This window comes from Loxodonta africana, chromosome 17, assembly GCF_030014295.1.
Source record: "Loxodonta africana isolate mLoxAfr1 chromosome 17, mLoxAfr1.hap2, whole genome shotgun sequence".
Classification (NCBI taxonomy): domain Eukaryota; kingdom Metazoa; phylum Chordata; class Mammalia; order Proboscidea; family Elephantidae; genus Loxodonta; species Loxodonta africana.
In genome coordinates this window covers 74361293-74595192 of record NC_087358.1, presented here as the reverse complement: position 1 = coordinate 74595192, position 233900 = coordinate 74361293, and the positions used below count along the sequence as shown (strand labels likewise).

At 40.0% G+C, this 233900-nt stretch overlaps 2 protein-coding genes and 1 pseudogene across 7 annotated transcripts; 2 read left to right on the top strand and 1 right to left on the bottom strand.

Moving 5' to 3' along the window:
• Nucleotides 1-6455: 6455 nt before the first annotated feature.
• On the top strand, nt 6456-49858 carry NEK3 (NIMA related kinase 3). Of its 6 annotated transcripts, none has more exons than XM_023551350.2 (16): nt 6457-6574; nt 9487-9709; nt 11033-11126; nt 11213-11310; nt 14252-14335; nt 15748-15815; nt 15909-15995; nt 18638-18692; nt 20678-20878; nt 21783-21855; nt 30587-30633; nt 34471-34564; nt 35104-35247; nt 35486-35620; nt 45811-45937; nt 47975-49855. In XM_023551350.2, exons 2-16 carry the CDS (start codon nt 9542-9544, stop codon nt 48057-48059), a joined length of 1560 nt encoding a protein of 519 aa, XP_023407118.1. In that variant the 5' UTR covers nt 6457-6574; nt 9487-9541; the 3' UTR covers nt 48060-49855. The 6 variants fall into 6 exon arrangements, with proteins under 6 accessions (XP_023407121.2, XP_064126257.1, XP_023407118.1 ...); XM_003412577.4 differs by lacking the exon at nt 6457-6574 and adding an exon at nt 6822-6960; XM_023551353.2 differs by lacking the exon at nt 45811-45937 and having other exon boundaries at nt 6456-6574; nt 47975-49858.
• A 19562-nt stretch (nt 49859-69420) lies between these two features.
• NEK5 (NIMA related kinase 5) lies at nt 69421-233512 on the top strand. Its single transcript, XM_003412576.3, has 22 exons — nt 69421-69584; nt 77779-77875; nt 98979-99076; nt 101076-101159; nt 101248-101318; nt 107452-107538; nt 109164-109218; nt 129291-129491; nt 129577-129658; nt 131058-131191; nt 134336-134517; nt 137446-137512; nt 152806-152922; nt 153514-153600; nt 155449-155541; nt 162234-162314; nt 162535-162603; nt 171451-171577; nt 175211-175336; nt 176871-177008; nt 203841-203952; nt 232319-233512. The coding sequence occupies exons 1-22, from the start codon at nt 69468-69470 to the stop codon at nt 232482-232484; spliced, it is 2391 nt and encodes a 796-aa protein (XP_003412624.2). The 5' UTR covers nt 69421-69467; the 3' UTR covers nt 232485-233512.
• Nucleotides 198746-199382, bottom strand: LOC100672628 (large ribosomal subunit protein uL11-like; annotated as a pseudogene).
• Nucleotides 233513-233900: the final 388 nt, after the last annotated feature.

The following is a 233900-nucleotide window of genomic DNA, read 5'->3' as shown; positions in this document are numbered from 1 at the left end:
TCTTCAGCACCGTTGACATTTGGTGCTGTATAGTTCTTTGTTATTTGTGGGTGGGGGAGTTGACCTGTGCAATGTATGATGTTTAGCATTATCCCTGGCTTCCACCCACTAGATGCCAGCAGCACCCTTCACCCTCAGTTTTAACAACCAAAAATGTCTCCAGACATTGAAAATATCCTGGGGCGGAGGGCAGGCAAAATTGCCCCTGCTTGAGAACCACTTGTCTAGTTGGATGCTAAATTAGTTTTCTAGAGCTGTTGTAACAAATTGTCACAAACTGGCTTAAAACAACAGAAATATGTTGTCTCACAGTTCTGGAAGCTAAAATTCAGGGTGTTGGCAGGGCCAATCTCTCTCTGAAGGCTCTGGGGAAGAAAGATCATTTGTCTTCTAGGTTCTGGTAGCCCCAAGTGTTCTTGGCTTGTGGCAGCATCGCTCCAATCCTGGCTTCGGTCTTCACATGGCTGTCTTCCCTGTGTCTCTGTCTGCATCTCTTCTTACAACAACACCAGTCAGATTAGAGCCCACCTTATTCCAGTATGACCTCGTGTTGACTAATTACATATTGAAAACTTTTGTTTCCAAATAAGGTCACATTCACAAATTCTGGGGATTAGGACTTCAGCTTTTTTTTTGTGGGGGGAAGGGGTCCACAATTCAACCCATAACAGATACTGTGAGCCTCAAAAGTAATGGTCTTTTAAGTCATAATAGCATGGGATGCAATTGCTCACATCACTCTCAGTTTTGCAGCAGATGAAGTTGAGATGTAGAAGGAGCAGTTAGGAACTGAGTGGAGAGCCAGGTTTCTGTCATGGTAAAACAGCATGGATATATAACAAGTATTTTCAGAGTATTAAACTGACATGATATCCAATGACCTTTGAATCTCAAAATTAATCTTCATGAGTTCCTGAAATAATTTCAAATTCTAGCCCTTGTTGATAGAGAAAAAATGATTGTCTAATTTCATTTAGTCCCCTTACATATTGTCTTAGGCTGGGTTCTCTAGAGAAGCAAAACCAGTAAACCATGCAAATATATAGATTTATATCTAGGAAACGGCTCATACGGTTACAGAGGCTAGAACATCTCAGGTCCGTTGGTCATGATAGAGGCTTCTCCTGATTCATGTAGCTGCAGGGGCTGGCAAACACAAGATCGGCAGGTCAGAGAGCAGGGCTTACTCACAGGCTGCAAAGATGGATGAATCCCACGGTCAGCAGGCAAGACTACAGGTAAGCTGCTAGCTAAAGTCCCAAGAACAGCAGGTCAGATGAACAGGAACCAGCTGCAGGATTCAGCTGGAGCAAAAAGCCCACGATCCTTGCCAGAATGTTCACTTATATTGATGCAGGCCACATGCCCAAGGAAACTCCCTTTCAACTGGCTGGCTACTCACAGCAGATCCTATCACCGAGATGATCATAACATACGACTGCCAAGCCACTGAGCATCATGGCCCAGCGAAGTTGACACACAACCTTAACCATCACACATATCAAGTGAGTTGGGTCTTAACCCTTTAACAGGTGATGGCACATATATGTTCCAGCCACGTTTTCCCCACCGGAGGTTTACTGACATACATTTGAGCCACTTTAGTACACTTGGGCATCAGGGTGGATATTGGTGCAACTGCCTAAAAAACAAGGAATTTGGTCTGCACCACATTTGAGTGTTGAAAGCCATTCGTATGAGGGGATGCTTCCCACAGGAGTGATCATGTGAAACTTTTCTCTTGGCTTCTGTACAGTGAGATAAGGCGTGCAAGCATTTGTACTATTTCCTTTGTGTTATTTGGAAGGCACATGTTATGGACTGAATTGTGTTCACCCCCCCACCCCCTGCCCACTGAAAGGTGTGTCAACTCGACTAGGCCGTGATTACCAGACCAGTATTGTGTGATTGTCCACATTTTGTCATCTGATGTGATTTTCCTACCTCTACAATCTTTACCTGTGTTTTATTGACTATGCAAAGGCATTTGTGTGGATTATAACAAATTATGGATAACATTGTGAAGAATGGGACTTCCAGAACACCTAATTGTGCTCGTAAGGAACCCATACATAGATCAAGAGGCAATCATTCGAACAGAACAAGGGCATACTGCACGGTTTCAAGTCAGGAAAGGTATGCATCAGGGTTGTATCCTTTCGCCATACCTATTCAGTCTGTATGCTGAGGAAATAATACGAGAAGCTGGACTATATGAAGAATGGGGGATCAGGATTGGTGGGATACTCATTAACAGCCTGTGTTGTACAGATGACACAACCTTGCTAAAAATGAAGAGAACTTGAAGCACTTACTGATGAAGATCAAAGACAGCCTTCAGTATGGATTGCACCTCAACATAAAGAAAACAAAAATCCTTACAACTGGACCAATAAGCAACATCATGATAAACAGGGAAAAGATTGAAGTGGTCAAGGATTTCATTTTATTTAGATCCACAATCAACACCAATGGAAGCAGCTGTCAATAAATCAAACGGTATGTTGCACTGGGGAAATCTGCTGCAAAAGACCTTGTTAAAGTGATAAAAAGCAAAGATGTCACCTTGAAGACTAAGGTGCTCCTGACCCACGCCATGGTGTTGTCAATCGCCTCCTATGCATGTGAAAGCTGGACGGTGAATAAGAAGACCGAAGAATTGACACCTTTGAATTGTGGCATTGGAGAAGAATATCGAATATACCACGGACTGCCAAAAGAACGAACAAATCTGTCTTGAAAGAAGTACAGTAAGAATGCTCCTTAGAAGCAAGGATGGCAAGACTATGTCTCACATACTTTGGACATGTTGTCAGGAGGGATCAGTCCCTGGAGAAGGACATCATGCTTGGTAAAGTAGAGGGTCAAGGAAAAAGAGGAGGACCCTCAACGAGATGGATTGACACAGTGGCTGCAACAGTGGGCTCAAACATAACAATGATCGTGATGAGGGTGCAGAACTGGACAGTGTTTTGTTCTGTTGTGCATAGGGTGGCTATGAGTTGGAATCGACTCAATGACACTTAACACCACCACCACAATGTTAATGAGGCAGGATTAGAAGCAATTATGTTAATGAAACAGGACTCAATCTACAAGATTATGTTGTATCTTGAGTCAATCTCTTTTGAAATATAAAAGAGAGAAGCAATCAGAAGGACCCCATACCACCAAGAAAGCAGTGCCAGGAGTAGAGCTTCTCCCTTGGACCCAGGCTCCCTGTGCTGAGAAGCTCCTCGACCAGGGGGAGATTGATGACAAGGACCTTCCTCCGGAGCCAACAGCGAGAAAGCCTTCCGCTGGAGCTGACGTCCTGAATTTGCGCTTCTGGCCTACTAGACTGTGAGAGAATAAACCTCTTGCTGGTCGAAGCCATCCATGTGTGGTGTTGCGGCTGTGGCAGCACTAAACTAAGCAGTATGGTTACTGGCATTCAGAAATACTCAAGTAAATTACTTATTTGGGGGGTGAAAATAGTTTGTGATGCACTTCCTGAGCCATGGTACTGATATGTACCACGTGTGTCATGTGCTTCATGGAACATGGGACTGATAAAGCATGCTTGACACCTTTTCTAAAGTGCTCGCCTCCCTGAAAACAGTTTGTGATGCACTTCCTGGGCCATGGGACTAATATGTATAGCATTTGTGATGTAGTTCATGGAACATGAGACTCATATGGCCTACCTGCAATTGGCACTCATATTTTCAAATAATAAAAAACTACCAACACTGATTCAGCATCCATTCCATTAGGGAAAAAAAATGCCATCACCAAAAAATTTATCTTTTACTAGAAGCCATGTGTAGGTAAGATATGAGGGATGGGATAGGGGACGTTTTCATGCTGCTTCTGAAACAGGGACAAAAAGGAAGAATGTAAGTCAGTCCCGAGGGTCTCTGTTTGGCATCGACTGGGGCAGCGAGAAGGCTGGAGGCCAGAATCATCTGAAGGCTCACTCACTCACATGTTGGCCCCTGGTCTGGGAAGACTCAAACAGCTCTGGGCTGGAACAGCTCAAGGCTCCTCCTGCATCTAATTCTGTGTGACTAACTCCTTGGAGCTGAAAGCTCCAACCTATTCCCCACCCCACAGTGGTTGTAGTTACATATTCTATATTCTTTTAGTAGCTACCCTTACTTTTTTAAAGGTAAATGTGTGCTTTTTTTCTTCTTTAATTTACATACAGTAAAATTCACCCACTTTGATGAGAATTGCCAAGTAATCACTAGAGTCAAGATACAGAACATTTCCATTACTCCAAAAAGTTCCCTTATGTCCTTTTGCAGTCAACCCCTTTCCCTGACCCGTGACCCTGGGTAGCCACTGATCTGGTTTGTCACTATAGTCTTACCTTTTCTCCAATCTCATGTAAGTGCAATCGCAAAGTATGTAATCTGTCTTAGGCTGGGTTCTCCAGAGAAGCAAAACCCGTAAAGTGTATAAACATATATAGATTTATATTCAAGAAATGGGTCACACAGTTGTAGAGGCTAGAACGTGGATCAGGCTGGAGGCTTCTCCTGATTCACACAGCCACAGGGGCTGGTGAATCCGAAACTGGCAAGTCAGACAGCAGGGCTCTGGCTCACAGGCTGTAAAGACCGACAAATCCCAACACTGGCAGGCAAGATGGCAGGTAAATTCCTGGCTCAAGTCCGAAGAACTGGAGGTCATACAGCAGGAGTCAGCTACAGGATCCAGTGTGAGCAAAAGCCCAGGAGCCTTGCCAGAAAGTCCACTTACATCAGATGCAGGCCACACCTCCAAGGAAGCTGCCTTTCAACTAATTGGCTACTCACAACAGATCCCATCATGGAGGTGATCATACATCAAATCTCATCATGGACGCGATCAAGACTACCAAACTACATAACTGGCAAACCACTGAGAATCATGGCCCAGCCATGTTGACACAGAACCTTAATGATCACATAATCTTTTGTGTCCAGCTTCTGTTTTAAAAAAATTTGGTGAAAGTATTCACAGTTGAAGATACACCATTTCAACAGTTTCTACATGTATGATTCAGTGACACTGGTTACATTCTTCAAGTTGTGCTACCATTCTTGTTATCCTTTTCCACATTATTGTACTATCGTTATCTTAAACTCACTGTCCCCTAAGCTTCCCACCTAACCTTTCAAGTTGCCATTTACAATTTGATCTCACACAGATAATTCTTTAAAAGAGCACAATGCTCAAAGGAAACATACTATACTAATTACAATAAGCTATTTTTTGGTTCGAAGAAAACTACAGAGAATAGTTTTGATTTAAGATTTAAAGTTTAAAGATTAAGTTTTTTGGCTAACATGAACATTTGAGCCTTTCTCTTGTATGCTTAGGATTTATTTCTAAGTCACATATTTTTTTAATATTTAAACTTCTAGTAATTAATAACCAATGTCTAAATATGAATTTCTATATCCTACTCCCAAATGAAAGATCATAAACAAGAGATTTAACGTTCTCTACAATTTTTTTACCTCCTTTTTTACGTGAAGGAGCCCTGGTGGCACAGTGGTTAAAGTGCTCTGTTGCTAACCAAAAGGTCGTTAGTTGGAACCCACCAGCCTCTCTGGGAGAAAGATGTGGCAGTCGGCTTCCGTAAAGATTACAGCCTTGGAAACCCTGTGGGACAGTTCTATTCTGTCCTATAGGGTCTATGAGTCGGTATCCACTTGATGGAAGTGGGTTTGAGTTTTTGTTTTTGGTTTTCTTTTACCTGACTTACTTTTTTGCCTCTTTCTCCATTCTACTAAGGGAAACAACAACAAAAATAAATAAATAAATAAATAATCAAACCAGTTGCTGCCCAGTTGATTCCAACTCATGGCAACCCAATGTGTGCAAGAGTAGAACTGTGCTCCATAGGGTTTTCAATGGCTGTGATCTTTTGGAAGTAGATTGCCATGCCTTTCTTTCAGGTGCCTTTGGGTGGATTTGAACGGGCAACACATCGGTGAATAAAAAAAAAAATTTTTTTTTTTTTTAACAGTTTGAGCCACCCAAGGATTTCTCAATGAGCCCTAAAAAACAAAACAAAAAACAGTTGCTGTGGAGTTGATTCCCACTCATGGCGACCCCATGAATTATAGTGTAGAAGTGCTCCATAGGGTTTTTTTGGCTGTAATCTTTGCTGAATCAGGTTGCCAGGCCTTGGTGCCAGGGGATAGCTTCGAAGAGCCTACGGTGGGGACAGCAGTCCAGTGCAAACGTTTACACACCCAGGGACTTCAGTCTATTAGGGGAGGGGAGCGTTATTCTGCCTACCGCACTTGCCCAAGGTCCCACAGCTAGTAGGAGTGCTGTGCCCATGAAATGTCATCTATATAAGCTGTTAGCTTAAACTGGAGACCAAACTCCTGTTGCTGGGGGTCACTTTCCCTCAGCATTACTGGCGTCGTTCCACAGGAACGCCCTCTGACAGCCTGGCTACTGCAACAGCGCCGCCCGCCAGACCCGAGCGGGTTCCCCGCCGTCAACCGAAGGGACGACTCTCCAGGGCCCGCCCCGCGGAAGCGCGCAAGTCTCCGGAGCTGAGAGGCCGACGCGGGTGCACCGGAAGCAGGTGAGCGGTCCCCGCCCAGGGCGCGAGGCCGAGGCACCCCGCGGTGGTCGCGCGGAGCCCGGGGCGCTGGGCGGCCCCTACGCGGGGCGAGAGGGAGTCGGAGACGCGTTCTGGGCGCTGGCACTTCCGCCCCGCGGTCCGAACGGTGGCGGCGTGCGGCCGCCGCCCGGCGCAGCCCTGGGGCCCAGCGAGAGGCAGCGCAGCCGGCTTGGGCGCCAGCCCCCTCGGCCCCGCCGCCTGGCCGGCCCAGGAGTGAGAACGGCTGGTTGGTCGCCCGCGTGGTGTGGGCGCCGCTCAGCCGGTACCTCGCCGGTGAACCCACTGGTGGGGATTGGCCAGGAATGGGGAAGTCAAGGCACGCGAAAGACTTAGACACTAATGCCACAGTAAGGGTATATGCAGGTCTCTTTATGATCTTGTGAGTGCAGTACTGAGTAACAGGGACACGGGGCAGAGAGGACCAAATGTGTTATCAGCTAAGAAAGGTCTATGGTGGTTCTTACTTATCAGTAGTTACCGTCCATTACAAAGAACAAAGACCCAAAGAAAAAGAAGAATAGAAATATGGGAAAATTTGGCCTCTGTGTCTATAAATCGTGTAATAGCAGGGGTCATTTGGAATAAAAGGAAAGGACTTTTTTCCTTTCAGGTACCTGAATATACTGAAAAGCTGAACTCTGAGGACAATGAATTGGATTTGGTGATAAGGAGAAGTTATTTCTAGGGTTTCCTGTTAATTCTGTAATAAACAGGAATACAGATAGAAAGTTGTAAAGCCAGGGAAGACTTTGCGGTCATCATACGATAGGTTTTATTTTGCGATTTGTGCTTTACTTGCCATACTTTCTATGCCTCACAATTCTTTGTGGTATGTACATATTTTTTCTTTCTTTAAACAAAACACTACAGGTAAGCTTTCTGAAAACTCAAGTAAATTCATCCCAATGTTTTCCCCTGTGATAAAAACTAACTGGACCATCTTTCTAAGCTTTTAATAATAACACTAAAAAAAAATAAATAACACTAGCTGTGATTTATTCAGGGCCTCCCCTGTGCCAGGCATAGTGTAGGAACTTTTGCATGTTCTCTCTTAGTATTGATCCAACTAGCCCCCTCATCCTGGAAATTACAGATGGGGAGACAAGTTCAAAGACTCCATTGCCTGTTAACATCACTTCTTAGTCCCAGGCACGTCCAACTGGGTAAAAAGGAACATGTCTCCCTTCTCCCCATGCTTTGCCTCAGCCCCGACACTTCCACGCACCAAAAAAAAAAAAATCACACACATGCAACTATTGTACCTTTTGAAGCTCTCTCAAGGAATGCTGTCACCATCCACCCAGTTTGCACAAGAAACCTGGGTGTCAACCTTGCTTCCTCCTTCCTACTTGTCCCTCATAAATCTGTCTCCAGAAATCCTGTCTATTCTTTCTGTGTACTTCCCAATTTTCTTCATCCGCATGGCTACCACCCTGTCCGTTCCAACTTCATTTTCCCGCCTTTTCTATTGTTGGCACCTCCTGACTGGCTCGTGCCTTGGCTCTGACCCTCCCATGCCCTCCTGCACCGGATCCAGTCACTACTGTGAGAGTGAGTGCTTTTTCTAATATATGCAAATATGATTATATTGCTCTCTTGGTTAGAGGCCTTTAGAGACATCCCATTAATTACCCTGAAGAGTAGATCCAGGAACCTTACTGGCCCATATTCGTCTTCTTTCAGTTTCTTGAACTAGACACAATCTCATTGATTGATTGATTGATTGAGGTAAAAATATGTATAATGCAACATTTACCAAGTCAACATTTTTCACATGTGACATCAGTTACGTTAGTTATGTTGTGCAACCATCACCAGTAACTGATACTTAGTACTTCCTGAAGAGACCCCCCCTTCCCCCCCCATCCAACACTCGTACCAGTAGTGATCCCGTATATGTCAGAGTGAAATTGTGTTCCCAAGCACTTTCAGTAGCTTTTTTTAGAAGCAAATCACCAAGCCTTTCTTCTAATGCGTCTTTGGGTGGACTTGAACCGCCCGCCAACCTTTCAGATAGCAGCTGAGTGTGTTAACTATTTGCAGCATCCAGGGACTCCCTGCCCTGGTAACCACTAATAAACTTTGGTCTCTATACACTTGCCTAGTCTAGATATTTCATGTAAGTGGGCTCGCACGATATTTCCTTCTTTGTGATTGATTTACTCCACTCAACATAATGTCTGCAAGGTTCGTGCATGATGTAGCACATATCAGGACTTCATCTCTCTTTATGGCTGAGTAATATTCCATGAACACAGTCTCTTCTGCTGTCAAAGATACGATTCCGTCTACCCTGATCCGTCCTTTCCTCCTGTTTGCCTAGCCAGCCTCGCATTCATCCTCCAGGCTTCAGCATAAACATCATTTTCCTGATTCCCCCGAGTATTCCTGGTGATGCCATCATAGTGCTTTTCTTGTAAAACTCGCCGTCCTCCGTTTATTGAGGCCTGTGGCCCCATCTGAATTGGGATGCCTGTGGTGACAGGGAGCATGAGATATTTGTTCAGGATTATAACAGCTGGCACAGAGTTGGCACTCACTATCTGTTAAAGGAGCCCTGGTGGTACAGTGGTTAAAGTGCTCGGCTGCTAACCAAAAGGTCAGCGGTTCAAACCCACCAGCCACTCCGAGGGAGAAAGATGTGGCGGTCTGCTTCCGTAAAGATTTATAGCCTTGGAAACTGTATGGAGCAGTTCCATTCCATTCTACAGGGTCACTCAGAACTGACTTGTCACAGTGAGTTTGTTTTTTTGGCCTATCTGTTGAATGAATAAAGGAATAAGTTGCTGTTGTCCTGTAATGATTACATGACAGTGAATTAATTTGGCCTTTTAAACATAAATTTAATTTTCCAATGTGTCTGTATTTGGTAGCTTGGAAGTGCCGAGGTGATCCGTGAGTGGAGCCTGGTTGTGTGGGTGCCCCAGCATGGATGGTGCCCCAGCACGGATGTTGCCCCAGCATGGATGGTGCCCCAGCATGGATGACTACACGGTCCTGCGAGTGATCGGCGAGGGCTCCTTCGGCAGAGCTCTTTTGGTTCAGCAGGAGAGCAGTAGTCGGATGTTTGTCATGAAGGAAACGAGGCTTCCCAAGGTCACTGCTAAAGTAGCTCGTGTTGAGGGGGTCCATGCAACCTTTATAGGAGAATGAGTCCTCTGGATTTAACATGGAAATTTCTCCTATATACAAAAGATGTAATTGGCTTATTCACTAGCTTTACAAGGTCATGATATATTTTATGTGGCTATTAAAATATTGTTAATAGTGAAAAAGAAGAAAAATAGGCATTGTTTAGGTGGTAATTACTGCTTATTTTATGGCAATGAGAATAATTTGTAATAACTTACAATTGTTATACCCAAGGGTATTTGGAACCTTCACAAAAAGCAACTCAGGTGCAATATTAGTGAAAAAAGGAACATGGAAAATGCAATGAAGAACAAAGACCTAAAATGCTAACCTTTGTTATCAGGGAATCTACACTGTGGCATCAGTTTATAGGCTTTGTTTCCCTGTAAGATGAGTAAGGTGCTGACTTAACACTGTATCATAGTTGTTAGGAGTCCCTGGCTGGTGCAAATGGTTAAGTGCTCAGCTGCTAACCAAGAAGTTGGTAGTTCGAATCCACCCACAGGCACCTTGGAAGAAAGCCCTTGCTATCTACATTGCATGATCACAGCCATTGATTAAAGTCAGTACATTCTCAGTATGCTAAGTATTTTTCCCCACTGTATTCTTGACCTCCCGTAGTGGTTCTCAAGCTGGAGTGGGCATCAGAAGCACCTGGAGAGCTGGTTAAAATATGATTTCTGGACCCACTCCAGAATCGCTGATTTGGTAAATCATAGGCTTGTGGATTTGCATTTTTAACACGTTCCCAGTTGGTGCTGGTCTGATTCTTTATTGATAGTAAGATAAGTCACTCGGGATTTCATCCCCATAGAGTAAATTAGGGAATAAACACTTCTGGAAACTTGCTTTTAAACTGTTGAATGAATTGTCTTTGTCCATCCCTGATGTAATAATACACTAATATATTCCTTTTTTATCTGGGCCAGTGGATTGATACAGTCAAAATATTAAATCCTTGGTTTGTTTTTTTTAAAGGATATGCTATTTTTGATAGCACGCTGGCTGTCTGAGCCACTTTGTGCTTAAAAAAAAAAAAAAAAGGTGTTAAAACTTGCGAGTACAGTTCTGTACTTATAAGGATACAAGGGGTCAGTTCAGGCCTACAAAATATAACCGTAGTTGAAAGATCACGTTTTCTCCCTGGGTTTGATAAACTTAAGTTGAGCCAAAGGGCAGTACTCCAAACCTACATCCAGCATTGAGGTATAGAAACTATAATATATTATTATAAATCTATTATAAAATGCAGCTTTAAAGTTATACCTGTTTAAAATCTCTTTCTAGTCTTTCTCTGATACACAGAATTCTAGGAAGGAGGCCATTCTGTTAGCCAAAATGAAACACCCCAATATTGTTGCCTTTAAAGAATCATTCGAAGGTAAATATGAATCCCCCCAAACCTGTGTTTCTGGATTGGATTTATGACCACTGCGGCTTTTCTCAGGCACCTTACATTTGTTTTAGCTGATGGACATCTGTATATTGTGATGGAATATTGCGATGGAGGGGACCTAATGCAAAAGATTAAACATCAAAAAGGGAAGTCATTTCCTGAAGATACGGTAAGAGACCGACTTACTTCCCTCAAGGTTTAGAAGCAACTTTTCTCTCATCATTTATATAAATTAAAATAAAAGCATTGGTATCTGTGAATTTCCTGACACATTATTTAGAAATAACCGATTTCTGTGTTAGTGTTACTGCTGAGTGTCATTAAGAGGTGGCTGCCTGGAATGTCTTTAGGGAGTAAAATAGACATGAGTTATGAAACACCAAGGAATAAAATTTCCCGTGTTTAGAAGAATTTCAAAACTGTGTTAACTCATCGTATTTTATACTAATATGCACATATTTAAAATTTTTATTTTTCATTGTACTGAAATCTTAGAAGGCAGGTGGATTTCATTTTGCAGTGCTAGATCATCAGAAGAATGGAGCCTGCCATTTTTGTTTCTTGGGAGAGACTTCTCAATCTTCTTCCTTTTAAAGCTTGTCATATTCTCATAAATCTAGGACTTATAGTCTTTTTCATGGAAAATTGCATACTAATTTGTTTTTATGAATTGACTAAGGAAAATACTGAAATAATCATCTTTAATGGGCCTTAGTAGTTTGATTTAGGTTATGGAAGTGAATTGATATAAATATTCTTCATTTAGAAGTTATGTTGTTACCAATATGAGTTTCATGAGAAGAAGGTCAGCCTCAGCTTCAAATGGATGAATTTCTATAGCAAAAAAGAAAAAAATCAGTTTGGTACATTTCATTGTAGGCGCCCACCCAAAACCGAAACCCACTGTCATCAAGTTGATTCCAACTCATAGCAACCCTATAGGATAGAGTAAAAAACTGCCCCATAGGGTTTCTGAGTCTGTAAACCTTTATGGAAGCAGACTACCATATCTTTGGCTTGTGGAGCAGCTGGTGGGTTAAAACTGCCAACCTTTGGTTAGCAGTAGAGTGATTTAATCACTGCACCACCAGAGTTCCTTATAACCCCTCAAGGCACCTGGAAATTCTGGGTATTACTGAGTGGGGAATTATAAACAGAAAATGCTGGCCTCAAAGGATTGTTGACAATGTAATTAAATCCTTTGATATTAATATATGAATATTCTGAAAAAGGAAAATCCAGCATAATGATTAAAAAGTTTGTTGTGGCGTTTTCATTTAATAATTTTTTTTCTTTCTTACTGTGTATCAGGTGAAAGTTTACAGAGCAAATTAGTTTTCCATTTGATAGTTTGTACATAAAGTGTTTCATGACCTTGGTTTCATTCCCTACAATGTGTCAGCATTCTCCCCATTTCCACCCTGGGTTCCCCATTTTCTTTTGTTCTGATTTTCTACCCCCTCCTCCATTCTTGGAAACCCTGGAGGCGTAGTGGTTAAGTGGTTAAGTGGTTAAGGTCAGCAGTTTGAATCCATGAGGCGCTCCCTGGAAACTCTATGGGGCAGCTCTACTCTATCCTTCAGGGTCGCTGTGATTCGGAACTGAGTCTATGGCAATGGGGTTTTTTCTTTTCCCCCTCTTGTTCTCATCTTTGCTTTGAGGCAGGTAATGTCCTTTTGATCTCATATGTTTGATTATTCTAAGGAGCAGATTCTTCCCAGATGTAATTGTTGATCTTATGTGCTTGCCTGTTGTTTGGCTGGGAGGTGGTCTCCGGGAATAGCTTCAGTGTTAGGTCAGAAGTGTGTCTTAGGGGTTCCTCCAGTCTCTGTCAGACCAGTAAGTCTGGTGTTTTCTGTGGATTTGATTTTTTGTTCTACAGTTTTCTCCCGTTCTGTCCAGGACCCTTTGTTCTGATCCTAGTCAGAGCAATTGGCAGCGGTAGCTGGGCACCATCTAGTACTTCTAGTCTTAGGGTCATATAGACTGTGGCTCATGTGGTCCGTTGGCCCTTTTAACTAATTGCTCCCTTAAGCCTTTTGTTTTCTTTACTTTCCTTTGCTCCGGATGGAAAGACACCAATCGTCGTATCTTAGATGGCTGCTCACAGGCTTTTAAGACCCTGGACACTATTCACCAAAGTACGGTGCAGAACGTTGTCTTTATGCGCTATGTTGTGCCAGCTGACCTAGATGTCCTCTGAGTCTGTGGTCCTTTGTCTTCTAGCCTAGGAACTCCAACCCCCGAGGTGTTTGGCTATGTCTAAGATGCTTCCTTGGCTATACCCCTTGTGTGCTCTGTGTGAGCCACACCTACTGTCATGTATATAGAAATATCTACCACCAAATCTGTATCTGCTGGTGGATGTGTTCCCTTACACCCTTCCACACCTCTTGTAGTATCTATCTATCTGTCCATTTGTAAATTATTGTTCGTTCATATAGTGCTGCAGGATTGTCTAAGCTGCAGTGGTTACCATAGTTGTCCTTTATTTTTGCGTTCCTGTCAGTGTCCTCTCTTGCCTTGGGCATGTTTGTAGTGACTTCTGCTGTTTTATGTATTGTCCTTCCTTCCACCAATATTATCTCATGTCTTCTATCTAATTGGTTCACAACAAACCACAAAACCAAATCAAACCCATTGCCATCAAGCTGATTCTGACTCATAGCGATCCTATAGGACAGAGTAGAACTGCCCCATAGAGTTTCCAAGGAGCATCTGGTTGATTTGAACTGACAACCTTTTGGTTAGCAGCCGTAGCTCTTAGCCACTACGCCACCAGGGTTTCCAGCTGGTTCACAATTAGTTTATATATACATTTAAGAAATACTTTTATTTGGTTGAATACAACAAAAATATGTTAGAAGTTTTATTAAAATAAATTGCTATTTGGATAATACATAAGATGATAGAAGGTGAGATTTATAGCTTTTCTGAATTTCTCCAGGCAACACTGAATCCTAGTTAAACTATGCAGTATTTAGGAGTTCTGCACTTAAATTATGTAATATTCTGGTCTACCTAAGGCCTGGAGATGATTCTTTGGAGTTTTGGGTTAACAGGAACCAGTGCTTGCATTGCTATAGATTTTGCCTACTTTTTTCTTGTAGATACTTAATTGGTTTACACAAATGTGCCTTGGAGTAAATCACATTCATAAGAAACGTGTATTACATAGAGATATCAAGTCCAAGGTAAGTGGAATATATTTTAGGAACTTAAAGAAAGAACAAAACAAAATAAAAAAAGTTATTTCATTCAGTCTTTTTTATGGATTATTCTGTTTCATTTTTGGGCATTTTTATCGAGGTTAGAAATATTTGTCAACAGCATTTACACTAGCTAAATAAAATACTACCTGACTTCACAGATAAGAATCAACATAAATCCAGTCCCCCAAATGTGACAATTAATCAAATCCTCATTTTCTCTGTCATTCTGATGCCAACTGCCCATGTGGCATTCTCTCTCTCTCTGCCCCTAGCCACCCTAAAATAGGTCAGACCTCACAGGTTGAAAGGACACTGTCCTTCATGCTGCAAAATAGACAGTCACCAGTCAGAAATTTGGGAGTCTACCTGACACCCTTACTTCTGACCTGCTGGCTGCAAATTTGGGGTTTTCCCACAACCCTTTCAGGGTGCCAGCCACAAGCTCGAGGACCCCCCCCCCCCACCCTGGGCTCACTCACCTTCAAGACCTGCTGGCTCCTGCTACTCCTTTGGGTTCAGTAATTCACTATGACAGCTCACAGAATTCACAGAAAGTCCTAACAATAACAGACATATTATAGCAAAAGGATACAAATCAGAATCATCATAAGGAAGAGACACATGGATGAACTCTGGGAGGATTTCCAATGTAGAGTTCCCATATCCCAAAGAAGATGCGTCATTGTCCCTTCACCAACCAGGAAGCTCCTGGAGCCTTCGTTTTCAAAGCCTTTATTGGCCTCAATCACAACTGTGATTGAGGCCTCATTGCATAGATTAAATCATGTCTTCTGAGGTTAGTTAATATTGGGCTAAGAAGTGGTCTTTCTGGCCTGGCCAGCCCCCCACTCATTAGCACAAGTTCTCAGGTGTTGTTGAGATTAAGGTTACCTCAATTACTCAGGAAATTCCAAGGGTTATCTCTCAGGAACCAAAGACACAGGACAATTTTTTTTTTTTTTTTTAAGTTAATTCTACACACTAACAAAAAGTCTTGAAAGTGCCTGTAGTGGCACATGTTAATATGTTCCAAGGTCTTTTAGTGACTGCTTACTAAGCCCGTATGTTCTCAGGTGGAAAGTGGTCGCAACCTGGGCTTGCCATGTGGCGTTACCCTGACACAGGTTCCCAGTCAGTCGATCAGGGTCAGCTGGTACAGCCTGAAACACACTTGTTAGATTTCTAAGCAGTCATCCAGAATTCCCCAGGGGAGGAGGTGTAGCTGTCAAGAGAGTATCTTTCCTTTTGTGTTCTACTCAGGCACTCTGCTGTCGGCGTGTCTACCTTTGATCCCCAACATCGGCACGCTTTGAAAGACAGCTTCTTCAGAGACCTCTGCCTTATGTTTGAATGGTGGAAGATATAACTGAGTTCTTTTTATTTTTTAAATGCAGAATGTCTTCCTCACCCAAAATGGAAAAGTAAAATTGGGAGATTTTGGATCTGCCTGTCTTCTCTCCAAGTATGTATTTCTAGTTTATAGTGGCAATAGTAATCAAAACATTCATTATTCAGGAATACTCTGTAACCATTTTTTGCCTTTTTGTGGTTTTAGTCCCATGGCATTTGCTTGTACATATGTGGGAACACCGTATTATGTGCCTCCGGAAATTTGGGAAAACATGCCGTATAACAATAAAAGGTAAGTGGTGAACTATTTGATACAAAGGTGACTCTTTGGTAACAGGCACTGTAGCCTGAGAATGATGTTGAAGTTTGGCGTCACCTTTAAAGTAGCTGTATGGAATATATTGGTTTTTTAAAACAACATGGAATCTATATTCCCAGGCTTCTAGACGAAAGTCATAGTTTTCCAACCGTTTTAATCAGAGCTGAGAGGAGCTAAATGTAAATTTGGAAACTGGCTCCAATTCATGGTGACCTTATGTATGTGTATCAGAACAAAATGTTGCCCGCTACTGCACCATCTTCATGATCATTGGAATGTCTGAGTCTGGTTAGACAATAATCCATAGGGTTTTCATTGGCTAATTTTCAGAAATAGACCAGTCCTAGTCTGGAAGCTCTGCTGAAACCTGACCACCATTGGGTGACCCTGCTGGTACTTGAAATACCTGTGGCATAGGTTCCAGCATCACAGCAACATTCAACCTACCACAGTACTACAAACTGACGGATGGTGGAAATTTGAAAGATAGGCTTGTCATTGCTAGTGGCAGTGCAGACTGCGTCACTGGCTCCCAAACTTTGCTGCTCCCACATTTAAAAATCCTGAAGCCTGGGCTGAACTCCATATCAGTTAAAAAATCAGAATGCCTGGAGATGAGAGGCAGGCATCAGTAATTTTTCAGGACCACCAAATGATTCCCATGAAACAATTTGGGAGCCACTGAATTACATTGTTAGCATTTACAGGACTAGTTAATAAGCACTTGATTAATAGATTATAGGAAGATAGCATGAAGACCTTATGATTTTAAACATTATGTGTTTATCTGAATGTAAGATATATGTGCCCATTGTGGGCATGGGTGGTGCAGAGGATTGGAAATATGTATGAAAGGAAAGGAGAGTCATCCATATTTTTCACAACTACTAATAACATTTTGGTGTTTTTTTCATGCACTCACTTTTTCCTCCTAAAGCTAGCTGGTACACTCTGTATACAATTTGCTATGCTACTTTTTTCACTTTAATTCTGTTTTAGTTGTCTAGTGCTGTTTTAACAGATACCACAAGTGGGTGACTTTAACAAACAGAAATTTATTTTCTCACAGTTTAGGAGGCAAGCCTTTCTTTCTTTGCCGGCTCTGGAGGAAGGTCCTTGTCTCTTTGAACTTCTGCTCCTGGGCAATCTTCATGTGGCTTGGCATCTCTCTTATCGCTGCTTGCTTTTTTAATCTCTTTTATATCTCAAAAGAGAGTGACTCAAGACACACCCTATACTAATCTTGCCTCATTAACATAACAAATACAACTAGTTCCCAAATGGGATTATAACCACAGAGGTTAGGATTTACAACACATATTTTTGGGGGACACTCTTTAGTCCATAACAATATCATATTCACTTTCTCAAGTATTTAAACTCTTTATAAGTATTTTAATGGCTGCATGATATTTTACTATATGACTGTACCAAAAGTTCTAAACCGTTGCTCTGTTGTTGGCTATTTAGGTTATATCCAATTTTTGATATCATAAACAGGGCTGTGATTAACACACATTTTGCATATAAATCTGTCATGGTTTTATATCACATTCTTGGCATGGATTCCTGGAAGCAGAATCACCTAAAGACTCTTACTACCTTCTGCCAAGTTGCTCTCTGAAAAGAGTATAACTACCTCTACTAAATAGATTCCTTTAAGAGTAAAATTAACTGGATCAGAGGCAGAACAGGTATAAAGTGACTTATTGGGACAAGTGGGGAAATTTGAATATAGACTAAATGTTAGATAATACTATTGAATTAAGGTTAAGTTTCTTGAATGTAATCATGGTATTGAATTTATGAGGAAGAGTGTCCTTGTTCTTAGAAGATATATACTGAAGTGTTTAGGGGTGAAGTGCTTTGAAGTCTGCAGCCTTTTTTTAAAGAGGTTCGAATATACATAGAGAGCAGGAAGAGAGTATGCAAACGTGGCAGATATTAATAATTGGTGCATCTAGGTGAAACCAAGTGGACATTTACAACTTATCTCTAGTTTGAAATTTAATTAAAAGTTGAGGGAAAACAGTTGATAAAAACCATTAGTTAAAATAAAAAAGAGTATCATAGAAAAATTTTGGAGTACAGCAACTGGATGTCAAGAATGACAGAGGAAACAAGATTCTTAATATGAAGAAGGGTAATAGAAGAAGGGTGGGGATCTACAAAACTCTTTTCCCATCCCTCCCTCCATCCGGATATCCATTCCTCCCTCCCTGCCTCCCTCCCTCTCTCGCTGCCTCCCTCCCTCTCTCCCTGCATCACTCCCTCCTTCCCCACTTTTATTTTGATTGACTACATTATATTGTTATGGAACACGAATTGCACTAGTGTTTGGCCAAACCACTGGTAACCAGCAGAGAATTTAACTTGTGAACATTACTTACCAAGTATCCACATGTTGTACCAAAATTACTGTGTATTTTATTTTAATGGTTAGGAATTAGTTTTGATATCTATTCTTATCTAAGGCATAATACTTTTTCATTTTTTTGTATTAGAAAATACATATATTTTAATATATATGCATTTAGTATTTTCATATTTCATATATATTTTATATATGCAACTCATAACCCACTTCTTATTACATTGCTTCTTTGTGCCTCCAGTGACATCTGGTCCTTGGGATGCATTCTTTATGAACTCTGTACCCTTAAACATCCAGTAAGTATGGCTCACAGAAGGAAAAGGCAGGCTGTTACTCATATCTGTAGTGTGCTTCCCTAGAATTCATTCATCATAGAAGTTTTCGTATGTTTCCATTTGCTATCATCTTTGCTTTAAACTAGGAGTAGCATATACTAATGAGAAATTCCATTATTTAGTTTCTGGAGTTCTGTACTTATCTTTTTATAGTTAGATTTCTCTTATCATGTGAGTTTCCTCTTTTAACTAAAATATTACGAGAAAATAGACTTTGCCCTGTTATATTATTTTTACAAAAAATATTAAGAAACAATCAACCTCAAGTAAAAGATTCAGTAACTTGTCCTGCATGTTCAGCAGTTGTTTATTACATAGACTCAAGAATCATAGGGCTGACCTCTATTAAGTCTTAGCTTTGCTTAGATATAAATTCTGTTCTTTGGGCACAGATTGAAACCCAGCTCTACAGGTTTTCTTGCAGATGTGCTTGAGAGCATGTAAAGGACCAGAGAGTAATGGTTGAAAAAAATCCTTCAACACTACTAGATGACAGTTACTTAGACGGAAGACATGCCCCGTTAATGAGAGGTGGTCTTCTGGAATATAAGTGGCTTATACCACTGGCTGCACAATTAGATAAACTTGGGGAACTTTAAAAAATGCTGATGCCCAGGCCCCACACTAATTAAATTAAAATCTCTGAGGGTGACCTGGGCATTTGTATTTTTAAAACTATAAAGGTAACTGTAAAGTACAGCCCAAGTTGAGAACCACTGTTATATACAAATAAAATCTTTTAAAATTTTCAGTGTCTAATTTATGATTATTCTTTATTTCACTGATTTTGTTTTTTTCTTAACCTTGCATATACATGTTCTTATTTTTTCTAGAGAGAATAAGTACTAAGCACTATAAAAAAAAAAAAAAAAAACCAAACCCGTTGCCATCAAGTCGATTCCGACTCATGGCAACCCGATAGGACAGAGTAGAACTGCTCCATAGGATTTCCAAGGAGCACCTGCTGGATTTGAACTGGTGACCTTTTGGTTAGCAGCTGTAGATCTCAACCACTATACCACCAGGGTTTCCACTAAGCACTATAGTGTCCTGGGATTTGGTGCCTAGTGTGTTGTCTCAGAAAAGAGACTTTAAGGTAGAATTAGTTAGCAGACCTTCAGAAAACACAGAACCCTGGCTTAATGATTAAAGCCTGAGACAAAGCAGATTCAGTTTTATATTTCACTACCTGAACTTTTCCGCTGTTATATGTTGATTTTTCCCTTTTTGAATCTTCACTTGTATTTTTTATTAATAGGGTAATTAATAAACTTTCAAGCCAGAATGCCAACTTGTTCTTACATAAGGAATTCTAAGCCTGGCATCTAGTGTTAGCTTAGATATTTATTACATAAGAAAACTTTAAAATATTATTCTGGTATGTCATTTTATATCCCACTCTGCTACTTGTCAGGTGTTAATACTGCGGTGTTTTTAGGTGTTGTGGAGTTGGTTCAGATGTTAATAGCTACTTGAATGACTTGGATGATAAAAAGTTTAAGTAAAAAGGTTGCAGTACAAGTTTAAAGCTGGGGAAGCCGGAAGAGCATGTCACTGGGGAGCAGGCCTGAGGGTTTCTGGGAAGGAGTGGAGCAAAGGAATATTATATGTCTTATAAGTGGTATCGTTTGACTTGCTTTAAAGCTATGTGTATGTATTACTTTGGTTTCAAATATGTATTACAAATGTGTATTGATTACAAGTAATAAAGTACCCAAAGCAGCAGTAAGACTTTCTCTCGATGGGAAAGGTTTTTATTATTTCTCCTGAACCATCATAAGATTTTAGAAGAGTATCTTAAGGACACCTCTAGGAAGAAAAATGACAAGGCAGCGGACAAGTTTATAAAATTAAAATAATTCGTATGTATTTCAGGTCAATCGGTATTTTCTTATTTCTATTTTCTTTCCCTGTACCTGCTTTTAAAGTTCAGTTTTACTTCTTAGTTTCAGGCAAATAGTTGGAAAAATCTTATCCTTAAAATATGCCAAGGGTCCATCAGGCCACTGCCATCTCATTATTCCTGTGAGCTCCAGTATCTAATCAAGCAGATGTTTAAAAGGAATCCCTCTCATCGCCCTTCAGCTACCACACTTCTCTCCAGAGGTAGCGTAGCCCGGCTTATCCAGAAGTGCCTATCCCCAGAGGTATGATGTGTGTTGGATTGACTGTGAACACTTTTTGAGTATATGGTAAAATGATTTTGTTATTTTTTAAAACATATATTATACGTGCTTGGAAAACTTCAAACGATGCAGAAGTATATAAAAAATAAAAGTTAAAACTTCCTCCCCTGTTTCCCTCCCATAATGCTATTCCCCAAATATAATCATAGTTACAATTTGCAGATCCTTCCAGATCTTTTTCTAGACATGTATAAATGTTTATCTGTCTAAATAATATGTATTTTTAAATGGCATTTTTATTTTTCAACTTTAAATATCATCTTGGTCATCTAGTGCTGCAGTAACAGGAACACCACAAGTAGATGGCTTTAACAAAGAGAAATTTATTCTCTCACACTCTAGTAGGCTGCAAGTCCAAATTCAGGGCGCCAGCTCCAGGGGAGGGCTATTTCTCTCTGTTAGCTGTGGAGGAAGGTCCTTGTCATCAATCTTTTCCTGCTGGAGGAGCTTCTCAGGCACAGGGACACTGGGTCAAAGAATGCACTCTGCACCTGGTGCTGCTTTCTTAGTGGTATGAGGTCCACCCTCTCTGCTTGCTTCCCTTTCCTTCTATCTCTTGTAAGATAAAAGGTGGTGCAGGCCACACTCCAGGGAAACTCCCTTTAGTTGGATCAGGGATGTGACCTTAGTAAGGGTATTACAGTCCCACCCTAATCCTCTTCAAATTAAATTACAATCACAAAACGGAAGACAACCACACAATACTGGGAATCATGGCCTACCAAGTTGACAAGTATTTTGGGGGGACACAATTCAATCCATGACGGGTATTAAAATGGGGAAGAATGTTGACGATTAAATGACATTATGGCAGTATCTAAAGAAAAGTGTATTCACATCTTTAAATTTCCTTTTAAATTTTCAGATCATCGTAGAATATGGTGAACAGGTGTTAGAAGAAACCAGAAGATCTAAGCATAATACACCAAAAAGAAAGGGTAATAATTTTTAAAAATTTATTTTTTGTTAAATGCCGTTTTAAAATACAGTATAACAAAAAAGAAAAGATTAGTTTGTAAATTATTAGAAATTATTGACAGAGATAGCCTTCAAGTCAAAATGTTCCTTTTATTACTTCAGACATAATTCTGTTACTCATTCATGTACATTTAGTTTACCTGAGATATAAAAAGCCTGGTTCGGAGATTTTGGTAATAGGTTGTTCTACATTAGGAACTAGGCTGTGTTTTGTTACTAGTACCATATTTACTCTGCCTTGTTCTGGGTCAGATGGAAAACGTCTGTGGGCTGGCCTCAGAATCTAGCCATGGAAATCCTATAGGAAAATGTATCTTGAAGTTTCTGAAGAACCAACTTATAAACTTTTAAAGCAGAACCTTTTCAAAAGTTGGGAACTGTCTACATAATAGCTGCATAAAATTTTCATACATCTACAGTCTATTCTGAGCAAATTTCTAATTTAACTTATTGTCACTTTGGAAGTTATCATATCTTAATTTTCCAAAGCAAACTTTTCTCCTTTTCATTTGTCATTAGTGACCCAGATCATCCATCTGAAAAAATCCCAACAAAGATAGTAGATAATAAACTGAGTGAAGAAGAGTTAAGTATAGAAGATCATCTACTGTTTGGAGAGATTACAAACCTCTGTTGTATAGTGCTCATTGTCTTGTTGGTGTTCTCATATCCCATTTAAAAACAAAAACAAAAACATTGCCCTTGAGTTGTTTCTGACTCATAGGACAGTAGAGCTGCCCCATAGGGTTTCCAAGGTTGTGAATCTTTACAGAACTTCTGGAGCTACTGGTGGGTTTGAACTCACCTTTCCATTAGCTGGTGAGCACTTAGCCACTGTGCCACCAGGGCTTCTTTGTGCTCATATACTTACAAGAGAAACATTTTGAAAACAACTGTTGTTTTAAATTTCAAATGTTTATGTAAGGATGTGTGGGCCAAAGAACTCAATCTGGCCTTTTGTCTCTGATTTCTGAAAATAACTCTTGGAATTTACCAGCAATCAAGGGGCTTTTGTTTGATAAAATAGCCAGGCAACACTTAAACATGTGTGAATGAGTAGAGGCTGCATAGGCCCCAATCCTGGCAGCAAACCTCAGGAAGGGAGGGGATCCCATGTTGTCAGTCATGCATATTCATTGATTCATGCATATGCATTGATGCCTCAATGAATAAGGGTCCTGGACCTTGCAGCTCTCTTTGGGGATTCCTGGAGTGGGGATAACATCCATATACTGGAGATTGTGGCATGTCCCTGGAAAATACATCCCTGGGACAATGGAAGTCTCATGCTGAGACCTTTCCCAGACGTTACTGACGCATCTCTTTGTTTGTATCTTTTATGGTTATAATTCATGAGTAACTTAAGTGTAATTAATAGTCCCCCTGTGACAGAGAATTAAGGAACCCACAGGGCAGTGAGAACCTGAATTAGTTCTGAGTGGCTAATGTAGAGGAGAGCTGTGCAGGCAGTCCTAAGGACAAAGTCCTAACCCTGTCAGCTCCGGGTGGCTGAGTAACAGCGAAAGGCTTTATGGGCAGTTGGTGAAGAAGGACAGGTCCTTCTAGCTTGTGACCTAGTCCAGAGGGTTGGGCCTGGAGTGGGCTGGCTGCTGTGAAGTGCGGGGAGTTGTGCAGACTCCTGAGCCTACAGCTGGTACCTGATGACCTGGCTCAGTACGGCCAAGGATGAACCCTGACTTAGCTCTGGGTAGTTAGGGTGAGAGAGAGAAAGTGCTACAGGAGAAGTGGCTGGAGACAAGGAATGAGTTTGTGGGAAAGTACAGCCTGCATCCATTACCAGCTGGGAGTTGGATTCATACTGATCCTTGCCATGCATTAGTGATAAAGGTGGGGTTTGCCCACTTTGCCCATCTTGTAGTACATTTGGCACCATTAGTGGTAGCACAGGGTGTAAACCCTTCTAATGATGTGTCAAAGAGTAGGAACGCATACTCTATTAAAGTAGAAACAAACAAAGAGATCTAGTAAAGGTTCAAAACAAGCTCGAACCGGAGACACATTAGGTCTCAGAAACTGAACCCAAACGCTTCCAGGAAGGGGAGACAAGAAGGGTACATTAATATAGTTAAGTCAGGAACTAACACCAATCTGTGATTGGTGCTGGGTGATTCAGGAAGGTAAGAGGCAGGATATCTTGAAGTAGGGGCTCATCTGGGATTGGTACAATAGGTATAGGTGGATGATTGTGATTGGTTACACAAAATAATTGCAGAAATATGTGACTCTAGGGTGAGTCTAGAGTGGGCACAAGATGATTACAAAGCATTCTTTGTCAAGAACATTAAATTTAAAATAGCTAAGAGAACAATGTAGTTCCTGAGGGCGGTTGGCTCAGCAGATGTCTGATAAGCTGATGGCATCAGGATCCTCACAAGAACATTCTTTCCCAACCCTTGTCTTAATCACAAAGAAAAACATGTCCTTAGTTACAGACTTTTAAATCTACACAGAGGTTACTGATTGAGAGTTAGCCAGCATTAAGATGGAGTCTGAACTCAGACCCAGACTAGCCATTTACTAGGGTAAAACACCTCAGTTCTGGAGCTCCTGCACGGATGTAAAACAGAGTTTGTAAGTTATCTTTCCACAAGTGTCTGTCAGTTTGTTGTACCTTGGTAGCTCATGTGTTGTTGTGATGCTGAAAGCTATGCCACTGGTATTTCAAATACCAGCAAGGCTACCCCTGATGGATACATTTCAGCAAAGCTTCCAGACTAAGACTAGGAAGAAGGACCTGGAGTTCTACTTCTGAAAAAATTGGCCAGTGGAAACCTTATGAATAACAGTGGAACATTGATACAGTGCAGGAAGATGAGCCGCTCAGCTTGGAAGGTACTCAAAACACAACTGGGAAGAACAGCCTCCTCAGGGTAGAGTTGACTTTAATGTTGTGGATGGAGTAAAGCTTTCAGGGCCTTCATTTGCTGACGTGGCATGAATGAAACTGAGAAGAAACAGCTGCAAACATCCATTAATAGTTGGAACTTAGAATGTACAAAATATGAATCTTGGAGAATTGGAAGTCATCAGAAATGAAATGGAATACATAAAGATCAGTATCTTAGGTGTCTTAGGCTGAGTTCTTCAGAGAAGTAAAACCAGTAAAATGTATAAATATATGTAGAGAGAGATTTGTATCAATGAAATGGCTCACGAGATTGTAGAGGCTGGAACATCCAAGTATGTGGATTACGATAGAGGCTTCTCCCAGTTCATGTAGCTGCAGGGGCTGGTGAACCCAAGATCAGCAGGTCGGAAAGCAGGGCTCTTGCTCACAGGCTGTGAATATTGACGAATCTCAAGATTGGCAGGCAAGACTGCATTATAATTAATGAGTAACTGTAAGTTACTTAGCTGCAGGGACTGGCGAACCCAAGATTGGCAGGTCGGAGAGCAGGGCTCCACTCACAGGCTGTGAAGACCGACAGATCCCGAGATTGGCAGATAAGCTGATAGCTCAAGTCCCAAGAACCGAAGGTCAGACGAACAGAAGGCAGCCACAGGATCCACAGCGAGCGAAAAACCAGAACGTCTGCTTATATTTGGGTGCAGGCCATACTCCCAAGGAAACTCCACAGCAGATCCCATGATGGGAGTGATCACATATAAACACTGAGAATCATGGCCCAGCCAAGTTAACACACAGTCTTAACCAGCACACTAGGTATTAGTGAACCGAAGCAGACTGGTATTGGCCATTTTGAATCAGTCATATGGTCTCCTCTGCTGGGAGTGACACGTTGAAGAGGAATGGGATCACATTCATTGTCAAAAAGAACATTTCAAGATCTATCCTGAAGTGTAGTGCTGTCAGTGATAGGATAATATCCATATGCCTACAAGGAAGACCAGTTAATATAACTATTATTCAACTTTATGCACCAACCACTAATGCCAAAGATGAGGAAATAGAAGATTTTTATTTATCAACTTCTGCAGAGTGAAGTTAATCAAACATGCAATCAAGATACATTGATAATTACTGGTATTGGAATGTGAAAGCTGGAAACAAAGGATCAGTAGTTGGAAAATACGGCCTTGATGATACACACCGTGCTGGAGATGACATAACAGAATTTTGCAAGACCAATGACCTCTTCATTGCAAATACATTTTTCAAGAACATAGAGGGCGACTGTACATGTGGACCTCACCAGATGGAAAAAACAGGAATCAAATTGACTACAGCTGCGGAAAGAGATGATGGAAAAGCTCAACATCATCAGTCACAACAAGGCCAGGGGCTGCCTGTGGAACTGACCGTCAATTGCTCATGTATGCAAGTTCAAGTTGAAGCTGAAGAAAATTAAACAAGTCTGCAAAAGCCAAAATATGACCTTGAGTATATCCCACCTGAATTTGGAGACCATCTCAAGAACAGATATGACACATTGAACGCTAATGACCGAAGACCATACGAGTTGTAGAATGACATCAAGGACACCATACATGAAGAAAGCAAAAGGTCACTAAAAAGACAGGAAAGGAAGAAGAGATCAAAATGGATGTCAGAAGAGACTCTGAAACTTGCTTTTGAACATAAAGTAGCTAAAACAAATGGAAGAAGTGATGAAGTAGAAGAACTGAACAGAAGATTTCAAAGGGCGGCTTGAGAGGACAAAGTAAAGTATTATAATGAAATGAGCAAAGACTTGGCATTCGAAAACCTAAAGGGAAGAACATGCTTGGCACTTCTCAAGCTGAAAGAACTGAAGAAAAAATTTAAGCCTTGAGTTACAATAGCAAAGGATTCTATGGGCAAAATATTGAACAATGCAAAAAGCATCCAAAGAAGATGGAAGGAGTACACAGAGTCACTGTACCAAAAAGAATTAGTTGATGTTCAACCAGTTTAGGAGGTAGCATATGATCAAGAACTGATGGTATTGAAAGAAGAGGTCTAAGCTTCACTGAAGGCATTGGTGAAAAACAAGGCTCCAGGAATTGGCAGAATACCAGTTGAGCTGTTTCAACAAACGGTTGCAGTGCTGAAGTGCTCTCTCACCTATGCCAAGAAATTCGGAAGACAGTTATCTGGTCAACTGACTGGAAGAAATCCATATTTGTGCCCATTCTAAAGAAAGGCAATCGAACACAATGTGGAAGTTATTGAACAATATCATTAATATCACAAGCAAGTGAAATTTTGCTGAAAATAATTCAAAAGCAGTTTCAGCAGTACATTGACAAGGAGCTGCCAGAAATTCAAGCTGGATTGAGAAGAGAATGTGGAACAAGGGATATCATTGCTGATGTCACATGGATCTTGGCTGAAAGAAAATACCAGAAAGACGGTTACCTGTGTTTTATGGACTATGCAAAGGCATTCGACTGTGTGGATCATAACAAATTATGGATAACATTGGGAAGAATGGGAATTCCGGAACAGTTAATTGTCCTCATCAGAACCTGTACATAGACAAAGCAGCAGTCGTTTGAACATAAGGGAACACTGCATGGTTTAATATCAGGAAAGGTTTATATCAGGTTTATATCCTTTCACCATGCTTATTCAGTTTGTATGCTGAGCAAAAATTCAAGAAGAAGAATGCAGCATCAGGATTGAAGGAAGATGCATTAATAACCTGCAATATGCAGATGACACAGCCTTGCTTGCTGAAAGCGAAGAAGACTTTAAGCACTGACTGATGAAGATCAAAGACTACAGCTTCAGCGTGGATTATACACCTTAACATAAAGAAAACAAAAATCCTCACAACTGGACAAATTAAGCAACATCATAATAAATGAAGAAAATATTGAAGTCATTAAGGATTTCATTTTACTTGGATCCGCAATCAATGCCCATGGAAGCAGCAGTCAAGAAGTCAAATGATGGGCAAACATTGGACAAATTGACCTCTTTAAAGTGTTGAAAAGCAAAGATGTCACTTTGAGGACTAAGGTTCGCCTGATGCAAGGCATAATATTTTCAGTCACCTTATATGCATATGGAAGCTGGACAATGAATAAGAGAGACCGAAGAATTGACACATTTGAATTATGGTGTTAACAAAGCGTATTGCATATACCATGGACTGCCAGAAGAATGAACAAGTCTGTCTTAGAAGAAATGCAGCCAGAGTGCTCCTTGGAAATGAGGATGGCAAGACTGTCTCACATACGTTGCACATGTTATTAGAGGGATCAGTTCCTGGCGAAGGACGTCATGCTCTGTGAGGTAGAGGGTCCGTGAAAGAGAGGAAGGCCCTCAACCAGATGGATTGACACAGTGGCTGCAGAAATAGGCTCAAACATAGTAACGATTGTGAGGATGGTGCAGGACCAGGCAGTGTTTCGTTCTGTTGTGCGTGGGGCCGCTGTGAGTCAGAACCAACTCTGAGGCACCTAACAACATAACAACAGCGAAGCTTTCTTTGTTTCACCAGTTTGTTTTAGTGTGAATTTTACTGTAGGTATTACTTTATAGCTTTTGTTCACATCCCAGGGTAGTGGGAAAGTAGTTTCAAAATTCTGAGCAACAAAAAACAGTCTAATAAAGTTTCAAGGTGGTTTGGCTTGTAATTTCTCTGAAGACAGGAATGAACTAGTGGAGAGGTGGGTGGGGAGGGGGAGAACCGTGAAGTGCCCATGAGGCAGGGTGTGGCTGAACTGCTCCCTGCTGCTTCCTCGTGCCTGTCTCCATCCAAGCTCAGTTAGAGGTCTGAAAAGCTGATTGAGGAACGTGGGCTGCAGGGCTGTGCCATCCCTGCCGAAGGGCTTCATGGCCTAAGTTCTCCCTGACTTCTGCCGGTCCCTTGTGAGGGAACAGGCCAATGCCTTCTTGTTACCAGTTGCCGTAGAGCCTTTTCTAACTCATGGCGACCCCATGTGAGTCAGAGTAGAACTGTGCTCCATAGGATTTTCAGTGGTTTTTTGGAAGTGGATCACCAGGTTTTTCTTCTGAGGTGCCTCTCGGTAGACTTGAACTGCTCATCTTTCAGTTAGCAGCTGAGCTCTTAACCGTTTGCACCACCCAGGGGCACCCCCTTCTGCTAGGGGTACCTATAACAGCTGCTGTAACAGTTGTCGAGGAAAGCATAGGCTCCTCTGGCGTGCACTAAAGGCGATAACGGTTTGGAGTATGCAGAGTAACTTTACCTTCTCGTGCTTAAATGTGTTGGCGTAAGGGAGCAGAGATGTCTTTTAATTTCTCTGTCTTTTTTTTTTCCATTTTATTGTTGTTTAGGTGAAAGTTTACAGAGCAAATTAGTTTCCCATTCAGCAATTTATATGCAGCTCATTTAGTGACATTAGTTTCAAACCCCTGAATGTGTCAGCACTCTCCCTGCTCCCTCGCTGGGTTCCCTGTGTCCATTGGCCTGGCTTTACTGCCCCCACCGTCCTTCTGAACTTTGCTTTTGGGCGAATGCTGCCCTTCAGGTCTCGTATAGTTGATTGTTCTGAGGAGTACATTCCTTACTGGTGTAATTGTTCCTTTTACGTAAAAAAAAAAAATAAAAAAACACCACTGCCGTCGATCCCAACTGATAGCAGTCCTATAGGACAGAGTAGAACTGCCCCATAGGGCTTCCAAGGCTGTAGTCTTTACAGAAGCAGACTGCTACATGTTCCTCCCTCAGAGCGGTCAGTGGTTTTGACCAGCTGACCTTTTAGTTAGCAGCCGAGTGCTTAACCATGGTGCAACCAGGGTTCCTATTTATTTTAAAGGTCTGTGTATTGTATGGCTATAATGTGTGATATCTGGGGGTGATTTCAGTTCCAACTTGGAAGGGTGTCTAAAGGGCCATAGTCTTGGGGGTTCCACCAGTCTCTATCAGACCAGTAAGTCTGGTCTTATTTATGAGTTAAAATTTTGTTCTACATTTCTCTCCCACTCTGTTCATGACCTACTATTGTGGTCCCACTCAGAGCTGTCAGTAGTGGTAGCTGGGCACCATCTAGTTCTTCTCGTCTCAGGGTAGTTGAGGCTGTGGTTCATGTGGTCCGTTAGTCCTTTGGAGTGTTTCCTCGACTCTTTGATTTTCTTCACTCTTCTTTGCTTCAGACAGGAAGAGACCAATTGTTGTATCTTACATGACCACTCACAAGCTTTTAAGATCCCAGTCACTACTCACCAAGGCATGATGTGGAACATTGTCTATATGGATTATGATATGCCAGTTGACCTAGATACCCCTGAGACTACGGTCCTTAAGCCTCAAGCTCACAATCTCAGTCCTGGGAGGTGTTTGGTCTTGGCTAAGAAGTTTTCATGAGTGTGTCCCCTTGTGCACGCTATTGCATGTGGCATATTTACAGCATGTACACATATATATGTACGTGGGTATACTTCCATACGCCCTTCCACCTCTGTTTAGCTGACACATCGACCTGTGTATCCACTCGCACATTATTGTTTGTTATAGCTCTTGTTGGAGGACTGTATATGTATTAATATTTACCGTTGTAGCCTTTTAATCTTCAGCACCTTTCAGTGTCTTGTAACTTCCCGATTTTAACATTAGGAATAAAACAGCAGGAATAACCTCATTTAACAATTGAGCATATTATTAAGCGATTAAAGCTGATATCACTGCTCAAGCTAATGCTTTGGCTCTTTGACTTAAAAAACTTCATTTGTCTGTCAAACTTTATGCAAATTAAATTAGCAGTTTAACAATGTGAGCGTTTATGAGTTTTCTCTTTCTATCTTTTCTTTTTCAACAGACCCCATCAGAATTGGGATAGCTTTGGGAAATGAAGCAAGTACCATGGTAAGGGCTTTAAAATTAAATTTACGAAACATCCATCCACTGGGTAAGCTGTACTACTAGGTGCTGTGAGTAAGTATTCGGAAGACTCTGACATATTGCCCTCCAGTTGAGTAGTTCCTCGTCTTGAAGATAAGACTCAGCGGTGTGAAGGAATTACTAGTTGCCCTTCTGCGTTGCCACTGAGCCATTTTAGATCACCATTTCATCCTGACATTTTTCTGTTCAAAAACTTTTGGTGTCTCTACATTATCCCATGAATCAAGACTACATTTTCAGCCTGACATTGAGATCCTGGCTCATCTTGTCTAGCCACCTGTGGCTGTGAAGCGATTTTACACCAAAGCCACAGTAACATAGTGGGTAGTAACAGCTGGTCCACTTTCCAGTGTCGCACCCCCCTCATTAAATAGTATACTGTTGATTTGGTTTTCATTCTTCAACATTTTAATTAACATCTTAATGAAAAGGAAAAGATGTGCTAACAACAAATTACTGTGTTTGTGGAGTGTACGAGCAATTAAACTTGTCAACGTTTTGAATGAACCTTGTGTTGTAAATGTGTAACAACTCCCAGCATTATGTTACTACAAGTAGAATATATCCTGCCCTGGCACTGTTTTTCTTCTTTGCATGCTAATATCTATTTTTTCCAGCCTTTTTTTTTTTTTTGAGGTACAATATATATATATATTTAATATAATACATATATATACACTATATATATAAGTAACATATAGTATAATATATATACGCAATATATGTATACACAATAAAATTCACCCATTTTCAGCATACACTTTGATGAATTTTGGTAACTTTATATAGTCCTTTATCCACTGCCGTAATCAAGATATAGAAGTCCCATCACCCTAAAAAGTTTCCTCATGACCCAATGCAAATGATCACGACCCCTGCCCCAGGTCGCCACCACTGTACTTTTAATACTACTTATAGTGGACACAGGGAGCCCTGGTGGTGCAGTGGTTAAAGAGCTTGACTGCTAACAAAAATGTCAGCAATTCGAATCCACAAGCCACTCCTTGGAAACCCTATGGGGCAGTTCCACTCTGTCCTTTTGGGTTGCTATGAGTCGGAATCGACTCAACAGCATTGGGTTTTTTTTTTGGACATGGAGTCCCTAGGTAGTACAAATAGTTAACGCACTCAGCTGCTAACTGAAAGATTTGTGGTTCAGGTCCACCCAGAGGTGCCTTGGAAGAAAGACTGGCAGTCTACTTCCAAAAAATCAGCCATTGAAAACCCTATGGAACACAGCTTCTCTGAGGTCAACATGAGTTGGAATCGGCTCAACAGCAGTGTGTTACTGGTTATAATGAACACATCAATATGTTTTCACAAAATGAAAAGGGTGTGGCTATGTTCCCAATATCCAGATGACACAAAGGGTCCGTGTCTTTCCCTGAGTAAGAATGCATGAGGGAGACAGAGTTGGTCGTAATTTTGGCAAGTTTATTTTACTTGTGACAAGTAAAAGGAGTCAGTGGGGGACTAAGCCTTTCCAAAAACTGACTTGCCAGAGTTAGGGAGATTACAGCATTTATAGTTTAGGGTAGGATAATCATGTTATCTTTATTCACGGGTTTTCTGGAAATAGGCGTGGTCTTCTAGGTAGGGGCGTAGTTTATTATAATGAAATACATGTGCATATTTCTTTCAAGATGGAGCTGCTCTTGTATAGCATAGTGCCTGCTTTTTGCACATGCCCAGTTGAGGTCCTTTTGTTAAGATCATAGTTTGATTCTCTGTGAGGGACTTTTGCTCACTCCTGTCTCTAATGGAGGGCCATATAGCTTTCACCTCCTTTTTCAGATGCATGCTCGGCACCTGGTTGCTCAAGAAAAACAGCCTTGCAGTTAAGTGAGCTAAGCAAGCCCTGATTAATATTGCTGATAATAGGTTCTTTTCCAGGGTGTGGTTTTCTGCTGTTTGCTCGAGGCTCATGATATTCTCCCTCTAAAATCTCTGCCATTCCACCCTGGTCTCAGCTTTATAAACAGAATGAAGAGCGAGCCAGAAAGTCAGTCTTGTAAAAGAGGACTTGAGGTAGGGAGAGAGTAATGTGCAGGCCAGCCAGCAAGCTGTGAGGGAGTGAAGGCAGGTTCAGTGGCAGTGAGATGGGAGGGGTCAGGTGCTGCTGTAGAGGCAGAGAGCCAGGTGTTCTCAAGGGGGAGGAAAGATCAGTCTCCTGGGGGCTTTTAAAAGCTACTCATCACCACCACCCTCCAGGTTTCTGGTGTCTTGAAGTGGGGGGCTTTGAAATCACTGCTACATGCATCACCACTACTGAGTGATAGAAGTGTGGGGAGAAAAGTTTGAGAACCACTGTAAAGAAATAAGAGAAGTCAGTGTGTTTATTTATTTACTCATTCAATAGGTAACTGAGAGCCTTGTGCTGGGAGCCCTGGTGGGGCACTGGTTAAGAGCTCGGCTGCTAACCAAAAGTTCAGATCTACCGGCTGCTACTTGGAAACCCTATGAGGCGGTTCAGTTCTGTCCTGTAGAGTCGCTATGAGTCAGAATCGACTCGACAGCAGGGGATTTGATTTATTTTGGTATGTCCCAGGCACCATTTTAGGCCCTGGGCATTTATTCCTTCACAAAATATATGTAGATTTAGTAAAGACCGGATCTGTTACTGGACTTAATGAAGTCAAGAGCTTAGATAATTTGGAAAAATACTGAATTAAGTAGGAGTATTTTGACCATATATAACAATTATATAAATAGCTCATTTTGATATTTAAGCATAAAAAGCCCAGTACAGCAAACTATATTGAAATTTTTCATTACAGGCAGTCCCCGGGTTATGAACATCTGACTTACATACAACCCGTAGTTACAAACCATCCCCCTTAAAGCCTGTTGTATTAACAATTCAAGATATATGCAGTGGTTTGTAATAAACTGGCACTACTTTACTACATGCTTCAAAACATTATTATTGTTTTATTATGTTAAAGACATTTTAATGTAACTGGAAGTGTTTCCTTAACGTTTTTTATGCATGGAAACTACACTGTATGCTAAGACAAGCATTTGACTAATTGACATCAGATGCAAACTGTACCTAATTGTTGTGATTTACATACAAATTTGACTTAAAGACAGATTGGGGAATGGAACTCGTTTGTGATCTGGGGACTCATTTTATCTATAAAGATCTCTCAAACACCTCTATCATTTTGTTATATATTCTCTTCATATTTGTAGTAATTGATATATATGGCTACTCTATATTATGTATTAACATAAATATGTATATATGTATGTAGCTATGTAACTATTAAGAGGCCTGGTGGTGCAGTGGCTAAGTGCTCGGCTGCTAACTGAAAGGTTGGCAATTCGAACTCACCAGCAGCTCTGTGTGAGGAATATGTGGCAGCCTGCTTCCTTAAAGATTACAGCCTTGGAAACTCTATGGGACAGTTCTGCTCTGTCCTGTAGGGTCACTATGACTTGGAATTGACTCGACAGCAATGGGTTATATAACTCTTAGTATACATATACAGGAGCCTTGGTGGAACAGGTTAAGCATTCGGGCTGCTAACCAAAAAGGTCTGCAGTTTGAATCTACCAGCCCCTCCTTGGAAACCCCATGGGGCTGTTCTACCCTGTCTTACAGGGTCACTGTGAGTTGGAATCGACTTGATGGCAACAGGTCTTTTTTTAATGCATATACATGTATGTATGGGGTTCTATGGCTATTAATGTTTTTTTTTTAATTCATTGATTTTCATTTAAAATTAAACTGCATATTTGTTCACCTTTTTCATACCAATTCGAGCATTATTTAATCATATTTTTACTCTTTTAAAGCAAGGGGAGAAACAAGTTAGAAAATGTAGCCTCACTGATTTAGAAAGCATTAATAAAAATTTGGCTGAAAGTGCATTGAGGAGAGAAGAACAAGGTAAGTTATTCAAATCGTAATCATGGTTTAAGTGGGGAGTTGGGGAATATAGAACGAATATTCATTTTCACGTTTCTAGGTCTCAGTTGTGAATATGTGGACAGGTAGATTTTTGTTTGTTTATCCAGTTAGTTCTTTAATGGTACAGAATATTTTATTTTTTCATTAAAAAAGAGAGAATAGTGTTTATCAGTAAGAGCCATTAGGAAAAATAGCATTTGTTGCAGTATCTACCATAAAAAGCATGGCATTCAGTGTGTTACATGAGGCTTCCTGGGGCTTTGTTCTTATGTGTTGTGTAATATGTAAGTATATATAAGTTTTTATAATTCAGTCACTTTAATGATTCATTGCACTTTTTCATTTTGGATTTTTTTTTTTTTGAATTTTCATTACTACTTACGTTTGCAAGAACATAGTTGCTAGACCTGAGTTTGAAAGAGAAAATATTTCCTTATTATTGTTACAGTATCTGTGTAGATATAGATGAATAAATAAAATAATATGCCTAGCATTCCTTTTTTATCTTTGAAAATCAGATCATAAATCAGCCCCTCCCAGGACGGCCAGTTCCTCAAGTTCTCACAGACGACAGTGGGAGAAAAACACATCCCAGACGGCTGTTACTGCTCTGCAAAACGCATCCATACTGACCTCCAGTTTAACAGCAGAGGACGATAGAGGTTGGTAGTAAAATTGAATACTACTATTTTATTATAGAACACTTTCTAATTACTAATATGCTAGACTTTTTTTTTTTTTTTTTGGTGTCACACATCAGAGCGCTGATCATACAGACTAATAAAATAGATTTCAGGAGAGTAAAATACAGTGTAAGATATAACTTTGAATTATGATCTGGAAGATATATGCTGAAAATAGTATTTTATTTGGCACTAACTTTTACCTTTTCACAACTAGGTGGTTCTGTAATAAGGTACAGGGAAAACAATGCCCGTAAACAGTGGCTCAAACAAACCCCTGAAACCTTGCTGAACATCCTTAAGAATGCTGATCTCAGCTTGGCGTTTCAAACATACACAATATATAAACCAGGTAATTCACGTCTGTTACAAGCATGGAAACCCTTGATTTTAAAGTTATGAAGTCATTCATAGCATTGCATTTTCAGATGTTCTCCGATCCTTCCTAGCCACTTTTAAACCGTACTTAGAATTTCCGACAGAGCTACATTACTTCTATTCACTCATTTGCTTGCTAATTTTAATAATTACGCCCACTACTTTCCTTGAAGAGTAGCCTGTTTTTACCATGCAACTACACCACTGCTTTAGTGAATGTACAGCTCAGACTTCATTGTAGTAAACGTTGAGGAACTTAAGGATGTTTTTCATTGTTTACTGGAATTCTGTTATATTGAATATTGTTGTTATTAGGTGCTGTTGAGTCCATTGCAACTCATAGCTACCCTTTGTACAACAGAATGAAATACTGCCCAGTCCTGCACTATCCTCACAATCATTATGCTAGAGCCCGTTGTTGTGGCCACTGTTTCAATCCATCTCGTTGAGGGTCTTCCTATTTTTCACTGACCCTCTACTTTACTGAGCATGATGTCCTTCTCCAGGGACTAGTCCCTCCTGACAACATGTCCAAAGTGTGTGAGGTGAAGTCTTGTCATCCTCACTTCTAAGGAGCATTCTGGCTATACTTCTTCCAAGACAGATCTGTTTGTTCTTTTGGCAGTCCATGGTATCTTCAATATTCTTCACCAACACCATTATTCAGAGGTGTCAATTCTTCTTCGGTCTTCCTTATTCATTGCCCAGCTTTTGCATGCATATGAGGCAGTTGAAAACACCATGGCTTGGGTCAGGTGCACCTTAGCCTTCAAGGTGACATCTTTGCTTCTTATCACTTTAAGGAGGTTTTTCTGCAGCAGATTTGCCCAGTGCAACGCGTCTTTTGATTTCTTGACTGCTGCTTCCATGGGTGTTGATTGTGGATCCAAGTAAAATGAAATCCTTGACAACTTTCAGTATTTTCTCCATTTATCATGATGTTGGCTTATTAGTCCATTTTTTTTTTTTTTTTTAAATTTTTATTAAGCTTCAAGTGAACATTTACCATTCCAATCAGTCTGTCACATGTAGGTTTACATACATCTTACTCCCTTCTCCCACTTGCTCTCCCCCTATTGAGTCAGCCCTTACAGTCTCTCGTTTCGTGCCTATTTTACCTTCTTCCCTCTCTCTCTATCTTCCCATCCCCCCTCCAGTCAAGAGTTGCCAACACACTCTCCCGTGTCCACCTGATTTAATTAGCTCACTCTTCATCAGTATCTCTCTCCCCCCCACTGACCAGTCCTTTTCATGCCTGATGATTTGTCTTCGGGGATGGTTCCTGTCCTGTGCCATCAGAAGTTCTGGGGAGCATTGTCTCTGGGATTCCTCTAGTCGCAATCATACCATTAGGTGTGGTCTTTTAATGGGAATTTGGGGTCTGCATCCCATTGGTCTCCCGCTCCCTCAGGAGTTGTCTGTTGTGTTCCCTGACAGGGCAGACATCGATTGTGGCCGGGCACCAACTTGTTCTTCTGGTCTCAGGATATTGTAGGTCTCTGGTTCAAGTGGCCCTTTCTGTCTCTTGGGTTCTTAGTTGTCCTGTGACCTTGGTGTTCTTCCTTTGCCTTTGCTCCCGGTGGGTTGAGACCAATTAATGTATTTTAGATGGCTGCTTGTTGGCATTTAGGACCCCAGGTGCCACAATTCAAAGTGGGATGCAGAGTGTTTTCATAATAGAATTGTTTTGCCCATTGATTTAGAAGTCCTCTCAAACCAAGTTCCCCAGACCCCAGCCCCTGCTTCGCTATCCTTTGAAGCTTTCATTTTATCTCGGAAACCTCTTTACTTTTAATCCTGTCCAATTAGGCTGACCTTCCTTGTATTGAGTGTTGTCTTTCCCTTCACCCAAAGCAGTTCCCATCTACAGATTGATCAATAAAAAGCCCTCTCCCTCCCTCCCCCCTTTGTAACCACAAAAGTATGTGTTCTTTTCCGTTTTTTCTATTTCTCAAGATCTTATAATAGTGGTCTTATACAATATTTGTCCTTTTGCAACTGACTCATTTCGCTCAGCATAATGCCTTCCAGATTCCTCCATGTTATGAAATGTTTCAGAGATTCGTCACTGTTCTTTATCAATGCGTAGTATTCCATTGTGTGAATATACCACAATTTATTTACTCATTCGTCCGTTGATGGACATCTTGGTTGCTTCCAGCTTTTTGCTATTGTAAACAGAGCTGCAATAAACATGGGTGTGCATATATCTGTTTGTGTGAAGGGTCTTGTATTTTTAGGGTATATTCCGAGGAGTGGGATTTCTGGGTTGTATGGTAGTTCTATTTCTAACTGTTTAAGATAACGCCAGATGGATTTCCAAAGTGGTTGTACCATTTTACAATCCCACCAGCAGTGTATGAGAGTTCCAGTCTCTCCGCAGCCTCTCCAACATTTATTATTTTGTGATTTTTGAATTAATGCCAGTCTAGTTGGTGTCAGATGGAATCTCATCGTAGTTTTAATTTGCATTTCTCTAATGACTAATGATCGAGAGCATTTTCTCATGTATCTGTTGGCTGCCTGAATATCTTCCTTAGTGAAATGTGTGTTCATATCCTTTGCCCACTTCTTGATTGGGTTGTTTGTCTTTTTGTGGTTGAGTTTTGACAGAATCATGTAGATTTTAGAGATCAGGCGCTGGTCTGAGATGTCATAGCTGAATATTCTTTCCCAGTCTGTAGGTGGTCTTTTTACTGTTTTGGTGAAGTCTTTAGATGAGCATAGGTGTTTGATTTTTAGGAGCTCCCAGTTATCGGGTTTCTCTTCATCATTTTTGGTAATGTTTTGTATTCTGTTTATGCCCTGTATTAGGGCTCCTAGGGTAGATCCTATTTTTTCTTCCAAGATTTTTATCGTTTTAGTCTTTATGTTTAGGTCTTTGATCCACTTGGAGTTAGTTTTTGTGCATGGTGTGAGGTATGGGTCCTGTTTCATTCTTTTGCAAATGGATATCCAGGTATGCCAGCACCATTTGTTAAAAAGACTATTATTTCCCCAATTGACTGACACTGGTCCTTTGTCAAATATCAGCTGCTCATACGTGGATGGATTTATATCTGGATTCTCAATTCTGTTCCATTGGTCTATGTGCCTGTTGTTGTACCAGTACCAGGCTGTTTTGACTACTGTAGCTATATAATAGGTTCTGAAATCAGGTAGGGTGAGGCCTCCCACTTTCTTCTTCTTTTTCAGTAATGTTTTGCTTATCCGGGGGTTCTTTCCTTTCCATATGAAATTAGTGATTTGTTTCTCTATTCCCTTAAAGTATGACATTGGTATTTGGATTGGAAGTGCGTTGTATGTATAAATGGCTTTTGGTAGAATAGACATTTTTACTATGTTGAGTCTTCCTATCCATGAGCAGGGTATGTTTTTCCATTTAAGCGTGTCCTTTTGAATTTCTTGTAGCAGAGTTTTATAGTTTTCTTTGTATAGGTCTTTTACATCCTTGGTAAGATTTATTCCTAAGTATTTTATCTTCTTGGGGGCTACTGTGAATGGTATTGATTTGGTTATTTCCTCTTCGGTGTTCTTTTTGTTGATGTAGAGGAATCCAAGTGATTTTTGTATGTTTATTTTATATCCTGAGACTCTTCCAAACTCTTCTATTAGTTTCAGTAGTTTTCTGGAGGATTTCTTAGGGTTTTCCATGTATACGATCATGTCATCTGCAAATAGTGATAGCTTTACTTCCTCCTTACCAATCTGGATACCCTTTATTTCTTTGTCTAGCCTAATTGCCCTGGCTAGGACTTCAAGTACGATGTTGAATAAGAGCGGTGATAAAGGGCATCCTTGTCTGGTTCCCGTTCTCAAGGGAAATGCTTTCAGGTTCTCTCCATTTAGAGTGATATTGGCCGTTGGCTTTGCATATATGCCCTTTATTATGTTGAGGAATTTTCCTTCAATTCCTATTTTGGTGAGAGTTTTTATCATAAATGGGTGTTGGACTTTGTCAAATGCCTTTTCTGCATCAATTGATAAGATCATGTGGTTTTTGTCTTTTGTTTTATTTATGTGATGGATTACATTAATGGTTTTTCTGATATTAAACCAGCCTTGCATACCTGGTATAAATCCCACTTGATCAGGGTGAATTATTTTTTTGATGTGTTGTTGGATTCTATTGGCTTGAATTTTATTAAGGATTTTTGCATCTATGTTCATGAGGGATATAGGTCTAAAATTTTCTTTTTTTGTAGTGTCTTTACCTGGTTTTGGTATCAGGGAGATGGTAGCTTCATAGAATGAGTTGGGTAGTATTCCGTCTTTTTCTATACTTTGAAATACCTTCAATAGTAATGGTGTTAAGTCTTCTCTGAAGGTTTGGTAGAACTCTGCAGTGAAGCCATCTGGGCCGGGACTTTTTTTTGTTGGGAGTTTTTTGATTACCGTGTCAATCTCTTTTTTTGTTATGGGTCTATTTAGTTGTTCTACTTCTGAATGTGTTAGTTTAGGTAAGTAGTGTTGTTCCAAGAATTTATCCATTTCTTCTAGGTTTTCAAATTTGTTAGAGTACAATTTTATGTAGTAATCTGATATGATTCTTTTGATTTCATTTGGTTCTGTTGTGATGTGGTCCTTCTCGTTTCTTATTCGGGTTATTTGTTTCCTTTCCTGTTTTTCTTTAGTCAGTCTAGCCAATGGTTTATCAATTTTGTTAATTTTTTCAAAGAACCAGCTTTTGGCTTTGTTAATTCTTTCAATTGTTTTTCTGTTCTCTAATTCATTTAGTTCAGCTCTAATTTTTATTATTTGTTTTCTTCGGGTGCCTGATGGATTCTTTTGTTGCTCACTTTCTATTTGCTCAAGTTGTCGGGACAGTTCTCTGATTTTGGCTCTTTCTTCTTTTTGTATGTGTGCATTTATCGATATAAGTTGGCCTCTGAGCACTGCTTTTGCTGTGTCCCAGAGGTTTTGATAGGAAGTATTTTCATTCTCGTTGCTTTCTAAGAATTTCCTTATTCCCTCCTTGATGTCTTCTATAACCCAGTCTTTTTTCAGCAGGGTATTGTTCATTTTCCAAGTATTTGATTTCTTTTCCCTAGTTTTTCTGTTATTGATTTCTAGCTTCATTGCCTTGTGGTCTGAGAAGATGCTTTGTAATATTTCGATGTTTTGGATTCTGCAAAGATTTGTTTTATGCCCTAATATGTGGTCTATTCTAGAGAATGTTCCATGTGCGCTAGAAAAAAAAGTATATTTTGCAGCAGTTGGGTGGAGAGTTCTGTATAAGTCAATGAGGTCAAGTTGGTTGATTGTTGTAAGTAGGTCTTCCGTGTCTCTATTGAGCTTCTTACTGGATGTCCTGTCCTTCTCCGAAAGTGGTGTGTTGAAGTCTCCTACTATATATGTGGAGGTGTCTATCTCACTTTTCAATTCTGTTAAAATTTGATTTATGTATCTTGGAGCCCTGTCATTAGGTGCGTAAATATTTAATATGGTTATGTCTTCCTGATCAATTGTCCCTTTTATCATTATATAGTGTCCTTCTTTATCCTTTGTGGCAGATTTAAGTCTAAAGTCTATTTTGTCAGAAATTAATATTGCTACTCCTCTTCTTTTTTGCTTATTGTTTGCTTGATATATTTTTTTCCATCCTTTGAGTTTTAGTTTGTTTGTGTCTCTAAGTCTAAGGTGTGTCTCTTGTAGGCAGCATATAGATGGATCGTGTTTTTTTATCCAGTCCGTGACTCTCTGTCTCTTTATTGGTGCATTTAGTCCATTTACATTCAGCGTAATTATAGATAAGTAAGTTTTTAGTGCTGTCATTTTGATGCCTTTTCATGTGTGTTATTAGTCCATTTTTTGAGGATTTTTGTTTTCTTTATGTTGAGGTGCAATCCGTACTGAAGGGTATAGTCTTTGATCTTCATCAGCAAGTGCTTCAAGTCTTCACTTTCAGCAAGCAAAGTTGTGTCATCTGCTTATTGGAGGTTGCTAATGGGTTTTCCTTCAATACTGATGCCCCATTCTTCATATAGTATAACTTCTTAGATTATTTGCTTAGCATACAGATTGAATAAGTATGGTGAAAGGATACAACTCTGATGCACACCTTTCCTGACTTCAAATCACTCAGTATCCCCCCAGAATGATAGTCTCTTGATCTATGTACAGATTCCCATAAGCACAATTAAGTGCTCTGGAATTCCCATTCTTCCCAATGTTATCCATAATTTGTTGAGATCCACACAGTCAAATGCCTTTGTGCCAATAAAACTCAGGTAAACATCTTGGGTTTAAACATCTTTCTGGTATTCTCTGCTTTCAGCCAGGATCCGTATGGCATTAGCAATGATATCCCTTGTTCCACGTCCTCGTCTGAATCCAGCTTGAATTTCTGGCAGTTCCCTGTCAATGTACTGCTGAAACTGCTTTTGAAATATCTTCAGCAAAATTTCACTTGTGTGTGATATTTATGACATTGTTTGATAATTTCTGCATTTGGTTGGATCATCTTTCTTTGGAATAGGCATAAATATGAATCTCTTCCAGTTAGTTGGCCAGGTAGCTGTCTTCCAGAGTTTTTGGCAAAGATAAATGAGCACTCCCAGTGCTGCATCCCTTTGTTGAAACATCTCAATTGGTATTCCCTCAATTCCTGGAGCCTGTTTTTCTCCAATGTCTTTAGTGCAGCTTGGACTTATTCCTTCTGTAGCACTGGTTCTTGATCATATGCTACCTCCTGAAATGGTTGAGCATCGACCAGTTCTTTTTGATACAGTGTCTCTGTGTATTCCTTCCGTCTTCTTTTATAATTCCTGCATTGTTCAATATTTTGCCCATAGAATCCTGTATTATTGCAACTTGAGTCTTGAATTTTTTTCCTTACTCCTTTCAGCTTGAGAAATGCCAAGCACGTCTTCCCTTTTGGTTTCCCAACTCCAGGTCTTTGCACATCATTATAATACTTTATCTTCTCAAGCTGTCCTTTGAAATCTTCTGTTCAAGTCTTTTACTTCACTATTTCTTCCGTTCACTTAGCTACTTTACATTCAAGAGCAAGTTTCAGAGTCTCTTCTGGCATCCATTTTGGTCTTTTCTTTCTTTTCTGTCTTTTTAATGACCTTCTGCTTTCTTCATGTATGATGTCATCCCACAACTCTTCTAGTTGAATAGATGAACAATTAGAATTTGATTTGGTTGATGTTTCTATAGATGTTTTCACTAAATCGGGCAAAATAATTCTTTATAATATTATCCGGAGGAATTCAGGACAAGAGACTGCATTATGGAGGTGTATGTATGTGTGTGTATAAGTTTGGTAATTCAGTTACTAAGCCACCTTGCTTGGTTAAGATCTAAGATAAATTATAACAAGCAGAGTATGTAATGGTATGGTAAATCTGTACTGCATTGATTGTAACAGGTTTAGCTTTATATTTTTAAGTTGGTCGATATTTATTGAGTGAAAGGTTGAGATATAAAAAAGAGTAAAACATAATTTGTGCCTTGAAGGAGACCAGCACACAAGTAGAGAAGTATAAAGCTGTGTGGCATGCGTTCTGATAGAACTGTGCAGATATTATGGAAGCCCTGAGGATAGATTTATGTATCAGAGGAAGGTGTTAAGGAAGGTTAATAGCTGTGAATTAAAAAAAAAAAATGGTTCCTGGAAAAGCCTACTATAAAAGTAGTTACATTGTGCTAGGTCATAGAGCCCTACAGAAAAGAAATAAATAAGACTCATGCACCAATGTCATGAAAAAGAGAATTGACTGTATTTTTTTTTTTTTTTTACCTCCCCTTCCCTTCAATCCCCTGGTAACCACTAATCTTCTCTTGTCTTGATGGATTTGCCTACTCTGGATATTTCATAAGAAATGAAATATCCTTGGAAACCCCATGGGGCAAGTTCTACTCTGTCCTATAGGGTTGCTTTGAGTCAGAATCGACTCAATGGCAACAGGGGTTTTTTTGGGATATTTCATATAAGTCGGATCATACAGTTTGTTCTTTTATGTCTGACTTATTTCACTCAACAATGTTTTTAAGGTTCCGTCCATGTCATAGTATTGTATCAGGACTTTGTTTCTCTTTATACCTGAGTAATATTCTACTGTATGATGTACCATATCTTGTTGATGAGCACTTGGGTTGTTTCTACCTTTTGGCGGTTGTGAATAGTGCTGCAGTGACCATTGGTGTATATGTGTCTGTTTGAGTTGCTGCTTTCAGTTCTTCTGGGTGTATACCTAGGAGTGAAATTATTGGCTGATATGGTACTTCTATATTTAACTATGTGAGGAACTGCCCAACTGTTTCTACAGTGACTGCACCATTTTACAACCCCGCCAGCAATGTATGAGTGTTCCACCTTCCCCACATCCTTACCAACACTTGTTATCGTCTTTTTCATTATAGCCATCCTAATAGGTATGAAATGGTATCTCATTATGATTTTGATTTTCATTTACCTAATAACTAATGATGTTGAACATCTTTTCATTTGCCTTTTTGGCCATTTACATATCGTCTTTGGAGATTTTGGTTATTATTTCTTCAAATATTCTCTCTGTTCTTTTCTCTTTCCATAATGGCTCTCAGGCTTTGTTCATTTATCTTAACCCTTTTTTTCTTTTTGTTCCTCAAACTTGATGATTTCAATTGTTTCTATCTTCAAGTTTGCTACTTTTTTCTGCCAGCTCCAGTTGGCTGTTGAACCCTTCCAGTGAATTTTTCATTTTGGTTATTGTACTTTTCAGCTCCAGTATTTCTGTTTGTTTCCTTTTTATTACTTCTATCTATTGATATTCTCATTTTGTTCGTGCATCATTTTCCTGATTTCCTTTAGTTCTTCATCCATATATCCTTTAGCTCTTTAAGCATATTTAATACTGTTGTTTTAAAGTCTTTGTTAAGTCTATTATCTGGGCTTCCACAGGGACAGTTTTTGTCACCTTATTTTGTTCTTTTGGATGGGCTATCCTTTCCTGCTTTGTTTTGTTTTTTAATACCTTGTAGATTTTGTTGAAACTGGAACATTTGAATATTATAAAGTGGTTGCTCCAGAAATCAGATTTGTTAATTTTCACCATTCTACAAGGTTTGCTGTTTGTTTATTTTAATTGTTGAAGGCTGCAGTAGTTCATTTTTTTAGTGACTTTCTCCAACTGTTTTTACAAAGGCTGCCTTTCCAGATGTGCGTGGACTCTGAAGTCTCTGTTCCTTGGCTTGCTTCAGCTAGCGTTTTGGGAGATATTTTCTTGAATGCAAGGGGTGATAGACTTCACCTAGTCTTTGAATATTGGCTCTGTGCTGGGACCTCCTTCAATATGTAGCCAGACTTACAATAAGTGTTGCTCCCTCTCAGCCTTCGTGAGCTCAAAAGACAAGCCAAACTTAGCTGAGCACCTTGCTTCAGTCCTACTGGAAGCCCCCAGAGAGATTAGAACAGATACACAATAATTGGTGAATAAAGTCTGCTCTGCTCCCTCTAGAGTGAGAGAAAAGACTCCCTCTCTGAATGTGTGTGTGTATAGACTGCCACTATTTTAAAGCAGACACACCAAGCCAGGGAGGGAGCTGGGTGTAGGCAAGTGGAAGAGTAGAGTTTTCCCACCATTGAGCAGGAGGCTTTAGCTTGATCAGCATTCACTTAGTTGCTGGTATCCAGAATTCTGACAAAGTTGGTTCTACCAATTTCTGCTTGCTTTTTTTTTTTTTGTAGGGTGGCTTTTGTTGGGGGGTAGTGGCAACATGGAGCTGTTCATGCTGCCATCTTGCTTCTCAATCTGGAAAGTTTTTAAATAACATTCACAAGGTCCTTACTGTGCTACTTTTCTTCCCCTCCATTGTGAAAGCTTGATGGGGGCAGGGAAGCTCAAGGAAAAATTGAACTCTAGTCTCACTATCCAAAGATAACTTTTAATGATTTAATATAGGTTTTTATATTCGAGTCCTCTCATTGTAATTTTCTGAGTTTTTTCCTTTGGAAGAAAGTACTGTTTTAAAATTTAATGCACATATTGATGTTTACCGGACCTGTTTTATGCCAAAAATGATGCTGGGTGTTATGGGGAGGCACTTCAAAAGAAATATAGAACGTGGCATTATCCTCAGTTAGCCAGTAGGCTCTTAGAGGGTTTTAATCTAACTTACGTGAAATAAGTAAATCCTGTTTAAATTGGCATTATTTCTGTTAATACTGCCCTGAAGGTTCAGAAGGGTTCTTGAAAGGTCCCCTGTCTGAAGAAACAGAAGCATCAGACAATGTTGATGGAGTTCATGATTCTGTCATTTTGGATCCTGAGAGACTAGAACCTAGACTGGACGAGGAGGACACGTATGTTGTGATACATGTAGAAAACTGTAGTTGGCATGTGTGTAGGTGTATAATTTGAATTATACCATAATAATCTCAGGTATAGTAAAAGCTTGTTATGTTACTTTTTGTCATAAATTACTATTTATGTCTTGTTCTTTTGTCTGGAATGACTAATGTGTTATGGTATTACAGAATTCCTAACTGAGCCTAATGCATATAATCTTTCAGCCTGGACTTACTGTTTTTTAACATAGTAGGTTTACATTGAAAACAGTTATAGAAATGAGAGAAGTGATCTTTTGAAATAACTAACACATTTTTTTATGTGCTTTATTGAGCTTACCTTAGGGTTCCCTAGAGAAACAGAACCAGTGATATTAAATGAATGATTTCTTTTATAAGGATCAGCACAAAGCTGGTTCCTATGAGGTGGAAGATAAAGATGTCCGAATGTCCAGCTTTTCCAAACTGTTGTCCCACTCCATCTCTAACATCAACTACTCCCCATCCCTCAGTACTCTCCCTCTGGTCTTTGGGTTCTGTAATTTGCTGCAGTATCTCACAGAACTCAGGAACCGCATTTACAGTTAAATGGTTTATTAGGGAAATAACAGGGTACAACTTGGGATCAGAAACGACTCAGAATACAGTTCTTTGATCAGGACAGCTGCTTCTCACCCGTGCCCACAGGCAGGCCTCTCTACAGCCTCTTGGCCTCTCGGCCTCGCCTTTGCCCTGCTCTGGCAAGTGTTACAAAGCTCCTAATGCTGTGGGTCAGCAAGCCCCACCTCAGTCATCTTGCGCTGGTTTCCTGGTTCATGCTGTCTCACGCTGCTACGGCTCTTGCTACTGCTGCACTGCCATCTCTGTCTTCCACTTTATAGCTCCCCTCCCACTTGAAGCCTAGCAAGATGGCAAAACTGACCATCCGCTTGTTAGGGTTCCATATACCTTACTGGCACAATCCTACCCGCACAAGGGTGCCATGCACCTTATTTGCAGTATTAGCAAGCTGTGCAATCCCATTGGTAGACCACAAGCACCTTATTTACATAGTCCAACCCAATCATTTGATCAGAGTTACAAGACCATGAAGAGAAAGGCCATGTAAAAGTGATCCATCGCACTGCAGATGTGTGTATATATGTATGCATGTATGAATGTATGTGTGTGTGTAAACCCATTAACCCATTGCTGTTGAGTCCATTCTGACTCATAGTAGCCCTATAGAACAGAGGAGAACCGCCCCATAGGGTTTCCAAGGAGTGCCTGGTGGATTCGAACTGCTGACCTTTTGGTTAGCAGCTGTAGCTTTTAACCACAGTGCCACCAGGGTTTCCATATGTGTGTGTACATGTATATATATAGAGAGAGAGAGATTAGTTTACTTCAAGGAATTAGGTCACGCAATTGTGGGGAGCTGGCAAGTCTAAAATCCATAGGTCAGCCAGCAAGCTGGAGACTTCTGCAGGCTTTTGTCCCAAGGTCTGTATGTCAGGTGATGGAAAGAGTAAAGAATGAAGTGAGACTTCTGCCAAAATATCTGTTTATTGTCTGGAGGCAGATCACACCCTACGGAAGCTCCCTTTTCAACTGATTAATTGATTAAATTACACTAGATTACGTTATGGAAGTTGATTATATTACATTCCCAGTGCCGTCGAGTCGATTCCGACTCATAGCGACCCTATAGGACAGAGTAGAACTGCCCCATAGAGTTTCCAAGGAGCGCTTGGTGGATTCGAACTGCCAACCTTTTGCTTAGCAGCTGTAACACTTAACCACTATGCCACCAGGGTTTCCTATATTACATTATAGAAGGTAATTGGCTCTACCCAGTTGCAACTGATTTAATCATATATAACTACTCCATCCATGACAGCAACTAGACTAGTGTTTGGCTAAGCAACTGCGAAGTTGACACACAAAATTAACCATCACAGAGGTCATTTAAAAGAAATTTAAATACTACTATGTTGGTGTTCTGCTTTGAGTCAGTTAACAAATACTTAATGTGCCCCTAATGGTGTTAATATCCAAATTGTTTTTTCACAGGGACTTTGAGGAAGAAGACGACAACTCTGACTGGGTATCAGAACTGAAGAAGCGAGCTGGATTACAGGGAGTGGCTGATGGATAATGCCCAAGGAAATGTTCCTTAATCACACGGAGCAGATTTGTAAAATGAAAGACTACTATTTGGATAATAATTAGTTCACAGGATGTATATTTTCCTTTGGTAACAGAATGAAAAGGGGGAAACTATGAAAATTTGGAATGGTTCCTGATTAGTGTCACGAAGTTTAAAAAATCTAGAATGCCTATGAGTTTTTAAACTCAAGGGAGAAGGTATAGCGTAACGGGTATGATCTTTGGGCTTTAGAGACAGGTAGAACAGAACTGGTTGCTAGCTCAACCACTCACTAGCTGTGCGATTGTGGGAAATTAACCTCTCTGAGCCTTAATTCCCTCAGCTCTGAAATGAGGATAATTATGCCTACCTCCTAGGGATGCTGACCATAGATGGTACAGCATTCCTCAATGTTCTTATTCACAGTTATGATTTGTGGTTATTACTATGTAACTCATTTACATTTTCTAAAGTTTAAGGATCTAAATATATTTCATGAAAACACAATAATGTGTGCAATTTTAAAATAAGACCTATTTCAGGGTAGTTTGTGTGAGCTGCACCTCATTTCAGTGATCTTCACCAAATATCAGCTGTCCTTAAATGCTATTATGAGTTGAATTGTGTCCCTCAAAGTATGTGTTGAAATGGTAACCCCTGTACCTGGAAATATGACCCTGTTTGGAAACAGGGTTTATTTTTTTATAAGGAGATCATACCAGAGTAGGATGGGTGCTGAGCCTAATCACTTCTGAGTTATGAAAAGAGCAGAATGAACACAGAGACACAGACATGGAGAAGAGGAAGACAGACAGCAGCGACAGATACATCTTGACAAGCCCAGGAACTCCAAGGATTGCTGCCAGCTACTAGAAGCTAAAATAGATAAGGAAGGACCTCCCCCCTAGAGCCATGCCCTGAATTCAGACTTATAGCCTCCTGAACTGTAAGAAAATAAATTCCTGTTCCTTAAAGCCACCTTAGTGGTATTTTTTTGTTACAGCAGCACTCGGTCTCTTAAGACACATACAAACCCTCATAGAATGCACAAAAGAGCCCAGGTCAGAGGGTTGGCATTGGTAAGAGTGGAATGGACTGTAGTTTATCAGAGAAGATCGCAGTCCTGTAAACAAGAGAAGGATAAGGCCACAGTGAGGAGTAGATAATTGTGTCTGGAACTAGGGAGTGTGTGGAAATAATGGGGGATCCTGACATGCACGGATCACCATCTACACGTGTGCTGGGTCCTGCCACGTGTTACTTCAGTTAATACTGTGATACTGTAGTGAGCTGCAGATGTTTTACTAAATAAGAGACAGGTTCCTCCCAGAGTACCTCACAGGGGCAAATGGGAACAGCATGAGCCCAACCCAGTAAAGAACAATGATAAAGTAAAGAATAGGGGAAAGATAATTGTGAAACTATTCAAGGCTTGCTAAAAAGGACCTACTGAAATAGAAATATATATATATTTTTATATGTATATATATCTTTAAGGAGCCTTGGTGGTCACAATGGCTAAAGCACTGGACTGCTAACTGAAAGATTGGTGGTTTAAAACCAGCAGCTCCAAGGGAGAGAGGTGCGGCAGTCTGCATCCCTAGAGGTTTACAGCCTTGAAAACCCCATGAGGCCGCAATGAGTTGAAACTGACTTGATGGCAGTGGGTTTTGTATCTCTTTCAGAGATTTAAATGGTTTTTTAACTTTTATACATACAAAAATTATGGTGTAGACCCGTATGTCATCCCTGCCCTACATGCTTTATTTACACTTAGATGAGGTTATGTATTATCTAACACCAGTAATACTTTCCTAGAAATTATAGTTTAAAATTTCTATCTTAAAGTCTTTGGTTGCTGTTCTGTTTTTCAGGATAGATTTTTATTCATTTTGTTGAAGAAATAGAATTTTCTTATATTCATTACTCTTTGATTTATCATTAAAAACAGTTCAACAATTATGTATACAGTTTAATAAGTCCTTGGTGTGTGCAGTTGCCTTTAAGAGCAGCGACGGTGTCCACAATCTGTTCACAGCAGCATCTATTAAAACACAAAAGAAATAGGTTCTGAAAGCTCAGGTCACAACGCTGACAAGAAGCAGGGGCGGGACTAAAACCCAGGGCCTCTGACACCAAATCCTCTGCAGCAGAGGTAGTCCTGGTTATAGCTGTTTTATTTCTGTGAAGAGGATTTTGTCAACTATTTCAATGTAACTGTTGGTGTGATCTCCAGTTTTGGTATCTGTAATATTATGGATTGAATCCTGTCCCCTCTCAGAGGTGGGACCAAGACGGCAGAATAGACAGACGCTTCCAGCGAGCTCTCTTACAACAAAGACCCAAAAAAACAAGTGAAACCAGTATATTTGTGACAAGCTAGGAGCCCTGAACATCAAAGGCAAGGTTAGAAAATGAACTGAGGGGAAAGGGGAGGAAGAGACAGTTCAGAAGTGGAGAGGAGTTACCAGACCTGAATTGTGGGGAGCCCTCAGGCACCACTCCCTGGAGCGGCTGCGGCAGGCTGGTACTAGTGTTCGGCCACGGTTTCCTCAGGGAGAGGCAGCCAGCCACTCAGCTTACTCAAACCTCCATAACCAGAGAAGAACGGCACTCTTGGCAAAAGCTGAGTACTTGCGTATATTTTACCACACCCCCCGCCCCAAAGCCGGCTTCAGTGGCTGTTGATTTCTCTGGGCCTGAGTAGGCCCTGTTGAACGCCTAGAGCCATTCTGTAGGCCCTGGAAAAGGAATAAATTCACAACTGGGAGAAAAGATAATTTGTCAGCTCCACTAATGGGGAGCTCAGGGCAGAAGCAGCTCCTGTCCAGGCATAAATGGTTCATGGGCTTGAGTACCTTTGCCCTCTGCATGGACCTCTGTGGGCTTATTTCAGGAGAATAGGCACTTCTTGGCAGACTCCAACCATTCCAGCTGTGTGGTGGACAGGTGGGTGTTTGATGTTTGACATTGCTTTGTCTATTAAACAGCGTTCTCACCTACCCACATCAGGGGCCTAAGGACTGGTGGCTCCACTCAGGTCACCCAGACACCTATGACAGGGGTCCAGGGATAACTGGTACCTCCCAGTCCTTAGAACCAAAAACATTGGGTGAGGCTCATGGTCCATCTGTAGAACCCACCCACCTGTATGCTGTAAGGAACAGGGATATGCTTTCCTCAGAGGCATTGGGAGATGACTCTCAGCCCCCAGGCTTGTTCAGAGTGTAACCCCCTGCTGCAACCAGATACCAGTCCCTACACTAATCACCCTTGCCCCTCTAAGACTGTAGGACAGAGCCTGTACCACACACTCGATGATTAGCTATCTGGAAACCTAAGCTGAATTCATAAAAAAAAGTGAATGGACTCCTAGACTGATATAACTGATAAAAGCTCTAGCCATCTGGGAACAGGACGTCAGAGCTCCAAAGGCGAAAATAAGCTAGCTCACTGAAGCAACCCATTTGGGCATATTGAAACAAAACAAAGCAAAAAGCTATGACACAGTAAGCAAACATGAAGTAAACTAATACTATAACTTATAGATGGCTCAGAGAGAACAGCCAATATCAAGTCACATAAAGAAACAACATGATCACCTCAACAAGCTCTCAAAACACAGAATCAAAGGATCTTCTAGATGAAAGTGCATTCCTGGAATTTCCAGAGGCAGAATGCCAAAGATTAATATACAGAACCCTTCAAGACATCAGGAGGGAAATGAGGCAATACACAGAACAAGCCAACAAACACACAGATAAAGCAGCTGAAGGAATTAAAAAGATTATTCAGGAACAATGAAAAATTTAATAAGCTGGAAAAATCCTTAGACAGCAATCAGAAATTCGGAAGATTAACTAACATTACAGAAGTAGAAAACTCAATAGAAAGTCACAGGAGCAGAACTGAGCAAGTGGAAGGCAGAATTTCTAAACTTGAAGATAAAGCACTTGGCACTAATATGTTTGAAGAAATATCAGATAAAAGGATTTTAAAAAATGAAGAAACCTTAAGAATCCTGTGGGACTCTATCAAGAGAAATAACCTATGAGTGATTGGAGTACCAGAACAGGGAGGGATAACAGAAAATACAGAGAGAATTGTTGAAGATTTGATGGCAGAAAACATCCCTGATATCGTGAGAGATGAGAAGATATCTATCCAAGTTGCTCATCAAACTCCACATAAGGTAGATGTTAAAAGAAAGTCACCAAGACAGATTATAATCAAACTTGCCAAAACCAAAGATGAAGAGAGAATTTTAAGAGCAGCTAGGGATAAACAAAAAGTCATCTACAAAGGAGAGTCAGTAGGAATAATCTCGGACTACTCAGCAGAAGCCATGCAGGCAAGAAGGCAGCGGAATGACTTATATAAAAAATTGAAGGAAAAAAATTGCCAAGAATCATATATCTAGCAAAACCGTCTCTTAAAGATGAAGGTGACATTAGGACATTTCCAGATAAACAAAAGTTTAGGGAATTGTAAAAACCAAACCAAAACTACAGGAAATACTAAAGGGAGTTCTTTGGTTAGAAAATAATATCAGGTATCAACCCAAGACTAGCACACTGGGCAAGAGCAATCAGAAGTCAACACAGACAGGGAAATCAAAAAAACAAAGCAAGATGGAAAAAAAGGCTTAAAACAGGGTAACAGCGATGTTATTATATAAAAAGACAATATTGAAACAATAAAGAGGGACTAAGAAATGTAATCATAGACCTTCCATATGGAGAGGAAGATACGATGATAAGCAAATTTAGGTTTAAATTTAGAAAAATAGAGGTAAATAATAAGGTAAGCACAAAGGAGACAATCTACTAATCAAAGTAAGATACAAGAAACAGAGACTCAGCAGAAACAAAATCAACAACAACAAATATGAGGAAAGGGGAATATATAATCTACTCAGCACATAAAATCAAGTTGGAAAAAGAAACTCAATGACACACAAAAAAAGGCATCAAAATGATAGCACTAAATTTATACCTATCCATAATTACGCAGAAGGTAAATGGACTAAATGCACCAATAAAGGCACAGAGAGTGGCGGAATGGATTAAAAGACACGATCCGTCTATATGCTGCTTACAAGAGACACACCTTAGACTTAGAGACACAAACAAGCTAAAACTCGAAAGGATGGAAAAAAATATATGCAGCAAACAAGAATCTAAAAAGAGCAAGAGTAGCCAGGTTAATTTCAGACAAAATAGACTTTAGAGTTAAATACATCATGAAGGATAAGGAAGGACAGTATATAATGATTAAAGGGACATTATTCCAAGAAGATATAACTATATTAAACATTTATGCACCCAATGACAGGACTGCAAGATGCATAAAACAAAATCCATCAGCATTGAAAAGTGAGATAGAGAACTCCACGATAATAGTAGGACACTTCAACACACCACTTTTTGGTGAAGGACAGGACATCCAGAAGAAGCTCAATAAAAACACGGAAGATCTAAATGCCACAATCAACCAACTTGACCTCTTAGGCATGTATAGAACACCCCACCCAACACCAACCAAGTATACTTTCTTTTCTAGTGCACATGGAGCATTCTCTAGAATTGACCACATATTAGGTCATAAAGCAAGCCTTAGCAGAATCCAAAACACTGAAATGTTACAAAGCATCTTCTTTGACCCTAAAGCCATAAAAGTGGAAATAACAGGAAAAGCAGAGAAAAGAAATCAAACACTTGGAAACTGAACAATACCCTGCTCAAAAAAGACTGGACTGTAGAAGACATTAAGGATGGAATAAAGAAATTCAGAGAATCCAATGAGAATGAAAACAGTTCCTATCAGAACCTTTGGGACGCAGCGAAAGCAGTGCTCAGAGGTCAATTTATATCAATAAATGCTCACATCCAAAAGAAGAAAAGGCCCAAATCAAAGAATTATCCCTACAACTTGAAGAAATAGAAAGACAAAGGAAACCCCCAGGCACCAGAAGAAAACAAATAATAAAAATTAGAACAAAACTAAATAAAATAGAAAACAGAAAAACAACTGAAAGAATTAACAAGACCAAAAGCTGGTTTTTTGAAAAAATTAACAAAATCGATAAACCATTGACCAAACTGACAAAACAAAATCAGGAGAGGAAGCAAATAATCCAAATAAGAAATCAGATGGGTGATATTACAACAGACCCAAATGAAATTAAAAGAATCATATCAGATTACTATGAAAAATTGTACTCTAAAAAATTTGAAAACCTAGAAGAAATGGATGAATTCCAAGAAACACACTACCTACCTAAACTAACACAAACAGGTAGAACAACTAAATAGACCCGTAACAAAAGAAGAGATTGAAAAGGTAATCAAAAAACCCTCAACAAAAAAAAAGCCCTGGCCCAGATGACTTCACTGCAGAGTTCTACCAAGCTTTCAGAGAAGAGTTAACACCACTACTACTAAAGGTATTTCAGAGCATAGAAAAGGATGGAATGCTACCAAACTCATTCTATGAAGCCAGCATATCCCTGACACCACAACCAGGTAAGGACACCAGAAAAAAATAAAATTACAGAGCTATATCCCTCATGAACTTAGATGCAAAAATCCTCAATAAAATTATAGCCAATAGAATTCAACAACATATCAAAAAAATAATTCACCATGACTAAGTGGGATTCATACCAGGTATGCAGGATGGTTCAACATTAGAAAAAACATTAATGTAATCCAGCACATAAATAAAACAAAAGACAAGAATCACATGATTTTACCAATTGATGCACAAAAGGCATTTGACAAAGTTCAATACTCATTCATGATAAAAACTCTCAGTAAAATAGGAATAGAAGGAAAATTTCTCAACATAATAAAGGGCATTTATACAAAGCCCAACAGCCAACATCACTCTAAATGGAGAGCCTGAAAACATTCCCATTGAGATCGGGAACCAGACAAGGACGCCCTTTATCACCACTCTTATTCAACATTGTGCTGGAAGTCCTAGCCAGAGCAATTAGGCTACATAAAGAAATGAAGGGCATCGAGATTGGCAAGGAAGAAGTAAAAGTATCTCTATTTACAGATGACATGATTTTATACACAGAAAACCCTAACGAATCCTCCAGAAAACTGAAACTAATAAAAGAGTTCAGCAGAGTATCGGGATCCAAGATAAACATACAAAAATCAGTTGGATTCCTCTACACCAACAAAAAGAACATCGAAGAGGAAATCACGAAATCAATACCATTTACTTTAGCCCGCAAGAAGATAAACTACTTAGGAATGAATCTTACCAGAGATGTAAAAGACCTATACAAACAAAACTACAATACACTTCTGCAAGAAACCAAAAGAGACCTACATAAGTGGAAAAATATACCTTGCTCATGGATAGGAAGACTTAACATTATAAAAATGTCTATTCTACCAAAAGCGATCTATACATTTAAAGCAATTCCAATCCAAATCCCAATGACATTCTTTAATGAGATGGAGAAACAAATCACCAACTTCATACGGAAGGGAAAGAGGCCCTGGATAAATAAGGCATTACTGAAAAAGAAGAACAAAGTGAGAGGCCTTCCTTTACCTGATTTTAGAACCTATTATACCTCCACAGTAGTCAAAACAGCCTGGTACTGGTACAACCATAGATACATGGACCAATGGAACAGAATTGAGAATCCAGAGATAAATCCATCCACATATGAGCAGCTGATATTTGACAAATGCCCCAAAACGGTTAAATGGGGGGAAAGACAGTCTTTTAAACAAATGGTGCTGGTATAACTGGATATCCATCTGCAAAAAAAATGAAACAAGACCCATACCTCACTGTATGCAAAAAACTAACTCAAAATGGATCAAAGACCTAAATATAAAATCTGAAACGATAAAGATCATGGAAGAAAAAATAGGGACAACGTTAGGAGCCCTAATACATGGCATAAACAGTATACAAAACATTACTAACAATGCAGAAGAAAAACTAGATAACTGGGAGCTCCTAAAAATCAAACACCTATGCTCACCCAAAGACTTCAGCAAAAGAGTAAAATGATCACCTACAGACTGGGAAAAAGCTTTTAGCTATGACATTTGCGATCAGTGCCTGATCTCTAAAATCTACCTGATACTGCAAAAACTGAACTGCAAAAAGACAAATAACCCAATTAAAAAACGGGCAAAAGATATGAATAGTCACTTCACTAAAGAAGACATTCAGGTAGCTAAGAGATACACGAGGAAATGCTCAGGATCATTAGCCGTTAGAGGAATGGAAATCAAAACTACAATGAGATTCCATCTCACTCCAACAAGGCTGCTATTAATCCTAAAAACACAAAAGAATAAATGTTGGAGAGGCTGTGCAGAGATTGGAACACTGCTACACTGCTGGTGGGAATGTCAAATGGTACAACCAATTTGGAAATCCATTTGGCACTTCCTTAAAAGCTAGAAATAGAACTATCATCCGATCCAGCAATCCCACTCCTTGGAATATAAAACAAAAAAACCCACTATATATATATATATCCTAGAGAAAAAAGAGCCTTTACACGAACAGACATATGCACACCCATGTTCATTGCAGCACTGTTTACAATAGCAAAAAGATAGAAGCAACCAAGGTGCCCATCAACGGGTGAATGGTAAATAAATTATGGTATATTCACACAATGGAATACTACACATTGATAAAGAACCGTAATGAACCTGTGAAACATTTCATAACATGTAGGAATCTGGAAGGCATTATGCTGAGTGAAATTAGTTGGAAAAGGATAAATATTGTATAAGATCACTATTATAAGAACTTGAGAAATAGTTTAAACTGAGAAGAAAATATTCTTTTGTGGTTACGAGAGGCTGGAGGGAGGGAGGGTTGGAGAGGGGTATTCACTAATTAGTAGATAAGAACTACTTTAGGCGAAGGGAAAGACAGCATATAATACAGGGGAGGTCAGCACAACTGGACTAAAGCAAAAACAAAGAAGTTTCCTGAATAAACTGAATGCTTTGAAGGCCAGTGTAGCAGGGGCAGGGGTCTGGGGACCATGGTATCAGGAGACATCTAAGTCAATTGGCATAATAAAATCTATTAAGAAAACATCCTGCATCCCACTTTGGAGAGTGGCGTCCGGGGTGTTAAACGCTAGCAAGTGGCCATCTAAGTTGCATCGATTGGTCTCAACCCACCTGGAGCAAAGGGGAATGAAGAACACCAAGGACACAAGGTAATTATGAGTCCAAGAGACAGAAAGGGCCGCACGAACCAGAGACTACACCAGCCTGAGACCAGAAGAACTAGATGGTGCCCGGCTACAACCGATGACTGCCCTGACAGGGAACACAACAGAGAACCCCTGAGGGAGCAGGAGAGCAGTGGGATGCAGATCCCAAATTCTCGTAAAAAGACCAGACTTAGTGGTCTGACTGAGACTGGAAAGACCCTGGCGGTCATGGCCCCCAGACTTTCTGTTGCCCTAGGACAGGAACCATTCCCGAAGCCAATTCTTTAGAGATGGATTGGACTGGACAATGGGTTGGAGAGGGATGCTGGTGAGGAGTGAGCTTCTTGGATCAGGTGGACACTTGAGACTATGTTGGCGTCTCCTGCCTGGAGGGGAGATGAGAGGGTGGAGGGGGTTAGAAGCTGGAGAAATGGACAGGAAAAGAGAGAATGGAGGGAGAGAGCGGACTGTCTCATTAGGGGGAGAGTAAGTGGGAGTATGTAGGAAGATATTTATAAGTTTTTGTGTAAGAGACTGACTTGATTTGTAAACTTGCACTTAACGCACAATAAAAATTAAAAAAAAAATGTGTACTGTAAGGCAGTTACTAAGGGAAATTTAAAAACTTGCAATGGGCCTCCCAAACTCCCACTTTTAAGTTGCCATTTTCTCTCTGTTACTCAATTCCATTTCTATTGAGGAGAGACTATATGAATGGTGCTAGGCAAGATTTAAATATATTTAAGAAATGACCTCCTGCCCTCAGGAACTTTATTAAACACAATATAATGTACAATGAAGCAGGCATCCTGGAAGGGGTTCAAAGTGTTGTGCAGAAGCTCCGTGAGAGAGTATTTGGCTGGACAAGGAAGGCGCCTCCATAGGGTGGGCTCCAGTGGTTATCTTCAAACTGGGGTAATTACTGCACAAAGACTTTTACCTTTTCTCTTTTTACAATAAAATGTTTATTTTAGAATTATTTCAGATGTACAGAAAAGTTACAAGGGTAATACAGTTTTGGAAATGCCTTAGCAGTTTCCACTAAGGTGAGCACCTTGCATTACCATGCTACATTTGCCACAGTTAAGAAACAAACATTGGTTCACTACTCTTAGCTAAACCCTAGACTTACTTGGATTTCACTAGTTTTTCTACTAATGTCCATGTTTTGTTCCAAGATCCCACCCTGGATACCAGGTTGCATGTAGTTGTTATGTCTCCTTAGTCTCCTCTGTGTGCGAGACCGTCTCAATCTTGCCATGTTTTTCAAGACCTGGGCATTTTGAGTACTGGTAAGGTATGGACTCCTTGGGTAGTACAGTTAACAAGCTCAACTGCTAATTGAAAGGTGGGAGGTTTGAATCCACCCAGAGGTGTCTTGGAAGAAAAGCCTGGTGATCTCCTTAGCAAAAATCAGCCATGGAGCACAGTTCTACTCTGACACACATAGGGTTGCCGTGAGTTGGGATTGACTCAATGGCAACGAGTTTGTTTTTTGGGTTTTTTTTTTCATGTATCAGGGAGTATGTGTTATCAACCTGAGTTATTACTGGTGGTGTTGACCTTGATCACTTGATGAAGGCCATGTCTGCCAGGTTCTCCACTGTAAAACTACTAATTGTCCATCCATCATCTGTGTAATTAGCACTTCAACCCTTGGTGGCACAGTGGTTAAGTGCTGAACTGTTAAACAAAAGGCTGGTGGTTCGAACCCACCAGCTGCTTTGAGGGAGAAGGATGTAGTAGTCTGCTTCCATAAAGATTTACAGCCTTGGAAACCTTATGGGGTAGTTCTACTCTGTCCTATATGGTCGCTAAGAGTCGAAATCGACAGCATGGCAGTGGATTTGAATGAGTATACAAGCAGTTTCAGAATCCTTAGCCCATAACCCTGTGAGAAAAAATTTACCCGCTAGAGTACAGAGTGTGTAATTCCCACTTTGCTTAGCCTTACAGTTTCCAGGCAAAAATCCTTCTCTAAAGTTACTTAGCTCCTTTTTTTCACTACTCTGTTGAAGACTTTAAGAGTTAAGGCAGACATGGATTGTTGTTGTTGTTAGGTGCGGTTGAGTCGGTTCCGACTCATAGCGACCCTATGCACAACAGAACAAAACACTGCCTGGTCCTGAGCCATCCTTACAATCATTGTCATCCCTGAGCTCATTGTTGCAGCCAGTGTGTTAATCCACCTCATTGAGGGTCTTCCTCTTTTCCGCTGACCTTGTACTTTGCCAAGCATGATGTCCTTCTCCAGGGACTGATCCCTCCTGACAACATGTCCAAAGGATGTAAGATGCAGCCTTGCCATCCTTGCCTCTAAGGAGCATTCTGGTTGTATTTTCCAAGACAGATTTGTTTGTTGGTTGTAACTCTGGGTTGTATATAATTCAGGTGTTCACACCCTAGGGACTGCCTGTATTTCTCACTGCAATTGTTGTTGTTAGGTGCAATTGAGTCGTTTCTGACTCATATCGGCCCTATACACAACACAACAAAACACTGCCTGGTCCTGAGCCATCCTTACAATCGTTGTCATCCCTGAGCTCATTGTTGCAGCCACTGTGTCAGTCTACCTCACTGAGGGTCTTCCTCTTTTCCACTGACCCTGTACTCTGCCAAGCATGATGTCCTTCTCTAGGGGCTCATCCCTCCTGACAACATGTCCAAAGTATGTAAGACGCAGTCTTGCCATCCTTGCCTCTAAGGAGCATTCTGGCCCCACTTCTTCCAAAACAGATTTGTTCGTTCTTTTGGCAGTCCATGCTATATTCAATATTGTTCGCCAACAATGCAATTCAAAGGCGTCAACTCTTCTTCGTTCTTCCTTATTTGTTGTCCAGCTTTCACATGCATATGATGCGATTGAAAATACCATGGCTTGGGTCAGGTGCACCTTAGTCTTCAGGGTGACATCTTTGCTCTTCAACACTTCGAAGAGGTCCTTTGCAGCAGATTTGTCCAATGCAATGAGTCTGTTGATTTCTTGACTGCTGCTTCCATGGCTGTTGATTGTGGATCCAAGTAAAATAAAATCCTTGACAACTTCAATCTTTTCTCTGTTTATCATGATGTTGCTCATTGGTCCAGTTGTGAGGATTTTTGTTTTCTTTATGTTGAGGTGTAATCCATACTGAAGGCTGTGGTCTTTGATCTTCCTTGGTAAGTGCTTTAAATCCTTTTCACTCTCAGCAAGCAAGGTTGTGTCATTTGCATAACGGAGGTTGTTAATGAGTCTTACTCCAATTCTGATGCCCTCTTCTTCTTCATATAGTCCAGCTTCTCAGATTATTTGTTCAGCATACAGATTGAATAGTTAGGGTGAAAGAATAGAACCCTGACATACACCTTTCCTGACTTTAAGCCAATCAGTATCCCCTTGTTCTGTCCAAACAACTGCCTCCTGATCTATGTAAAGGCTCCTCATTAGCACAATTAAGTGTTCTAGAATTCCCATTCTTTGCAATGTTATCCATAATTTGTTATGATTCACACAGTTGAATGCCTTTGCACAGTCAATAAAACACAGGTAAACACCCTTCTGGTATTCTTTGCTTTCAGCCAGGATCTATCTGATATCAGCAATGATACCCGTGGTTCCACGTCCTCTTCTGAACCTGGCCTGAATTTCTGGCAGTTCCCTGTTGATATACTGCTACAGCTGTTTTTGAATGATCTTCAGCAAAATTTGCTTGTGTGTGATATTAATGATATTGTTCTATAATCTCCACATTTGGTTGGATCACCTTTCTTGGGAATAGGCATAAATATGGATCTCTTCCAGTCAGTTGGCGAGGAAGCTGTCTTCCATATTTCTTGGCATAGACGAGTGAGTGCCTCCAGTGCTTCATCTGTTTGTTGAAACATCTAGAAATTGAAGCTTTTTATCAGCTGCTGCAGTCTGAAATTGATCGAACATGCAATCAAGATGCATGGATAATTATGGGTGATTGGAATGCGAAAGTTGGAAACAAAAGAAGAAGGATGAGTAGTTGGAAAATAAGGCCTTGGTGATGGAAACAATGCTGGAGATCAAAGGATAGAATTTTGCCAGACCATCAACTTCTTCATTGCAAATACCTTCTTTCACCAACATAAATGGTGGCTATACACATGGACCTCGTCAGAAGGAACACACAGAAGTCATACTGAGTACATCGGTGGAAAGAGATGATGGAAAAGCTAAATATCAGCCAGAACAAGGCCAGGGGCCGACTGTGGAATGGACCATCACTTGCTCACATGCAAGTTCAAGCTGAAACTGAAGAAAATCAGAGCAAGTCCACGAGAGCCAAAATATGACCTTGAGTATATCCCACCTGAATTTAGAGACCATATGAAGAATAGATTTGACGCTTAAACAGTAGTGACCGAAGATCAGATGAGTTGTGGAATGACATCAAGGATATCATACATGAAGAAAGCAAGAGGTCATTGAAAAGACTGGAAAGAAAAGACCAAGATGGATGTCAGAGGAGACTCTGAAACTTGCTCTAGAGCGTCGAGCAGCTAAAGCAATAGGAAGAATTGATGAAGTAAAAGAACTGAAGATTTCAAAGGGCAGGTTGAGAAGAGAAAGGAAAGTGTTTTAATGACATGTACAAAGAGCTGGAGATGGAAAACCAAAGGGAAGAACACCCTCAGCTTTCCTCAAGCTGAAAGAACTGAAGAAAAATTTCAAGCCTCAAGTTGCAATAGTGAAGGATTCTCTGGGGAAAATATTAAATGACTTAGGAAGCATCAAAAGAAGATGGAAGGAATACACAGAGTCATTATAACAAAAAGAATTAGTCAATGTTCAACTATTTCAAGAGTTAGCATATGATCAGGAACCGATGGTACTAAAGGAAGAAGTCCAAGCTGCTTTAAAGGCATTGCTGAAAAGGCTCCAGGAATGGATGGTCCTAGGGATATTTCCAGATACTCAGCTTCCATAGATACTGTAGTGTATACCTCTCAACCCCCACGTGTCTGTCATTTTGTCGTACTGTGGGGGCTTGTGTGTTGCTGTGATGCTGGAAGCTATGCCACCAGTATTCAGATAACAGCAGGGTCACCCATGGAGGACAGGTTTCAGCTGAGCTTCCAGACTAAGACAGACTAGGAAGAAGGACCCGGCAGTCTACTTCTGAAAAGCATTAGCCAGTGAAAACCTTATGAATAGCAGTGGAACATTGTCTGATATAGTGGTGGAAGTTGAGCCCCCCAGGTTGGAAGGCACTCAAAAGATGACTGGGGAAGAGCTGCCTCCTCAAAGTACAGTCGACCTTAATGACTTGGATGGAATAAAGCCTCTGGGACCTTCATTTGCTGATGTGGCACAACTCAAAATGAGAAGAAACAGCTGCAAACATCCACTAATAATCGGAACCTGGAATGCACAAAGTATGAATCTAGGAAAATTGGAAATCGTCAAAAATGAAATGGAGTGCATAAACATCGATATCCTAGGCATTAGTGAGCTGAAAAGGCCTGGTATTGGCCATTTTGAATCAGAGAATCATATAGTTTACTATGCTGAGGATGACAACTGGAAGAGGAATGGTGTTGCAATCATCGTCAAAAAGAACGTTTCAAAATCTATCCTGAAGTACAACACTATCAGTGATAGGATGATATCCATACGCCTACAAGGAAGACCAGTTAATACGACTATTATTCAAATTTACGCACCAACCACTAGGGCCTAAGATGAAGAAATAGAAGATTTTTATCAGGTGCTGCAGTCTGAAATTGATTGAACATGCAATCAAGATGCATGGATAATTAACTGGCAATTGGAATGCAAAAGTTGGAAAGAAAGAAGAAGGATCAGTATTTGGAAAATATGGCCTTGGGGGTAGAAACAATGCCGGAGATCAAATGATAGAATTTTGCAAGACCAACGACTTCTTCATTGCAAATACCTTCTTTCACCAACATAAACAGTGACTACACACATGGACCTCGCCAGATGGAACACACAGAAATCAAATTGACTACATCTGTGGAAAGAGATGATGTAAAAGCTCAGTATCATCAGAACAAGGCCAGTGGCCGACTGTGGAACAGACCATCAATTGCTCATATGCAAGTTCAAGCTGAAACTGAAGAAAACCAGAGCAAGTCCACGAGAGCCAAAATATGACCTTGAGTATACCCCACCTGAGTTTAGAGACCATCTGAAGAACAGATTTGACACATTGAACGCTAGTGACCGAAGACCAGACAAGTTGTGGAATGACATCAAGGACATCATCCATGAAGAAAGTAAGAGGTCACTGAAAAGACAGGAAAGAAAGAAAGATCAAGATGGATGTCAGAGGAGACTCTGAAACTTGCTCTTGAGCGTCGAGCAGCTAAAGCAAAAGGAAGAACTGATGAAGTAAAAGAACTGAACAGAAGATTTCAAAGGGCCTCTCAAGAAGACAAAATAAAGTATTATAATGACATGCGCAAAGAGCTGGAGATGGAAAACCAAAAGGGAAGAACACGCTCGGCGTTTCTCAAGCTGAAAGAACTGAAGAAAAAATTCAAGCCTCGAATTGCAATAGTGAAGAATTCCATGGGGAAAATATTAAACGACGCAGGAAGCATCAAAAGAAGATGGAAGGAATACACAGAGTCATTATACCAAAAAGAATTAGATGATATTCAACCATTTCAAGAGATGGCATATGATCAGGAACCAATGGTACTGAAGGAAGAAGTCCAAGCTGCTCTGAAGGCATTGGTGAAAAACAAGCCTCCAGGAACTGATGGAATATCATTTGAGGTGTTTCAACAAACAGGTGCAACGCTGGAGGTGCTCACTCGTCTATGCCAAGAAATATGGAAGACAGCTTCCTGGCCACCTGACTGGAAGAGATCCATATTTATGCCTATTCCCAAGAAAGGTGATCCAACCGAATGTGGAAATTATAGAACAATATCATTAATATCACACACAAGCAAATTTTGCTGAAGATCATTCAAAAACAGCTGTAGCAGTATATCAACAGGGAACTGCCAGAAATTCAGGCCAGGTTCAGAAGAGGACGTGGAGCCAGGTATATCATTGCTGATGTCAGATGGATCCTGGCTGAAAGCAGAGAATACCAGAGGGATGTTTACCTGTGTTTTATTGACTGTGCAAAGACATTTGACTGTGTGGATCATAACAAATTATGGATAACACTGCGAAGAATGGGAATTCCAGAACACTTAATTGTGCTCATGAGGAATCTTTACATGGATCAAGAGGCAGTTGTTTGGACAGAACAAGGGGATACTGATTGGTTTAAAGTCAGGAAAGGTGTGCGTGCGTCAGGGTTGTATTCTTTCACCATACCTATTTAATGTGTGTGCTGAACAAATAATACGAGAAGCTAGTCCATATGAAGAAGAACGGGGCATCAGAATTGGAGGAAGACTCATTAACAACCTGTGTTATGCAGATGACACAACCTTGGTTGCTGAAAGTGAAGAGGGCTTGAAGCACTTACTAATGAAGATCAAAGACCACAGCCTTCAGTATGGACTGCACCTCAACGTAAAGAAAACAAAAATCCTCACAACTGGACCAATGAGCAACATCATGATAAAGGGAGAAAAGATTTGAAGTTGTCAAGGATTTTATTTTTCTTGGATCCACAATCAACAGCCATGGAAGCAGCAATGAAGAAATCAAAAGACTCCTTGCATTGGGCGAATCTGCTGCAAAGGACTTCTTCAAAGTGTTGAAGAGCAAAGATGTCACCCTGAAGACTAAGGTGCGCCTTTCCCAAGCCATGGTGTTTTCAATCACATATGAAAGCTGGACAACAAATAAGGAAGAACGAAGAAGAGTTGACGCCTTTGAATTGCATTGTTGGCGAACAATATTGAATATAGCATGGACTGCCAAAAGAACGAACAAATCTGTTTTGGAAGAAGTGGGGCCAGAATGCTCCTTAGAGGCAAGGATGGCAAGACTGCGTCTTACATACTTTGGACATGTTGTCAGGAGGGATGAGTCCCTGGAGAGGGACATCATGTTTGGCAGAGTTCAGGGTCAGCAGAAATGAGGAAGACCCTCAATGAGGTGGATTGACACAGTGGCTGCAACAATGAACTCAAGCATAACAACGATTTTAAGGGTGGCGTAGGACAGGGCAGTGTTTCGTTCTGTTGTGCATAGAGTGGCTATGAGTCGGAATGGACTCAATGGCAGCTAACAACAACAATACCTCTCAAATTTTAGCATTGCCCTAGGGAATTTGTAATTATGTATAGTTACTGAGAGACTAAATGAGTGTGGATTGGATTTAAAATTCTTTTGAAGGTCAGATGGTTTTCAGGGTTTTGCTTTCAACAAAATTTGAGACTAACAGAATTATCAGCTGATTATAAATCATTTTTAATGATAGATATCTATATGATTCTTGACATATGACTAGGGAAGAATTCAGGGACAGTTTTAACAAAACTCCCATTCCTCTCTATTTCCTTATATGAATGAGGTTTCTCAGCACTTACAACTTAAACAAATGAAAATGGGAGAGAATTAATGTTGAGCCTTGTCTATTCCAGCAAGAAGTTAGTATTTACCTGTGGATCCAAACCCACTGCCATGGAGTTGATTTCGACTCATAGCGACCCTTTAGGACAGAGTAGAACTGCCCTGTAGGGTTTCCAAGGCTGTAAATCTTTATGGAAGCAGACTACCATATCTTTCTCCCACAGAGCAACTGGTGGTTTCCAACTGCCCAGTTTGGTTAGCAGCCGCGGGCTTTAACCACTGCCCAACCAGGGCTCCTTTAGCTATGGATGCATGAACTAAGTGGAAGAAAGCAAGCCCACCAGGTCCTTAAGAGATGAATTTCCAATAGTTTTATAAGTATTTGTCAATGTTGTGATGATATATTTTATTTTGATCGATTGTGTAACACTAGAAATTTTAATAATTCAATCCAGAATAAGAAATAAGGTCTATGATCAAGAAATATAAATTAAATTCAATTTATGTACTGCTTTCAGGGAAGCATAAGATTTACATGCATGAAAAACATGTTACGATAAATCTCTATTGGCGAAGTAGAATGAAAATATGGATTCAAGAAGAAAAAGAAATGAGGTGAACTTTCTGATTCCATTGGATACGTTTTACTTGTGTCAGTATTTTAATTGCTGAAAATTACATCATTTTCACTGACTTAAAAATGAAAAGTTTTAGATGGCAGCTTGATGCGCAAATGGAATTGGCAGAGGGGGTTTATTTGGAGACCACAGGGCAGCAGGAGGAAACTCCGGTGGTGTAGTGGTTAAGAGTTATGGCTGCTAACCCAAAGATAGGCAGTTGGAATCCATCAGCGCTCCTTGGAAACCCCATGGGGCAGTACTACTGCGTGCTATAGGGTCGCTAGGAGTCGGAACGGACTCGACCGCAGCGGGTTGGCTTTTTGGGGTGGAGGGCAGCGGGAAAGCGTGGTCTAGAGAATAAAGAATGTATACTAAGCATCTGGTGCACCGTAAAGGAGAAGGAGCAGCGGTATTGTGGTTAAATGCTATGCAAAGGAATCTGGACTAAGGAGGCGTCGCGGCTCGCCCTCCAAACCCCCCTGCCTTCTGGCCCCTGGTCGGGGTGGTTGGGGGCGGGCCTGTGGGCAGGCAGAGCCGCCCTCGGCGCCCGCATCTCGCGCTGCTCCGCCCCGCCGCCTGGAGTCGCTGCGGTGCCGGTACCGGATCCGCCCGGACGCCTCTCTCGCCTGCGGAGCCCCCGGAGGAGGTATGGTGCAGGCGCGCCGCCCTGAGTCTAACCCAGAGCTACCTTCATGGCTCCGGGAGCCGCCGGCAAAGGCACGGGACAAGCTTGGGGAGGTGGAGGCAGGCGAGGAGTAGCTGGGGGCCCGCGGCTCGCCGTCTCCATGGTAACGCACAACACGCGGCGCTCCCGGGCTGGAGGCGCCTCTTCTCCCCCGCCCGGCTACCGGCCTGCAGTCCCCCGAGGTGTCCCCAGGGAGAAGGATTTTCCCGAAACCTGGGGGTTTCCACCGCCTGGCGTCCCGTGAAACAGTAGCGGGCCCTATTCCCGGTCTGGATTCTACAAAGTCCGCGCTCAAAACCCTGTCCTCGGGTGTTGGCAACCTTCCTTGTCGGCGGAGCTGGTTCCAGCCCCATCCGACCGAATTGTCCGCCTTCCTACTCCGACGTGAAATGACTGCAAAACACATTATGCCCCCACTGTAGGAGCCCTGGTGGTGCAGTGGTTTAGGCAATCGGCAGCCAGCCACCGGCCACCCGGGGGAGAAAGACGTGGCAGTCTGCTTTCCTAGAGATTTACAGCCTGGGGTCCTAGGAGTCGGAATCCAGTCGAGGGCAGTGGGTGGGTAGTATAAAAGAAATCCAAGGAGGGTAATTCATAATAAAATACCTAAATATGTAAATGCCTGACACCGTTGTTGTTAGGTGCCGTTGAGTTCTTTCCAACTGATAGCGACTCATGTCCGACTACAGGTCAGGGTAGAGCTGCCCCACAGGGTTTTCAGTGAGCGGCTGGTGGATTTGAACTGCCGACCTCTTGGTTAGCAGCCAAGCTCTTCACCACTACGCCTGACAGTACTGCACTCCGTTACGAAGTAGCACACTGTTTCTCCTCCGGCTCCAGGAGCTGCCTGGCCAGTGGGGGGGCGTGGTTTTCCAGAGTGGCGGACAAGTCTTGGTAAAGGCTCGAACAGTGCAGTCAAGACTTGTAGTTGGATTCTTAGACAATTACAATTAAATTATTTAATTGAAACCATACAAAAAAGACTTCGTATTTCCATGTAAAATGGAGTTCGGATTTAGCTACAGATAATTATAAAATGATCTTCCAGGCACATGAATGTGTGGGGAGACTTTCCGAGGTTGTGCGCGGAGGATAATTAATGCTTGGTGAGTGTGGACTGCCCCGGCCTTGCAGAACCTTAGAGCTCTTTCACTGGTAGGGTCTCTCCATCTCTCTAACCACCAGTTGCCATAGAGTTGATTCCAATTCATGGCGACTCCATGTGTTTCAGAGTAGAACTGTGCTCCATAGGGCTGTCAGTGGCTGATTTTTCAGCAGAACATCGCCAGGCCTTTCTTCCAAGGTGACTCTGGGTTGACTTGAACCGGCAATCTTTTGGTTAGCAACCAATGGCTTAACCATTTGTACCAACGAGGGACTCTTTCCAGCTCTGTAGAGAACAAAAAGAAAAAAAAAAATCAACCCGTTGCTATCAAGTCAGGCCTGACTCATAGCGACACTATAGACAGAGTAGAACTGCCCCATAGGGTTTCCAAGGAATGACAGGTGGATTTAAACAGCGGATCTTCCGGCTAGCAGCCCCGTTCTTAACCACTGTGCAACCAGGGCTCCTGGAGAACAAACCCCCCGCAAATTTCCAAAATGCCCGCTAGGGGGCAGTACTGCCGCACTGAGAAAGGCCGGACTGTAAAACTACTCAAGACTAAGTGGATAATACAGTAGTAAGAATTACAGTCAAACTTTATAGAGGTGCCAAGCATGGGAGCTATAATATCTTTCACTGCCAAATCAGCCTTAATAAAAAATTTTTTAAAAAGGTATTGTTCGGAGAATCTGGTGACCCCCGATTGGTAGTGGCATGCTGTTGTGAAGAGAACACAGGGTCTCAAAGGCTTCTTCCCCCCTCCCCACAGATGGGAGAGCGAGGGTGGGGTCTGCTTCCCCGTGCGGCGCCCAGTTCATACAGCTCTCACGGGCAGTGCTGCTTAACCCCTCTAACCGCTCAGGTTTCTCGTGTATAAAATGGGCTCTTTTGAGGAATTATTATTATCAACATCTCCCCATGGCTCAAGGCCCCTACTGAGATAATATATGTAATACTCATAATAAATGCTAGTTATATGCCAGGCACTGTTCTCAAAAAAAAAAAAAGGTATTGTTATTTCTATTTTAGAATTTAGGAAACTGAGGTTTTGGAGGTTAAGTGACTTTCCTAAGGTCACAATGCTAGAATTTTATTAAAGTTTAGCTACAACCCAAGTCTGACGTTAGAGCCCACTAACAAGCCTGTCTCACTTTGGTTTTTATCCGATGACACAAGGAAAATTTCACTTTGTCTTGGCAATGTTGGAAGGAGAGTCTTGGGAAAATGAGTCCTTTTAAATTTTAGTCATCAATTTTCTTTGTTGGTCTTTATGAAAAATGTGAGATAAAATTTCATTACTCTAATTCCAGGAAGCTCTGTGCATTGGAGACTATGGATAAATATGATGTGATTAAGGCAATTGGGGAAGGTGCCTTCGGCAAAGCATACCTGGCTAAAGGAAAATCAGATGACGAGCACTGTGTCATAAAAGAGATCGATTTTGCGAAGGTAAAGTCAAGAAGTTTAAATTCCTGTTAATTTTCAGTGGGATATTCAGCTAACTTTTAATCCAGTATGAAAAGGCAACATTTTTTGGTTTTACAATTGGGTATTTTAAGCCTCAACTGACTGTCCTTCACTCTTGCCCCCCTACTTCCGTTGTCCAAAAAGCAACCAATGAGCTTAGTTAAAAGAAAAAAAAAGAGAGAGAGAGAGAAGGAATAAGATCACATCGCCCCAGCCCCCCACACTCTTATGGTGGCTGCAAGGCCCGATAATATCCCACGCCCCGCCATCCTGCTGAGTTTTTCTCTGTTTAGCTTTGGGGTGGTGCGCTTCCCTCTGGCTGTGTCTCCTTCTTCAGGTTACCTCCACAGAGGGGCCTTCCGCAGCCATCCTAACTAAGGTGGCCCCACTACCTCATACACTCCTTATCACACCACCCTGCTTTATTTTCTTAATAGCATTTATAATGACCTGAAATCCCTTTGCTCATTTATTTTTTTATTATCTACCGTCCTCAGCATTCAGAACAGTGCCTGACACATAATGTTGTTGTGTGCCTTTGAGTGGATTCCAACTCATAGCAACCACGTAGGACACAGTAGAACTGCCCCACAGGGCTTCCAATGCTGTAATCTTTATTAAGGCACATAATAGGTGCTCAAAAAATATTTATTGAAATAATGATTGGAGAAAAATCATGCATTGTTTTTAGTCTATTTTGGAAAATAATTAAACATATTTAAATACAAAGGAATGCTTTTTTTTTCTGCATTCACCTTGGTCAATGTTTATTTTATGTCACTTTCTCAAATGATGTATATTAGTTTCAAAATACACTGAACTTGTGGTAACTTTAATGCCCTTTGTATGCTAAAATTAAATTTTTCAAGGCAAGTCTTGCCTCCTAGAGCATTTATAAATGTGTGCAAAGTGAGCTATCCAGACTGTTACATTAAAGTGTACGTGTAGAGGATTAGCTTCTGGAAGAATGCCTTGTTTCCTAACGGATGTCCCTTTTCATGGATCTGTGGTGTGCTCCTCAGCCAGTGTCCTCTCCATCTAGCGGTCTGTCGTACCTTCCTTCCATGACCATGTGGTGCTCACTCACTTTTGTTTATCTGACTGCTCTTCCCCAGGCCTGTCTCCTTGCCCTCTGTATGTCTGCAGCCATGTGTTCTCTGCTGGCCCTCTTCTCTTTCTGTACATGGTCACCTGGCCAAATCCTCCCTTCAACCTTTGACACTAAGCTGGTCTCTCTTCAAACTCTCTGCCCAGCCCTGATATCTTCCAGCTCTCTAGTTCTGTATTTCATCTGCCAGCTAGACATTGTCAACTAATATCTGTGTTAGTAATCTGCTGCTATGTACAAATCACCGCAAATTCAGTGACTTGAAACCGTAAACTGTTATTATGTTATAGTTTCTGTGGGTCAAGGCTTCAGGGCAAGGATCACTGAGGACCATCCTGGAGACTGGCTACCACGCAGTACTCTAATCCAATATTAATTCCTCACCTTCCCAAGCAGCCTCCCTCATCTGTGTGCTGCATCTGCGTTAACAACATTCATGCTCTTGTGATATTCAGGCTCAAAACCTTGCCAAACACTGTTAATTCTTCCTTTTCCTTGCATTTGCTCCAGCTCTTCTGTCAATTCCCTGAGTCACTTGGGTCGTTTTCAGTAGCCTTCTCACGGCTCCAGCTTTCCTGTAGCACAGAATTCATAAAGGAAGTGATGGCTAGATTTGACTCCATAACAATACAGAACTTCTGAAATGAACACGTGTACGCCAGTGTTCGTTGCAGCACTATTCACAGTAGCCAAAAGATGGAAATACTTCAGTGTCCATCAACAGATGAATGGATACACAAAATGTGGTACACACATGCAATGGAATGTTACTCAGCCATAAAGAGAAATGAAATTTGGATTCACGCTACAATAGGAATGAACCTTGAACACATTCTGCTGAGTGAAGTCAGTCAGTCACAAAAGGATAGATGTTATGTTATCCCACTGATGAAATATCTGGTACAGGCAGATGTATGGAGACCAAAGTGATTACTGGTTACTGGGGGTGGCTGTGAGGGTGTAAGAGGGCGTCATTGATCAGGGGGCACTCAGCCTCTTGTTAAGGGAGATGGAAAAATTTGAAAACAGATGGTGATGATGGTTCCAAAACATGATAAATATAACTGTCACCAAATTATATATGTAAAAACATTGAAGTTGTAAATATTATGTATACTTACCACTAGAATAAAAATCATAATAAGCAGAATATTAAAAAAAAATAAAACCTCTGTGTGTCTAAAGACACCATAAATTAATTATAAGAAAATTGACAAAATGCCAAAGTAGTTGCAAGTGTTGACTAAAAGGTGCTAGCCTTTTACATACCAATAAAAAGACAAAACCTATGAATGAAGAAATTATCATAAAAGATTTTTAAACTCATTAGTAACTTAAGAAATGCAAGATGAATAGACAAATACAACTTTTTTGCTTATAGAGTTGATATAAAGATTAAACAGAATAAAAAAGTGAGAGAAAGCAAGCAGCCTCTTACTCTGCTGATGGGAAGGTAAACTGGCACCATCCTGAGGGGAATTTATCTATATGTAGAAAAACCTTAGGAGCTCTCACGCCCTGTCTGCATTCATTGACGGGGTAAGGTCCACAATATGTTGTAAACATGGAAAAAAAAATTAGGCCACAAAATTGTATTTTATTCCATATTCCACATATACATACATATATAATATTAACAGTGATTATGAGCCATAGGTGGTACAAATGGTTTGTGCTCAACTGTTAACCTAAAGGGTGGCAGTTTGAACCCACCCAGCAGTACTGAGGAAGACAAGCCTGGCAATCTGCTTCCTTAACATTACAGCCAAGAAAACCCTATGGAGCAGTTCTTCTCTGTAACACATAGAGCCACCATGAGTCAGAATCTAACAAGTGATTACTGCCAGGTGGTGGGATTTCACCTCTGTCTTCTCATATTGTCAGAATTATTTTTCCTGAGCATAAAACAAAAAACCAAACCCATTACCCACAAGTCGACTCTGACTCGTGGTGACGCTACAGGACAGAGTAGAACTGCCTCATCTGGTTTCCAAGGAGCAGCTGGTGGATTCGAACTGCCAACCTTTTGGTTAGTAAGCATAGCTCTTAACCACTGCCCCACCAGACCTCCATCTTGAGCATATATTTCAGAAATTAGGGGTTATATTATTTGTATAAGCAGAAAGCTATCTTCATTTTGAAGAAGAGAAGGAAAAATTATACATCCTACTTTGGGGATTTATTCGAAGGAAATACCTAAAGGTATACAGACAATTAGAAAATAAATGTCCAGCAGTAGGGAACTGGTTAAGTAACTGACGGAAAACTAAGTGGCCCTCAGAAATCACATTATAGGTGAAGTACTGACATGGGAGATAGTCATAACTCTTGCTAACTGAGAAAATAGTACGTACGGAATGACGCAATCTTTGCAAAAATATATACACTCTCTACGTATGTATCTATCTGTGTATACACACAGACAAACGAAGTTATTATCATCCCTGGGTGGAAGGTGGGGTTCTGAGTAATTTTTGCCATGTTTTTTTCTGCTGTTTCATGTCTGGGTTCTCTTCAGATGTGATTTTGAGACCCCCTGTGTTTTGTCCCCAAGTTACATTTCCAGCCTCCTCTTCTTTTCAGTCAAATGTAATCACCCGCACTTTCTCACACAATCTTTCGCACACCAGCCTCTGTGCTTTCCGTGGGGCTCCTTCTTCCAAGAAGGTCTTTGCCTGCCCGTCTGCAAACATCAAGATCCCGCTGTTCAGGGCTGAGCTCTAGTGCCCTGCCTCCAAGGCTGTCTTCCAGGATCAGCTGCTCTGTGCAGTCGTTCCTTCTCTGTATGTGTCCATAGCTTTATTGGTACTTTGTTGTGGTCCTGACCGTTTGCCGCTTTGATGGACTTTACCTGTTCATTGTGTCCTTCTCCCCCTTATTAAACAGTACATTCTCTGCAGGCACAATGCATGTCTGATTCATCTTGATGTTGCAAACAGCCCCTAAAAATGCTTTGTTCCAGTAGAAATTCAGTAAGTTCTTGTTGAATAAATGATTGAGTGGAAGGATACTTCCAGGCCCTCTTGTCCTATTGTTAAGCTGGATTATAAATCCATTTTAATTCCAAGAAAAGCAATTTGGAAAGTGAATCTTCTATAAAAATATATATGAATACATTTCATAGCATCTGTCCCATTCTTCAGTATAATCAAGAATTGACTGTAAACTCAAGAAATAGTTTAAACAGAGAAGAAAATATTCTTTGATGGTTACAAGAGGGGGGAGGAAGGGAGGGTGGGAGGGGGTATTCACTAATTATATAGTAGATAAGAACTACTTTAGGTGAAGGGAAAGGCAAAGGCAAAACACAATACAGGTGAGGTCAGCACAACTGGACTAAACCAAAAGCAAAGAAGTTTCCTGAATAAACTGAATGCTTTGAAGGCCAGCGTAGCAGGGGCAGGGGTTTGGGGACCATGGTTTCAGGGGACATCTAAGTCAATTGGCATAATAAAATCTGTTAAGAAAACATTCTGCATCCCACTTTGGAGAGTGGCATCTGGGGTGTTAAACGCTAGCAAGTGGCCATCTAAGTTGCATCAATTGGTCTCAAACCACCTGGAGCAAGGAAGAATGAAGAACACCAAGGACACATGGTAATTATGATTCCAAGAGACAGAAAAGGCCACATAAACCAGAGACTACATCAGCCTGAGACCAGAAGAACTGGATGGTACCCAGCTACAACTGATGACTGCCCTGACAGGGAACACAACAGAGAACCCCTGAGGGAGCAGGAGAGCAGTGGGATGCAGATCCCAAATTCTCGTAAAAAGACCAGACTTAATGGCCTGACTGAGACTAGAAGGTCCCCGGTGGTCATGGCCCCCAGACCTTCTGTTAGCCCACGACAGGAACCATTCCCAAAGCCAACTCTTCAGACAGAGATTGGACTGGACAATGGGATAGAAAAAAATGCTGGTGAAGAATGAGTTTCTTGGATGAAGTAGACATTTGAAACTATGTTGGCATCTCCTATCTGGAGGGGAAATGAGAGGGCAGAGGGGGTCAGAAGCTGGCAGAATGGACATGAAAAGAAAGAGTGGAGGGAAGGAGCAGGCTGTTTCATTAAGGAGGAGAGCAATTAGGAGTATACAGCAAGGTGTATGTAAGTTTTTGTGTGAGAGACTGACTTGAGTTGTAAACTTTCACTTAAAACACAATAAAAACTTAAAAAAAAAAAAAGAATTGACTGTATTTCTAATACAGAAGTGATTGTTTTCAACATTTTACTCATAAGATACCCTTGTCTCTATGCCATAAGTAAAATGTGATATTATACCTCATTACTCTCACTTTCACATATCTCTACACTATCGAATTTGCCTAGCAACATCTGTACCACGGTATAACATTTATTACCGCTTTCTTCTTTTCTACCCTAATGCAGGTTTTCATTACTTCTTATCTAGAGAATTTTTTTTTTTTCTTCTCATTTCACCATTAAGTAAACTCTCTACTCCAGAGCTTTAATTTCTCATTTTCTTACGAGGTCCAAAAAGCTAGTATTTTCTGTCATCATCCTACCATTAACAGCATGTTCTTCTATTTCTTGCCTTAAAAAAGTGTATCTTTTCTTGATTATAAAAGTGTTCATTGTAGAATTTTTGAAAAGAAGCAAAGGGGAAGATAAGATCATTTAGAGGAAAATAATAATCACTTATAATCTCTGCCTTAATTACTGTCAACATTTCGGTGAATTTATCCCCAGACTACATTTAATACATAAATGTGTTTTAGTAATTTTTATTAACATAATTGGTGTCATGCTGAATATACTGCTTTGTAGCTTTTAACATATTTTTATATTGAAAAAATACATTGTGGCCGTTTTCTCACATCATTCAGTGTTCTCATATAATAATATTAAATGTTCACAGTAGTAATCATGATACAAAAAAAAATTTTTTTTTTTTAAATCATGATAATGGCTACCATTTAGTGGATGTGTCCCAGGTGACTTACCTATATTGACTCATTTAACCTTCATAGCAACCCTAAAAGGTAGATCTCATTACCCTCATTGTATAGATGAAAGAGTTGAGGTTCAAAGAGATGAAGTAACCTGCTCAAAGCTGCACAGTTGCCAGCAGATCCATGAACGTGCCTCTGCACTTTTCACTATGATGCATCACTTCCGTGATTTTTAATGACTGCATAGTATTCCATCAGGTAAAAATGCCATAATTGATCTCTTTTTCTATCTTTACACAGTTATGTTGTTAGATTTTTTGTGTGTGTGATAAATAACATTTAATGGGTAGAATACATTCCATTATTACATAAAACTATGCACGTCTGTCTGCCTGTATGTGCATTCATACCTATATATACATTAAACGAAAAGGTGTAGAAAGATACATTAAAAAAAACTAAAACCAAACCTGTTGCTGTCAAGTCAGGACAGAGTAGAACTGCCCCATAAGGTTCACAAGGCTGTAATCTTTACAGAAGCAGACTGCCTCATCTTTCTCCCCGGCCTTAATCACTGCACCACCGGGGTAGTTACCCCTAAGGAATAGAAATGCAGGGCATGTGGAGGAAGGAAAAGGGGAAGTTTCACTTTTACTTTATTCACCTCTATCTGGCTTAAAATGTTTTCTAAAATCAGAGGCATGGATTATTACGGTAATTACAAATTAACAATAAAACACTGTAATTAAGATTTTTGTAATGAGAACCCTTGGGTGTTATTTAGATAACTTTCTAGAAGAACTAGTAAGTCAGAAACAGGGACATCTTAAAGTTCCTTATTATATAGTGTGAAATTGCCTTCCTGGTAAGATTTTACCAATTTACATACTTCCAGTATGCAAGTGTCCATTTTGCTGCTTTCTGACTAACGGTGGGTATTACCATTCTTTTCGCTTTTGTCAGTTTCTTACATGAAACATTATATCAGCTTCAGTTTAGTTTTTCAAGTGAGGCTGAACATTCTGTTTAGTGGCCATTTTTACTCTACTTTTTTTGTGAGTTGCCCATTCATGTACTTTGCCCGTTTTTTTATTACATCCTTTTATATGTTATTAATTTGCCAGAAGTCCTTATATATTATAAACAAAAAATCTTTGTCAAATATGTTGCCAGTATTTTTATATAATTTATGCTTGCCTTTTAATTTTGGTTATAGTATTCTTTTAAGGAATAGAAGTTAAATTTTTTTTAAGTAGCTGTATCTATCAATCTGCTAGGAGTGATCCAGTTATGTTTGTTCTGAAACTCATCAGTGCTGGCTATGCAATTTAAATTGACGAGAGGATAGGCACTGAAGCTTAGTGGTGCTGGTTAATTCACCGAAGGATAGACAGTCATAGCTAGGAGCCTGTGGTGCTGCAATTGAGAATGTTAATTTAAAGCCCTATGGGCAAACGAGAAATCTGGAGACCCACACCCTGCCTTTGGGCCAGTGTCGGGGCACTTTGCAGAGGATCAGAGAAAAATGTACAACAAAATTCAAATTCACAAAAAAGACCGGACCTACTGGTCTGACAGAGACTAGAGGAACCCCTGAGACCGTGGTCCCCGGATACGTTGCTAACTTAGAACTGAAGCCACTCCTGAAGTTCACCTTTCAGCCAAGGATTAGATAGGCCTAAAAAACAAACATGCTGGGGAGATTGCAACCAATGTCACTAAATAATGTGTGTATACATTTTTGAATGAGAAACTAATTTGCTCTGTAAACTTTCACCTAAAGCACAATTAAAAAAAAAAAAAAGGGTGGGGTGGACTCACCTATGTGATATCAAATGGTCAACAATTACTTTAAAACAAAGATGAGAATGTAAGAGGCAGGGAAACCAGCTTGATAGAAACACAACAACCAGAACGGAAATAATGAGAATGTTCACACATTGTGAAGAGTGTAACCAATGTCACTGAACAATTTTTGTAGAAATTATTGAATGGGAACCTAAACTGCTATGTAAACCTTCACCAAAAACATAATAAAATATTATAAAACAAAACTAGTGAAATCCTAGAGAATTTTAAATGCGAGTGAGCAGAAAGCATGTTCTTGAAAGCAAATAACCTCTACAGATTGGTCTGCCTTTTAATATACTTTAGATGCCCACCCCGGAAAAAGAAGCTTCAAAGAAAGAAGTCATTCTTCTGGCAAAGATGAAACATCCGAACATTGTAACCTTCTTCAGTTCATTCCAAGGTTTGACTTTCTAATATTCTTAAAATATTTTCGTGAAGTGCAGACAAGCTGACTACATAAAATATATGTTCCTGAGTACTGTGTATAAACCAATTTTTGTAAATGCAGTCATTGTCTCACTTAAATTATAATTTCAGATGTCTTTTATTTCTTCTGTGGTGAGTTTTTATAGATGGCCTTCTTAAGGTTTTTCCCCCTCCTCCTTAATTCTCACTGCCTCAAATAGTTAATAATGCTTTAACGCAGTAAAACAGTTGCTGTTAAGTCGATTCTGACTCATGGCGACCCAGCGTTTGTCAGAGTAGAGCTGTGCTCCATGCAGTTTTTAATTTCTGATATTTTGGGAGCTGATTGCCAGATCTTTCTTCTTAGGCATTTCTGGGTGGACATGGACTGCCAACCTTTCGGTTAGTGGATGAGCGTGTTAAACATTTGCATCACCCAGTTACAGGCAATCCACAGATTATGAACAAGTTCCATTCCTAAGTCTGTCTTTAAATCGAATTTGTACGTAAGTCAAAACAGGTACCATTCGTATCTAAAGTCAGTCAAATATTTGTCTTAGTGTATAGTGTACCTTTCTATGCATAAAAAGCATTAAAGAAGCACTTCAGGGTACACTAAAATATCATTAACATAGCAATGCAGTAATGATAATAATAAAGTTTGGATGTGCGTCACAAAGTAGCACCTGTTTGTTATTGTGAACCACTGTATGTACCTCAAATTTTAATATAATAGGCTTTACGGGGGTTGGTTGTAACTCTGGGTTGTATATAATTCAGGTGTTCATACCCTAGGGACTGCCTGTATTTCTCGCTGCAATTGTTGTTGTTAGGTACCGTCGAGTCAGTTCTGACTCATAGCCACCCTATGCACAACGGAACGAAACACTGCCCGGTCCTGCGCCATCCGTACAATCGTTGTTATGCTCGAGCTCATTGTTGCAGCCACTGTGTCAGTCCACCTCGTTAAGGGTCTTCCTCTTTTCCGCTGACCCTGTTATCTGCCAAGCATGATGTCCTCCTCCAGGGACTGATCCCTCCGGACAACATGTCCAAAGTATGTAAGACGCAGTCTTCTCTTCCAGTCAGTTGGCCAGGAAGCTGTCTTCCATATTTCTTGGCATAGATGAGTGAGCACCTCCAGCGCTGTATCTGTTTATTGAAACATCTCAATTGATATTCCATCAATTCCTGGAGCCTTGTTCAGAGCAGCTTGGACTTCTTCCTTCAGTACCATCGGTTCCTGATCATATGCCAATCTTGAAATGGTTGAATATCGTCTAACTCTTTTTGGTATAATGACTCTGTGTATTCCTTCCATCTTCTTTTGATGCTTCCTGCGTCGTTTAATATTTTCCCCATTGAATCCTTCACTATTGCAACTCGAGGCTTGAATTTTTTCTTTAGTTCTTTCAGCTTGAGAAACGCCGAGTGTGTTCTTCCCCTTTGGTTTTCCATCTCCAGCTCCTTGGACACGTTATTATAATACTTTATTTTGTCTTCTCGAAAGGCCCTTTGAAATCTTCTGTTCAGTTCTTTTACTTCATCAATTCTTCCTTTTACTTTAGCTGCTCGACGCTCGAGAGCAAGTTTCAGTGTCTTCTCTGACATCCATCTTGGTCTTTTCTTTCTTTCCTGTCTTTTCAGTGACCTCTTACTTTCTTCATGGATGATGTCCTTGATGTCATTCCATAACTCGTCTGGTCTGCGGTCACTAGTGTTCAATGCGTCAAATCTGTTCTTCAGATGGTCTCTAAATTCAAGGTCATATTTTGGCTCTTGTGGACTTGCTCTGATTTTCTTCAGTTTCAGCTTGAACTTGCATATGAGCAATTGATGGTCTGTTCTACAGTCGTCCCCTGGCCTTGTTCTGACTGATAATATTGAGCTTTTACATCTTCTCTTTCCACAGATGTAGTCAATTTGATTTCTGTGTGTTCCATCTGGCGAGGTCCAAGTGTATAGTTGCCGTTTATGTTGGTGAAAGAAGGTATTTGCAATGAAGAAGTCATTGGTCTTGCAAAATTCTATCATTGGATCTCCGGCATTGCTTCTATCCCCAAGGCCGTATTTTCCAACTACTGATCCTTCTTCTTAGTTTCCAACTTTTGCATTCCAATCGCCAGTAATTATCAATGCATCTTGATTGCATGTTCGATCAATTTCAGGCTGCAGTAGCTAATAAAAATCTTCTATTTCTTCATCTTTGGCCCTAGTGGTTGGTGCGTAAATTTGAATAATAGTCATATTAGCTGGTCTTCCTTGTAGGTGTATGGATATTATCCTATCACTGACAGTGTTGTACTTCAGGATGGATCTTGAAACGTTCTTTTTGACGATGAATGCAACACCATTCCTCTTCAAGTTGTCATTCCCAGCATAGTAGACTATATGGTTGTCTGATTCAAAATGGCCAATACCAGTCCCTTTCAGCTCACTAATGCCGATGTTTATGCATTCCATTTCATTTTTGATGGTTTCCAATTTTCCTAGATTCATACTTCGTACATCCAGGATCCGATTATTAATGGATGTTTGCAGCTGTTTCTTCTCATTTTGAGTTGTGCCACATCAGCAGATGAAGGTCCTGAAAGCTTTACTCCATCCACGTCATTAAGGTCAACTGTACTTTGAGGAGGCAGCTCTTCCCCAGTCATCTTTTGAGTGCCTTCCAACCTGGGGGGCTCATCTTCCAGCACTATATTAGACAATGTTCCACTGCTATTCATAAGGTTTTCACTGGCTAATGCTTTCCAGAAGTAGACTGCCGGGTCCTTCTTCCTAGTCTGTCTTAGTCTGGAAGCTGAGCTGAAACCTGTCCTCTATGGGTGACCCTGCAGGTATCTGAATACCGGTGGCATAGCTTCCAGCATCACAGCAACACATAAGCCCCCACAGTACAACAAACTCGCTGCAATAACGCCCCAAATTTCAGTGGCTTCCAACAATCCTGTCTATTCCTCAGTGATATCACATGTTGATTGTGGCTGGGCTTTGGTCTTAACCTGGGGCCCAGGCTGAAGGAGCAGCCACCTCTGGAGCACACTGTTCTCTCAGCCAGGGAGAAGAGCAGGAGACAGAGCCAACCACAACAGCCCTGCTAGGATGTGGCAGGATTCACAGCTTGTTGTCCCTCTCGCCAAAGCAGCCAGGTAGCAAAGCTTGATAAAGGTGCAAAGAGTGTTTTCTGCCTATGTGAGGCCTTGCATGTCCCCTGACAGTGGGTGGGGCTTGTAATCCTCTTACTGAAAAGCAGCAACAGCCACTGACCATGGCCAAACATCCTGCTAAAATAAACCACTTCCAAACCAACTGCTGTCAAGTCACGCCCATGTGTCTCAGAGTAGAACTGTGCTCCTTAGGGTTTTCAGTGGCTGATTTTTTGGAAGTAGATTGCCAGGCCTTTCTACCAAGGTTCCTCTTGGTGGACTTGAACCTCTAACATTTTGGTTGGCAGCTTAGGGAAGTAACCCTTTGTACCACTCAGGGACTCACTACGAAAATAGAGAGGAAACACTTTAAGGAAGCAATTCCTTTCCCCTGAACACTGGAATACATCTATTCTGCATATCCATCTATCACTCTAGTCCAAAGGGTAAAAAAAAAATATGAAAGACGCTTTGGGCAGTGACCATTCATTCATATAATAAGTGTTTATTGAATGCTGACTGTATGCTAACCAATGCAGGGACAGATTACTCAATAGGCAAGGTAAGCTGTGGTGAAACCCACGTGAAATTGTGCACTACAGGTTAGTAAAGAAACACAAGTAAGCCTGTTCGAACCTTGCTTACTGTAAGCCCATGTGTACTATGCTTACTGGTTAAATAACCCACCCCTCTTAGGCAGTGTTCTAGGTGCCAGGAATATAGCAGTGAATAAAACAAGACAAAAATTCCTGTCATCCTGGAGCTTACATTCTAGGTGGGGGAGACTGACAATAAACAACGTGCTCAGTGTTTATAAGGCTGTGACAGGACTCCTGTGCCCCAGAGTTCACCATGGGGCAGCCCCAGCCCAGTGCCTAGCACAGGGGGTACTTAAAGTCACCCATCCCAGGTGGTAATGGAGCAGGAGTGCTATCTGCGTATCTTTTAAAATTTTTTTATTGTGCTTTTGGTGAAACTTTACAGTTCAAGTTAGTTTCTCATACAAAAATTTATAGACACATTGTTATGTGACCGTAGTGGCTCTCCCTATAATGTGACAACATGCTCCTCCTTTCCACCCAGTATTTCCCATTTCCATTCAACCATCTCCTGTCCCATTTTGCCTTCTCATCTTGCTTCCCAACAGGAGCTGCCCATTTAGTCTACTTTTATGTCTTATAATACAGTCTAATCTTTGTCTGAAGAGTTTGCTTAAGGGATGGATGTAGTTTTCCTAACAGAGAGTCCAGGGCACCATCTACTTCTTCTGGTCTCAGGCCGATGGAGTCTCTGGTTTATGTGGCCCTTTCTATCTCTTGGGCTCATATTTTCCTTGTGTCTTTGGTGTTCTTCATTCTCCTTTGGTCCAGGTAGGTTGCGACCAATTGGTGCATCTTAGATGGCAGTCTGTTGGCTTTTAAGACCCCAGATGCCACTCACAAAAGTGGGATGCAGGATGTTTTCATAATAAACTTTGGTATGCCAGTTGACCTAGATGTCCCCTGAAACCATGGTCCCCAGACCCTGCCCTTGCTACTCTGTCCCTTGAAGTGTTTGATTGTATTCAGAGAACTTCTTAGATTTTTTATTCCAGTTGTGCTGACTTCACTGGCATTGTGTGTTGTCCTTACCTTCACCTAAGATAATTCTTGTCTACTATCTAGTTAGTGAATACCCCTCTCCCTCCTTCCCCACCCTCGTAACCATCAAAGAATGTTTTCTTCTGTGTTTAAACCTTTTGTTGAGTTCTTATAATAGTGATCTCATGCAATATTTATCCTTTTGCAACTAATTTCACTCAGCATAATACCTTCCAGGTTCATGCATGTTATGAGATGTTTCAGAATTCATCACTGTTCTTTATTATTCTGTAGTATTCCATTGTGTGAATATACCATAATTCATTTATCCATTCATCTGTTAATGGGCACCTAGGTTGTTTCCATCTTTTTGCTATTGTGAACAGTGCTGCAGTGAACATGGCTCATATTTCTGTAGGATATTTTTCAGGGAGTAGGATTGCTGTATCATATGGTACTTCTAATTTCTAGCTTTTTATGGAAGTGCCAAATCGATTTCCAAAGTGGTTGTACCATTTTAAATTCCCATCAGCAGTGTAGAAGTGTTCTGTTACAGACTTTCTACAACTTCTTTGACATTATTTTGTGTTTTCTGGACTAATGCTAGCCTTGTTGGGGTAAGATGGTATCTATCTCATGGTAGTTTTTTTTTTTTTTTTGTATTGTGCTTTAAGAGAAACTTTAAAATTCAAGTCAGTTTCTCATACAAAAACTTATACACACATTGTTATGTGACCCTAGTTGCTTTCCCTGCAACGTGACAGCACACTCCTCCTCTCCACCCTGTATTTCCAACATCCATTCAACGATCTCCTGTCCCCCTCTGCCTTCTCATCTCGCCTCCAGACAGAAGCTGCCCACATAGTCTCATGTGCCTACTTGAGGTCAGAAGCACACTCCTCACCAGTATCGTTTTATGTCTCATAGTCCAGTCTAATCTTTATCTGAAGAGTTGGCTTCAGGAATGGTTTGTTTTGGGCTAACAGAAAGTCCTGGGGCCATGTCGTCTGGGATCCCTCCAGTCTCAGTCATATCATTAAGTCTGATCTTTTTTTTTTTTTTTATTTACTAGATTTTGAGTTCTGCATCCCACTTTTCTTCTGCTCCGTCAGGGATTCTCTGTTGTGTTCCCTGTCAGGGCCGTCATTGGTGGTAACCAGGTACCATGTAGTTCTTTTGGTCTCAGGCTCATGGCATCTCTGGGCTCATATTTTCTGTGCGTCTTTGGTGTTCTTCTTTCTCCTTTGCTCCAGGTGGGTTGTGACCAATTGATGCATCTTAGATGGCTGTCCACTAGCTTTTAAGATCCAAGATGCCACTCACCAAAGTGAGATGCAGGATATTTTCTTAAGACACTTTGTTATGCCAGTTGAGCTAGATGTCCCCTGAAACCATGGTCCCCAAACCCCCAACCTTACTACACTGTCCCTCGAAGAGTCTGGTTTTATTCAGGAAACTTGTAGCTTTTGGTTTATTCCAGTTGTGCTGACTTCCCCTATATTGTGTGTTGTCCTTCCCTTCACCTAAAATAATTCTTGTGTGCTATCTTTTTTTTATCCAGTTAGTAAATACCCCTCTCCCTCCCTCCCTACCCTCGTAACCATCAAAGAATGTTTTCTTCTGTGTTTAAACCTTTTCTTGAGTTCTTATAATTGTGATCTTATACGATATTTGTCCTTTTGCGACTGACTAATTTCACTCAGCATATTTCTAGCTTTTTCAGGAAGTGGGAAATCAATTTCCCACTGGCAGTGTATAAGTGTTCCAGTCTCTCTAGAACCTCTCCAACATTTATTTTGTGTTTTTTTGTTTAATGCTAGCCTTATTGGGGTGAGATGGTATCTCATTGTAGTTTACGTGTGGATTTCTCTGATGGATAATGATCATGAGCATTTCTTCATGTACCTGTTATCCACCTGAATGTCTTCTTTGGTAAAGTGCCTGTTCATATCCTTTGCCCATTTTTTAATTGGGACATTTGTCTATTTGTTGTTGAGGTTTTGCAGTGTCTTGTAGCTTTTAGAGATTAGACGCTGATCGGATTCGTTGCAGCCCAAAGCTTTTTCCCAGTCTGTAGGTAATCTTTTTACTCTTTAGATGAAGCCTTTGGATGAGCATAGGCGTTTGATTTTTTAGGAGCTCCCAGTTATCTAGTTTCTCTTCTGGTGTTTGTGCATTGTTAGTAATGTTTTGTATACTGTTTATGCCATGTATTAGGGCTCCTAGCCTTGTCCCTATTTTTTCTTCCATGATCTTTATTATTATAGATTTTATATTTAGGTCTTTGATCCATTTGGAGTTAGTTTTTGTGCATGGTGTAAGGCGTGGGTTTTGTTTCATTTTTTTTGCAGATGGATATTCAGTTATGCCAGCACCGTTTGTTAAAGAGACTGTATTTTCCCCATATAACTGTTTTGGGGCCTTTGTCAAGAATCAGCTGCTCATAAGTGGATGAATTTACATCTGGAATCTTAATTCCATTCCATTGGTCTATGTATCTGTTGTTGTACCAGTACTAGGCTGTTTTGACTACCATGGAGGTATAATAGTTTCTAAAATCAGGTAGAGTGAGGCCTCTCACTTTGTTCTTCTTCTTCAGTGATACTTATCTGGGGCATCTTCCCTTTCCATATGAGGTGATTTGTTTCTCCATCTCATTAAAAAATGCCATTGGAATTTGGATCAGGATTGCATTGTATCTGTAGATGCTGTGGGTAGAGTTGATATTTGTACAATGTTGAGGCTTCCTATCCACAAACAAGGTGTGTTTTTCCACTTATGTAGGTCTCTTTTGGTTTCTTGCAGTAGTGCCTTGTAGTTTTCTTTGTATAGGTCTTTTACATCTCTGGTCAGATTTATTTCTAAGTATTTTATCTTCTTGAGGGTATTGTAAATGGTATTGATTTGGTGATTTCCTCTTCGAAGTTTCTCTTTGTTGATGGAGAGGAATCCAACTGATTTTTCTGTGTTTATTTTGTATCCTGATACTTTGTCGAAATCTTCTATTAGTTCCAGTAGTTTTGTTGTGAATTCTTTGGGGTTTCCTGTGTATAAGTTCATATTATCTGCGAATAGAGGTACTTTTACTTCCTTCTTACCAATTTGGATGCTCTTTATCACTTTATCTAGCCTAATTGCTCTGGCCAGGACCTCCAGCACAATGTTAAATAAGAGTGGTGAGAAAGGGCATCTTTGGTTCCCATTCTCAAAGGGAATGCTTTCAGACTGTCTCCATTTAGGGTGATGTTGGCTGCTGTCTTTGTATAAATGCCTTCTATTATGTTGAGGAGTTTCCCTTCCATTCCTGTTTTGCTGAGAGTTTTTATCATGAATGGGTGTTGGATTTTGTCAAATACCTTTTCTGTATAAATTCATAAGATCATGTTCTTGTCTTTTGTTTTATTTTGGTGATGAATTGCATTGATTTTCTAATGTTGAACCATCCCTGCATAGCTGGTATGAATCCCACTTGGTCATGGTGAATTATTTTTTTGATATGTTGTTGAATTCTATTTGCTAGAATTTTGTTGAGGATTTTTTTTGTCTATCTTCACGAGGGATATTGGTCTGTAATTTTCTTTTTTTTGTGGTGTCACTACCTGGTTTTGGCATCAGGGTTATGTTGACTTGATAGAATGAGTTTGAGAGTATTCCACCATTTTCTATCCTCTGAAATACCTGTAGTAGTAATGGTGTTAACTCTTCTCTGAAAGTTTGTAGACTTCTCCAACGAAACTGTCAGGGCCAGGGCTTCTGTTTTCAGTCTCTTCTTTTGTTATAGGTTTACTTAGTTGTTCTACCTCTGTTTTTGTGAGTTTAGATAGGTAGTGTGTTTCTAGACATTTGTCCATTTTCCTCTAGGTTTTCAAATTTGTTAGAGCACAATTTTTCATAGTATTCTGTTATGATTCTTTTAATTTCAGTTGTGTCTGTTATGATATTGCCTGTCTCATATTTGGGTTATTTGCTTCCTCTCCTCTTTTTCTTTTGTCAGTTTGGCTAACGTTTTATCGATTTTGTTGATCTTTTCAAAGAACCAGCTGTTGGTCTTGTTAACCCTTTCAATTGTTTTTCTAGTCTCTATTTCATTTAATTCTGCTCTAATTTTTATTATTTCCTTTTTTCTGGTGCCCAAGGGCTTCTTTTGCTGCTCTCTATTTGTTCGAGTTGTATGTCTTGATTTGACCCTTTCTTCTTTTTGGATGTGTGCATTTATTGCTATATATTGACCTCTGAGCACTACTTTAGCTGTGTCCCAGAGGTTCTGGTAGGATGTATTTTCATTCTCATTTGATTCTGTAAATTTCTTTATTCCGTCCTTAATTTCTTCTATCACCCAGTAGTTTTTGAGCAAACTGTTTTTCTCTCTTTTTTAATGCTGTTAGAATTTGTTTTATGTATTTTGAGACCCTGTCCTTGGGTGTGTAGAATTTATTATGGTTATGTTCTCCTTGTGTATTGACCCTTTAATCGTTTTATGATGTCCTTCCTTATCCTTAGTGGTAGATTTTATGTTAATGTCTATTTTACCAGACATGAATATTGCCACTCCATCTCTTTTTTGATTGTTGTTTGCCTGATACATTTTTTCCATCCTTTGTGTTTTTAAGTCTAAAGTGTGTCTCTTGTAGGCAGCATATAGATGGATTGTGTTTTTTTTTTTTTATTCTGCCATTTTCTGTCTCTTTATTCGTGCATTTAGTCCATTTACATTCAGTGTAATTATTGATAGGTATGAGTTTAGTGCTGTCATTTTGATGTCTTTTATTTGTGTTGACGTTTTTTTTGTTCCACTTAATTTTCTGTACAAAATCATTTTTCTTTATGTGTTTTCTTTTCATCTTTTCATTGTTGTTGATTTTGCATTTGCTGAGTCTTTATGTTTTTCTTGTTTTGTATTTTGATGAGTAGGATTGTTAATTTCCTTGTGGTTACCTGAATTTTTACCCCTATTTTTCTAAGTTTAAACCAATCTTTTAATTCTTTTTATTGCCTTGACTTCCTCTCCATGTGAAAGATCTATGACTACATTTTTTAGTCCCTCTTTTTTGTTTCAATGTTGTCATCTTTTACATATTGACATCTTTATTTCCCTATTTTCAGCATTTTAACTTTGATTTTCTTTTGTGATTTTCCTATCTGGGTTTATATCTGGTTGCTGTGTTGTGTTCTAGTGTTGGGTTGTTATCTGATGTTACTGATTTTCTGACTGGAGGACTCCCTTTATTATTTCTTGTAATTTTGGTTTGGTTTTTGCTAATTCCCTAAACTTCTGTTTATCTGGAAATGCTGTAATTTTGCATCATATTTGAAAGATGATTTTGCTGGATATCTAATTTTTGGCTGGCAGTTTTTTTCCTTCAAGGCTTTATGTATGTCATCCCATTGCCTTCTTGCCTGCATTGTTTCTGCTGAGTAGTCAGAGCTTAGTCTTATTGACTCTTCTTTGAAGATGACTTTTCATTTATCCCTAGTTGCTCTTAAAATTCTATCTTTACCTTTGGTTTTGGAAGTTTGATTATAATATATCTTGGTGACTTTCTTTTGGGATCTACATTGTGTGGCGTTTGATGAGCATCTTGGATAGGTATCTTCTCATCTCTGTCAATATCAGGGAAGTTTTCTGCCAACAAATCTTCAACAATTCTCTCTGCATTTTCTGTTATCTCCCTGTGTTCTGGTACTCTAATCACTTGTGGGTTATTCCTCTTGATAGAGTCCCACATAATTCTTAGGGTTTCATCAGTTTTTTTTAATTCATCTGATTTTTCTTCAAATAAGTTGGTGTCAATTGCTTTATCTTCAGTCTCGCTAATCTTGACTTCCAGTTCCTCAATTCTGCTCCTGTGACTTTTTATTGAGTTGTCTAATTCTGAAATTTTATTGTTAGTCTTCTGGATTTCTGTTTGCTGTCTTTCTATGGTTTCTTCCAGCCTGTTAAATCTGTCATGTGCTGTTCTATAATCTTCTTAAGTTCCTCTATTATGCTATTGTCTGTGTGTTCCTTGGCTTGTTCTGCATTTTGTCTGATCTCCTTCCTGATCTCTTGAAGAGTTCTGTATATTAGCCTTTTGTATTCTACCTCTGGTAATTTCAAGAAGTTATCTTCCTCCAGAAGATTTCTTGATTCTTTGTTTTGGTCACTTGATGAAGCCATCATGGTCTGCCTCTTTATGTGACTTGATATTTACTGTTGTCTCCGAGCCATCAGTAAGTTATTATAGTTATTTTATGTTTGATTACTGTGACCTAGGTTCTTGTTTTTTTTTTTTGTTTGTTTGTTTTGTTTTGATATGCCCAAATAGGCTGCTCGTGTAAACTGTTTTGATTATTGGCATCTTTGAAGCTCTAATATTCTGTCACTAGGTGGTGAGATCTGTTACTAGGTATATGGGCTCAGGAGTTCATTTACTTGTATGGATTCAGCTCAGATGTCCAGGTAGTTGGTCACCAAGTGTGTGGTACAGGCTCTCACCTACAGTCCTAGACCAGCAGGGGTGATTGGAATAGGCACAGGTGTCTGGCTGCAATAGGGGATCATGTGCCAAGCAAGGTAGGGGGCTGACGGCTGCCCCTGAGTGTCTGGGAGGAAAGTGTATCCCTGTTCCCGTAGAATGCATAGGTGGGTGGATTTTGCAGCCACACCACGGGCACCCAATGCTGTTGGCTGTAAGGACTAGGAGGCATCACTTATTCTTGGGCCCCTGTTGCAGGTGGCTAGGTGGCATGGGTGGAGCTACCAGTCCTCACACCCCCGATGTGGGTAGGTGAGGACCCTCCTTAATGGGCAGAGTGGTGTCAAATGTCACAAACCTGCCACTTCACCATATAGCTGATACAGTTGAAGTTAGGCTTCAGTATATACCCTGTTGTACTGGGCTAGTGAGGGCCTATGCTGTTGAAATGGGCCCATACAAGTCTATGCAGGGGTGAAAGACATTCAAAGTCCATGGACCCCTTATGCCTATACCTAGGCAAAGGAGCTGTGCCTGCCCTGAGTTCCTGGCTTAGGGACACTGCCAGATTTTTTTTTTTCCTACTTGTTAATTTGTTCCCTCTGCAAGGCTGGGAGAATGGCTTGGCACATGAGAGGTCCTACTTCCAATCCAAGGGAAGTGGCAGTCACTGAAGCCGGCCTGGGACCTGGTGCAGAGTGGGGAGGGGGCAGGTAAATGAGAGACAGGTTCTTCCCAATGGTGGTATTTTTTGATCTGCACGGTAGGTTAGATGCATGTACTTATCTTTTGTTGACTGAGAGCCGCTTTTCACTGGTTCTGGAGGCTTGAGTATACTCTCCACCGCTCGGTGTCTCCTGATGTGGAAAATGTGCCCTGAACACCACTGCTTGCCCCATCGTGCATGCGAGTTGATCAGGCATGCAGGATGCTGGTTCCCACCAAGTCATGTCTGGCAACTCCTTGCTGATTTTGAACCATCTCTCCCTCCCCCTGCCACTCAGTTTGCATTTGAAGTTCAGGGCTCCTAGATTGTCATATATAATTGTCATATATAATCACTTCACTTGTTTTTTTTTTGGTCTTTGTTGTAAGAGGGACCACTGGAAGCATCTGACTCTGCCATCTTGACCCTGCCTCCTATGTATCTTAAAGCATCATCAGGTTGGTGAAAATAAGTAAATAAATAAATGCAGCCACCAGTTTTTGAGTTTTTATGCTGTGAAGGACACATTTACTCACCAAGAGTTTTTCTTCCAGAAGCTGTATGTCTTACAAATTAAAACCACTGCATTCACTTCGGGGAAACAGTTTCTCTTAATGGCGGCAGAAAACTTTGGACAGACAGTGGTGATGGTTGCACAATATGATGAATGTAATCAATGTCACTGAATCGTGAACCTAAAAATTGTTGAATTGGCAAAGATTTTGTTATGTATAGCTTTACCACGATAAAACAATTAAAACAAAACAAAACAAACCCACTGCATTCAAAGTAATCCTCTGGATACAGCTCTTCTTTCATGACTGGGTATTTCGAAGAGCTCTCGTAACTATTCTTGGGAGCAGAGAAGTACACAGGGGCAAGGAATTGAGTTTATTCAATAACTTTTATGGGGCAGTCTCTGAATGAAGTGCCTGTACTCCTGTTCGTGGATTGCTAACAGCAATGCAATAAGATCTTACCTCCTTTCACTGTTTGGGTTGTTGCTGTGTCTCCCTATCTGGCTAACTCTTCCTCGTCCTCAGGCCTTTCCTAAGCTTACGATTCAAATCAGAGATCTTCCACAGCACTTTATTGGATGTGTATGCATGTCTATTTATATATGTAATTAAGGCTTTGTTTAATATTTGTCTCCCCCTTTTTTATTGTATTTTGGTGAGAGTTTACAGAGCAGATTAGTTTCTCATTCAACAATTTATGCATAAATTATTTTGTGACATTGGTTGCAATCCCCACATTTTCAGCACTCTCCCCCTTTCCCTTTCCACCCTGGGTTCCCCGGTTCCATTCCTCCAGTTTTCCTGTCCCTTCCTGCCTTCTCATCTTTGTTTTTGGGCAGATATTGCCCATTTGGTCTCCTATTCATGACTGAACTAAGAAGCATGTTCCTGACATGTGTTATTGTTTCATAGTCCTGTCTAATCTTTGGCTGAAAGGTGATGTTTCAACCATAAACTTCATGAGACTGGGAGCTCATCTCTTTGGCTCACATATGATCCTCGGTAAGATCTTCCCACAGACAGGGAACTCCATGAAGACAGTGCCTCCCATAGTAGATGCTCACTGCACACTTGTTTAATCACTGGATGGACTTCTTGTTGTTAGGTGCCATTGAGCCACTTCCGACTCACGCTGATTCTGTGTACAACAGAACAAAACATTGCCTGCTCCTGTGCAATCCTCATGACCATTGTTATGCTTGAGCCCATTGTTGCAGCCACTGCGTCATTCCTTCTCGTTGAGGATCTTCCATTTTTTCAGTGACGCTTTACTTTACCAAGCGTGATGTCCTTCTCCAGGGACTGATCCCTCCAGATAACATGTCCAAATTACATGAGACAAAGTCTCACCATCCTTGCTTCTAAGGAACATTCTGGCTGTACTTCTTACAAGACAGATTTGTTTGTTCTTCTGGTAGTCCATGACATATTCAATATTCTTCTCCAATGCCATAATTCAAAGGCATCAATTCTTCTTTGGTCTTCCTTATTCGTTGTCCAGCTTTTGCATGCATATGAGGCAATTGAAAATACCATGGTTTGAGTCAGGCACACCTTAGTCCTCAAAGTGACATCCTTGCTTTTCAACACTTTTCAAGAGGTCTTTTACAGCAGATTTGCCCAACGTAGTACATAGTCTGATATCTTGACTGCTGCCTACATGGGCATTTATTGTGGATACAAGTAAAATGAAATCCTTGACAACTTCAGTGTTTTCTCCATTTATCATGATGTTTCTTATTGATCCAGTTGTGAGGATTTTTGTTTTCCTTATGTTGAGGTGTAATCCATACTGAAGGCTATAACCTTTGATAATTATCAGTAAGTGCTTCAAGCCCTCTTCACTTTCAGCAAGCAAGGTTGTGTCATATGCATAATGCAGGTTGTTAATGAGTCTTCCTCCAATCCTGATGCCCATTCTTCTTCATATAGTTCAGTTTCTCAGATTATTTGCTCAGTATACAGATTGAATAAGTATGGTGGCAGGATACAACCTTAACCCACACCTTTTCTGATTTTATACCACGCAGTATCCCCTTGTTCTGTTTGAATGTCTACCTCTTGGTCTGTGTACGTGTTCTGCATGAGCACAATTAAGTTTTCAGGAAGTGCAATTTTTTGCAATGTTATCCATAATTTGTTATGATCCACACTGTTGAATGCCTTTGTGTAGTCAATAAAACACAGGTAAACATCTTTCTGGCATTTTCTGCTTTCAGCCAAGATCCCTTTGACATCAACAATGATGTCCCTTGTTCCACATCCTCTTCTGAATCTGTCTTGACCTTTTGGCAGTCCCCTATTGATGTACTGCTGCAACCGTTTTTGAATGATCTTCAGCAAAATTTTATTTTACTTTAATTTTTACTTTACTCTTCCAGTCCATTGGCCAGGTAGCTCTCTTCCAAATTTCTTGGCATAGACACCCTTTGTTGAAACATCTCATTTGGTATGCGGTCAATTCCTGCAGCCTTGTTTTTCTCCGTTCCCTTTGGTGCGTCTTGGACTTCTTCCTTTAGTACCTTTGGTTCTTGATCATATGCTACCTCCTGAAATGGTTGAACGTTGATCAGTTCTTTTTGGTACAGTGACTCCGTGTATTCCTTCCAGCTTCTTTTGATGCTTCCCACATCATTCAGTATTTTCCCTGTAGAATCCTTCAGTATTGCAACTGGAAGCTTGAATTTTTTCTTCAGTTCTTTCAGCTTGAGAAATGCCAAGTGTGTTCTTCCCGTTTGGTTTTCTAACTCCAGATCTTTGCACATTTCTTTATAATACTTTCTCTTCTCGAGCTGCCCTTTGAAATCTTTGTTTAGCTCTTTTACTTCTTCATTTCTTCCATATGCTTTAGGTTGTCTACGTTCAAAAGCTAGTTCCAGAGTCTTTTCTGACATCCATTTTTGTCTTTCATTCTCTTCTGTCTTTTTAATGACCTTTTGCTTTACTTGGAAACCCTGGTGGTGTAGTGGTTAAGTGCTATGTCTACTAACCAAAGGATTGGCAGTTCAAATCTGCCAGGTGCTCCTTGGAAACTCTATGGGCCAGTTCTATTCTGTTCTATATGGTCTCTATGAGTCGGAATCAACTTGACGGCACTGGGTTTGTTTTTTTTGGTTTGCTGGGTTTTTTTTCCTTATGTATGACGTCCTTAATGTCTTCCTGCAACTCATCTGGTCTTTGGTCATTAGTGTTCAACGCATCAAATCTGTTCTTTAGATGGTCTCTAAAGTCAGGTGGGATATACTCAGCGTCATAGCCCTCATGGACTTGTTATAATTTTCTTCAGCTTCAGCTTGCATCCGAGCAATTGATGGTCTATTCCATGGTCTGAACAGCCTGTCCCTGGCCTTTTTGTGACTGATGATATTGAGCTTTTGCATTGTCTCTTTCCACAGATGTAGTTGATTTGATTGCCATGTATTTCATCTGACGAGGTTCACATGTATAGTTGCCATTTATGTTGTTGAAAAACGGCATTTGCAATGAAGAAGTTTTTGGTCTTTCAAAATTCTATCATGCAATCTCCAGTGTTGTTTCTATCACCAAGGCCATATTTTCCAACTACTGGTCTTTCTTTGTTTCCAACTTTCACATTTCGATCACCAGTATTTATCAATGCATCTTGATTGGATGTTTGATCAATTTCAGACTGCAAAAGTTGGTAAAAATCTTCTATTTCTTCATCTTTGGCATCAGTGCTTAGTTTGTAAATTTGAATAATAATCGTTTTAACTGGTCTTTGTAGGTGTATGGACATTATCCTGTCACTGACAGCATTGCCCTTCAGGATAGATCTTGAAATGTTCTTTTTCATGAGGAGCACGATGCCATTCCTATTCAATTTGTCATTCCTGGCATAGTAGATCACATGATTGTCTAATTCAGAATAGCCCATACCAGTTCATTTCAGCTCACTAATGTCTAGGATATCAATCTTTGTGCATTCTATTTCATTTTTAATGACTTCCAATTTTCCTAGATTCATACTTCATGCATTCCACTTCTGATTATTAATGGATATTTGCAGCTATTTCTTCTAAAAAACCTTTGTGAGGTGCTGCATATATACACAAACTTCTCATCAATTTCAAGGCATGACCCTCGCACAAGGGCCACAAACTGACCAATCCCCTGTCGGTAGGCCGTAGACAGTTCATTTGGACTGTAGGCTATATATAGTCCATATTCTCTTCATTTGCGTAGCCTATTGACCAGTCTTTGCAAGATGCGTACCAAGCAAAGGACCAGATAAAAAGTAATCAAACCAAGTTGTCTAGAGCTTACCCAGGAAATGTTGGTCAACCTAGAAAAAAATAACAAACCCTGTGGGGAAGAAAACTAAGGTAAATATAACTCCTCAAGGCTTAGGGGAAAATACCTCTCAAGCTGTTTTTCAGAAGAACCAGAGCAAAAGCCACATAGAGGACTCATGTCACCACAAGACCCAAATTCAAGAAAGGGCTATTAATTCTTCCTGGGGTGTTGGGAAAGACTCACAGCTATTATTTTAAAGGCAGATTTCTAATCTCTTGAAGGAATGTATTAATAATAATAACTAACATTTAATGAACTTTCATTATGTGCAGGCATTGTTCTAAGCATCTGGCATGAATTAGCTCAATCTTTATAACAGTCCTAAGAGAAAGTTTCTATATTATTATCCACATTTTACAAGTGAGGTGATGAGGTACAGAGAGATTAAAATAACTTGCCCAAGTCACAGAACTAAGAAGTAGAAGTGGTGAAATGGGGAGTCTTAGGCTGGGTTCTCTAAAGAAGCAAAGCAAATAAACTGTATAAATGTGTATGTAAAGAGAGATTTGTATCAAGGAAATGGCTTACTTGGTTGTAGTGGCTGGAATGTCCCAAGTCTGTGGATCAGGGTAGAGGCTTCTCCTGATTCACGTACACACAGGGGTTGTCAAACCCAAGATCAGAAGGTCGAAGAGCAGGGCTCTTGTTCACAGCCTGTGAAGATAATGAATCTCAAAATCGGCAGGCAAGACCACAGGTAAGCTGCTAGCTTGAGTCCCAAGAACCAGAGGTCAGATGAACAGGAGCCAGCTGCAGGATCCAGAATGAGCAAAAGCCCCTGAACCTTGCTAGAATGCCTGGTTATATTTGGATGCAGGCTACACGTCCAGGGAAACTCCCTTTCAACAGGTTGGCTACTCACAGCAGATCCCGTCATGGAGGTGATCATATATCAAATCTCAACAGGGAAGTGATCTCATTATACAACTGACAAAACACTGAGTATCATGGCCCAGCCAAGTTGTCACACAGTCTTAACCATCACATGGAGTTAGACTCCAGCTGATCTTACTTCCATACCAAGGATTTTTAACAGTCTATTTTTTTTTTGTACTGCATTTTACTCTGTGTATTCCTTCCATCTTCTTTTGATGCTTCCTGCATCGTTTAATATTTTCCCCATGGAATCCTTCACTATTGCAAATCGAGGCTTGAATTTTTTCTTCAGGTCTTTCAGCTTGAGAAACACCGAGCATGTTTTTCCCTTTTAGTTTTCCATCTCCAGCTCTTTGCACATGTCATTACAATACTTTATTTTGTCTTCTTGAGAGGCCCTTTGAAATCTTCTGTTCAGTTCTTTTACTTCATCAATTCTTCCTTTTGCTTTAGCTGCTTGACGCTCAAGAGCAAGTTTCAGAGTCTCCTCTGACATCCATCTTGGTCTTCTTACATTCCTGTCTTTTCAGTGTCCTTTTGCTTTCTTCATGGATGATGTCCTTGATGTCATTCCACAACTCGTCTGGTCTGCGGTCACTGGTGTTCAATGCGTCAAATCTGTTCTTCAGATGGTCTCTAAATTCAGGTGGGATATACTCAAGGTCATATTTTGGCTCTTGTGGACTTGCTCTTATTTTCTTCAGTTTCAGCTTGAACTTGCATATAAGCAATTGGTGGTCTGTTCCAGAGTCGGCCCCTGGCCTTGTTCTGACTGATGATATTGAGCTTTTCCATTGCCTCATTCCACAGATGTAGTCAATTTGATTTCTGTGTGTTCCATCTGGCGAGGTCCATGTGTATAGACACTGTTTATGTTGGTGAAAGAAGGTATTTGCAATGAAGACGTCGTTGGTCTTGCAAAATTCTATCATTGGATCTCCGGCATTGCTTCTATTCCCAAGGCCATATTTTCCAACTACTGATCCTTCTTCTTAGTTTCCAACTTTTGCATTCCAATTGCCAGTAATTATCAATGCATCTTGATTGCATGTTCGATCAATTTCAGACTGTAGCAGCTGATAAAAATCTTCTGTTTCTTCATCTTTGACCCTAGTGGTTGGTGCGTAAATTTCAATAATGGTCATATTAACTGGTCTTCCTTGTAGGCATATGGATATTATCCTATCACTGACAGCGCTGTACTTCAGAATAGGTCTTGAAATGTTCTTTTTGACAATGAATGCAACACCATTCCTCTACGAGTTGTCATTCCCAGCATAGTAGACTATATGATGGTCCGATTCAAAATGGCCAATACCAGTGCATTACAGCTCACTAATGCCTAGGATATTGATGTTTATGCGTTCCATTTCATTTTTGACGATTTCCAATTTTCCTAGATTCATACTTCGTACATCTAGGTTCTGATTATTAATGGATGTTTGCAGCTGTTTCTTCTCATTTTGAGTCATGCCACATCAGCAAACGAAGGTCCTGAAAGCTTTACCCCATCCACATCATTAAGGTCGACTGTACTTTGAGGAGGCAGCTCTTCCCCAGTCATCTTTTGAGTGCCTTCCAACCTGGGGGGCTCATCTTCCAGCACTGTATCAGACAATGTTCCACTGCTATTCATAAGGTTTTCACTGGCTAATGCTTTCCAGAAGTAGACTGCCGGGTCCTTCTTCCTAGTCTGTCTTAGTCTGGAAGCTGAGCTGAAACCTGTCCTCCATGGGTGACCCTGCTGGTATCTGAATACCAGTGCATAGCTTCCAGCATCACAGCAACACACAAGCCCACACAGTGCGACAAACTGAAGATGGAAGGAATACACACAGCCATTATACCAAAAAGAATTAGTCGATAGTCAACCATTTCAAGAGGTGGCATATGATCAGGAAACAATGGTACTGAAGGAAGAAGTCCAAGCTGCTCTGAAGGCATTGGTGAAAAACAAGCCTCCAGGAATTGATGGAATATCAATTGAAATGTTTCAACAAATAGGTGCAACGCTGGAGGTGCTCACTCGTCTATGCCAAGAAATATGGAAGACACCTTCCTGGCCAACTGACAGGAAGAGATCCATATTTATGCCTATTCCCAAGAAAGGTGATCCAACCAAATGTGGAAATTATAGAACAATATCATTAATATCACAGGCAAGCAAAATTTTGCTGAAGATCATTCAAAAACAGCTGTAGCAGTATATCGACAGGGAACTGCCAGAAGTTCAGCTTGGTGTCAGAAGAGGATATCATTGCTGATGTCAGATGGATCCTGGCTGAAAGCAGAGAATACCAGAAGGATGTTTACCTGTGTTTTACTGACTATTCAAAGGCATTCGACTGTGTGGATCATAATAAATTATGGATAACACTGCAAAGAATGGGAATTCCAGAACACTTAATTGTGCTCATGAGGAACCTTTACAGAGATCAAGAGGCAGTTGTTTGGGCAGAACAAGGGGATACTGATTGGTTTAAAGTCAGGAAAGGTGTGCGTCAGGGTTGTATTTTTTCACCATACCTATTCAATCTGTATCCTGAACAAATAATCCGAGAAGCTGGACTATATGAAGAAGAACGGGGCATCAGGATTGGAGGAAGACTCATTAAGAACCTGCGTTATGCAGATGACACAACTTTGCTTGCTGAAAGTGAAGAGGACTTGAAGCACTTACTAATGAAGATCAAAGACCACAGCCTTCAGTATGGGTTGCACCTCAACATAAAGAAAACAAAAATCCTCACAACTGGACCAATGAGCAACATCATGATGAACGAAGAAAAGATTGAAGTTGTGAAGGATTTCATTTTACTTGGATCCACAATCAACAGCCATGGAAGCAGTAGTCAAGAAATCAAAAGACGCATTGCATTGGGCAAATCTGCTGCAAAGGACCTCTTCGAAGTGTTGAAGAGCAAAGATGTCACCTTGAAGACTAAGGTACACCTGACCCAAGCCATGGTATTTTCAATCACATCATATGCGTGTGAAAGCTGGACAATGAATAAGGAAGACCGAAAAAGAGTTGACGCCTTTGAATTGTGATGTTGGCGAAGAATATTGCATATACCATGGACTGCCAAAAGAACGAACAAACCTGTCTCGGAAGAAGTGTGGCCAGAGTGCTCCTTAGAGGCAAGGATGGCGAGACTGTGTCTTGCATACTTTGGGCATGTTGTCAGGAGGGATCAGTCCCTGGATAAGGGCATCATGCTTGGCAGAGTACAGGGTCAGCTGAAAGAAGGAAGACCCTCAACAAGGTGAATTGACACAGGGGCTGCAACAATGAGCTCAAGCGTTTAACGATTGTAAGAATTGCTCAGGATCGGGCAGTGTTTATTTCTGTTTTGCATAGGGTCTCTGTGAGTCGGAACCTGTTCTATGGCACCTAACTGCATTTTACAGTTATATTCTCCACCCTCTAGAACTTGAAAGACAAATGATTAGTAAATATCTGCAACCCTCCCAGTGCCCAGTGGTGTCTTTTCTTACAGAGAACAACAGCTTGTTTATTGTTATGGAGTACTGTGATGGAGGGGATCTCATGAAAAGGATCCGGAGACAGCGGGGAGTGTTATTTAGTGAAGATCAGGTAAAAACATTTCTAATTTGCTTTTTAATTTATAAGGAGAGGGGGTTTAAATTTATAATGCCATAAATAGTAGAGTGCATTTATATGAATCCATAAGATAGTGGATCAATATTCTTGGTAGATTTAGTCCAGAACATGTTTGAAATTGAACTTAAGTGGAATCTCTTTTTGAGAGTGCAGTTTTCTTGAGAAAAAATTGCTTCGTTTTTGACAATCTCATTTAGGATGCCTCTGTGAGAAATCTTCCTGGTTAAAAACAAAATGAAATTGTGATGCTCCTTAACCATTTTAAATGTGACGTATTTATAGCTTCACTCTTTTTCCTTTTTCCATTTGGTACTCTGCTTGAAAATAGCTATACCACTCTGTTAGGAAGAATGACGCTGTTCTTAGCAATGCCTATTTAGTTACATTGGTTATTAAGAGAGGGAGCGAAAAGGTGAAGAATAGTGGCCTTAATTCACATTTTCTTTCTACACAAACCCCTTCCTCTATACTCTAAGCCTCTTTGGAGCCCTCTTGGGAGTTGTATCCATGAAAGAGACAGGTATAGGTGCGGAGAGAACTTGGAATCAGGTCCTGTGTGACTGATGCGTAAGGCCATCACCTCGAGCAGTGCAGGGGAATGGCCCACGATCTTTCTGTAGGCCATTTGTTTCTTTGTTCTAGTTTAGCATTTAAGAGCATTGTGCCCGTATAATTTCCTCCAAGGGTTAAACTTAAGTCTTTTGAATGTATGAATGATTAAAGAATCGATATTTCTAACCTCTGTAAATTTAATCAAGCATTCTTCCTATACTTATTTACATTATATATTAAATTCCATATTTATGGAACCCTCCTTTCTTCCTATCTATGAATTACTTTATTAATAAAAATGATTTTCAGTATAAAATTTTGAATAATGTTTCCCTTCATTGAGAAAAAAATAAGATTAGAACTGAATCTTAATATCTGGATGATAGCTTTTTTTTTTCCCTTTATGTAATCTGGCTGACAAACAACCAATGAAATTTTAGAAGAGTTTCCAAAAAAACTCTTTGCCTTCGAGTTGATTCTAACTCATAGTGACCCTACAGGACACAGTAGAACTGTCCCACAGTATTTCTAAGGCTGTAATCTTTATGGGGAAACCCTGGTAGCTATGGCTGCTAATCAAAAGGTCGGCAGTTTGAATCCACCAGGCACTCCTGGGAAACTCTATAGGGCAGTTCTGCCCTGTTGTATAGGTTGCTATGAGTGGGAATTGACGTGATGGCAATGGGTTTGGTTTTCTGGGGAATCTTTATGGAAGCAGGCTGCCACACCTTTTCCTGAGGAGCAGCTGGCAGGTTTGAACCACTGGTCTATTGGTTAGCAGTGTAGTACTTAACCGGTGTGCCACCCGTCTCCTTTAGATTAGTTTAAATAAATCTTTGTAGGCATAGAACACATTTTAATGAAGGGGCTCATAGCCAGCTAAGACATAATAAAATTGTGAATAAGAAATAAAAATAGGCTTTTAAAGTAAAATAACTTTTGTTATTAAATTGTATAGGTATATTGATATTTCACAATGTTTTAATAACTTCACAGATTCTCTCCCTCTGCCTCTCTGGCTCTTGTCCTGGGCACCCTACTTCCACTGAGTAGGAAAAACACATGGCACTAGGATTACCAGGAGACAGAGTTGTTTGTCTAGGACTACTGAGAGTAACCCAGTATTAAATCAGAAAAAAAAAAAAAAAAATCAAGAACTTCCTTCCTCTCTCTTTTGCTCCTATTTACCTTTTTCTGTATCTGGAGTTCCCTTCAATTACAAGGATTGCCCTTCTGCACCTTGATTTTTCTAGCTGTAAAAGGAACGTTATATGATAAGGTACTATCTCTGTTAGTGCCATTCCCTTAGACACACACATGTAAAATATTTCTCTGCTTTTGCGTGTTATCATAAAGAAGTCTCACTGAACTTGCGAGTACCAGACTGTGTGAACAGTTTTATTTTCTTTTCCCTCTACAGATTCTGGGTTGGTTTGTACAGATTTCTCTAGGACTGAAACATCTCCATGACAGGAAGATCTTACACAGAGACATAAAAACACAGGTAACAGCTCAGACAGGAGACCAAGAAAAAACTGATGTTCTGTTTTCTTGAAACATCTCAAACAGCATAGCATTTTTTCCATTTGTAGAACATTTTTCTTAGCAAGAATGGAATGGTTGCAAAGCTTGGAGACTTTGGCATAGCAAGAGTCCTGAACAAGTGAGTACTTTTTTTTTTTTTTTAATTTTTATTATGCTTAAGTGAAAGTTTACAAATGAAGTCAGCCTCTCACACAAAAACTTACATACACCTTGCTGTATACCCACAATTGCTCTCCCCCAATGAAACAGTGCGCCCCCTCCTTCCTCTCTTTCTTTTCGTGTCCATTTCGCCAGCTTTTAACCCCCTCTACCCTCTCATCTTCCCTCCAGGGAGGAGATGCCAACATAGTCTCAAGTGTCCACCTGATCCAAGAAGCTCACTCCTTACCAGTATCCCTCCCCAGCCCATTGTCCAGTCCAATCCATGTCTGAAGAGTTGGCTTTGGGAACGTTTCCTGTCCTGGGCCAACAGAAGGTCTGGGGGCCATGACCACCGGGGTCCTTCTAGTCTCAGTCAGACCATTAAGTCTGGTCTTTTTATGAGAATTTGGGGTCTGCATCCCACTGCATTCCTGCTCCCTCAGGGGTTCTCTGTTGTGTTCCCTGTCAGGGCAGTCATCAGTTGTAGCCTGGCACCATCTACCTCTTCTGGTCTCAGGCTGATGTAGTCTCTGGATCATGTGGCCCTTTCTATCTCTTGGGCTTGTAATTGCCTTGTGTCCTTTGTGCTCTTCATCCTCCTTTGATCCAGGTGGGTTGAGACCAAATGATGCACCTTAGATGGCCTCTTCCTAACGTTTAAGACCCCAGACGACTCTCTCCAAGGTGGGATGGAGAATGTTTTCTTCATAGATTTTATAATGCCAATTGACTTAGATGTCCCCTGAAACCATGGTCCCCAAACTCCTGCCCCTGCTAGGCTGTACTTCGAAGCATTCAGTTTATTCAGGAAATTTCTTTGCTTTTGGTTTAGTCCAATTGTGCTGACCTCGCCTGTATTGCGAGTTGCCTGTCCCATCACCTGAAGTAGTTCTTATCTACTATCTAATTAGTGAATACACCTCTCCTTCCCTCCCTCTGCCCTCTCGTAACCATCAAAGAATATTTTCTTCTCTGTCTAAACTATTTCTTGAGTTCTTATAATAGTGGCCTTATACAGTATTTGTCCTTTTGCAACTAATTTCATTCAGCATAATGCCTTCCAGGTTCCTCCATGTTATGAAATGTTTCACAGATTCCTCACTGTTCTTTATTGATGCGTAGTATTCCATTGTGTGAATATACCATAATTTATTTATCCATTCACCTGTTGATGGGCACCTTGGCTGCTTCCATGTTTTTGCTATTGTAAACAGTGCTGCAGTGAACATGGCTGTGCATATATCTGTTCGTGTAAAGGCTCTTATTTCTCTAGGATATATTCCAAGGAGTGGGATTGCTGGATCGTATGGTAGTTCTATTTCTAGCTTTTTAAGGAAGCGCCAAATCGATTTCCAAAGCGGTTGTACCATTTTAATTGCCACCAGCAGTGTATAAGTGTTTTAGTCTCTCCATATAACCTCTCCAACATTTATTGTTTTGTGTTTTTTGGATTATTGCCAGCCTTGTTGGAGTGAGATGAAATCTCATTGTAGTTTTGATTTGCATTTCTCTAATGGCTAATGATCGTGAACATTTCCTCACATATCTGTTAGCTACCTAAATGTACAAGTGAGTACTTTTAAAAATCATTTTTCTTCCTGCTCAAAGTAGCCAACGTGCGTTTTTAGGAAACATGAATTGTGGTTGTTGTTGTAACGTGCCATCGAGTCGGTTCCGACTCATAGCGACCCTATGCACAACAGAACGAAACACTGCCGGGTTCTGTGCCATCTTCACAATCGTTGTTATACTTGAGCCCATTGTTGCAGCCACCCTGTCGATCCACCTCGTTGGGGGTCTTCCTCTGTTCCGCTGACCCTGTACTTTGCCAAGCATGACTTCTTTCTCCAGAGACTGATCCCTCCTGACAACATGTCCACAGTATGCAAGACGCAGTCTGGCAATCCTTGCTTCTAAGGAGCATTCTGGCCACACTTCTCCCAAAACAGATTTATTCGTTCTTCTGGCAGTCCCTGGTATATTCAATATTCTTCGCCAACCCTACAATTCAAAGGCGTTAATTCTTCTTTGGTCTTCCTTATTCATTGTCCAGCTTTCACATGCATATGATGTGATTGAAAATACCATGGCTTGGGTCAGGTGCACCTTAGTCTTCAAGGTGACATCTTTGCTCTTTAACACTTCGAAGAGGTCCTTTGCAGCAGATTTGCCCAATGCAGTGCATCTTTTGATTTCTTGACTGCTGCTTCCATGGCTGTTGATTGTGGATCCAAGTAAAATGAAATCCTTCACAACTTCAATCTTTTCTTCGTTCATCATGATGTTGTTCAGTGGTCCAGTTGTGAGGATTTTTGTTTTCTTTATGTTGAGGTGCAACCCATACTGAAGTCTGTGGTCTTTGATCTTCATTAGTAAGTGCTTCAAGTCCTCTTCACTTTCAGCAAGCAAAGTTGTGTCATCTGCATAACGCAGGTTCTTAATGAGTCTTCCTCCAATCCTGATGCCCCGTTCTTCTTTCATATAGTCCAGCTTCTCGGATTATTTGTTCAGGATACAGATTGAATAGGTATGGTGAAAAAATACAACCCTGACGCACACCTTCCCTGACTTTAAACCAATCAGTATCCCCTTGTTCTGTCCCAACAACTGCCTCTTGATCTCTGTAAAGGTTCCTCATGAGCACAATTAAGTGTTCTGGAATTCCCATTCTTTGCAGTGTTATCCATAACTTGTTATGATCTGCGCAGTCGAATGCCTTTGCATAGTCAGTAAAACACAGGTAAACATCCTTCTGGCATTCTCTGCTTTCAGCCAGGATCCATCTGACATCAGCAGTGATATCCCTGGTTCCACGTCCTCTTCTGAAACCAGCCCAAATTTCTGGCAGTTCCCTGTCGATACACTGCTGCAGCCATTTTTGAATGATCTTCAGCAAAATTTTGCTTGCGTGTGGCATTAGTGATATTGTTCTGTAATTTCCACATTCGGTTGGATCACCTTTCTTGGGAATAGGCATAAATATGGATCTCTTCCTGTCAGTTGGCCAGGAAGCTGTCTTCCATATTTCTTGGCATAGATGAGTGAGCACTTCCAGCGCTGCATCTGTTTGTTGAAACATCTCAATTGATATTCCATCAGTTCCTGGAGGCTTGTTTTTCACCAATGCCTTCAGAGCAGCTTGGACTTCTTCCTTCAGTACCATTGTTTCCTGATCATATGCTACCTCTTGAAATGGTTGAACATCGACTAATTCTTTTTGATATAATGACTCTGTGTATTCCTTCCATCTTCTTTCGATGCTTCCTGCGTTGTTTAACATTTTCCCCATAGAATCCTTCACTATTGCAACTTGAGGCTTGATTTTTTTCTTCAGTTCTTTCAGCTTGAGAAACGCTGAGCGTGTTCTCCCCTTTTGGTTTTCCATCTCCAGCTCTTTGCACATGTCATTATAATACTTTGCTTTGCCGTCTCCAGCCACTCTTTGAAATTTTTTGTTCAGTTCTTTTACTTCATCAATTCTTCCTTTTGCTTTAGCTGCTTGACGCTCAAGAGCAAGTTTCAGAGTCTCCTCTGACATCCATCTTGGTCTTTTTTTCTTTCCTGTCTTTTCAATGACCTCTTGCCTTCTTCATGCATGATGTCCTTGATGTCATTCCACAACTCATCTGATCTTCGGTCACTAGTGTTCAATGCATCAAATCTATTCTTCAGATGGTCTCTAAATTCAGATGGGATATACTCAAGGTCATATTTTGGCTCTTGTGGACTTGCTCTTATTTTCTTCAGTTTCAGCTTGAACTTGCATATGAGGAATTGATGGTCTATTCCAGAGTCGGCCCCTGGTCTTGTTCTGACTGATGATATTGAGCTTTTACATCATCTCTTTCCACAGATGTAGTCAATTTGATTTCTGGGTATTCCATCTGGCGAGGTCCATGTGTATAGTTGCTGTTTATGTTGGTGAAAGAAGGTATTTGCAATGAACAAGTCGTTGTTCTTGCAAAATTCTATCATTCGATCTCCGGCATTGTTTCTATCCCCAAGGCCATATTTTCCAACTACTGATCCTTCTTCTTTGTTTCCAACTTTTGTATTAAAATCACCAGTAATTATCAATGCACCTTGATTGCATGTTCGATCAATTTCAGACTGTAGCAGCTGATAAAAATCTTCTGTTTCTTCATCTTTGGCCCTAGAGGTTGGTGTGTATATTTCAATAATAGTCGTATTAAGTGGTCTTCCTTGTATGCATATGGACATTATCCTATCATTGACAGCATTGTATTTCAGGGTAGATCTTGAAACGTTCTTTTTGACGATGAATGCAACACCTTTCCTCTTCAGTTCTCATTCCCAGCATAGTAGACTATATGATGGTACGATTCAAAATGGCCAGTACCAGTCCATTACAGCTCACTAATGCCTAGGATATCGATCTTTATGCGTTCCATTTCATTTTTGATGATTTCTAAGTTACCTAGATTCATACTTCGTACATCCAGGTTCCAATTATTAATGGATGTTTTCAGGTGTTTCTTCTCATTTTGAGTTGTGCCACATCAGCAAATGAAGGTCCTGAAAGCTTTACTCCATCCATGTCATTAAGGTCAACTGTACTTTGAGGAGGCAGCTCTTCCCCAGTCATCTTTTGAGTGCCTTCCAATCTGGGGGGCTCATCTTCCAGCACTATGTTAGACAATGTTCCACTGCTATTCATAAGGTTTTCACTGGCTAATGCCTTCCAGAAGTAGACTGCCGGGTCCTTCTTCCTAGTCTGTCTTAGTCTGGAAGGTGAGCTGAAACCTGTCCTCCATGGGTGACCCTGCTGGCATGTGAATACTGGTGGCACAGCTTCCAGCATCACAGCCTCACACAAGCCCGCACAGTACGACAAACTCACAGACACATGGGAGAATCATGAATTAAGAAGATATTAAAAATGTGGTTGTCTATATAATTTTTGGTAACTATTTATATTCCAGCTGCAATTGAGTTCATTCTGACTGATGGTGACCCCATGTGTGTCAGAGTATAACTGTGCTCCATAGGGTTTTCAGTGACTGATTTTTTGGAAGTAGGTCACTTGACCTTTCTTTCAAAGTGCCTCTGATTGGACTTGAACCTTCAACCCTTCAATTAGCAGCCAAATGTGTTAACTGCACCACCAGGGACTCCAGCTATTTATATAAATGCATTAAATTATTCAAGTGGTAGTTAGAGATTAAAATTGCCAAGATAAATTGTGGCATGGAAGGTTGGTGACAATGTCATGTAGTGTGTACTGTAAGTTTATCAAATACGTGATGTGACTGATATGCAAAAAACTGGTGAGAATTCAGTGGAACGGGCAGGTTCAGACATTCGGCTAGGGGGGAGTGGGAATTGGTGCAACGGTTCAGGAAGACAATTTGGTGGTGATATTATCTAAAGAGATTGTTAAAGGTTCTGCTTCTTGGAATTTGTTCTAAGGGAATAATTTGAAATTTGGAATCATATGAATCTCTAACAACTGGGAGATGGTTAAATATAATTTTTGGAACAGCTATGTACCCATTATACAGTTACAAACATTTATGATTTTGAAGATTTCTTGATGTTGTGAGAAAATGCTTTATGATAGGTTTAATGAAAAATTTGGAATTCTGAATTTTAAATGCAGTATTATCACAGCTATGTGAAAAATATGCATAGAAAAAATTCAGCAAGGAAATAAATCAGAATTTTAACAGTAGTTATTCTCAGGTGATAAGATTATGGGTGCTTTTTTTCTTTCTTGTTATTCACTTTTATATTTTCCAAATTTTAAATAATGAGATTGGATTACTTTGACAATTTGAAAGGGGGAAATCTTTCTACCTCTGAGAGTTTTTTTGTTAACATTAAAATTTTACCTCTCTGTGGAGTCTTTAAGCCATAAAAAAATATATTTTTTAATGTGTGGATTTTGGGGGATGAATTATGAGCTTAAAACATCAACTAATGTATTACTATGTTGCTAAGTATGCACTGTTTTCCTTTATTTTCATCTGTGTGCTCATCGCATTCTGTGTTACCTATTGTTCACGTTTTTCCTTACATTTCTATATTTTAAACATGTTTGTTACTCCAATAATAAATCACAGTATTTTATTATTCATATATTTTACTAGTTCCATGGAACTTGCTCAAACTTGTGTTGGAACGCCTTATTATCTGTCCCCAGAGATCTGTCAGAACAAACCCTACAACAATAAAACGTGAGTTGCTGACTGTTGGTTTGAAGGTGCTAGGAAAATCTGATGGATGATATTGAGTTAAAGTGCTAGAAACTGAAGTTATTACCCCTTCTGTCTTCTTTATGGTGCTTTTGTAATTTCATTTTCTTCACGTCTGAAATGTGAATCACAGTGACTGTCTCTGACCACTGGGTGTGCCCTGATGCTGTGGACTTTAGAAAAAACCCATTTCTCTTCACTTAAAGATACGTGTGAAGGAAACAGCATTGTTTTGTTTACTGATACTGCTTTTTAAAAATTTGAATCAACATTGAAATATTGGAAGATTTAAAAAACATACAGATTTGGTGCTTCTGAAAATTGGAAGATCTTGGCAATCATCAGCTGGGCCACTGCCCCCTTCGCTTCAGAAAACCATTTTCTGGTTCACCTCAGCACTCACTGAGTGGTATAAACTAGTCACTACGGAGTTTACTGTGACGTACAGCGACCGCATGTATGTCAGACTAGAAGTGTACTCCAGAGAGTTTTCAATGGCTGATTTTTCAGAAGTAGTTTGCCAATCCTTTCTTCCAAGGCACCTCTGAGTGGACTTGAACCTCCAACCTTTCAGTTAGCAGTTGTGTGTTAACCATTTGCACTGCACAATAACTCCACAGGGTAATTAATATAAGGTATGCAAATGTTTGGACCCAGTCCCAGTCACTGGCCTAACCCTGTAGGCTTGTGAATACACCACCCTGGATAGAGAGGATAGAATAGAGAATAAACCAAAAAAGAATAGAGAATAGAGGAGGAATTTGGGGCCCAGGTAGAGCAGACATTCTATGCGATAGGAAATGGTCACTGAGTTTCTAAAACTAAAATGTGTGATGTTCAGCTGGTGACTGTTCTCTGCCTGTTCTGTGATCACCCTCCATGGTCTCTAAACCTTTAGGGTAAGCCAGCTTCCTCTCTCCTTCTCTCTCTCACATATGCGGAAGTGTGGCTTCGCTTTACTGGATCCTCCTTGTTTTCGCCATTTGACTGCCTCTTTGACTTTTCGTTATATTTTCTTTGGTCTTGTAGATTTAACTATACTTTTTGTCCTATAAAATAACTCCTTATTAAACTAATTGCATATAAGTATTTCTGAATACCAAGTCTGTAAAGAGCAAGGCTTGAGTCATATATTGTAAGTACATTTTTCAAATGTTTATTGAATATCACACATGTATTCATCACTTAATATAACTTGGCTCTTCGAGAGCTTGAGTGGAATATACCTTTCTAAACTAACCGGTTTACATCTTGAGTCAAAACAAATCCATCTTTTGAGTTCTGTCTCCCTCCTCCAAATTGCTCAAAATTCTGTACATTCACACATTTTCTTTGAGCACATTAAGTTGAAGTAAATACTGAGCCATCAGATTGTAGCAAAAGTTTGTATTCATTTTCACTGCTAGAATTCTGACGAACTACAAATGGTTTTTATTGTACCTCTTATCTTAGTGATAATAAGAATTGGTAATGTATCTGAGAGCATTTGTAAAAACTGATCAACCTATGTAAAATTATAAAGTGACACAATGCAATGCACTGTGAGGATAAAAACTTTTATTGAGATTTGTGGATATTCTTGGCGTTTAACCTCTTCTCTTCTCCAGGGATATTTGGTCTCTTGGCTGTGTCTTATATGAGCTCTGCACACTCAAGCATCCTGTAAGTATGTTAATTGTTAGATTAATCTTAAATTATTAAAATCATATCAATGAAATTAATTCCTGGGAGAAAAGGTTAAGGTTTGGCTTTGTTAGATTGTTAACAATTATTTGGACAAGCTATTAAAACGGAATTATACAGCTGTATGTACTGCCACATGAAGATGTACAAACTATATTACAAAATAAAATAAGCTGAAGAATAAAATGTGTAGTATATTTCCATTAAAAATAAATTGTGTGTGTTAATTGTACATGTAAAAATGGCTGAAGTGGCAAATGTTTGTTATATTTGGAAACGCTGGTGGTGTAGTGGTTAAGTGCTACGGCTCTTAACCAAAACGTCGGCAGTTTGAATCCACCAGGCGCTCCTTGGAAACTCTATGGGGCAGTTCTACTCTGTCCTATAGTTTCGCTATGAGTCCGAATCGACGGCAATGTGTTTGGATTTTTTTGTTGTTGTTGTTATATTCATTTTACCACAATAAAAAATAAACTGCTTGTGAATACATATATACATAATCCATATATATATATTAAGAGAAACCAAACCTGTTGCCATCAAGTTGATTCTGACTCATAGCGATCATATATATATGTATATATGTGTGTGTGTATATACATTTTATATATATATATATACACACATGCTGCTGTTTTGTTGAGGATTTTTGCATCTTTATTCATAAAGGATATTGTTCTGTAATTTTCTTCTCTAGTGATGTCTTTGGTGTTGGTATCAGGATAATACTGGCCTCATAGAATGATTTAGGAGGTTTTTCCTCTCGTGTTTTTTGAAAGCATTTGTGAAGGATTGGCATTAATTCTTCTTTTTGATATAATTCACCAGTGAAGCTGTCTGGTCCTGGGATTTTCAGGTTCAGTAGTTTGAGTCTTTAAAGGAATATGTTCCTTTCTGTACGTTATCTAATTTGTTGGCGTATAATTGTTCATAGTGTTCTCTTACAATCTTTTATTTCTGTAAGGCCAGTAGTGATCTTTTATTCCTGATTTTAGTAATTTGTGTCTTTTCTTTTTTTCTTGCTTAGTCTAGGTAAGGTTTGCCAATTTTGTAGAGCCTTTGAAATAACTAACTTTTGATTTCATTGATTTTCTCTATTGTTTTTCTGTTCTCTATTTCATTAATTTCTACTCTGATCTCTTTATTTTTTTATTTTTTATTTGCTTGCTTTGGGTTTAGTTCGCTTTTCTTTTGCTAGTTTCTAAGGTGGAAGTTTAGGCTACTGGTTAGAGATCATTCTTTTTTGATTTAGGCATTTCAGCCAAAAATTCCCTCGAATGCTGCCTTAGTTGTATTCCTTAACTTGTGGTATGTAGTATTCTTGTTTCCATTCACCTTAATGTGTCTTCTAATTTCCCCTGTGGCTTTCTTCTCTGACCCATTGGTTATTTAGAAGTGTGCTCTCTAACTTTCAGTTATTTGTGAATTTCTCAAATTCCTTTTGTTATTCATTTCTAATTTCACTCCACTGTGGTCAGAGAACATGTTCTGTGTGATTTTAAAACCCAGTGCCCTCGAATCGTTCCGACTCATAGTGATTTAAGTCCTCCTTTTAAATTTACTGACTTATTGGTGATCTCACTTATATGCACTTAAGAAAAATGTGTATTCTACTGATTTTGAGTAGAATGTTCTATAGATGTCTCTTAGGTCTATTTGGTTTACAGGATTATTCATATCTTCTATTTCCTTGCTGATCTTCTGCCTGTTTGTTCTATCCATTATTGAAAGTAGGCTATCGATGTCTCCAACTATTATTATTAGTTTATTTCTTCCTTCAGTTCTGCTGGTTTTTGATTAATGTATTTTTGGGTTCTGGTGTTACAGTCATATGTTTTTATAATTGTTGTATCTTCTCAATGGATTGATCCTTTTATCAGTATAAACGTCTCTCTGTCTCTAGCAACAATTTTTCTCTTAAAGACTAGTTTTCTGATATTAGTGTAGCCATTGCAACTCTTTTTTGGTTACTGGTTGCATGATGGATTCTTATCCATCCTTTATTTTCAACCTGTTTATGTCTTTGAATCTGAATGGTGTCTTTTGTAGTCAGCACATAGATGGATTATTCTGCCAATCTCTGCCTTCTGATTTATATTTAATGTAATTACTGATAGGGTAGGGTTTATGTATGCCATTTTATTATTTCTTTTCTGTATGTCTTGTGTCTTTTTTGGTTATCTGTTTCTCCGTTACTGCCTTCTTTGGCATTAGATATTTTCTAGTGTATCGTTTTAATTTCCTTGTCCTTTCTTTTATTTTTACTAAGTTATTTTCTTAGGGGATGCCCTGGGGATTACCATTTACATCTTAAACTATGACAATTTAGTTCCATTTAATACCAACTTAATGTCAATAGTTCACAGAAACTTTGATCCTATATGGCTCTAGCTCTATTCCCTCCCTACTACTTGTGCTATTATTATAGTAAAATTACATCTTCAAGCATTGTATGCCAGTCAACACTGCTTTGTAATTATTGATTTATGTAGTTGTCATCTAAATCATGCAAAAAAATTTACAAACACGATTACATCTTTACTCTCTTTTATAATTACCTATGTACTTTTTTTTTATGTACTTTTTTATGTAGTTACTTTTACTAGTGCTGTTTATTTCTGCACTTGGATTTGAGTTATATTTTAGCTTGAAGGACTCCTTTAGTATTTTTTATAGGGCAGCTCTGCTAGTGATGAATTCTCTCAGTTTTTGTTACTAAAAAGCAAACAAACAAGCCAGAGGAGCCGTGGTGGCACAATGGTTAAGCACTTGGCTGCTAACCAAAATGTTGGTGGTTCAAATCCACCCACTTGTTCCTTGGGAGAAAGACCTAGCAATTTGCTTCCGTAAAGCTTGCAGCCAAGAAAACCCCATGGGCAGTTCTACTATGTCGCATGGGATCATTATGAGTCAGAATCGACTCAAAGGCACCCAACAACATCAACAACATTGCTTTGTTCATTTTAGAAGAATTCCTGTTCTGTGGGTCATTGCAAAAAGAAAACAAACAAATCAGTTGCTGTCGAGTTGATTCTGACCCCATGTGTTACGGAGTAGAACTGTGTTCCATAGGGTTTTCAAAGGCAGTGATCTTTTGGATGTAAATCACCAGGCCTTTCTTCTGAGGAACGTCTGGGTAGATTTGAACTGCCAGCGCTTAACAGTTTGCTAGTGAGGGGACTCCTTTTGTTAATGTAGGAATGTCTTGATTTTTTCTTCATTTTTGAAGGATACTTTTTCTAGATTCCACATCTAGAAAAAAAAAAACAACCCAGAACCCAGTGCCCTCGAGTCGATTCCGACTCATAACGACTGTATAGGACGGTGTAGAACTGCCCCATAGAGTTTCCAAGGAGTGCCTGGCGAATTCGAACTGCCGACCCTTTGGTTAGCAGCTGTAGCACTTAACCACTACGCCAGGGTTCTGGGTTTTTTTTTTCTAGATGTGGAATTATTGGTGAACAGTCTTTCAGCACTTTGGAAGGTTCTTCTAGCACTGCATTCTAGTTTCCATGGATTCTGATGAGAAATCAGCTGTTAATCTTTTTTTTTTTTTAAGCTCAGTTATTTTAATTTATTTTAAATGTACTTTATATGAAGTTTTACAGAGAAAACTAGTTTCTCATTAAGCAATTAATACACATACTGTTTTGTGACAGTGGTTGCCAATCCCACGACATGTTAACACTCTCCCTTTCTCGACCTTGGGTTCCCTATTACCAGCTTTCCTGTCCCCTCCTGCCTTCTAGTCCTTGTCCCTAGGCTGATGTGCCCCTTTAGTCTTCTATTGTCTTATGGGCTGAACCTAAGGAGTGACTTCATTACTGAGCTATAAGGGTGTCTGGGGGGCCGTACTCTTGGGGTTTGTCCAGCCTCCAGACCATTAAGTCTGGTCTTTTTCCTTTTTTGTGAGTTAGAATTCTGTTCTATGTTTTTCTCCAGCCTTGCCCGGGACCCTCTGTTGTGATCCCTGTCAGAGCAGTTGGTGGTGGTAGCAAGGCACCATCTGGTTGTGCTGGACTCAGTCTGGTGGAGGCTGTGGTAGTTGTGGTCCATCAGTCCTTTGGACTAGTCATTTCCTTGTGTCTTTGGTTTTCTTCATTCTCCCTTGTTCCAAATGGGGTCTAACCAGTAGAATATCTTAGATGGCCACTCACAAGCGTTTAAGACCCCAGATTCTACTCACCGAAGTGGAATGTAGAGCATTTTCTCTATAAACTATGTTATGCCAATTGAGCTAGATATTCCCCGAGACCATGGTCCCCACAGCCCTCAGCCCAGTAATTTGATCCCTCAGGGAGTTTAGATGTGTCTATTTTTTATGGAGCTTCCATGACCTTTCCTTGGACAAGTTGTGCTGGCTTCCCCAGTATTGTGTACTGTCTTACCCTTGACCAAAGTTACCGCTTATCTATTATCTGTTTAGTGTTTTCTCCTCTCACCCCTCCCATCCCTCGAAACCATCAAAGATTGTTTCTTTTTGTGTATAAACCTTTTCATGAGTTTTTAGAGTGTTGGTCTCACACAATATTTGTCCTTTTGTGATTGACTTATTTCACTCAGCGCAATGCCCTCCAGATTCATCCATGTTGTGAGAGGCTTTTCAGATTCATTGCTGTTTTTTATTGTTGCATATTATTTCATTGTTTATATGTACCATAGTTTGTTTATCCATTCATCTATTGGTGGGCATCTAGGTTGTTTCTATCTTTTTGCTATTGTGAACAAAGCTGCAATAAACATGGCTGTGCATATGTCTATTCATGCGATGGCTCTTGTTTCTCTAGGATATGTTGCTAGGAGTGGGATTACTGAATCATATGGTATTTCTATTTCTAGCTTTCTAAGGAAGCACCATGTTGTTTTCCAAAATGGTTGTACCATTCTGCATCCCCACCGGCAGTTCGTAAGAGTTCCAATCTCCCTGCAGCCTCTCCACCATTTATTTTCTGTTTTTTGATTCATGCCAGTAATGTCGGGGTGACATCCAGCTGTTAATCTTATTGAGGATCTCTTGTATATGATAAATTAGATCTCTCTTGCTGCTTTCAAGATTCTCTTTTGTCTTTTGATAGTTTGCCTATGATGTGTCTAGTTGTGGATCTCTTTGAATTTATTATACTTGGAGTGTGTTAAGCTTCTTGGATATGCAGACAAATGTTTATTTAAATCAAATTTGGAAAGTTTTCAGCCATTGTGTTTTTTTGTTCTTTTTTATTCTGTTGTTGAGAATATACATAGCAAAACATATGCCAACTCAGTAGTTTCTACATGTACAGTTCAGTGACATTAATTATATTCTTCAAGTTGTGCAACCATTCTCACCTTCCTTTTGTGAGTTGTTCCTCTCCTATTGACATAAACTCACTACCCCCTAAGATTCCTGTCTAATCTTTCCAGTTGCTGTTGTCAGTTTGATCCCATATAGACAGTTCTTAAAAGAGCATAATGCTCAAAGCAAATATTTTTCACTGCTTAAGCTAAACTATTGTTTAAAAAAAAACTATTTTTTTTTAAGCTAAACTATTGTTTAGTTTTAAGATGACTTTAAGAAGGGGACGTTTTTGTTTTAAGGTTTAAGGATTATCTTGGGGCAGTAGTTTCAGGGGTTCGTTCAGTCTCTGTGGCTCCAGAAATTCTGGAGTCCATGAGAATTTGAAATTCTCCTCTATATTTTCCCGCTTTTGATCAGGATTTTCTAGAATCTTTGAAGCCATTATGTTTTAAAATATTGTTTCTGCCCCTTTCTCTCTCTCCTTTCCCTCTGAAACTCCCACGATGTTTATGTTGGTGTGCTTAATGTTGTCGCATAGATCTCTGAGGTCCTGTTCATTTTTTAAAAAATTTTTATTGTGCTTTAAGTGAATGTTTACAAATCAAGTCAGTCTCTCATACAAAAATTTAAATACACATTGCTATATACTCCTAGTTTCTCTCCCCCTAATGAGACAGCACTTTCCTTCTCTCCACCCTGTATTTCCGTGTCCATTCAGCCAGCTTCTGTCCACCTCTGCCCTTCCGTCTCCCCTCCAGACAGGAGCTGCCCACATAGTCTCATGTGTCTACTTGATCCAAGAAGCTCACCTCACTCCTCACCAGAATCATTTTCTATCTTATACTCCAGTCCAATCTCCGTCTGAAGAGTTGGCTTTGGGAATGGTCCCTGTCATGGGCTAACAGAAGGCCTGGGGACCGTGGCCGCAGGGGTTCTTCTAGTTTGAGTAAGACCATTAAGTCTGGTCTTTTTACGAGAATTTGAGGTCTACATCCCACTGCTCTCCTGCTCCTTCAGGGAATCTCTGTTGTGATCCCTGTCACGGCAGTCATCGGTTGTAGCCAGCACTATCTAGTTCTTCTGGTCTCAGGCTGATGTAGTCTCTGATTTATGTGGTCCATTCTTACTCGTGAGCTCATACTTAACTTGTGTCTTTGGTGTTCTTCATTGTCCTTTGCTCCAGGAAGGTTGAGACCAATTGATGCATCTTAGATGGGTGCTTGCTAGCGTTTAAGACCCTAGACGGCACTCTCCAAAGTTGGATGCAAAATGTTTCCTTAATAGATTTTATTATGCCAGTTGACCTAGATGTCCCCCGAAACCATGGTCCCCAAACCCCCACCCCTGCTATGCTGGCCTTCGAAGTGTTCAGTTTATTCAGGAAACTTCTTTGCTTTTGGTTTAGTCCAAATGTGCTGACCTCTCCTGTATTGTGTGTTGTCTTTCCCTTCACCTGAAATAGTTTTTATCTATTATCTAGTTAATGAAAACCTCTCTTGCTTCCTTGCTCCATGCTCTTATAACCATCAAAGAATATTTTCTTCTCTGTATAAACTGTTTTTGAGTTCTTATGGTAGTGATCTCATACAATATTTGTCCTTTTCCAACTGACTAATTTCACTCAGCATAATGCCTTCCAGGTTCCTCCATGTTATGAAACATTTCACAGATTCATCATTGTTCTTTATCGATGAGTAGTATCCCATTGGGTGAATATACCGTAATTTATTTATCCATTCACCTGTTGATGGGCACCTCGGTTGCTTCCATCTTTTTGTTATCGTAAACAGTGCTGCAATAAACATGGCTGTGCATATATCTGTTCATGTAAAGGCTCTTATTTCTCTTGGATATATTCCAAAGAGTGGGAATGCTGGATTGTATGGTAGTTCTATTTCTAGTTTTTTAAGGAAGCTCCAAATCGATTTCCAAAGTGGTTGTACCATTTTACATTCCCGCCAGCAGTGTATAGGTGTTCCAGTCTCTCCACAACCTCTCCAACATTAATTATTTTGTTTTTTGGATTAATGCCAGCCTTGTTGGAGTGAGATGGAATCTCATCGTACTTTTGATTTGCATTTCTCTAATGGCTAATGACTGTGAGCATTTCCTCATGTGTCTGTTAGCTACCTGAATGTCGTCTTTTGTGAAGTGCTTGTTCATATCCTTTGCCCATTTTTTAATTGGGTTATTTGTCTTTTTGTAGTTGAGTTTTTGTAGTATCATGTAGATTTTAGAGATCAAACGCTGATTGGAAATGTCATACCTAAAAACTTTTTCCCAGTCTATAAGTGATCTTTTTACTTTTTTGGTGAAGTCTTTGGATGAGCATAAGTGTTTGATTTTTAGGAGCTCCCAGTTATCTAGCTTCTCTTCTGCGTTGTTAGTAATGTTTTGTATGCTGCTTATGCCAGGTATTAGGGCTCCTAGCAATGTCGCTAATTTTACTTCCATGATCTTTATCATTTTAGATTTTTATATTTCGGTCTTTGATCCATTTTGAGTTAGTTTTTGTGCATGGTGTGAGGTATGGGTGTTATTTAATTTTTTTTGCAGTGTAGTGGAATCCAACTGATTTTTTTTGGTATAGAGGAATCCAACTGATTTTTGTATGTTTGTCTTGTATCCCGATACTCTACTGAACTCTTCTATTAGTTTCAGTATTTTTCTTTAGGGTTTTCTGTGTATAAGATCATGTCATCTGCAAAAAGACATACTTTACTTCTTTCTTGCCAATCTGAATGCCCTTTATGTCTTTATCTAGCCTAATTGCTCTGGCTAGGACCTTCAGCACAGTTTTGAATAAGAGTGATGATAAAGGCCATCCTTGTCTGTTGTCCGTTCTCAAGGGGAATGCTTTCACACACTCTCCATTTAGGATAATGTTGGCTTTGCATAAATGCCCTTTATTATGTTGAGGAATTTCCCTTTCATTCCTATTTTGCTGAGAGTCTTTACTGTGAATGGGTATTGGACTTTGTCACATGCCTTTTCTGCAACAATTGATAAAATCATGTGATTCTTGTCTTTTGTTTTATTTATGTGATGGATTACATTGATTGTTTTTCTAAGGTTGAACCATCCCTGCATACCTGGTATGAATCCTACTTGGTCATGGTGAATTATTTTTTTGATATGTTGTTGAATTCTATTGGCTAGAATTCTGTTGAGGATTTTTGCATCTAAGTTCATGAGAGACATAGGTCTGTAATTTTCTTTTTTTGTGCTGTCTTTGCCTGGGTGTGGTATCAGGGATATGGTGGCTTCATAGAATGAATTTGGGAGTATTCCGTCCTTTTCTATGCTGTGAAATACCTTTAGTAGTAGTGGCGTTAACTCTTCTCTGAAAGTTTGGTAGAACTCTGCAGTGAAGCTGTCCGGGCCAGGGCTTTTTTTTTGTTGTTGGGAGTTTTTTTTTTTTTTTTTTTACCTCTTCGATCTCTTCTTTTGTTGTGGGTTTATTTAGTTGTCCTACCTCTGTTAATGTTAGTTTAGGTCAGTAGTGTGTTTCTAGAAATTCATCCATTTCTTCTAGGTTCTCGAATTTGATAGAGTACAATGTTTCATAGTAATCTGATATGATTCTTTTAATTTCAGTTGGTTCTGTTGTGATATCACCCGTTTCATTTCTTATTTAGGTTATTTGCTTCCTCTCCTGTTTTTCTTTTGTCAGTTTGGCCAATGGTTTATCAATTTTGTTAATTTTTTCAAAGAACCAGCTTTTGGTCTTGTTAATTCTTTCAATTGTTTTTCTGTTCTCTACTTCATTTAATTCTGCTCTAATTTTTATTATTTGCTTTCTTCTGGTGCCTGAGGGTTCTTTTGTTGCTTTCTTTCTATTTGTTCAAGTCGTAGGGATAATTCTTTGATTTTGGTCCTTTCTTCCTTTTGGATGTCTGCGTTTATTGATATAAATTGACCTCCGAGCACTTCTTTAGCGCTGTCCCAAAGGTTCTGATTGGAAGTGTTTTCATTCTTACTGGATTCTATGAATTTCTTTATTCTATCCTTAATGTCTTCTGTAACCCAGTTGTTTTTGAGCAGGATATTGTTCAGTTTCCAGGTTGTTTATTTCTTTTCCCTGCTTTTTCTGTTATTTATTTCTACCTTATGGCCTTATGGTCAGAGAAGATGCCTTGTAAGATTTCTATGTTTTAGATTCTGTTAAGGCTTGCTTTATGGCCTAATATGTGGTCTATTCTAGGGAATGTTCCATATGCGCTAGAAAAGAAAGTACAGTTGGTTGCTGTTGGGTGGAGTGTTCTGTATATGTCTGTGAGGTCAAGTTAGTTGATTGTGGCATTTAGATCTTCCGTGCCTTTATTTAGCTTCTTTCTGGGTGTCCTGTCCTTCACTGAAAGTGGTGTGTTGAAGTCTCCTACTATTATTGTGGAGCTGTCTATCTCACTTTTCAATGCTGTTAGAGTTTGTTTTATGTATCTTGCAGCCTTGTCATTGAGTGCATAAATATTTAATATGGTTATATTCTCCTGGTATATTGTCCCTTTAATCATTATATAGTGTCTGTCCTTATCCTTTATGGTGGATTTAATTTTGAAGTCTATTTTGTCAGAAATTAATATTGCCACTCCTGCTCTTGTTTGAGGGTTGTTTGCTTGATATGTATTTTTTTTCCAGCCTTTAAGTTTTAGTTTGTTTGTGTCTCTAAATCTAAGGTGTCTCTTGTAGGCAGCATATAGACGTATCTTTTTTTAAAATTCATTCTGCCACTCTCTGTCTCTTTATTGGTGCATTTAGTCCAGTTACATTCAGTGCAGATATTGATAGGTATGAGTTTAGTGATGTCACTTTCATGTCTTATTTTGTCTGTTGTTGCCAGTTTCTTTTTCCCACTTAATTTTTTGTGCTGAGTAGTTATCTTTATGTATTGTTTTTCCTCTTATTCATTGTTGCTGATTTTGTCTTTGCTGAGTCTTTTATTTTTTCTTGTATTTTGTTTTGATGAGTAGGATTGTTAGTCTCCTTTGTGGTTACCTTAATATTTACCCCTATTTTTATGGGTTTAAACCTAACTTTTATTTCTTTATATTGCCTGGACTTCCTCTCCGTGTGAAAGATCTATGACTACATTTCTTAGTCCCTCTTTATTGTTTTAATGTTGTCTTCTCTTACATAATGATATCACTGTTTCCTATTTTGAGCATTTTTTATCTTGATTTGTTTTTGTGATTTCTCTGTCTGGGTTGACATCTGGCTGTTCTGTCCTGTGTTGTAGTCTTGGGTTGATATCTGATACTATTGATTTTCTAGCCAGAGAATGCCCTTTAGTATTACTTGTAGTTTTGGTTTGGTTTTTATGAATTCTTTAAACTTCTGCTTATCTAAAAATGTCCTAATCACCTTCATATTTGAGAGACAGTTTTGCTGGATATATGATTCTTGGCTGGGATTTTTTACCTTCAATGCTTTATATAAGTCATCCCATTGCCTTCTTGCCTGAATGGTTTCTGCCGAGTAGTCTGAGCTTATTCTTATTGTCTCTCCTTTGTAAGTGACTTTTTGTTTATCTCTAGCCCCTCTTAAAATTCTCTCTTTACCTTTGGATTTGTCAAGTTTGGTTATAATATGTCTTGTTGACTTTCTTTTGAGATCTATCTTATGCTGAGTTCAATGAACATCTTGGATAGATATCTTCTCATCTTTCACGATATTAGGGAAGTTTTCTGCCAACAAATCTTTGACAATTATCTCTGTATTTTCTGTTATCCCTCCCTGTTCTGGTACTCCAATCACTCGTAGGTTATTTCTCTTGATAGAGTCCCACATGAATCTTAAGGTTTGTTCATTTTTTTTAATTCTTTTTTCTGATTTTCTTTGGAATGTATTGGTGCCAAATGTTTTATCTTTAATCTCACTAATTTTGCCTTCCACTTCCTCAGTTCTGCTTCTCTGACTTTCTATTGAGTTGTCTAATTCTGTAATTTTATTGTTAATCTTCTGAATTTCTGATTGCTGTCTCTCTATGGATTCTTGCACGTTATTAAAATTTTCATTATCTTCTTGAATAATCTTTTTAATTTCTGCAACTGCCTTATCTGTGTGTTCCTTGGCTTGTTCTGCACTTTGCCTGATTTCGTTCCTGATGTCTTGAAGAGTTTTGTATATTGACCGTTTGTATTCTGTTTGGTAATTCCAGGACACATGTTCATCTGGGAGAGTCCTTCATACTTTGTTTTGGGAGTTTGTTGAAGCAATCATGGTCTACTTCTTTATGCGATTTGATATCAACTGTTTTCTCTGAGCCATCTATAAGTTATTGTGATAATTTATGTTTGGTCACTGTGTCCTATATTCTTGTTTTATTTTGTTTCAATGTACCCAAATAGGCTACTAGAGTGAGCTAATTTGATTATTGGAGCCTTCAAAGCACTAATGTCCTGTTACCAGCTGGCTAGAGCCGTTCCCAGGTATATGAGCCTAGGAGTCCATTCACAATTCTTGTATAGATTCAGCTCAGGTATCGTGATAGTCGGTCATCTAGTGTGTGGTGTAGGCTCTCACCTCCCATCTTAGAGAAGCAGTGGTGATTGCTGTATGCACAGGTCTCTGGTAGCAGCAGGGTTTCACATTCTGAGGAAGGCAGGGTGCTGACAACCATTCCAAGAGTATCTGTGAGGAAAGTGCATCCCTGTTCCCTAGAGCGGACAGGTGGGTGAGTTCTACAGCCGGGCTATGGGCACACAATGGTTCTGGTTGTAAGGACTGAAAAAAAAAAAAAAATTTTTTTTTTTTTTTTAGGACTGGAGGCACTATTTATCCTTGAACCCCTGTTGCAGGTGGCTAGGTGATGTGGGTGGAGCCACCAGTCCTTAGCCCCTGATGTGGGTAGGTGAGGACTGTGTTTAATAGGCAGAGTGGTGTCAAGCATCAAATACCCACCTCTCCACTGCACAGCTGAAACAGTTGCAGTCTGCCAACAAGGGCTTAGTTTCCTGAAATGAGCCCATACAGCTCTATGCAGGGGTAAAAGATACTCAAAGTCCACGCAGTATTTGTACCTGGACAGGAGCTGCTTTTGCGTTGAGCTCCCCAGCTTAGTGGAGCTGGCAGATTATCTTTTTCCCCAGTTGTGAATTTATTCCTTCTCCAAGGCTGGGAGAGTGGCTCAGGATGTGCAGCAGGACCTATCTCAGGCCCAGGGAAATTGGCAGCTACTGAAGCTGGCTTGGGAGCTGGGGGCACAGTAAAATAAACGTAAGTACTTAGCTTTTGCTGAGAGCACCGTTCTTTTCTGGTTCTGGAAGTGTGAGTACGCTGTGTGGCTCACTGTCTCTCCCTGAGAAAACCATGTCTGCAATGCTACCACCAGCCCCGCCAGTTGCTCCAGGGAGTGGTGCCTGAGGGTTCCCAGTGATTCAGCTCTGACGACTCCTCAGTGCTTCTGAATTGTTTCTCTCTCCCCCTGCCGCTCAGTCCTTTTTCTACCTTTGCCTTTTATGTTTAGGGCTCCTAGCTTGTCATATATATAATTGTTTCACTTGTGTTTTCGGGTCTTTGTTGAAAGAGGGATCACTGGAAGTCTGGCTACTCTGCCATCTTGGCCCTGCCTCCTTGTTCATTATCCTTCATTCTTTTTTCTTTCTGTTACTCATATTGTAAAATCTGAAATTACTGGTCTTCAGATTCACTGATTTCTTTTTTTCTATTTGGTTCTTTTTTATAATTTTCATCTTTATTGATATTTTCAATGTGGTGAGACATCATTCTCATACTTTCCTGTAGTTTTTTAGGTAATTCTTTGAACATACTTAAAATAGTTGATTTAAAGTCTTTTTCCAGTAAGTCCAATGTCTGACCTTCTTTAGGGGCAGTTTCTAGTGATTCCTTTTTACCAATGTATAGGTCATACTTTCTTGTTTATTTGAATGTCTCCAAAGTATTTTATTGAAAACTGGGCATTTAAAATAATATAATGTGACACAACTAGAAATCAGATCTCTCCCCGCCATCTCCACGGCTTAACATTGTTATTATTATTGTTTTTTAATATGTTTGTTTTGTTACTTTCCGGAAGTAATTCTGTAAAGTCTTGTCTTAGTTATCCAGTGGTGCTATGAAAGAAATGCCACAAGTGGATGGCTTTAACAAACAGAAATTTATTCTGTCACAGCTTAGGAGGCTAGAAATCTGAATTCAGGGCACCAGTTCCAGGGGAAGGCTTTCTGTCTGTGTCAGCTATGGGGGAAGGTCCTTGTCATCTTGCCCTGGTCTAGGGGCTTCTCAGTGCAAGGACCTTGGGTCCAAAGGACACACTCCACTCCCAGCTCTTCTTTCTTAATGGTATGAGGCCCCTTCTCCTCCCTGTTTGATTGTCTCTTTTATATCTCAAAAGAGATTGATTCAAGATATAACCTAATCCTGTAGATTGTGTCCGCCTCATTAACAAAACATAGCATTCCACCTTTTGGCCCCCCCAAATTCATGTTCCTGCCACATGTAAAACATGTGAATACCCAGTCATATCATCCTAAAAGTCTTAAATCAATTCCAAGTGCAAATTTCATCCTGGGGCAAAATTCCTCTTCATCTGTGAAACGTAGAATACAAGTTATCTGCTTCCAAAGTACAACGGTGGAACAGCCACAAGCTAGACATTTCCATTACAAATGGGAGAAATTGGAGGGAAAGAAAGGATAACAGGCACCAAGCAAATCAGCAGAATACATTGCATTAGCTCTCAAGGCTTGAAATTAATTCCCTGTTCTCTGAGACCATTTAGGCAATGGCCCTGGCCTCCAGACTCTGGGTGTTCGTCATAGTCTCTGGATTCTGGGTGGAGGCCTGTCAGCCCTGGGCTTCAGCTCCTCCTTCTAGGCCCACTGGAATGGCAACTCTGCTTCCTTGGCTTTGGGTGGCCCCATTCTCCTTGTCCATCTGAGTGGCGACCCCACCCCCTTGGCCCAGCAGTTCTTATCTTCTGCCTCTTGGGCATGGCAGCCCAGTCCCCTCAGCTTTGGATGTCAGATCCAGCCCCATCCTGCTGGCACTTGTCAATGGCAGTTCCACACTCTGGAACTGAGTTAGTGAAGATCTGACTTTTTGAAACCTAGGAGGTTGTGGCTCTACCCTTTGAGAACCAGCAGGCTGTGGTTCTATTCTTTGAGACCCCAGAGGTTGTGGACCTGCCCTTTGAGACTGAGGAAGCTCTGCTTCCTGTGTTCCTTGTCTCTTCAGCTTCTGCTTCCTTGTTCCTTGGCCTCTTGGCTCCTCAGCCCCTCGAGCCTCTTGGGCTGACCTGGCCTCTCCCAAGCTCAGGCAAGTGTTACAAAGTGATTTAGCTCTATTGGTAAGTGCCCAGAAGTACCCTACTCTGCCAGAAAGCCCCCTGCCTGAAGGCACTCAGCTCTCTAGCTCCGTGGGTCATCTCCCACACCATCTTGCACCAGTCTCCTGGTTCTGCTACTATCATTTCTCCGCTGCTGCTTCTTGCCATCTACACCATCTCCAGTGTTACAGCTCTGCTCACTTCCTTCTGAGTCCTCTCCAGAATTGCCTTTGATGTCCATAATTCCACCAACAGTCTCTTCAAGGCAATCTAGGCTTTTAATATTAGGCACCTTAAAACTCTTCCAGCCTGTACCCATTCACAGTTTCAAGATTGCTTTCACATTTCAAGTATCTGTTAGTGTAGCACCCCACTCTCCTGGTACTAAATTCTGTCTTAGTTATCTAGTGCTGCTATAACAGAACTACCACAAGTGGATGGCTTTAACAAATAGAAATGTATTCTTTCATAGTTTAGGAGGCTAGAAGTCTGAATTTAGGGTGCCAGCTCCTGGGGAGAGTTTTCTGTCTCTGTCAGCTCTGGGGGAAGGTCCCTATAACCAATCTTCCCCTCGTCTAGGAGCTTCTCAGCACAGGGACCCTGGATCCAAAGGATGCACTCCACTCCTGACTCTTCTTTGTTGGTGTTATGAGGTCCCTCCTCCTCTCTGCTCACTTCTCTTTTTTATATCTCAAAAGAGATTGACTCAAGATACAACCTAATCCTGTAGATTGAGTTCTGCCTCATTAACATAACTGCCTCTAACCCTGCCTCATTAATATCATAGAGGTTTGCATTTACAACACGTAGGATAATCACATCAGATCACAAAATGGAGGACAACCACACAATACTGGGAATCATGCCCTAGCTAAGTTGACACACATTTGGGGGGGACACAATTCAACCCATTACAAGTCTGTATGTTTTGTTACCGTGGCCACTGAAATCTCTGCTCAATAAGCTTAAGTGGTCAGGAAATGATTAGACTGAGATTTTATTTAATGCCTGCAACCAAAAGGTCTCCCAGCTTTTGTGGAGTGGCTCTGTTTGTGTGTTGTGACATACATTCAGTGCTCAGGCAGGCAGTTTACAACTCTGCCTTAGCCTATATGCACAGAACCTCAAGGTTAGGCAGAGGTGGACACTTAGGACCTTCTCAGGGGTTTTCTGGGCATGCACACAGTCCTGAAAATGTACATGGCCTCCTAGATTCCCAGGAATATGTTGGAGACATATGGTATTTCTAACCTTCACGACAAACCTCCAAGATTTGCATCATTATTATTTTCATTTATTTATTTTGCATAGTAGCTCAGGACCCTTTTCTTCAAATGAGCATTTTACATAAATAGCTTTTAATAAGATTTTAGAAATTCACAACATTTTTAAATTGAATATTGTTTTGGACTGCTGATCATGTAACTACTATCTGTGGAAGTAATTGAGTTTAGAGGATTTCTTTTCATATTTTAACTTATTTAGGCTTTTTATTTATTAGGTGATACATTTTAATGTTCTACATAGGTTCTTCTTTTTTTTTTTTTTGATGCTTCATTCTTTTTTATTTCTGTATGTATCTCCTAAGGTAATGAGCATTTTCATACATAGCCACAGTACCATTATTACAGCTAAGAAATTTAATGATCATTTCATAGTATCATCTAATATATGATCCAAAGCCAAGTTCCTCCAGTTGTCCTAAAATTGTGTCATATGATTTTTCCCTAATCCAAAATCTGATCAAGGTTCCAGGTTTGTTCTTTATGTCCCTTTAGACTAGTGAAATAGTCTCCCTGCCTTTGTTTTTAAGTAGTTTTACTGAGATATAATTGATAAAAAAATAAACTGCACATATTTAAAGGGTACAGTTTGACAAGTTTTGACATGTGTACACACCTATGAAACCATTGGTACAATCAAGATATTTAATGTATGTATCACCTCAAATAGTTTCCTTATGTCCCATTGTAATTCCTCCTCACCTCCCCTAACCACAAGCAACCACTGATCTACTTTTCATCACTGTGAATTAGTTTGCATTTCTTTTTTTAAATTCATATAAATGGAATCATACAGTATGTACTCTTTTCTGTCTGGCTTCTTTCACGCAGCATAATTATTTTGAAATTCATATGTGTGGTTGTATATATCAATATCATTTCTTTTTATTGTTGAGTGGTATTCCATTGTATGGATATACCCCAATTTGTTCATCCGCCCTACACAGATTCTCAATAAAAGCTGTTGGTTTTGCCCATGTTCACTATGGAAACACATAATGTGAATGTTGTTAAAAGCTTTTGAGCAGAGAAAGTATATGTAACGTGCAGTAACGTAATTTTTAAGTACAAATATATATCAAAATATAAACCGTGTATTCCCTTTGACCTATCAACCCCAACTCTGTAAATTTATCCTAATGAAATAGCTGGAAGAGATCAGTGCACAAAGATGTTCACTGCAGTGTGGATGTAATGAGGAAAATGGGAAACAACGTAAGCATGCATCCGTACAGAAATGTTTTGGTATACTGTGATAGATATATATAATAGACTAAGAATTATGATAAACGTGTAAAAAAATGATAAATAGATATGTATTAATTGCAGTGAAAAGATGCTCATAACATGTTCAGGAAAATTAGGCCACAAAACATTAATATTATGGCTTATTTCTATAAAATGGTATGTTGTTGTTGTTAGGTGCTGTCGAATCATCTCTGACTGATAGCAACCCTATAGGACAGAGTAGAACCGCCCAGTAGGGTTTCCAAGGAGCAGCTGGTGGATTTAAACTGTTGACCTTTTGGTTAGCAGCTGAGCTCTTAACCGCTGCACCATGAGGGTTCCATAAAATAGTATAGCTTTGTATATATATGCAGTGAGAGTTATCTGAAAGGCTGTTTACCAAAATATTAATAGTAATTATGTCTACGTAGTAGGATTTAGAGGTGACTTTTTTCTTTCTTTTTTGTACTTTACTATTTTTACTTTTTACAATGAGTGTGTGTCTGTTTATAAAGCAATAAAGCTATTTTAAAAATAATTCTGATGATACTGCATTCAATGATAGTATGTTACCATCTTATTTTTTTAAACAAAGCGCTATAAGCAGGGTTGGTGGTTAGTTGGTGGACACCAGTGTACACTCTATTTGGTCAGTATCTATGCTGTACAAGTTATTGAATATTACCCTCAGGGTAGAGCATAAGAGTCAAGAACATAGACCGTGGAATCACATTGCTTGGGTTCAAATTTGAGTTCCACCATTTACTAGATATGTGACATTGGGCAAGTTGTTTGTTCTCTCCATGTCTTAGTTTTCCCATCTCTACATATGGGAATAATTACAGTTTCTATTACCTACTTTATAGATTCCTGGTGGATTAAATGATATAGGCATATAATGTCCTTACTGTAGAATCTAGCACGTAATAACTCAATAAATGTTAGTTATTGTGTTGGGAGTACCCAAGATGACCCCCAGTTTTGATGATTTGGTAGGAGGAATCACCAGACTCAAATGTGCTTCGGCAATGGTTTATTACAGTGAAAGAACGCAAAGCAAATCAGCGAAGATAATAGGGTGAAGACCGTAGGAAACCAGGTGCAAGCTTCCAAGAGTCCTCTCCCAGTGAAGTTACACACCAAATCAAAAACCCGCTGCCATTGAGTTGGTTCCAGCTCATAGTGATCCCATAGTACATAGTAGAATTGTCCCATAGGGTTTCCAAGGCTGTAATCTTTACAGAAGCAAACTGCCACATTTTTCTCCCACGGAGCAGCTAGTAGGTTCGAACTGCCAAACTTTTGGTTAGCAGCTGAGTGCTGTAACCACTGCACCACTGGGGCGCTTGGAATTACACAAGACATGCTTAATTCCTTCAGCAACAAGTTGTAACAACCTGTGTAAAATGTCACCTACCAAGGAAACTCATTAGAGACCCAGTACCCAGGATTTTTACTGGGGGTTAGTCACATAGGCGCTTTGCCTGGCAAATATCAAAGTTCCAGACTTCCAGAAGGAAAGCAGGCATTCAGCATAAGCAATATTGTTTGCACAAATAGCTTAGGCACAGAGAGCCACTCTTATCATTTGGGAGTGGTGGGAACTTTCCTGAAATCTAGGTTCCTCGGCATTAGCCGAGTGCCAACATTGCAAACAGGCCCTTCTAAGGATACTGTCTGCTATGCTAACTCTTTTCTGCACAGCTGTCATTGTAATCATCATTGTCATCGTATTAGTCATCTAATGCTGCTATAACAGAAATACCACAAGCGAATGGCTTCAAAAAAACAGAAGTTTATTCTCTCACAGTCAGTAGGCCAGAAGTCAAAATTCAGGGTTAGAGCTCCAGGGGAAGGCTTTCTCTCTCTGTCAACTCTGGAGGAAGGTCCTTGTTATCAATCTTCCCCAGCTGAGGAGCTTCTCAGCATAGGGACCCCAGGTTCAAAGGACGTGCTGTTCTCCTGGCTCTTGTTTCTTGGTGGTATGAGTTCCCCCTGTCTCTCTGCTCACTTCTCTCTTTTATATCTCAGAAGAGATTGGCTCAAGACACAATCCAATCTTGTAGAATGAGTCCTGCCTCATTAACATAACTGCTGCTAATCCCATCTCATCAACATCATAGAGACAGGATTTACAGCACACAGGAAAATCACATCAGATGACAAAATGGTGGAGAGTCACAATACTGGGAATCATGGCCTAGCCAAGTCGACAGATATTTTGGGGGGACACAGTTCAACCCAGGATAGTCATCATCATAACTATTATCACAGGTCACACAGCTAGTAAATGTCTGACCGAAACCCATACCTTTACAGCCACACCATGCTGCTGAACCTTATTAATACGTGTAAATAGCTGATGGTTTCATACGATAGAAGATTATTTGGTCTATGAAGAGATTTTGAGGGAATGCTTGTATTAGTGAGAAAAGCAAGATGTAAAATTTCATATCATTATGACTGCAACTCTATAAAAGAAGCATTATTTTAAAAAATACTTGGAGGAAATATACCTCTGAGTGGTGAAATTTTATGTATTTTTCCTGTTTATGGCTTCTTATACTTGCCAATTTTTATAATGAGTAACTATTGTTTTGATAATAAAATTTAAAAGTAAAAAGAACTTTGTTCTATGTAACATGGCATCTTGTTGAATAACTGCCTGTAACCCAAAAAACCAAACCCATTGCCATGGAGTCGATTCTGACTCTTAGTGAACCTATAGGACAGAGTAGAATTGCCCTATAGGATTTCCAAGGAGTGGCTGGTGAATTTACCGCCAGCCTTCTGATTAGCAGCTGTACGCTTAACCGTTGTGCCATCATGTCGATATCATTAGTTTATAAAAACAATTTAGTGTGGACCGCAGGTGCTTCTAACAGAAGCTTAAAGACATTGTTTTGCTTCTTGATACATTCATTACTTTAAATACTAGTATAATTTTCTCTGAGGGTATCATTATTCCTTGTCCTTTCAGTTTGAAGGAAATAGCTTACACCAGCTGGTTCTGAAGATTTGTCAAGCACATTTTGCCCCAATATCTCCAAGGTTTTCCCGTGACCTGCAGTCTTTGATATCTCAGCTATTTAAAGTGTCTCCCCGAGATCGACCATCTATTAATTCCATTTTGAAAAGGCCCTTTTTAGAGAATCTCATTGCCAAATACTTGGCTCCTGAGGTGAGTTCTGAGGTGACTCTGTTTAGATTTTGACAGAGATTTTGGTTATCAGGTTCTTGATAGTGACACGTAATTTCCGTTTTAGGTCATACGGGAAGAATTCAGTCATGTGCTCATTCACAGAGCATACTCTTCAGCTTCACAACCTCCTGGGAAGGTGGTGCAGGGTAAGAATTACTTAACTATGCAGCCAAAAGGTATTTATTACACGTCTCACACAGTGAGTTATGACTGATGACATTAGTTGGAAAATTCTACTAAATATAATGAACACGGACATTTAAAAATATGAGCAATATAAGTAGGAGAAAAATATCTTGTCAAATGGTAAGTAATTGGGAGAATTTGAGAAGTTGTGTATCTAGCTTATGCATGACCTAGAGGAGTCATCTCCACTCTTGTCCTCAGTCAGGAGACTTCATGAAGCAGTAGACGTGCTGGTAAAAGAGATGCTTGAAGAGGCAGAATCCAGACTTAGCTTTAGCACAAGGAAGGGACAGAGAGTGGGAGAAGGTTCACATACAGACTCCGGAGCTTGTTTCTGGGAGATAGAGGGTGACTGGAGACTAAGAATTCTCTGGCAAAGGCCTCTTGGCAACCCGCTGAAGCTGAGGTCAGGATCTTGGAGGTAATCAGTAACAGTGTGACCCTCAAAAAAACAGGTAATGATAAGCAGAGAAAACAGTTTTACTGGGGGTGTCAGGAATCAACTGATGAAAGTACTGCAAGTGTTGTGTGTGTGTGTGTGTGTGTGTGTGTGTGTGTGTGTGTGTAAGTAAGAGAAAGACAGAGAGAGAGAGATTAAGGAAAATTTTTTCCTAGGCCGGGTGATAGCTGCTGAAAGAAAGAGAAAATTACTAATTCAGTAAGATCCTGTGAAAGGAAGAGCAGCAGGAGGTAGCAATAAAGGACTTAAAGGACCAGGAGGAGTAGAAAATCACTCCACAAAATCAGTGATAGGGAGAGTTCTCTACTGTGATGGAGAAACTAAAACTGAGGAAAGTTATAGAGGGAAAATGAGCCTCTTTGTCATGTTTAATTTGATTTGGCATTGCTGTCTATGAGCGTAGATGGAGGATGTTTAGAAAGTGGGTAAGTAGACGATGAGAGAAAGAACATTACTCAATTCCTAATAGAGGAAAGATGGGAAGACAAGAGAACATTCTGACAAAGACAAACATGTTTAACCACCTACACATAAAAGAAGCAATACGATGTGAATGGTGTGACCTGTTAACTCGAGCTCTGATGACTGCATTTAATCACTTGGGCCATTACTCTATACATATCTTTTCTGTAAATGTTAAGATTAATTCCTAAATTTTTTTGAAAGTAGTAGTATATGTTACCAGGAATATATAAAGGAAAAAAATGGTTTTCTCTAATCAAGAAAATGCATAGTAATTTTCCGCCAGCACTTCTCTCACTGGGCATAAATATCTCTGATGAAAAAAAGTGAACTTAATGTGCTATGAAATGTAGCTTATGTTCATACTCTTACAAGTATCAGTATTAAAGGTGTGGGAGTTTTTAAAAATTGAAGTTGTTTTATTTTGATTAAATGAGATTCTAAAGTACAGAAAGTGAGACTCCAAGGAAAGTGCCAACCGAGACCAAGGATATCAGTGCCGATAAAAAGAAAGGACACATTACCTAGAAATGAATGGAGACCACCAGCTGGAGTCCAGAAGCCTCCATCTGTAAGTTGTACTAAACCCTCCCTCTGGGTCTTTAGCATGTATTTCCCTGGGTGGCGCAAGTGGTTAACGTGCTCTCTGCTAACCAAAAGTTTGGAAGTTCGAGTCTACGCAGAGGCACCTGGGAAGAAAGGCCTGGTGATCTGCTTCCAAATAGCAGCCAATGAAAACCCTATGGAGCACAGTTCTACTGTGACACACATGGGGTCACCCTACGGCAGCTGGTTTGGTTTTTTGGTTTATATTCTATCAGACCTACCTGCACATGTTTATTAATTTGTGGTTCACTGATTTTGTATTTATCAAAAGTCATTTATTACTGGCACAGAAGTGGTACTTTATTGGGCAACTTCTAGTTGTTCTATTTTTAAAATCATTACTATTTCCTTACAGGTATTCTGTACATTAGTTTTATTATTTATTTTACCTTTTTATAACTATAAGTCTTCTTTCGTTGTTGTTGGGTGCTGTGGAGTTGATTCCGGCTCATAGTGGCCCCATGTCACAGAGTAGAGCTGCCCCACGTGGTTTTCTAGACTGTAATCTTTAGGGGAGCAGATCACCAGGTCTGCCTCCCAAGGAACTGCTAGGCAGGTTCAAACCGCCAACCTTTTGGTTAGCAGCTGAGGACTTAACTGTTGTACCACCAGGGCTCCTTTGAAAGTCTTCTAGGTTCTTTAAATAAATAAGGCTTTTCTATGTAGACAAGTGAGCGGCCAGCAGCAAAGACACTGCACTTATACACCCTTAGTTCTCAAGGGTTATGTGCGATTCAGAAGTTTCCTTATATAGTAATTGGTCTTTTCCTAGGGATTCTTCATGCTTAGGTATTTTAATCCACTCCAGCAGGATGCTGCATCTTTTAGTTCATGCTAATGAAATACTTCTAGTATATAAAGTGTCTATTGATTTTTAATTGAAGAATTGTATTTTTAAGGAAGGCACATGGTATAATTAGAGAACCATGTGGAAGTGCAGTTGCTAAGTGTTCTTTCGATATACAGACATTTTAGAAAATGCGTTGGCATATAGTTTTTGAAACTATTAAGTTTTTGAAACTATTGGTTGAATTATTGCCCTTTATTTGATAAAATGAGGTTTAACTTTTTGAAAGAAATAAGGAAAGTATGTTGTGATTCAGAATACTCTGTAGCAGGCCTACAGAGGGGAGCAAAGACCTAAAAGATGAGAAAAAAAAAAAAAGATGAGAGGGTGGATTAACTTAGAAGAACTGTTGAGCAAGCTGACATGTTTCCTAATCCTTTGAAAAACTTTTGCTAGTGCAATGAAATAAATGGGTTTCCAGAGAGCCCCTCTGATGTTCCCATTATCATTTGGAATTTTAGGGAACTTCTAAAGAAGCTGTTTATTTCCTTCCAATACTTTTCTCTATTTCAAACTATATTTCAACGAGTAAGTAGTGGCTGCTTCCTTTTGGGTTGTATAAAGGTAAGATTGTAAAACTGAGAAAACTACTTCACACTTTAAAAGATTTTAAAAATAGATATGTAATTCATGTTTAGACTAATAAACCAAATTTTGTACATTTATTTTAATGTTTAAATAGAACTATATGAAAGTGCCATTTTTAATGTTAAAGATTGAATATCTGCAATTTCATATGGTACAGTCTAACATATATATAAACTGCACACCATTATGTGAAAAAGAATATTACTTGAACAAAGACTATATGAATGAATATTCATTATGTGAACAAAGAGTATAGCCTGTCACTTCATTGTGAAGAAATTTTAGTTTTAACAATTTGTTTGGATATTAATATTCCCAAGTACTAGTTCCTATGTCTTTCAAGTGGTTTGACCATTTTCTCTTTTATGATCAACTGTTAAGCAGTCAAAGTTGTCACATTTAATGTTAAATTGAGCCTTCTTTGCTATTTAGCAAGAACAACAAGAGCTTGACTGGTTTTCATAACTGACTCTTGTCATCTAGCTCAGTGGCCACTACCCAGCTCTACTAATGTACTGTTTTTGTTGTTGTTGTTTGTTTTTAATTGTTTTTATTGTGGTAAAAATACTGTGGAAAAACATTTTCCAGGACTTTTTTACATGTAGGATTCAATGACGTTAATAGCATTCATCATGTTGTGCAACTGTAACCACTATCCTTTTCCAGATTATTCTACCACCATTAACAGAGACTCAGATTAAGATTCCTCAAACTAAGATTCCTCCTCTCCCCCTCCCTCTCATCCCTGGTAACCACTAATAAACTTTTGTGTCTAACTGCTGACATACTTTTGTCTCTGGTTCTCCTCTTCTGTTTGGGGAGGGAGGTAAGGTATGGCCACTGTAGATTGGGATGGTAATATGCCTGTCACGGCTGTTAAATGACCTTCCCTTTGTTTTCTCTGGAAGAATGACTCTGAATGACTCAGTATCTTCTTGAAGTCATGATGCCATTTTGCATTTAGTCAATTTATCGGGAACTAAAAATGTTGCAAATCCTCAAATTTGTGAATTGCACAATAGTATTTATTCTCTCATGAAGTGCAGTGAGGTATAAATAACTTTACGAAAGATAAAAAATACTGCTGAGTTTAGTTTCAGATCTTGGGTTGACAAGGCATATTTAATAGTTAAGTGTTTTTCACATACTAGCATTGAATTATGTGTGATTCACACCGAAACCTTAGTAAATAAACTACTGTATTACAGCACTTAAATGACAGTATTACAGGACTTAAACAACTGTGTTGCAGTACTTAAATGTTATACAGTACTTAGAGGACTGTGTCACAGTACTTAGACAGCTGTGTCACAGGACTTAGATGACTGTGTCACCGTACTTAGACAGCTGTGTCACAGGACTTAGATGACTGTGTCACAGTACTTAGACAACTATGTCACAGTACTTAGATGGCTGTGTCACAGGACTTAGATGACTATCACAGGACTTAGACGACTATATCACAGGACTTAGACTACTATGTCACAGTGCTTAGACATCTTAAGGTCTTTTTTGATTCTAGAATTTGGGGACTGTAAGATTATTTTACTCTGAAAACAAGTCTAGAGTAAAAACAACAAAAATATACCTTCAATGCTTTGTCTTAACTATGGTTGTTATCAAACTGTCAGTTATTATGTGTTTATAGTATGTATTTTTTTAAACCTTCCTCAGATAAAAATGGTAGAAAGGCCTCAACTTGCTGTAGTGTGTGGACATTATGATTATTACTATGCTCAACTTGACTTGCTGAGGAAGAGGGCCCATGAACCAAGTTATCTCTATGTTCCTAAAAAGGACACCAGAGCTGAGAACCGTAACCAGGAAGAAAGCCGCAGTCCATCACCAGGCCAAGGGTAATGTCACAGTCTAACTTAAACTGTGGTACTCTGAAAATATCTTTATATGTCAGCATTCTTTATTCTGAAATCCTTCCAAATCCTCCTAAAACAAATAATCCAGGAAGAACTTCTACACTGTTCCTTTTAAACAGTTAATTCGTAGTTTCCCTGACCCTTTTTCGTCTCAAGTCTGATGTAACTTATCTTCCTGTTCATGTTGTTGTTTAACTGTAGGCACAAATTCATACTCTTGGATTTTTAATATTTTTTCTTCCTTCTAGTAAATTCCATTATCTGGGAGTGATGAAAATAGCAGTATATGTTTCATTTTCCAAAGAGATTATTAATATTAATCATTAACAATCCAATTACTATAATAAAATTATCATTTGAGACATTTTGAAAAGTTAAATATATTATTTTACTCAGCATTTGTGTTCTTGGTATTTTCAGAATATGCATGTATTAGAAAAAATAATAATATAGTTAAAATGTTTCTGTGGTAGATTTTGAAAAAGTTTACCACATAACAGAATTCTGCAGGTCTACAATATTTTCAAGTGTTTTTTCCTCACTGTCTGTGTTCCTGAGTCTAAAATAATTGTCACCCATCTATCAGGCTTAAAGACCGAAGACTGTTTTTGCCATCACAATTTTTTCTTCTGCGGTTGGAAATTTGCTAACGTTTGGTAACTGTGGCTATTTATTGTCGAAATTTTGGATGGATCATAAAAAACACAAAAGGCTATGTGAGGGCAAGTCATCAGACAGCCAATGAAAATTAGATAACTGTCTTAGTCATCTAGTGCTGCTGTAACAGAAATACCACAAGTGGATGGCTTTAACAAAGAGAAATTTATTTCTTTGCAGTAAAGTAGGCTAAAAGTCCAAATTCAGGGTGTCAGCTCCAGGGGAAGGCTTTCTTTCTCTGTCGGCCTTCTCATCAGTCTTCCCCTAGACTAGGAGCTTCTCCACGCAGGAACCCCGGGTCCAAAGGATGCACTCTGCTCCGGGTGCTGCTTTCTTGGTGGTATGAGGTCCCCCTGCCCCTCTGCTCGCTTCTCTCTTTTATATCTCAAGAGATTGCCTCAAGACACAATGCAATCTTGTTGACTGAATCCTGCCTCACTGATGCAACTGCCACCCATCCTCCCTCATTAACGTCGTAGAGGCAGGATTTACAACACATAGGAAAATCACACAGTACCGGGAATCGTGGCCCAGCCAGATTGATACACACATTTTCTGGGGGACATAACTCAATCCATGACAATAAGCAAGACTAATAAAAGAATGATTTCCTTAGAAATGGGTACGGGAGAAGCAGAAATTTTATTTTTAGAGATATTGAGTTCTGCTTTATGGTTTTATCCATCTTCGTAACATATATTGAATTTCCTCATGACCATCAAAAATTATGTGTTACATTAGTTCAAATCATAATATCCACATAGGCCTCAGTTAAGAAATGACAGTTATTTTCCATACCAAAAAATGCCCTTTCCCGTTTTTCAGCCACCAGGAAACGCACCTTCCACTCTTTGTCTAGATATGATAGCTGTCACTCTGTCAGTTATTTTGATTATACCTGCTTTTATCTTCCAGCCCTTACATAAAGTGGAGGATAGGTCCTTCTCTTCCTTATATGCTGCTACCCGTCATGTCATAAGCTCCACCCTGCTGCATTCCAGGATACTCCTCCTCCTCCAGTGACCTCTCCCCATTGTTCTATCACTACCAGCCCCCCACCCCTGCAACTCCACCTTCTCTCTGTTGGAGCCCTGATTCCAGGCCATGGGAATCAAGTCTTAAAATGCCTGTCTGGAGAAAGAGGAGTCTTACGGGGATGTAGTGAGAGGCGGAATGTCTTTTGGACAGCGCCTGGGTGACTCTGAAGTTTTTTCATTGAGATATTGTTACATGTACCAGTTAGGTTCAGAGAGAGGTTAGTTCTACACTAAGCCCTCATCCGATGCAAGCACTATCTGTGTCAGACAATAGCCAGACATATTCACTGACCCTAGTCTGTGTTAGTCCTCATATAACCCCAGAGAGATTATGATATTGTGCCCATTTTACAGATGAGGAACTGAAACTCGTAGACCTTAACTAGCTTGCCATTTGACATATTTCTAAACAACTGACTTATTAATTGTGTTTATACAATTGACTTTACAGTTGCCTGTTTGTAAACTGGGACTGCTCATTGTGATCTTAAAGGAGAGATTTCCGAAATGGAAGATCTGTCTTTGGAGCCCTAGAAGTTATCGATATTCTAAAACATTTTGTCACATAGTTTTTACTGTGATCCAAAGTGTGGTAGTTTTTATTTAGCAATCAGTAATTATAGAAATTCTTTGCAAGAAATTCTGTTAAAAAAAAAAAATAGATATATAGAATGTAGGTATAAACCTGAAAATGCTTCGACCAGAACTGTGCTGACAAAATACCTTAACCATTTTGAGAGACAGCTAAAGCATGACTCATTGATTTATTAAGCATTGGTGTGGCAGTAGGACACCGTCCTGCTCCAAGGCACCTGGTGTTAGTGCAGGCAACGGAGAGAGACTCTGAGTTAGATAAGGCAGGGACCAGCTGCAGGGAGAGAGACAAAGTGTGAGAACACCCGGGGTGTGGGCTATGTTTTCCGACATGTTGTAGACCACAGAAAGGCTGATACCTGCCCTGAAGAAGAATCGCTGGATCAGAATACTTCCCTGTCTCATCCTATCCTGTATTCCCTAATTGTTACTTCTTTCCTCTTGTTTCCAAAGATTTTCTTCTCCAGTGTAAACATGAACTTTAAACTCTCTTTGTTGAGCTTGGAACTTAAAACCGTAGGTGAATTGTGAATGCCATTTCTAAGCTGAAAACCTGTTTGTCAAATGAAGGTCTAAGAGTAGTTAAAATTTCTGTTCAAGCTGAACATTTTTATTTTATAAGGTCTGCTGAGTATCTGCAGAGGAAATTTGAAGCTCAACAATATAAGCTGAAAGTGGAAAAGCAATTGGTAAGCGAAACACCAAAAATGAGACGCAGTGAGTAATTTCCTAATAGTTTCTCTGTTTACAGCTATTCCTGGGTTCTTGAAGTTGATTCTATATGGATGGTCAGAGATTTCTCTCCCTCCGCCCTACTTTTTTTTTTAATAAAACCGGGGTTTTTTTTATGGTAGATATATATTTTAAGTTTGCAGTTTCAACCAGTCTTAAGTGTACAGTTCAGTGCTATTAATCACTTCTACCATGCTGGGCACCTGTCACCACTATCTGTGTCAAAAAACATTTTATCACCCCAAACAGAAACCCAGTACCCTTTAGGCAGTAACTTCCCACTCGTGTCTGCCCCATCCCCTGGTAACCACTGATAAACTTTCATCTCTCTGCATTTCTGTTCTAGATATGTCATATAGGTAGAATCATACAGCATTTATTTTTTCATGGCTGACTTATTTCACTTAGTAAAGTGTTTTCAGGGTTCATCCATGATGTAGCATGTATCAGAACTTCCTTTCTCTTTACGATTGACTAATATTCCAGTGTATGTATGTAGCGCATTTTGTTTATCCATTTGCCTGTTGGTGGACACTAGGGCTCTTTCCATCTTTTAGTTCTTGTAATAATGCTGCAGTGAACGTTGGTGTACAAGTGTCCGTAGGAGTGCGTGCTTTCAATTCTTTTGGGTATATACCTACCAATGGAATTGCTGGGTCATGTGGTAATTCTATGGTTAACTTTTTGAGAAACCTCTAAAATGTTTTCCAAAGTGGCTGCACTATTTTACAACCCACCAACAATGGAACAGTGTTCTGATTTCTCCACATCCTCAACAAAACTTGTTATTTTCTGTTTTTCTGATAATGACCATTCTAGTGGGTGTGAAGTGGTATCTTATTGTGGTTTTGATTTATATCTCCCTAAAAAAAAAAAATTTTTTTTTTTAATAATGACTAAAAAAAAAAATTTTTTTTTAAATAATGACTAATTGTTGTGGATTGAATTGTGCCCTCCCAAAATATGTATCAACCTGGCTAGGCCATGATTCCCAGTATTGTGTAATTGTCCTCTATTTTATGATCTGATGTAATTTTCCTGTGTGTTGTAAATCCTAAACTCTATAATATTAATGAGGCAGGATTAGAGACAGTATATTAATGAGGTAGTACACAATCTATAGGATTAGGTTGTATCCTTTTTTGTTTGTTTTTATTGTGCTTTATGTGAAAGTTTGCAAATCAAGTCAGTCTTTCATACAAAAATTTGTATACACCTTGCTATGTACTCCTAATTGCCCTCCCCCTAATGAGACAGCACACCCCTTTTCTCCACCCTCTATTTCATGTCCATTCAGCCAGCTTCTGACGCCCTCTGCTTTCTCATCCCTCCTCCAGACAGGAGGTGCCCACATAGTCTCACGTGTCTGCTTGATCCAAGAAGCTCACTCCTCACCAGTATCATTTTCTATCCCATAGTCCAGTCCAATTCCTGTCTGCAGAGTTCCTGTCTTGGGCCAACAGAAGGTCTGCGGACCATGACCACTAGGGTCCTTCTAGTCTCAGCAGCACCATTAAGTCTGGTCTTTTTATGAGAATTTGGGGTCTGCATCCCACTGCTCTCCTGTTCCCTCAGGGGTTCTCTGTTGTGTTCCCTGTCAGGGCAGTCATCGGTTGTAGCTGGGCACCATCTAGTTCTTCTGGTCTCGGGCTGATGTAGTCTCTGGATCATGTGGCCCTTTCTGTCTCTTGGGCTTGTAATTACCTTGTGTCCTTGGTGTTTTTCATTCTCCTTTGATCCAGGTAGGTTGAGACCAATTGATGCATCTTAGATGGCTGCTTGCCAGCATTTAAGACCCCAGATGACACTCTCCAAAGTGGGATGCAGAATGTTTTCTTTATAGATTTTATTATGCCAATTGACTTAGATGTCCCCTGAAACCATGGTCCCCAGACCCCCGCCCCTGCTACGCTGGCCTTCGAAGTGTTCAGTTTATTCAGGAAACTGCTTTGCTTTTGGTTTAGTCCGGTTGTGCTGACCTCGCCTATACTGTGTGTTGCCTTTCCCTTCACCTAAAATAGTTCTTGTCTACTATCCAATTAGTGAATACTCCTCTCCCTTCCTCCCTGCGCCCCCTCCCCCGTAACCATCAAAGAATATTTTCTTCTCTGTTTAAACTATTTTTTGAGATCTTATAGTAGTGGTCTCATATAATATTTGTCCTTTGCAACTAACTAATTTCACTCAGCATAATGCCTTCCAGAGTCCTCCATGTTATAAAATGTTTCACGGATTCATTGTTGTTCTTTTTGATGCGTAGTATTCCATTGTGTGAATATACCGTAATTTATTTATCCATTCACCTGTTGATGGGCACCTTGGTTGCTTCTATCTTTTTGCTATTGTAAACAGTGCTGCAATGAACATGGGTGTGCATATGTCTGTTTGTGTAAAGGCTCTTATTTCTCTAGGGTATATTCCAAGGAGTGGGATTGCTAGATTGGATGGCAGTTCTATTTCTAGCTTTTTAAGGAAGCTCCAAATCAATTTCCAAGTTGTTGTACCATTTTACATTCCCACCAGCAGTGTGTAAGTGTTCCAATCTCTCCACAGCCTCTCCAACATTTATTATTTTGTGTTTTTTGGGTTAATGCCAGCCTTGTTGGAGTGAGATGGAATCTCATTGTAGTTTTGATTTGCATTTCTCTAATGGCTAACGATTGTATTTCCTCATGTATCTGTTAGCTACCTGAATGTCTTCTTTACTGAAGTGTCTGTTCATATCCTTTGCCCATTTTTTAATTGGGTTATTTGTCTTTTTGTTGTTGAGTTTTTGCAGTGTCATGTTGATTTTAGAGATCAGACACTAATCGGAAATGTCATAGCTAAAAACTTTTTCCCAGTCTGTAGGTAATCTTTTTACTCTTTTGGTGAAGTCTTTGGATGAGCACAAGTGTTTGATATTTAGGAGCTCCCAGTTATCTAGTTTCTCCTCTGGTTTTTTGCATTGTTATTAATGTTTTGTATACTGTTTATGCCATGTAATAGGGATCCTAGCATTGTCCCTATTTTTTCCTCTATGACCTTTATCATTTTAGATTTTATACTTAGGTATTTGATCCATTCTGAGTTAGTTTTTGTGCATGGTGTGAGGTATGGGTCTTGTTTCATTTGTTTGCAGATGGATATCCAGTTATGCCAGCACCATTTGTTAAAGAGACTGTCTTTTCCCCATTTAACAGGTTTTGGGCCTTTGTCAAATATCAACTGCTCATATGTGGATGGATTTATGTCTAGTTTCTCAATTCTGTTCCATTAGTCTATGTATCTGTTGTTGTACCTGTACCAGGCTGTTTTGACTACCGTGACAGTATAATAGCTTCTAAAATCAGGTAGTGTGAGGCCTCCCGCTTTGTTCTTTTTCAGTAATGCTTTACTTATGTGGGGCCTCTTTCCCTTCCATATGAAGTTGGTGATTTGTTTCTCCATCTCATTAAAAAATGTCGTTGGAATTTGGATCAGAATTGCATAGTATCTATAGATCGCTTTGGGAAGATTAGACATTTTTTACAATGCTGAGTCTTCCTATCCATGACTAAGGTATGTTTTTCCACTTTTGGTTTCTTCCAGTAGTGTTTTGTAGTTTTCTTTGTATAGGTCTTTTGCATCTCTGGTAAGATTTATTCCCAAGTATTTTTTCTTCTTGGGGGCTACTGGAAATGGCATTGATGTGGTGATTTTCTCTTCGATGTTCTTTTTGTTGATGGAGAGGAATCCAACTGATTTTTGTATGTTTATCTTGTATCCTGATACTCTGCTGAACTCTTCTGTTAGTTTCCATATAGACTGTATCTTGAGTCAATCTCTTTTGAGATATAAAAGAGAGAAGCAAGCAGAGAGGAGAGAGACCCCATTACCACCAAATGGAAGAGCCAGGAGTGGAGCATGTCATTTGAACTCGGGGTCCATACACTGAGAAGCTCCTAGACAAGAGGAAGATTGATGAGGAGGACCTTCCCCCAGAGCCAACAGACCTCTGAGCTGGCGCCCTGAATTCGGACATCTAGCCTCCTAAACTGTGAGAGAATAAATTTGTTTGTTGAAGCCATCCACTTGTGGTATTTCTGTTATAGCAGTGCTAGATAACTAAGACACTAATGAAGTAGAGCATATTTTCATGTGCTTGTTGGTCATTTGTATGTCTTTGTAGAAATGTCTAAGTTCTTTGCCCATTTTTTAAATTGGGTCGTCTTTTTGGTTGAGTTGTATAAATTTCTTATATAGTCTGGATATTGAACCCTTATGAGATATATGGTTACTAAATATTTCCTCCCAGTCTGTAGGTTGCCTCTTCACCTTCTTGGGAAAATCCTTTCATACACAAAAGCTCTTAATTTTGGTGAAGTCTATTTTGTCTATTTTTTTTTGTTGTTGCTCATGTTATAGCTAAGAATCTGTTGGTAAAAACCAGGTCCCAAAACATTACCTCATGTTTTCTTCTAAGAGTTTTATGGTTTTAGTCTTATATTTAGATCTTCTACCCATTTTGAGTTAATTTTCATATATGGTATAAGCTATGAGTCCAACTTCATTCTTTGGCAAGTGGCCATCCAGTTGTCCCAGCACAATTTATTGAGAAGACTATTCTTTCTCCATTGAATGGATGTGGCACCTTGTCAAACATCAGTTGACCACGGATGTTTATATCTGGAGTCTCAGTTCTATTCCATTAGTCTATATGTCTATCATTATACCAGTACCACACTGTTTTGACTACTGTAGCTTTATAATACATTTTTAAGAGAATATTTTATTGTGTTTTTGGTGAAAGTTTACACAGCAAATTAGGTTCCCATTTAACAATTTCTATACATATTGTTCAGTGACATTGGTTACATTTTTTACAATGTGTCAGCATTCTCATTATTTCCATTCTGGTTGTTCTATTTCCATTAATCTAGTTTTCCTGTCTCCCCCCCACCCCCCACGTTCTCGTCTTCACTTTAGGGTAAATATTGACGGTTTGGTCTTGTATAGATGATTATTTAAAGGAATGTAGTACTCATAGGTCATATTGTTTATTTTATGAGCCAATCTGTTGTTTGGATGAAAGGTGACCTCTGGGAGTAGCTTCAGTTCCAAGTTTAAAGGGTATCTCAGGGCAATAGTCTTGGGGGTTCCTCTAGCCTCTACCAACCCATTAAGTCAGGCCTTTTTTAGGAATTTGAGTTTTGCCCTACATTTTTCTCCCATTCAATCTAGGACCGTCTATTGTGCCCCTAGTCAGAACAGTTGGTAGTGGTAGCTGGGCACCATCTAGTTCTTCTGGTCTTGGGATAGATGAGGCGGTGGTTCATGTGGAATGTTAATCCTGTAGACTGGTTTCTTCTTTGAGTCTTTGGTTTACTTCTTTTTCTTTTACTCCAGACTAGTACGGAATAATAGTTGTATCTTAGATGGCAGGAGGCTAGGTGGTCTGGGGGGAGCTTCAGCCCTCAGTTTCCCGTTGTGGGTCATTGGGGGCTCTGTTTAATAGGTACAGATATCAGACCTGTGAAACTTGTTTTTTCAGTTATCCACTAAAACAATTACAGTCAGATCCCTATCAGAATTGCCTTTGCATTTTAATAGCCACCTTGTTCCCTGTAGGGATGAAAGCCTAAGACTGTGGATCTCATATGCTTGGCTGGAGCTGGTTCTGTATTTTTAGTCCAATTTCAGGCAGTCAGGGAAGGATTTTTGGTCTCTGGGTTTTTTGTAGCTGCTTCTCTCAGGCCAGGAGAATGGGTTAGGAAAAGACAAAAAATAAACCAAAAAACAAGAAACAAATGGCAGAGCACTTCACTCTCTGGCTCAGGAAATTCCAATGTTAATGAAGCCGCCTGGGAAGGGGAGGGGAGGGATCAGATAGATAGGAGAGAGTAGCACCCTGGAATATAGACAAAGTTACTTATCTTGCTTGTGATGACTGTTTTATCTGAGATTCCCGAGGGGTGTGTAGCCTGTGTGCGTTGGCGGGGTCGAGATTGCCCCCGAGGGTCAGGCCCGCGTCCTGTGCTTGTGCTGTCTCAGAAGCTGTGGTCAGTTCCTCTGCTCCCAGTCCAAAGCCCAGCGCCAAGGTTCCCTGGCTGGGATGCCACACTCCAAGCTACAAAACCAGTCAGTGCCTCCTGGTGACTTCTCCTCCTGTAAGCTGCGTCGCTGCACTGCCTGCGTGCACTGGCTGGGCTTCCCCCGAGTTCATTTCTGGGGGCTGGGGCTGTATCCCGTGTTTGCGCCGTCTCAGGATGCCGTGCTCAGCTCCCCTGCGCCCAGTCCAAAGCCCAGCGCCAAGGTTTCTGACTGGGACGTTGGCTCCAGGCTCTGAAAACAGTCGTTGCTTCCCTGTGGTTGCTCTTTCTCAGTCTCTGTCACTCAGGTCAACTCTTTAGATCTGTGTTTGATGGTCACGGTTCATAGATTGTCATGTATGTGATCGATTCACTTGTTTTTCTGAGTCTTTGTTGCAAGAGGGATCCGAGGTAGCTTCTACCTAGTCAGCCATCTTGGCCCTGCCTCCTCATTGTAGTTTTGACTTGCAACTCTCTAATGGCTAAGGGGAGCCCTGGTGGCACCGTGGTTAAGAGCTATAGCTGCTAATCTAAAGGTCGGCAATTCAAATCCACCAGCCACTCCTTGGACACCCTATAGGGCAGTTTTACTCTGTCCTGTAGGGTTGCTATGAGTTGGAATCGACTTGACGGCAATGGGTTTTGGGGTTTGGAATGGCTAATGATCAGGAGCATCTTTTCATGTGTTTGTTGGCTGACCGAATGTCTTCTTTAGTGAAGTGTTTTTTGTGTCCTTTGCCCATCTTTTGATTGGATTATTTGTCTTTTTGTTGTTGAGTAGCTGAAGTTTTCTATGTATTTTAGAGATTAGACCCTTATCAGATATGTCACTCTCAAAGATTTTTTTTCCCAGTCTTTTGGTTGACTTTTACTTTTTTGATGAAGTCTTTTGATGAGCGTATTTAATTTTTAGGAGATCCCAGTTGTCTAATTTGTCTTCTGTTTTTCATACATTTGTAGTTGTGTTTAATAGTCTATTTCTGAAAAAAAAAAAAAATAGATGCCATAGTTTTGTCCCTATGTTATCTTCCAGGAAGTTTATGGTTTTAGATTTAACGTTTAGGTCTTTAATCCATTTTGAGTTAGTTTTTGTGTATAGCGTTGAGATATGGATCTTCTGAAAATGAATATCTAGGTTTTCCAGCACTATTTGTTGAAGAGACTGTTTCTTCCACATTGAGTGGACTTTGACCCCTTGTCTAAAATCAGCTGCCCATAGATGGATGGATTTAATTCTGAGTTCTTAGTTCTATTCTATGTGTCTGTCACTGAACCAGTAGCAGGCTGTTTTGATTACTGTGGTGTATAGTATGTTTTTAGATCAGGAAGTGTGAAGCCTCCAACTTCGCTCTTCTTCAATAGTGCTTTGGCTATTCGGGGCCCCTTTCCTTTCCATATAAAGTTGGTGATTAGTTTTCCTATTTCAGTGAAGAATGTTGGATTTTGATTGAGATTGCATTATAGCTATAGATTACTTTGTGTAGTATTGACATTTTCACAATGTAAAGTCTTCCAATCCATGAACATGAAATTTTCTTCCATTTATGTTAGGTCTCTTTTAGTTTCTTGCAGTAATGTTTTAAAGTTTTCATTGCCTAGGTCTTTTACATCCCTGGTTAGGTTTATTCCTAGGTATTTTATCCTTTTAGGGGCTATTGTAAGTGGTATTGTTTTCTTGATTTCTTTTTTGGACTTCTTGTTAGTGTAAAGGAACCCAAGTGATTTTTGTGTGTTGATTTTGTCCCTGCCACTTTGCTGAATCCTTCTATTAGATCCAGTAACTTTCTTGTGGAATCTTCGGGATTTTCAATGTATGGGATAATGTCTTCTCTGAATAGGGGTAGTTTTACCTCTTCCTTTCCAATTCGGATACCTTTTTTTTTTTTTTTCCAGAGCTGTAAGTAAACCTTTCATTTTTTATTTTTATCGTGCTTTAAGTGAAAGTTTACAAATCAAGTCAGTCCCTCACGCAAAAACCTATACACACCTTGCTACGTACTCCCAAATACTCTCCCCCTAATGAGACAGCTCGCTCTCTCTCTCTACTCTCTCTTTTTGTGTCCATTTCATCAGCTTCTAACCCCCTCCACCCTCTCATCTCCCCTCCAGGCAGGAGATGCCAACATAGTCTCAAGTGTCTGTCTGATCCAAGAAGCTCACTCTTCACAAGCATCCCTCTCCAACCAATTTTGATACCTTTTTTTCCTTGCCTTATTGCTCTGGCTAGGACTTCCAGTGTAATAATGAATAAGAATTGTGATAATTGTCATACTTACCTCATTCCCGTTGTCAGGAGGGAGGCTCTCAATTTTCTCCATTGAGAATAATGTTGGCTGTTGATTGTGCACATATGCACTTAATTATGTAGAGGAATTTCGCTTCTATTCCTATTTTCCTAAGAATTTTTGTCAGGAAATGGTGTTGGATTTTATCAAATGCCTTTCCTGCATCGATTGAGATGATCAAGTGTTTCTTTTCCTTTGTTTTATTTATGTGGTGAATTACATGGATTAATTTTCTAATGTTATATCACCCTTGCTTTCCTGGCATGAATAATACCCGATCATGATTTTTTTTTTTTTTTTTTTGACATTCTGTTGATTTCTGTTGGCTAGAATTTTGTTGAGAATTTTTGTATCTATATTCATGGGGGATATTGGTTTTCTTCCTTTTGTGTGTGTGTATGTGTGTGTGTGTGATGTCTTTACCTGGCTTTGGTATCAGGGTTATGCTGGCTTCGTAGAAGGAATTAGGGAATATTCTTTCCTTTTCCATGTTCTGGAAGAGTTCTAGTAGAATTGGTATCAACTCTTCTCTGAATGTTTGGTAGAATTCCCCAGTGAAGCCATTTGGACTGGGGCTTTTTTTTCTTGGGAGTTTTTTGATGACATATTCATTTTCTTTTTTGTTATTGGTATGTTTGGATTTTCTACTTCTATTTGTGTCAGTTTCTGTAGGCAGTGTGTTTCTAGAAAATTTTCCTAGGTTTTTTAATTGTTGGGAGTACAGTTTTTCTTAATATTCTGTTATTATTCTCTTTATCTCAGTTGAATCTGTCATAATGTCACCAATTACATTTCTTATTTTGGTTATTTGCATCTTCTAATTTTTTTCCTTTGTCAATTTAGCCAGTGATTTATCAATTTTGTTGACCCTTTCAAAAAACCAAATTTTAGTCTTATTGATTCTTCCTATTGTTTTTTCTGTTTTCTATTTCATTTATTTCTGCTCTGATCTTTATTATTTCCTTTCTTCTAGTAGCTTTGGTCTTCTTTTGCTCTTCCTTTTCTATTTGTTCAAGTTCTCAGGTTAAGTTATTGATTTGGGGCCTTCTTTTTTAATATATTCATTTATTGCTATAAATTTTCCTCTGAGCACTGCTTTTGCTGTGCCCCAAAGGTTTTGGTATGTTGAGTTTTCATTCTCATTTAATTCTAAGTATTTTTTTTAATTTCACTTTTTTATTTCCTCTATGACCCAATAATTTTTTTTAGTGATGTGTTATTTAGATTCTGTGCATTTATTTATTTTCCTTGTTCTTCCTGTTACTGATTTGTAGTTCTATACCGTTATGATCAGAAAAGATGTTCTGTATAATTTTGATCTTTCAAAATTTTGGGGGCTTGCTTTGTGGCCTAAAATATGGTTTATTCTAGAGAATGTTTCATGTGCTTTGGAGAAGAACGTGTATTGTGCTGCTGTTGGGTGGTATGTGCTATATATATATGTCTGTGAGGTTGAGTTGATTAATAGTGTTATTTAGATCTTCTGTATCTGTGTTAATTTTCTTTCTAGTTGTTCTCTCTATCATTGGAAGTGGTGTGCTAAAGTCTCCTACTACAGTTGTAGAACTATTTCTTTTTAATTGTTAGTTTTTAAAAATAAATTTTGGACCTCTGGTATTAGGTATATAAATATTTATTATTGTTATGTCTTCTTGGTGAATTGACCCTTTAATCATTATATAATGCCCTTGTTTGTTTCTTATAATGGATTTTGACTTAAAGCCTGTTTTGTCAGAAATTAATGTTGCCATTCTTGCTCTCTTTTGGTTATTCTTTGTTTAGTAAATTTTTTCCATCCTCTGAATTTTAACCTATTTATGTCTTTGTGTCTAAGATGTATTTCTTGTAGATGACATATTGATGGAGCATGTTTTTTAATTCATTCTTCCACTCTCTGCCTCTTGACTGATGCTTTTAATTCATTTACAATCAGTGTGATTATCGATAGGTATGAATTCACTGCTGCCATTTTTTTATATTTTTTGTGCTGTTAATGGTTTCTTTGTTCTTAATTTTCTGTGCTTAGTTCTTTTTGTATTGTGGATTTTCTTTTCCTGTCATTTGTTATTGTTGTTTTATGTTTATTGAGTCTTTTTTTAAAATGTTCTTCTTTATTTTGGGGAGTCATTTTACTGGCTTGGCTAGATTTATTAGTTTTCTTCGTGGTTACCCTCAAGTTTACCTTTGTCCTCCTATATTTAAAACAGTGTGTTATATCTTGAAATAGCCTTGTCTTCCTCTCCATGTGGGAGTTCTATAACTACACCATTTATTCCTCCTTTTATTTTGAGGTTTTGGTTTACAACTTAATAGTGCTAGCTCCCTGTTACCAATTCTGCATCTTTATTTTACTTTTGTGAAGCCTTTATGTGGCTTGGTATCTGGTGGTATCGTTGTTTCTCTGTCTGAAGGACTCCATTTACTGTTTCTTGCAGGGCTGGTCTGGTGGTTACAAATTCCTTTAATTTCTGCTTATCTGAAAAAGTCCTATTTCACCCTCACTTTTGGAAGACATTTTTCCTGGATATATGATTCTTGGTTGGCAATTTTTTTTTTCATCCCATTGCCTTCTTGTATATGTCATCCCATTGCCTTCTTGCCTACATGGTTTCTGACAAGAAGTCAGTGTTAGTCTTATTGATGCTCCTTTGTAAGTGAAATTTCGCTTTACATGACCTGTTCTCAAAAATCGTTTGTCTGCGGTTTGGAAAAGTTTGATTCTGATAAGCCTTGGTGAATTTCTTTTGGGGTCTATACTGTAGGGGTTCTTTGAGCTTCTTGGATGAAATCTTCTTAGTATGTGTAAATTATTTCATTTGGTATTGTCCCACATAACCCTTAAGCTTTCCTTATTTTTTTTTTCAGTCTTTTTTCTGATTGTACCTCAAACAAATTAGTATCAAGGGATTTATCCTCCATTTCACTGATTCTTCCTTCCATTGATTCAGTTCTACTGTGTCCTTCCATTGAGTTGTTTATTCCTGATATTTTGTTAAGCTTCTGAATTTCTAGTTGTTGTTTTTATGTGGTTTCTGTTTGTATACTGAGTTTGTCATTTTGTTCTTGTATTGTTTTCCAGAATTCTTCTAGGTTTTTTTCTGCGTTTTTCTTGATCTCTTTGAGGAGACTAAATATTAGCCTTTTGAATTCCTGGTCAGATAGTTCTATTATCAGTTCTTCCTCAGGAAGGTTTTCCTTCTCTTTATTTTGCTCACTTGCTTGAGCCATCTTACCCCGTTTCTTTATATGATTCGTCACTGACTGCTGTCTCAGAGGCATTAAAGTGTTACTTATTTATTTATGTATTTCTTAATTCATTGTTTGGTTACCCTAATTTTTTTGTGTTGTTTTGTTTTGATATGCCATGAGATTTGTTTCTTTGTCATTAGAATGTCTTTCTTCCTTTGTATTATTTTAATTGTTGTGTTTGTGGTACTGATCTATGTGTGACTTTGGTGGTGTTGTTTGGTGGGTGTGATTTCCTCTCACTAGTGGATGTGGTGGGTTGTACATACATGTGAATCGTCTGTCATTATGCATGTATGTCTTTCCTTACAGGATTGAGTGGAAGTACGAGAGCGGATCTCTTCCCCGATGTGGTGTGGCAAGTGTTGTGTGGTCAAGGTCCTTCCACAGCTTTTGTGGGACAGCGTTCTCCTTCCGTGTTGGTGTTAGCAGTTAGCGTGTCAGCTGGAAAGCAGGGCAGGTCATGTTCATTGCCACAGGGAGGCAGTGCTACCCAATGGAGGGGGTAGGCCCTCTGTGCACACATGAATTAGCATCTCTGTAGGTGGGGAGAAATCAGTGGGTCTCAGTGCATGTATAGTCAGCCTGCAGAAACTGACTGAGTGTGGGATGGGTATTGTCCTAGCTGGGCAGTTGTTGGATGAGGGCACAGAGACCACCTGGTCATCATTGGGCAGGAGTGCAGGTGGATTCCTGCCAATATGCACCAGTTGGTCCCTGGTAAGGGGGTGTGCCTGCCAGGCCATGCTGTGTGGTCATTGGAAGGGTGCACAGGGGGCGCAGCTTCTAGTCACTGGGCTGGAGCATGGTGGCACACCTGCTGGTTGCTGAGTGGTGGTGCGGGGTGTGTTTCTGGTCACTGTGTGGGTGTGGGGAGATCATGCCTGCTGGTCTCTGCATGGTGGGTGGGGTGGGTGTTTCTGGGAAGGGGTATGTTTGCCTGTCACTGGGCTGGGGTAGGGGAGCACACCTTCCAGTTGCTGGATGGCAGGTGCAGTAAGTACGCCTGCTAGTCTATAGTCGGACGGCATGGGTGGTGTGGGGTAGCGCTGCCATTTGCCAGGCGGGGGCGCAGTGAGTATGCCTGACTGTCAATGGGTGGGGAGTATACTTGCCTGTCACTGGGCGTGGGTGCAGGGGTGCTGTTGCTGGGTCACACTAGGCAATCAGGGCATGGCCTGATCAAATGTGGGGGAGTGCTCCACAGAGGCTATCTGGGTGGGGGACCTACCTCTATTTGTTACTCTGTGGTTTTACTATTCAGCAAGCATGTCCTGTCCAAATGGTCAGGCAGTGCCACTAATGAGTAGTCCCGTCCCTAGTTCCTGGCATTTTCCCTTCTCTTTGGTCTCCAGGATCATTGGAGCTCTCATCCTCCTTCCTGTACTTTTTCCCTTTTTAGATCTGGCTAGTGTTCTGCTCACCTAGTTTCATTCCAGGTTTGTTCCACAGTCTTACTGTCTCCTGTTGTAAATTCCGTGGAGTTGCCTTCCTGTGCTCCTCACCCAGGAATGCTGCTTGCTTTATCTCAAGATGGCCACACTGCACAAGGCTGGCTGGCAGGGCACTGATGACCTATAAATCCCCACATCTGCCGTTTTCATTCAGTCTCTCCTTCCACTTGGTGCTTGGTCTAATTCTTCAGCCTTTTGTTTGATGCTCAGGGTTCCAAGGTTGTCATCTGTATCCATTTCATTTGGTTTCTTGAATTTTTGTTGTAGAGGAACGTTATGGTGTGTCTGTCTAAGCTGCCATCTTCTATTCCAATCTTATAGTACATTTTGACATTGAAAGTTTGAGTCCTTCTATTTTCTTATTCTTTTTGAAGATAGTTTTAGCTATTCAGGGCCCCTTGCAATTTCATAAAAAATTTGAGGATTGGCTTTTCCATTTCTGCAAAGAAGGCTTTTGGAATTTTGATGGGGTTTGTGTTGAATCTATAGATCACTTTAGGTAGTATTGACATCTTAACAATATTAAGTCTTCTAATCCATGAATATACATGTTTAAACATTTAAGTTTTCTTTAATTTCTCTCAAGAATGTTTTATAATTTTCAGTGTGCAAGTCTTTCACCTCCCTGGTTAAATTTACTCACGTAGTTTATTCATTTTGATGCTATTTCAAATGAGATTATTTAAAAATTTTCCTTTTCAGATGGTTCACTGCTGGTGTCTAGGAACACAACTGGCTTTTTGTGTGTTTATCTTGTATCCTGCAAGCTTACTGAATTTGTTTATTAGTTCTAGTAGCTTTTTTGTGCATTTTGGGGGGTTTTCTATATTTGGGATTATGTCATCTTCAAATAGGAATAGTTTTACTTCTTCCTTCCTGATTTGGATACCTTTTATTTCTTTTTCTTGCCTAATTGCTCTGGCTACAACTTCCAGTACAGTGTTGAGTAGCAGGGGTGGAAGTGGGCATCCTTTTCTTGTTCCTGACCTTAGACAGAAAGCTGTTGATTTTTCTCCATTGAGTTTGATGTTAGCTGTGGATTTTTCTTAAATGTCCTTTTTCATCTTGAGGAATTTCCCTTCTATTCCTAGAGTGTTGAGTGTTTTTTTATCATGATAGGGCATTGGAATTTGTCAAATGCCTTTTCTGCATCAGTTGAGATGATCACATGGTTCTTTTCCTTTGTTCTATTAATGTGGTGTATTATGTTGATTGATTTTCTTCTGTCGAACCATAGTTGCATTCTTGGGATAAATCCCAGTTGGTTATGGTGTATAATCCTCTTAATATGCTTTTGGGTATAGTCTTCCCTAGGTCTAGGAGTTTCTCCATGTAGGGACTTCGGGTACAAAGGATGTTTTGTACTCCCTTCTTAGTTCTTCATTCTTGGTAGTAGGAGGTCCCTCTCCTCTCTGCTCATCTCTCTTTTTTATATCTCAAAAGAGATTGACTCAGGATACAACATAATCCTGTAGATTGAGTCCTGCCTCATTAGCATGAATGCCTCTAACCCTGCCTCATTAACATCATAGAAGTTAGAATTTACAACACATAGGATAATCACATCAGATCACAAAATGGTGGACAACCACACAACATTGGGAATCATGGCCTATCCAAGCTGACACTCAGTTTTTGAGGGACACAATACAATCCATAAGAACATCCTGTTTATGTCACTCTTATTTTGAACTGCTTGAAATCTCTAGTTCTCTTTTCCTACCATATTATGCTCCCGGGTTTGCTAAACCTTTACGGAGCTTTAATTTCACAATTACAATTTACTAATTCAGAAAATGAATCTAGATATCTCAAATGGTAGCATAAAATATTGATTGCTAAATAATTTGTTAGAACAACTCACAGAGCTCAGGAAAGCACTATACTTATGATTAGGGTTTTATTATAAAGGATACAAATCAGGACCAGCATAAAAAGAGATGCATAGGATGAGATCACAAAAAAAAAAAAAAAAAATACTGATTGCTAAGAATAAGTAACATAAATGGCTTTATAAATTTTCTTTAATTTTTAAGTGTTCCATACTTATTTTAAGGAAACTATACTTTTTTTATACTACACCCCATAAGAAACTCCCCAATCATGAGTTTGTTTAGTGATATAATTCATGTTCATTGGAAAAGGTCAAGGTCAAACCAGAAGAAAATGTTTCCAAAATGAAAGTATGTTATAAATTTTTTTGCTCAATAAATAGGGTCTTCGTCCATCTTCTGCTGAGCCAAATCACAACCAGAGAGGAGAGCTAAGAAGGAATGGAGAAGAGCCTAGGTTCCAGGAACTGCAGCTCAGGAGAAACAAAATGAAAGAACAGGTTAAAAACAGTCTAATTCCAGGGATATCATTGTGCTTGTATCATTGTCTTTTGTTCTTTAATAGGGTGTTACTTTTATTTTCTGCAATGCACCCGAGAGAGTCCTGTTGTACAAATACTTGTCGGACACTCTCAGTATGGAAAGCACGATGCTAGGTGTTTGGGACATACAGAGATATGTATTTCAACTTCTGAGAGAATGCTACATAGCTAAGTTCATACGGCTTTTTACCTTGGATCGATAAATAACTGTACATCATTAGCATATCTGGGATTATATATGAAAGTGGGGAATGTAAAGTAACTGTACTTCATTAATGTATTTGGGTTACATATTAAAGTGAGACATACAGAGTCAGCTTACATCATTAACGTATTTGGCATTATATATAAAAGTGAGGTCACCCCAAACCACTGTGTCACACACAGTGAAGAGTACCACAGCCGGAACGTTAAGATTGTATCCTTGGCGGCAACAGGTTTTTGTCTTATTCTATATCACATATTTTTTAAATTGTAGAATGCAGAGAGATTTTTTTTCTTAAATTGTTCACAGACATTTAAAAATTTTGGATTGGATTTGCTTTCCAGGAATATTGGAAGCAGTTAGAGGAAATCCGCCAGCAGTACCACAGTGACATGAAGGAAATTAGAAAGAAGATGGGCAGAGAACGGGAGGTAAGCAAATTCATTCTCCTAAATTAACCATTATTCTATCAATTTAGAAATAACTAAATTGAACAAGTATTAAGGCATTATCTTTCCCTAGAAATGATCCAGTTTTATCATAGAGATAGTCATGCAAACTTTTTTAATAGGAAAGCAGTCAGACCTAATTGAAGCTCCACTGTGTTATGATTTACTTAAAACTACATAAAATAATGAGAATATCTGAGATTTTCAGTTAGGGATGGCTAGGATTTAAAAATACTTGTTTTTTTATCTCCCTCATGAGTCAGTCTGTATGTATTTACTGAGCAGCTGCTTTATGCCCAGAACTGAGTTAGATGTAGGAAGTCCAAAATGAGTCTAATGTAAGTTCATGCTTAAGGGAGGGAAAAAAAAAAAATGACTACATTTATTGAATTCCATTTATAATGGGGTTGTCTCATATGCATGGGGTCAGGTTATAAAGTCAGTATATAAGGCAAAATTTGAGTGCAGTTGAGATGGTTCCTGAAAATCCCTTAGAAAGTCCCCACACTGGAAACTTACCCTTCCATCAGGCAGGAAGATCTAGAGCTGGAGCAGATTGCTGTTTTTTCAGTCAATCTCCAGATGAAATGACTGGTCTGTATTTAGGGACCATGTTCTTTGAAAAATACATGAATATTTAACACTAGAAACACCCTCAGAAGCCTGGAATGCTCATCCTATGAGACATCTCACATGTACCTAGGCTCGACACTCATGGAGCAGAACCGCCCACACTGCTGGGATTGGTACTTCTCTTTTTGCTCCCCCCCGACCCCAAGCACATATAATGAATTAATACAAGTTAAATAAGCATTTATGGTGCAATTCACTTGTCTGTGCCAGACTCTGAACTAGGGCTTTCACATACTTTTTCTCATTTACTCCCCTTAATGGAGAAGTAACTCATTCAAAGACACTTAGATATTAGATGCATATCAAATATTTAAATATGTTTCTATCTGACTCTAAAACATCTGCTCTTTCCAACATATGCGGTTCTACCAGTAAATTGTTGGAGAGGTGAGACACACACTTATGAAGCAATAATAGAGTAAGACTGAATATAATTAAGCCCTGTAAGTGTGTAAGAAATAAAGGTGAGTAGGATGAACAGCAGTTATTTTATCGAAGAAGGGAGATGTGACTAACTAGGTCTGAAAAGAAGAGTAGACTTTAGAGAGATATAGGGAGGGAGAGAAGGAGGAGGGCATTCTGAGAGAAGGGAGTCCACGCAAAGGTTCAGAGAGAGGACTGGATATGCTAGGAGGGAACAGGTTGGAGGTGGTTCTCTGCAGAGCACAGTCTTGGTTAATGGAGGAGCCTGGTGCCATCATCACCCTTGAATTTAAAGCAGGTCTCTGGGGGTGCAAATGCTTAAGCACTCTGAAAGTTTGGTGGTTTGAACCCACCAAAATGTGCCTCAAAAGGAAGGCCTGGCAATATACTTTCAAAAGATCATAGCCATTGAAAACCCTATGGAATTCAGTTCCACTGTGAAACACATGGGTGTGCCATGAGTCAGAATTGACTCTATGGCAACTGGTTTGGTTTTTGTTTATTTTTTTGTAGTAGGGAGCCTGAGTCTAGGAAAGATGAACAGCAGACATTTCTAGAGAGACTATGAAAAAAGTATTTGGGGAATATCAATGGCAGCCATAGGGAAGAGGAGGCATAGAACAGAGCTCCATCTATCCACTCCCATGGATAGCAGGAGGAAGAGGAAGGCACTTCCTCACTAGAACCCATTCAAACCCTGGCCAAAGTTCATAAAGTAGCCTTTAGAAGTGATTCAGAGCCACACTTGTTGACTGTGTATAATTTCTTTTAAAGGAAGACTCAAAAATAAATCATAAAACCTATTTGGTGAAGAAAAATAACTTGCACGTTCACCAAGAAGCACCTGAGGAACAATCACCTGTGCAGGTAGCGACGGTTATTGTTAGATGTTTATGTATAGTTTCCCATTGAGTTTGCTCTAGCTCAGTAGTTCTTAACCCTCACTGTGCAGTTGACTCATGTGGGGAACTTTTAAAAAACTTGTTTCCCTAGGTTCCACCCAACTGGCCTGAGCTGGAGCCTAGGCATCCCGTTTTCAGAAGCTCCCTAAGTGATTCCAGTGTACAGCCAATTTTGAGAACTGCCTCTCTTTTGCATAGCTTCCTGGGTGGTGTTTGAGTCAGTGTTTCAGACACATTTGTCATGAAGTCTGATGATAAACTTCTCTTTCATTTCAACCTTACATTTTTGGAAGTGGGGGTAGGGACAGGCAGAGCTGAAATAGCAAATGGACCTCAAGAGACTTTTTTCCCTTATGAGAAAATACTATAGGCTCATAATGCTAAGTGATTCAGTTGATTCCAACCAATTCTCAGACTTATTCGACCTGTGAAGTGACCTCATAAACAATGCTCCTATGACTGAATTGTTTGTCTTTTAATTAATTATATTGATATTATGCAGAAAAAAATCCCAATATGCTTTTATTTTTGCTTATTAAGAAGATTTTCAATGATTTGCCTAGTCCTGAGGACCACTTTTTTTTTTTATTGTACCTTAAGTGAAAGTTTACAAACCAAGTCAGTCTCTCATACAAACACTTATATACACCTTGCTATATACTCCTAGTTTCTCTCCCTCTAATGAGACAGCACACTCCTTCCCTCCACTCACTATTTTCGTGTCTATTCGGCCAGCTTCTGATCCCCTCTGCCCTCTCATTTCCTCTTCAGACAGGAGCTGCCCACATAGTCTCGTGTGTCTACTTGATCCAAGAAGCTTACTCTTCACCAGTATCATTTTCTATCCCGTAGTTCATTCCAATCCCTGTCTGAAGACTTGGCTTTGGGAATGGTTCCCTAGCAGAAGGCCTGGGGACCATGACTTCCGGGGTCCTTCCAGTCTCAGTTAGACGATTAAGTCTGGCCTTTTTATGAGAATTTGAGGTCTGCATCCCACTGCTCTCCTGCTCCCTCAGGGGTTCTCTGTCGTGTTCCCTGTCAGGGCAGTCACTGGTTGTAGCCAGGCACCATCTAGTTCTTCTGGTCTCATGGGGACTATTTTTATAAATGGAGAATCATAATAAGTGTAATTCCTTATATTTTAAATTATATTTACCATTAGAGTTTGGTCTACAGAAGTAGAAGTTGGGTTATCCTGAAGATATTGTAAAATTGTCATTCAAAGATACTAGTAGGATCATAGTAAAATTCAATGAAAAAAACAGATCAAATTTTACACACATTTCTTTCTCAAATGCTTTAGCCAGGTTATAGCAATACTACATTGTTATTTTTATTTTAAACAGTAAGTTAAAATTTAACTTTAATTAGTTAAATAAAAATTTAAAAATCTTTTTATATACTCACATAATTACCATTTCTGGTACTCTTCATTCCTTTGTGTAGATCAGTATTGCTATATAGGTGTGTGGATATATACATATGGCTATGTGTGTGTGTGTATATATCATTTTACTTCTTTAAAATAATTTTTCTACTGCCTGAAAGACTTCTTTTTACATTTCTTGTAGTGCAGATCTCCTGGTCATGAATCGTTATAGATTGAATTATATTCCCCCAAAATATGTGTTGTAAATCCTAACCTCTGTGCCTGTGGTTTTGAGCCCTGGTGGCACAGTGGTTAAGAGTGTGGTTGGGAATAGGCTGTCTTTGTTGTGTTAATGAGACAGGGTTTATGTAGGGTATGTCTTAAATCAGTCTCTTGAGATGCAAGAGATTAAACAAGCAAACGAAAGAAGCGGAGAAGGAAGATTGATGATATATGACAAGCCATATAAAGACCTCCAAAACCAAAACCAAAAAACAAGGAAACCCTGGTGGTATAGTGGTTAAGAGTTATGGCTGCTAACCAAAGGAACCAGAAAACAGAAGCTGATGAGACAGGGGGACCTTCCCCCAGAGCTGACAGAGAGGGAGAACCTTCCCCTAGGGCTGGTGTCCTGAATTTGGGCTTCTAGCCTCCTAAACTGTAAGAAAATAAATTTGTTTGTTAAAGCCATCCACTTGTGGTATTTTGGTGATAGCAGCACTAGATAACTAAGGCGTGAATTCTTTCAGCTTTTTTATGCCTGAAAATTTTTTTATTTTGCCTTCATTTTTGAAAGATATTTTTCTCAGCATAGAGTTCTAGGTTGTTAGTTTTTTTTTCCCCCTTCTTACTGTAAAGATGTTCCTCCACTGTCTTCTTGCTTGTATCATTTCTGACAAGAAATAAGATTTCATCCTTATCTTTGTTTCTTTATAGTATGTTATTTTTCCAGCTGCTTTGAAAATTTTCTCTTCATTATTGATTTTGAGAAATTTGATTATGATGGACTTTTAGTGTAGTTTTCTTCATGTTTCCTGAGTTTGGCATTCATGGGATTCTTGAATCTGTAGGCTTTTGGTTTTTATCAAACTAAAAAATTTTTTGGCCATTATTTCTTCAAATACTTTTTCTGTAACCTCCTCTCTGTCTTCTTTTTCCTTCAGGGACTCAAGCTGCAGCTATATCAGATTGCTTGAAATTGTCCCACAGCCACTGATGCTCTATTATAAATATGAATTATGAGGTGTTTTAGTCTGGTTGTGGGAACAGTCACTATTCTCATCCAGTGTGCCAAGTACCTTTCTTTTTAATTCTCTTGGGTGGCTTTCCACCCTGGTCTTAGATAGTTTCCTGATGAGTATTTCTACTGAGAACTCGAGGAGACCCTGTGGATGCCCATGGTTCTCTGTGCAGCTCTTCCCTGTTTGGGACTCTGTCCTTTGAACTCTAGCTCCCTTGGTATCCCCAGGCTCCCGGCTTTGGCCTAGAAACTTGGGGAGTCTGCCAGGCTCTGCCTGGGTTCCGTATCCCTACTCCATGGCCTGCAGACTCTCTCAAGATAGTAAGCTGGGGCAATTATAGGGATCACCTCATTTGTTTTTTGTTACTCAGAGATCACTGTCCTTTATTGCCTGATGTCTAGTGTACTGAAAATCATGGTTTAATATATTTGATCCTGTTCTTTGATTGTTATTAATATTCTGCCTTGGCTAGAACTAGAAGTTTGTGTGCCCCTTCTTTATCTGTCTCCTATCCTGCTCCATTTAGATCTTTAGCACCTAGGCAGTTCTGGGCACGTGCCATATTTCCTCAATCTTCACATCTTAATATTTCTAGAAAATGAGAATGGCATCTTAGATTTGGTGAAATATGGTAATTGTGCTTCTTACTCTTTGTTGAGTAAATTAAACGCAGTCATTGCAGGAACCTGGTTCAAGATGGCGGGATACTGACCAGAAGCTGTGAAATGGGCGAACAGTCTCATCAGGCCACGTGGAAAGGGAATTTTACAGAAGTCTGTCAGGCCAATGGAAACCCTGGTGGAGTAGTGGTTAAGTGCTATGGCTGCTAACCTAAAGGTTGGCAGTTCAAATCCACCAGGCGCTCCTTGGAAACTCTATGGGGCAGTTCTACTCTGTCCTATAGGGTCACTATGAGTCGGAATCGACTCGACAGCAATAAGTTTTTTTTTGAGTCAGGCCAACATTCTATCTGAAATTTATTCCACAATCTTCTCCATTGACCAAATTATCCTTGTCCCTTATTGCTGCTCCATCCTTTCAGCCTATTTCTCAATGTCCTGTTTCTCTAATGCCTGGTATCATCTGTGATAAGCAGAAATTACCTGCCCTAAATCTAAATCTCTCCTCTCCTTATTACTTCCTCTGTATTCTCCGAATTCTTGATGAACTTTACCACTTCCCAGTTTAACTCTATCTCTTTCTTCCACGATACTGAATCCTTCCATCTGGGCTCTTGGGAATTCCATTCTGTCATTAGAAATAGGAGTCCTGAAGCTTTTCTTCCCCCTCCTCAAATTGCCTGTGACTTTCTTCAGATCCATGAAGCCCGCTTCCATTGCCCCGACTCCAGGGTTATCGTGGAGGAGAATCTGAAAGTATAAGTCCTCAATCACTCACTCCTTTCCTGCCTTCCTTCCCTCCTTCCTATTGCCACTTTCAGGCCATTGATCTGCCACCTTTGTTTATTCATTCAATAACAAGGACTTAGTGTATGTGTTAGGAATTTTGCTTGGCACTGGGAACACAGCAGTAAACAAATAGGCAAGAGCTCTGTACTCACAGAGTCCCCACTCTAGTGGTGAAGACATACAAAACCCAATGAATAAAATAGTTGCAAGCTTTCTTAAGAAGAAAACAAAGAGCTGAGATGTGGAATAACTTTAGAATGGTTCTGTAAATCCTCTCTGAAACAACATTTAAGCTAAGGCCCAAAGGAGGTAAAGAGAAGCGAGCCATTTGAAGAGTTGGGGAGAGGAGAATTCCAGGCATTATAAAGGGAACAACAAATACAAAGGTTCTGAGGTGGAAGAGAGCTTAGAATGTTCCAGGAATTAAAGGAAAACTAGCATAGCTGAAATGTAGGAAATGAAAGGTTTTAGTAGTAAAAGATGGGGTTGGAAAGAGACCAGATTGTATAGGGCTTTTTAGGCTATGTAAGATGCTTGGAATTTTTTTCTAAGCATGATGAGAAATCATTAAAGGGTGCTTTTCCAGGGAGGGAGGAGAGCTGCAATGTGATTTACATTTTCATAGGATCACTTTTGTTGCTGTAAGGAGAGCAGAGTGAAAGGGACAAGAGAGTCTGGCAAGAAGTTGTTGTAGTAACGTACAGGAGAGATGATGGAGACTGAAAGTAAAATGGAGAAAAGTAAAGTAAAATGATATATATAATTTTCATATGTATATATATAAACTTTGCAAAGCGATGTGATAGGACTGACTGAGGGATTGGATATGGAGGCCAAGGAATCATGGAATCTCATAAACTCAGGATTGCAAGGGGTGACAGTGCTGTTAATTAAGCTGGGGAAGATCAGGGAGCAAGCCTGTGAGGGGTGGGGCAATCAAGAGCTTTGTTTGGACGCGTTGAGTTATAGAAGGTCCGAGAGATTGCATACCTGCTTCAGGATCTTTGGACCTGCGGTCCCCCTGCCTTGAACAGGCTTTCCCCAGGACTTCATGTTACAAGGCCAGTGTCATTCCGGGACTCAGATCAAATGCCAATAAGCTTTCCTGTGTCACCCTCACCGCTTCCCCATCTTCAATCCTGTTACCCTATTTATTTCCACTGTAGCACCTAACACTGTCTGAAATGACATCATTATGTTGTTGATACATTAATCACCTCAGCAAAAAGGCAGGGGCCTTTTCCGGTATGTTCACTCACCAGCCCAGGGCTCAGGACAGTGTCTGTCACATAGTGGGCCTCCATATGGATTTGTGGAATGAATATTAAAGTGAAGATGATGTTAAGTTGCAGTTGGCTATGTGAGTCTGAAGCTCAGAGTAGAGAAAAGGTCAGACCTGAAGATCCACGTTTCGGAGTCATTGCCTGCGATGAGACGGCATTTCAATCCACAGGAATTGATGTGATCGCATACATTGAAGCCAGAAAGGAAAAAGGGGCCTAGGACTGACTCTGGGGAACTCCAGCACTTAGAGCTGACCTACCCATTGTTCCTTTGAAAGTCTTGACCTCCACTTCTACTACTTTCTTCCTTTCCTCTATGAGGTTGCCTTTTTATTTTTAGAGCCATCTTCTTTATAAAGCTGTGTGCTTTTCAGATTTTCCTGATTAAGATCATAAGCCTCTTAACGGCAGGATCCTCTAGTCAAAATTGTATGCTCAAATTGGGTTGGGTTGGATTGGCTTGGACTGGCATCGCCACATCATAGAATTTTAGCCATCGAAATGTCAGTGCTAAAATTGAGAGACCAGATGAACAAATGAACAATACCAGATCATATGGAAACTTAGAACTCTGACCCACCATCTGCATCATCCAACCCAGGAAGTCAAACCACTCTCTGCAGCTACCAGTCCAAAACTAAAAATACCAAACCCATTGCCATCAAGTTGATTCCAACTTATAGCCACCCTACAGGGCAGAGTAGAACTGCTCCATAGAGTTTCCAGAGAGGGCCTGGTGAATTCAAACTGCTGACCTTTTGGTTAGCAGACATAGCTCTTAACCACTATGCCACTAGGGTTTCCCTACCAGTGCAGGAAGCCAAACAGTAATCCTTGTGGCAGTGGGCCCCAAAATGGCTGGGACTTAATAACTGACAGCTTCCTTCATTTTTGTCCCCACTTCCAACTTAGGACCAACCAGAGAAAGCCAAATATGCCCCTCTAACCAATCACATAAGAGGTCCCGGTTCTAGTCAGCCTGCCTCCAGCTTACCCAGGCCAGTAGTCTCCAATCAGGGCACCCCTGAAGCCTCCCCTTTTTTTCTCTATAAAGCTTTCCCACTCCTGCGCCTGAGTCTTTGCCAAATGAAAGTGAAGGTGAATGACTTCCTGCCTATACCAAAAAAAAAAAACTGAGTAAATAGCCTTCGTTTGTTCTCATTTGGGTGGTCTTTATCTATTTCCACAAAATGCATTAATACTTCAAATTGTGCCCAAATTTTTAGTGAGTTCTCATTAACCTTCTTTTACAAAGGCATGTTTTGCCCTGAAATCAGTCACCAGATTCCATCCAGAGAGTGTAATTGTTTGATCAACATTGAATAATAGAATTTTAATTTCCTGTAACCTTTCAGGATATTGAAAGAAACTTGAGATATATTAGTCTTCAGAATATAAAGGAAAGTAAAATTCCAGAACAGAAATATAAAGCTAAGGTAATAAACAGTGACTTTTGATTCCATATAGAAACACTGGTTGGGGTCTACATCTTTTTATCTTGGCCACCTACAGGACATTTTTCCTACTATTTCATGGAATTGCCTTATTTTGCAACATCAAATTAATGGTTTTAAGTATTTGTAATGTCAAAGAAAATTGACTTAGGGATTGTAATTGGATTGCTAAACTAAGATTTTTGTTCTTGCTTTCTTCTAGAGAGGGGTAAAGTTTGAAATTAATTTGGATAAATGTATTCCTGAAGAAAACACCCTACAAGAGGAAGAGGTATGCCATATGGAGTATGTATTTCTATTAGTGAGTATAAGAAAATAAGTGTCTCAATAGCATATTTCATGAAATTGTTCCACAGGATATAGGGAGAATTTTCCTAAATGTTCTTAGAACGATCTCTGGTAATCAAATTAATCTTCCAAAATATCATATTTTTACACAAATAAGGTGTGCCTTGTACATTTGTTTGCCAACTGCTCCCTCCCATGGTGAGGTATTTTCATAAGCGTGCTATGGCTTACACTGGGGGAGGGAATGGTTGACGAACAAATGTGGAAGGCATGCATTATTTGTGCAAAAAGCTGGTACTTTATATCCTCCCACTTTTTGAGATTATTTACTTGGACGAATTATTCCATTTTAATTTATTTTTCTTTTATAAAAAAGAGCTGTTCCCTTATAATATTAACATTTTATCACATTAACTTTTGTATCATGTTGAGATATGTATATATCTTAACAGGATACATGGTCAATATCTAGTATACTTACCTAAAAAACTGAGCAGAGCCCTGAAACCATGTCCATTTGTTTTCTGTCTTAATCAGTTACTAATAACTTGGTACAGGTCTCTGGGTAAATTTCAGTTATGTGTTTGAGCTGTCCTTTTCACAGTGCGTGAATGCAATGTGCAAATACAATAAATCAAAACCTCATTTTATGATTTGATTTTAACATCACATTTATCTCATTTTTTCCCAGATCTACTAGCAAATATCAAAATAAATTTATTTCTATTTCCATTTTACCTTCTCCAAATTTGCCTTTTATACGGGTAGTTCATGGGTGGTGTAAACAATTGAGTGCCCTACTACTAGCTGAAATGTTGGAGGTTGAACCTGCCAGAGGTGCCTTGGAAGACAAACCTGGTTGTGATGGTTATGGTTGTGTGTTAACTTGGCTAGACCATAATTCTCATTGGCTTGGCAGTTATATAGTGATGTAGTTTGGCAGTTATGTAACAATGTAGTCATCCTCCATGATGTGATCTGATGTCATCAATCAGTTGTAAGAAGAATTTCCTTGGGGGTGTGGCCTACATCCAATATATGTATGGATGTTCTGGCAAAGTTTGCTTACTCTGGATCCTGCATCCGACTCATCGTCATCTGACCTTCAGTTCTTGAGACTTGAGCCAGCTACCTGCTGTATCGCCTCCTGATCTTGGAATTCATCAGCCTCCTCAGCCTATGAGCCAGCAACCTGCCATCTTACCTGCTATCTTGGGATTTGTCAGCCGCCATAGCATATGAGCCAGGAGCTTGCTGTCTTACCTGCCTATCTTGGATTCATTAGCCTTCGCAGCCCTTGAGCCAGTGGCCTGCTGTCTGACCTGCCAATCTTGGGTTTGTCAGCCCTTGCAGCTCTGTGAGTCAGGAGAAGCTTCCAGCCTGTTGCTTGACCCACGGACTTGGGACTTGCCAGCTTCTACAACTGTGTAAGCCATTTCCTTGAGATAAATCTCTCTCTCTATGTATATATATGTGTATATATATAAATGCTTCACTGGTTTTGCTTCTCTAGAGAACCCAGCCTAAGACATTTGGTACCAAGAGTGGTTCTAGAGAAACAAAATTGTAAGGATGAATTTTCTAAATTGGTTCTCAAGTCCAACTAGTCTTAATAGCACTGAAGACTCTGCCTCCGGTAGTAAAGAGGGCGCTGCTAATCCATGGCGTGAGGTGGCAATATTAATATGCAAAATATCACCGCTAATAACTCAAATATTGGCGAGGAGCGAGGCTCTGGGTGACAATTTTTTGATATTTTTCTACAATTTTGTCAGAATTAGAAGTATGAGGAAGCTGGTTGGTTGGTCCTACTTTCACTAGACAAAGTGGTGAAAGAAAGATGAGCTCAGGGCTTCAGAGTCAAAGCACAAGCAGAGCATAAAAGACCTGAAAGTTGCCATTTATGCCCTGCAAAAAGCCTTGTTGCTTGTAGTAACATAACTGATATTGCCAAAAAACAAACCCGCAGTCTTGGCTGAGTTACAACGCCAACTGAATTCCCCACCTTGAAATGGTGTTGAAAGTTAAAGTGAGAGCATTAACTGGGAAGAAATGGGATCCTGAAACTTGGGATGAGGACATATGGGCAAATAATCAGGAAGCTGTGGACATTGAGTCCCTAAATTATGTTGACTCACTCCTGCCTACAGAACCAGACCCCCATTCCCATCTGAAAAGATTACGCCATCTTTGTCTGCTAAGCCACCCTCCCCAATAAAACCACTAGCCCCTCCACCCCCATCTGATTAGATTGACTCAGCTGTGTCTGAAGAGCCTTTGTCTCAGATATCACCTGGGATGGCATCTCAGTCATTGGCTGGGGCATATGCCTTACGAGACATTGCTGAATGTTCCTGAGACCCACCCCCATCACCCATTTTTGCTTCTAGATGTGTAACTAAGTCTCAGGGAGCCCAAAAGGTGAAGTACAAAGTGTGACCCAGGTACAAGTACACTACACTCCAAAAAAACTACTTGACTTTTCTAATATGTACAAACAGAAACCAGGAGAATATGTCTGGGAATGGCTATTAAGAGTGTAGGGTAATGGTGCAAGGAATATAAAGTTGGATCAGTCTGATATGGGCCCACTAAGCACAGATTCTTCATTCAATGTTTCAGCTCATGAGATTAGAAAAGGATCTAATAGTTTATTTGATTGGGTTGCTGAAGCATGGAAAAAGCAGTGGCCTACACGAAAACAAGTTGAAGTACCAGACCTGCCTTGATATACTGTAGAAGATATCCAAAGGCTTACGAAAATTGGCATGTTGGGGTGAATTTATCAGGTTAGACCCACAGACCCACCCATGGAGTGCCCAGGACACACCTTTTACCACAATGGTGAGGAACAAATTTGCGAAGGGAGCCCTAGCATCCTTGAAGACTGCTGTGATTGCTATTCTTTGTATGTCAGGTTTGATGGTGGGAACCTCCCTAACTGAATTAAGACACCTAACTACAATGGGGCTGACTGGACCCTGTGGTGGTAGAGGCTAAGTGGCGCACTAAATCAACAAAGATGAGGTAGGTGTGGTCACCATAATGGACAGTGAAGTTAAAGCACTAATCAGAAAAGTCTGACTTGTATGGACTTATGGCATTGGCTACTTAGTCGTAGTGTCCCTAGGAGTGAAATAGATGGGAAAGCTACTAAATATTTACTTTATCTGTACAAGTGGAAGAATTCTAGGTGAAGTGAATGGCGGTCTAACTCAAAGCACTAGAAGAGAGTCATGGCCCCTCAATCAATTCCTAGACTTGAGCCAGTTTACAAATCCACAACTCCTCGAATGGAGGGCAGGCTGGGTCCCCTTGAAGAAAGACCTCACTGCACTGCCAACAATTTATACTGTTAATCTTTCTCCCCTTCTTCTCCGAAGGGATCTACAGCCTTCTATGAGAGTGACTGTTCACTGGGGCGAGGGGAATAATCAGACTTTTCGGAGATTACTGAATACTGGCTCTGAACTGACACTAATTACAAGAGACCCGAAATGTCACAGTGGCCCACCAATCAGAGTGGGGGTATACGAAGGTCAAGTTATTAATGAAGTCTTAGCTCCTGTTTGTCTCACAGTGAGTCCAGTGGGTGCCCGAACCCATCCTGTAATGATTTCCCCAGTTCCAGAATGCATAATTGGAATAGACATACTCAGCAACTGGCAGAACCCCCTCATTGGATACCTGACAAGTGGAGTAAGGGCTATTATGGTAGGAAAAGCCAAATGGAAGCCATTAGAACTGCGTCTGCCTAGAAAAATAGTAAACCAAAAGCAATATGATATTCCTGGAGGGATTGCAGAGATTACTGCCACCATGATGGACTTGAAGAATGCAGAAGTGGTGATTCCCACCACATCCCCCTTCAACTTACCTATCTGGCCTGTGCAAAAAGCAGATGGATCTGAAGAATGACAGTGGATTATTGTAAACTTAATAAGGTGTTTACTCCAATTGCAGTTGCTGTTATAGATGTGATTTCATTGAGTGAGGAAATTAATACATCTCCTGGTACCTGGTAGTTAGCTATTGATCTAGCCAATGCCTTTTTCTTTATTCTGGTTTCGAAGGAACACCGCAAGCACTCTGCCATCAGTCAGTAAGGCCAGCAATACACCTTCACTGTCCTACTCAGGCTTATCAACTCTCCAGCCCTATGTCATAATTTAGTCCTCAGGGATCTTGATCACCTTCTTTCCCAAGATGTCACACTGGTCCATTACATCGATGACATTATGCTGATTGGACCTAGTAAGGAAGATGTGTCAGTGACTCTGGACTTACTGGTAAAACACTTGTGTGCTAAAAAAAAAAATTTGTGTGCTAGAGGGTGGAAAATTAATCCCATAAAAAAATCCAAGTGTCTTCTACCTCAGTGAAATTTCTAGGAGCCCAGTGGTGTGGGTCATGTCAAGATATTCCTTCTCAAATGAAGGATAAGTTGTTACATCTGGCCCCTCCTACAATGAAAAAGGAGGCACAATTCCTCGTAGAATTTTGGAGGCAACACATTTGGGTGTGCTACTCCTGCCTACTTATCAAGTGACTGAAAAAGCTGCTAGTTTTCAGTGGGATCCAGTAAAAGAGAAGGTTCTACAACAGGCTCAGGCTATTTTGCAAGCTGCTTTTCTACTTGGGCCATATGACCTGGCTGAATCATTGGTGCTTGAATAGTCAGTGGCAGTTAGAGATGCAGTTTGGAGTCTTTGGCTGGCCCCTATTGCTGAATCATAGCACAGACCCTTAGGAATTTGGGGTAAAACCCTGCCATCTTCTGCAGATAACTACTCTCCTTTTGAGAAATAGCATTTAGCTTGTTACTGGGCCTTAGTAGAGACTGAGTACTTAACCATGGGATAACTTAACCACAAGTCACCATGTGGCCTTAGCCGGCCGTCATAAATTGGTCATTGTCTGACCCACAGAGTCGTAAAGTTGAGCACGCAAAGCAGCACTCCATCAGTAAATGAAAGTGTTCCATACAAATTCGGCCTCAAGCAGGACCTGAAGGCACAAGTAAGTTGCACGAGGAAGTGGCCCAAACGCCCGTGGTCTCTGCTCCTGTCACATTCCAAAAAAAAAACCAAACCCATTGCCGTTGACTCAATTCCAACTCATAGTGACTCTGTAGGATGGAGTAGAACTACCCCATAGAGTTTCCAAGGAACACCTTATTTACCAGCCATAGCTCTTAACGACTACGCCACAGGGTTTCCTGTCACATTACCTGCCCTCTAAAGTCTGCACCTATTGCCTCATGGGGAATTCCTTATGATCAGTCGACTGAGGAAGAGAAAACTCATGCCTGGTTTACAGATGGTTCTGCAAGATATGCAGGTACCACTCAAAAGTGGACAGTGGCAGCACTACAGCCCCTTTATGGGACCTCCCTGAAGGACAGTGGTGAAGGGATAGCCTCCCAATGGGCAGAACTTCGAGCAGTGCACCTGGTTGTTCGCTTTGTTTGGAAGGAAAAATGGCCAGATGTGTGTCATTGTGTACCGATTCATGGGCTGGATGGTCAGGGACTTGGAAGGAACATGACTGGAAAATCGGTGACAGGGAGGTGTGAGGAATAGGTATGTGGATAGACCTCTCTGAATGGGCCGAAGAAGTGAAGATATTTGTGTCTTATGTGACTGCTCACCAAAAGGTGACCTCAGCAGAGGAGGATTTTAACAATCAAGTGGATAGGATGACGTGTTCTATGGAAACCAGTCATCATCTTTCCCCAGCTATTCCCATCATTGCCCAATGGGCTCATGAACAAAGTGACCATGGTGGCAGGGATGGAGGTTATGCATGGGCTCAGCAACATGGACTTTCACTCACCAAGACTGACTTGACTACAGCCACTGCTGAGTGCCTAATCTGGCAGCAACAGAGACCAATACTGAGTCTCTGATATGGTACCATCCCTCCAGCAATGTCAATTACATGGGACTGCTTCCATCATGGAAAGGGCAGCTTTTCATTCTTGCTAGAATGGACACTTACTCTGGATGTGTACTTGCCTTCCCTGCACATAATGCCTCTGCCAAAACTGCCATCTGTGGACTCACAGAGTGCTTTATCCACCGTCATGGTCCCACACAGCATTGCCTTGGGTCAAGGAACTCAGTGGGCCCATACTTGGGGAATTCACTGGTCTTACCGTGTTCCCCATTATCCTGAAGTAGTTGGCCTGATAGAACAATGGAATGGCCTTCTAAAGACACAATTATGGCACCAGCTAGGTAGCAACACTTTACAGGGTGGGGGCAGTGTTCTCCAGGAGGCTGTATGTGCTGTAAACCAGCGTCCTATATGTGGTGCTGTTTCTCCTTTAGCCAGGATTCATGAATCCAGGAGTCAAGGGGTGGAGATGGAAGTGGCACCAGTCATTATTACCCCTAGTGACCCACTTGCAAAATTGTTACTTCCTGTCCCCATGACCATATGCTGTATGGGTCTAGAGGTCCTAGTTCCAAAAGGAGAAGTTAAGAATGCCACCTGGGCTCTTCAGGCCTCTGGATCAACAGGCAAAGAAGGGAGTTGCCATATTGTCTGTTGGGATAGACTCTGACTACTAAGGGAAAATCATATTGATGTTGCGTAATGGAGGTAAAGAAGGGTAGGTCTGGAATACAGGAGATCCCTTAGGGTGCTTCTTAGTACTACCATGCCCTGTAATTAAAGTCAATGGAAAACTACTGCAACCCATGTCTGACATGACTATTAATGGCCCAGACCCTTCAGGAATGAAACTTTGGTTCACCCCACCAGGCAAAGAACCACGATCAGCTGAGGTGCTTGCCAAGGGCAAAGGGAATGGGTGGTGGAAGAAGGTAGTTCTAAATACCAGTTACAACCACGTGACCAGTTGTAGAAGCAAGAATTGTAATTTCCAAGAGTTTTTCTTCCTCATATATGTGCATCAATTTTTTTTGTTTTTTTTTTTTTCACTTATAAAATATACGATGTAAATGGGGCTAGTGCATTTTCAGTTGTATACATGTTAGTTGTATCATGATTTGTGCAAGTATGACTCTGTATTTATCTTAATTTAGAGACTGTATATGGTTTAAGGAGATGAGTACAGGTGTGAAGTTGACAAGGGCTGGACTGTGATGGTTAAGGTTGTGTGTCAACTTGGCAGTTTCATTATTCTCAGTGGTTTGGCAGTGATATAATGATGTAATTTGACAATTATGTAATGATGTAGTCATCCTCCAAGATATGATATGATGTGATCAATCAATCAGTTGTAAGGAGAGTTTCCTCGGGGGTATGGCCTGCATCCAATATATATATACATGTGGACATTCTGGCAAAGCTTACTTGCTGGCTCTGGATCCTGCATCCAACTCATCATCATCTGGCCTCTGGCTCTTGGGACTTGAGCCAGGTGCCTACTGTGTTGCCTGCCTGTCTTGGGATTCATCAACCTCCACAGTCTGTGTGCCAGTGGCCTGCTGTCTGACCTGCTGATCTTGGGTTCATCAGTCCCTGCAGCTATCTGAGTCAGGAGAAGCCTCTAGCCTGATGCTTGACCCATGGACTTGGGACTTGCCAGTGTCTACAACTGGGTGGACTATTTCCTTGAGATAAATCTCTCTCTCTCTATGTATGTATATATATGCATCACTGGTTTGCTTCTCTAGAGAACCCAGCCTAAGACACTGGTGATCTGCTTCTGAAAGGTCACAGCCTAGAAAACTCTACGTAACAGTTCTACTCTGCACACAGGGTGTCACCATGAGTTGGAATTAACTTGATGGCAGGTAAAAACAACAATGAGTGTATATATGTATATTTTTTTAATATATTTTTTTATTTATAGAGAGAAAGAGAGAGTGCATGAGACTCTCTCTCTCTCTAAATCTGTTGCTGTTAAGTTGATTCTGACTCTTAGCAACCCTGTAAGACAGACTAGAATTGCCCCATAGAGTTTCCAAGGCTGTAAGTCTTTACAGAAACACACTGCCACATCTTTTTCCCAAGGAGTGACTCATGGGTTTGACTGCGGACCTTTTGGTTAGCAGCCTAGTGCTTAACCACTGCACCACCAGGATTTCCATATATAGTGTAGGTGTTTGCATATATCTATGTCTATATGTATCACACCTGATACTCAATTTCTTTCATGGCCTTTATTAACTTTTTTGTGTTTATCTTATCGCTTCTCTCACGTTTTTACAAGTATTTTGCTGCGTAAGACTTTATTAGAGTAATCATAGTTAGCACTCACCTCTGTCTAGCCACTAGGCCTGTAAGTGCCCCAGAGTTGTGGAGGCAGATCTGTGGCCTGTTTCCAAGTTTGAGCCTGAGGAGTGGCGCGGCCACAGTGCTTCTGTGATATGAGGCGCAGAGGTTGACCTGCTAGAATCAAAGAATGGATGGAGAAAGTTTTAGTCACCAAGGTGTTCATCCTTTGCTAGTCCATGCTTCGATATGTCTGAAACAGAAGCGATTACTTTCCTATCGACTATGGAGTTTTAGCAAGTTTTAGGGACCTCATTAGGCAAGCTGCATTCTCAGAGCAAGGCATGGACGAGATAACATTGAGAGTTCTGTAGAATGTAGCGGAAGTAGAATGATTTTGAAGGCAGGAAGTCAATGAAATACAATTGCCACATGACCATGCTTGTCACCATTGACAAGGAACAGAAGTGAAAACATTTCTGTTTCTTACTTGTTCCAACATATTTCCAGTTTTAAAATTCTACTGATTTCTTTGTTTAATATATATTCGATATTTACCACGTGTCTTCCTAAGGGAACACAAAAAAATTATTTTTTTCAAAATATGTTTTCTTCCTCATGAAACTTCATGGAATTGCTTTAGACAATGGACATACTAAATAAAACTTTGACCTTTGAGGATGGCATGAAGTTTAAGGAAGATAAATTTATGAAACAGCATGAAGATTATACAGACAAAGCATTTGAACAACTCTGTTGCCCAGAAGCAGGTACGTGTCTTGTGAAACCTATAGATGAGAAGGGACCGCTTTACTAGCAATCCATCCGCGCTTGCTCCTCACCTGGCTTCCACATTCTACAGTCACCTGACCTTTCTCTGTTCCCTCTGAGCTGAGCTTCTCTGACAACAAGCTCTTCCTCTTCCGCCCACCCCTGCAGTGTAGGCAGTCTCTGAGATTCAGCCCTCTTGTCTTATTTTTCGCTTTCTCTTTGGGCAGTTTCACCAACTCCCTCAGCACCAGCTTCTCCCAGGAGCTCCACACCTTTCCATCTTTCTTAATATCTGCTGGGGAGTCTATAGACAAGTCCCACTAGTGTCTCAAACTTAGCATGTTGTAAAATCAACTAAATCTTCCCTCCCAACTTGCTTCCCATCCTGTGGGCCTTCGTCCTGGTTAACACCCTCACCATCCTGACGGTTCGTGCTGCCTACCCAGGGTGGTCTCTTCTCCAAAGTGTCCCTGGAGTCTTCCTCCTCTTTTTCGTTCGTACCATCACTAGTTTAGAGCTCTGAGTACCACATATTTGGCTGCTGACTAAAAGGTTGGAGGTTCAAGTCTACCCAGAGGTGCCTCTGAAGAAAGACCTGGTGATCTACTTCTGAGAAATCAGCCATCTAAACCCTGTGGAGCACAGTTCTGCTCTGGCACACATGGGGTCACCGTGAGTGGGAGGCAACTCCATGGCAACTGGCTTTATAGGGCCTCTGCCCAGCCCTGTGTAGCCTGGAGCTTGTGTTCGGCGTGGAGAGTGTACGCTGTTCTTTGCATAAGCTTGGCTGGGAAGAGCAGAGAGTGGGTTGAAGGCCTCAGAAAACACAGCTCCCTTATTTCTTAGCTGCCTTTTTTAAGATAGGCAAAAACAAGATGTCTTCATCAATTTGAAACTAAAAATGGCCTCTCACTTTAATTTGCATTTCTATAATTATTATTCACATTATTGACCGTTTATATATTTCTTGTGAGTTATGTGTTCATTTTCTGTTGGTTTTTTTTTAATAAGACTCATTTAAATGAAATATTTTCCTCTAATATTTATTGCAAATATTTTCCCCAATTGATCTTCAGATCTCATTTATAGTAACAACTTTGTGTGTGTGTGTGTGTAGTACTTAGGAATAAACTTTACAGAAATTATGCAGGACATGTGAAGAAAACTATAAAACTTTACCAAAATATTTAAAAGCCACTTAAGTAAATGGAACATACGGATTTCAATCAAAACCACAATAGAATTTTTTTTTGAGCGGGGGGATGTGGTGGGGATCTTGGCTGAGCGATTCTTAAGTAGCCAAGTAAGTTTGAAAAAGAAAAGGGGCATTTACCCTTCCAGATATCAAAGTTATTATATAAATGTATAGTCATTAAAACAATGTGAGACTAGCACCAGAATAGACAGAGCAGTGGGAGAGAGCGTTTAGGAGCAGACCTACTATGTATCATAATTCAGTGTATGCTGAAAGTGACACCATAGTCACTGCGAAAGGAAGGATTATTCACATAAATGCTGATGGGCCAGTTGGTTAACGATTTCAAGAAAAATGTGGAATTAGGCCCTACATAGCATATACAAGGACCCTGGGTGGCACAAGCGGTTTGCAACCGGCTGCTAACTGAAATGCTGGCAGCTGGAACCCACCCGGTGGATGTAAGCAAGAAGAGGCCTGGCGATCTGCTTCCCTAAAAGATTACATCCAAGAAAACACTGTGGAACAGCTTTACTCTGTAACACACGGGGCGCGACAAATCCGGGGCGGACTCGCCCACAGTTAACAACAAAAACATGGTATGGTACAACAAAACAAATTCCAAAAGAATTGAAGAGTTTATTTTTAAATGAGCTTATAAAGCAAGGAAGAAGCACTGGTGGTGCCATGGTTAAAGCGCTTAGCTGCTAACTGAAAGCTCGGTGGTTCCAACTCACCAGATACTCCGTAGGAGAAAGATATGGCTGTCTGTTTCCAAAAAATTTCAACCTTAGAAACCCTATGGAGGCAGTTCTACTCTGTCCTGTAGGGTTGCTGTGAGTCAGAATTGACTTGATGGCAATGGGATTTGGGCTATAAAACAAGTAAAAGTAATTTTTGCGTAGGGAAGAACTAGGTATTCAAAATACATGGAAAATAATCACAGACTAAATCGGAAATGGAAACCCTGCTGGCATGGTGGTTTAGTGCTATGGCTGCTAACCAAGAGGTCAGCAGTTCAAATCCGCCAGGCGCTCCTTGGAAACTCTATGAGGCAGTTCTACTCTGTCCTGTAGGGTCACTATGAGTCGGAATCTACTCAACAGCAGTGAGTTTGGTTTTTTTTTTGGAAATCAGAAATAGATTTGACTAACAATAAAAAGCTTTGGTAAAGCAAATGCTACTAGCCTCTAAAGGTGTCACTTTCTTTTTTATTATTTTTTTAATTGTGCTTTACAGCTGAAGTTAATTTCTCATACAAAAATTTATACAGATATTGTTATGTGACCCTACTTGGAATTCCTGTAATGTGACAGCACACTCCCACTTAACCACCCTGGGTTTCCCGAGTCCATCCAACCAGCTGCTGTCCCTTTCTGCCTTCTCATCCTGCCTCCAGACGGGAGCTGCCCATTTAGTCTCATGTATTTTTTTTTTTTTATCTACTTGAACTAAAAAGCACACTCTTCACGAGTATTATTTTGTGTTTTATAGTTCAGTCTAGTCTTTGTCTGAAGAGTTGGTTTTGGGAATGGTTTTAGTTCTGGGTTAACAGGGGGTCCGGGGGCCATGTCTTCTGAGGTTCCTCTAGTCTCAGTAAGAACGCTAAGTCTCGTCTTTTTACATGGATTAGAGTTCCACACCCCACTTTTCTCCTGCTAAAAGTGTCATTTTCAGTAATTTATCTGGAGTAAATAATCATAAATGCCCATGAAAATTTAGCTACACATGAGTCCATTATAGTATTATTTATAATAGTGAAAAATCACTGGCACCCTAAAAATCCAGCAGAAAGGAATTAGTTAAATAAATTATAATATGTGGATGAAATACACAGGTTTTAAAATGCTTATATAAAAAGAATATTCAGCAATCTCAAGATGATATATTGCTAGTTGAAAAAGCAAGTTCTGAAAGGCTAGGTAGTATGCAGTACCATTTGATTTCAAAACAAAGCAAAAAACCATATGCAAGGGGAAAATGGGAATTTTAATAGTCTCTGCTTGGTAGGATTATGGGTGATTTTTATTTTCTTTGATTATCTGATTTCCAAATTTCTTGTGATGAAAATATAGTAATAAAGAAAGAAAAAAAAACAATAGAAGTGACCTTTTAAATAAGAAACAGATTGCACTCCCATGAAAATAGACTGAAGTAAATGATCCCATTTGGTGCTTCAGGGACGTTCCCATTTGTGTCACTATGATTTCTTTGACATTTAGATGTACTGGCTGGTCAGTAAATGTTAATGATGGCAGTGAAACTGTTTGGAACCTGCTTATACCTTCAGCCTTCTCAGCTCAGTCTGTGTCAGAATGAGGGTGGGAGCTTCCTTGCCGAGGCCCAGCTGGTGGGCTGCCCCCGCCCGCCCCGTTTCCTAAGAACTGTGGCGCATTGGTCTCACTAGTGCTTTTGACTAATGAGCTATTACACTCAGAGCTGTTCACTCAGGAAGCTGCCTCTGCAGGAAACAGGAGACGTTGGGGTGCTGGGGCTCCGCAGACCCTGCTGCGAGTGATGGCGGCGGCCGATGTCACCCCCACCTGCTCCAGTGAGTCGGCAGGTGAAGCTATGATCGGTTTGCGTAAGTCATCAGCCGGGGAAGATCCAGGCCCCCGGGACAGCAGTGTGCTAGTGCCTACTTTGACAGGATAGCTCTTACTTTTCAGTACAACCTCTATGGATTTTGAATCAGATACCTTTCAAAGATGATGTTTTGTCTCTCCCCTGCCTCCAGAGAGGCTGGCCTGCAAACTACCGCAATAGACTGTCCTAGCTATGAGAATAAGGGGGAAAAATCCAGGACCCTGCCTGTCTCAGCTACCTAGTGCTGCTGTAATACACATACCACCGTCGGGGGGCTTTAAAAAGCAGACATTTATTTTCTCACAGTCCTGAAGGCTAAAAGCCCAAATCAAGGTCTCGGCCATGTCTTTCCCTGTCTTGGCCGTTCCTGCCTTGTCTGTAGCCCCGGGCATGCCTTGATTCTTTGTTTTTCCTCAGCTTGTTCAAGGTCCTTACCTGGTGTTTGTCTTCGCCTGTGTATGTGTCTCAGTGTCTATTCTGTTCCTTTTATAACTCAGAAGTGATTAGGAGGACTTATCCTACCCTGGTATGGCCTAGTTAACATAACGAAGAGACCCTATTTCCAAACAGGATCACATTCACAGGTATAGGGGCTAGGATTTCAATCCATATTTTGGGGGGACACAACCCAACCCATAACACCACCTTCCTGCCAGCTGGGAGAAGACGTAGACAGGAGGGCAGCAGGCTTGATTAACCCTCTGGTGCTGGCGCAGTGACTGCCTTGCAGCTGCTTGGAGTGTTGGTTATTTCATCACTGTAACTGGAGTAAATTTAATGGTTATCTTGTAAGATTTAGAGTTCACAATGCAAAACAAAAGTGCATATCAACATGCAGATATGCATAAAGTCATGGGTAAACCAATGTGCTATTTAGATGTTAGGAGTGTTTCGTATGTGATATTTCCAACCTAAGTTCCTCCATTTACATTTGGAGCTTCTGGCACAGCCCTTCCTCGGAAGAGGTTTCATGAGAACCCCCTGATAATTATCACCTGGACGGGTGGTGAAGCTTGTCATTACTGACTCCCTGTGTTCCTCTTGGTAACGTGCGGCTGGGGACAGAGCTAAAATTTCTGCCTGTGTTACAAAGAACTAAGATATGTAAAGGGGCCCTGGTTGCACGGTGGTTATCTATGTGTATCACCGAAATTAGTAGCTATAAGTGTATGAATAGACTTGACTTATATTTACACTGTTATAAAGTGCTGAAGTCATCAAACTTCCAAGAAAGAAAGAGTTTGCAAAAGTAATACAATTTAATTTATTCTAAGTCAATGAGACAATAAGAAATCTGATTAAAATTAGCAGATAGAATAGAAATTTTAACACGCCAGAAGTCAGTTACAAAGCAAAAATTGACTCTGCTACCTATCAGTTACATGACAATCAGTCAGTTTCCAAATGAAGGGGTGGACTTAGGTTACCTCCAAGGTTCTAATACCCTGTGATTTTATAAAAGTTCCAATGAAAAATTGTCCTTTCATTTGCTAACACGGTTTCCTCTTCAGATGGCCAAGCTATGGTGATACAAGGTGTTCCGGGAAGTAGGAAGCAATGGAGGCACGAAGCACCAGGGACCTTAATGAATGTCTTGGCAGGAGCACACCTGATGATTAGCTCATCTTCTGCAAACAAAGGAGAATGTGGTATGTAGTTTATTTTTAAGAATAAAATCAATCCCCTGAGGAATTTTGTCAGAAAGACTTGTAAATGCAGAAAACTCATTGCCATTGAGTCAATTGTGACTCAGCGACCCTATAGGACAGAGTAGAACTGCCCCACAGGGCTTCCAAGGCTGTAATATTTACAGAAACTGATTAGAATCCAGCAGCTCTAGGAGGGGCCACACTCCCTGAGTGTATGAAATCCTTTGGTATTATTACTTGTCTCAGTTAGACCACTGTTTTTTTAAACAAAAAAAGAGAAAGAGCAAAAAGTGCATTCGAGCTTCTCTTTTCACTGCTACGAAGGTTCAGTGGTAGGATTCTCCACTCCCATGCAGGAGACCTGGGTTTGATTTCCAGCAAATGCATCTCACGTGCAGCCACCACCCATCTGTTGGGCTTGCGTGTTGCTGTGATGCTGACTGGGTTTCATCTGAGCTTCCAGACTAAGATAGGCTAGAAGAAAGGCCTGGCAACCTACTTCTGAAATCAATCAATGAAAATCCTATGGATGACAACAGTTCAATCCACAATGATCATGGGGGTGGCACAGGACTAGGCAGTGTTTAGTTGCATTGTGCATGGGATTACCATGAGTCTAGGGCCGACGCAGGGGCAGCTAACAACAACAGTAACCAAACCGCAATTTGCAGTAATTGTCTGCTCTTCTTGGTGATAAGGGCTGGCTCAAAGCAGGGACAAGCATTGTCTCTAAGGGAGGTGGGGCTGGTGCGGGCTGTGAGGAGAAACCTTTGGGCAGGGCTGGCCTGGGAAGCCAAGGACTGTGGCCCCAGGCCAGGCAGGAGGAGTCACGCCCATCTTTCTAGACCCCAAGGTGCCCACACTTGGTGGCTCTTGCTTTTGCTTTTGTGGTTCTTGGAAAGGGTCACAGGAAATGCTTTGGATTTATCATGCTGAATACGTTAATTCATGGGCATACTGTCTTTTCACACGGACAATTTTACATCAGGCGTACAGGCAGTTTATTTAGTAAGTGGGATTAGAAACAGACTTTCACCCAAAGGTGGAATCCAGGGCAAAGCTCAGACACTCGCTATTGTAACCTGCCGCCTCTGCCCCGTTGCTGGACTCACCCCCTTATCTATCCCAGCAGCACTCTTACTTCTTAGCTCTAATCATCCTTTCTTCTCTTCAGTCCACCCTCTGCACCCCTGGTAAATGATTCTCCCACAACAACAGATCAAGTCTCTTCGCTGTTTAAAACTCCACGGAAGGATTCCCCTTTGCCCGCACAATAAAACCCAGATTCTTGGAGGACCCAGGTCTAAGTACTATGAAGACGGGATGGCTACTCCCACCCTGGCCACCACAGCACCACTGTTGTTGTTGTTCGGTGCTGTCCAGTCGGTTCCAACTCATAGCGACCCTATGCACAACAGAATGAAAGACTGCCCGGTCCTGCGCCATCCTTACAATTGTTGTTATGCTTGAGCTCATTGTTGCAGCCACTGTGTCAATCCACCTCGTTGAGGGTCTTCCTCTTTTCCGCTGACCCTGTACTCTACCAAGCATGATGTCCTTCTCCAGGGACTGATCCCTCCGGACAACATGTCCAAAGTAAGTAAGACGCAGTCTCGCCATCCTTGCCTCTAAGGAGCATTCTGGCCGCACTACTTCCAAGACAGATTTGTTCATTCTTTTGGCAGTCCATGGTATATTCAATATTCTTCGCCAACGCCACAATTCAAAGGCATCAATTCTTCTTTGGTCTTCCTTATTCATTGTCCAGCTTTCACATGCATATGATGCGATTGAAAATACCATGGCTTGGGTCAGGTGCACCTTAGTCTTCAGGGTGACATCTTTGCTCTTCAACACTTTAAAGAGGTCCTTTGCAGCAGATTTGCCCAGTGCAATGCATCTTTTGATTTCTTGACAGCTGCTTCCATGGCTGTTGATTGTGGATCCAAGTAAAATGAAATCCTTGACAACTTCAGTCTTTTCTCCGTTTATCATGATGTTGTTCAGTGGTCCAGTTGTGAGGATTTTTGTTTTCTTTATGTTGAGGTGCAACCCATACTGAAGGCTGTGGTCTTTGATCTTCCTTGGTAAGTGCTTCAAGCCCTCTTCACTTTCAGCAAGCAAGGTTGTGTCATCTGCATAACGCAGGTTGTTAATGAGTCTTCCTCCAATCCTGATGCCCCGTTCTTCTTCATGTAGTCCAGCTTCTTGGATTATTTGCTCAGCATACAGATTGAATAGGTATGATGAAAGAATACAACCCTGGCACACACCTTTCTTGACTTTAAACCATGCAGTATCCCCTTGTTCTGTCTGAACAACTGCCTCTTGATCTGTGGAAAGGTTCCTCCTAAGCACAATTAAGTGTTCTGGAATTCCCATTCTTCGCAGTGTTATCCATAGTTTGTTATGATCCACACAGTGGAATGCCTTTACATAGTCTATAAAACACAGGTAAACATCCTTCTGGTATTCTCTGCTTTCAGCCAGGATCCATCTGACATCAGCAATGATATCCCTGGTTCCATGTCCTCTTCTGAAACCAGCCTGAATTTCTGGCAGTTCCCTGTCAATATTCTGCTACAGCCGGTTTGAATGATCTTCAGCAAAATTTTGCTTGCCTGTGATATTGTTCTCTAATTTCCACATTCGGTTTGATCAGCTTTCTTGGGAATAGACATAAATATGGATCTCTTCCAGTCAGCTGGCCAGGAAGCTGTCTTCCATATTTCTTGGCATAGATGCGTGAGCACCTCCAGCGCTGCATCCGTTTGTTGAAACATCTCAATTGATATTCCATCAATTCCTGGAGCCTTGTTTTTCACCAATGCCTTCAGAGCAGCTTGGACTTCTTTCTTCAGTACCATCGGTTCCTGATCATATGGTACCTCTTGAAATGGTTGACCATCGACTAATTCTTTTTGGTATAATGACTCTGTGTATTCCTTCCATCTTCTTCTTTTTTTTTTTTTTTTATAACTTTTATTAAGCTTCAAGTGAACGTTCACAAATCCAATCAGTCTGTCACATATAAGTTTACATACATCTCACTCCCTACTCCCACTTGCTCTCCCCCTCTTGAGTCAGCGCTTTCAGTCTCTCCTTTCTTGACAATTTTGCCGGCTTCCCTCTCTCTCTATCCTCCCATCCCCCCTCCAGACAAGAGTTGCCAACACAATCTCAAGTGTCCACCTGATATAATTAGCTCACTCTTCATCAGCGTCTCTCTCCCACCCGCTGACCAGTCCCTTTCATGTCTGATGAGTTGTCTTCGGGAATGGTTCCTGTCCTGTGCCAACAGAAGGTCTGGGGAGCGTGGCCGCCGGGATTCCTCCAGTCTCAGTCAGACCATTAAGTTTGGTCTTTTTATGAGAATTTGGGGTCTGTATCCCACTGATCTCCTGCTCCCTCAGGGGTCCTCTGCTGTGCTCCCTGTCAGGGCAGTCATCGATTGTGGCCGGGCACCAACTAGTTCTTCTGGTCTCAGGATGATGTAGGTCTCTGGTTCATGTGGCCCTTTCTGTCTCTTGGGCTCTTAGTTGTCGTGTGTCCTTGGTGTTCTTCATTTTCCTTTGCTCCAGGTGGGTTGAGACCAATTGATGCATCTTAGATGGCCGCTTGTTAGCATTTAAGACCCCAGACGCCACACTTCAAAGTGGGATGCAGAATGATTTCATAATAGAATTATTTTGCCAATTGACTTAGAAGTCCCCGCAAACCACGTTCCCTAGACCCTCGCGCTTGCTCCGCTGACCTTTGAAGCATTCATTTTATCCCGGAAACTTCTTTGCTTTTGGTCCAGTCCAATTGAGCTGACCTTCCATGTATTGAGTGTTGTCTTTCCCTTCACCTAAAGCAGTTCTTATCTACTGATTAATCAATAAAAAACCCTCTCCCAGCCTCCCTCCCTCCCCGCCTCGTAACCACAAAAGTATGTGTTCTTCTCAGGTTTACTATTTCTCAAGATTTTATAGTAGTGGTCTTATACAATATTTGTCCTTTTCCCTCTGACTAATTTTGCTCAGCATAATGCCTTCCAGGTTCCTCCATGTTATGAAATGTTTCAGAGATTCGTCACTGTTCTTTATCGATGCGTAGTATTCCATTGTGTGAATATACCACAATTTATTTACCCATTCATCCGTTGATGGACACCTTGGTTGCTTCCAACTTTTTGCTATTGTAAACAGAGCTGCAATAAACATGGGTGTGCATATATCTGTTTGTATGAAGGCTCTTGTATCTCTAGGGTATATTCCGAGGAGTGGGATTTCTGGGTTGTATGGTAGTTCTATTTCTAACTGTTTAAGATAACGCCAGATAGATTTCCAAAGTGGTTGTACCATTTTACATTCCCACCAGCAGTGTATGAGAGTTCCAATCTCTCTGCAGCCTCTCCAACATTTATTATTTTGTGTTTTTTGGATTAATGCCAGCCTTGCTGGTGTGAGATGAAATCTCATCGTAGTTTTAATTTGCATTTCTCTAATGGCTAATGATCGAGAGCATTTTCTCATGTATCTGTTGGCTGCCTGAATATCTTCTTTAGTGAAATGTGTGTTCATATCCTTTGCCCACTTCTTGATTGGGTTGTTTGTCTTTTTGTGGTTGAGTTTTGACAGAATCATGTAGATTTTAGAGATCAGGTGCTGGTCGGAGATGTCATAGCTGAAAATTCTTTCCCAATCTGTAGGTGGTCTTTTTACTCTTTTGGAGAAGTCTTTAGATGAGCATAGGTGTTTGATTTTTAGGAGCTCCCAGTTATCGGGTTTCTCTTCATCATTTTTGGTAATGTTTTGTATTCTGTTTATACCTTGTATTAGGGCTCCTAGGATTGTCCCAATTTTTTCTTCCATGATCTTTATTGTTTTAGTCTTTATGTTTAGGTCTTTGATCCACTTGGAGTTAGTTTTTGTGCATGGTGTGAGGTATGGGTCCTGTTTCATTTTTTTGCAAATGGATATCCAGTTATGCCAGCACCATTTGTTAAAAAGGCTATCTTTTCCCCAATTAATTGACACTGGTCCTTTGTCAAATATCAGCTGCTCATATGTGGATGGATCTATGTCTGGGTTCTCAATTCTTTTCCATTGGTCTATGTGCCTGCTGTTGTACCAGTACCAGGCTGTTTTGACTACTGTGGCTGTATAATAGGTTCTGAAGTCAGGTAAAGTGAGGCCTCTCACTTTCTTCTTCTTTTTCAGTAGTGCTTTGCTTATCCGGGGCTTCTTTCCCTTCCATATGAAATTGGTGATTTGTTTCTCTATCCCCTTAAAATATGACATTGGAATTTGGATCGGAAGTGTGTTAAATGTGTAGATGGCTTTTGGTAGAATAGACATTTTTACTATGTTAAGTCTTCCTATCCATGAGCAGGGTATGTTTTTCCACTTAAGTATGTCCTTTTGAATTTCTTGTAGTAGAGCTTTGTAGTTTTCTTTGTATAGGTATTTTACATCCTTGGTAAGATTTATTCCTAAGTATCTTATCTTCTTGGGGGCTACTGTGAATGGTATTGATTTGGTTATTTCCTCTTCGGTGTTCTTTTTGTTGATGTAGAGGAATCCAAGTGATTTTTGTATGTTTATTTTGTAACCTGAGACTCTGCCAAACTCTTCTATTAGTTTCAGTAGTTTTCTGCAGGATTCCTTAGGGTTTTCTGTGTATATAATCATGTCATCTGCAAATAGTGATAACTTTACTTCTTCCTTGCCAATCCAGATACCTTTTATTTCTTTGTCTAGCCTAATTGCCCTGGCTAGGACTTCCAGCACGATGTTGAATAAGAGCGGTGATAAAGGGCATCCTTGTCTGGTTCCCGTTCTCAAGGGAAATGCTTTCAGGTTCTCTCCATTTAGAGTGATATTGGCTGTTGGCTTTGCATAGATGCCCTTTATTATGTTGAGGAATTTTCCTTCAATTCCTATTTTGGTAAGAGTTTTTATCATAAATGGGTGTTGGACTTTGTCAAATGCCTTTTCTGCATCAATTGATAAGATCATGTGGTTTTTGTCTTTTGTTTTATTTATGTGATGGATTACATTAATGGTTTTTCTGATATTAAACCAGCCTTGCATACCTGGTATAAATCCCACTTGATCAGGGTGAATTATTTTTTTGATGTGTTGTTGGATTCTATTGGCTAGAATTTTGTTGAGGATTTTTGCGTCAATGTTCATGAGGGATATAGGTCTATAATTTTCTTTTTTTGTAATGTCTTTACCTGGTTTTGATATCAGGGAGATGGTAGCTTCATAGAATGAGTTGGGTAGTATTCCGTCATTTTCTATGCTTTGGAATACCTTCAGAAGTAGTGGTGTTAACTCTTCTCTGAAAGTTTGGTAGAACTCTGCAGTGAAGCCGTCCGGGCCAGGGCTTTTTTTTGTTGGGAGTTTTTTGATTACCATTTCAATCTCTTTTTTTGTTATGGGTCTATTTAGTTGTTCTACTTCTGAATGTGTTAGTTTAGGTAGGTAGTGTTTTTCCAGGAATTCATCCATTTCTTCTAGGTTTTCAAATTTGTTAGAGTACAATTTTTCATAATAATCTGAAATGATTCTTTTAATTTCATTTGGTTCTGTTGTGATGTGGTCCTTCTCGTTTCTTATTCGGGTTATTTGTTTCCTTTCCTGTATTTCTTTAGTCAGTCTAGCCAATGGTTTATCAATTTTGTTAATTTTTTCAAAGAACCAGCTTTTGGCTTTGTTAATTCTTTCAATTGTTTTTCTGTTCTCTAATTCATTTAGTTCAGCTCTAATTTTTATTATTTGTTGTCTTCTGGAGCCTGATGGATTCTTTTTTTTTTTAATTTTTATTAAGCTTCAAGTGAACATTTACCATTCCAATCAGTCTGTCACATGTAGGTTTACATACATCTTACTCCCTTCTCCCACTTGCTCTCCCCCTATTGAGTCAGCCCTTACAGTCTCTCGTTTCGTGCCAATTTTGCCATCTTCCCTCTCTCTCTATCTTCCCATCCCCCCTCCAGTCAAGAGTTGCCTACACACTCTCCCGCGTCCACCTGATTTAATTAGCTCACTCTTCATCAGCATCTCTCTCCCCCCCACTGACCAGTCCTTTTCATGCCTGATGCTTTGTCTTCGGGGATGGTTCCTGTCCTGTGCCATCAGAAGTTCTGGGGAGCATTGTCTCTGGGATTCCTCTAGTCACAATCATACCATTAGGTGTGGTCTTTTAGTGAGAATTTGGGGTCTGTATCCCATTGGTCTCCTGCTCCCTCAGGAGTTGTCTGTTGTGCTCCCTGACAGGACAGACATCGATTGTGGCTGGGCACCAACTAGTTCTTCTGGTCTCAGGATAATGTAGGTCTCTGGTTCATATGGCCCTTTCTGTCTCTTGGGTTCTTAGTTGTCGTGTGACCTTGGTGTTCTTCCTTTGCCTTTGCTCCAGATGGGTTGAGACCAATTAATGTATTTTAGATGGCCGCTTGTTGGCATTTAGGACCCCAGGCGCCACAATTCAAAGTGGGATGCAGAGTGTTTTCATAATAGAATTGTTTTGCCCATTGACTTAGAAGTCCTCTCAAACCAAGTTCCCCAGACCCCAGCCCCTGCTTCGCTGACCTTTGAAGCTTTCATTTTATGATGGTTTCTTTTGTTGCTCAGTTTCTATTTGTTCAAGTTGTCGGGACAGTTCTCTGATTTTGGCTCTTTCTTCTTTTTGTGTGTGTGCATTTATCGATATAAATTGGCCTCTGAGCACTGCTTTTGCTGTGTCCCAGAGGTTTTGATAGGAAGTATTTTCATTCTCGTTGCTTTCTATGAATTTCCTTATTCCCTCCTTGATGTCTTCTATAACCCAGTCTTTTTTCAGGCGGGTATTGTTCATTTTCCAAGTATTTGATTTCTTTTCCCTAGTTTTTCTGTTATTGATCTCTAGTTTTATTGCCTTGTGGTCTGAGAAGATGCTTTGTAATATTTCGATGTTTTGGACTCTGCAAAGGTTTGTTTTATGACCTTTGGTCTATTCTAGAGAATGTTCCATGTGCGCTAGAAAAAAAAGTATACTTTGCAGCAGTTGGGTGGAGAGTTCTGTATAAGTCAATGAGGTCAAGTTGGTTGATTGTTGTAATTAGATCTTCCGTGTCTCTATTGAGCTTCTTACTGGATGTCCTGTCCTTCTCCAAAAGTGGTGTGTTGAAGTCTCCTACTATAATTGTGGAGGTATCTATCTCGCTTTTCAATTCTGTTAAAATTTGATTTATGTATCTTGCAGCCCTGTCATTGGGTGCATATATATTTAATATGGTTATGTCTTCCTGATCAATTGTCCCTTTTATCATTATATAGTGTCCTTCTTTATCCTTTGTGGTGGATTTAAGTCTAAAGTCTATTTTGTCAGAAATTAATATTGCTACTCCTCTTCTTTTTTGCTTATTGTTTGCTTGATATACTTTTTTCCATCCTTTGAGTTTTAGTTTGTTTGTGTCTCTAAGTCTAAGGTGTGTCTCTTGTAGGCAGCATATAGATGGATCGTGTTTCTTTATCCAGTCTGTGACTCTCTGTCTCTTTATTGGTGCATTTAGTCCATTTACATTCAGGGTAATTATAGATAAGTAAGTGTTTAGTGTTGTCATTTTGATGCCTTTTTATGTGTGTTGTTGACAATTTCATTTTTCCACATACTTTTTTGTGCTGAGGCGTTTTTCTTAGTAAATTGTGAGATCCTCATTTTCATAGTGTTTGACTTTATGTTAGTTGAGTCGTTACGTTTTTCTTGGCTTTTATCTTGAGTTATAGAGTTGTTATACCTTTTTGTGGTTACCTTATTATTTTCCCCTATTTTTCTAAGTAAACACCTAACTTGTATTGTTCTATATCGCCTTGTATCACTCTCCATATGGCAGTTCAATGCCTCCTGTGTTTAGTCCCTCTTTTTGATTATTGTGATCTTTTACCTATTGACTTCCATGATTCCCTGTTATGTGTATTTTTTTTTAATTAATCTTAATTTGTTTGTTTTTGTGATTTCCCTATTTGAGTTGATATCAGGACGTTCTGTTTTGTGACCTTGTGTTGTGCTGATATCTGATATTATTGGTTCTCTGACCAAACAATATCCTTTAGTATTTCTTGTAGCTTTGGTTTGGTTTTTGCAAATTCTCTAAACTTGTGTTTGTCTGTAAATATCTTAATTTCGCCTTCATATTTCAGAGAGAGTTTTGCTGGATATATGATCCTTGGCTGGCAGTTTTTCTCCTTCAGTGTTCTGTATATGTCGTCCCATTCCCTTCTTGCCTGCATGGTTTCTGCTGAGTAGTCTGAACTTATTCTTATTGATTCTCCCTTGAAGGAAACCTTTCTTTTCTCCCTGGCTGCTTTTAAAATTTTCTGTTTATCTTTGGTTTTGGCAAGTTTGATGATAATATGTCTTGGTGTTTTTCTTTTTGGATCAATCTTAAATGGGGTTCGATGAGCATCTTGGATAGATATCCTTTCGTCTTTCATGATGTCAGGGAAGTTTTCTGTCAGGAGTTCTTCAACTATTTTCTCTGTGTTTCCTGTCCCCCCTCCCTGTTCTGGGACTCCAAACACCCGCAGGTTATCCTTCTTGATAGAGTCCCACATAATTCTTAGTGTTTCTTCATTTTTTTTTAATTCTTTTATCTGATTTTTTTTCAGCTATGTTGGTGTTGATTCCCTGGTCCTCCAGATGTCCCAGTCTGCATTCTAATCGCTCGAGTCTGCTCCTCTGACTTCCTATTGCGTTGTCTAATTCTGTAATTTTATTGTTAATCTTTTGGATTTCTACATGTTGTCTCTCTATGGATTCTTGTAACTTATTAATTTTTCCACTATGTTCTTGAATAATCTTTTTGAGTTCTTCAACAGTTTTATCGGTGTGTTCCTTGGCTTTTTCTGCAGTTATCCTAATTTCATTTGTGATATCTTGAAGCATTCTGTAAATTAGTTTTTTATATTCTGTATCTGATAATTCCAGGATTGTATCTTCATTTGGGAAAGATTTTGAATCTTTTGTTTGGGGGGTTGGAGAAGCTGTCACGGTCTGCTTCTTTAAGTGGTTTGATATGGATTGTCGTCTCCGAGCCATCACTGGGAAACTAGTTTTTCCAGAAAATCCGCTAAAAAAAAACTGCAGTCAGATCCCTATCAGAGTTCTCCCTCTGGCTCAGGCTATTCGGATGTTAATGAAGCTGCCTGGGGAGGGTGGGGAAGGGAACAGAGAGATAGGAGAGTAGCACCTCAGAATATAGCCAGAGTTGCTTGTCTTGCTTGGAATGACTATTATATCTGAGATTTCCGCGGGGCGCGTTGCCTATGTGTGCTGGCTGTGTGGAGATTGCCCCCGGGGGGTCTGGGCCGCTGGAGTCATGGTCAGATCCTCCGCTTCCAGCCCCACGCCCAGCGTCAAGGCTTCCCTACTGGGACGGTGCACTCTCGACTCCAAAATCAGTCGCTGCCTCCCGGGGACTTCTCGTCCCTCCAGCCGCGTGGCCATGCCGCCTCCCCGAACCAGTTGGGCCTCCTCCCGGGGTTAGTTCAGATGGGTGGAGCAGCTCCCCGTGCTTGTGCCGTGACCAAGTGTCCCGGCTGGGACGCTGTTCTCTCCGCTCCAATACCAGTGGCTGCGTCCCACGCCGCCCGCGCGACCTGGCTGGGCCCCTTCCCGGGGTTAGTTCAGGGGGGGTGGAGCAGCTCTCCGTGTTTATGCCGTACCTGCGTCCAGTCCAAATCCCGGCGGGACGGTTCCCCGGCTGGGACACTGCTCTTCCTGCTCCAAGACCAGTCACTGCCTCCCGGGGACTTCTCCTACCGGCTGCGTCCCACGCTGCCCGCGGAACCGGCTGGTCCCCCTCCCGGGGTTAGTTCAGGGGGGTGGAGCAGCTCTCTGTGCTTGTGCTGTACCTGACTGGTACGCTGGCTTCAGGCTCTGGAAACAATCGCTGCTTCCCCGTATTAGTTCGTTCTCCGTCTCTAAATCTGTGTTTGTTGTTCAGGGTTCGTAGATTGTTATGTATGTGATCGATTCACTTGTTTTTCCGTGTCTTTGTTGTAAGAGGGATCCGAGGTAGCGTCTGCCTAGTCCGCCATCTTGGCTCCGTCTCTCCTTCCATCTTCTTTTGATGCTTCCTGCATCATTTAATATTTTCCGCATAGAATCCTTCACTGTTGCAACTTGAGGCTTGAGTTTTTTCTTGAGTTCTTTCAGGTTGAGAAACGCTGAGTGTGTTCTCTCCTTTTGGTTTTCCATTTCCAGCCTCTTTGCACATGTCATTATAATACTTTGTCTTTTCGAGCTGCCCTTTGAAATCTTCTGTTCAGTTCGTTTATTTCATCAGTTCTTCCTTTTGCTTTAGCTGCTTGACGTTCAAGAGCAAGTTTCAGAGTTTCCTCCGTCATCCATCTTGGTCTTTTCTTTCTTTTTTTTTTTAATTAATTTTTATTGTACTTTAAGTGAAAGTTTACAAGTCAGTCTCTCACCCAAAAACCATATACACTTGCTACACACTCTGAATTATACTCCCCCAATGAGAAAGCCCGCTTTCTCCCTCCCCTCTCCCTTTTCCTGTCCATTTTGCCAGCTTCCAACCCCCTCCACCCTCTCATCTCCCCTCCAGGCAGGAGATGCCAACATAGCCTCAAATGTCCACCTGATCCAAGAACCTCACTCCTTACCAGCATCCCTCTCCAGCCCATTGTCCAGTCCAATCCATGTCTGAAGAGTTGGCTTTGGAAATGGTTCCTGTCCTGGGCTAACAGAAGGTCTGGGGGCCATGACCACCGGGGTCCTTCTAGTCTCAGTCAGACCATTAAGCCTGGTCTTATGAGAATTTGGGGTCTGTATCCCACTGCTCTCCTGCTCCCTCAGGGGTTCTCTGTTGTGTTCCCTGTCAGGGCAGTCATTGGTTGTAGCTGGGCACCATCTAGTTCTTCTGGTCTCAGGATGATGTAGTCTCTGGTTCATGTGGTCTGTTCTGTCTCTTGGGCTCATAATCTCCTTGTGTCCTTGGTGTTCTTCATTCTCCTCTGATCCAGGTGGGTTGAGACCAATTCATGCATCCTAGATGACTGCTTGCTAGCATTTAAGACCCCAGATGCCACTCTTCAAAGTGGGATGCACAATGTTTTCTTAATAGATATTATTATGCCAATTGACTTAGATGTCCCCTGAAACCATGGTCCCCAGACCCCTGCCCCTGCTACGCTGGCCTTCAAAGCGTTCAGTTTATTCAGGAAACTTTGGTTTTGGTTGAGTCCAATTGTGCTGACCTCCCCTGTATTGTGTGCTGTCTTTCCCTTCACCTAAAGTAGTTCTTTTCTACTATCTAATTAGTGAATGCCTCTCTACCACCCTTCCTCCCTCCCCCCTCTCATAACCACAAAAGAATGTTTTCTTCTCAGTTTAAACTATTTCTCAAGTTCTTATAATAGTGGTCTTATACAATATTTGTCGTTTTGCAACTGACTAATTTCACTGAGCATAATGCCTTCCAGGTTCCTCCATGTTATGAAATGTTTCACAGATTCCTCACTGTTCTTTATCAATGCGTAGTATTCCATTGTGTGAATATACCGTAATTTATTTATCCATTCATCTGTTGATGGGCACCTTTGTTGCCTCCATCTTTTTGCTATTGTAAACAGTGCTGCAGTAAACATGGGTGTGCATATATCTGTTCCTGTAAAGGCTCTTATTTCTCTAGGATATATTCCAAGGAGTGGGCTTGCTGGATTGTATGGTAGTTCTATTTCTAGCTTTTTAAGGAAGTGCCAAATGGATTTCCAAAGTGGTTGTACCATTTGACATTGCGACCAGCAGTGTATAAGTGTTCCAGTCTCTCCACAGCCTCTCCAACATTTATTCTTTTGTGTTTTTTGGATTAATGCCAGCCTTGTTGGAGTGAGATGAAATCTCATTGGAGTTTGGATCTGCATTTCTCTAATGGCTAATGATCGTGAACATTTCCTCATATATCTGTTAGCTACCTGAATGTCTTCTTTAGTGAAGTGTCTGTTCATATCTTTTGCCCATTTTTTAAAAATAATTTTTATTGTGCTTTAAGTGAAAGTTTACAAATCAAGTCAGTCTGTCACATATAAGCGTATATACACCTTACTCCATAGTCCCACTTACTCTCCCCCTAATGAGTCAGCCCGCTCCCTCCTTCCAGTCTCTCCTTTCATGACAATTTTGCCGTTTTCTAACCCTCTCTACCCTCCTATCTCTCCTCCAGATAGGAGATGCCAACACAGTCTCAAGCGTCCACCTGATACAAGTAGCTCACTCTTCGTCAGCATCTCTCTCCAACCCATTGTCCAGTCCCTTCCATGTCTGATGAGTTGTCTTCGGGAATGGTTCTTGTCCTGGGCCAACAGAAGGTTTGGGGACCATGACCGCCGGGATTCCTCTAGTCTCAGTCAGACCATTAAGTATGGTCTTTTTATGAGAATTTGGGGTCTGCATTCCATTAATTTCCTGCTCCCTCAGGGGTTCTCTGTTGTGTTCCCTGTCAGGGCAGTCATCGGTTGTGGCCGGGCACCATCTAGTTCTTCTGGTCTCAGGATGATATAAGTCTCTGGTTCATGTCGCCCTTTCTGTCTCTTGGGCTCATAGTTATCGTGTGACCTTGGTGTTCTTCATTCTCCTTTGATCCAGGTGGGTTGAGACCAATTGATGCATCTTAGATGGGCACTTGTTAGCATTTAAGACCCCAGACGCCACACTTCAAAGTGGGATGCAGAATGATTTCATAATAGAATTATTTTGCCAATTTTATTTTGATGAGTAGGATAGTTCCTCTCCATTGTCATTATCTTATTATTTACACCTATTTTTCTAAATTTAACTGTAACTTTTATTTCTATCTCCATATCTTCCTCTCCATATGGAAGGTGTATGATTCCATTTCTTAGCCCCTCTTTATTGTTTTAATGTTGTCTTCTTTTATATAATAACATTGCTGTTACCCTGTTTTGAGCTTTTTTTTTTTTTTTTTAACTCTTGCTTTGTTTTTTTGGATTTCCCTGTCTGGGTTGACTTCTGGTTGCTCTGTCCAGTGTTCTAGTCTTGGGTTGATACCTGATATTATTGATTTTCTAACCAAAAAAGTCCCTTTAGTATTTCTTGTAGTTTTGGTTTGGTTTTTATGAATTCCCAAAACTTCTGTTTACCTGGAAATGTCTTAATTTCACCTTCATATTTAAGGGACAGTTTTGCTGGATATATGATTCTTGGTCGGGAATTTTTTTCCTTCAGTTTTTTAAATATGTCATCCCATTGCCTTCTTGCCTGCATAGTTTCTGCCGAGTAGTCCGAGTTTATTCTTATTGGCTCTCCTTTGTAGGTGACTTTTCATTTATCCCTTGCTGCTCTTATAATACTCTCTTTATCTTTGGTTTTGGCAAGTTTGATTATGCTATGTCTTGGTGACTTTCTTTTAACGTCTATCTTATGCGGAGTTCGATGAGCATCTTGGATAGATATCTTCTCATCTTTCACAATATCATGGAAGTTTCTGCCAACAAATCTTCAACAATTTTCTCTGTATTTTCTGTTATCTCTCCCTGTTCTGGTATTCCAATCACTTGTAGGTTATTTCTCTTGATAGAGTCCCACATGATTCTGAAGGTTTCTTTGGTTTTTAAAACTCTTTTATCTGATTTTTCTTCAAATATATTAGTGCCAAGTGATTTATCTCTGAGTTCAGAAATTCTAGCTTCTATGTGCTCAGTTCTGCTCCTCTGAGTTTCTATTGAGTTGTCTACTTGTGTAATTTTATTGTTAATCTTCTGAATTTCTGATTGCTGTCTGTCTATGGATTTTTCCAGCTTATTAAACTTTTCGTTATGTTCCTGCATAATCTTTCTAATTTCTTCAGTTGCTTTATCTGTGTGTTCCTTGCCTTGTTCTGCGTATTGCCTCATTTCCTTCCTGATGTCTTGAAGGGTTCTGTATATTCAACTTTTGTATTCTGCATCTGGTAATTCCAGGAATGCACTTTCATCTAGAAGATCCCTGGATTCTTTGTTTTGAGAGCCTGTTGAGGCGATCATGGTCTGTTTCTTTATGTGACTTGTATTGACTGTTTTCTCTGAGCCATCTATAAGTTATTGTATTAGTTTCTGCTTGCTTACTGTGTTGTAGCTTCTCGCTTTGTTTTGTTTTGGTATACCCCTATGGGTTGCTTGAGTGAGGTAGCTCGATTATTTTTGCCCTTGGAGCTCTGGTTTCCGGTCGCCAGCTGGCTGGAACTGTTATCAGGTATATCAGCCTAAGAGTCCATTCAGTTTTCTTGTATGAATTCAGCTCAGGTTTCCAGGTAGCTGATCATCAAGTGTGTGGTACAGGCTCTGTCCTACAGCCTTAGAGGGGCAGGGGTGATTGGCGTATATACTGGTATCTGATTGCAGCAGGGGTCACTGTCTGAACAAGGCAAGGGGTTGAGAGCTGATCCCCAAGTGTCTCTGAGAAAAGCCTGTCTCTCTTCCCTAGAATGTGCTGGTGGATGTGTTCTGCAGAGGGACCATGGGCAACCAAAGTTTTTGGTTGCAAGGACTTGGAGGTACTAATTATCTTTGGACTCCTGTCGAGGGTGGCTGGGTGACCTGAGTGGAGCTACCAGTGCTTAGGTCTGTGATGTGGGTAGGTGAGAACCTTGTTTAATAGGTAAAGCAATATCTAACAACAAACACCCACCTTTCCACCGCACAGCTGAAATGACTGGAGTTTACAAACAAGGGCCTATTCTTCCAAAATAGGCCCACACAGGTCCATGCAGAAGGGAAAGGTGCTCAAGGCCCATGGACAATTTATGCCTGGGCAGGAGCCGCTTCTGTCCTGAGCTCCCCTGGTTAATGGAGTTAGAAAATTATCTTTTCCCACCAATTGCAATTGTTTTTTCCTTCCCCAAGGCCAGGAGGATGGCTCTAGGTGCTCATCAGGGTCTATCTCGGCCCAGGGATTCAGCTGCTGAAGCTGGCCTGGGGTGGGAAGGGGGCATGGTAAAATATACGCAAGTACTTAGCTTTTGCCGAGAGCGCCATTATCCTCGGGTTCCAGTGGTGTGAATCCCACCTGAGTTTAGAGACCATCTGAAGAACAGATTTGATGCATTGAACACTAGTGACCACAGACCAGAGGAGTTGTGGAATGACATCAAGGACATCATCCATGAAGAAAGCAAGAGGTCACTGAAAAGATAGGAAAAAAAGAAAAGACCAAGGTGGATGTCAGAGAAGACTCTGAAACTTGCTCTCAAGCGTCGAGCAGCTAAAGCAAAAGGAAGAATTGACGAAGTAAAAGAACTGAACAGAAGATTTCAAAGGGCCTCTCGAGAAGACAAAATAAAATATTATATCGACATGTGCAAAGAGCTTGAGATGGAAAACCAAAAGGGAAGAACATGCTCGGCGTTTCTCAAGCCGAAAGAACTGAAGAAAAAATTCAAGCCTCGAGTTGCAATAGTGAAGGATTCCATGGGGAAAACATTAAACGACGCAGGAAGCATGAAAAGAAGATGGAAGGAATACACAGAGTCATTATACCAAAAAGAATTAGTCGATGTTCAACCATTTCAAGAGGGGGGATATGATCAGGAACCAATGGTACTGAAGGAAGAAGTCCAAGCTGCTCTGAAGGCATTGGTGAAAAACAAGGCTCCAGGAATTGATGGAATATCATTTGAGATGTTTCAATAAACAGATACAGCACTGGAGGTGCTCACTCGTCTATGTCAAGAAATATGGAAGACAGCTTCCTGGCCAACTGACAGGAAGAGATCCATATTTATGCCTATTCCCAAGAAAGGTGATCCAACTGAATGTGGAAATTATAGAACAATATTGTTAATATCACACGCAAGCACATTTTGCTGAAGATCATTCAAAAATGGCTGCAGAAGTATATCAACAGGGAACTGCCGGAAATTCAGGCCAGTTTCAGAAGAGGACGTGGAACCAGGGATATCATTGCTGATGTCAGATGGATCCTGGCTGAAAGCAGAGAATACCAGAAAGATGTTTACCTGTGTTTTATTGACTATGCAAAGGCATTTGACTGCCTGGATGATAACAAACTATGGATAACACTGCAAAGAATGGGAATTCCAGAACACTTAATTGTGCTCATGAGGAACCTTTACATGGATCAAGAGGCAGTTGTTGGGACAGAACAAGGGGATACTGATTGGTTTAAAGTTAGGAAAAGTGTGCGTCAGGGTTGTATTCTTTCACCATACCTACTTAATGTGTGTGCTGAACAAATAATACGAGAAGCTGGTCCATATGAAGTAGAACGGGGCATCAGGATTGGAGGAAGACTCATTAACAACCTGCGTTATGCAGATAACACAACCTTGCTTGCTGAAAGTGAAGAGGACTTGAAGCACTTACTAATGAAGATCAAAGGCCACAGCCTTCGGTATGGATTACACTTCAACATAAAGAAAACAAAAATCCTCACAACTGGACTAATGAGCAGCATCATGATAAATGGAGAAAAGATTGAAGTTGTCAAGGATTTCATTTTACTTAGATCCACAATCAACAGCCATGGAAGCAGCAGTCAAGAAATCAACAGACATATTGCATTGGGCAAATCTGCTGCAAAGGACCTCTTCGAAGTGTTGAAGAGCAAAGATGTCACCTTAAAGACTAAGGTGCGCCTGACCCAAGCCATGGTATTTTCAATCACGTCCTATGCACATGAAAGCTGGACAATGAATTAAGGAAGACCGAAGAAGAGTTGATGCCCTTGAACTGTGGTGTTGGCGAAGAATATTGACTATACCATGGACTGCCAGAAGAACGAACAAATCTGTTTTGGAAGCAGTGCGGCTAGAATGCTCCTTAGAGGCAAGGATGGCGAGACTGGGTCTTACATACTATGGGCATGTTTTCAGGAGGGATCAGTCCCTGGAGGAGGGCATCATGCTTGGGAGAGTACAGGGTCAGCGGAAAAGAGGAAGACCCTGAACAAGGTGGATTGACACAGTGGCTGCAACAGTGAGCTCAAGCATAACAACAATTGTAAGGATGGCACAGGACTGGGCAGTGTTTTGTTCTGTTGTGCATAGGGTCGCTATGAGTCGGAACCGACTCGACGGGAGCTAACAACAACAACAATCCTTACTCATTGTCCAGCTTTCACATGTGTACAAAGTAGTTGAACGTCCCATGGCTTGGGTCAGATGCACCTTAGTCCTCAAAGGGACATGTTTGTAACACCTTGAAGAGGTCTTTTGCAGCAGATTTGCTGAAAGCAATACGCCATTTGATTTCCTAACTGCTGCTTTTGTGGGTGTTGATTGTGGATCCAAATAAAATGAAATCCTTGTCAACTTTAATGTTTTCTCCATTTATCATGATGTTGCTTATTGGTCCAGTTGTTAGGATTTTTATTTTCTTTATGTTGAGACGTAATCTTTACTGAAGGCTTTGATTTTCATTAATAAGTGCTTCAAGTCCTTTTTACTTTCAGCAAGCAAAGTTGTGTCATCTTCATAATATAGGTTGTTAATGAGTCTTCTTCCAATCCTGATGCCCCATTCTTCTTCATATAGTCCAGTTTCTCAGATTTATTTGCTCAGCATACAGATTGAATAAGTATGGTGAAAGGATACAACCCTGACACACACCTCACTTGACTTTTAACCACAGAGTATCCCCTTGTTCTGTTTGTAAGATTACCTCTTGGTCTATGTACAGGTTCTGCATGAGCACAATTAAGTGTTCTGGAATTCCCATTCTTTGCAATGTTATCTGTAATTTGTTATGATCCACAAAGTTGAATGCTTTGCATAGTCTATAAAACACCAGTAAACATCCTTCTGGTATTCTCTGCTTTCAGCCAAGATCCATCGGACATCAGCAATGATATCCCTTGTTCTATATCCTCTTCTGAATTCGGTTTGAATTTCTTGCAGTTCCCTGTCAATGTATTGCTGCAACCACTTTTGAATGATCTTCAGCAAAATTTTACTTGCATGCGGCATTAATGATATTGTTGGATAATTTCCGCTTTCTCTTGGATCACCTTTCTTTAGAATTAGGCACAAATACGGGTCTCTTTCAGTTTGTTGGCCAGGTATCCCTCTTCCAAATATCTTGGCATAGACAAGTTAGCACCTCCAGTGCTGCATCCGTTTGTTGAAACATTTCAATTGGTATTCCATCAATTCTTGCAGTCTTGTTTTTTGCCAATGTCTTCAGTGCAGCTTGGACTTCTTCCTTCAACATCATCAGTGTTTGATCATATGCTACCTCTGGAAATGGCTGAACATTGACCAATTCTTCTTGGTACTGTGACTCTCTGTATTCCTTCTATCCTCTTTTGATGCTTCCTGTGTCATTTAATATTTTCTCTGCAGAATCCTCCAATATTGCAACTTAAGGCTTGAAATTTTTCATCAGTTCTTTCAGCTTGAGAAATGCCAAGCATATTCTTCCCTTTTGGTTTTCAAACTCCAAGTCTTTGCATATTTTATTATAATACTTGTCTTCTTGAGCTACCCTTTGAAATCTTCTGTTCAGCTCTTTTACTTCATCATTTCTTCCATTCACTTTAGCTACCCTATGTTCAAAAGCAAGTTTCAGAGTGTCTTCTGATATCCATTTTGGTCTTTTCTTTCTTTCCTGTCTTTTTAATGACCTCTTGCTTTCTTCATGTACAGTGTCTTTGATGTCATTCCACAGCTTGTCTGATCTTCAGTCACTGATGTTTAATATGTCAAATCTATTCTTGAGATGGTCTCTAAATTCAGGTGGGATATACCCAAGGTCGTACTTTGGCTGTCATGGACTTGTTCTAATTTTCTTCAACTTCAGCTTGAACTTGTATATGAGCAATTGATGGTCTGTTCTGCCCTTGGCCTTTTTCTGATTGATGCTACTGAGTCTTTCCATTGTCTCTTTCCAGAGATGTAATCGATTTGATCCTGTGTATTCCATCTAGCAAGGTCCACATGTATAGTCGCTGTTTATGTTGTTGAAAAAGGCATTTGCAATGAAGAAGTCATTAGTATTGCAAAATCCTATCATGCAATCTCCAGTGTAATTTCTGTCACCAAGGCCATACGTTCCAACTACCAATCCTTTTTCGTTTCCAGCTTTCACATTCCAATTGCCAGTAATTATCAATGCATCTTTATTGCATGCTTGATCAATTTCAAACTGCAGAAGTCAGTGAAAATCTTCAATTTCCTCATTTTTGGCCTTAGTGGTTGCTGTGTCAATTTGAATAAGAGTCGTATTAACTGGTCTTCCTTAAAGGCATATATGGATATTATCCTATCACTGACAGTGTGGTACTTCAGGATAGACCTTGAAATATTATTTTTGACGATGAATGTGACGCCATTCCTCTTCAATTTTTATTCCTGGCACAGTAGACCATATGAATGTCCAAATCAAAATGGCCAATACCAGCCCATGTCAGCTCACTAATGCCTAGGATATCACATTCTGATTATTAATGGATGTTTTCAGCTATTTCTCCTCATTTTGAGTCGTGCCAGATCAGCAAATCAATGTCCCAAAAGCTTGACTCTGTCCACATCATTAAGGTCAAATCTACTTTGGGGAGGCAGCTCTTCCCCAGATGTATTTCAACCTTAGGGAAACCCTGGTGGCATAGTGGTCAAGAGTTAAAGCTGCTAACCAAAAGGTCTGCAGTCCAAATCCACCAGGTGCTCCTTGGAAACTCTATGGGGCAGTTCTACTCTGTCCTGTAGGGTTGCTATGAGTCAGAATTGACTCGACGGCAGTGGATTTTGTGTGTGTGTGTGTGTGTGTGTGTGTGTGTGTGTGTGTTTCAACCTTAGGGACTCATCTTCTGGTACTGTGTCAGACAATGTTTTACTGCTATTTATGAGGTTTTCACTGGCTAAATTTTTCAGAAGTAGACTTACATGTCCTTCTTCCTAGTCTGTCTTAGTTTGGAAGCTCCACTGAAACCTGTCCACGAAGGGTGACCCTACTAGAATTTAAAATACCAGTGGCAAAGCTTCCAGTATCACAGCAACACACAAGCCACCACAGTACGACAAACTGACAGACACGTGGTGGAAGTGACAGACACGTGGTGGTGAGTTTGGGATGTGAATATTTGTGAATGAGCATATGGCCATAGCACATTTTAGTTTCACTTTATGCAAAGGCATGTGATTACCAATATTTGTATTGCCGTCGACTTGGATCGGAAAATTTTAACATTAAGACTAACTCTTAGGACTGTATAGAGTCCTCATAAAGACTTTATGCATGTGTAAATGTTAATAACTTCAGTTACATGTGTAATAATAAAGGCAGGCTGTTAAAGCCTGGTTATTTGTCATACATTTAACATTATTCATACGTTCTTCATCAAATAGTCCTTCAGTTAAACTTCTAACACCTTGGAAAGTAATTGCTTTAATGTTTCTAGGTCCAGATTCCATTTAAAAAATGAGGCTTTATCAAGTACGTGTTTAATTTGTTCTAATTTGAATGTTTAAAAATAGCAGGGCTTTATAAACTCCTTTTAAATGAGCTATACTAATAAAAGCCACCCCCTTTAAATACAGAGATGTGTATTTTTTTACATGTACATAATTAATCCAGGTCAGTAGCTTTTTTTTTTTTTTTTAGCCACTCTAGGGGATTCCTATGGAGCAGTTCTGCTCTGTCACATAGGGTGCTGTGAGTCAAAAAAAGACTTGACAGCACCTAACAACAGCAATATAATGGTGGGAATGCAACTCCATTTTTTCTGGCTATCAAATGATCCTTCATTGAAATATCTCCTTTTGTAGTTGTTAGCTAGCCAGGCATTCCACAGCACCACTGTTGATATCATCTATGATGTCATGAGGGTGGCAGCCATCAACATTGCAGCCCACAGACTGAGCAGTCCCCAGGATCTCTTTGATAGTTCCAGAGAGCTCTCTGGCTAAAGATCTGTGTCGCATCTGACGGGCAATGCCGACAATCTCATCAAAAGTGATTATTTCCACTGTGCTTAATGTTTTTCTGCTTCTTTCTGTCTCTGGGTGGTTCCTTGAGGGCTTTGATGATCAGGGCAGAGGCAGAGGGCACCACTTCAGTCCGAGCCTGTCTGTTCTGAATGGTCAGTTTCACCATAATCCTCAGTCCCTTCCAGTCACCAGTTGCCTTGGCAATGTCATCACCAACCTTTTTTGGAGACAGACCCAGGGGGTCGATCCTGGGGGCTAGAGCAGACATGGCACCGACTTCCCCACCGGTGCACCTCAGGTACATGACTTTGATCTCGTTGGGGTCGAACTTTGGCGGCATGGCGGAGGCGCCTGGTGTCGAATGAACCCAGATGCGGGACGACCAAAGAAAGTTGCACCGAGGCCTCCTCCGAGCCGAAAGCCGAGAGCCATTTTTTATTTTTTTGAATTGTGCTTTAGGTGAAAGTTTATAGCTCAAGTTAGTTTCTCATACAGAAATTTATATACTCATCGTTATGTGACCCTAGTTGCCATCATTATAATGTGACAGCACACTCTCCCTTTCTACCCCGGATTTCCCATATCCATTCAACCAGCTCCTGTTCCTTTCTGCCTTCTCATGCATCTGCTTGAACTAAGAAGCACACTCGTCACGAGTATCATTTTATGTTTTATAGTCCAGTCTAATCTTTGTCTAAAGAGTTGGCTTTGGGAATGGCTTCAGTTTGGGGTTCACAGAGAGTCCAGAGGCCATGTCTTCTGGGGTTCCTCTAGTCTCAGTCAGGTCTGGTCTTTTTGCGAGAATTTGGGTTCTGCACCGCACTTTTCTCCTGCTTCATCAGGGACTCTCTGTTGTGTTCCCTTTCAGGGTGGCCATTGGTGGCACTATTTTTTCTTGTATAAGTTTTCGGGCTGCATAGTTAGTTGCATTGATAACATCATAGTTATATATATTGATATCAGTTGGTTTACATTTTTGTAGTTAGCCATTCATCATTCATTCTTTGTTGTATAATATGTTGAACAAAAATAGAACCTTCTAAAATTATCTTCCCAAAACAGGAAAACAAAAGCTATCAGATTCCTACTCCAAGTGGAATACACCAGCTGTTTCTAATTAGCCAGGATACCTCATAGATGAGATATGTTAATCTAACATTTATTTTTTAATGTACTTTAGGAAATAATATGTGCTATGGTTTTTTTTTTTTTTTATGATTTGAGACATCATACATGAGGAAACAAGAGGTCACTAAAAAGACAGGAAAGAAAGAGGAGACCAAAATGGATGTCAGAAGACACTCTGAATCTTGCTTTTGAACATAGGGTAGCTAAAGTGAATGGAAGAAATGATGAAGTAAAAGAGCTGAACAGAATATTTCAAAGGGTAGCTCAAGAAGACAAAGTATTATAATGAAATGTGCAAAGACCTGGAGTTTGAAAACCAGAAGGGAAGAACACGCTCAGTATTTTTCAAGCTGAAAGAACTGAAGAAAAAATTCAAGCCTCAAGTTGCAATTTCAAAAGATTCTATGGGGAAAATATTAAATATTTCAGGAAGCATCAAAAGAAGATGGAAGAAATACACAGAGTCACTGTACCAACAAGAATTGGTTGATGTTCAGCCCTTCCAAGAAGTAGCATATGGTCAAGAACTGATGTTATTGAAGGAAGAAATTCAGGCTGCACTGAAGACATTAGTGAAAAACAAGGCTCCAGGAATTGATGGAGTATTAACTGAGATGTTTCAACACATGAATGCAGTGCTGGAAGTGGCCACTTGTTTGTGCCAAGAACTTTGGAAGACAGCTGCTTGGCCAACTGACTGGAAGAGATCCATGTTTGTGTCCACTCCAAAGAAAGCTGATCAAATGGAATGCAGAAATTATCAAACAGTATCATTAATGTCACATGCAAGTAAAATTTTGCTGAAAATAATTCAAAAACAGTTGCAGCACTACATCAACAGGGAGCTGCCAGAAATTTAAACCAGACTCAGAAGAGGATGTGGAATAAGGAATATCATTACTGATGTCAGATGATCTTGGCTGAAAGCAGAGAATACCAGAAAGACGTTTACCTGTGTTTTATTGACTATGCAAAGGCATTCGACTCTGTGGATTATAACAAATTATGGATAACATTGTGAAGAATGGGAATTCCAGAACACATTATTGTGCTCATACGGAACCTGTACATAGACCAAGAAGTAGACGTTCGAACAGAACAAGGGGCTACCGTGTGGTTTAAAGTCAAGAAAGGTGTGTGTCAGTTGTATCCTTTCACCAGACTTATTCAATTGACGTGATTGACATATTTAGAACATTACACCCAAATATGGCAGAGAACACCTTTTCAAGTATACATGGAACATTTACCAACATTTTCTACAGGCTGGGCCAAGGTCTTAATTCAGTAAATTCTCCTCTCATTTAATACCCAGCCCGCATTCTGGGGATCTACAATTAACACCATAAACACAACCAAAAACCAAAGCCAGTGCCATAGAGTCGATTCCGATTCATAGCGACCCTATAGCAACCCTATAGGACAGAGTAGAACTGCCCGATAAAGTTTCCAAGGAGTGCCTGGCAGATTTGAACTGCTTTCCTCTTGGGCAGCAGCCGTAGCACTTAACTACTACACCACCACGGTTTCCCCACAGAAGCAGCTGTCAAGAAAGCAAAGAAATGTATTGCGTTGAGCAAATCTGCTGCAAAAGACCTCTTTAAAATGTTAAAAAGCAAAGATGTCACGTTGAGGACTAAAGTGCTCCTGACCCAAGCCATGTGTTATGGATTGATTTATGTCCCCCCAGAATATGTGTTGTAAATCCTACCATCTGTGCCTGGGGTTATAATCCCATTTGTAAATGAGTTATTTTTGTTATGTTAATGAAGCAGGATCAGTGTAAGGTATATTTTGAGTCACTCTCTTTTGAGCTATAAAAAGAGATTAAATAAGGGAGCAGAGAGAGAGAGCTGGAGTAAGATAGATACCAAGACACACGGAGATCTCCAAGGAATCAGGAAGCAGAAGCTGGAGAGACAAGGACCTTCCTCCAGAGCTGACAGAGTTAGAAAGCCTTCCCTTAGAGCCAGTGTTCTGGATTTGGACTTTTGGGCTCCTAAACTGTGAGAAAATAAATTTCTGTTTGTTAAAGTCATCCACTTCTGTTATAGTAGCACTAGATGACTAAGACAGAATGGTACTGGAAGAGTGGGATGCTGCTCTAACAGATACCTGAAATGTAGGAGCGGCTTTGGAATTGGGTAGTGGGTAGAGGCTGGAAGAATTTTAAGGAAAGCCTGGTAGCATAGTGGTTAAGAGCTATGGCTGCTAACCAAAAGATTGGCAAGTTCACATCCAGCAGGTGCTCCTTGGAAACCGTATGGGACAGTTCTACTCTGTTCTATAGGGTTGCTATGAGTCGGCATTGACTTGATGGCAACGGGTTTGGTTTTTGGAATAGTAAAAGCCTAGATTGCCTTGATGAGACTATTGGTAGAATTATGGATGTCAAAGGCAATTCTGGTGAGGGCTGAGAAGGATGTGAGCAGAACTATGGAGAAAATCTCTATCGTCTTAGAGAATACATATGGCGCCAGCAACAGAATGTTGCCAGAAATGTGGGCGTTATGGGGAGGATTTAAAACAGAATGATCAACGTGTGATTGGACAATGGAGGAAGGGTGATGCTTTTTATGCAGTGGCAAAGAACTTGTCTGAATTATGTTCGAGTGTTTGGTGGAAGGTAGAATTTGTAAGTGATGAACATGAATATCTGGCTGACTAAATTTCTACGCAAGATCTTAAAAGGACCACATGGTTTTTCCTTGCCGCTTATAGTAAAATGCAAGAGGAAAGAGGTGGACTTAAAAATGAACCGTGCAAGATGAAAACAGAAGTTAAATCACCAGTAAGTGCTTCAAATCCTCTTCACTTTCAGCAAGCAAGGTTATGTCATCTGTATATCGCAGGTTGTTAATGAGTCTTCCTCCAATCCTGAAGCCACGTTCTTCTTCATATAATCTAGGTTCTCAGATTATTTGCTCAGCATACAAATAGAATAAGAGTGGTGAAAGCATAGCACCCTTCCTGACTTTAAACCACACAGTATCCCCTTGTTCTGTTCGAATGACTGCTTCTTGGTCTATGTACAGGTTCCACATGAGCAGAATTGTGTTCTAGAATTCCCATTCTTCACAATGTTATCCATAATTTGTTATGATCCCAGTTGAATGGCAGTTGAATGCCTTTGCATAGTCAGTAAAACACAGTGGTGGCCTGTCCGAGTAGGTGCCTTAGTAAGGCATAGCTTTTAGAATAGTGGTTAAGAGCACCAGTTCTGATACAGATTCCCACCAATTACCACATGATCGTAGACTAGCCACTTCACCCTTCTGTGCCTTAGTTTCCTGAAATTTGGCAATTCTAAGATGCATATCCACCCTCCCTTTTTAATGTTTCTGAGATTGGGATACAGCTTACATCAATGGTGTTTTACAATTGCTGTAGGCCAGCAGCAGTCCTGAGGTATTATCATTGCCTGGCTCTCAGTGAACATCAAAACCGTAGAATGATTGTCCATGGGTAGGGATTTTCTTCCTGGAGACTGTAGTGAAACACTCTTTTAACCCCCAAGAACCACAGGGATGTAGCATGCCTTTGGGAGGGGTAGATTATGGTAGATTCACAGCTTTTCTGTCATTATGTGGATTTTTCCCCTGCCCCCTTGAATCTGCACTGGCCCTGTGGTTTGCTCAGTTCAGTAGAATGCAGTAGAAGTGATGTCACGCTCAGTCTGAGTCTAGGCCTCAAGGAGCCTTGCAAGCTTCTGCTCTTTTTTTTGGAACCATGTCCTGCTCTCAACTACACATTATCTTTCTCTGTCTTAACAGTGGGAACATTAAAACAATGGCTTTCTAAAGAAGATGAAGATAAGGTAGAAGTGGCCTCTGGCATCGAACTAGATGAAGAACAACTAGAACTAAGTTCTGATGATGATGATACGTAAGTAGGTCATATTCAGATGCCTAACTGAAGCATTGGTAGAAAGTTAAAACATTGTAAAGATAAAGAAGATAAAAAGAGATAGCCAACTGTGAAATGGTAGTACTAGCACCAAAACCTGTCTGACTTCAGGGGGGATAATGACCAAGATCAGCCCAAAGCTGATTCCTGTGAGGTGGAGGTCAGACATACCTCCACTCTCCAACTTTTTTACAAATTCTGACACCAGCTGGCCCTTCCACGGCACTCTCTACATCTCTGGATTCAGTAACCCTTTGCAGTGGCCACACAGAACTCATGAACTATACTTACAGTTAAGTGGTTTATTAAGTTATTAAGTAACAAGGTACCACTCAAGATCAAGCTCAACAGGCTGCACCTTAGGATCAGGATCAGGAAGTATGTAGGCAGAGTCTGGAAGGCTCCCTTGAAGAGGAGAGCACCTTCCTCCCTTCTTCAGTGCAGGACAGCTCTCTCAGCCCTTCTCAGCCATGCAAGCAAGCAGGCCCTTTTCTCTGCCATCCACATCCCATCTAAGCTATGCAGGCCTCCTTTCAGTCCCCTCAGGATAGGCTTCTTCCAGCTCCTCCGGGACAGGCCTCCTCTCAGCCTCCTCAAGACAAGGCTCGGTCAGCCCTCTCAGGACAGGCTTCCTTTCAGCTCCCTCAGAACAGGTTTCTCTGCCTTTGGCCTCCATGCTAACTGATGCTGCTCATAGCCAGTGTAGCAGTTTTGTTCAGCTCTCTTAGCTGCATTCCTAGCAGCAGGTTTCTGTGGTCATCACTGACTCTCCCATAGGGCCCCTTCCAGGCCTCTCGGTATCTTGAGTGTTACAGTCCTCAGCTGGTGTTGTGGCTCTTTTTAGGAGCTCCCTTGTCTCTTCTCTTTCTGATTCTTCTCTCTTCTCTGTTCTTTCTTCCGTCTTCTTCTGTCTGCCTCCCTCTTCATATAAGCAAACTCCTGGTCAATTTCAAGGCATGGCCCTGCCACCAGGGCCTCGAACTGACCAATCCCTTCTCTGTAGGACACAGACACTTTATTTGCATAGTAGGCTATAGTCATTCATCTTCATTTGCCCAATCCCTGCAAGGTGCATACCAATCATGGGGCAGACCGCAGCCCAGAGCCAGACAAAAAGAGTGTCAAACCATGAGTTGCTTCCAGCTTACCCCCAAAATGTCAATCAACCTGGAAAAAAGTGAAAAACCCTCTGGGGTAGAAAACATCAGAGTTTAGGAGAAAAATCTCTCAAGCTGTTTTTCTAAAGAACCAAGGCAAAAGGCCACATAAAGGAACTCATTTCACCACACCAGCATAGCCCAAGTTTTAACTATCTGCATGGGTTTGTTTCTGGGCTTTCCATCTTTGTCACTGGCATTGTTGCCTATCTCCACATCAGTAACATCCTGTGTTAATTACTATGGCTTTATCATAACTTTTGCTATCTGGTAGGGCTAATATTTGCACATTTTACTAGTTTCCACATTTTTCCCTTCAAAGTTATCTTAGCTGCGTTTTCTTTTTACTGAACTTATACATTTTGGATTCTCTTATAAAGCTTCATGAAAAACTTTGTTGGGATTTTGATGGGAATAACATCACATTTGATGATTTATTTATGCAAATTGACATCTTTCTGATTATGAATCTTAACATCCATGAATATAGTATAGCTCTTCATTTCTTTATATCTTCCTTTATATTTTCAATATTTTTGTCATTTTCCTCATGGCTTAGATAACATTTAGTTTTTGTTGTCTTTATAAATGGAATCATTTTTCTTCTACCGTGTTTTCCAGTTGGCTATTTGTTAGCCCTGGTGGCGCAGTGGTTAAGCATTCAGCTGTTAACCAGAAGGTCAGCAGTTTGAATCCACCACCTGCTCCTTGGAAACCCTATGGGGCAGTTCTACGCTGTCCTATAGAGGGTTGCCATGAGTTGGAATCAACTTGGCAGCAATGGGTTTGGGTTTTTTTGGGGGGTATTATCAGTGTACTGATGTTACTAGCTCTCTTACTAGTTCTAACAATTGGAGTCCTTTGAATTTTAAAAATTTTATTATACTCTACTTCTTTAATAGGTGATATATTCACATAGTTCCAAATTCAAAAGGTATGCTCTTTTCATGGTCTTCCTACCACCTACTTAACATAGCCACACAGCCTCCCTCCCCAGTCAAGCAATCTAATCTGCTTCTTATATACACTTCTCCATAGGAATTCTATTCATATATAACCAAATATGTATATCTTATATATGTGTGTATTCTTTTTCTTTTTTATACAAATGCTTTAATAGTGTACACATTTTTTCTGTAACTTGCTTTTTTCACTTAACAGCATATTTTGAATACATGTCTTCATGTACAAATACTAGTATATGTGGCTTAAATTCTCAAAGCATCAGGTCAAAGAGTATGTACATTTGTAATTTGGATGTTGTCAAATTGTCTCTCATAAGGGTTATACTGATTTATATCCCCACCATCAAGGTACGAAAGTGGCTGTTTCCCCACACGCTTCCTTGCTCATATGTGATCAAACATTTCGATCATTGTACAATTGACAGGTAAAAAATGATATTTCAGGATAGTTTTTAAAAGCATTTCTCTCATAAAGGAGGTTGCTTTTCATATGCTTAACAACAATATTTATCTTCTTTGAAAACTGATTTATAGCCATAGCTATTAAAAAAAATCAAGCTATTAACATTTTATTGATTTTTGGGTGCTTTTTTTTTTTTTAAGAGAAATTAGTCTTTTATCTGTAATATGATTTCAAAAATATTTTTTTCCAGTTTGTTGTCTGCCTGTTGATTTTGATTATAGTGGCTTCTGCCATGTAGAAATTTATTTATTTTTCTTTCTTAAAATAATTTTTATTGGGCTTTAAGTAAAAGTTTACAAATCAAGTCAGTCTCTCACCCAAAAACCCTTATATACACCTTGCTACACACTCCCAATTACTCTCCCCCTAATGAGACAGCCTGCCCTCTCCCTCCACTCTCTCTTTTCATGTCCATTTCGCCAGCTTCTAACCACCCCCACCCTCTCATCTCCCCTCCAGGCAGGAGATGCCAACATAATCTCAAGTGTCCACCTGATCCAAGAAGCTCACTCCCCACCAGCATCCCTCTACAACCCATTGTCCAGTCCAATCCATGTCTGAAGAGTTGGCTTTGGGAATGGTTCCTGTCCTGGGCCAACAGAAGGTCTGGGGGCCATGACCACCTGGGTCCTTCTAGTCTCAGTCAGACCATTAAGTCTGGTGTTATGAGAATTTGGGGTCTGCATGCCACTGCTCTCCTGCTGTTGCCAGGCACCATCTAATTCTTCTGGTCTCAGGAAGTTGTAGTCTCTGGTTCATGTGGGCCTTTCTGTCTCTTGGGCTCATAATCACCTTGTGTCCTCGGTGTTCTTCATTCTCCTTTGATCCAGGTGGGTTGAGACCAATTGATGCATCCTAGATGGCTGCTTGCTAGCTTTTAAGACTCCAGACGCCACTCTTCAAAGTGGGATGCAGAATGTTTTCTTAATAGATTTTATATGCCAATTGACTTAGATGTCCCCTGAAACCATGGTCCCCAGACCCCTGCCCCTGCTACTCTGGCCTTCAAGGCATTCAGTTTATTCAGGAAACTTCTTTGCTTTTGGTTTAGTCCAAATGTGCTGATCTCCCCTCTATTGTGTGCTGTCTTTCCCTTCACCTAAAGTATTTCTTATCTGCTATCATTAGTGAATGTCGCTCTCCCAGCCTTCCTCCCTCCCCTCTCTAGTAACAACAAAAGAATGTTTTCTTCTCAGTTTAAACTATTTCTCAAGTGCTTATAATAGTGGTCTTATACAATATTTGTCGTTTTGCAACTAATTTCGCTGAGCATAATGCCTTCCAGGTTCCTCCATGTTATGAAATGTTTCACAGATTCCTCACTGTTCTTTATCGATGCGTAGTATTCCATTGTGTGAATATACCATAATTTATTCATCCATTCATCCGTTGATGGGCACCTTGGTTGCTTCCATCTTTTTGCTATTGTAAACAGTGCTGCAGTAAACATAGGTGTTCATATATCTGTTTGTGTAAAGGCTCTTATTTCTCTAGGATATATTCCAAGGAGTGGGATTGCTGGATCATATGGTAGTTCTATTTCTAGCTTTTTCAGGAAGCACCAAATCAATTTCTAAAGTGGTTGTACCATTTTACATTCCCACCAGCAGTGCAGAAGTGTTCCAATCTCTCCACAGCCTCTCCAACATTTATTCTTTTGTGTTTTTTGGATTAATGCCAGCCTTGTTGGAGTGAGATGAAATCTCATTGTAGTCTTGATCTGCATTTCTCTAATGGCTAATGACTGTGAATATTTCCTCATATATCTGTTAGCTACCTGAATGTCTTCTTTAGTGAAGTGTCTATTCCTATCTTTTGCCCATGTTTTAACTGGGTTATTTGTCTTTTTGTAGTTCAGTTTTTGCAGTATCATGTAGATTTTAGAGATCTGACGCTGATCAGAAATGTCATAGCTAAAAACTTTTTCCCGGTCTGTAGGTAGTCTTTTTACTCTTTTGGTGAGGTCTTTGGATGAGCATAGGTGTTTGATTTTTAGGCGCTCCCAGTTATCTAGTTTTTCTTCTGCATTGTTAGTAATGTTTTGTATACTGTTTATGCCATGTATTAGGGCTCCCAGCATTGTCCCTATTTTTTCTTCCATGATCTTTATCGTTTTAGATTTTTTATTCAGGTCTTTGATCCATTTTGAGTTAGTTTTTGTGCATGGAGTGATGTATGGGTCTTGTTTCATTTGTTTGCAGATGGATATCCAGTTATGCCAGCACCATTTGTTAAAAAGACTGTCTTTTCCCCATTTAACTGTTTTGGGGTCTTTGTCAAATATCAGCTGCTCATATGTGGATGGATTTATGTCTGGATTCTGAATTCTGTTCCATTGGTCCATGTATCTGTTGTTGTACCAGTACCAGGCTGTTTTGACTACTGTGGCGGTAAAATAGGTTCTAAAATCAGGTAAAGTAAGGCCTCCCACTCTGTTCTTCTTTTTCAGTAATGCCTTATTTATCCGGGGCCTCTTTCCCTTCCATATGAAGTTGGTGATTTGTTTCTCCATCTCATTAAAGAATGTGGTTGGGATTTGGATCGGAATTGCATTAAATGTATAGATTGCTTTTGGTAGAATAGACATTTTTATAAGGCTAAGTCTTCCTGTCCACGAGCAAGGTATGTTCTTCCACTTATGTAAGTCTCTTTTGGTTTCTTGCAGAAGTGTACTGTAGTTTTATTAGTAGAAGTCTTTTACATCTCTGGTAAGATTTATTCCTAAGTATTTTATCTTCTTGGGGGCTACTGTAAATGGCATTGATTTGGTGATTTCCTCTTCAATGTTCTTTTTGTTGGTGTAGAGGAATCCAACTGATTTTGGTATGTTTATCTTGTATCCCGATACTCTGCTGAACTCTTCTATTAGTTTCAGTAGTCTTGTGGAGGATTCCTTACGGTTTTCTGTATATGACATCATGTCATGTGCAAATAGAGATACTTTTACTTCTTCCTTGCTGATCTGGATGCCCTTTATTTCTTTATCTAGCCTAATTGCTCTGGCTAGGACTTGCAGCACAATGTTGAATAAGAGCAGAGATAAAGGGCATCCTTGTCTGCCTCTTGATCTCAATGGGAATGCTTTCAGGCTCTCTCCATTTAGAGTGATGTTGGCTGTTGGCTTTGTATTAAAAAAAAAAAAAAAATTTGTATAAATGCCCTTTATTATCTTGAGGAATTTTCTTCTATTCCGATTTTGCTGAGAGTTTTTATCATGAATGGGTGTTGGACTTTGTCAAATCGTTTTCTGCATCAATTGATAGAATCATGTGATTCTTGCCTTTTGTTTTATTTATGTGGTAGATTACATTAATTGTTTTTCTAATGTTGAACCATCCCTGCAGACCTGGTATGAGTCACACTTGGTCATGGTGAATTATTTTTTTGATACGTTGTTGAATTGTACTGGCTAGGATTTTGTTGAGGATTTTTGCATCTACATTCATCAGGGATATAGGTCTATAATTTTCTTTTCTTGTGGTGTCTTTACCTAGTTTTGGTATCAGGGGTATGGTAGCTTCATAGAATGAGTTTGGTAGTATTCTGCCCTTTTCTATGCTCTGAAATACCTTTAGTAGTAGTGGTGTCAACTCTTCTCTGAAAGTTTGCTGGAACTCTGCAGTGACGCCGTCCAGGCCAGGGTTTTTTTTTGTTGGGAGTTTTTGGATTACCTTTGCAATCTCTTCTTTTGTTATGGGTTTATTTAGTTGTTCTACCTCTGTTTGTGTTAGTTTAGGTAGGTAGTGTGTTTCTAGGAATGCAACCATTTCTTGTACGTTTTCAAATTTGTTCGAGTATAGTTTTTCATAGTAATCTGATCTGATTCTTTTAATTTCAGTTGGGTCTGTTGTAATATCGCCCCTTTCATTTCTTATTTGGGTTATTTCCTTCCTCTCCTGTTTTTCTTTTGTCAGTTTGGCCAGTGACTTATCAATTTTGTTGATTTTTTCAAAAAACCAGCTTTTGGTCTTGTTAATTCTTTCAATTTTTTTTTTTTTTCTATTTCATTAGTTCAGCTCTAATTTTTATGATTTGTTTTCTTTTGGCGCCTGTGAGTTTCTTTTGTTGCTCTCTTTCTATTTGTTCAAGTTGTAGGGATAATTCTTTGATTTTGGCCCTTTCTTCTTTTTGGATGTGTGCATTTATTGATATAAATTGGCCCCTGAGCACTGCTTTTGCTGTGTCCCAAAGGTACTGATAGGAAGTGTTTTCATTCTCATTGAATTCTCTGAATTTCTTTATTCCATCCTTAATGTCTTCTACAATCCAGTCTTTTTTGAGCAGGGTATTGTTCAGTTTCCAAGTGTTTGATTTCTTTTCCCTGCCTATTGCGAATAGTGCTGCAATGAACACTGGTGTACAAGTCTCTTTTGGAGTTTCTGCTTTCAAGCCTTTGGGTATATACCTAGGAGTAGAGTTCCTGCATTATATGGTAGTTCTAGTTTCAGTTTTTTGAGAAACTGCCACACAGTTTTCCGCAATGGCTATACCATTTTGTATTCCCACCAGCAATGGATAAATGTTCCAATTTCCCCCAATCCTCACCAACATTTGTTATTTTCTGTTTTTTCATCTTAGCCATCCTAGTGGGAGTGAAATCGTTTCTCATTGTGGTTTTGATTTTCATCTCTCTGATGGCTAATGACTCAGCATCTTTTCGTGTGTTTGGTGGACATCTGAATGTCATATTTGGTGAAATGTCTATTCAAGTTCTTTGCCCATTTTATGATTGGGGTATTTGTCTTTTTGTTGATAAGTTGTTGAAGTTTTATATATATTTTGGTTATTAGATTCTTGTGGGATATATGGTTTTTGAAGATAGTCTCCCAGTTTGTAGCTTATCTTTTCACTTTTTTGGTAAATCTTTAGATGAACAAAAGGTTTTAATTTTTATGAGGCCCCATTTATTTATTTTGTTTTTTGCTATTCATGCTTTTATTATGTTAGATAATCTATTGTTGAAACCTAGGTCTGGCACTATTGACTCTGCTTGTTTTTCTAAGAATTTTATGGTTTTAGTTTGCACATTTAGGGATATATTATACTTTTATATGTATTTCACCAAATTCCTATTTTTTTCCTTTTTTTTTTTAAGGCTAATTTTTTTTTTATTGTGGTTTAGATGAATGTTTACAGAGCAAATTAGTTTCTCATTAAACAATTCATACACATATTGTTTTGTGACATTGGCTGCCAACCCCACAATGTGTCAACACTCTCCCCTTCTCAACCTTGGGTTCCCCATTACTAGCTTTTCCGTTCCCTCCTGCCTTCTTGTCCTTGCCTATGGACTGGCGTGCCTATTAAGTCTTGTTTGGTTTTATGGACCTTTCTGATCTTTGGCTAAAGGGTTAACCTCAGGAGTCACTTCAGTACTGAGTTAAAAGGGTGTCCGGGGGCCATACTCTCGAGGTTTCTTCAATCTCTGTCAGACTAGTAAGTCTGGTCTTTTTTTTATGAATTAGAATTTTGTTCTACATTTTTTCTCAAACCTTGTCCAGGACCCTCTGTTGTGATCCGTGTCAGAGCAGTTGGTGGTGGTAGCCAGGCACCATCTAGTTGTGTTGGACCCAAGGTGTAAGCTGCAGCCTTTTGTAACCTACTCTCGGAAGTAATATATACCATTAGTCCTGGCAAATAATATTTATTAAAAGCAAATGACTAAGTATAGCCCATACTCAAGGGGAGGGGGAATAAGCCCCACCTTTTGAAGGGAGGACTATCAAATAATTTGTGGACACACTTATTTGTTGTCCTTTGGCCACAAACTATTTACCTTTCCCCCAAGCGCAAAATACACTTACTTCTGTTGTTGTTAGTTGCCTTCTAGCAACAGGCTAGAAAGGAAGGGGGTAACAAGCAATGAGAAAGGATGGTAAACAAAATACAAAATAAGCTGGTAGGATGAAGCCCAAATGTGTCAACTGTTATAAACAATAAATCGTACTGAATTAAACTAACTAAATGACAGGATATCTCCTAACAGGGGGTATATCAGCCAGCCACATACCCCTGATGATAAACATGTCATAACAAAACCACGCAGAAATGACAAAAATAAAAGGATTCAAAAATGCGTATCGCAAAAAACACTAAATAGTAATATATAAAACAAACCTGGTATAGCAATGTCGATATCAGACAAAATAGAATCTCAGGCAAAGAGCATTAGCAGGGATAAAAAGTGTCACTACATAATGTAAAAAAAAGAGACACCCTAGCACACTGACGTAACAACTAGGGATTAGAACATGGCTTCTAAATATTTAACGTAAATTTAAAAAGAGAATTATGAGGAGAAACTATCAATTTCACAAACATGGTAGAACATTTTTTAACGTATCTCTATCAAGAAGTGATTAAAAAAAAAAAGACTACAGAGTGCTTGAACAAAAAAGATTGTAAAGCTTGAAATAAATTGTATAGAGCATATGTACCCTCAAGATAAAGAATATGCCTTTTTTTCAAGTAGATATAGTACAATAATGAAATTGAGATTGTACCAAATGACAAAGGAGGTTCCAAAAAATTTCAAGAAAGCTCTGGCATTCAGATGATGGTCTCTGTCCAAAATGCAAATGAATTAGAAATCTTGACTTTAAAAACTGACTCAAAAATATGTTAGCTGGAAACTTCAAATTTGAATTATACCATTAAGAAAATGAATAAGAAATCCACAGTGAGATAATGTTGGCAAATATATGTCAGACAAAGCACTGGTATCAAGAATATATAGAGAATTCCTATAACTCAAAAAATGTAAAGACACCAGTTCACAGCCATCAAAGTGGTTAAAAACTTTAGCAGCCTTAGCGTGCCAGGTGTTGGTAAGGGTGTAGGGCAACTGGAGCTCTCATACATTGTGGGAAGACAAAACTGCAAAATCACTTTGGAAAACAGTTTGGCGGTTATTAAAAAAAGTATACCTTCTGTACAACTCCTACCATCAGTCTGCTAGTTTGTTGCAATGTGGTGGTTTGCATGCTGCTATGATACTGGAAGCTATGCCACGGGTCATTCATGTTGAACAGGTTTAAGCAGAGCTGCCAAACTAAGACCAGAAAGAAAGGCCTGGCAATCTACTTCTGAAAATTAGCCAATGAAAACCCTATAGATCACAAGCGAATATTGTCTAATATAGTGGTAGAAGATGAGCCCCCTACATTGGAAAAAAAAAAAAAATACACAGTGGCCGCAACAATGGATTCAAGCATACCAACAATTATGAAAACGGCACAGGACTGGGCAATGTTTTCTCCTGTTTTACATGGGGCCACCATGAGTTGGAGCCGACCCCACAGCAACAACAGCAACAACAATACAACTCAGCCACTTCACTCATAAGTATTTACCCATTGCTGTTGTTGTTAGGTGCCATCAAGTAGGTTCTGGCTCATAGCAACCCTATGTACAGCAGAATGAAACACTGCCTGGTCCTGCTCCATCCTCACAATCATTGCTATGCTTGAGCTCACTGCTTTAGGCCCTGTTTCAATCCATCTCGTTAAAGGTCTTCCTCTTCTTCACTGACCCTCTCCTTTACCAAGCATGACGTCCTTCTCCAGGACTGATCCCTCCTGACGACATGTCCAAAGTATATGAGATATAGTCTTGCCGTCCTTGCCTCTAAGGAGCATTCTGGTTGTACTTCTTCCAAGACAGATTTGTTCATTCTTTTAGCAGTCCATGGTATATTCAGTATTCTTTACCCACTAGAGATAAAAATTTATGTCCACAAAAAGATTTATCCAAAAATGTTCATATCAGCTTTATTTATAATAGCCAAGAACTGGAGAAAACCAAATGTCATCATTAGGTGAATAAATACACGAACTCTGGCATACCCATACAATGGAATACTACTTACCAGTCAAAAGGAATGAACTAAACAAGCAACAACATGGATGGATCTCAAAATTATTGTGCTAAGTAAAAGAAGTCAGGTAAAAAGAGCACATGTGTGATTCTATTTATATAAAATTCTAAAAAAAATAAAATTCTAGAATATATAAATTAATCTGTAATGACTGAAAGCTAATCTATAATGACAGTGGTCACCTGGAGATGAGGCTCGGGGAAGATGAAGCATGAGGAAACTTCTGGAGGTGACAGAAATGTTTTCACATTGATTCTGATAATAGCTATAGGTATATATAAAAGTCAAAACAGATCAAATTGTACACTTTAAGTATACGAGTTTAATGTACTTTAATTATCCCTCAATAAACCTGAAAAAAAAAAAACCTGAACTAAATACTTAAAAATAAACAACTCAATTAAAAGACATACAACCCTTAGAGGGTAGTACGTTTATATTAACGAGGGAGGAACAATTCAGAAAAGGAGGATGAGAATGGTCACACAACTTGAATAATATAATCAATGTCACTGAATTGTACATGTAGAAACTGTTGAATTGGTGTTTGTTCTTCTGTGTTCTTCCTGTTGTTTGTAATTCAGCCCCCTGACAACAATAATGAAAATAAAATAAATTATTAAAAATAAATAAATGACATGAGTAATACCACACAAGGAAACTCACATTCTAGTGCCTCTAGGAAAAGGAATATATCTTTGACTTATAATAAACAGAAACCTGTAGAATAAAAAAAAAAAAAAAAAAAGACATACAACCCAGTTTTAAAAATGGGCAAAAGAGTTAAAGAGACTCTTCATAAATGCAGACATATGACTGGTCCATAAGCACATGAAAGGGTGCTCAATCTCACTACTCATCAAGGATGTTCAAATTAAACCACAGTGAGATAACACTACACACGCACCAGAAAGACTAAAAAAGACTGATAACATCTCATGTTGGTGAGGATGTTGAGCAACAAGAACTGAACTTATTTGCAGTAAGCAAAAACTGGAAACAACCCAAGTGTCCATCACTAGAAGGATGAATGAACAAACTGTTCTATATTCACATATGGCATACTACTCAGCTATAAAAAAGAAAGACCTACTGATGTATCCATAGGTGAATCTCAAAAACATTATCCTCAGTAAGAAAAAGTAAATCAGGAAAGGTGTGCATCAGGGTTGTATCCTTTTACCATATTTATTCAATCTGTACGCTGAGCAAATAATCCAAGAAGCTGGGCTATATGAAGAAGAATGGGGCATCAAGATTGGAGGAAGACACATTAACAAACTGCAATATGCAGATGACACAACCTTGCTTGCTGAAAGTGAAAAGGACTTCAAGCACTTATTGATGAAGATCAAAACCTACAGTCTTCGGTATGGATTACACCTCAACATAAAGAAAACAAAAATCTTCACAACTGGACCAATAAACACCATCATCATAAACGGAGAAAAAATTGAAGTTTTCAAGGTTTTCATTTTACTTGGATCCACAATCAACACCCATGGAAGCAGCAGTCAAGAAATCAAAAAACATATTGCTATGGGCAAGTCGGCTGCAAAAGACCTCTTTACAATGTGAAAAGGCGAAAATGTCATTTTGAGGACTAAAGTGCATCTGTCCCAAGCCATGGTATTTTTAATCACCTCATATGCATGTGAAAGCTGGACAATAAATAAGGAAGACCAAAGAAGAATTGATCTTTGAATTATGGCGTTGGCAATGAATATTGAATATCCCATGAACTGCCAGAAGAATGAACAAATCTGTCTTGGAAGATGTACACCTAGAATGCTCCTTAGAAGTGAGGATGATGAGACCTTGTCTCATGTACTTTGGACGTGTTACCAGGAGGGACCGTCCGTGGAGAAGGACACCATGCTTGGTAAAGTAGAAAGACCCTCAACAAAATGGATTGACGCTGGCTGCAAAGATGGGCTCAAGCATAGCAATGCTTGTGAGAATGGCACAGGACCGGGCAGTGTTTTGTTCTGTTGTACATAGCATCGCTATGAGTTGGGACTGACTTAACGGTACCTAACAATTAAGAACAAAAAGAAAATAATACATATTTTATGATTACATTTCTATGATGTTTTAAAACAGGCAAATAAGTATTGGGAAGAAAATGAGAAAAGTTAACTCTGGAGGGGTGGGGACAAGGATTGACTGGGAAGGAGCATGAGGGAACTTTCTAGGGTGATGGTGATGGTCCATATCATGAATAGAGTTTTGGGTTACACTGGTGTAGGCATTTGCCAGAACATTGCAAATGCACACTTAAGATTTGTACATTTTGTTATAAATTTTGCATCAAAAGATAAAAATAGTAAATAAATATTAAACTCTAGTTAATACATGAATAAGTATTTAGAAGGAAGTATACTGATGTCTACAGTTTAATTTAAAATATGTAAAAAAGCAGATGGATTTATGGATGGGAAGAAGGGTGGATTGATAGATGAGTGATAAAATAAGTATAGTAGAATGGTACTGGTAGAATATACGTAGTGGGTACATGGGAATTCAGTGAAAGATGATTTCAATTTGCTGAATGTTTTAAATATTTCATAATAAAATGTTGAAGAAATTGAATCATAAATAATTCATGGTTAAAAGAGGAAATCACAGTGAAAATTTAAAGATAATTGAAAATGATGGAATAAAAATACTGTGTAACAAAACTTGTGGGTTTCAGATTAATAGTAATTAGAGAAAATTAATTATCTGAATGTATTTGTTATAGATCAAGGGTCAACCAGCTTTTTTCTGGAAAGGACCAGAGAGTAAATATTTTAGGTTTATGGGTCATAAGAGCTGTCTTGTAACTACTGAACTCTGAAAACATCCATAGACAATGTAAGTGAATGGGTGTGGCTGTGTTTCGATAAAATTTTATTTACAAAGACAGGAAAATAGGGTACATGCTATTTGAAACTGGAGATCCTTACTATGTAGTGGTAGGATGTTTAACAACAGTAATACAGAAAGTAAATATGGGCCTAACCAGGTGATCTAGCTAAGGAGATTTCCAACAAGACTGAAGAAGATGCCACCCAGTTTCTTTTTGCTGCTTGTGGTAAAATGTGAGAGGAGAGAGATAAACTAAAGGAGTGTTAAATAAAAAGGCTTAAAAAAAGAAAAGGTTCGATGGTCTTGAAAATTCTGTCTCTCCACATAGCAGATGATACCAAAATTAAGAAATGGCTTCTAAGCATAGATCAAGTCCAGAGCACTTCTGGGAAAACATGGTCCAAACATGAAGCTGGAATGTGACTATAAAATCTGTTGTTAAGATTTCAGGAAGATTAGATGTGGTGCCTCAGAGTACCATTCAGTCAGAGAAAGGTCCCCTATGGAGTTTAAAGGTGTGCCTCATAGATCCTCTCAATGAAACAGTAGAGTTTCTAGGAACCTCTAAGGGCATTGTCCCTCAGCAGTCTCACAAAAGGCCAAGATAGAGAAGTTGTTGTCCTTAGTTGTGTGAAGTCAGCTCCAACTCATGGCGAGCCCAAGCAAGACAGAACAAAAGGTTGCCTGGTCCTGCACCATCTTCATGATCGTTGGTATGTTTGAGTCCTTGTTCTTGCTCTTGTGTCAGTTAATCTTACTTGTGAAGTTGACAAGTTTTCCACATTACTCTTTTCCCAGTGCTAGTTTCAAAGATCATTTGCATAGTTAGCTAACTATAAGGTGATCTAACAAATCAAAGTTGGTCAGTATTCTTTTCTTCCTCTCAAACATAACAAGCACAATTTAAGTACCCATTGATTCTTTTTTTTTCTAAGCATAGCTTTTATAGAAGTATAACAAATACACAGAAAAGTACACAAATCACAAGTAAACAGCTTAATGAATTTTTATGAGCTGAATACACCTATATAACCCCCATCCAGATTCAGAAATAAAATAGTATCATTACCTAAGAAGCTCCCTCTCTCCAATGAAAATGCGATGTTAAATTATTCCTGAAGACCCAGTCTCCAAAGTGACCATAACTCCAAAGTAAGGTCTTAAAGGTAAGAAGGAAGAATTCCAGTCAAATCAGTGGGTAAGTTAAGGATCAAGTTAATTTGTGATCAGGAAGTTAGGAATGAATGAAAAAGATACGAAATTAGTTCAGGCCTTTATTGCTTTTAAACCTCTCTAAACCTTAAAAACGTTTGTCTTTTTAAAACATATTTTGGTGAAAATATACACAAAAAAGCATGTACACATTGACCAGTTTCTGCATGCACAGAGCAATGCCGTGGGTTACGTTGCTTCACCTCGTGTCGGCGTCCTCGCCGTCTCCGTCCGCATTGCTTCACCTCGTGTCGGCGTCCTCGCCGTCTCCGTCCGCATTGCTTCACCTCGTGTCGGCCTCCTCGCCGTCTCCGTCCGCATTGCTTCACCTCGTGTCGGCCTCCTCGCCGTCTCCGTCCGCATTGCTTCACCTCGTGTCGGCCTCCTCGCCGTCTCCGTCGGCCTCCTCGCCGTCTCCGTCCGCATTGCTTCACCTCGTGTCGGCCTCCTCGCCGTCTCCGTCCGCATTGCTTCACCTCGTGTCGGCCTCCTCGCCGTCTCCGTCCGCATTGCTTCACCTCCATGGTGCTCCTTAAAGTTCACATCTGTGCTTTAGTTTCACTGTTGCAATTTAGTCTCATATAGATAATTCTTTAAAAGAGTGCGATGTTCAAGGCCGACATTCTTTATTATTTGAGCTGCTCTATTGTTCATTTTAAAGATGACTTCATGAAACAGTTTTGTTTCAGAGCTTAAAGATTGTTTTAGAACAATAGGTTCAGTAAGTCTGGTTTCCATAAGAATTTGACGTTCTATTCCAATTTTTATCTCCTTTCAATCAGGATCCATCTATTGGGTCCCTGCTCAAAATGTTCAGTAATGGTAGCCGAGCTCAACCATTTCTTCTGGCCTCTTGGCAAGGGAGGTAATAGTTCATGAAGGCAAGTAGACTGCAGACCATTTCCTTCTCCAGTTCCTGGATCTTCTTCTTCTATTGCTCCAGGGGAATAGAGATCAATTGTGAAACACTTACATGCTGATATAGTTATATAGAGTTTTAGTTTTCCAAAAGAAAACCTTCATTCTTGTGGAAATTTGCAGACACACAGTAAGAACAGAGAGAATAGCATAATGAACTCTTATGTATCTATCGCCCAACTTCAACAATTACTAAAATTGTTTCTTCTACCCACCCACACCCCACACACAAGTTTTTTGGTAAGTGTGAAGTATTTGAAGTCTCAAACATCATTTCATCCAATTTCTTTTTTTTTTTAATGCAAAGTATTAGATTTTTTGTTTACCTTTAACCTTAACTCAGTGTGTCAACATAGTTTATCGTTTTGGGGACTTGCTATTGTTTTTTCTACCCCATGCTTTCCCTCTGGCTTGGGTTTTTTTCTTGCTGATGTATAAAGCCAAAACCAAACCAAACCCAGTGCCGTCGAGTCGATTCCGACTCATAGCGACCCTATAGGACAGAGTAGAACTGTCCGTAGAGTTTCCAAGGAGCGCCTGGCAGATTGGAACTGCCAACCTTTTGGTTAGCAGCCGTAGCACTTACCCACTACGCCACCAGGGTGTCCTGTATATCCTTTACTAATTCTTTGAATCAGTCAGTTACTCATAAACTCTTTTATTCTTTGCCTGTTCAAAGTGTTTTTATTTTGCTTTCAATCATTAACAGTAATTTGGTTGGGCATACAATTTTATGTTGACAGTTACTTTTCTTGTTATCTCTATTATTATTGATAAGAAGTTTGTTATCTAATTGTTTTTCCTTTAAAGATATGCTGATTTTCTCATTGACACTTCTATAATTTTATCTTTAGTGTTCTTAAGTTTCACTATGGTATGTCTAGGTCTGAATATGTCTTTTTTCCAGCTTGGTTCACTCTCTTTCTGAGGACCCATGCCTTTCTTCACTTCTGGAAAATTTCTGCTATTTCTCCAAATACTGCTTTTCTTATTTCTTCCATTTTGGCCCTCCAGTTAGATATATTTTGGAGCCTCTCAGTCTATCTCCATTAACCCCTAATTTCTTTTTCATGTTTTTTTATTCTTTTTGCTCAACTCTAGGTGAATTCTTTTTTTTTTTTTTTAATTTTTATTGTGCTTTAACTGAAAGTTTACAAATCAAGTCAGTCTCTCATACAAAACTTCATGTATACCTTGCTATATACTCCTAATTGCTCTCCCCCTAATGACACAGCACACTCCTTCCCTCCACTCTTCTCTTTTCCTGTCCATTCTGCCAGCTTCTGACCCCCTCTGCCCTCTCATCTCCCCTCCAGATAGGAGATGCCAACATAGTCTCAAGTGTCTACTTGATCCAAGAAACTCATTCTTCACTGGCATCTTTTTCCATCCCGTTGTCCAGTCCAATCCCTGTCTGAAGAGTTGGCTTTGGGAATCGTTCCTGTTGTGGGCTAACAGAAGGTCTGGGGGCCATGACAACTGGGGTCCTTCTAGTCTCAGTCAGACCATTAAGTCTGGTCTTTTTACGAGAATTTGGGGTCTGCATCCAACTGCTCTCCTGCTCCATCAGGGGTTCTCTGTTGTATTCCCTGTCAGGGCAGTCATCGGGTGTATCTGGGCACCATCTAGTTGTTGTGGTCTCAGGCTGATGTAGTCTCTGGTTTATGTGGCCTTTTCTGTCTCTTGGGCTCATAATTACCTCATCTCCTTGGTGTTCTTCATTCTCCTTTGCTCCAGATGGGTTGAGACCAATTGATGCATCTTAGATTGCCTCTTGCTAGCCTTTAACGCCCCAGATGCCACTCTCCAAAGTTGGATGGAGAATGTTTTCTTAATAGATTTTATTATGACAATTGACTTAGATGTCCTTTGAAACCATGGTCCCCAAACCCCCCGCCCCTGCTATGCTGGCCTTCAAAGCATTCAGTTTATCCAAAAAACTTCTTTGCTTTTGGTTTACTCCAGTTGTGCTGACCTCTCCTGTATTGTGTGTTGTCTTTCCCTTCACCTAAAGTAGTTCTTATCTACTATCTAATTAGGGAATACCTCTCTCCCTCCCTCCCCTCCTCGTAACCATCAAAGAATATTTTCTTCTCTGTATAAACTATTTCTGGAGTTCTTATAATAGTGGTCTTATACAATATTTGTCCTTTTGCAACTCACTAATTTCACTCAGCATAATGCCTTCCAGATTCCTCCATGTTATGAAATGTTTCGCAGACTCATCACCGTTCTTTATTGATGCATAATATTCCATTGTGAGAATGTACCATAATTTATCCATTCATCCATTGATGGGCACCTTGGTTGCTTCCATCTTTTTGCTGTTGTAAAAAGTGCTGTAGGGAATGTGGGTGTGCATATATATGTTCCTGTAAAGGCTCTTATTTCTCTAGGATATATTCCAAGGAGTGGGATTGCTGGACCCTATGGTAGTTCTCTTTCTAGCTTTTTAAGGAAGCGCCAAATCGATTTCCAAAGTGGCTGTACCATTTTACATTCCTGCCAGCAGTGTAGAAGTGTTCCAGTCTCTCCACAACGTCTCAAACATTTATTATTTTGTGTTTTTTGGATTAATGCCAGCCTTGTTGGAGTGAGATACAATCTCATTGTAGTTTTGATTTGCATTTCTCTAACGGCTAAGGATCCTGAGCATTTCCTTATTAGCTACCTGTAGCATTTCCTGTTAGCTACCTGAATGTCTTCTTTAGTGAAGTGCCTGTTCTTATCTTTGCCCGTTATTTAATTGGGTTGTCTTTTTGTAGTTGAGTTTTTGCAGTATCATATAGATTTTAGAGATCAGGTGCTGATCAGAAATGTCACAGCTAAAAACTTTTTCCCAGTCAGTAGGTAATCTTTTTCATTCTTTTGATGAAGTCTTTGGATGAGCATAGGTGTTTGATTTTTAGGAGCTCCCAGTTATCTAGTTTTTCTTCTGCATTGTTAGTAATGTTTTGTATACTGTTTATGCCATGTATTAGGGCTCCTAGCATTGTCCCTATTTTTTCTTCCATGATCTTTATCGTTTTAGATTTTATATTTAGGTCTTTGATCCATTTTGAGTTAGTTTTTTGTGTACGGTGTGAGATATGAGTCTTGTTTCATTTGTTTGCAGATGGATATCCAGTTATGCCAGCACCATTTGTTAAAAAGTCTGTCTTTTCCCCATTTAACTGTTTTGGGGCCTTTGTCAAATATCAGCTGCTCATATGTGGATGGATTTATGTCTGGATTCTCAATTCTGTTCCATTGGTCTATGTATCTGTTGTCGTACCAGTACCAGGCTGCTTTGACTACTGTGGCGGTATAATAGGCTCTACAGTCAGGTAGAGTGAGGCCTCCCACTTCGTTCTTCTTTTTCAGTAATGCTTTACTTATCTGGGGCCTCTTGCCCTTCCATATGAAGTTGGTGATTTGTTTCTCCATCTCATTAAAAAATGTCATTGGAATTTGGATTGAAATTGCATTAAATCTCCACATCGCTTTTGGTAGAGTAGACATTTTTATAATGTTAAGTCTTCCTATCCATGAGCAAGGTATGTTTTTCCACTTACGTAGGTCTCTTTTGTTTTCTTGCAGTAGTCTCTTGTAGTTTTCTTTGTATAGATCTTTTACGTCTCTGGTAAGATTTATTCCTAAATATTTTATCTTCTTGGGGGCTACTGTAAATGGTATTGATTTGGTGATTTCCTCTTCAATGATCTTTTTGTTGGTGTAGAGGAATCCAACTGATTTTGGTATGTTTATCTTGTATCCTGATGCTCTGCTGAACTCTTCTATTAGTTTCGGTAGTTTTCTGGAGGATTTTTTAGGGTTTTCTGTGTATAAAATCCTGTCATCCGCAAATAGAGATACTTTTACTTCTTCCTTCCCAATCTGGATGCACTTTTTTTCTTTATCTAGCCTAATCGCTCTGGCTAGGACCTCCAGCACAATGTTCAATAAGGGTGGCAATAAAGGGCCTCCTTGTCTTGTTCCCAATCTCAAGGGGAAGGCTTTCAGACTCTCTCCATTTAGGATGATGTTGGCTGTTGGCTTTGTATAAATGCCCTTTATTATGTTTAGGAATTTTCCTTCTATTCCTATTTTGCTGAGTTTTTATCATGAATGGGTGTTGAACTTTGTCAAATGCCTTTTCTGCATCAGTTGATAAAATCATGTGGTTCTTGTCTTTTGTTTTATTTACATGATTGATTAATTTGATTGTTTTTCTAATGTTCAACCATCCCTGCATACCTGGTATGAAACCCACTTGGTCATGGTGAATTATTCTTTTGATATTTTGTTGAATCCCTTTGGGTAGAATTTCGTTGAGGATTTTTGTGTCTAAGTTCATAAGGGATATAGGCCTGTAATTTTCCTTTTTTGTGATGTCTTGACCTGGTTTTGGTATCGGGGATATGCTGGCTTCATAGAGTGAGTTTGGTAGTATTCCGCCCTTTTCTATGCTCTGAAATACCTTTAATAGTAGTGGTGTTAATGCTTCTCTGAAAGTTTGGTAGAACTCTGCAGTGAAGCTGTCTGGGCCAGAGTTTTTTTGGGAGGGGAGTTTTTAAGTTACCTTTTCAATTTCATCTTTTGTTATGCGTCTATTTAGTTGTTCTACCTCTGTTTGTGTTAGTTTAGGTAGGTAGCGTGTTTCTAGGAAATTATCCATTTCTTCTAGGTTTTCAAATTTGTTAGAGTACAATTTTTCATAGTAATCTGATATGATTCTTTTAATTTCAGTTGTGTCTGTTGTAATATCACCCATCTCATTTCTTATTTGGGTTATTTGCTTCCTCTCCTGTTTTTCTTCTGTCAGTTTGGTCAGTGGTTTATCAATTGTGTTAATTTTTTCAAAGAACCAGCTTTTGGTCTTGTTAACTCTTTCAGTGGTTTTTCTGTTTTCTATTTCTTTTAGTTCTGCTCTAAATTTTTTAATTTTTATTATTTCCTTTCTTCTAGTGCGGAATTGACTCAAGGGCACTGGGTTTTTTGGGTAGTGCCTGAAGGTTTCGTTTGTTGCTTTCTTTCTATTTGTTCAAGTGGTAGGGATAATTCTTTGATTTTGTCTCTTCTTTTTTATGTGTGCATTTACTGAAATAAATTGACCTCTGAGCACCGCTTTCACTGTGTCCCAAAGGTTCTGATAGGAAGTATGTTCATTCTCATTGGACTCTATGAATTTCTGTATCCGATCCTTAATGTCTTCTATAACGTAGTCTTTTGTGAGCCATGTATTGTTCGGTTTCCAAGTGTTTGATTTCTTTTTCCTGTTGTTGATTTCTACTTTTATGGCCTTATGTTCAGAGTAGATGCTTTGTAATATTTCGATGTTTTGGATTCTGCTAAGGCTTGCTTTATGACCTAATATGTGGTCTATTCTAGAGAATGTTCCATGTGCACTAGAAAAGAAAGAAAGTATACTTGGCTGCTGTTGGGTGGAGTGTCCTGTATATGTCTATAAGGTTGAGTTGGTTTATTGTTGCATTTAGATCTTTTGTGTGTCTTTATTGAGCTTCTTTCTGGATGTCATGTCCTTCACCAAAAGTGGTGTGTTGAAGTCTCCTACTATAATTGTGGAGCTATCTCACTTTTCAATGCTGTTAGAGTTTGTTTCATGTATCTTGAAGCCCTGTCATTGGTGTGTAAATATTTAATACGGTTATATCCTCCTGGTATATTGACTCTTTAATCAATACATAGTATCCTTCCTTATCCTTTGTGGTGGATTTAACTTTGAAGTCTATTTTGTCAGAAATTAATATTGCCACTTCTGCTTTTTTTAGATTGTTGTTTGCTTGATATATTTTTTTCCATCCTTTGAGTTTTAGTTTATTTGTGTCTCTCAGTCTAAGGTGTGTCTCTTGTAGGCAGCATATAGATGGATCGTGTTTTTTAATCCATTCTGCCACTCTTTGTCTCTTTATCAGCGCATTTAGTCCATTGACATTCAGCGTAATTATGGATAGGTATGAGTTTAGTGCTGTCATTTTGATGTCTTTTTTTGTGTGTTGTTGACAGTTTCTTTTTCCCACTTAATTTTTTGTGCTGAGTAGTTTATATATTGTGTTTTCCTCTTATTCATTGTTGTTGATTTCATTTCTGCTAAGTCTCTATTTTTTTCTTGTATTTCATTTTGACGAGTAGGATAGTTGGTCTCCTTTGTGGGTACCGTAATAGTTACTCTTGTTTTTCTAAGTTTAAACCTAACTTTTATTTCTTTATATTGCTTTGTCTTCCTCTCCACATGAAAGATCTATGACTGCATTTCTTAATTCCTCTTTATTATTTTATGTGGCCTTCTTTTACACAATGACATTTCTGTTTCCCTGTTTTGAGCATTTTTTTAAATCTTGATTTATTTTTGTGGTTTCCCTGTCTGGGTTAACATCTGATTGCTCTGTCCTGTGTTCTCATCTTGGGTTGATACCTGATATTATTAATTTTCTAACCAAAGAACTCCCTTTAGTATGTCTTGTAGTTTTGGTTTGGTTTTTACGAAATCTCTAAACTTCTGTTTATCTGGAACTGTCCTAATTTCACCTTCGTATTTGAGAGACAGTTTTGCTGGATATATGAGTCCTGGCTGGCAATTTTTTCCCTTCAATGCCTTATATAAGTCACCCCATTGCCTTCTTGCCTGCATGGTTTCTGCCGAGTAGTCTGAGCTTATTCCTATTGACTCTCCTTTGTAGGTAACTTTTCGTTTATCCCTAGCTGCTCTTAAAATTCTCTCTTTATCTTTGTTTTTGGCAAGTTTGATTATGCTATGTCTTGGTGACTTTCTTTTAAAAGCTACCTTATGTGGAGTTCACTGAGCATCTTGGATTGATATCTTCTCATCTTTCACGATGTATCAGGGAAGTTTTCTGCCAACAAATCTTCAACGATTTTCTCTGTATTTTCTGTTATCCCTCCCTCTTCTGGTACTCCAATCACTGGTAGGTTATTTCTCTTGATAGAATCCCACATGATTATTAAGGTTTCTTCATTTTTTTTAATGATTTTATCTGTTTTTTCCTCAAATATATTGGTGCCAAGTGCTTTATCTTCACGGTCTGCCTTCCACTTGCTCATTTCTGCTCCTCTGACTTTCTATTGAGTTGTCGAATTCTGTAATTTTATTGTTAATCTTCTGAATTTCTGATTGGTGTCTCTCTATGGATTCTTGCAGCTTATTAAATTTTTTATTATGTTCTTTTAATTTCTTCAACTGTTTTATATATGTGTTGCTTGGCCTGTTCTGCATATTGCCTGGTCTCCTTCCTGATGTCTTGAAGAGTTCTGTATACTAATCTTTTCAATTCTGCATCCCGTAACTCCAGGAAGACACCTCCATCCAGAAGATTCTTTGATTCTCTGTTTTGAGAGTTTGTTGAAGTGATCATGGTCTGTTTCTTTATGTGGTTTGATATTGGCTGTTGTCTCGGAGCCACCTATAAGTTACTGTATTAATTTATTTTATGTTTGCTTACCGTATCCTAGTTTCTTGCTTTGTTTTGTTTTGATATGCCTAAATGGGTTGCTTGAGTGAGCTAGCTTGATTATTTTCACCTTTGGGGCTCCGATGTCCTGTCACCAGATGGCTAGAGCTGTTATCAGGTATATGTTCTTATGAGCCCATTCACTTTTCTTGTGTGTATTCAGCTCAGGTGTCCAGGTAGCTGATCATCAAGTGTGTGGTACAGGCTCTGTCCTACAGTCTTAGAGGGGCAGGGGTGTTTGATATAGTACCAGTATCTGGTTGCAGCAGAGGGTTACGCTCTGAAGAAGGCAGGGCGCTGAGAACCATCCCCCGAGTGTCTCTGAAGAAAGCACGTCCCTCTTTCCTAAAGCGTGCAGGTAGTTGGGTTCTGCAGACGGACCATGGGCACCCAGTGCTTTTGGTTGTAAGGACTGGGAGGTACCCTTGGACCCCTGTCATGGGGGCTGGATGACCTGAATGGAGCCACTAGTCCTTAGGCCCCTGATTTGGGTAGGTGAAGACCCTGTTTAATAGGCACAGCCACGTCAAATATGAAACATCTACCTCTCCACTGCACAGCTTAAACAGTCACAGTCTGCCAGCAAGGGCTTATTTTTCTGGAATAGGCCCACACAGGTCCAGGCAGTGGGGAAAGTTATTCAAATTGCATGGACCGTTTATGCCTGGACAAGAGTTGCTTCTGTCCTGAGCTCCCCAGGTTAGTGGAGCTGGCAAATTATCTTTTCCCCCGTTGTGAATTTATTCCTTCTCCATATCCAGGAGCATAGCTCAGGGTGCTCGAATGGGCCTATTTCAGGCCCAGGTAAATCCACAGCCACTGAAGTCGGCTTGGGGGCGGGGGTCGCAGTAAAATATATGTAAGTACTTAGATTTTGCCGAGAGCACCGTTCTTCTCTGGTTCCACAGTTGTGGGTAGGCTGTGTGGCTGGCTGCTTCTCCCTGAGGAAACTGCAGCCGAACGCCTCCACCAGCCTGCCGTAGCCACTGTTGGGAACGGTGCCTGAGGGATCCCAGCGATTCAGGTCCAGCAACTCCTCTCTGCTTTGAATGGTCTCACTCTCTTGCTGCCACTTAGTCTGTTTTCTAACTTTGCCTTTGATGTTCAGGACTCCTAGCTTGTCATAAATATAATCATTTCACTTGATTTTTTTAGGTCTTTGTTGTAAGAGGGATCACCGGAAGCATCTGGCTATTCCGCCATCTTGGCCCTGCCTCTCTAGGTGAATTCTTGAATGCTGTTTTCAAATCTCATCTAATTACATATTTCATGTCCAACATTAATACTCATTGTTTATGTTCTTGTTTCACTACTGCATACTTCCCATAATTTAAAGACACTTTTTTAAAATGGAGGCAGTGTTTTAATTTATCTCTTTGAACATGCTTGAAGAGCTTTATTAAAAGCTTCCATGAAAATAATTTGACCTGGATTTAGTTCATGGTCCAACTTTTGATTTTATTGCCTGTCTTTCTTGCCATTAGATTGATTTATGTGTTTTGGAAATTTAGTTTGTAGGCTCATTATGTTTTGGAGGTTTTTAAAAAAAAAATTTTTTTTCCTTCCTGTCTTTTCTCTATGTCCTGCCTACATGTTCTTGATGGGTAGACCCTCGAAGACCTGCACCTCAGGGCAACTGTGTCTAGAAGAAGATCCAAGTAATGTGGCTTGTCTGTCTTGGTCCAATCTCTGGTGGAAAAAAAAAAAAATTCTTGCCCAGAAATTTATAACTATGAGCTTGCCTTCGCTTGGGTGTGGAGTTTGAATTTATAATATTTGGATAGTTTGGGAAATTAACATTAAAATTACATTAAGTAATGGTAGTACTCCTGGGATGCCAGGAAGAAGTAAATATAAAACACTCTGGGGGTGATGTCCTCAAATCAGGCTACATAGGACTCTCTCCTTCAAGCACTGCTGATGATGAGCTTATAATTGAAAATTTAAAAACAGATGAGGAAAGAATCCACAATGAAATGAGATAACAAACAGAAATGGCTGAATTAGACCATCAAGAATTTCATATACTAATATTATCTTATGAAGACTATATGTATATTTAAAATTATTTAATTAAAATAAGGACTCAAACCATGAAAGATGGTCTGTCAAAAAAAGAACAGAAAGATTTATTCACCAGAATTTATTAAATGAAAAAATCTACAAACAGAAATTAAAACTTTGCCAACAGTTTAGAAAACAGAATAAAGTACAATTAATGAATGAATTGGTAACTGGAAGATCAATCTGAGAGAAAAATGATGAAATATGAAAGAGGAGGTAAGACGCATGAAAGATAGCCTGAGAAGGTACAATTTATATCTACAAGAAGTTCCAGAAGGAGAGACTAGAACAGGGAAAAGCACTGTTCAGAGCACTTACAACTGTGCTTTTTATAATTACTGAAAGCCACGAAGCATTGTATCTGGGAAGTAAAACAGTTAACAAGCAGGAACAATGAAAAGAAAGTCACACTTAGACACATCACAGTTAAAATTGTAGAGGACCAAAGAAAAAGGGAAAATCTTATGTAAAGTGCTCAGCACATACCTCAGTATACCAGTTGCCTTTGAGTCCACTAGGCTTCATGATGACTCCATGTGTGTCAGAGTAGAATTGTGCCCCTTAGGGGTTTCAGTGGCTGATTTTTCAGAAGTAGATTGCCAGGCCTTTCCTCTGAAATCCCACTGAGTGAACTTGAATCTCCAACGTTTTGGTTAGCAGCTGAGCATGTTAACTGTTTGCTCAGCAATGATAGGTTAAAAATGGGAGCTATAACTGCTTGTTAGCCCCAACTTTCTTTAAATTTATTTTTTCACCCCAACTTTTCTATCTCCAGTTTTAGTGGTGTGCTCCATGAGGCCTAGCAATACGACCGTGGGCTCCTGGTCAGCTTCCTTTCCTCCGTTGCAGCTATCCCAAGCCCTCATTCCTGCATACCTCCATCCACCTCACTTGCATCATGTGACCTTGTCTCTTGCTTCACAGAGGAGCAAGTATGTGGTTTGTAGGTGAATCATCTCAGTTTTGTAACTTCATAACTTCTCTATGTCCACATGAGTTCTTTTCTCCTTCTCTGTCCCTATCTTCTGTCTCAAAGGAAAAACTATGTCTCTTCCTGCTGAGAGTGCATTCTTCTCCCTGGGCTCTAAATCCCAATCTCTTTTCAGTGACCTTGTTCCCTTCAATTATCCAACCCTTCTCCTATATTTTCAGCATGTTTGTATTACCTCCTTCTTCTGAGCATATAAACATGCCCTAAGGGTTAATGTGATCAACTGTTAACCAACAGGTTGGCAGTGCAAGTCCACCCAGAGGCACCTCAGAAGAAAGGCCTGGCAGTCCACTTCCAAAAAAATCAGCTGTTGAAAACCCTTAAACCAAAAATATCCCCTGAAGTCTTCTTAAAACCAAACAATAGTTTAGCTTAACTAGTAAAGAGTATCTGTCCTGAGCAGAGTGCTCTTTTAAGATCTAGATATATGAAATTAAACTGACAACAGCAACTTGAAAGATTAGATGGGAAACTTAGGGGGCAATGAGCTTATGTTAATGAGGGAGGAACAGTCTGAAAAAGGAACATGAGAATATAATCAGTGTCACTGAATTGTATGTGTAGAAATTCTTGAATTGGTGTATGTTCTGCTGTATATATTCTGAACAACAACAAAAATAAATTATAAAAAAAAATAAATAACCTAAAAAGAAAAAGAAAACCCGGTGGAGCTCAGTTCTGCTCTGACACGCATGGGATCACCATGTCAGGGTCAGCTCAACAACAACTGATAATCTTTCCCATCTTTAGAAACCTGAAAACCATTGCCGTGTTCTTCGCCTCAGAGCAGCTTCCCTATTGTCACAACTTTCTTATCTCTCATTTGCCTTCTTTTTGATTTTGTTTATTTTTAGTGTTGCCTTCACAGTCTACTCAAGTTTGGCTCCTGCAGTACTCAAGTTTTGTTCCTGCAGTGCGGCACTCATTTAAAGCTATTCTTTCAGAGGTCATCTGTTTATTACCTTGAAATTGCCAAGTCCGGTCGCCATTTCTCGGTCTTTCTGGAAATTCTCTGCTCCCTCATTTCTTGGCTCTTCCTGGTCTTGCTCAGTCTCCTTCTCTGGCCATAAAATTTGAGATTTTCTTGGTCTCTTGTCCTCTTCCCTTTTAAAAATATCAATGTTTCAATCAGACACAATTTCAATTCTTGGTCCTACTAATTAGCGGTTGTGAGAGCTTGAACATATATATGTATATATATAATTTTTTAAATCTTTTTTTAAATTGTGCTTTAGATGAAGGTTTACAGAACAAACTAGTTTCTCATTAAACAGTTAGTATACACATTGTTCTGTGACGTTGGTTAACAACCCCATGACATGTCAACACTCTCCCTTCTCTACCTTGGTTCCCTATTACCAGCTTTCCTGCCCCCTCCTGCCTTCTAGTCCTTGCCCCTGGGCTAGTGTGCCCCTTTAGTCTCGTTTTGTTTTATGGGTCTGTCCAATCTTTGGCTGAGGGGTGAACCTCAGGAGTGGCCTCATTACTGAGCTGATAGGGTGTCTGGGGGCCATACTCTCAGCATTTCTCCAGTCTTTGTCAGGCCAGCAAGTCTGGTCTTTCTTTTTGAGTTAGCTCTGTCCGGGACCCTCTATTGTGATCTTTGTCAGAGCAGTCAGTGGTGGTAGCTGGGCACCATCTAGTTGTACTGGAGTCAGTCTGCTGGAGGCCGTGGTAGATGTGGTCCATTGGTTCTTTGGACTAATCTTTCCCTTGTGTCTTTAGTTGTCTTCGTTCTCTCTTGCTCCTGAAGGGGTGAGACCAGTGGAATATCCTAGATGGCCGCTCAAAGGCTTTAAGACCCCAGACACTTCTCACCGTAGTAGAATGAAGAACATTTTCTTTATAAACTGTGTTATGCCAGTTGAGCTAGATGTTCCCTGACACCACGGTCCCCACAGCCTTGAGCATATTTTAACCCAAGCCTCAGTTTCTCCATCCATAAATGTCTACCTCAAAGCGCTGTTAGGATTAAATTAAATATGACTGTGTGATATGCCCGAGGACAGGGACTAGCACACAGTAAGGACTCAGCAGATGGCAGCTGCTTTAGTGTTTTCTTCTTTTACTTCCTCTCCCTTTTTATCTCTCCTTTTTATCTTTTCTCTCCCTCTCTTCTTAAACATAAGAGTAGCTGGATGTTACCAAATAGAGATTGTTGAACAAAAGTCCAGCTAAACAAAAGCCTGATCCTTCAATATTGGTTGTTTATCACCCTAAGAAAAACCAGACTGATGTAATAAGAAATTTCTTAGCCTGTGGAAAAAAACTCTGATATTGCTCAAGTGAGGGTAGGGAATAAAAAGGGGAAACCACCCGTTATATTTATTCTTCAGTGTTTTGGTATAATGAAGTTGGTTTTTACTCTTTATAATTTCAGAAATTTTGAAGAATCTGAAGATGAGTTGAGAGATTTAGTAGAATCCCTAGAAAAACTTGCAATTTCCAAAGAAGAAGAAAAAAAAGAAGCGGCTTCAGGTTCCTCTAAGGATGCTAAAAAGTCAGGAGGAGAAGGGATAAGCACTCAGAAATTTCACATTAAATGAATGGAGAGTATTTCTACTCCATTTAATGCTCCATTTAACCCCCATCAAAATGTATGTTGTTGATGAAGTCCGAGGAACGTCAACAACCATTCAAAATATACAAGGGTGATTTTTGTATTTTTTTCTTAAATAATAAGTTAGTGTTTGTTAACTATAGTAACTGTCACAAATGTCATCATTGTTCACTTTATTGCAAGAGTTTTCTCAGTAACCCTAAGGATTTGTTCATTTTTCTTTGACCTTAGATAATAGAACTAACGTTTAAGCCTAGAAATGAACACTTTCACTTTAAAATTTCTATTAAGCAATCTTTCAGATAATATGTGTGTTAGGCTGAATAATGCCCCTTCCCCCAAGATGTTCATGTCTTGATCCCTGGAATAAGTGAATGTGTTATGTTACATGGCAAAGGGGAATTAAGGTTACAGATGGAATTAAAGTTGCTAATCAATTGAGCTTAAAATAGGGAGATAATCCTGGATTATCTGGGTGGTCCCAGTGTAACCAGAGGGGCCTTAAAAGTGGAAGCAGGAGGCAGAAGAGCGAGTACCAGTGAGGTGGCAGCGTGAGAAGGACTCGGCCTGATGTTGCTGACTCTGGATGAAGGAAGGGGACCATGAGCCAAGGAATGTGGGTGGCCTCGAGAAGCTGGAAAAGACAAGGAAATGGATTCTTCCCAAGATCCTCCAGAAAGGAACACAGTGCTGCTGACACCTTGATTTTAGCCTAGTGAGATCCATTTTGAACCCCAGAATTGCAAGATAATACGTTGTTTTAAGCCACTAAATTTGTGGTCATTTGTTTCAGCAGTTATAGAAAACCAGCACAGTATACAAAACTCTTTCATTTAAAATAAATGAATCTGCTATTTTATAAAACTGTGATTTTGAAATTTCTTAAGTTATATTGAAAACACTGTTTTGAAGCTGATTTTGACACAGAGGGCAATTGAGCAAGGAGAGGAACAAGACATACCATGTTAATTATGCACTAAATAATAATTTATTTTATGTTTTATCAAGTTGTTTTCCAATAGTTTCATGTTTATAGATTATAAACTTTTTGAGGGCAGAGACTACATCTGGTCTTTGTATTTTATGTTTTTTTTTTTTTTTTTATATATATATAGTGTTTAGCACAGTGCCAGAAATGTTTCCTGAGTGAATGAATGCTAATACAGTTTCCTCATTAAGATTGTAAATTTTTCAGCCAGGAAACTAGACTTAAACTTTTTCGTATCAATTATCATAACAATCCCAATGTTGAACATGTACTTGAAATTTAATTGATGTCTGCTGATCGATTACTAGGGGATGTATCTGCTGTTAAAAAAATTTCAAAACCCATTGCCGTCAAGCTGATCCTGAGTCATAGCGACCCTATAGGACAGAGGAGAACTGTCTGATAGAGTTTCCA

Excerpts from the sequence above, each read along its gene's own strand:
- NEK3 (XM_023551350.2), top strand. The coding sequence starts at position 9,542 with ATGGATGGTGCCCCAGCACGGATGTTGCCCCAGCATGGATGGTGCCCC. Across the intron at positions 11,127-11,212 it reads CTTTAAAGAATCATTCGAAG|CTGATGGACATCTGTATATT; the intron begins GTAAATATGAAT and ends CATTTGTTTTAG. Across the intron at positions 15,996-18,637 it reads ATGCCGTATAACAATAAAAG|TGACATCTGGTCCTTGGGAT; the intron begins GTAAGTGGTGAA and ends TTGTGCCTCCAG.
- NEK5 (XM_003412576.3), top strand. The coding sequence starts at position 69,468 with ATGGATAAATATGATGTGATTAAGGCAATTGGGGAAGGTGCCTTCGGC. Across the intron at positions 109,219-129,290 it reads TCTGCACACTCAAGCATCCT|TTTGAAGGAAATAGCTTACA; the intron begins GTAAGTATGTTA and ends TTGTCCTTTCAG. Across the intron at positions 155,542-162,233 it reads AGGAACAATCACCTGTGCAG|GATATTGAAAGAAACTTGAG; the intron begins GTAGCGACGGTT and ends GTAACCTTTCAG.